This window comes from Cnephaeus nilssonii, assembly GCF_951640355.1.
Source record: "Cnephaeus nilssonii genome assembly, chromosome: 8".
NCBI lineage: Eukaryota > Metazoa > Chordata > Mammalia > Chiroptera > Vespertilionidae > Cnephaeus > Cnephaeus nilssonii.
This window is the reverse complement of record NC_137079.1, coordinates 24,228,818-24,470,227: the sequence shown is the minus strand read 5'-3', so window position 1 is coordinate 24,470,227 and position 241,410 is coordinate 24,228,818. Positions and strand designations below refer to the sequence as shown.

General features: G+C 40.5%; 2 protein-coding genes and 2 pseudogenes across 4 annotated transcripts; 2 read left to right on the top strand and 2 right to left on the bottom strand.

Annotated features, from left to right (window-relative positions):
* Positions 1 to 5,702: 5,702 nt before the first annotated feature.
* On the bottom strand, positions 5,703 to 105,992 carry LOC307104493 (A disintegrin and metallopeptidase domain 3-like; the record flags this gene model as incomplete). The annotated part of the gene is made up of 18 exons (XM_079779379.1): positions 5,703 to 5,760; positions 12,688 to 12,853; positions 29,353 to 29,470; positions 38,302 to 38,528; positions 38,779 to 38,859; positions 39,348 to 39,543; positions 44,026 to 44,124; positions 59,802 to 59,988; positions 62,178 to 62,314; positions 69,399 to 69,480; positions 70,538 to 70,704; positions 70,939 to 71,010; positions 75,246 to 75,311; positions 81,981 to 82,158; positions 84,069 to 84,145; positions 92,294 to 92,369; positions 103,209 to 103,264; positions 105,984 to 105,992. The coding sequence occupies 18 exons, from the start codon at positions 105,990 to 105,992 to the stop codon at positions 5,703 to 5,705; spliced, it is 2,052 nt and encodes a 683-aa protein (XP_079635505.1).
* On the top strand, positions 100,379 to 103,166 carry LOC307104419 (hsc70-interacting protein-like; annotated as a pseudogene). The gene is made up of 2 exons: positions 100,379 to 101,466; positions 103,147 to 103,166. The product of its transcript is annotated as a hsc70-interacting protein-like (transcript).
* Positions 105,993 to 117,989: 11,997 nt separating the features above from the next.
* LOC307104492 (A disintegrin and metallopeptidase domain 3-like) lies at positions 117,990 to 236,997 on the bottom strand (the record flags this gene model as incomplete). Its single annotated transcript, XM_079779378.1, has 21 exons — positions 117,990 to 118,053; positions 121,387 to 121,552; positions 128,288 to 128,405; positions 131,502 to 131,588; positions 146,234 to 146,460; positions 146,723 to 146,791; positions 147,280 to 147,475; positions 152,243 to 152,341; positions 177,078 to 177,264; positions 179,469 to 179,605; positions 191,592 to 191,673; positions 192,772 to 192,938; positions 193,939 to 194,010; positions 199,095 to 199,160; positions 201,005 to 201,150; positions 201,997 to 202,069; positions 208,752 to 208,929; positions 210,707 to 210,783; positions 218,604 to 218,679; positions 229,188 to 229,243; positions 236,734 to 236,997. 21 exons carry the CDS (start codon positions 236,995 to 236,997, stop codon positions 117,990 to 117,992), a joined length of 2,607 nt encoding a protein of 868 aa, XP_079635504.1.
* LOC307104418 (hsc70-interacting protein-like) lies at positions 226,508 to 228,204 on the top strand (annotated as a pseudogene). The gene is made up of 2 exons: positions 226,508 to 227,543; positions 228,059 to 228,204. The product of its transcript is annotated as a hsc70-interacting protein-like (transcript).
* Positions 236,998 to 241,410: the final 4,413 nt, after the last annotated feature.

Below are 241,410 nucleotides of genomic sequence, written 5' to 3'. Positions count from 1 at the left end.
AACCACTATACTCAATATTTGACAAAGGAGGCAAGAGCATACAATGGAGTCAAGATAGTCTCTTCAATAAATGGTATTGGGAAAATTGGACAGATACATGCAAAAAATGAAAAATAAAGAAACTAGACCACCAACTTACACCATACATAAAAATAAACTCAAAATAAAAACCTTCTGCACAGCAAAAGAAACCAACAAAACAAGAATGTAGGGAGCGGCTATAGGGTTAAGCCTTGGACTGACCTGTTGGCAAAGCCACAAACAAGTCCCAGCTTAGAGGGCACAGCCCTCTTAGCATAATTAAGCTTGACCTTATGAGGTTCCCTAGATCCTTCCTGGGTAGCTAATGGGCTGTGGGAGATGCAGCAACTGCTGCCAAAACAAATGAAACTCACAAGAACATTGTAACTATGTTGACCACTACCTTGTTTTTCTCCAACTATAAAATAAAGCCTCAGCTTGCTGGCTGGATTTCTCTCTGTGGCCTCAGCCAGGCACAGGAGATCCACCTAGCTCCAGCTTATTCTGTCTTCTCTTTGTCTTTTCTTTAATCATTCACTGCCCTCCCTCCCCTTCCCCCCCCCCCCCCCCCCCGCCCCTGAGGCTCACTGAACCCTTGACTGAGCTGGCCCGGTGCACAAGAAAGCCCACTATATAGAACATATTTGCCAATGCTATCTCTGATAAGGGTTTAATGTCCAACATTTACAGGGAACTCATACAACTTAACAAAAGGAAGAAAAGGAAGATAAACAATCCAAGCAAACAATGGGCAATGGACCTAAACAGATAATTTTCGAAATAGGACATACAGAAGGCCGAGAGACATATGAAAACACTAGAGGCCCAGTGCATGAAATTTATGCATGGGAGCGGGGGGGGTCCCTCAGCCCGGCCTGCACCCTCTCCAATCCGGGACCCCTTGGGACTGCTGGCTCCTAACCGCTCACCTGCCTGCCGGCCTGATCCCCTTAACTGCTCTCCCCTAATGGCCTGATCCCCCTAACTGCTCTCCCCTGCTGGCCTGATCCTCCTAACTGCTTTCCCCTGACTGCCTGATCACCTCTAACCGCCTCTGTCTCAGCCCTACCACCATGGCTTTGTCCGGAAGGTTGTCTGGAAGATGTTCAGTCTAATTAGCATATTACCCTATTATTAGTATAGATGCCCCTTTGTCCTAAAAATGCAGGTTGTTAGCAGGTTTTCCTATCGTGGGAGGGGAGCCCACAGTAGCATCCTGGGTTCTGACCAGAGCTTATGTACTCATGCTTTATCTCAGCAGATGAGATTCCTAGAAGAAGACTCTTGAATGTACCTTGAACATTTCTATCGATTTTGCCAAATCATCCTACAAAAATGTTGAACCACTTTAAACTCCCACCAGTAACCATGCGAGTGCCCTCTGTCCTACTTTGATGTCAATATCATTGATTTCCCCCTAGAAGATTCCCTCCCCTCAGCCAGGAATGCTTGGCACTTGAGCCAACCTCACTGTTCAGCCCGGGACTTGATTTCCCGAGATAGAATTATGGAGGAGGAAAATAGTTTTCCTCTACCCTTCTGATTTCTTAGCAGAGGCCCTTATAATGAAAGACAGATTACCAAGAGAAAAAGAAAAGTTTATTAACATGTGTACCTCGTGTATATGTGTGGGAGATCCCAGGGAAAAATGAACAACTCCCCAAGGTGGCTTAGATTCCAGATTTAAATACCTTCTTCCTAGGTATTTAAATTGTTTTTCTCTTTAGTTTCTATTTCCCAAGGAACTGTATAGGTGAAGAAATTGCTTTGGCATATGTCTGAGATTTTGCTGCCGGTGGATTCCTCTAATATTTTTATGTTTTCCTGTCTTATGTTTAAGTCCTTTATCCATTTTGAGTTTATTTTTGTGTATGGTGTAAGTTGGTGGTCTAGTTTCATTTTTTCATTTTTTCATTTTTTTGCATGTAGGCCTCTTAGAGGAGAGTAAATGATTTTTAGGAAAGAAGAATGTGGGTGGGGGGAGATAGTTTGTAACAAAGTTTGGGTGTGATATCAACTTCTAGTCTCCTGACCTGTTACAGGAGTCAGTCTTTGCTGGCTGATGACACTTTTTCCACCAAGAGGACCTATGACATTTAAGCTCCTTTTGTGGGGTCCAATTTTAGGCAGATCAGGAGACTTCAGTGAAAGCCTCTGCATGCATTTACTGTTTTTCAAGCATCTGCAGCTCAAGATCATCAATATAACAACACGGCATATGTTGGGGTGGCATGTTCTCTGACCTTCAGAATAAACCTGACAAAAGCTTGTTTCCTCTCTTAGATGATTTGCCACAGTAACATTATTCCCTGGAGATAGTATTCTGATCAGACCTTCCTGGGAGTGGTCATAACATACCCTGTGCTTGTAGAAAGGTGTGGGCCACATAACTAAATAAATGAGGGTCAGTTTTCTCATCTTGTGGAAAGGAAGATAAAGTTATGATAGTTTATCTCCCTTTCCACCGGTTTCCTGTGGGTTTGTGTGTTCGCTACAGCCCCAGCGTCCCCAGTGCCACTGCAGGGCTTGGGGCTGCTGGGTGCCGGGACCCTGTGTGGGCTTGTGTCTCTGCTCCTCTGGCCCCAGCACCACCACAGCTGTGGGGCTTGGGTCTCCTGGGTGCAGGACCCCTCTTCAGGCTTGTGTCTCTGCACCTCCAGACCCTGCGGCAACAGCAATGAAGCAGACCCAGAGGCCCTCCATGGGTGGGGTGGGGCAGAACGCTTGCATCATCACCCTGGCAAGGACACAAGCATCCCAGCTCAGCCACTGCCAACTTTGTCGCAGAGTTACAGTCAATTTACATATTCCCTCTTTATTAGATAGGATGCTCAAAGTCACTAATCATCCGAGAGATACAAATCAAAATGACAATGAAGTATCATCATGAATGCCTACCATCAACAAATCAACAAATGGCAGTTGATGGCAAGGAGAAAAAGGACCCCTCATGCACTGCTGGTGAGAATGCAGACTGGTACAGCCTCTGTGGAGAACAGTATGGAGTTTCCTCAAAAAACTAAAAATGGAACTCCCATTTGACCCAGTAATTCCACGTCTAGGAATATATCCCAATAAACCAGAAACACCAGACAGAAAGGATATATGAACCCCCATGTTCATAGCAGCACAATTTACAATAGCTTAGATTTTGAAACAGCCTAAGTGCCCATCAGCAGATGAGTGGATTAAAAAACTGTGGTACATCTACACAATGGAATACTATGCTGCTATAAAATGAACTCCTACCATTTGCAACATTATGGATGGACCTGGAGAGCATTATCCTAAGCGACATAAGTCATTCAGAGAAATATAAATATCACATGATCTCACTCCTTTGTGGAATATAATGAACAATAAAAACTGGTGAACAAAAACAGATCCAGAGACAGAGAAGCGTGGAGCAGACCATCAAACCTCAGAGGGAAAGCAGGGGAGAGATCAATCAAAAGACTTGCATGCATGCATAACCAACGGACACAGACACTAGGCAGGTGATAGCACGAGCCTGTGGAGGGTGTGGGAGGGCAATGGGAGGATAAGAACACATATGTAATACCTTAATTAATAAAGAAAAAATTGTTTAAAAATAAAATTTGCTGATTGAAACAAAAAAAGGAAAGGACTATCTTTTCAGCAAATAGTGCAGCAAAAGCTGAATATTCATATGCAAAAGAATAAAAATTAGACCCTTTCTTAACACCACATTAAAAAATTAACTCAAAAGCAATCTATATATATATATATATATATATATATATATATATATATATATATATATAAAAAGCCAGCAACCAGAACGCTGTAATGACTGGAATGACCAGTCGCTATGACTCCCACTGTGGCCCGTGAACCAGCCCGATCCAGGGTGGGGCCAGCTGGCCGACCCCCCTGCAGCCCCTCTCCCCAGCCAGCCTCGCCCCTGATTGCCCCCCTTTCCCCAATAGGGGGTGGGTCCAGCCAACCAACCTCTTGCAGCCCCTCCCTTTGCCCAGCCCCACCCCATATTGGCCCCCCCACACTGATTAGGGATGGGGCCAGCCGGCCAACCACCTGTGGCCTCTCTTCCTGGCCAGCCCTGCCCCTATCGGCCCCCCAACCCATCGTCTTATGGCCCCTCCCCACAGATGACCCCGCCCCCAATTGCCCCCCACCAATCAGGGGCAGGGCCAGCCAGCCGTCCACCCATGGCCCCTCACCCTGGCCACTGGCCCCCAATCAGTCCCCCACACCCCATTCTGGGGTGGGGCTGGCTGGCCCACTGCCCACAGCCCCTCCCTCTTGCCGGCCCCACTCCTGATCAGCGCCCACCACCCCAATCATCCTGTGGCTGCTCCCCCCCCCAACCAGCTCTGCTCCAGATCAGCCCCCCCCCCTCCAATCAGGGGCAAGACCAGGGGCTACTGTTCACAGCCCCTCCCTCTAGCTAGCCCCGCCCCTGATCAGCCCCCAACCCCAATCAGGGGTGGGGCCCACTGGCCAATCACCCATGTCACCCTCCTCTGGTTGCCCGGCCCTGATTGGGCCCTGATTGAGGTGGGCCGGCTGGCCAACCTCCCGCCATCTGCTCCTCTTGACAGGCCTGGCCCCGATCCACCCTGATCGGGGCCGGGCCAGCCGGACCCCACCTGTGCACGAATTTGTGCACTAGGCCTCTAGTCTATATATATAAAAGGCTAAGCGACCGTCACATCTGAAAGAACTGAACGGACGACCGAACAGGCTGTGTGGGGCAACCAGGCTGGCAGGGGGGTTAGTGAGGGGTGACTAAACGGCCAAGCAGCAGGCTCCGTGGGGCGACCAGGTCGGCAGGAGAGTTAGTGAGGGGTGACCAAATGACTGAGCAGCAGGCAGCATGGGGTCACCAGGCCTGCAGGGGGGCGGGCAGTTGGGGGCAACCACTCTGGCAGGGGGTGCAGTAAGTGGTGACCAGACCAGTGGAGGGGCACTAAGTGACGACCAGGCCAGTGGGGAGGGGAAGTTGGGGGCGACCAGGCCAGCAGTGGGGGGCAGTTAGGGGCCATCAGGCAGGCACGCAGAGGCAGTTAGGGGCAACTGGGTAGGCAGGCAGGTGAGCAGTTAGGACACAGCTGTCCTGGATTGTGAGAGGGATGTCCAACTGCCAGTTTAGGCCCGATTCCCAGGATTGGGCCTAAACCGGCAGTCAGACATCCCCCGAGGGTCCTGGATTGAAGACGAAAAGGCTGGGCTGAGGGGAACACCCCCAGGCATGAATTTCATGCACTGAGTCTCTAGTAGAAGACATAAGTGTAGAAAATAAATTATAAAGTTTTCAAAGAAAACAGAAAAAAAATAAAACTCCACAAAGTTGGTTGGGTTTGGTAATGATTTTTTTTGGATATGACATCAAAGGCACAGATAAAAGACAAACATAGACAAATAGAACTTCATGAAAATTAAAAAATTTTGGGTATCAAGGGACCCTACAGAGTGAAAAGGCAACCCACACAATGAAAAAATATATTTGCAAATCACATATCTGTTTGCAAATCATAATCTTATAAGGGATTAAAATTCTGATTATATAGGAACTGCTAAAATTCAACAACAAAAAGAACAACAAATAATTTAAGTCAAATTGTCCAAGGGACTTGAACAGAACTTTCAACAAAGAGATATATAAATGGCCACAAGGTATATGAAAAAGAAACTCTGCATCAGTCATCATTGAAGAAATGCAGATCAAAAACCACCTCATACCAATGAGGAAGGGTACTATAAAAAAAAAACACAAACACACCACAGGAAATATTAAGTGCTAGTATGGATGTATAAGAATTGGAATATTTGTGCACAAAGAGTGTCAATGTAAAATGTAAAATGTGCAGTCACTGTGAAAAAGTTACCCCAAAAACTTAAAAATAGAATAATCACCATACGGATGGACCAGTACAACCTGACTTCTGGGTATACACACAAAAGAATTGAAAGCATGGCCTCAATTAGATATCTGTACACTAATGTTTACAGTAGCATTATTCACAATAGCTAAAAGGTGGGAGCAGCCCAGGACTGGCAGGAACACACATTGGGGAATGTATAAGCCTTTCAATAAATGGTGTTAGGAAAACAATATATTCATATGCAAAGGAATAAAATGGGACCCTGATCTGGCTTCTTAACCCACAAATAAACTCAAAATAGATTAAAGGCTTACACATAAGACCTGAAACTCTAAAACACTTAGGAGAAAACATAGGCGAAAGCTTTCTGATCATAGTCTGGACAGCGGTATTTTGGATGTGATCTCAAAACACAGGTGACATAAGCAAAAATAAACAATGGAATTGCATCAAATTAAAAAACTTCTGCACAGCAAAAGAAACAAGTAGCAGACTGAAGAGGCCAGCTATGTTATGCCAGGAAATATTTGTAAATTTTATATTTGATAAGGGATTAATATCCAAAATATATAAGGAACTCAATAGCAATAAAATAACCAACCCAATTAAAACTTACATAGGTATACTCTAGTATGAAATCTTTAACGACATAGGTAAGTTCTCAAAAGCCATTGCTTATTGCAGACAGGCTTTGATCCCTTCAAGTTTTCTAAAATTACTCTGGCAAAAGCATCATTACCTCCACAGCTGATGGACATTTAGAAAAGGATATCCCACCCCTAACTAACTCAGGAGCATCTTTGCGTATTGATAGAGAATGCCCAGTTCCTAATTATCTCCAGGGAGGCTGATGGTTTCTAACCCAGGTATAATGGGTTGAGCAGAAGTGCACCTCTCGCAGTAAGATTGAGATGGGGAGAGGCAACAAACACTAAAGCAAGAAAATCTTACCCAGAAAAGCTCAGCTTCAAGTAAAGAAAAAGTAGCAAACCCGGGTCCCCAAAGGACAAAGATATAGCCTAGATCCCAAGTTACATGAGGCCCAGAAAGTATTACCTGGAGACAGAATAGTTATCTATGACCAGGAACTCAGATGGAGCAATTCCTTGAAGATGGGTGGGATGCTAGTGACTCTCTGGGGGCTTGGAGCTGGGCTTACTTGGCAACACTTCAAATCCCAAGCCTGGAATGGATGGGGAAGGGAATCACAAGCTATTGCAGAAATGTGGATTGTAGGTGTCCTCTTTTGAGATGGGAGCAGGTAGCATGGCCATGGGCATCTGAGGGCAGGCAGCTGCAGTGGACGAAGGAATGTCCTCCTTGGGATGTAAGAGCCTCCCACATTCAAAAGAGGCAAAACCACTTATTTCCTACTAAAGGATCCCAGCAGGTAGAAGAATCAGCAGACACAAGCCTACATACTTTCACTCACAGGATTTATTTTCGTTTGTGAAACTGAAAGCTTTAAGCCATAACAAAAGGAGAAAAAAGAAAGCAGATTTTTTTTTTTCTTTTCATTTTTGGATCAGGCCAGTTAATGGTGAGCTTCTTGGTAATATCTTTTCTCCAACCTATGGCTTTTTGAAATTGCTGCCCAGTCACTGCTGTAAAAAAAGTATAGAAAATAGAAATGTTAAATTTTAACTTAATAAAACTAATTTTACTATGTATCTATGTAGGTATAGAATTTCATTGGTATAATAAGACACTGGTTATACTGTCACAATCTATGCCTGTTCCATAAAATTTGTAAATCCATTTCCTTTTCCTGAATCCTTTGTGCTAGCCATATTAAAATTATATTATAAATTGGTATTTATAAAATATCTTACATACACAGTCCCCAAGCTTCATCTGGGTGAAATAAAATCACAAACAAGGAAAACAGAGAGGATAATAGTGAAAATAAAAATATGTGAAGAAATAAATAATGATGATGATTAATTGATCTATTTTTGTCTACAGAGGAGGAGTACTTCCAAGAGTTCTCTGTGCATATCCAACAGGTGTCCCACATATACATGTTCAAAACAGAACTCACACTTCACTCCCCTGCACATCATCCTTCCAACACCAAAGTGCTGTTAGCCTACTCTACAATATGTGTTCAGTAAAACCTGTCATTATCATTTGTCAGAAATGTTTTAATTTTCATAATTCTTTGTAGAATAACAAATATATCCATCCAAATATATCCATCACTCACCACTTAATCAACTCTACCTCTATCTCACTAAACTTTTTGATCTCTTCTCTTCCAAACCTGCCTTTGTGGTATCTTTCCTGTGTATTCCATACTCTCCTAGCTGTTTCCCTCATCTCCAGTGCTGGCTGAATCTGACTGAATTCTCCCCTGCTTCATTCCAGCAAACTATATCATGTTAAATTCCTCAAGTACTACTTCAAAAATTCTTTCGCATGTTCCCAATCATATATAAGAAAATGTAAAAACTAACCAGTGCACACAAGACAATTGTCTTGGCTCATTATTACCTATGTAGATTTTATGTTCATACATTTTAAAATGTATTAAGAGCACAAATTTAGAAACAGGTCTGGGTTTACATTTTAGCCTTCCTATCTTCCTGCTTTATATAAATAAACATTATTTATGTACTTTTTCTTACTCTATATCCAAGCTGTCAATTCATTCTGTTAGTTCATCTTAAAAATTGGTTCCTAAAACCGTTTTTTACTATTGCTGGTCTGAGGTACCATCCTGTTTTCTCTTGGGTTAAAAACTCTACTAACTGGTTTCTCCACTTTTACTCTTTGTTCTTGTTACTTTAAACTCTGCCCCAGATAAACTGACATCACTGTTATTTAGCAAACATTCCTGACTTTTTTTCCTTCATTGGCTCTTTCCTGAGTTTGCAAAGCTCCTTCCCAGTTATATGCAAGTATAGCTCTGCCAGCTGAATCCCTGTGTAAGACAGCATTGATTTATTGCAGAAAAGGTAAAGCTCTATTTTTAACTCTGGGAAAAGCTGGATGTCTGCTTTCACATTTTGCCAAGATAAGGGCAGTGAAGTTGATGATCATCCATTTAAATTTTTTTAAAAAGGAAACTTGAGACCTTGTATCTGAGGTGTCTCTCTGACCTCCATTACTGCCTGTACTCTCTCTTGCTGTGCTGTATCCTTTGCATTTAAATAAAAGTCTCATGTGAGATGACCATATGAGTCCATGAGATGTTCTTTGAAACATCTAAACTGGGTAAATATTTTCACCTCCTTCAATTCTTTGCTTACATATCACTTGCTCAACAGAGCCTACCAAGTCAACCATATCTTAGAAACTTCCTACCAAATTCCTTCATCAACATCAACTCTTCCAATTATCCCTACTGCCCTAATCTTTCCCATCTGACTAATGACTTCCAAACCACTATATAATCAATTTATGAAATGTGTTTTTTTATGGACTGACTGCCTAACCAATTATTTGAAATTTTTGAGGCAAAACCTTAATGTAACCATCATGTCTGAGTAGCAGGAGAAAGCTGTGAAAAACAAGAAAAAAATATCACCCAAAGCAACATAGTGAATTTATAATTTAAGAGTTGGAAGAAATCAGAGAAATCACAAGATCAGTTTATAGCTCTAGAAGAAAATAAGTGAAGTTGGGTGGTGGTGATTAGTTCTTGGGAAGGTTATCCAGCATGAGGATGAGACTGTGATTGGAGGATTTGAGAAGAAGATAGTGAGCCAAGTGCCAAAATTCTCACCTGAGATTTAGATTTTAATTGAGTAATCAAAGAAGTAGAGGTTGGTCTAGTCAGAAACAAGACTAATTTACATTCTGCTTAGGAGTTATAAATGTGTTCTCTGGTAGAGGATGAGGAAACAGATACATTGATTTAACTCTCAAAGTCTGATATGGAGGAATGGCATGCAATTTATTGGATGAACACTGTTCTCATTCTTGGTTGATTTTTTGCATTTTTGCATTTACTTAAAATGGTAGATCTCATATCATGATTTCTTTATGTATGTGAGTTAAAATTTGAAAACTATATGCAGATGCCTACTTTATTCCATCTTGGAGTATATAATTGTCTTTCTGCCTTGGAGAGTACATGTAGCATTTTCTTTGACATCTAATATGTCCTCATTAAATGTACATTTCATTATTCATCCCTATTTATGTAATAGCCTATATGTATCAAAATTGTGGAGTTTTTAGTTTAAACCAGGTGCCCTCAAACTACGGCTACATGCGGGTGTTTTTGCCGTTTTGTTTTTTGTACTTCAAAATAAGATATGTGCAGTGTGCATAGGAATTTGTTCATAGTTTTTTTTTAAACTATAGTCCGGCCCTCCAACGGTCTGAGGGACAGTGAACTGGCCCCCTGTTTAAAAAGTTTGAGGACCCCTGGTTTAAACCCTTGAGTCTGATTGTCTTAAACTCCAACTCCAAAACTTACTAAAATTCTATACACATGGGGAATTATTTAAATTCTTTTGTCTGTTTTCTCATTTATGAAACAAGAATAAACATAACCATGGAATTTTAGTGAGGAAGAAATGTAAATATTTGGAAATAATCCATATAAGTCTACCAATTAGCACATTAAGTGAGTAAGCAGGATACATGATAATTCATAACTATTTTAAGAATATTTTTAAATCTCTTCAAAGTCATTCCTTTTTCAAAAAGAAAAATGTTTGACAAATCACTGACGAATACTGGTTAACATTAACTACTTCTGAACATTATAAAACAAAATTTGTATTAGCTTTTTGTTTTAGTATAAGATACTGGCAACTAGGAATGATGGTGGTGAAACATGGAAAAATATGTCTCATACTTAGATATTGTAAAGATTAAAGAAAGTATCTCAGCAATGATATTTTGTCAATAGTTTGATTCCTTCATTTCACCTTTAATTCTGTGTATGTTGTGTAGCTGTTACTACTGCTGTTTTCTCATATAGACCTGTATAAAATAAATAATACTAGTTTTAGGTTTGGAAACATTTCAATCTTAAGCAAAATCAAGAACAGTAACAAAGCTATATTTGTACTAATTACTCAAACAATGTATGCCAAGATCCACTTTGCTTCCCATATTCCAGACAGTGATCCTATATATTCTATCATCTATCTATCTATCTATCATCTATCTATCTATCTATCTATCTATCTATCTATCTATCTATCTAAATATATGAAGAGGTAATATGCAAATTGTCCATTACAGTGTCACAGTAATGACCATGGGTGGGCGGGGCTGCACGTGGTGAGGGGCAGGGCTGCGTGGGCAACTGGTCACCAGGAGATGCAAGGAGCACCTCTAGGTCCGCCCCTCCCCCCTTGCTCCCCAGGCAGCGGCTCCCTCCCACCTCCCATGGAATTGCACGGGTCTTTCCTGGCTCCCGCAGAAGTGGCGCGGCTCCCTCCCGGCTCCCACGGGTGCCAGCGGCTCTGCTCCCACCTCCTGTGGAAACGGCATGGCTCCCTCCTGCCAGCTCTCCTGGAAGCAGCTCGGCTCCTGGCGGCTCGCTGTGGCTCCCGCTGGCCCCCATGGAAGCGGCAGGTGGCCTACTGCACCCAATATCGCACGATGGGCCACTAGTGTTTAATATTTGGTGTTTCTAATGTTAATCTAACTACGTATCCTTGCAACCCTGAAGCTCCTTAGTGTTGCTCTAAAACTTAGACTGTCAAGACCAGTTTTAGTTTTAACATCTGTTTTAAAAGTCAGGTTTCCAGCAACTATTCAGATTTGTCCAAGATGTCTTAAGCAAGAGCACAAGAAGATTTATGCCAGATAGTCATTCAAGTAAATTTATAATAGTTTGTTGATTATGTAAATGTCTACATAAATCAGGCAGAATAGTACATTGAATTTGATTAGTTGCTGCTAAGTTGTTTATAAATAAAATTAACTAACTTGAGAGATAAAGGTGTTGAAACCTTTTTCTATAATTATTTTATTTATTTCTCCAAAATTAAGAAGGAGCACAGCCAGTGTTCCTCAGTTGGTTGAGCATCATTGATACACCAAAAGATCGCCTGCTCAATTCCTGGTCAGGGCACTTGCCAAGATTTCCAGGTCCTCCCAGGTCGGGGTGTGTGTGGGAGGCAACTAATCAATGTATCTCTCTCACACATCTCTGTTTTGCTCAATATCTCTCTCTCTCTCTCTCTCTCTCTCTCTCTCTCTCTCTCTCTCTCTCTCCTGCTAGTCTCCTCTTTCTCTGGAATCAATAAAAACATATTTTAAAACAAGAAAGAATGAGAATCATTGTGCTTTAGCATGGAATAAAGAGACCCACTTGTTTATCTTTCATGCTGCATTCTCATTTTTCAATATTTCCTAAGAAAATTGTGGCTGTATTGCTGTTACTGTTACAGAATAAAGTTGTACAATTACCTTCATTCCAACTTTAGAAACACATGAGCAATATTAATTATCTGTAAAATGGGTAGTATCCTGTGTTCTCTCCCTCATTCTTTCCTATCTTATGTTTTTCTTACCTTCTATATATTCTGTTCACAAACTGGCTTCCCTATCTCTATTAATCTGAATGTGGGGTTTCTTGGGAAATAAAGAAAACCTCTTTGAAAGCATTGAGGATTTACTGAATAGCTTTAGTTTTTTTCTGGACCTCTATGCACCTGAAGAATACCTACCTACCTACAATCTGAAAAAACAAATTACATACTAAGACTCAGTATTTATACACATCAATCCAATCCATCCAAGAATTCCTACTTGTAATATTATCAGTTACATTTGAATTATTACCAAAATGCATTTCAATATAAATATGAGAAATAATAATTTTACTTACCCTTCACTTATTGTTTCCTCTCTTTTCCAAAATTTCATTTTATTCCGCTTAAGAGCAATGATGGCAATTAAAATAAGGAGGGGCAGACAAATGAAGAAACTGATCAAGAGGCCTTTTTTATGAGGAGCAGCATGTCGTTTTTTTATTGGCAAGTTTATAACATTTCCTGAAAAAATGAGAGTACCTCTTAACATTTTCAAAAATAATATTTAAAGCATAATACAATTTTGATTTATAAAAACTTGTGATTCCAATTGTATAGTGATGGAATGAATGAATTTAAAAGTGTTAAAGTGTTTTTCCAGTATTCTGTGACTATGCCACAAAGTGCATTATATATTTATGTCATTCAATATATATCAATACCATTTAAAGGAAGATAAACAACCCAATAAAAAAATGGGGATCGGACCTAAACAGATACTTTTTGAAAGAGGACATAAGGAAGGCCACGAGATACATGAAAACATGCTCAAAGTCACTAATCATCCGAGAGATGCAAATCAAAACAACAATGAGGTATCATCTTGCACCTGTCAGAATGGCTATCATCAACAAATCAACAAACGACAAGTGATGGCGAGGATGTGGAGAAAAAAGGAACCCTCATGCACTGCTAGTAGGAATGCAGACTGGTGCAGCCACTATGGAAAACAGTATGGAGTGTCCTCAGAAAACTAAAAATGGAACTCCCATTTGACCCAGTAATCGCACTTCTAGGAATATATCCCAAGAAACTAGAAATATCAATCAGAAAGGATATATGCACCTCTATGTTCATGGCAGCACAATTTACAATAGCTAGGATTTGGACACAGCCTAAGTGCCCATCAGCAGATGAGTGGATTAAAAAAACAGTGGTACATCTACACAATAGAATAGTACACTGCAGTAAAAAAGGAGTTCTTACCATTTGCAACAGCATGGATGGAACTTGAGACCATTTTGCTAAGCAAAATGAGCCAGTCAGAGAAAGATAAATATCACATGATCTCACTCATTTATGGAATATAATGAACAACATAAACTAATGAACAAAAACAGGACCAGAGACAGAAAATCATTGATCAGACCACCAAACCTCAGAGGGAAGGTAGGGGAGGGTGGGGGAAAGGGGGAAAGATCAGCCATAGGACTTGTATGCATGCATAGTGGTATAAGCATAAACAATGGACACAGACACCAGAGGGGTGAGGAATGAGTGAGGGGATGTTAAGCTATGGAGGGATAAGGACACCTATGTAATACCTTAATCAATCAATAAATAAATAAATGAAAAGAAAAAATTTAAAAATTAAAAATTACAAAAAATAATAATTTTATATATACTCTTTATTTGTGTTCTATATGCTCATGTTTTTATCATATTCCCATCTATGAACTGCTGCTTCGAACACATTAAATTGATATTATTACCTAATATGTTCTTTCATTTAAAATACAGAGCAAACAAAAGAACTTTTAAAAAATGATTTAATGAAAAATTATTGATATAACTGAATGTTGTAACTGAATTAATAATAGTAACTGAAGTAATAATAGTAAACTAGATTAAATTTCCATATCTGTATAAAATTATATTATTTTAATTTTGATTATATTAAGTAGAAAAATAGATATTCTAGGTGATATGATACATTACAGAAAAAAAATTTAAATCTTTGGAAACTTGGTTCAATTTAACAAAAGAAATAATCCAGACAACTAAAATACATAAAATTAAGTAATCAGAATTACTACTGACATTCTGTGATAATTAAATGTTAACTGTGATAATATTAAATGTAAATAAAATTAATGCCACACCCTGCCAAAAGGGAAAAGTTCAATAACTTAGAAACATAATCCAATTACATATTGATAAAGTGACTTAACAGAAATAAAGTGATTCACAATGTTTCCAAATTATTAGGAAATAAATTGAAAAATACATGCAAAAATATTGAAATCATGCAAAAATGGCGCAGTCTTACATTATGGGAGAACTCAGTAATTTTAAAACTTTCCTTTTCCTGCTTCCTCCATCAGAAAAAGGTCAATTCTCCATTAGTCCATCTTCACTCACAATATCATATTGGAAGTGGATCTTTCTTCTCATGTACTAAAGGCTGATTAAAGAAATTTCACCTATTTATTGGATTGAGAGATATCCATTACCCTAAGGAAGGTAGGGCTTCCACTTTAGCTCTGATGAAATCTTTTCATTAAATGGTGCTGGACTAACCCTCTTATAATAAAAACTAGAGGCCCGGTGCACAAAATTTGTGCATGGGGGGGGTGGTCACCTGAGCCTAGCCTGAACCCTCTACAATCCGGAACCCCTTGGCAGATGTCCGACTGCTGGTTTAGGCCTGATCCCCAGCAGTTGAACATCCCTCTCATAATCGTGGACTGCTGGCTCCTAATCGCTCACCTGCCTGCCTGGTCATCCCCAACTGCCCCCCCACTGGCCTAGTTGCCCCTCACTGCCCCTCCCTGCTGGCCTGGTTGCCCCAACTGTACCCCCCTGCCAGCCTGGTCACCCCTAACTGCCCCCCCCCACTGACCTGGTCTACTCTTACTGGCCCCCCTGCTAATCTGGTTGCCTCCTACTGCTCCCCTCTGCCAGTCTGGTCACCCCTAACTGCCCTACCCTGCCAGTCTTGTCACCCCCAAATGCCCCCTTCTGCTGGCCTGGTCACCCCACATGGCTCCCCCACCCCCAGCCGGTATGGTTGCCCCATGTAGCCTGCTGTTCAGTCGTTTCGTCGTCCCTCACTAACTCCCCTGTTGGCCTGGTAGCCCCATGCAGCCTGCTTGTTCAGTCATTTGGTCATCCCTCACTAATCCCCCTGCCAGCCTGGTCACCCCCAACTTCTCCCCCACCCCCGTTGACCTGGTCACCCCTCATGGCACCCCCACCAGCCTGGTCGCCCCATGCAGCCTGCTGTTCAGTTGTTTGGTCATCCCTCACTAACACCCCTGCTGGCCTGGTCTTAGGCAGCCATCTTGTAAGTGCATGAGGGTCAATTTGCATATTACCTCTTTATTATATAGGATATAAAATAAGACAATCTACATGAGGAAAGTGATTTTTGGAAATCAACAGAATATGCCAAACTATAATATCAGATGTAAGGAAAATACGATGCTGACTTTACGAAAATTCTACTCTACTTATGGAGAATTTGCTGACATCAGCAGAGAATTGGAGTTCTAGGCAAAGTGCAGCACTTCACTGAGTTAAGGAGGCAAAGCACAGAGCTCACAGCAGCAGAATTGGGTGGAACTGCAGGGTGCAGCACAGGTATTCTGTAAATTAGGGACCCAGAAATGTTGTGATAGCCTCCCAGGTGTCCTTAGTGAAGGTCTAATCTGAAGCTAATCAAAGGCAGCTCTTACTGGCTTGAGATTGAAAATGAGATACCAGAGCTTGAGCATTGCTGGAAAAAGAGCACTAAGAAAATCCCAGAGAGAAACCAAGATGGCGGCATAAGGTATACACCTGTACGTGCTGCCTCTCACAACCACACAATAACTACAACTAAAAGACAAAACATCTATCACCCAGAACCACAGGATAGCTGGCTGAGTGGAAGTTCTACAACTAGAAGGAAAAATAAGAGTATTGAGACGTGCACAAGCACGGAAAAGCTGAGGTATGCAGGCGTGTGAATTGAGCTGGTGGTTGGCGACTGGGTGTGCTGTTTCTTTCAACCCAAAGGGAGACACAGCTCCCCATTACTCTGAACTCCAGTTTCTGGTGAGACTCTGGGGACCCAGACCCCTACAGGGAGAAGCTGGACTGTCTGCCTTCGGGTCAGAAAGTGAGGGTGGCTTTCTTGCAGAGCTGCGCACAAGAATCATTGTTTACTGCGCTGGGGCGCAGGACGCGGGGACTTGAAAACAAGGAGACACAGAGACGGCTGACTGGCAGCCATCGCTATTTTCCACGCCCTAGCCTAGTGACTCCCTGAGACCCCGCCCTGTCCAATTTACAAACCCACCCAAACTGGGCGCATGGGCTTTTGCATATAAATGGCCTGCCCTATCGCAGCTTAACCTAACAAACTGCAGCTCTGGTCAGACCAGGAGAAATCTGTAGACCTCGCTATAGCTCCTGCTGGGTCGCCTCAGACAGTAGCTGACTTGCATGCCATTGGAGATCCAGATGCCAGTGTTACCTAGTGGTCAGTGTGAGACACAGATTTCAACTTCTCACATCCATAAGTGACACGTTCAAAGGGCAGACTCAGTGAGCACCAAAGCCCCACTGAAACAAGTCCTTCCCCATAAGGGTGTCTCCAGCACAGAAGTTCTTCCATTATAGACACACCGGGTCCTCACAGCCAGTTGGCCTGGAGGTAAATTCCTCCCACTATATCAACAGCAATCAAGGCTTAACTACAATAAGACTGTGCAATCAGCTACAAAGGGGTGCACCTCAGGTGATTGGGGAGGCTGAATCATTGGGCCCTATAGGTCACCTACCACACAAAGCCACTCCATCAACACAGGGAAGCATTTATTATTTAAAACATTTGTAAGTGTACAGTCAGTGGCATTAAGCACATTAACATTGTTGTAAATCCATCACCAACATAAAACTCTTCTTATACTCTCAAACTGAAACTTTTACCCTTTAACTTGCTATTAAATTGCCATTTTTCCCCTCCCCACGGCCCTGAAAACTATCATTTTACTTTCTATGAATTTGACCACTCTAAGTGCCACAGGAATGCAGAATCATTCAGTACCATATCCAGAATGTGACTGGTTTGTTAAATTAGCAAAAGGTCTTCAAGTTCCATTCAGTTTACAACCTGTGCCAGAATTTTATTTCTTTGTAAGCTAGTTAATATTCCATTGTATGAACATAACACATTTTGTTTCCCCATTTAACTGTCAGTGGGCATTTTGGAGTTTTTACCAATTGTCTATCCTACCTAATAATAGACAAATATGCAAATTGACTGCACCTTCGCTACGCACAAGCCACGTCCACCAACCAAGCCACGCCCACCAACCAAGCCACGCCCACCAACCAATCAGGACGACTATGCAAATTACCCAACCAAGATGGCAGCTAATTTGCATATCAAGACAGCGTAGAAAGAAGCCAAGAGCTGCAGAAGGGAGCAAAGCTGCTGAGAAGCAAGCAAGCCGGGGGGAGGAGAAGGGAGGAGCGGAGGCGGGGCCGGGGGAGAAGGAAGGAGAGGGGGCGGGCTGGTGGAGAAGGCGGGGCGGAGGAGAAGGGAGGAGCGGAGGCGGGGCCCGGGGAGAAGGAAGGAGAGGGGGCTGGCTGGTGGAGAAGGCGGGGCGGGGGAGAAGGGAGGAGCCCAGGCGGGGCCAGGGGAGAAGGGAAAAGCAGGCTGGCTGGTGGAGAAGGCAGGGCGGGGGAGAAGGGAGGAGCGGAGGCGGGGCAGGGGGAGAAGGGAAAAGCAGGAGGGCTGGTGGAGAAGGTGGGGCAGGGTAGAGTGCAGCAGGAAACCCTATTATTGCAGGATTTTTCCTGCAACAGGAACGCTAGTTGTGAATAATACTGTTATGAACATGACTGTACAAATATCTGTTTGAGACCATGCTTTCTATGCATTGTGCCATATAGCTTGTTATGGAATTGCAGAATAATATGGTAATTCTATGTATAGACTTTTAAGGAACCACTATACTATTTTCTACAGAGGCTGCATCATTTTACATTCCACCAACAGTGCCTAGGGGCTCCAATTTCTTCACATTCTAATCAACACTTGATATGTTCTCAATTTTTTTGATAGCAGCCATCCTACTAATTGTTAATTAGTATCTTGTACATTTGACCACAATTCCCTAACAATGAGTGATGTTGAGCATCTTTTCATGTACTTATTGATCATGTGGGTATCTTCTTTGGAGAAATGTTTATTCAAGTCCTTTACCCATTTGTTAATTGGGCTATTTTCTTGTTGTTGAGTTGTAGGAGTTCTTTACATATTATGGATATTAAGTTTTCTTCAGATATAATTTGCAAACATTTTCTAACATAGCATGGACAATCTTTTTCACTTTGTTGATAATGCTCTTTGCTAGAAAACAGTTTTTAATTATTATGTATTCAAATTTTTCTACTTCTGTTTTCTGTATTTTTGGTGCCATACCCAAAAAATTATTACAAAACCCAATGTTTTTAATATTTACCCGGTTTTCTTCTAAGAAATTTAACAGCTTAGCTTTCACATTTAATTTCGGATCCATTTGTAGTTAATTTTGGCATATGGTTTCAGTAAACATCCAAGTGTATTCTTTTTCTTTTCTTTTTTTTTTTTCAGAAAATCCTAGTTTATATAGTCTGACTTCCTTAACATGAAGTTCTTGTTCTTTTTTAAAAATTTCTTTATTGATTAAGGTACTACATATGTGTCCTCATCCCTCCATTAACCCTCCAAACCCCCCTCCACTCATGCCCTAATCTCCCTGGTGTTCGTGTCCATTGGTTAGGCTTATATTCATGCATACAAGTCCTTTGGTTGATCTCTCCTCCTTTCCCCCACCCTCCCTTATCTTCCCTCTGAAGTTTGGCAGTCTGATTGATGCTTCTCTGTCTCTGAATCTGTTTTTGTTCATCAGTTTATGTTGTTCATTATATTCCACAAATAAGTGAGATCATGTGGTATTTATCTTTCTCTCACTGGCTTATTGCACTTAGCATAATGCTCTCCAGTTCCATTCAGGCTGTTGCAAATGGTCAGAACTCCTTTTTTAATGAGCGTAGTATTCTATTGTGTAGATATAACACAGTTTTCTAATCCACTCATCTGCTGATGGGCACTTAGGCTGTTTCCAAATCTTAGCTATGGTAAATTGTGCTGCTATGAACATAGGGGTACATATATCCTTTCTGATTGGTGTTTCTAGTTTCTTGGGATATATTCCTAGAAGTGGGATCACTGGATCAACTGGAAGTTCCATTTTTAGTTTTTTGAGGAAACTCCATACTGTTCTCCACAGTGGCTGCACCAGTCTGCATTCCCACCAGCAGTGGAAAAGAGTTCCTTTTCCTACACATTCTGGCCAACACTTGTCGTTTGTTGATTTGTTGATGATAGCCATTCTGACAGGTGTGAGATGATACTGCATTGTTGTTTTGATTTGCATCTCTCGGATAATTAGTGACTTTGAGCATGTTTTCATATGTCTCTTGGCCTTCCTTCTGTCCTTCTTCGAAAAGTGTCTATTTAGGTCCTTTGCCCATTTTTTTATTAGATTGTGTATCTTCCTTTTGTTAAGTTGTATGAGTTCCCTGTAAATGTTGGAGATTAAACCCTTAACAGTGATGACATTGGCAAATATGTTCTCCCATGCAGTGGGCTTTCTTGTTGTTTTGTTGATGGTTTCTTTTGCTGTGCAGAAGCTTTTTATTTTGATGTAGTCCCATTTGTTTATTTTCTCTTTAGTTTTCATTGCCCTAGGAGCAGTATCGGTGAAGAAGTTCCTTCAGCATATGTCTGAGATTTCGCTGTCTGTGGATTCCTCTAGTATTTTTATGGTTTCCCATCTTATGTTTAAGTCCTTTATCCATTTTGAGTTTATTTTTGTGTATGTGTAAGTTGGTGGTCGAGTTTCTTTTCTTTCTTTTTTTTTTTTTTTTTTTTTTTTTGCAGGTATCTGTCCAATTTTCCCAACACCATTTGTTGAAGAGAGTGTCTTAACTCTATTTTATGTTCATGCCTCCTTTGTCAAATATTACTTGGGCATAGCAGTTTGGGTTGATTTCTGAGTTCTCTATTCTACTCCATTGATCTATATGTCTGTTCTTGTGCCAGTACGAGGCTGTTTTAAAAACAGTGGCTCTGTAATACAGCTTGATATCTGGTATTGAGATCCCAACTACTTTTTTCTCCTTTCTAAGGATTGCTGCAGCTATTCAGGGTCTTTTTTTATTCCAGATGAATTTTTGGAAAGTTCATTGTAGGTCTGTGAAATATGCAGTTGGTATTTAAATGCGGATTGCATTGAATCTGTAGATTACTTTGGGTAGTATAGACATTTTGATGATGTTGATTCTACCAATCTATGAACAGGGTATGTTCTTCTATCTATTTATGTCTTCTTCTATCTCTTTTTTCAGTGTCCTGTAGTTTTCCGCGTATAGGTCTTTTACCTCCTTAGTTAAGTTTATTACTAGGTATCTTAATTTTTTTGGTGCAATGGTAAATGGGAATTGCTTTTCTGGTCTCTCTTTCTATAAGTTCACTATTGGTGTAAAGAAAGGTCATAGATTTCTTGGCATTAATTTTGTATCCTGCTACATTGCCAAATTCATTTATTAAGTCTAAATAATTTTTGATGGAGTCTTTAGGGTTTTCTACGTACAATATCATGTCATCTGCGAATAAGGACAGTTTTACTTCTTCTTTTCTAATTCGGATGCCTTTTATTTCTTCTTCTTGTCTGATTGCAATGGCTAGTACTTCTAGTACTATGTTGAACAGGAGTGGTGAGAGTGGGCATCCCTGTCTTGTTCCTGTTCTTAGGGGAAATAGTTTTAGTTTTTGTCCATTGAGTATGATATTGGCTGTTGGTTTTTCATATATGGCTTTTATTATGTTGAGGTATGATCCTTCTATTCCCACCTTGCTGAGAGTTTTTATCAAAAATGGTGCTGGATTTTGTCAAATGCTTTTCCTGCATCAATTGAAATGATTATCTGATTTTTATCTCTCGATTTTTTTATGTGATGTATCATGTTTATTGATTTGCGGATATTGTACCATCCTTGCATCCCCAGGATAAATTCTACTTGGTCATGGTGTATGATCTTTCTGATGTATTGCTGGATCCGATTTGCTAGAATTTTGTTGAGGATTTTGGCATCTATGTTCATGAGGGATATTGGCCTATAATTCTCTTTCATTGTGTTTTCTTTATCTGGTTTTGGTATTAGGGTGATGCTGGCTTCATAGAATGAGCTTGGAAGTGTTCCTTCCTCTTGAATTTTTTTGGAATAGTCTGAGGAGGATAGGTTTTAGTTCTTCCTTGAATGTTTGGTAAAACTCCCCTGTGAAGCCATCTGGCCTTGGGCTTTTGTTTGCTGGGAGCTTTTTGATGTCTGCTTCAATTTCATCCATAGTTATAAGCCTATTGAGATTTTTAGAATCTTCCTGATTGAGTTTTGGAAGGTTGTATTTTTCTAGGAATATGTCCATTTCCTCCAGGCTATCTAGTTTGTTGGAGTAGAGTTGTTTATAGTATTTTTTAATGATCCTTTGTATTTCTATGGGGTCTGTTGTTATTTCGCCTCTTTCATTTCTGATTTTGTTTATTTGGGTCCTCTCTCTTTGTTTCTTGGTGAGCCTGGCTAGAAGTTCATCAATCTTGTTTATCCTTTCAAAGAACCAGCTCTTGCTTTCAATGATCTTTGTATTGATTTTTTTGGGTCTCTATGTCATTTATTTCTGTTCTGATCTTTATTATCTCCTTCCTTCTGCTCACTCTGGGCTTTTCTTGATGCTCTCTTTCTAATTCTTTGAGTTGTAGAGTTAGATGATTTACTACCATTTTTTCTTGCTTTTTGAGGTAGGCCTACAGAGCTATGAACTTCCCTCTCTGGACTGCTTTCATTATGTTCCATAGAATTTGGATTGTTGTGTTTTTGTTGTCATTAGTTTCCAGGATGCTTTTAATTTCTTCTTTGATCTCATTGGTAATCCAGTCATTATTTAATAGCATGCTATTCAGCTTCTAAGTGTTTGAGATTTTTGAATTATTTTTATTGTAGTTTATTTCTAATTTTATGGAATTGTGGTCTGAGAAGATGTTTGGTATGATTTCAATCTTCTTGAATTTGGGGAGACTTTGTGTGTGACCCAATATGTGGTCTATTTTTGAAAATGTCCCATGTGCACTTGAGAAGAACATATATTCTGTGTCTTTGGGATGCAATGTACTGAAGATGTCAGTTAAGTCCATCTGATCTAGTGAGTCATTTAAGATTGCTGTGTCTTTGCTGATTTTTTGTCTAGAGGATTTATCCAGTGATGTCAGTGCTGTATTGAAGTCCCCTACTATGATTGTATTGTTGGCGATCTCTCCCTTGATATCTTCCAGGAGTTTTGTTATGTATTTGGGTGCTCCTGCATTGGGTGCATATATGTTTATGAGGGCTGCCAGAAGGACAAGTTGTATCGATCCCTTTAATATCATGAAGTGGTCTTCCTTATCTCTTGCTATGGCCTTCACTTTGAGTTCTATTTTGTCAGATATAAGTATTGCTACACCAGCTTTTTATTTTTTTTCATTTCCATTTGCCTGAAAGGTATTTTTCCATCCCTTCACTTTCAATCTGTGTGAGTCCCTTGTTCTGAGGTGGGTCTCTTGTACACAGCATATATATGGTCCGTGTTTTTTTATCCATTCAGCCACTCGATGTCTTTTGATTGGAGCATTTAGTCCGTTTATATTTAAAGTTATTACTGAAAGGTACTTGTTTGTAGTCATATCTATTTTTGTGTCTGTGTTCCTTCTTACCTTTTTATTTCTTCTTTTTACCATATTCCCTTTAGCATTTCTTGCATTGCTGGTTTGGTGGTAATAAACTCCCTTAGCCTTTTTTTGTCTGCAAAGCTCCTGATTTCCCCTTCAATTTTGAATGATAACCTTGCTGGATAGAGTATTCTTGGATTCAGTCCTTTGCTTTGCAACACTTTGTACACCTCATTCCATTCCATTCTAGCTTGATGTGTTTCTGTTGAGAAATCATTTGATAATCTGATGGGGGCTCCTTTATAGGTAACCCTCTGTCTCTTTCTTGTCGCCTTTAAGATTCTCTCTTTGTCATTAATATTTGCCATTGAAATTATGACGTGTCTTAGTGTGGGTCTTTTGGGATTGATCCTGCTTGGGACTCTCTGTACTTGTGTAACTTTTTTCTTCCCCATATCCAGGAACTTTTCTGTCATTATTTCTTCAAATAGATTTTCTAATCCTTGCTGCTCTTCTTGTCCTCTGGCAGCCCTATTGTACATATGTTACTTCGTTTCATGTTGTCCCAAAACTCCCTTAGGTTTTCCTCCTGCTTTTTAATGTTTTTCTCCAGTTGCTGTTCAGATTGGGCTTGTTTCTGTACCTGATCTTCTAACTCACTAATTCAGTCCTCTGCTTCTTCTAGTCTACTTTTGAAACTTTCCAGTAGCTATGTCACTTTTCATTTGATTGCAGCTATATCACTTTTGATTGTAGCTATAACACTTTTGATTGTAGCTATATCACTTTTCATTTCTTCCTGATTCTTGCATAGGTTGTTGATTTTCTCATCTATCCAATGTATGAATTGCACAACCATTACTCTGAATTCTTTTTTGGTCATGTTGCCTGCTTCAATTTCACTAATTTATTTTCTTGGCGAATCCTCATGTTCTTTCCTCTGGAGATTGTGTTGTCTCCCCATTCTGAGTATCACCAGAAGGTTCAGACTTTGAGTTGCGTGGACCTGGGCCATGTACAGTGGGAGCTCCGCACCACCCGAGTGTCACTGAAGTGCTCCGACACTAGGACGTGTGGCTGCCGTGGGTTGGTGGAAACCAGACTTGCCCAGGGTCAGTGTTAACAGCATTCAGTGTGGTCTCGTGTGTGCACCTAGAATCATGGACCCCGCCTGCACTGCGCTGTTGGTGTGTGCCGAAAATGAGTCTCCTAGCATGTATCAAGAGTCAGAGTTTCCCTGTGTTTGCACCAAAAATCTAGTATCAGATTCTCTGTTGCCTCATGCGGCTTCTCACTGAGATTCAAGGTCCCCGTGTGCGCATGCACCAAGAATTGGAGTCACTGGCTCTTATTGTGAATGAGCTGTGAGTCAGGAATCCCAGGCACACATGTTAAGAAACAGAGTCAAGTAAGTGGTGCTCAGTGATGCCTCTTGCCTGGAGAATCTGGGTCCTGGTCACCATGGTGGACTAGGTTGCACAGTAGCACTGTGGCATGCCTGCACTGCAGAAAACAGACTTCTGTGTGCGCTTGTCCAGAATCGAAGTTAGGTGGCACTGCCACCCTGCGTGGGTTTGGTTGCCCGACTGTGTTGTGGGGAGCAGATTCCAGTCTTTGTGTGCATGCTCCCAAGCTCAAATTCCCATAGGGGCACTGAGGACCAAGCAAGGGGTGGGTCTATCAGTTACTATGGCACTATCCACAATCCTGCGGGGAGGGGGATAGGCTCTTCGACTCACAGAAATCTGAGGCCGTGAAGTCTGGATTCTTGTTGTCTGTTGGTCTGAAGCTGTGGTCGCAGTTCTCTGTCCCCAATGGCTGCAGGGTCCTGGTTTGCGTCTGAGACGCAACTGGGTGGTTCTGAGGCCAGGATGCTAGTCTTAAACAGTTCTGTCTCTCAAGATGGTGTGGTCTCTGTGCCCGCACTGGCCGCCCAGAAGTGTCTGCTTTGTGTGTGGGGCTCCGTCGTCTAAGACTGCCCGGATTGGCAGCCCCTTGGAGGACCTGCAGAATCTAACTGTCCCTAGCTCATACACACACACACCACACACGTCTACACTCTCCTCTATGGTTCCCTCACTCTCTCCCTACCTTCCTGCCGATTGCCATCTTCTTCTCTTTCACCAAGTGTATTCTTTTGCTTGTTGATATCTGCTATCCCATTACCATTTGCTGAAAAGGCTGTCCTTTCCCGCATTGAGTGGCCATGGCATCATTATGGAAAGTCATTAGACCACATAAGTGAGAATTTATGTCTGGTCTCACAAATTTATTCCATTAAAAATTGAAGTTTTCTGATTTTGTTGGCTAAAATAATATGTCAACTTCCAAGAAGGTACAAAACAGCCATTGGGTCCATATCAATCTTTTTATGTTAGCTTCTATTGAACACAACTGGCAATTCCAACATTTTATTTTACTACTCATAGTGATAAAGAAAAGGATATTGATGGAGGAAAGTATTTTATAATCTGTAATCAGACAAATGCAGAAAAAAGACCGCAGAACAGACTTTTTGCTAAAAAGTATATGCAGATGCCAAATTAACATATTAAATAAATTTAACATCATTACCTCCTCAGCTCAGGAAGTGCAAAAACCACAATGAGATATTATTGTACACCTACTTGAATGGCTTAAAAAATAGTTGGTGAGGATACAAAAAACTGGATCATTCATGTATATATGTATATACATATTGACGTTGAGGTTTTTATTATTCTTCACAGAATAAAACATTTTTCAAGATTATTAATTGTACCTTTTCTAATTATTATTTATGTAAGTGTCAAATGGTCAGAAACTCTGGAATAGTTTGGCAGTCACTTTTAAAACTATAAAAGGCTTACTATCAACCCATCAATTTCACTCCTGGGCATGTTTCCCAGAGAATTAAAAATTTACTTTTATTCAGAATCTTCCACATGAATATTCATTGCAGATATAATCATGATACTTAAAGCTAAATATTGGCAACCAACCAAATGTCCTTCATGGGTGAATAAATAAATAAATTTTTGATACCCCCATAGAAAGAAATACCAATCATCAATAAAAAATGAAGTATTCATATATGCAACAACTATATTCAGTTCATGAAATTTATGCAAGAGAAAAAAAGTCAATGTTAAGGAGACACAAATTGTATGAAAGCATTTATATAACATTAATGAAATGACGTAATTAGAAACAGAGACGTTCAGGGATTGCCAGGAGTTAGGAAAGGAGGAAAGAAGAGATCAGTGTAGCTGTAAAAAGGACTAATATTAGTTTAGTGATAATACATGTAGTGATGATACAGTTCTGCATCTCAATTGTGGTGGTGACTATACCAATTTTAACGTGTGGCAAAATTGCACAGAACTAAATACACACACAGGTTCAACCACAAAACACAAACACATGCACAAATGAGTGCATATACATTGGTAGATTGAAAAAGGTCTATGTATTTTATCAATGTCCACTTCCAGGTTTTGATATTGTACTATAGTACTGTGACATGTTTCCAGTCATGGAGGCTGACTGAGGGAGTACACTTCCATCTACATTTCTTTGCAATTCATTGTGAATCTAAAATTATTTCGACATAAAAAGTTAAATAAAAACCCAATAGGATATTAGTGCATATCTAAAACTGACAGAGCAAAGTTGAACAAAACAAAACAAAACAAAACAATATCTAAGTCCTTGTGAAGTGAGGGCTATCTGTGCAGAGAAACTGGATCTCTCATCAATGAATGGGAGAAGGATTATGGTACAGCCACTTTTGAAAATGTTTCTTATAAAATTAAAAGTGCACTCACTAAAATAAGTACATCTAGAAAATGGCCCAGCAATATTATCCCTAAGTGTTTACCCATCAAAAATAGACAACATATGTATATTCAACATGTATAGTATATTCTATATATTATGGATATGTGTACAAAAATCTTACATGCACATATATGTCAGATTTATTCTCTATTTGTAAAACCTTGAAAAAACATAAGAAACCTTCAAAGAGTGAATTGATAAGCAAACTACAGAACATCTTTTCCATAGAAGGCTATTTTAAAAATGAATGATTCAAATTTATGACAACAGAAATGAATCAGAAATGCATATGACATTATGAAAAAGAGAAATATCTGAAACAGAGAACAGGTAATTTCTTTCCAGGAATTAACAGTAGGAGATGACTGCAAAGGGGAAGTCAGAGGATTGGGGTGATAAGTCTATTGTGTATCATGATGACAGCTAATAGGAAAACAAGTCTGCTCATTTTTTTCTGTACCCATAGAATTGTATACCACAGAGAGAATATGCTAAAGTGTGTAAATTTTAAAGCCAAATATATATAATAAAAATAAATATTAAAAAAAGATAATGGCTAGTATTTTTTTTTTAATTTCCAAGAATATATCAAGCTATAGATTCAAGAATCTCAGCCAATCCAAGCAGGATAAAATCAAAGAAAAACACATCTTGGTAAATCATAGTGAAACTGAAAAACCAAAAATAGAAAGTAAGTCTGAAACTCAGACAAATTATTTAAAAAATCATTATATTATTGAGATGTATGAGAAGAATGACAGTGCTATTCTCATCAGAAAATGGAAGGCAGGGAACAATGTGATTATATCTTTGAACATCTGAGAGAAACAACTCTCAGTGTAGAAATCTACTTCCAGTGAAAATACCCTTCACAAATTTAGACATTATAAAAACACTTTAAAGACATAGACTGTAAGATAGACACAAAAAGAGGAATACAAAGGGAAGTTTTTCAGGCTGAAAGGAAATGACCAGTTGAAAACTGTTAATGAGCTGGAAGAGTTGAAAAGCCCTAGAGAACAGTAAATCTGTGGGCAAATGTAAATATTTGTATTAAAAATCCTACCTAATAAAATAGTAATATGCAAATTGACCACACCTTCGCTACACCCAAGCCACGCCCACCATCCAAAGCCACACCCACCAGCCAATCAGGGCAAGTATGCAAATTACCCAACAAAGATGGCGGTTAATTTGCATACACTGAGGGAGGGAGGAGTGAAGACTGAAGACAACTTAGAAGGAAGACAGAGGAAAAGCGGAAAGCAAGATGGCTGCCAGAGGGAAAGCCCAGGCGGGGAGGGCGGGGCGGGGCGGAGTGAGGCGGAGCGGGGCGGGTGGCAGCGGCGCGCGGGTGCAGGCGCAGTGGCCGAAGGAGAGGCGGCAGCGGCAGCTCATGCGGCCGCAGCGGCCGCTTGCAGGATTTTTCCTGCAAATGGGCTACTAGTATTTAATAATCTGTCACCTACCTAATGCAAATAATAATGTATTGTCAGTGTTATACAATAATATATAAATAAAATATATAACAACAAAAGTGCCAATGGTGAAAAGACATTAATGGAAATAAACCCTTCTGAGATTTATACATTTTGAAGAAAAATCAAATACACTACATTTGCTTATGAATGTTCACCAAATAAATGGAAAAATGTTTTGTACTATCTACTATTCATATGCTATGGTTATGAAACATTTTATTATTTTTAACTTTCTCTAGTATAGTTAACTTTAAAATGCAACTTAGTTTTGAACTAGCACATTATAATAGCTAATTCTTGTTATATAAACTATATACTAAAACTATCACCTATTCTATAATTCAATAACACCAATCTAGAAAACTCTGCTGTATAAATAGAACTGTTTGAGTAACCATGGTTAATTTTGGGAGAAACCTATTGAAATGTACACTTCTAGATTTGAATTATAAGTGTATACAACATTTTGATTAAAAGTATGATTTAGAGTTAGCTGCACTGGGTGGGTAATAGAGTAGCCACGATGGCTATTTAAATTTAAATTCAATAAAGTAAAATAAAATGGAAAGTTTAGCTACTTATTTGCACTATCCACATGCCAGGTGCTCAACAGCCACATCAATGGTGGAGATGTAGAACATTTTTTTTAAAATATATTTTTATTCATTTCAGAGAGGAAGGGAGAGGAAGAGAAAGATAGAAACATCAATGATGAGAAACATTGATCTGCTGCCTCCTGCATGCCCCCTACTGGGGATCAAGCTCCCAACCTGGGCATGTGCCCTTGACCGGAATCTAACCCAGGACCCTTCAGTCTGCAGGCGGACACTCAATCCACCGAGTCAAAACAGCTAGGATGAGATGTAGAACATTACTGTAAGTGCAGAAAGTTCTGTTGGAGCACACTGATCAAAATACTAACCCTTGGGGATAACCCAAAACCCATCATCGATACTTCCTCCTGGTGATGACGGTGTTTCCACACATTTTGGAGGAGAATATCCCAAATCACACTGGCAATTCAAGTTAGTATTGCAAACCTAAAACAAAACCAAATGAAGAATAAGAATACTAAATGTGCAATAAAAAATTAAATGCAATATTAGTCATTATTCTTCAATGCACATTGTGAAAGTATTAAATTTAGCATAGTAGAGGAAGTGTTTATTTTAATGTGGAAATAATTTCTGAAATAAAATTTTACAAAATAAATGTCCATGCAATATCTTTCTTTTTCTTTTTTAAAAAATATATTTTTATTGATTTCAGAGAGGAAGGGAGGAGAGAGATAGAAACATCAATGATGAGAGAGAACCACTGATTGGCCGCCTCCCGCATGCCCCCTACTGAGGATCAGGCCCACAACCCAGGCATGTGCCCCTGACCGGAATCGAACCCGGGACCCTCAGTCCCCAGGCCGATGCTCTATCCACTGAGCAAAACCAGCCAGGGCAATATCTTTCATAAAACAGATTTCCTATTAATTGTCTCTTGTATTTTCAAATACAAGAGACAATTAATAGGAAATGTTGTAGATAACATTTTTGACACAGCTGAAATATCTTTCTAGAAATTATGAGGCTAGATGTTATAAAATTGTGGAAGTTTAAATTTATTATGAATTGTGTTAGATAAAAAATAGCTGTGAGAAGGGCAAACACTCACCAACAACATTATGGAAAAACTCAAGGAAGAATTTGCTTAAACAGACACAAATATAAAAAGTATTTTGCTAGAAAATATCTATAAATGTGAGCTGGTACATGAATTGAAAGGAGGGTCAGAAGTAGACGAGGGAATCTAGAAGTAGTTGCATGCACAAATTCAATTAAAATTAAATAAAGAAGGAAAGAAACATAAAAGAAATGTAAATAATAGGACATTTAAGTTATTGGGAGAAAATTTTCAATCAGGACACATAAAAAGGTCATTTTTTCATGAATTATTACAGTATAAAATATGAAGGATCAATATGGCAGAAGACACTAGTCACAAATTTAAAACCAAAGGCATGCTTGAAAACCTTCCAAAGTTTCCAAAACTTCTATAACCCAATAGATAATGTCACAATGGATGGGAAAATAGAAATGCAAATGGTAAATATGAGTATACATACAGAGTAAAGAACTGTATCATTAATTATTAAATAAATGCAAATTAGCAATGCATTTACCATGTTAGAAAAGATTGAAAAACTGAGAAACTGGGTTGTGGCCAGAATTAGAGGAAATGCACCTTTTCGTACAAGATAACTGGAAGCAAAAACTGATACACTGTTTCTTGAAGACAATATAACATTACTGAAAAGTTTAATGGGACATACATTTGACCCATCAGATATTATTGATAACAAGTTAAGAAATCAGATAAGCATGCAAAAATGAATGTACAACAATGTCCATTGAACCACTATTTACAATAGTTAAGTTAAAATTAGCAATATACCAAAGTCCAATAGTGAATGACTTAAAATATATAGTGGAACAGACATACAAACAACAAATTGAAGCCATTAAAGTGCCTAAAAATTGGAATACACAAAACATCCTGCTCTCACTCAAAAAATATTAGACTACTAGAGGCCCAGTGCACTGATTTGTGCACATTGAAAGGAAATTAATTAGAAAAAATATTTTAGAGGCCAGGGAGGGACCGCAGGAGGGCTCTAGGGAGTGTCCGCCTAGCCTCACCCAGTCCTGAACAGCCAGACCCCAGCAGCAAGCTACCCTACCAGTAGGAGCATCTGCCTCCTGGTGGTCAGTGCACGTCATAGCGAATGGTTGAATGATTGAACAAACGGTTGGAAACTTAGCACATTAGGCTTTTATTATATAGGATAAATATTATGTGTAATAAAAATATATTGTGCATGGTGACATATATATTATAACATACACTCAATTATAAACAATTTTATATGTATATATAATTGTGTATATATATATTATCTTTAATGAATCTATTTCCAAAATTTTACAATCTTAATCTAACATTATAATAACACATTATGCTTTATATAGCATTTTGTACAGGGTTCAAAGCTTACTAACTCAGGAGACCTAGAAAAATCTGATTAAACACATAATTCATGTACATATGTATACAAAATGAAAATGGATTTTCTAATTTGACTGCAATTTTCCATAAGAAATTTCCACATCAAATAATTGTGGATCTCACTGTTATTGACATGAATTTAAAAAAATAACTATACATAAAAATAGAGTAGCCATTACTTACGCCATGCCCATTGCACAGTTTTGAAGCATTGCAGGATGCTAGGTCTTTGTGATCAGTAACAAAATTGCAATGTCCAGAAAGACAAAACTAAAATTTTAAAAACAAACATCAACAATGAAAATCAGGAAATGCAGAGTTGAACAAGTGTTCTTGGTACAAAACAATGCACAAAATTTGTATGTACAGGAGAAGGCAAAAGTAGGTTTACAGTTGGGGGAAAAACATGCAAGTTATGATTGTTTACATTATTTACACACTCCTGTACTCTACTTTGTTTTGCATACACAAATGTAAACCTGCATAGGCCCACCACAGTCTTTATAAAACAAATGAATCTACACTAATAAAAGAGAAACATGCAAATGGACTATCAATCTGCTACACCCACCAGCCAATCAGGAGGGAATATGCAAATTAGTAGGACAAAGATGTCGGCCGCCCAGCTGCTCCAGGTGCGGAGTGGCCAGGCAGCTCAGGACACCTGCTATGAGAGGGAGGGCAGGGGTGAAGGGATCTATAGGAGCAGCACTCCAGCCACAGCGAAGACTAAGACTGCAGACTACAGAGTCTGCAGCGAAGATGAAGATGGCAGACTCTGGCCTGAGTCTGCAGCAAAGGCAGCAAACGCCGACTGGAGTGAAGGCCTGGGTCCTGGGTGCTGGAGGAAAACCAGTGCTGGAAGCCAAGGTAAGGAAGGCCTATTGCACGAATCTCTTCGTGCAACCAGCTGCTAATCTGTTAAATAATAGTGGTGAAAGTGGACATCATTGTCTTGTTCATGATCTTAAGGGAAATGCTTTCAGTTTTAGCCCATGAGGTTGGTTGTATCATTTTTATACATGGTATTTATTATGTTGAGATATGATCCCTCTATCCCCACTATTGAGAGTTTTTATCTTATATGTGTGCTAGATTACATCTATTGATATGATCATGTGATTTTTATTTTTCATTTTGTTTGTGTGATGTATCTTACAGATTTATATATATTGTACCAACCTTGCATCCCTGGAATAAATCACACTTGATCAGGTCTATGATTTTTTTTAATGTATTGCTGGGTTCAATTTGCTCAACATAATTTTGGAAGTCCCAGTCATAATGATCAGCCAAGAAGAAAAAAATAAAGGCATCCAAGTTGGAAAGAAGGAAGTAAAACTGTCAGTGTATGCAGAAGACATGACACTGTAATATATAGGAAACCCTAAAGACTCCACCAAAACACTACTAGATCTAATAAATGAAATTGGCAAATCTACAGGATACAAAATAAACACATGGAGATCCATGGCATTTATATACCCCAATAATAAACTCTCAAAACGATAAACTAAGAAAACAACCACACTTATCATTGCATCAAAAAATAATAAAGTAACCTAGGAATGAATTTTACCTAGGAAGGAAGTAAAAGGTCTCTACTATGGAAACTATATGACATTGAAGAAAGAAATTAAGGTAGATACAAACAAGTGCAAGCATAGTCCATATTCATGGACACAGAGGGTAGCAGAAATAGGCTGCTTTCCTTTGAAGCCCTCATCAGGAGGAATCTCTCCCGCGCCCCCCTCCCAAAAAACAAGTTTACCATGCTGCCTCCCTTATCACTTTCAGCAACCCTCCTTTGCCCCTTTCCCTGGAAGTGGAAGGATCGGAGCACATCTATATATATAAAAGAGTAATATGCAAATCGACAAAACAGCAGAACAATCAGAACGACTGCTCTACCAGTCACTATGAGGCGCACTGACCACCTCTCGGTCCCTCCCCCTGACCAGCAGGCTCCGATCCCTTGATGGCAAACAGGGAACTGGGGATGGGTGGCAGCAGCTGCCAGCAGCCAGGGAAAATGGCCCTGATCACAGGCCAGGCCTTGGGGCCATACCCACTCACAAACATCATGCACCGGGCATCTAGTTTAATATATAAAATGATTGATAATTTTCACAAAGGATCACAATACATGAGAGTGAGGTAAAGACACCTTAAATTTCCAACCTCTCTAAAATCAATTGAATAATTCAGGATAACAAGCGAAAATAGCTTAAAATTTTAATTAAATACCCTCAGAATGATTCTAGGATTTGGCACACACAATAGCCTCCTTTTTCCCAATAAATAAGAAATATCAGAAAAAGACAATTAGAAGATGAGAGATTTAAGAATTTATGGGGATTTTGAAATAAAATGAAGGCCATTGATGGATAAGAAGGAGAATCCAACCACATCCAATACAATAGCATAGGAGAGAACCTAGCTGATCATCCTCATAGTGCTGGAGAGGAGCTGTAACCTCAGAGTCATATGGAAAAACAGGGAGAGAGCTGAAAGGGCGGGATTGGGAAGAGAGGCTAAAATGTGCTATTATTAATGGAAGCCTGTCCACAAAACCACAGAATTAGTTAGCTCTCAATCCTCACTACACACCTATTCCACTCAATGACACAATGCAGTCAGCACAATACTTTTTAAGTGCAGGGACAAAATTTGGAAGGGTATATTTTTTCTTTTTTGAAATATATTTTATTGATTTTTTACAGAGAGGAAGGGAGAGGGATAGAGAATTAGAAACATCAATGAGAGAGAAACATCAATCAGCTGCCTCCTGGCACACCCCTACTGGGGATGTTCCCACAACCAAGGTACATGCCCTTGACCACAATCAAACCTGGGACCCTTGAGTCCGCAGGCTGACACTCTATCCACTGAGCCAAACCGGTTAGGGCGAGTATATTTTTTTCTAAAGCAACTGAATTAATGGTGACTACAGAATTCAGGCTTCTCAAGTGATCTGCCATAGAATAGGCATTATCCAATTAAACTATTGTAAGTTTCATGGCCTGAAAGCCAGCTTCCAAAATGAAGACTGTCATGAGACAAACCCAGTCACACAGACAAAGCTGCCAATTAGTTTTCTTTCTCCCCTTCTTTCCCTTCCTTTCCTTTTTTTTTTCTCTCTTCTTTTCTTTTCCTTCCATGGGGATATTGCCCAGTTGGGCATGGGCTAATGATCAGACTTTCCCAGGTAAAGAACCACTGCTAGAGAAAAAAGGACTCTGTAAAGCCTTATAGTGCTCCTGGGACAAACCAGAGGACTTTCAAATGCAAGATTCAATTCCCACAGAACATTAGCTGAATTCCATTTTTATGTAAGACTAGACGCCAGGTACATGAAATTCGTGTACTCAGGGAAGGGGGTCCCTCAGCCCAGCCTCCGCCCTCTCCCAGTCTGGGAGCCCTCAGGGGGTGTCCAACTGATGCAGAGGCAGGAGAGGCTCTATCACCACTGCACTAGCCAGCCTTAAGCTAAGCCAGCTTCTGGCTAAGTGGCTTTCCCCCTGTGGGAGTGTATTGACCACCCAGGGGCAGCTTCTGCATTGAGCGTCTGCCCCCTGGTGGTCAGTGTGCATCACAGTGACCAGTCATTCCACTGTTTGGTCGATTTGTATATTATCCTTTTATTATATAGGTTGGTAGAACACTACTTAATGGCAATGTTCAGTAGCATTTGTTTGTCTAGTTCCCATATTGTTTTATTTCCATTATTGTAACCGTTTTTCCTGTACATAAGATATAATTTCACTCTCACTACTTTTAAGATCCTCTTTCTTTGTCTTTTACTTTCCAAATTTTTTTATGCTGTATCCTACCATGGATTTCACTGGATTGATCCTATATAATGCTCTTTCAGCTTATTTCATCTGTGGGTTTATGCCTTTTGCCAAATTTGTAAATGTTTCAGGCATTATTTCCTCAAATACTTTTCCAACCTTAAATTCTTTCTCCTACATTTTAGGATGTCAATGTCTTGGATATTATATATTTTCTTAAAACTCCTCATGTCCTTGAGTATCTATTCATTTTTTCATCCTATTTTCATTCTGTTGTTCAATTTGGGTATTTTTTTTAGGGTTCTATCTTTAGCTTCACTGATTTTTTTCTGTTGTCCCCACTATTCTACTCCTGAGACCATTATTGAGTTTTTATATACAGGGTGGGGCACAAGTATGTTTACAGTTGTGAGGACAGGAAACACAGAGTTCATTTTTGTATTATTATTTATTAACTAGAGGCCCGGTGCACATTTTTGTGCACCAGTGGGGTCCCCTGGCCTGGATAGGGTCAAAACCAGCTCTCTGACATCCCCTGAGGGGTCCCAGATTAGGAGAGGTTGCAGGCCAGTCAAAGGGACACCACTGGTGCACGATAGGTGGCCAGGGAAGGACGCGAGAGGTTGGCCCGCTGAGATGGGACCACAGGAGGGTTCCAGGGTATGTACAGCCTGTCTAGCTCAGTTCTGATCAGCTGGACCCCAGCAGCAACCTCACATACCAGTCAGAGTATCTTCCCCCTGGTGTTCAGGGCACATCATAGCAACTGGTCGACCAGTCAACTGTCTGCTCCCTGGTGGTCAGTGCACATCATAGCGAGCGGTTGAGCGGCCTTAGCATATCATTAGCATATTACGCTTTGATTGGTTGAATGGCTGATGAGACAACTGGACACTTAGCATATTAGGCTTTTATTATATAGTATCATTGTATTATTTTCCATACAAACACCTGTAAACCTATTTTTGCCCCACTCTACATTGCTAATTGTGTGTTTCAATTCTAAAGTTTCTAAGCGATTCTTCTTTATATCTTCTTATCTCCTTGCTGGAACTTTCTATCATTTCATTAGTTTCCAGCAAATTTGCAAGTGCTCATTGAAACATGTTAATGATGGCCACTTTAGATTCTTTGAAGGGTATTTCTAACATCAATGTTAACTTAATGTTAGTTAATTTTTTTGATGTTATGCTAGTATGATGGGCGGTGCACACGCACACGTGTGCATGTGTATGTTCCATTTTATTGATTTTTTTCTAGTTAAAGAATGATTAAATTAGTTAATATATATACTCTGACTTATTTATAGTAAACATTTTTTACTTTGTTTTAAATGAACTTTGAAGGGAAGACATATTACTTTATAATGTTGTGACAAAAAGAGAGCCACATACTGAACTTGACAAGCCACATGGTCAGTCTTATAAACTCAGAGACATAAAGTAACCACATCAGATGGTCTGAAACTTAAAATTTCTAACTAAAAGGGAATCTTGGTGTTTATTCATGTCCTAGGCTAGTATCTTCCTTACCAAAGGTCAGTCTTTATCTTAACTGAGCCTGCAGATTGTCCTTTTGCATCTAAAATAACATACCTTTGGAATGTCAGAGTAATCTTTTCCAGACCCCTCATGGCACAACTACTGCACCAGAGCTAGAGACCAGAGAACAACTCACTGCTATCTTGTTCCTGCATACCATCTCCATGTGCTCTCAATGTTCATTATCAACCCTCCTGTACCCACCAGGGTAAAGGAAGTGTGTGTCTATTTGTATTACTTTTGATCCAGTCTCAGAGATTTCCCAGCTTTGCTTTCTCCAGTCTACCAATGAATTTTAGGTAACCACCCCTAAGGTCTCTCCTTTGATTCTGATGCACAAATCAGCAAGAAAACTGCTATTCCCCAGAACGTTTTCTCCATCCTTTTAGGTTTTGCTTCCCAGCAATTGTTGTCAGTTTGGCTCAAGGAAACTCTTACAAGATTTTTTTCTTAGACTAGACATTATTTTGTGGACAATGTAGTCAGAACCAGTATGTTCCTTTGTGAATATTATTTTCATGTAAAAATGTCTTCTGTCATTCTAAAATGTTTACTCATTGCCTTTTTCTTATTTTTCATTTCTTAAAATGCTGTTTCTCAATAGAAATCATTTTAATTAAAATATAAGATAATGCCCTAGCCTGTTTGGCTCAGTGGATAGAGCTTTGGCCCTGCAATTGAAGCATCCTGAGTTCAATTCTGATCAGGAGCATTTAACTTAGTTGCAGGCTCAACCCCTGGCCCTGGTCTGGGAAGTGGGGAGGCAACCAATGGATGTGTCTCTCTCACCTCCATGTTTCTCTCTCTGTGTCTCTCCCTCTGCTTCCACTGTCTCTAAAAATCAATGAAGAAATATCCTGAGGTGAGGAGTAACAAAAAACAATGTAATATAATTATGCATTTTTTTCCATTCAACTAGTTTTAGTAGTAATAGTTTAAAAATCACTTATCTATAATGTTCCTTAAAATTTTTAAGGAAAATTAAATAAAGCTTAGATTCTGTTTTATTACTGTGTCTTATGGAAGGGGCACATTTTTAACAAATACATTATGCTTTGGAGAAAGAAATAAGCTAATAAGCAAATAAATGTTTTGCTTTGGTTATAACCATATTCATTCACATCATTACTGCAAGTCTAAATATTTGTTTGTTGTCATTATTGCTGTACTTAGTACTCTGATTGTTCCATTCTACATTTTTAGCACATTATTTGATTCATTTTGCCCTTTGTTTACAAAAACTATTGCAGACCAAATTCTAGGCTCATGTGTGAGAAGCCCATTTTAAATATCTATAGGAAAGTTCATAATAAAAAATGATAAGAAAGCAAGAATTCCATTGAACAACAGAAATTATGATCTTTGAATCTTAAGACACAGGAACTAGTTTGTAAAATTTTAAATAAAAAATCTTAATCTCTCTTTATCTGTCTCATACACATACAACCATATATAAGATCAAGTAAAATTTGTACTTACCTTATTGTCATCACATATAGTGCCATCAGCTACATAGGTAATATCTGGAATTGTGACTTTTGAATCCTTTCTTGTAGCTGCTGACATACATACATGGCCACCAAGGTAAGTATATTGAACATCAAAATTTCTCGTTTCCGTTATACGTGTATGTGACCAGTCGCAAACTATCTTTCCACACAGGGTGTTACTGGCAATATAAAGCAGAGAAAATTCCCCATATGTCACTTTGGGAAACAATTTATTAGGTAAATAATGATATAAAATATGAGAATAATTCAAAATGTTACTCAGATCATAACACCAAAGCTATTCAGAACATACACCATATTATTAAGTGTAACATATAAATTAATCCATATGTACTAAATTCATCTCTCACTTGAGTTAGGTGACTCATTGCAGAAAACACATACACACAAACACATACGTGCTTTTGGAAAATAGATAGTTTTTAAAATACACACAAAAAAATACATCGCCCTCTACGACAGTTTCCAAAGTCATCTCCCAGGAAATTCACTTCTTCTGCACATAGATACGTTCCACCTTTAGCAACTGAAAATAAAAAGTTCCAATTACACATCTTACAAAAATTAAAACTAAAGTGTGGTACATTAATACAGAGACATCTAGACAGCAGCAAAATCCAATCAATGCCATCTACTACAAGTATTTGATGTCTCCCACTGGCTCTTCCAGAATGAGAAACACTCCCAAAATCTATCCACTGGAGAAGAGAAAATGTGGCACCATCTTGCAGAAATGGCTTAAATGTCACTCATTTACTTTCTGATATACAATTCTAATAATCTACTCCCTGTATACCAATCACATGAAATTTGCCTAATGTCCTCTTCTCTTTGTCTTATATTTACTAAGCTCATTTTGCTCTTGACATAATTCAAAGGTATTTGGATTTGCAAATTTATTTTCAAATTTGGATTTAAATAAACAATATATTTATGTGGATTTTAGGGTGAGTTGCTGACTTTAGAAAAACACAGTTCCAAAATGAACCCCTGAAAAACACACATAGCTATTACATTTTCCAAATAACTCCGCACACTGTCTAGCTGGATCTCGACATATCCCCTTGTAGCAAAAGGCGGTTTTATTGTTACATGGTTCTAAATCAATAGATTTCATGTCTGGCACACAAAACTCAGATACTCCAGTGCAATATTCTGGAAAATCACATGGATCAATGCTTTTCCGACATATACGTCCTCTTGGGAGTAACTGTGAGGAAAAAAAAATGGGGGGAAGGGGGCAGGGGTAATACATTTTAGTCAAATGACTTGAAGTACTTCCCACATGGCAATGAATCAAGTCTTACCACACTACTCCAAGCAAGGTATTATTATCTGCTATTATAATTTACATAAACTGTCATTATAGTTAAGAATCATGAGAGGTTAAATGAAATATGAAAGATCACATACTACTCAGTACTGGAGCAGGAGCGGTGTAACTCAGATTCCTGACTGATGCTATTGACATTAAGCACCGCCACTGTGCTTATTATCCACTGAGCAGGATACCCTACTTTTGAAATAATTATTCTATGCTAACCAATTATGAAGTTTAATTTAACATGAACATAATGGCACCAGATCATGTTCTCACACCCAACACCAAATTCAGAAGCAAGTATATATGTGATGCTCTGAAAGAAGCAGAAATGTTAAACACATAAGTCAGCGTCTTTTTTTTTTTTTTCATCTGAAAATGTTTCATTGACTTTAAAGTAATGTTGAGCTCTCTCATTGTTCTTAGTAACTTAAAATGAGAGAACAATGGTAAATTAAAAGTGGATTCCAGTTGTTGCTCAGGTTTCATGGTTGAGCCTAACTGTTTGAAACAAAGGACACTGTTGATTTCTTTCTTTTTTAATATATATATTATTGAGACAAATATTTTTGTAAAGTATCAACCAAAAATATAAAAAGTTTAAGTGAGACCATTGTGTTTATAATGCTGATTTAGATTCTATTACATCTCTAGCTACTTAAATAAAATTATAAATTTACTTAAAAGTTCCAGAAAACTAGATCAGAAAGAACCCAGAAGTCCATCAATTTTAACCTCAATTTTTAAAAAGGATCTAGTTAGTGAAAGCGTTCATAGTTGTAATGCTGTGGTTATCCAAAATACTTCAAGATCAATAGAAAATATCTAATATCAAGGTTCGCATATTTGTTTTTCAACTTTGAGTTCTTGTGGACTAATTAGACTCCTGAAATTCTGTCCTAATCCTGATACTAGTCTTAATCATGTTTCTAAAATATGGCTGAATGGATATCATTTTCATTTCAAGACATTTTTCTTTCAGGACATACTCCACCTCTACCATGAGGGATTATGAATCTGCTCACTATGGATGGTAGTCAGAATACTTCTCCCTAGACACAGGGAATGGAACAGTGGTAGAAATTTAATCTAGCAGGATCAGTCACGTTTTCTTCTATTAAGCATAGAGACAGATGTTGGGAAAGAAAGGATCTCTCTACTCTACTGAAATATTGTACTGTGGACTAGACAGCCAGGAAGCACAATGAGCTATCTCTGTTACACATGCAGAAAACTGTCAACAAAATTGCAAGGATATGCAATAGATGTATAGAATAAGAATTCTATTGTTCCTGTTTGAAATAGTCACCTGAGCACTAAGTAAGACTCATCTTGACCTAAGCTTTATAAGTATTCGTTTGTTTTCCTTTGCTTGGCCATTATTAAGATACAACCTTTTGTGACACCAAGGTTGGACCTAGACAGTATTATGGTAATTGAAATAAGCCAGTCAGAGAAAGACAAATATCATATGATTTCACATATTTGCATGTGAAATCTAATGAACAAATTAAAGAAACAAACAAAATAGGAACAGACTCATAAGTACAGTCTGAGAGCTGTCAGAGGGGAGAGGGGCTGGGCACTGGGTAGAAAAGGTGAAGGGATTAAACAGTACAAATTGGTAGCTGCAGAATAGCCACAGAGATGCAGTTTGCAGCACAAGAAATACAGTAAAAAATGTGGAGAAAACTGGGTATGGGGGCAGGTGGGCCACAAGGAGTCCACTCTGTGAAGTGCATGGTTGTCTGACCACTTTGCTCTACATCTGAAACTGGTGATGAATGGAATTAAACTCTGGCTGATCTCTCTATATAAACCCCTAATATGCAAATAGACTGAACAGGAGAACAAACAGACAACTGAACCAGTCACTCTGATATGCACTGACCACCAGGGGTCATGCACGAAACCTGGTGGGTGTCGGCCACAGGGGGATTGTGGAGCAGGTGGGTGGGGACACCATACCAGGTGAGGTGTCAGTTGCTGTAATTGAAGCGAGCCTCTGGTGATTACTGAAAATTCATTACTTCCAGGCGCCACAGCCCCACCCAGCGCTCACACCTGCTGTCACCACTGGACCCGCTCACACCTGCTGCGGGTGCAAGAGCCTTTACTCACTCCCAATGCTGGTGCCAGGCCTGCTCATACTCGCTGCCAGAGCCATAGCCACTGCTTGCACCCAATGCTGGCGCCAGCCCCAATCATTCCACACCATCAGCAGGAGCGAGCCTGGCCAGCACCATCAGCCCGTGGGAGTGGGGTTGCCAGCAGACAGGGGAGACCCTCCCCTGTGCCCACTGCAGCCTCGGGGCCCACAGTTTCTTTCAAGGTGCACATATTCCTGCACTGGGCCCCTAGAAATAGAATAAAATACTAAAGTGCTAAGTGTTGGTTATGGTTTGATTTATTTTCATTATAAAACAAATTCCAGAATATGTTGATAGTTTTCTTTTTAACCACTATTTAGAAAATAAAAGAACTCTTCAGCTTATTCTTCTCAAAAGTAAAGTCATGTAATGTCAAATGATATTTTAGTCCCTTGATATATAAATAACAAAAGCTGTATATCTAGAAGTTTTCACCTTTGTTGTTCCACTATGACATTAAAATTATACTATATCTAAGGAGTGAAAAAAATAGTATTAGAAGCAAGCTTTATTTCAAATTTTTAGTAAGCTTCAATCTGAAGTCCACATATAGATAGAATGCTCATATCTTTAAAAATTTCACAGATCAAGTATATATAAGAAATTCATAATAAACATCATTTTGTGCAATTTTTAAAAAAAAATACAACTGACCACTACATAATGTGTATTTAAGAGTGCCAATTAATTTTTTTCAATTTCATATAGAAATGTCTGTGTACTGGTTAGAAACAAGTTATTCATTGCTATGTTTCAGTAAAACAGCTGGTTAAATTATTGTCTTCCATATCTTTGCACTTGGATTTATTTCTATCTAAATAGAAATGTCATTTATTAAATATTAGATAAAATTGCTAAATTTTGAAAATGCATTGGTGTAAATTAGCCTACTTGAAAGTAGAAGAGAAGAAAATAGCAAGACTTTTACACTTATGGCCAATAAAGAAGGAGAGCAGTCTTAAATGAGAGCAAAAGCAAAGTTCTATTTTCTAACACACATAAAATTAATGTAAACGAACAAAGTACTTTTAGCTCTTGCCCTAAAGCTCTCCCTAGCAACTTGTACCGTGAATTTTCACGCAATCAAATGTAGTGATTATCTCCATTTTAAAGAACTTGGGATATAGGTCAATGGCAATGGACTGTTTAGAAAAGCTGTATTGCACTGATTTGGAGACAAAGGTCAAGATGAGAGCTCTAATGAAGAGAAAAGCAACAAGATTTACTGCTAAGAAGTAGAAGCCCTGCTTCTATACTCATGTGCCTTAAATATAACTGACCATTGGTTCTAATTACTAGCCCACAGAGTGAAAATGAACACATATAGAACAAAGCAGAATAATGTTGTGAGAGATTTCATTGAAACAGAAAATATCTCTCTTTAATCACTTTTATATTTGTCATAGACTCCTGAAAGGGACACTAAATGAGGTGCTATAATGATGCAAACCACAGAAGACAAATCCTAACCAATCCCCTCTCAGATGTGGCTACAGAGAAAAACGTGAATGGAAAACTTCCCAAGGGAAGTCAATTCAATCCTCCACTTCTAGACTAGGAGTCCTTGACCAAGGCAAACTTCACTATTTTATATGCTACATATTCTACATGGATTCCTTTTTCTAGTATTTTCAAAATCAGATTTTTAAAAGTACTGTCTTTTATTGGAGCATTGCATGTCAACTGTGTGTTAGCTGCTCATTTATAATTTTGTCGTAAGTTGTTTCATGATGAAGAGCTTCACTCAGGTAGCACAACAAGGAATTCATCCCACCCAAATAATCTGGAATTGGGATTTAGTGCAGTAGCTACATGGATCTTGAGTGGAAATTGAAACAATACAGTGAGTAGTGGAGCTAAATAGTATGGAGAAAAAGACCTAAAGACATCATCTAAATTCTAAAACCAACAGTGTGTGAATAGGGTACAAAAAGTAGCGTATGTGAAAGATGTATACAAACACATCTGATGTGATCACCCCCAACTGCCCTCCCCTTGCAGGCCTGGTCCCCCTCAGTTGCCCTCCCCTTGTAGGCCTGGTTGCCCCCAACTGCCTTCCCTTGTTGTCCTGGTTCCCCTCAACTGCCCTCCCTTTCAGACCTTGGTCACCCCCAACTGCCTGAAGTAAAATTGAATACATTTTTTAAAAAACTGAAGTAGAAAGAATGCACAAGAACACAACAATTTCATGAGGTAAAATGGTTATATTTAGAAAGCTTACCAGACAAGTTTTTTTGTCACAGCATGGTCCATTGCCACATTCTGCAAATTTAATGAGTGTACAATTTTCAGTAGAACAGCATTTTTTAAATTCACATTCCTGAAAGCAAATACAATCAAATTAAATAATTAGAATTTGCCATCAAATAGATAATTTTATTTGTCAAAATAAACTAATGTTTGTCTCTAAGTTAACTAGAATTACAGTATAATTTTTACTTCTGTATTTATTTATAGTACTACTTCATTTGAAATTATGGTATTTTCAGTATAGAAAAGAATGGTAATAAATTATGCATAATTCCATGCTCAAGAAATTGAACTGTTAATTATTCTTTGAAATTAATTTTCAATCCCCTTTGGTTTTGTAAACATATACATACACAATGAATTTCTACATTTATATTTTTTATTGAATATATTATAAGTACATTTCCATATCAAGTCTTCTCAGGAAACAATTTTGCAAATGTATAACGAGTTATGATTGTGACAAAATAGAAGTTGCTAAATTATAATATTTTGGTATTATAAGAAATGTTTCAGAGAAAATTGTTGTCATCATTTGCTTAGCTCCAAATGGAAGAACATTTCACCTACGGACCTGGAGAACATAATACTAAATAAAATAAGACAGTGAATGAAAGATAAAGCCTATATAATAAAGAGGTAATATGCAAATTGACCGTCACTCCAATACACAGGATGGCCACCCCATGTGATCAAAGATGACCGCCCCCATGAGGACCGCCACAAGATGGCCAGCAGGAAAGGACAGTTGTGGGTGATCAGGCCAGCAGGGGAGGGCAGTTGGGAGGGACCAGGCCTGCAGTGGATGGCTGTAGGGGGGGACCAGGCCAGCAGGGGAGGAAAGTTGGGGGAGTACCCAGGCCTGCAGGATAGGGCAGTTGGGGGTCACCAAGGTCTGAAAGGGAGGGCAGTTGAGGGGGACCAGGACAACAGGGGAAGGCAGTTGGGGGCAACCAGGCCTGCAAGGGAGGGCAACTGGGGGGACCAGGCCTGCAAGAGGAGGGCAGTTGGGGGTGATCACACCAGCAGGGGAAGACAGTTGGGGGCGATCAGGCCTGCAGGGGAGGGTAGTTATGGGTGACCGGGCAGGCAGAGGAGGGCAGTTGGGGAGGGACCAGGCTTGCAGGGGAGGGCAGTTGGTGGCGACCAGGCCAGCAGGGGAGGTCAGTTGCGGGTGGGGACACCCAGGCCTGCAGGGGATAACAGTGTGGGGCAACCAGGCCTTCAGGTGAGGGCACTTAGGGGCAACTAGGCTGGCAATGGAGGACAGCTAGGGGTGATCAGGCCAGCAGGGGAGGGCAGTTGGGGGCAACCAGGCCTGCAGGAGAGGACAGTTAGGGGCAACAAGACCAGCAGAGGAGGGCAGTTAGGGTAATTGGGCCGGCAGGGGAGCAGTGAGGCATCGGTTAGGCTGGCAGGCATAAGCAGTTAGGGGCAATCAGGCAGGCAGGCAAGCAGTTGGGAGCCAGCAGTCCTGGGTTGTGAGATGGATGTCTGACTGCCCATTTAGGCCCGATCCCACCGTGGACATCCCTCAAGGGGTCCCAGATTGGAGAGGGTGCCGGCTGGGCTGAAGGACACACACCTCCATGCACAAATTTTGTGCACCAGGCCTCTAGTACCATATAATTTCACTCATATGTGAAAGTAAATGAACAAACCGAGCTACCAAGCAAAATAGAAACACATTCATCAACAGAGAGCAGGCATTCACCTCTGGTGTGATGGGGTAGTTGGGGTGGTCAGGGAGGTTTGTTGGGAGTTGAGGGATTGAGCAAAAAAGAAAAAGAAATAGAGAAAGAGAGAAAAAGCAGTAATAAGAGATAAGTTATGTCAGTAAAGGCCTATCTCAAGAAACAAGTGAAATCCCAAATAAACAACTTAGCATTCCATATTAAAAAACTAGTAAAAGGGCCCTGTCAGGGTTACTCAGATGATTCCAGTGTTTTCCAGATACAATAAGGTTGCTGGTTTGATCCCTAGTGGTGGCACATACAAGAATCAAACTATAAATGCATACATAAGTGGAATATCAAATCAGTGTTCAAATATACCCATTCTGTTTACAGTCCTCTTTACAAAACAATGCAAATCAATTGGGTAAGAAAACCCCCCAAAAGTTCCATATAAACCGAAGGGCCTCTTACAGGGATAAACACCACAAATAGGAGACTGTCCATCTGTAAAAACAAAGAAACAAACAAAACCAGAAGTAGCCCACTTACTGTTTAATTAATGACAAGATCACTAGAATCCCTCCCTACAAAACTGGTCTCATGCCAAGAAAACTTAGTTTACTGGAGAAACAGCATACATATGTGCCTTCTATAATATTGATGATAAACCACTGACACTTCAAACAGTGAATACTAATGAAAATGTGCAAAAGATATGAAAAGACCATTCAAGCATAAGAAAACCCAAATCATTAAGATATTCTCAATTCAAAGTTTTATCTAATAAAAGAGTAATATGTAAATTAGCTGTCACTTCATGATAAAGATGGCGACTCCCACAGCCAATAAGGAGGGAATATGCAAATTGATGAAACAAAGATGGTGGCACCAGCCAGAGCCATGGAGCCGGCTGGAGCGGGCAGGAGGCTTGGCTTCCTTGGTCACCCCAGCTTCCTCATTGCTGCCGTGGAGACTGACAGCAGGAAGGAGGAAGCCCCACCCCTACAGAATCAGCCAGAATCAGCTGTTGGGTCAGACAGCACTCAGTGGCCTGAAAGCCAGGACTCTCAATCACCTGCATCTCAAACCATGACAGCAGGGAGGTGAGACTATGTCTAAAGAACAACTGTTGATACAATGTAGCTCTGCAGCCAAAAGATGCCGGCGTCTGATCTTGAAAGAAGGTGGCACCTGCAACAGAATGTATCTGAAGAGCATCTATTGGAAAAGCATCTCTCTGAAGCTGAACAAAGCTGGCATCATTGACAGAAAATGTCTAAAGACCAACATGCCTTTGAAGTTGAAAGAAGGTGGTGGCGATGACAGAATATGTCTATAGAACAGTTATCAACAAGTACTACCAATACTGGTAGGAACTGCCTTCTCAGCAAAAATAGAGTACATGAGGATGCAATTCTCGAACATAGTTGTGGTGGAATGACTGTTAGATGCCAATTTTGCCTATCACTAAATTTCTCTGATAAATAACCATCCGATGGGAAATTTACTTGATGTTGTAGAAAAGGCAAAGTCTGTCCAAACGATATACATTTTCCAGAATACCCAGCATATTTTAAAAGATGAATGACAAATGAAGATTCTGACAGTAAAAATTTCATGGAAAATATTCGTTCCATAAATAATTCTTTTGCTTTTGCTTTCATGGGTGCAAATATTGCATCGCCATCAGGATATGGGCCATACTGTTTTAGAATACACAGACAAGTTTATCACTGTACTGGAACTTTACATCCTTCAGATGGTGTTTCTTGGAATTTTGCTCAACTCTATATTTTGGATACAGCCAAAGCGACAAGTAAAAGATTAGCAATGCCTGAAAACCAGGACTGCTCAGAAAGAATCATGATCAACATCAACAACCTCATGCATGAAATAAATGAATTAACAAAATTGTACAAGATGCTACATGAGGTAGAAAAGGAAGCCCAATCTGAAGCAGCAGCAAAAGGTATTGCTCCCACAGAAGTAACAATGGCGATTAAATATGATCGTAACAGTGATCCAGGCAGATATAATTCTCCCCTTGTAACCGAGGTTGCTGTCATATTCAGAAACAAAGATGGAAAACATCCTTTTGAAAGGGACTTGCTCATTCATGGTAAGTCAGATCCCAATAATCTGAATGCCACTAAAATGAAACAAATCAGTATCCTGTTTCCTACATTAGAAGCAATGACATTTCCTATTCTTTTTCCACATGGTGAAAAAGGCTGGGGAACAGATATTGCATTAAGACTCAGAGACAACAGTGTAATCGACAATAATACTACACAAAATGTAAGGACACGAGTCACACAAATGCAGTATTATGGATTTCATCTCTCTGTGCGGGACATGTTCAATCTTATTTTAAATGCAGGAAAATTAACTCAACAGTTTCTCTTGGATTCAAATTCAAAAATGGATGCCAATTGAATAAATTTCATCAAAGCAAATAAATCTAAGTTGAGAGTTGAAAAAATATAGTGGTTTGATGGATTATCTCAAATCTAGATCTGAAAATGGCAATGTGCCAATTGGTAAAGTGATAATACTTCCATCACCTTTTGAGGCTAGTCCCAGAAATATGCAGCAGTGATATCAGGATGCTATGGCAATTGTAACAAAGTATGGCAAGCCCAATTTATTCATAACCATGACATGCAACCCCAAAAGGGCAGATATTAGGAACAATTTACAATGGTGGCAAAAAGTTGAAAACAGACCTGACTTGGTAGCCAGAGTTTTTAATATTAAGCTGAATGCTCTTTTAAATGATATATGTAAATTCAATTTATTTGGCAAAATAATAGCTAAAATTCATATCATTGAATTTCAGAAACGCGGACTGCCTCATGCTTACATATTATTGATATTAGATAGTGAATCCAAATTACGAAAAGAAGATGACATTAACCATATAGTTAAGACAGAAATTCCAGATGAAGACCAGTGTCCTTGACTTTTTCAAATTGTAAAATCAAATATGGTACATGGACCATGTGGAATACAAAATCCAAATAGTCCATGTATGAAAAATGAAAAATGTTCAAAGGGATATCCAAAAGAATTTCAAAATGCAACCATTGGAAATATTGATGGATATCCCAAATACAAATGAAGATCTGGTAGTACCACTTCTATTGGAAATAAAGTTGTCAATAACACTTGAATTGTCCCTTATAACCTGTATTTTTGCCTCAAATATAACTGTCATATAAATGTTGAAGTTTGTGCATCGATTACAAGTGTCAAATATTTATTTAAATATATCTATAAAGAACATTACTGTGCAAATATTCAAATTTCTGAAAAAAACATTATCAATCATGATGAAGTACAAGACTTCATTGACTCCAGGTATGTGAGTGCTCCTAAGGCTGTTTGTAGATTTTTGCAGTGTAAATGCATGACCAATCTCATGCAATCACAAGATTAGCTATTCATTTGTCAAATGACCAGAATTTATATATTCATACTGATGATTTTGCTGAAGTTTTAGAGAAGGCTAAAAGGCATAACTCAACTTTGATGGCTTGGTTCTTATTGAATAGAGAAGATTCTGATGCACATAATTATTATTATTGGGAGATTCCACAGCATTATCCTAGCTAATAAAAGAGTAGTTTGCAAATTGATCATCACTCCAACACACAAGATGGCTGCCCTCATGTGGTCAAAGATGGCCACCCTTATGTGGACACAAGATGGCTGCCACAAGATGGTTGGCAGGGAAGGGTAGTTGGGAGAGACCAGGCCTGCAAGGGAGGGTAGTTGGGGGTGATCAGGCCAGCAGGGGAGGGCAGTTAGGGGTGACTGGGCTGGCAGAGGAGGGCAATTGGGGGCAACCAGACCTGCAGGCGAGGGCAGTGGGAAGGGACCAGATCTGTAGGGGAGGGCAGTTGGGGGGAACCAGGTCAGCAGGGGAGAGCAGTTAGGGGTGACCAGGCTAGCAGGGGAGAGCTGTTAGGGGTGACTAGGCTGTCAGGGGAGCATTTAGGCAACGATCAGGCTGGCAGGTAGAAGCGGTTAGGGGCAATCAGGCAGGCAGGCAGGCAGGCGTGTGGTTGAGAGCCAGGAGTCCTGGATTGTGAGAGGGATGTCTGACTGCCCATTTAGGCCCATCCAGGATCAGGCCTAAAGAGGCAGTCGGACATCCCTCGAGGGGTCCCAGATTGGAGAGGGTGCAGACTGGGCTGAGGGATACCCCCGCTCCCTTGCATGAATTTCATGCACTGGGCCTCTAGTCTTAATAATAAAAGCCCAGGATTGTAACGACCAATCACAACCAAAGGCTGACCAACCGGAAGTCAGTGCTAGGTTGCCATGCAGGGCGGGAGTCAGTCCCTGGGAATCAATCAGGGTCGTGCTGGTGGGAGTCAGTCCCTGCGAGGAGCCAGTCCCAGGCAGGAGTTAGTCAGGGTGGGAGTCAGTCCTGGCAGGAGCCAGTCCCAGGAGGGTGTCAGTCCGAGGCATGATCCAGTGGTGGGTGGGGGGAGTCCCTGGCGGGAATCAGTCAGGGTGGGAGTCAGTCAGGGTGGGAGTCAGTCCGTGTGGGAGTCAGTCCTGGGTCATGTAAGTTGAAACCTTAAGAAATAGAAACAAGGCAGACCTATCCTTCCACAAGGAAGGAAGGAAGGAAGGAAGGAAGGAAGGAAGGAAGGAAGGAGGGAGGGAGGGAGGGAGGGAGGGAGGGAGGGAGGGAGGGAAGGAGGGAAGGAAGGAAGGAAGGAAGGAAGGAAGGAAGGAAGGAAGGAAGGAAGGAAGAAGAAAGAAAGAAAGAAAGAAAGAAAGAAAGAAAGAAAGAAAGAAAGAAAGAAAGAAAGAAAGAAAGAAAGAAAGAAAGGAAGGAAGGAAGGAAGGAAGAAAGAAAGAAAATAAAAGAAAACTACAACATTTGGAGTCCAGGAAGAAATTAAAGGAGATGGAGCTGAAAGAGTACTTGAAGAAATAATGGCTGAAAACTCTTCTAATTGGTAAAAAGACAGAAATCCTCAATTTTAAGAAGGTGAGCAAATACAAAATGAGATAAACCCAAAGATATCAACACCCACATCATAGTCAAACTTCTGAAAAATAAAAACCAAAAAATCTTGAAAGTTCTGAATGACAAATAATACTTTATAAGGAAAAAGTAATTCTCATGACAATAGGTTTTCCATTAGAAACCATAAAGTCTAAAACTAAAAGAATTTTCAACAGAGTCCTATTTCCAATGAAAATATCCTTCAGCTATATGGAGAAAATCAAGGCACCTCAGGTAGAGAAAACACAAATGTAAACAAGAACTGATAAAGAATAATATTCAAATGTCAAAAAAAATATAAAATATATTCAATATCATCTATCCAGGTAAAGTCAAGCTTATTCCCCCATTATTTACTTACCAGGATAGCTAAAATTAAATAGTTTTGTAATATTAATTATTGGCAAGTATCTGCAGGATCTGGAACTCTCATTCACTGCAGGTGGTTGTATAACTTGGATAAAAGGATGCAAAACTGTATCTACTAAATCTAAACATATGCCTACAGCGTGAGTCATTAAATTTACTGCTTTATATATCCAAAAGACATGAGCATATAGGTCTTCAAAATCATATTTTAAAGGATGTCTAGCGTATCTTTATGCCTAATATTTTAAAATTAGAAACAACTTACAAATCTGCCTACAGGAAAATGGAAGAACGGTAGTAAATTCAAATAATATAATACCACACACCTACAAAAAAAAGAATAAAATCCTGATATCAAGAATAATATGAGTTAATTTCACAGATATTATGTTGAGCAAAAGAAGTGAGACACAAATGAGAATACATCATATAAATCCACTGAAATGAATTTCATGAACTGATGGCACTATCAATGATTATAAAGGTCAGAAAATTAAGAAATTCCAAGGGTAGTAGTCAGAAAAGGGAATGAAAGAAACTTCTAAAATCTTGAGAAAAATATTCTACATCTTATATTGGGTGTTACATATGTAAACAAGTTTGATCTCTACATTTACATTTCATGCACAGGTGGAGTTAAATATAAGTGTTTTCTAGCACTGAATGTCACTTATTATTTGAGCTTGGTTTCCTCAACTTTCAGAGTCTATGCTAATCTCCATTATGTCATATTACCATCTGAAGCTAAATAGTGCCATCAAGATCTAATTCTACAGCTCAGTAACCCTGAAAATTGAAATAGGATTTATCCTGATTAAGAGCTCTGAAGAAATCATACTAACAATTCAATATAATTCACCAAATATTCTGCATAAAATATCATCTCAAATGGAGTACCATTTATGATTCAATAATTGGAATTTAAGAGGAAGTAAAAGAGTAGGTCTTTTGTTATTCTAATAGTTTGTGGACTCAGTAGTAATTCTGATAAACTATTGAAAAAATAGGTGTTTAACTTTTTCTACAAATATTTAAATTGTTTGGGTAATACCAAAAGACTATAAATTTTTAACCTACACATACTTTAATATATTTTTATTGTTAATTTTAGAAAAGAAGGGAGAGGGAGATAAAGATAGAAACATCAATGATGAGAGAGAATCATTGATCGGCTTCCTCCTGCATACCCCACACTGGGAATCTAGCCTGCAACTCCAGTATGTGCCCTGACCAGGAATCGAACTGTGACTTCTTGGTTCATAGGTTGATGCTCAACCACTGAGAAACACCAGCCAGGCAGCATAAACATACTTTAAAAAGTGACTGTCATATATTGGGAAATGAGACATTAAAGTATTATGTAATCCTATATAATAAAAGGCTAATATGCAAATTGACCAAGCAGCAGATGACCCATCACTATCACATGCACTGACCACCAGGAAGCAGATGCTCAATCCAAGAGCTGCCCCTGGTGGTCAGTGTGCTCCCACAGGGGGAACGCCGATCAGCCAGAAGCCCTGAGCTGGGATCACTGCTGGCAAGTGCAACAGTGGTGGCAGGAGCTTCTCCCATGGGGAGCGGGCCTAAGCCATCAGTTGGACATCCACCAAGGGCTCCTGGACTGCGAGAGGGCACAGGCCAAGCTGAGAACCCTCCCCCCACAAGTGCACAAATTTCATGCACCAGGCCTCTAGTGTGTTTAATAATTCTTTGTGGACAAAACGCCATAAGAGTGGGAATAAAGTATTAGGTAGACTGTTCACTGTGAGCTTTAGAGAACCAGAACAATATTACCTTAGAATTTTGCTTCTGCATGTAAAAGGTGCAATAAGTTTTGATTATCTGTGAACTGTAGGAGGTGTAATTTATGATACATTTCATGAAGCTGTTAAACACAGAGGATTATTACTTGACGACACTATATGGAAAGATATGATTGACAATGCAATCATCCTTAATATGCCCAAACAACTACTGCAACTTTTTGCATACATATGTGTGTTTGGATGTCCTTCTGCTGCAGACAAATTATGGGATGATAATAAATCTTATTTTATTGAAGATGTCTGTTGGAAATTACACCGAAGGGAAGGTTCCTGTGTGAACTGTGAAATGCATGCCCCTGCCGAAACCGGTTTGGCTCAGTGGATAGAGCATCAGCCTGCGGACTGAAAGGTCCCAGGTTCGATTCCGGTCCAGGGCATGTACCTTGGTTGCAGGCACATCCCCATTAGGGGGTGTGCAAGATGCAGCTGATCGATGTTTCTCTCTCATTGATGTTTCTAACTCTCTCTGTCTCTCCCTTCCTCTCTGTAAAAAGTCAATAAAATATATTTTTTTTAAAAAAAGGAAAGAAATGCATGCCGCTAACACAATTCAAGAGGTATTCACATTGCATGGAATGAAATGTTCCATTTCAAACTTCTGGACTATACTTTATTAATGAATGCAAATACATGTGATGAATCATACAAGTGACAACAGGCAGAGGTTTTGATAAGTTCTCTGAATAATGAACAGTTGGCAGCCTTTCAGACTATAACTTCAGCCATCGAAGATCAAACTGTACACCCCAAATGCTTTTTCTTGGATGGTACAGGTGGTAGTGGAAAAGCATATTTGTATAAAGTTTTAATACATTATATTAGAGGTCATGGTGGTACGGTTTTACCCACAGCATCTACAAGAATTGCTGAAAATTTACTTCTTGGTGGAAGAACCTTTCATTCCCAATATAAATTACAATTCCATTAAATGAAACTTCAATTTCTAGACTCGATATAAAGAGTGAAGTTGCTAAAACCATTAAAAAGGCCCAACTTCTTATTATTGATGAATAGACCATGGCATTCAGTCATGCTATAAACACCATAGACAGATTACTAAGAGAAATTATGAATTTGAATGTTGCATTTGGTGGGAAAGTTCTCCTTCTCAGAGGGGATTTTTGACAACGTCTCAGTATTGTACCACATGCTATGCGATCGGCCATAGTACAAATGAGTTTAAAGTACTGTGATGTTTGGGGATGTTTCAGAAAGTTGTCTCTGAAAACAAATATGAGATCAGAAGATTCTGCTTATAGTGAATGGTTAGTAAAACTTGGAGATGGCAAACTTGATAGCAGTTTTCATTTAGGAATGGATATTATTTAAATCCCCCATGAAGCTCCCTTTGGAAATAGTATATCTATAGATAATATTAAAAATATATGTAAATGTGTGATTCTTTGTCCAAAAAATGAGCACGTTCAAAAATTAAATGAAGAAATTTTGAATATACTCGATGAAGATTTTCACACCTATTTGAGTGTTGATTCCATTGACTCACCAGATCATGCTAAAAAGGAAATTTTTCCCAGCAAATTTCTTAATAGTATTACTCCTTCAGGAATGCCATATCATAAATTAAAATTGAAAGTGGGTGCAATCATCATGCTATTGAGAAATCTTAATAGTAAATGGGTCTTTGTAATGGTACTAGATTTATTATCAAAAGATTATGACCTAACATAATCGAAGCTGAAGTATTAACAGGATCTGCAGAGGGAGAGGTTGTTCTGATACCAAGAATTGATTTGTCCCCATCTGACACTGGCCTCCCCATTTAAATTAATTTGACGACAATTTTCTGTGATGCCAGCATTTGCGATGACTATTAATAAATCACAAGGACAAACTCTAGACAGAGTAGGAATATTCCTACCTGAACCCGTTTTTGGACATGGTCAGTTATATGTTGCTTTCTCTCGAGTTCAAAGAGCATGTGACGTTACAGTTAAAGTTGTAAATACTTCAACACAGGGAAATTAGTCAAGCACTCTGAAAGTATTTTCACTCTTAATGTGGTATACAGGGAGATCTACACTAATAAAAGAGAGAGATGCAAATTGACCATACCTCCGTGACTCCCACCAGCCAATCAGGAGTGAGTATACAAATTAACCAAACAAAATGGCAGGTTAATTTGCATACACAGGCACGAGCAAAGACTGAAGGCTCCGACAGAGCGAACACTGAAGACTGAAGGCGGAAGACTTGGCTCCACTGTGGCCCGGGTCCCGGGTGCCAGAGGAAAACTGGTGCCGGCAGTCAAGGGAAGGAGGGCCTATTGCACAAATCTTCGTGCAACAGGTCTCTAGTATTAGAATAAGTTTAATCACTTTATCGGTCATTGTTTACAACACTGTTGTTTTTATATCATGTTTTTGTTGTTTTTATATCATGTGTTTGTTGTTGTTATATCATTTTGTTATTATTTATTTATTAATAAAATTATGTATTATTTTCATATACATTTTACTTATTTCCTTTCATCTCTCACACTTCTATTATAGAGAAAGTGCAAATAGCAATATGAAAATATTTCCTTTAATTAATTCCCTTTCAATGTGCATGAATTTCATGCACCGGGCCACTAGTATACATATATACCTATTGACATAACAGATTCACCTTTTGGTATACACCCTTGAGAAATGAAGGCACATGTATAACAGCAGGGATGTGCAAAAACAGTCATAAGTGCATGAATCTTAATAGTCAAGGAGTGAAATAAATTTAAGTTTTCATGGACATAGAAAGGACACTTTATAATATTCATAAAATTAATACTAAGAACAATGAAAACAATTGGATTATATCTACATTAAGGAAACTGATAAACATGACAAGTACAATATTGGCTGAAAGACCAATTTACTAAATGATATAAATCATATTATTGTAAATTGTATAAAAGTAGTAAACAGTCAAAAAAAAAACACATTGCATAAAGATGCAAAAAGTAAGATGCAAAACTATGATGAAAAGCAAGGTAATGATACAATTACCATCAAATTCTATATGATGTTTTGAGGGAAGAGGCATGTTGTTGAGAGAGGACACACAAAGAACTTCTTTGGCATCAGTAAAATTTGTTTTGGCCTAAGTGTAAATTATTCAGGTGCTTATAGTTCATTACACTCTCCATCCATATTACATATATATCCTTCATGTGTATTATATATCACAAGGAAATGATGAGAATGAAAAATATTTATTGCTAAACAATCATAGGTAGAGAAAATTGAAACAATACAGAAATTGAAACAATCAAGAGGACTGTTGTCCTAAAATATAGTTTAAGGAAATAATTTTAGAAGGAATTTTTGACATATATAAAAAACTAAAGGGGAAACCAAGGTGGCGGCATAGGTTAACACCTAAACTGCTGCCTCGCACAATTTCAAAACTACAACTAAAAGACATCATCCAGAACCACAGGAAGACTGGCTGAGTGGAAATTTTACAACTAGAAGGGAAAAGAAAAGCACACTGAGACTCAGAGGAGCTGCAGGAGGGAGAGGTACTGAGATGCGTGGGCAGAGAGGACTGGCAACTGAGTGTGCGGCTGGCTTTCTCAAGTGGGAGGGAGACAAAAGCTCCTGAACTCCAGTTCTAGGCAAGACTCTGGGGACCCAGACTCATACAGGTGAAACTGGACTGTCAGGAAAGAGAAAAGCACACTGAGACTCAGAGGAACTGCAGAAGGCAGAGGTACCAAGACGCATGCACGGATAGCGCGGGCAACTGAGTACGAGGCTGGGTTTCTCAAGCGGGAGGGAGACAAAAGATCCCAACTGCACTGAATTCCAGTTCCAGGTGAAATTCTGGGGACCCAGACTCATTCCGGGAGAAACTGGACTGTCTGGCAGCAGGCGGAACTCAAGGGCGGCTTTCTCTCTGAGGTGCTTGCAGTGATTAACACGGGACATTGAGATACAGGGGCCTATTAGGGCCGGGCTGACGGGAAGCCAAGACTGTCTGCTCCGACCTGAGACTCCGCCCCATCCAAGCTGAGCACAGAGGCTTTTCCAAGTCTTTTCTCATAAGAGTGTCTCAGGCACAGAAGTTCTCCCAGCGTAGACACAGCTGATCCTCACAGCCAATTGGCCTGGAGGTCAATTCTTCCCAGTGATACCAACAACAATTAAGGCTTAACTACAACAAGACTGTGCACACAGCCCACAAAGGGGTGCACCAAGTGTGTCCACCTCAGGTAACTGGGGAAGCTGAGCCACTGGGCCCTATAGGACACCTAGCACACAAAGCCACTCTATCAACTCAGGGAAAAAGCGAAAATATGGAGACAAAGAAACAGATCACAAATGAAAGAAATGTAGGAAAGCAAATGACTGGATATAGAGTTCAAAACCACGGTTATAAGGTTTTTCAAGAATTTTCTAGAAAAGGCCGATAAATTTAGAGAGACCTGTGAGGATATGAAAAAGGACCAACTAGAAATTAAACATACACTGACTGAAATAAAAAATATTATACAGAGATCTAACAGCAGACTAGAGGATCGCAAGAATCAAGTCAAAGATTTGAAATACAAAGAAGCAAAAAACACTCAACCGGAAAGCAAAAAGAAAAAAGAATCCAAAAATATGAAGATAGTGTAAGGAGCCTCTGGGACAACTTCAAGGGTACCAACATCAGAATTATGGGGATGCCAGAAGAAGAGAGAGAGCAAGATACTGAAAACCTATTTGAAGAAATAATGACAGAAAACTTCCCCCACCTGGTGAAAGAAATAGACTTACCAATCCAGGAAGCGCACAGAACCCCAAACAAGAGGAATCCAAAGAGGACCACACCAAGACACATCATAATTAAAATGCCAAGAGCAAAAGACAAAGAGAGAATATTAAAAGCAGCAAGAGAAAAACAGTTAGTTACCTATAAGGGAGCACCCATACGACTGTCAGCTGGTTTCTCAACATAAACTATGCAGGCCAGATGGGAGTGGCAAGAAATATTCAAAGTGATGAATAGCAAGAACCTACAACCAAGATTACTCTACCCGGCAAAGCTATCATTCAGAATTGATGGGCAGATAAAGAGCTTCACAGATAAGAAAAAGCTAAAGGAGTTTATCACCACCAGACCAGTATTATATGAAATGCTGAAAGTATTTTTTAAGAAGAGGAAGAAGAAGAAAAAGGTAAAGATAAAAATTATGAACAACAAATACATATCTATCAACAAGTGAATCCAAAAATCAAGTGAATAAAAAAAATCTGATGAACAGAATAAACTGGTGAATATAATAGAATCACGGGCATAGAAAGGGAGTGGACTGAAAATTCTCAGTGGGAAAGGGGTGTGGGGGGTGGGGGAAGAGACTGGACAAAAATCGTACACCTATGGATGAGTACAGTGGGGGGTGGGTAAGGACAGTGGGGCGGTAAGGGCAGAGGGTGGGGTGGGAGCCAGGTGGAGGGTAGCTATGGGGAAAAATGAGGAATAATTGTAATAATCTGTATAATAAAGATTTATTAAATTTAAAAAAATTAAAATTAAAAAATAAATAATAAAAAAAGGAATGGCAGGTAAAATAAAGCAACCATGTTTCAATGTACTTTTTACTATAAAGTGTAAGGTGATAGAAATGAAATATTAACAAACATTGTATATAAACTTGTTGAGTCATAAACACTGTTATTTTGGAAAAGGTATCCCAGATATGGTTAAACGTTAAATAAGCATGGTAAAAATGAAAACATAATAAAAATGCTAATCACAATAATGTCTAAGGTGATAATCTTATAAATCAAATACAGATTAAATAATAAATGAAAACAATGTAGATATTGAAGGTAATAGTATAGAAAAACCAAATGATAATAGAGAAATATTGGGGACATGCTAAATGATACGAAGCTGGTGTGTGCATATCGATAGAGACAGAGACAGAGACAGAGATAGTGATGGAGATAGAGTTAGATATGTCAGACTTTAAAACAGAAAGCAGCATTAGAGATAAAATGATTCACTATTTGACAGTACAAAGTAAATATCTAGGAAGGTATAACTATTATAAAAAGTTTGTACCATATAAAACAGCTTCAAAATATAAAGAATGAATTAAGTAAATTCTAGTGAGAAGTAGGCAAATACAACTGTATTATTGGAGGTATCAATATAATTTCTCAAGTGCTGAGAAGTCAGACAATAAAAATTACATTCACTTACAATAGCAATGCAAACAATTTATAAGGAATTTTCACTAATAATTAGAGAGCCTTCATATTTTTTAGAAAATCTATATCATTCACATCACAATGGCTAAGTACATGAAGACAGTCACAACAAAATTCACTGATTAATTATCTTACCAAGCACAATTGAAAAAAGATAGCAAGAAATAAATATAACAATAATTAATGATGCATTATGATTTATTCAGTTCTGTTCAACCAAGTTAAAATAAATGAAGTTCCCCAGATGCAAGGACTGAAATTAAGAGATGAGGAGGTAAACAACACTCATTGTATAACTTTGGGAACCAGTACTCACTTGGGAAGAATTCAGGAGATGATTTAAGTGACTACATTATTGAGGGTGCTAGTTTAATGAAACAGAAAGGTGAGTGTTGCTACTAATGGTTGCACAATGAACAAAATTGTATTGAATCCATGCTACACTTACTCCATACTTAAATTCTTCAAATGTTTCAAAATCAGGAAGAGTCCATCCTCACATGCCCAATATCTCCATGTCTTAGTTGATGAAATGGTGCAACATTTGACAAAAAGCCCTTCCCTTGTGTTTCACATCTCTATTTATAGCACTATCTGATGAGCGGAAAAACACGTCTTTAGCTATGCCATTAATGACTGACACTAACCTCTTCGGTGCCACAATCACATTGCTCTCCCGCTTCCACAATTCGATTGCCACATGTTGCTTCTCTTCCTTGGACCACCACTTTGGAAATGGTTTGACTCTGAAGACATTCAAATTCAGGCTGTGAAACTACACGTTTAAATTCATCCACGCTGCAACTGCTAAACAACTTTACACCATGGGAACGTCTAAAATTAAATCATATTCTTCAGATAAATGGAGTAAAATCACTATCAAAGTAACACTCTTCAATATAGCACTATTAATTCTGTACAACTTCAGTCAGAGAAAAACAAGGAGGAGGGGAGAGCGCTTTGATTTTTTAATACAAGGCATGGAAAATGTAAGCAATGAGTTCATTTATATTATAATTTAATGTAATGGAATTCTAGCATGTAGAGGAAGTTAAAGTGACATGAGTTAGAATATATTAAAACACAACAGTGCTTGACACACAAAAGTTCTATTTAAGTAGATGAGTCAATGATTTCTGAGCTCCCAGGTCTGTGAGATTTTTAGAGGCCCCACATTGTTAATTTATTTTAATTCTGTATTGATTAAGGTATTACATATGTGTCCTTATCCCCCCATTACCCCCTTTGCCCCGCGTCCTCCCTAGTGTCTGTGTCCATTGGTTAGGCTTATATGCAGGCATACAAGTCTGGTTGATCTCTCCCCCTCCCACCCACCCTCCACTGCCTTCCCTCTGAGGTTTGAGGGTCTGATTGATGCTTCTCTGTCTCTGGATCTGTTTTTGTTCGTCAGTTTATGTTGTTGATTATATTCCACAAATGAGTGACATCACTTTGTTAATTATATTTCCTCCTACACTTACTTCATAAGGGTCTTATTTTGTTAGTGAATTGAACCCACTTGTTGGTATCTTTGGTGTGTTTCAGTTTGGGAAATGTAGAATATGCTATTGCTTTTTTGCTTGTTTCCCTCTTTATTTTGTCAGAGACTTGGGGGGACTAAATTACCATCCGACTTCCATCTTCTTCCTTTTCTTAAAACATAGTTCTCCCTATATATGGAGCCATCCTCTCTAATTCTAATACTGCCTTCTTTTCTATGACAAGCCCACAAAGCTACATCTTAGGGCACTTCTTTAACTAGTTTCAACTTCTTTCTAAATGAACTGGTCATGGTTTTAATTCCCATCAATATGCAGATGGCTCACACATTCTAGATCCCTTGTCTTCAGAGATCCTGATTATATAACTGTGGACTTAACTCTAATAAATGACTCAGAGCCCCCAAAATAGCATTTAAAACTGCCTCAAGATTTCCCAATTTCTCCTTTCCTAAAACATTTGCCTTTTTCACTATCTGTTAAGTTGTGATATCCAATAATCTACAAACAATTCTTGCCATTTCCATTTCTCTCAATCTTAATAAATTGATGTAATTATGATAATCATCTCCCCAATGTTATTATAATATTTTCCCTCTGATGTATTATTCATTCATTTTAAGATAATTTTATTAGCCATACTGTATAAGTCAATTTAAAATGTGGTTTGTTACCTTGATCATAAAATCCCACCTCTCACATCATGATTACACGATCAGGCTCTTTCCTACATACCCTATGTTAGTTACTCCTGGATTTCTTCCCCTGACTCAGTGTTCTTTAGCCTCCTTGCATTTCACTTTATTTTCCTTTTATATATGTCCTTATAGTCCAAGCTATGTCTCTTGGTTGTCATTGTTTCCCCTTACCCCCTCAATTTCCTCATAACAGTCTGTTGAGTTTCTCAAGCTTGTTGCCATCCAAGTATCACTCACCTGCCCTCCCTGAATGGTATTCAATAAGTTCTTTAGGTAAATGGATTCATTCCTTCTCTTCAAGTCCCTACAGAATTATTTCCTAGGCCACATTACTAGTATTAGAAAGTTTTCTCTTCTCATGTATTCCCTATTTACCTCCTTCTGGGCACCTATCGCAAGATGTTTATATTTTGTTTATTCTATGGCCACTTTTTTCTTTCCTGTCCCTAATGCACTAATATAAGATATTTAGGACTCACTAACCTTATTAACCATTGGTAAGGCAAGCACACAATCCTGCAACACAGTCACTGCTCATTACATTTTCAAAATGAATAAATAAATTTCACTTCAAGACTATAGCAAGCCCCAGAAAGTCACTAACAAGCAATACTTTCTCTGTGGACTGTCACATTAAATATAAAAATATTAAGCACATTTTCTATAATATCAAATCCTAGTTGTGTTTGATAATCTTTAAATAACGACATATCTATTTAATAAAAATCTTTTTACTCATAAGTTATATTGCAAGCAATTATACATCAAAGACTACTACAAACATTTCACCAAAAACTACATAGAGTTTATAGAAACAACACCTTACATTGCTTGAGGATTCATAATGCATGCAGTTCCTGGACAGTAACAATTATAGATGTCATCATATCTTAATCCCAGATTAACTCCAATCAGCTGTGCCATAACAACTGAAAATGCCTCTGAAGATATCCTCTTTGGATACTAAATACAAAAAAACAAACAACAACAACAAAAAACAACAACAACACAGTATTGCTTAAGTTATTTCTCCATCCTTTTGATCATTTCAATTAATAATTTGTGGGCATACTACCTAAATGCAAACACAAATTTAAGAATATAGCATGAAAAAAATTGGTAAATTGTGGTGTGTTTTATTTTTTTAAGAAATGGTATTTTTAGTCCAAATGGCATTGACAAGAAACAGATAAAATTAATGCTGCTTTTCTGTTTTTATTACCTTACTGCTTGAAATCCAAATAATTTAAAAAATGTTTGAGAATAAACATTGTTTTAGTCACTATTATTTTTCCAGTGAATGTTTGAAAAAAATACAGAAATTCTTAAAAGTTAAATTGGAAATCAATTTTGTCTTTATCAATAGTTTTAGGAAAGATGGTTTGTTGCTTTCTTATCATTTTTTCATCATAGATTTGCTTGTTAGCACTATCTACATAAATATATATGGAATATCCCACGCAATAAGAAAAAAATATACCACATTCTCTTCAAGAGTACATAAACATTCTCCAGTACAAACCACCTGTTAGGCTACAAAACAAGTCTCACAACTTTGAAAATATTGAAATTATACAAAGTATCTTTTCTAATGCCAATGGAATGAAACTACTAATTAATGAGAGAAGAAATTTTTGAAAATTCACATGACTGTGAGACTTCAACAATATACTCTGAAACATTAATGAACCCAAAGAAGTGAAAAGGAAATTAGAAAATACCTTCAGAAAAATGAAAATTAAAATAGAACATACCCAAACTTATGGGATCCACCAAAATCTGGGCTATGAGAAAAAATTTTAGCTGTAAACATATACATTAAAAAACAAAGAACCATGGCCTGTGTGGCTCAGTTGGTTCAGTGCCATCCCATTCACCAACAGGTCACTGTTTCAATTCCCTGTCAGGGCACATGCCTGGATTGCAGGCTTAAATCCATGGTGGGGAGTAAGCAGGAGGCAGCTGATCGAAGTTTCTCTCTCATTGATGACTGTCTCTCTTCCTCTCCCTTCTTCATTCTCTAAAATTAGAAACCAAATTAAAAAAAACAACAACAACAACAAAGAAGAAAGATCTCAAATGAAAAACATAACATTAAACCTAAAAGAACTAAAAATAAAAGAACAAAATGAACCCAATAAAATAAATAGATATAAAATCTAGAGATGAAAAAATAGGGAGAGTCAAAAACAAAATGTTGGTTCTTTGAAATGGTCAAGAAAACTGGCATACTGTTAGCTAGAGTAACCAAGAGAAGAAGAGGTAAGGCTCCATATAAGGAAAGAAAGTCAGGACATTACAACTAATGTCACAAACATTTTAGAAAAGATTCTAAGATAACTAGAGGCCAGGTGCATGAAATTCGTGCACGGGGTAGGGGGTGTCCCTCAGCCCAGCCTGCACCCTCTCCAATCTGGGACCCCTTGAGGGATGTCCGACCGCCCGTTTAGGCCCAATCCCGATCAGGCACCCCTTGAGGGACGTCCTACCGCCGTTTAGGCCTGATCCCAATCGGGCACCCCTTGAGGGATGTCCTACCACCATTTAGGCCCAATCCCGATCAGGCACCCCTTGAGGGATGTCCTACCGCCTTTTAGGCCTGATCCCAATCGGGCCTAAATGGGCAGTTGGACATCCCTCTCACAATCCAGGACTGCTGGCTCCCAACCTCTCGCCTGCCTCTGTCTGATTGCCCCTAACCACTTCTGCCTGCCAGCCTTATCATCCCCTAACCATATCCTATGGCTGAGGATATCCTGAATTTATATTTTGAATCAAAACTGTAGCTTTTCCACTAACTGTAGATATTCCTCATCAATCGGTCTTCCAGTTATTGCTTAAGAGTGTTGAAAGTGTACAAAACTATAAAATATTAGTAATGTTTTTATTCTTTGACAGTGTGATATTATAGACAAATTATTCTTCTGTCATTGTTTATCTGAAACATCATACATTCTTATTCTTTAATTGTCATTTGTATTATTTCATTTTTTTCCAGTTCCTTGATTATTAATACATTTGTTACTGGTTCCTAGAAGCTCTTTAAGACTAAAGATGTCAACAACTGGTCATGCAATGCAAATGATATAACATGTTTTTTATTACTTTATCATAGTGATTTGGGTTTGGGCTTTTTTTGGGGGGGTTGTACAAATGTTGTATACTAAAATATAATCATGTTCTGTTTTTAAAAAGAAAATAATTGGAGTTACAATACCATCAAAAAAAGAAAGAAATACTTAGAAACAAAGTTAAACAAGGAGATGAAAGAATTGTACATGGAACACTGCAAAATATTGCTGAAAGAAATTACAGAAAACACAATTAAATTAAAAGTCTCCATCCGCAAATGGAAGACATAATATTGTTAAGATGTCATTACTACCCAAACCAATCTTAATATTCAATGCAGTCCCCACAACAATCCAAACGGCATTTTCTGGTAGAAGTAGAAAGAAAAATAATCTCAAAATTCATATGAAATACAAGGGACAATGAATAACAATAATAATATTTTAAAAAAATAAGAACTAAGTAGAAGAACCACATTTACAGATTTCAAAATATATGTACAAAGCTAACATAATAAAAACAGTGTGGTATTGATTTAAAGAAAAATCTATAAATCATTAAATAGTATAGAAAGCCTAGAAATTAACCCTCACATATATGTTCAAACTATCTACGAGAAGGTTACCAGGACCACATAATGAGGAAAAGATAATTTGTTCAACAAGAATACTGAGTGGAGTTGTATGAGTTCCCTGTAAATGTTGGAGATTAAGCCCTTATTGGTGGTAACATTGGTAAATATGTTCTCCCATGCGGTGGGCTTTCTTGTTGTTTGGTTGATGTTTTCTTTTGCTGTGAAAAAGCTTTTTATTTTTGATGTAGTCCCATTTATTTATTTTCTCTTTAGTTCCCATTGCCCTAGGAGCTGTATCAGTGAAGAAATTGCTGTGGCATATTTCTGATATTTTGCTGCCTGTGGATTCCACTAGTATTTTTATGGTACTTTATCCATTTTGAGTTTATTTTTGTGTATGGTGTAAGTTGGTGGTCTAGTTTCATTTTTTGCATGTATCTATCCAATTTTCCCAACACCATTTATTGAAGAGACTGTCTTGACTCCATTGTATGTTCATGCCTCCTTTGTCAAATATTAATTGAGCATAGTGGTTTGGGTCGATTACTGGGTTCTCTATTCTACCCACTGATCTATATGTCTGTTCTTGTGCCAATAGCAGGCTGTTTTGAGAACAATGGCTTTGTAATACAGCTTGATATCTGATATTGAGATCCCACCTACTTTGTCCTTCTTTCTCAGGATTGCTGCAGCTATTCGGGGTCTTTTTTTATTTCAGATGAATTTTTGGAAAGTTTGTTCAAGGTCTGAGAAATATGCTGTTGGTATTTTAATGGGGACTGCATTGAACCTATAGATTGCTTTGGATAGTATGGACATTTTAATTATGTTAATTCTACAAATCCATGAACACGGTATGTTCTTCCATCTGTATATGTCTTCCTCTATCTCTTTTTTCAGTGTCCTGTAGTTTTCCGCGTATAGGTATTTTACCTCCTTAGTTTAGTTTATTCCTAGGTATGTTAATTTTTTTGGTGTGATGGTAAATAGGATTGCTTTTTTAGTCTCTCTCTCTGTAAGTTCATTATTGGTGTAGAGAAATGCCATAGATTTCTTGGCATTAATTTTGTATCCTGCTACATTGCTGAATTCATTTATTAAGTCTAATAATTTTTTGATGGAGTCTTTAGAGTTTCCTATGTACAGTATCATGTCATCTGAGAATAAGGACAGTTTTACTTCTTTTCCAATTTGGATGCCTTTTATTTCTTCTTCTTGTGTAATCGCAATGGCTAATACTTCCAGCGCTATGTCGAACAGAAGTGGTGAGAGTAGGCACAAGAAAGATAAACAACCCAATCAAAAAATGGGCAACAGATCTAAATAGATACTTTTCGAAAGAAGACAGAAGGAAGGCCAAGAGGCATATGAAAACAGGCTCAAAGTCACTAATCATCCGAGAGATGCAAATCCAAACAACAATGAGGTACCATCTCACACCTGTCAGAATGGCTATCATCAACAAATTAACAAACGACAAGTGCTGGCAAGGATGCAGAAAAAAAGGAACCCTTATGAACTGCTGGTGGGAATGCAGACTGGTGCAGCCACTGTGGAGAACACTATGGAGTTTCCTCATAAAACTGAAAATGGAACTCCCATTTGACCCAGTGATCCCACTTCTAGGAATATATCCCAAGAAACTAGAAACACCAATTAGAAAGGATATATGCACCCCTATGTTCATGGCAGCACAATTTACAATAGCTAAGATTTGGAAACAGCCTAAGTGCCCAGCAGCAGATGATTGGATTAAAAAACTGAGGTACATCTACACAATGGAATACTATGCTGCGGTATAAAAGAAGGAGTTCTTACCATTTGCAACAGCTTGGATGGAACTGCAGAGCATTATGCTAAGTGAAATAAGCCAGGCAGAGAAAGATATATATCACATGATCTTACTCATTTATGGAATATAATGAACAACATAAACTGATGAACAAAAATAGACCCAGAGACAGAGAAACATCAATCAGACCATTAAACCTCAGAGGGAAGGCAGGGGAGGGTGGGGGTAGGCGGAGAGATCAACCAAAGGACTTGTATGCATGCATATAAGCCTAACCAATGGACACAGACACCATGGGGGTAAGGGCATGAATGAGAGGGATGGGGGGGGTAATGAGGGAATAAGGACACATCTGTAACACCTTAATCAATAAATAAATTAAAAAAAAAGAATACTGAGTGGAAAAGAAGATAATTCTCTTCAATAAATGGTAATGGGAAAATGAACACGCATATAGAAAAGAATATACTTGGAACCTTATATTATAGCTTATGCAACTCTAAATGGATTAACAATCTAAAGGTAAGCCCCAAACTACAAAATAAATGGAATAAAACATAGAGGAAAATCTTCATGACATTGAGATTGACAATAATTTCTTGGATATAATGCCAAGAGCACAGGCAACAAGAGCAAAAATAGGCAAATGGGACTACACCCAACTTAAACGTTTTGTGTTTCAAAGAGCAAAATCAATGGAGTATAAAAGCAACCTGCAGAAAGGGAGAAAATATTTGCAAATCATGTATCTGATAAGGGATTAATAACCATTACATAAAGAACTCCTGTCACTTAGCAACAAAAAATCAAATAGCTCAATTTAAATATGTACGAAGGATTTGAATAGACATTTCTCCAGAGATGATATGCAAAAATCCAAAAGGCATATGAAAAGATGCTCAACATTACTAACGATCAGAGGAATACAAATGAAAACCACAATGAGCTGTCACCTCATATCAATTAGGATGGCTGCTATTTAAAAATCCAGACAATGTCCTGGCTGGGTGGCTCAGTTGGTTGGAGCATCATCCCATACACCAAAGGGTTGCAGGTTAGATCCCCTGTTGTTGTTTAGATTATGTTGTTCATTATATTCCAGTCAGGGAACATACCAAGGTTTTGGGTTTGAGTCAGCAAGTAATCAATGTTTTTCTCTCACATCGACTTCTCTCTCTCTCTCTCTCTCTCTCTCTCTCTCTCTCTCTCTCTCTCTATTTCTCTTTCTTTCTGTCTCACTTCCTTTCTTCCTCTCTCAAATCAATAAACATGTCATCGGGTTATGTGAGGATAAAAAACAAACAGAGAATAACGAGTGTTGGTGATGTTTTCATGATGCAATATAAACTGTTGAGATTATAAACTATTGTAAGCAGTTATTAAATTATTAAAAATAGAATTACCATATGAGACCGCAAACCCACTTCTGAGTATATATCAAACATATTTGAAATAGAAGAGATATCTGCATTGCCCTTTCATTGCAGCATTATTCAGAATAGCCAAGGTATGGAAACAGCCTAAGTGTCTATTGCCAAATGAATGGATAAAGAAAATGTTACACACACACACAATTACAAAAACAGACACATATGCATACTTATATACCCCTATATTATACCACTAGAGGCCCGGTGCATGAAATTCTGCATGGGTAGGGTTTCTAGGCCTGGCCTGTGATTAGGGCCAATCTTCCCCAGCTGCTTGCAACTGCCCCCACTCCCCACCACCATCGCCGGTGGCCCTCTGTGTGTGGGGCAACCAGTGGGGCAATCAGGCCACACTTGCTTGCACCCACCTTGGTCTGGCGCAGCCCGTGTACACCTCCACCCATCCATGGTTCCCTGTTCCCCATCTGGCGATCAGAGCCTGCCAGCCGGGAGGAGGGGCCAAGAGGTTTTCCTGCAGGACCCTGATAGGGCGATTGGGGCCTGAGGGTTGGGGGCAGCTCCTGTGTTGAGCGTCTGTCCCCTGGTGGTCAGTGCACATCATAGTGAGTGGCCTTAAGGCTGTCTGATCAATTTGCATATTTTGCTTTTATATATACAGATATGCAAAGGTAGCTCAAAATGAAATATTATTTAGCCATAAAAATAATAAAATCCTGCCTTTGCATAAACATGGGTATAGCAGGGTAATACAATCCTAAGTGAAATAAGTCAGGAAAAGACAAATATTACATGATTTCCCTTATACATGGAATGTAAAAATGTCATATTCAGAGAAGAAGAGGGTAGAATGGTGGTTGTCAGTGGCTAGAAGTTTTGGAAATTAGGGCCATTTTTCTCAAAGGGTACAAAGTTTCAGTTATGAAAGATGAAAAGCTCTGCAGATAAGCTTATCACAATGTAAAGAAATTAACACTACTACACCATGTACTTACAATAGTTAAGATACTATATTTTATATGTATTTAACCATAATAAAAACCATTTTTAGTATTACACCATTTGAGTTTCCATAATCTATAAAAATCAAAATAAAAACACTTTCTAAAATTCTGTCAAACTATTGTGGTAGATACACTACATGTACTTTTTCTCCTTGAAGTGGATATTAACTTTCAACAGGGTACATAACTCCTGAAGAGATGGGAATAAAATGCATACCAGAGCAATTCCTGCAGCAAGTTTTGGATCGCATGCCCTTCCATGATATGTTGCTCCCACATAATTTGGATAATCCCTGTAACTAAATAATAAAAATTGTATTGAGGATAAGTGCATTTTAAATGATTAATAATTTAATGACTTTTTAAGAATTGGATTCCTCAATAAAGCTCTCTTTGTTAAAATGTGAATATTTCATATCAACTCCAATGCATTTAATCATTTTTCTATTTGGGTAACCTCATGTAGTTTATACAAAGTTAAGTTCTAAGAAACGCTTCAACATTATTTGATACACTTCCCAGGACACTGCAGTGTCCAATCCTTACAAACATTTAATCAGCACTGTTGTCACTTCTGGGTGGATATAATTCTAGGTTGTAATAGTCAGGAGGGCTTACTCCCATGATTTTCACATAGCGAAACCTTTAAAGCATATAAAAATGTTGCATTGGAGGACAAATAGAGAGACAGAATATAAAGAAAAAGAGAAATAGGGTGCACAAACTGTCCTCATTCATTTTAGTTCTTAAAGTTGCTCCTAAATTCCCAAACTTCACCTTAGATTCTACAGGATATACCAATAGATTTATTCTATAATTCTTTAAGACTTCAGAATTATGAATTTTTAAAATCTAAAATAATTAAATTATTAAAACAAAAATCTATGCACAATCCTTTGAAAGGTATACTGCAAGTAATTAAATAGCTACAACTTAGGTCAATACAGGAATACCAGAGGTGAGCACATAACCATTTTAATCTTGTGGATTGCGACAAGCTTTGTATACAATTATTGCATTCTCTTAACTTACTATATTTTATTTAATGTTAAAATGATGGCTTCAGTTATTTGCATCTAAGAAAATCTTTAAAAACTCAGAGGCTCATGTATATCCCAAGACTTCCTATAATTTCCAGTTCATTACATTTCCACAGGTAAATAGTCCACTCTGAGAATAATGGCCGACCATGATTTGTTATGCTACCTTGTTATCCGATATTTTTACTTAGCACTTGCCAACATTGTACTCATACATTCTTTTTTGTCATTATACTTAATATTTATATGTATTTTTGATAGCTAATATATAAAATAATTTGATAAACCATATTTTCAATGCAAATAAGGAACTTACGTCAACAAGAATGCCATATCATGGGACCTCTGAAACAAATTGTTTCCTTTCCATGACACAAATCTTTGTAGTAGTTCATTAGCTTCCCCAATACATAAAATCTTATTTTGATCTGACCAGATCTCCAAAGATGTTAATATAACAGTCAGTTCCAGCTGGGAAAACATCTGAAAACATAAGATGCATGATATACAATTTAGACAATCACAGATATAACATTACATCTCTATACAGAAATGCTAATATATTCAATTTAGTGTAATTTGGAGATGAAACCCATTGGAAGTGAAACAGGTTGGTAGGACTATACTTTTATAAAAATGTTAATTCTATATCTATAAATAATGTTATTGAATAATTGAGAATGCTTCTTATTTAGTATACAAAACATAACCACTTACAGTGTTGATAAGACCAAAGATATGGACAATTTTCTCAGTTGCAACAGCCACTTCAGAGCCCATATAATCATACTGAAAGACAAGTTATATTTCTTAGTCACTAGTGAAAATTACTAAGATATCACATTTCAATAGATATGAAATACTATAATAGGTGACTAAGTGAAAGACAAAAGCAGAAGATTAAGATTTATCAAAAGCTTAAGAAGTTTTAGACATAAACATTCAGCATTTAAATATTAATAAATAATATTAAAATGATGAGATTCTGACTATCTTCATGTTCACAGATGTAAAAATTAAGGGTTAAAATTTAACATTCCAAGAATGTATAAATACTAAGAGTAAGAACCAGAATCAAGTCTCTAACTAAACCACTAAGTGTTTTGGTCTAACACAGAGCTCTGAGTACCATGATAGTGAGCAAATTTAATAATATATACTCCTTTAAGAGAACAAAAAATTATAATATTTTTTCTGAAATCCTTCATATTGATTTTTTTTCACACACATTTAAAAGTGTTTGAGAAGAGCATAAAAAGTGGCAGTTTCAGATTTTCAATAATCTTCACCAAGTCTGCAGAAGATTACTAACAAAAAATAAAATCTAATGGTCACAATTCTCTGAAATAGACAAAGGGATTCTATGATTCTATTCTCTTAACTCCCTAAAATGCTATGTTTGCACCTTGGCATTTATTTGTATATGACCTTTCTTACTAAGCCACATTGTAAATTTATACATTGCAGCTTGAGTGTGGTATGAGTGAAAGTTATCCTTTTTAAGGCTAAATATGTGAAAAGTAAGAATAAAGAAATAAAAGTATGATGTGTAAATGAGTCAATAATCACAAATTATCAATACCACAAATAGGAAAGGCTATAAAAAAAGATACCTTGTGCAAATTAAAATTAAAACACCTAGATTTCAAAGACATAGAAATATTAAAAATATGAAATTATATACCAGGAAATTCCTAGACAAAAAGCAGATGTCATATAATATCTTCTTACCTAACAATAAAGAAACATGTAAATTGACTGTAACTCTGCTATGCCCACAGCCAATCAGAGTAAGTATGCAAATTAACCCAACAAAGATGGCAGTTAATTTGCATACATACCTGGGTTTCAAGAACCTCCTCGGCACCCAGGTCACTCCCAGCCGGCCATCAGGCAGAGGCTTTAGGCTTGGGAAGGGGCCGAGCCTGCAATAGGAGGGGAAGGAGGGTCCCCTACCCAAGCCTAAAGCCTGGGGTGGAGGCTTTAGGCTTGGGAAGGGGCCGAGCCTGGTATCAGAGGGAAGAGGAAAAAATCAATGGAAACATATCCTCAGGTGAGGATAAAAAGAAAAATAAAGAAAGAAATATCATATCCTATGAAAGACACATCTTGAAAATGCTTAAAGAAAGTTGTCTTTTTTTCATGGAGAATGGACTGGAGTCCGTGTTGATGAAAATACCTTGGCAGCTGCAATGACTGGCAGTGGCTGCAGCAGCAGGGTGATGGGGCTGGCGCTTTCCCCTGATCAGCCCGGTCGCCTCCTGCAAAGGGAGGCCAGACTGCGGCTTGGGCCCGCTCCCAATGGGGAGCAGGCCTAAGGCATCAGTAGGTCATCCCCTGAAGGCTCCCAGTATGTTAGAGTGGGCAGGCTGGGCTGAGAGACCCTTCCCAGTGTACAAATTTCATGCACCGGGCACCTAGTGATAGTTATATTATTCAAAACGAGAGACCCAGTGTACGAAATTTGTGCACTGGTAGGATCCCTAGCAGCTTCCAGCTGCCAGCTGAGTACTCCCGCCCTTCCCCTGGATGCCTGATGCCACCACCAGCTGAGGCCTCCCTCCCTTCCCCTAAATGCTCCAAAACATCAAGCACATGTAGGCTAAATAGCAGCTATTAAACAATGCTTGGGTTACCAAAGAAATCAAAGAAAAAATAAAAGCATTCTAGAAACTAGGATAGAGGCCTAGTGCACAGGTGGGAACCAGCTGGCCTGCCCTGAAGGGGTCCCCAGATCAGGATATGTAGCAGGATAAAAAATTAACACTCAGAAATCTATGGCTTTTTTCATACAACAACAAGCTTACAGAAAGAGAAACTAAATGCACAATCCCATTTACCATTACAACAAAAAAAAATGAAGATACCTAGAAATAAACTTAACTAAGCAGGTAAAAGACCTATGGTCAGAAAATTACAGGACCTTGAAAAAAAAATAGAGGAAGACATAAGAAAAATGGAAGAATATACCATGCTCATGAATCGGTAGAATCAAATCATTAAAATGTCTATACTACCCAAAGAATTTTATAGATTCATTGCAATCCCCATTAAAATACCAATACTTCACAAAACAAATGCTCCGAAAAAATCAACTGGCATAAAAAAAAAAAACACCGAATAGCCACAGCAATCCTGAAAAAGAAGAGCAAAGTTGGAGGGATCACAATAGCAGATATCCAGCTATATTACAAAGCCACTGCTCTCAAGACTGCTAGTTCAGACACAAGAATAGACATATAGACCAATGGAACCAAACAGAGAACCCAGTAATAGACGCAAGCCATTATACTCAATTAATATTTGACAGAGGTAGCAAAAGCATACAATGGAATCAAGATAGTCTCTTCAATAAATGATGTGGGGAAAATTGGACAGATATAGGCAAAAAAAAAGGAAACTAGACCACCAATTATACCATACACAAAAATAAACTCAAAATGGATAAAGGACTTAAACATAAGACAAGAAACCATAAAAATCTTAGAGGAATCCATTGGCAGAAAAATATCAGACATATGTCATAGAAATATTTTTATTGATACAGCACCTAGCACAAAGGAAACTATGGAGAAAAGAAACAAATGGGACATATGAAAATATGCTCAAAGTCACTAATCACCTGAGAGTTGCAAATCTAAATGACAATGCAGTATCATCTCACACCTGTCAGAACGGCCATCAACAACAAATCAACAAATGAAAATTGCTGGCAAGGATGTGGAGAAAAAGGAATTCTTGTGCATTGCTGGTGGGAATGCAGACTGGTGCAGCTGCTGTGGAAAACAGTATGGAGTTAAAAATTGAATCCCATTAGACCCAGTAATCCTACTTCTAGGAATATATCCCAAGAAACCAGAAAAACCAATCAGAAAGGACATATTGCTGCCCTATATTCATAGTGGCATAATTTACAATGGCTAAGATTTGGAAACAGCCTAAGTGCCCATCACCAGATGAGTAGATTAAAAAACTGTGGTACATCTACACAGTGGAATACTATGCTGCTGTAAAAAAGAAGGAACTCTTACCATGTACAACAGCATGGATGGAGCTGAAGAGCATTATGCAAAGCGAAATAAGCCAGTAGGAGAACAATAAATATTACACGATCTCACTCATTTGTGGAATATAGTGAGCAACATAAACTGGTGAACTAAAATAGATCCAGAGGCATAGAAGCGTTGAACAGACAATCCAACCTCACAGGCAAGGGGAGACAGTGGGGGAAGAAGCTGGGGAGAGATCAACCAAAGGACTTGTATGCATGCATATAAGTGTAACCCATGAGCACAGTCAGTAAGTGGGGTGAGGGCATTTGCAGAAAGGTGATGGAATGAACAGGGAAAGGAAATGGGGGGGGCGGGGGATAATTCATATGTAATACTTTAAACAATAAAGAACCTAAAAAAGAAAAAAAGTAGAACATTATTATAGTCATTGAGAGACTGATGAAAAAATAACAGTGATAACAAATTAGACTGTTTAACTTCTGATCCATATGGCTTTGTTAAGAATTCCCATAACTAAATGAACATTCCTATGAATAATTCTTCCCATTATTAACATTTATAACTTCCACCAGGCATCACAAGTGTTTATAAAGCATAAAATAATCTTATGAAAGAAAATACTCAATAACAGGAATCACCAATTGAGTAATAAAACAAATACTTGTTTTAAAATGGAAAGCAATTCAAGAAAGAAAATTTCACCACAATTAGGGTTGGATTGGAAATATCTGCAGTTAGTCATAATCCAATGTATTATAGTGTAGTAGAAGCCTCCCCCACACACAAAGTTATACATTGTTACAGGAGTTGCATACTGATTTAGATATCAATACCATAAATACTGGTCTCCATATTTCAATGAAGAGGCAATTGATATACCTTTATGCTCTGCTGTACTGAAATACACATGTTGAACACTTTATATCTGTACTGCAAAGAAAGAATGTTTCTTATTCCTTTTGTATTTAAACACAAAAGAAAGATATGATGAAATGTATCAAGAATGCATACCAAGGCTTTATCCATAATGATTTGTATTTTCAGAGTTCTTTTCAATAGTATAACATCCAATTTTTTCTGTGAAACAGAGGACATGAGATAAATAAAACATTTTTAAATTCTTATATGGTATATAATTATGTGCATTATATATGTTCACACAGAGAGGTATCCTATATAATAAAAGCCTAATATGCAAATCGACTGACCAGTAGAATGATGGGCAGAACGACCGGTCGCTATGATGCGTAATGACTACCAGGGGTCAGATGCTCAACACAGGAACTGCAACCAGCAGTGGTGGCAGGGGGCGGGGGTGGCAAGCGGGCAGCACAAGGCTAGCCAAGGTGGGTGCCAGCAGGGGCCCCCCAATTTTCCCACCTGTCGCCCCACAGAGGGAGGTGACTGGCAGTGGCAGCGAGGGGCTGGGTCAGCGAGCAGGCAGCACCAGGCCAGCCAAGGTGGGTGCCAGCGGGGACTTCCCGATTGTCCCACCAGTCACCCTGCAGATTGGCCCTGGTCGCTGGCCAGGCCTAAGGACCCTACCTGTGCATGAAATTTGTGCACCGGCCTCTAGTAGATAAATAACTATTGATACATAAAGATACAGGTAACAGGAAAATAAGAGGATGAGTGCTGACTAAGTAAATAAGCAGGTGAGATTCCAAACAAACATTTTAGATACCAATCAGAAGCTTTAACTTTATATTTTTGACTAGAGGCCCGGTGCATGAAATTCGTGCACTGGGGTGGGGGGGTGTCCCTCAGCCCAGCTTGCACAATCTCCAATCTAGGAGCCCTCAGAGAATGTTTGACTGTCAGTTTAGGCGCGATTGCTGTCAGTCAGACATCCCTCTCACAATCCAGGATTGCTGGCTCCTAACCACTTGCCCGCCTGCCTGACTGATTGCCCCTAGCCACTTCTGCCTGCCAGAATGATCATCCCCTAACCGCTCCCTTGCTGGCCTGATTAACACCTAACTGCTCCTCTGCTGGCCCGATCGCCCCCAACTGCCCTCCCCTGCTGACCTGGTCATCCTCAACTGCCCTCCCCTGCTGTCCTGATGGTCCCCAACTGCCCTCCACTGCCAGCCTGGTCGCCCCCAACTTCCCTCCCCTGCCGGCCTAATCTAGCCCCCAACTGCCCTCCTCTGCCAGCCAATTTGGTTCTGATTGGTTGGTTTCTATGCCAGTCATTGTCAAAAGCTCTGCCTCCTAGGCAGCAATTGGCTCCTCACACTTTACCCAGATTTGGTTCTGATTGGTTTGTTTCTATGCCAGTCAGCATCTCTGGGCCTATCAATGGGGCCTGATCAGAAAGGCAGCCCCAATAGAGGCCTGGAGAGAAAAAGTGGAGGCCTGGAGAGAAATGGAGGCGTGGCTGCTGGCCAGACATGGAGAGAAAGAGAGAAGCAAGTGCTGATCAATATCTGCCACAGAGGTTATGGATCAAACCCTGCTTTTCTCTTCAGGCCTCTCTCTGGGCCTGATTCATAGCCCGCCTCAGGAGTCAGTGCTGGGTCACCATGCCAACGTGGTTGTCGCCATAGCAACCCAGCACTGACTGTAGCACTAACTTCGGTTGGTCAAGCCTCTGGTCGTGTCGGACCTAGGGTTTTTATAAATTTGGATAATTGGAATCTTCAAAAAAAATGCTGCTGCGATGAGGGAGAAGCCATGTTTCCTTTCTCTCAAAATCTTCCTCTAAAATACTGTTCCAACCTTCAAGCTAACAAATTCCCATCAACTTTCCCCCAAACATTGCCTCCATTTTCTCATAATTTTTGTACTTTCAATTATTTATATTGACTTCATTGTGGCTTACACCCAATAAAAAGCATCCATTTTAAGTATACAGTTACATTGTTGGTATTAATATAAACAGCCATGTAACCATTTCCATAAGTCAGGCCAAGAATGTTGTCATTACGGTTACAATGATCTACTCTAGAATTTCATATAAATAGAATCATATGGCATGTACTCATTTCTGTCTGGTTTCCTTCATACAGGATTCATCCCTGTTGTGATTATTAGTAATTCATTAGTGTCTTCCTAAGTAGTGTGCCATTGAAGATATCCATTGCAACTTGCTTGTACATTTACCTGTTGATCATTTGTAGACATTTCAGCTTTTATAAATAAAGCTGCTATAAATATTAATGTACATGTCTTTGTGCAATTTTGTCTTCCATTTTTCTTGGTACTTGGAAATGGAATTCCTGAGTCATATAGTAATTGTGGGAATGCAAAGTGAGAGGAAAGCACCAGGTTGCTGGAGCAGGGCGTGATTTGAGCAGCCTGGTGTAGCCACTGCTCCTGGCGGGGCTGGGCCCCCAACAGGCTGGGGTCCCCTCTTCCCCATGCCACACCAAAGTGGGGCTGAGGTAGTGGAGCGGTGGAGATAGCAGATTCCACGTGTGAAGGCTGAGAGCCCCTCCATGCCTTGTCCCCTGGAGGCTCACAAAGTGCTGACCCGATGGGCCCCTGCTGCTGGCACCCTGGATCTCTGGCCACTGCGTTCCCTCTGGAAGGGACAGACTGCAGGCCCTTTCCTCTGCCCCTTCCCCCAGACTGAATGCCACAGGAGACCTCACACCCGGTCGCCCCCTCACCCTGGCATAGCATAGCAACACAACCAGGAGGCCCAGGAGGTTCTTCACAAGATCATGAGGTCATTCCACTAGGTTTCAGCAGCCCCAGAGTGAATGCTTTGACATGGAGATGATGCTCTAATGAGTTTCATGAAAAAGAAGATTCTGAAAAGTTCCTACTATATTTTAATTTACCAACTAGTTTCTGATAACGGTAGATTATGGTTTTTTGTGAGGGCAAACTGGAGACAGTCTAGATGCCCTTTTCTTTTCTGTTGGAAAAAAATATTAACACCAATGTGTTAAGTGACTGCAATAAAGTTTCATGTTTGTGTTTCCTTGTGGAAAAAAAAAAAAGAAAGTGCCAGATTATTTGCTAAAGTCATGTGATCATTCTACATTTATACAAGAATTAAGTGGCAATCTTTACATATATTTAATATGCTAATCAATGTTAACCAATATTACTTAAAATAAGACACATAAAATCTATATATTTGAAAGGCTAAGTGCCCTTCTGACAGGCCAACCAACAGGTCAGTATGACACGAACTGACCACCAGGGTGCAGACAGGCAACGCAGGAGCTGCTGAACTGCAGTGACTTGGCAGAGGCGGTTCTTGGGTGATGCACCCTGGAACCAGAGAGGAGGGAGCCCGATTCTGGGGTGTGTCACCTGAGAACCACCCTCTTGCAATCCAGGACCCTTGGGGATGTCAGAGAGCCGGTTTTGGTCCAATCCCTGTACGCCAGGCCGAGAGACCTCACCTGCCATAGGTACCCCACTCACTCCACAGATGCCCACCAGGGTGCCACCCCAGGCGTGGCCAGCCAGGGAGGGACCATGGGAGGTTGGCTCCAGGGCATGTCTGGCTGGTCTTGCCCAGTCCCACCTTGCCGACAACCTTCTAATTAATTTCCTTTCAATGTTTAGAATGTTGCACCAGGGCATGAGTAATTTAAGAAGTGTAAAAAGTGAATGAATTAATTGTCCTCTGAAGAACAAAAAAGGAAATTTCAAAGAATTGTACATGGCTAGATCATTTTTTGTTTAAAAACAAATCCATATATTTGTAAATTCACATTGATAAGAAGATACATTGTAAAATTTGGACCAAATATTCAAAAATTCTAAGACCACTATCTCCAGATAATGATGTTTGGGGAAAAAATCTTGATTTTTTTTCTACTTTTAAATTTTCTATCAAAATAATAGTTTTGTACAGAATTAAAATATGTTTTGGCAAGGAAAATAGGGGAAAAATAATAATAACCAGCAAATCTGGGTATCATTGCATTAGTAGGATGCAAAATAAATAATAATGCAACTATATATATATATATATATATATATATATATATATATATATATATGAAATTCTTGCAACAGTAGGCCTTTGAAGTTGGGGCAGCCTCGATCTCTCTCTCGCCCCTCGCTTCTGGATCACTGCCTCAATCTCAGAGCTGAAATCCCAGCTTCATCCCAGAAGGACGTCTGGAGGACTTCTGGTCTAATTAGCATATTAAGCTTTTATTATTATACACTAGGCCCGATGCACAAAATTCATGCATTGGGGGTGTGTCCCTCAGCCTGGCCCACACCCTCTCCAATCTGTGTCACTTCAGGGGATGTCCGACTGTCAGTTTGGGCCTGATACCTGGGAGATGGGGCCTAAACCGGCAGTCAGACATCCTTCTCACAATCCAGAACTGCTGGCTCCTAACCGCTCACCTGCCTGCCTGCCTGATCGCCTCTAACCATTCTGCTGGCCAAACTGATCAACCCCAACTGCCTCCACGGTGGTCTGCTCTCCCCCACCTGCCCCCCCTGCCAGCCTGCTTACCCCCAACTGCCCCAGTGCCTGCCTGCTCACTCTCACCTGCCCCCCTGCTATTCTGCTTGCCCCCACATACCTCTCCCCTGCCAGCCTGCTCACCGCCAACTGCCCTCCCCTGCCAGCCTGATTGCCCCTAACCATCTCTGCCTCAGTTCCACCAACATGGCTTTATCTGGAAGGAAGTCCATAAGGCCTCCTGGAAGGTCTCCCAGTCTAATTAGCATATTACCCTTTAATTAGAATGAATATATATATATATATCCTACCTAATAAAAGGGAAGTATGCAAATAACTATCACTCCACTACGCCCACGATTGGGCTGGTGGGAGGCTGGGGGTGGGACTCGGGGTGGCTGATTGGGCTGGCGAGAGGAGTGGGGGGCAGGGACTCACGAGTCCCCTCTGCCTGTTCCTCTTGCCAGCCTCAATGGCCGGCACTGCGGGAGGACCCATGGGGCTGGCAGAAGGCGCCAGTGGTGGAACTCGGGGTGGCCGATTGTGTGGCTGCCGGCACCAGTTTTCCACCAGCACCAGTTTTCCTCTGGCCACCCTCTGATCGGAGTGCTGGCGGGAGGCACTCTGATCGGCGGGTGGCCAGAGGAAAACTGGTGTTGGAGGAACTCGGGGTGGCCAATTGTGCTGGCGGGAGGCGCTCCAATCAGCGGGTGGCCAGAGGAAAACTGGTGCTAGAGGAACTTGGGGTGGCCGATCGTGCTGGTGGGAGGTGCTCCGATCGGCGGGTGGCCAAAGGAAAACTGGTGCTGGCGGAGAACTGGTGCCGGCAGCCAGGTGAAGGAAGGTCTATTGCATGAAAGTATGTGCAACAGGCCTCTAATATATATATATACTAGTAGCCCATTTACAGGAAGAATCCTGCAAGCAGCTGCTGCAGCCGAGTGCGCTGCTGCTGCCGCCCGCCCGCTCCGTCCCGCCCCGCCTGGGCTTTCCCTCTGGCAGCCACCTTGCTTTCCGCTTTTCCTCCCTCTTCCTCCTAAGTTGTCTTCAGTCTTCACTCCTCCCTCCCTCAGCGTATGCAAATTAACCGCCATCTTTGTTGGGTAATTTGCATACTCGCCCTGATTGGCTGGTGGGCGTGCCTTTGGCTGGTGGGCGTGGCTTGGGAGTAGTGAAGGTGTGGTCAATTTGCATATTACTATTTTATTAGATAGGATATATATATATATATATATATATATATATATATATATATATGAGGCCCGGTGCATGAAATTCGTGCACAGGGGTGGGGGTGGTGTCCCTCAGCCCAGCCTGACCCTCTCCAATCTGGGACCTCTCAAGGGATGTCTGACTGCCCATTTAGACGGGCAGGCGGACATCACTCTCACAACACAGGACTGCTGATTCCCAACTGCTCACCTTCCTGCCTTCCTGATTGCCCCTAACTGCTTCCACCTGCCAGCCTGATCAACCCCTAACCACTCCCCTGCCAGCCTGATTGATGCCTAACTGCTCCCCTTCCAGCCTGTTTGCCCCTAACTGCCCTCCCTTGCAGGCCTGGTAACCCATAACTGCCATCCTCTGCAGGCTTAGTCCCCCACAACTGCCCTCCCTGCAGGCCTGTTCCCCCCCCAACTGCACTCCCCTGCAGGCCTGGTCCCTCCCAACTGCCCTCCCCTGATGTCCATCTTGTGGGGGCCATCTTGTGTCCACATGGGGGCAGCCATCTTTGACCACATGGGGGTAGCCATCTTGTGTGTTGGAGTGATGGTCAATTTGCATATTATTCTTTTATTAGATAGGATAGAGGCCTGGTGCACGGGTGGGGGCAGGCTTGTTTTCCCTGAAAGGTGTCCCAGATCAGGGTGGGGTTTCCTTTGGGGCATGGGGTGGCCTGGGCAAGGGGCCTGTGGTGATTTGCAGGGCGGCCACAACCCCCAGCGACCCAAGAGGAGGCCCTGGTATCTGGGATTTATTTCTCTTCTATAATTGAAACTTTGTAGCTTTGAGTGCAGTCCACCAGCCAGGGTGTGCAGGAAGCTTGGCTACCTCCATTGCCTGGGAAATCCAAGCCCCCCACTCGCTCCATGGCCACAGCCGTCCTGGTTGGGTTAATTTGCATACTCGCTCCTGATTGGCTGGTGGGTGTTGCTTGTGGGCGTAGCAGAGGTATGGTCAATTTGCATGTTTTTCTCTTATCAGTGTAGATATTCTTATTAATATATTCATAAAATACTTAAATATCTTATAAGAGGTTTTAATATAAATATGTTTAATTTTTTTAAATGTAACAAATTTCTATGAGAATAAGTTTATCAAAAGTAGCAAAATGAAAATATTAGAATACTGTGGCTTACTTCTGACTTCACAAGAATCCTGTAGGCCTGATCTCCCAATTGGATCATAGGATAATTGTCTTGTAATGGGAGAAAATCAGCATTATTATTCTTTATTTGATAAAGCATGTGCTCAAACATAGCTGTGGATTCCAATGGTTCAATTCCATAACTGACGTTCACCAACTGCAATAATCCCCTGAATATTTAAACACATAAAAAGACATAAAAAGTAATTACTTTAGATTTTCTCTTTGAGAAGTGTAAATCAATACCAAATAAAAACTTTTATAAAATTTGATAGTTACTCTTATGGTACAATTAAATCTAGGAATCATTCCATTTTACTCAAATTAACTTTCAACCTAATCTTATACCATCTGTCTGTTATGGCATTTAAAAGTCCCTGTGGTTCTTGTAGGGCTAATCCATATGAATATTCTTTATACTAGTGAACTTATTCTGAATAAATTTTATCACTGTAAGCTTAGGATAGAGACAACAAAATATGAAAAATACTAGAGGCCTGGTGCACGAAATTCATGCATGGGGGGCTCTGTCCCTCAGCCCAGCCTGACCCTCTCCAATTTGGGAGCCCTGGAGGGATTTCCGACAGCCTGTTTAGGGTCCCAGTGGGCCTAAACAGGCAGTTGGACATCCCTCTCACAATTCAGGACTGCTGGCTCCCAATTGCTTGCCTGCCTGCCTTCCTGATTGCCCCTAACCACTTCTGCCTGCCAGCCTGATCACCCCCTACCCACTCCCCTGCCAACCTGATTGATGCCTAACTGCTCCCCTGCCAGCCTGATTGCCCCTAACTGCCCTCCCTTGCATTCCTGGACACCCCTAACTGCCCTCCCCTGCAGGCCTGGTCCCCCCTCAACTGCCCATCCCTGCAGGCCCAGTTGCCCCCAATTTCCATCCTCTGCCAGCCTGGTCACCCCTTACTGCCCTCCCCTGCAGGCTTGATTTCCCCCAACTGCCCTCCCTTGCAGGCCTGGTTTCTCCCAACTGCCCTCCCTTGCAGACCTGGTCCCTCCCAACTGCTGGCCATCTTCTGGCAGCCATCTTGTGTCCACATGGGGGCAGTCATCTTATGTTTTGGAGTGATGGTCAATTTGCATATTACTCTTTTATTAGATAGGATAGAGGCCTGGTGCACGGGTGAGGGCTGGCTGGTTTGCCCTGAAGCGTGTCCCGGATCAGGGTGGGGCATGGGCAAGGGGCCTGTGGTGGATTGCAGGCCCGCCACACCCCTGGTGACCCAAGCGGAGGCCCTGGTATCTGGGATTTATTTATCTTCTATAATTGAAACTTTGTAGCCTTGAGCGGAGGCTAGAGCAGGCCAGGGAGGGTGGAAAGCTTGGCTTCCTCCATATTAGGGAAACCCAAGCCCCCTGCTAGCTCTGTAGCCACAGCCATTTTTGTTGTGATTTATTTATCTTCTATAATTAAAACTTTGTATCCTTGAGCAGAGGCCAAGGCAGGCCAGGAAGCTTGGCTTCCTCCACTGCCGGGGGCAACCCAAGCCTCCTGCTCTCTCCAGCTCCATGGCTGCCTCCATTTTTGTTGAGATTTATTTATCTTCTATAATTGAAACTTTGTAGCCTTCAGCAGAGGCCAAGGCAGGCCAGGAAGCTTGGCTTCCTCCATCTCCAGGGGCAACCAAAGCCACCTGCTCTCTCCAGCTCTGTGGCTGCTGCCATTTCTGCTGGGATTTATTTATCTTCCATAATTGAAACTTTGAAGCCTTGAGTGGAGTCCAGGGCCGGCCAGGATGTGCAGGAAGCTTGGCTTCCTCCATTGCCTGGGAAACCCAAGCCTCCTGCTCGCTACGTGGCCGCAGCCACCTTGGTTGGGTTAATTTGCATACTCACTCCTGATTGGCTGGTGGGCGTGGCTTGTGGGTGTAGTGAAGTTATGGTCAATTTGCATATTACTCTTTTATTAGACAGGATAAGAGGAGGAAAAGGAAATTTAAGCATATGAGAAGAAACTCAACCAAAGCCTATATTTTCTTTGCTTTCACTCTATCACTCAAGGAATTTGGAAAAATTAAGATGTTACACTACATTGTCAATCATGCAGATCTCTGGAATTTGCAATTACCTGAGTCCAGAACAGGTGCTTAGTGTCACGACTGAATTTGGCATCTCTGCGGCATGTCCTTGATAAAAGCAATGCTTCTAACAGGAATACATAAAGGTACATTCATGAATGATTTGTACATAAAGTGTGTGGTTTCATACTTACTTTCTAGACATTATGAAATGCACAGATTTAGCCAATTAACCAATATTATTTACCAGATTTGCAGATTTCCTTTTGATCTACCTATAATTATTTCCTCTTAACACTCGTCTGCCTATAAATCCCATGCAAAAAATCCTTGCTATAATAAAGAATTCTATAATTTTGAAAGAACCTTTTAGAATAGGACATATAGCTACCCTGATCAAAAAAAAAAAAAAAAGATAAAGGAGTTTGTCACCTCCAAACCACTATTACATGAAATGTAATACTTCTTCAAGAATAATAAGAAGAAAAAAGAAAAACATATGAACAATAAAATGGCAATAAATATACATCAACCATTGAATCTAAAAAAATATAAAATAAACAAGCAAAACAGAATCAGAAAGAAAGAATAAATCCTAATGTAAGCTGTAAGATTTAATTAGTAGTAATATATTAATACTAGAGGCCCGGTGCATGAAAATTCATGCACTGGAGAAGGGGGTCCCTCAGCCTGGCCTGCCCCCTCTTACAGTCTGGGATCCCTCAGGGGCAGAAGCCGACCCAGGAATCAGGGAAAGGAACGCCCCATCACACCTCTGCTGCTTCCACTGCTGCCAGTGCAAGCCTCGACCAGCCCTGGTTACCTGAGCCTTGGGTGGCCCTGGGAAGCTGGGCAGCTGGGCAGCTGCCATCTGAGTCTTGCCTGTGCCTCGGGCCAGCCCTGGGCAGCTGGGGGTCTGAAGAGACTGGAGAACTCCAGAGGCAGGCGCGAGGGGTGGCCAGGTACCTGCCACACCAGCAGGGCTGAGGGGACTGGGTACCACCATCTTATGCATGTGGGTGCCGCCATATTTGAGGGTGTGGCAGTCAATTAGCATATTATCTCCTTATTGGCTGTGGGTGCCACCATCTCTGTGACATTGTGAGGGTCAATTAGCATATTCCCTCTTTATTAGGTAGGATTGGCTCATAAATTGTGTGAGCTCATAAATTGGCTCATAAATTTAGGATTGGCTCATAAATTGTGAACTCAAATAGAATTCTAATCCAAGATGTTAATAATAGGGTAACTAATTTGTTAGGATGCAGGGAAATTTTCTGTGCTTTCCACTTTTTTTCTTAAACCTAAATATGCTGAAAAAATTAGGTATATTAATTTTTAAAAAAGATATTATTGAGGAAATAAAAAGGCAAACCATGGCCTAGATGAAATGATTCATAATATATATATTTTTTATTTAATTAATTTATTTTTTAATTTAAATTATATTTTTTAATTACAATTTACATTAATATTATTTCATATTAGATAATTTACAATGTGTTTCCCTTGATATTTTCAGTACCCACCTAACACAATAAATAATTTTTGCAATATTATTGACTATATTTTCTATGCTGTACTCTACATTTCTGTGAATATTCTGTAAATGCCAACTTGTACTTCCTAATCCCTTCCCTTTTTCACCCAGTCCTCCAAATCCTCTCCCCATCTGGCAACTATTATTCTGTTCTATATATATTTCTGTTTTGTATCTATGTACAAAAGTTTTTGTAGTTTTAATGAACTCCGGTTTATTTTCTGTTGTTGTTTGTGCATATATTTTAAAAGAACTTGTATCTAAGATATAAAAAGAGATATTACAGCGCGGGAATAAAAAGATATGTAACCCAATTAAAACTCTGTAAGAGTTTTTTTTTTATAATAAAAACTTAGAATACAGCTACAATAATCAAAACAGTGTGGTACTGTAATAAGAGAGACATACAGACCAATGCAATAGAATTATGAGTTCAGAAATAAACTCATACATCTATAGATAATAGATTTTTACATAACTTCCAAGATTATTCAATGTATAAGGAATAATCTCGTCAACAAATTGTGCTAGAAAAACTGAAAATCCATATGCAAAAAATAATATCAGGTATTATTATACACCGTCCTATATAATAAAATCCTAATATGCTAACTGTCCAAACGTTCAACCGTTTGACCACTTGCTATGGCGCACACTGACCAAAGGGGACAGATGCTCCGACCAGTAGGTTAGCTTGCTGCTGGGGTCTGGCCAATCAGGACTGGCTGAGATGGCCAGACATGCCCTGGGATCCCCACCTCCCCCGTCCCGTGGTCCCTCCATGGCCCTGATTGTGTACCAGTGGGGTCCTTTAGCCTGGCCTGCACCCTCTTGCAATCCAGGACCCCTCAGGGGATATTGGAGAGCTGGTTTCAGCCCAATCTCTGCTGGCCGGGCTGAGGGACGCCACTGGTGCACAAATTCATGCACCGGGCCTCTAGTGTACAATAATTAAGTCCAAACGGATCAAACATCCAAATATAAGAGCTGAAACTATAAAACTCTTACAAGAAATAATAGGGGTAAATCTCCATAAATTTGGATATGGCAGTGGGCAGTCTTTCCTTAGTTCTGACACAGAAAGCACAAACAACAACCAAAAATAAAGTGGAATTTATTAAAATTACAAAAACTTTTGCACATCAAAGGATATGATCTAGAAAGAGACAACTCATGAAATGGGGGAAAATATTTGCAAATCATATAATTGATAAGGGTATTGTTCAAATCAACATCAAAATAACAAATAGCATCTGTAATACTTTAATCAATAAGGATACATTTTTAAAATATATTTTATTGATTTTTTACAGAGAGGAAGGGAGAGGGATAGAAAGCTAGAAACATCGATGAGAGAGAAACATCGACCAGCTGCCTCCTGCACGCCCCCTACCGGGGATGTGCCCGCAACCAATGTACATGCCCTTGACCGGAATCGAACCTGGGACCTTTCAGTCCACAGACCGATGCTCTATCCACAGAGCCAAACCGGTTTTGGCGGATACATTTTTAAAAATGAAAAATAGGTACTACTGAGGAGCTGGAGCACATGGAACAATATAACATCAAAAGACCCAAGAAAGCTAAAATGTCATTGGAACAATAGAACACACTAAATCTACACTTAACCTGGTGACTGCTTTCAAATTTAGATTATTAAAACGTGAAGAATGCAACTGAAAATCACACCCTCTATCAACAAGCAAGAAAATCACAGCAAAAATGGGAAAATACAACCAACTGATACCAATATTGACAAGAGGGACATGTTGAAACTATCACAAAGGTTTTTAAAAAGCTATGAAAACTTGTTACAACGAACATCGAAATTAAATTCTGGGCAGGAAGATGGTGCAATAAGAATCCCTATCTCCTCCATCCCCCAACAAACAGACCAATTCAGCAACACTTCACAGGCATTTTGCCTTTGTGAGAAACCAGAAACTAATAGGAAGCCTCCTGCACATCATAGAAGAGTGGAAAATCTCTTACCAAAGCCAGTAGGGAGGATTGGGAGACCTTTTCACCAGAAACTCTGCCCCAGAGCACTGCCTTATGATCAGAAACACATCCTCTAGTTACCATCCTACTGATGGGTGGGAAGCGGCTTGCGCACAAGTCCAGGGCCCTAATGTTTCTGTGGGGCTGACCCAAAGAACTAGTATCTGTGACAGGAGTCCTGGAGATCCAATGGGTTCAGCACAGTCTAGCCACCCAAGCAACAATAGAGGCGGTGGCTACCAGACACCATTGATTCATCCCCACCCTAACTCTGCCCAGAGTGAGTGGATGGAAAATCCCAGCTCTGTGCTTCCTCCTGGGGTAGGAAAAGTTGATCCACACATGCAGTGCCTCCACTTCACCACAATTGCCCAAGGAACTAGCATCTGTCTCACCAATCCTGGAGCCCTGATGAGTCCTGCACACTCCAGTTGACAGGGAAAGAACAGAGGCAGCAGCTCCGGATGGTAAATGCCACTGGTCCTTTCTGCTGACCAGCACAGAGAAGGCAGGAATAAATAGATGCCTGCTTTGCCCTGAAAATGGCAAAATGCTAGTAGAGGCCCCCAAATCTCTTTCCAGGATATTTTGTGGGGTCCTCTTCTGTATTCCCCCAAAGGGAAAGCTGAGGGAGCCCTCTAAGAAGCAGACACCGATACAGAGAATTAATAAAATAGTCAGGAAAAGATGTCTCACACAAAGGAATAAGATAAATCTCCAAAACTGACCCTAATGAAATCAAGTTAAATGATTTACCTGACAGAGAATTAAAATGAACTCTCATGAACATGCTCACTGAGCCCAAGAGAACAATGCAAAAATTTCTGATCAATGTCCTTTTGTGAAGAATGTAGGCAAATTACAAAATGGAGAAAATATTTGCATACCACATATCTGGAATAATACATATTCACATAATAGATATCTCTATTTTGAATGTATTGGTTGCTCAAAATTTTATTAAAAAAATCAAAAGACATTTAATGGATATTTCACAAAAAGGGAACAAATAAGCACATGAAAATATGTCCAACATCATTAGTTACTGGGAAATGCCAATCAGAATCACAGGCGATATCACTACACATCTATAAGAATGTCTATTTTTTTTTAAATCCTGAATAGTGATCACCACGGCAGGAATGCAGACACTAATCTCTCACACATTGCCAGTGGAAATATAAGATAGTACAACATTCTGGCAAATATTTTGGTAATGCCTTTTTTAAAATAATCTTTTTTGTTGAAAGTATTACATATGTCCCCTGTTTCCCCCATTGACCTCTACCACCCTGGCCCCTCCACCACCTGAGGCCTTAACCACCCTATTGTCTGTGCCCATGGGCTATGCATATATGATATGAGTTCATTGGTTGATCTCTTCCACCCCTCACCTCCCTCCCCTGCTTTAATTCCTTTTAAAATATAAACATACACTTACAATATGGCTTGTCAATCATATACCTGGATATGTGTTCCAGAGAAATAAAAATTTTTATTTCATCTAAATTATTAGATTTATTGGAGTAAAGCTTTTAAAATACTCTCAAATATTTATTTTTCTCTGTGACTAGTAAAATCTCCTTTTATCCCTAATATTGATAGTATTTCTTATTTTGTAGAAGTCTTACTAGGATTATTAATTTTTAGTTATTTTAAGGAACTAAATTCTGGGCTTTAATGTTTTATTTTTCATTGATTTATTTTTCATTGATTTATATTTTTAAATTTCTTTATTGATTACGGTGTTACATATGTGTCCTTATTCCCCCTGATTTCCTTTTCTCATTGATTTCTGCTTTTATGTGCATTTATTGCCTTCCTCTACAATGTTGGAACCCTTTATAGAGAACTAGTGCCCTGGTGCACAGATTCAGGCACATTGAAAGTAAATTAATTATAAGTTGGCTGGGAGGGCAGGACTAGGCGAGACAGGCCCAACACACACTAGAGCCAACCTCCCCCAGTCCCTGCCCGGCGGGCTGCACATGGGGCAGCCCTGCAGCTCAAAGGGCCTCTGCAGAGTGAGCAGGATACCTCTGGCAGGTGGGGGCCCTTAGCCTAGCCTTCTGCGATTGGGCCAAAACTGGCTCTCTGAAATGCCCCAAGGGGGTCCAGATTGCAAGAGGGCGGTTCTCGGGTGATGCACCCTGGAATTGGACTCCCTCCTCTCCGGTTCTGGGGGGTGTCACCTGAGAACCACTGCTGTGAAGTCACTGTAGCTCAGCAGCTCCTGCATTGAGTATCTGCACCCTGGTGGTCAGTGCACATTATAGCTAGTGGTCAGAGCATCTGCCCGGGTGGTCATTGGGAGTCATAGCTATCTGTCAAATGGTTGGACAGTCGTTTAGCCTTTTATATAGAGAGTATTGCATTTTGTTAATCCTCCTCTGAGGATATCTTTCCATTGACTTTTTTAGGGACAGTGGAAGAGAGAGGGAAAGACAAAGAGAAACATTGATGTGAGAGAAACACATCAATTGATTGCCTACTGCATGAGCTCAGAACAGTCCAGGGCCCAGGAGGATCCTGCAACCAAGGTACTTACCCTTGACTGGAATAGCACCTAGGACTGCAGGCTGCCACTCTATCCACTGAGCCAAACCAACTAGGGCTAGAGTACTGTATTTTGTAGAGGAAGGTAATTAATTTAATGGTAACCCTCCTTAATCTGTTCATTGCTTCAGGCTATGGGGTGAAGAATGGGAAGATAAAAATACCCATTACTCCAGATGCCTTCCCTTAAGAATTAGCCTTTCTGGTCTCAGATGAATGCCTGCTCATACCATGCTGCCTGGGCTGAACAATCCATTATCTTCCAACAATGTTTGACCTAGAGCAATGATTTTCAACGAGTGCGTTGCAAGAATTTTTGAAACATGCAATACCTGATTATTTAGTCAGTGGCAGAGACATCTTTTCCCTTACATTGTCAAGTTAAAAAAAAATGACAACAGCAAACACAACAATATCCATGCAATGTAAGTGAATCAAAATTATACCTATATATTTTTTCAGGTGTGACACAGAATTTTTGTAATTAGCTTATGTGTACCATGAGACAAAAAAGGTAAAAAAACCATTGGCCTAGCCTAGCTGGCATGACTCAGACCTGTGAACCAGGATATCACTATTCAATTCCTAGTCAGGGAACATGCCCGGATTGTGGGTTTGACCCCATGTAGGGAGAATGCTGGAAGTAGCTGATGAATGATTCTATCTCACCCTTAATATTTCTCTCTCTCCATCCACCTTCTTATCTGAAACTAATAAAAATACATTTTAAAAAATCACCAACCTAGCTGAAACTGGTTTGGCTCAGTGGATAGAGCGTCGGCCTGCAGACTGAAAGGTCCCAGGTTTGATTCCGGTCAAGGGCATGTACCTTGGTTGCGGGCACATCCCCAGTAGGGGGTATGCAAGAGGCAGCTGATCAATGTTTTTCTCTCATTGATGTTTCTAACTCTCTATCCCTCTCTCTTCCTCTCTGTAAAAAAATCAATAAAACATATTTTTTTAAAAATCACGAACCTATAGTATTATCTCCATTTGAATCTCTACCTTTCAGTAGAATCTTACCCAGCCTAATCCTCAATGAAGGACATAAGGCAGCTACCTTCCCTCCAAATACATATATCTAATAAGCTCTGTTCATCTCTGGTCCTGTCTCCTTCAAGTTCCAACTGCTTCAGCATCCCTGAACTCCAATCTCTTAGTGGTTGCTTAATTCTACTTCTTATGCTGTGCTTAAGACATTATTCCCAGTCAGAAGGTCAAGTTAAATTTGAGACTCACCTTCTAGGTGTCCTGTTTCTTAGTGAGAAATCTCCTGATCTCTCTATTGCCAAATGTCTAAAAACAGGTACCTCATGTACAATATTTTATTGTGCTTTCTACTTGTAGATGGTGATTATAACATGCTATGCCAGATACCATTTATTTATTTATTTTGCTTTTAATTTATTTTTATTATTGAGAGTATTTCAGATGTCTCCCATCTCTCCCCGCCCCCCCAAGTCCCATCCATCTAACTCGCCCTCCCCCACCCCATGCCCCAGGCCTTCATCCCACTATTGTCTGTGTCCATGGGCTGTGCCTATATGGATTTATATTAATATCTCAATTACAATAAATAGAATCTGACCAATCATTTGTCAACATTGGTTTCTTCCAAATCATATATTCTAGCAAAATGAGAACCTTGCAGACTATAGCTAACTTTCTCACATACTTTGAAAAATTTCTTCACTCCTACCAGCATTTTGGGTTATAATTGAAATTCCAATGTTTCATACTGAACACATTCAGTTTCTGTACCTAATATGCTTTTCTGTCCTCACTTTTTCAATGTTCAATCTACAATTTCCACCATTACCTCTCCGCTCAGAGACTAGGATATATCAATTTAAACTGCTCAATGTGTTGTTGTTGTTGTTGTTGTTGTTGTTGTTGTTTATCTTTTTTAGCTCCTTCATCTATTTTTGGTTTGTTTGTTTCTTGTCAAACTCTTACTAATACTTCCAGATATTAAATGACTTTCTTGAATAAGCAACTCCTAAATTTTAAACTTAAAAAGTAGTTTTTGTATTCCATATGATTTTATTGTAATTGTCATATTATGCTTGGATTTTTTATTTGTTTGCCCAATAATTCTGTGGAGTATAAAACAATATTTTTCTTCTCAATAATTGCATGTAAAAAATAGATTCTACACAGAATAAAAGGAAGACTTACCTTTTTAAATGAAGAATCTGGATACAATGTTCCTGACTTGTATGTATATACCAGGAAATGAGTGTCTAAAAATGACCTAAATCAACCAAGATAATGACACTTCATTATTTGAATTTAATTAACAAAAGAAACTTCCAGACTCATGAAATTAAACAAATTTACTTTCAATTATAGAAGCTCAAATATCCAAACAATTAAATGGACTCATCTTTCCATGATCTAATTTGCCTTCTAAAAGCATAATTCTATACAATAAAAGCCTAATATGTAAATTGTCCCCTCAGGCTGTCTTTTGACCAGGAGTTCAACTGTTCGCTGTAACATGTGCTGACCACCAGGGGGTGGTGCAGAACACGGCAGGCATCGGCAACACAGTGTTGGCAGCAGGCAGCAGTGGAGGCAGGACCACAGTGGGATGGAGAAGCAGTTGAGCAGGTGGCGCCAGGCCAATGTGAGTGCAATTGGGGCCCGATAGACCCACCAATCGCCCTGCAGATTGTGACCAGCAGGGGCACAGGGGGGCCAAGCCCATATTGATTGCTCCACAGATGGGATGGTGGAGCAGTGAGGGGGCAGTGCCAGGCCAAGGTGGGATGCCCGGTTGGGCTATAGGGCTGAGAGGTTGGGGCCGCGAGCTGGGGCCCGATCTCCGCGAGGGGGGTGTCTCCCATGGGACCCCACCCATGCACGAATTTGTGCACTGGGCCTCTAGTGTGTATATAAGAGAAAAGAATAACCAGTATGACCAGATACCAGTATGGAAGCTGCAATGACATAGCTTTACCTGAAGTAAAAAGCAGAGCTTCCAGATTCCCACAACAAAGTTTTCTTTTAGATTTAAGCATCAATACATCTAATAACATAAATAGGCCAACTAATATTTACAAACAAGTAGCCATTAGTTGATAAAGGCAAAAAATATGCTTTTATCATTAGTTTGTATGCAGTTTGTAAAACAACCTCAGTGTTCTCATTGCCTTAAAACAGCAATGGATGTTCACACATTTACTGCAGGTTGGGCTAATGCTACCTTCATTCTGGAACCCAGGAAAAGGCATGACCCCTCCTTAGAGAATGCCTTTCTTTTAGCAGAAAGAGAAAAAAAATTGGGAGCACAGAATAGTTCTCAAAGCCTTTGTTTAGAAGCGGGATACTAGTGTCCCTGCTCACATCTCATAAGCCAACCTAAAGGATCTCTGTAGACAAACCCAAGATAAACATGCTTCAGAAGTTAAGTCTTTTCTCCTGGAAGAAAGTGGTCATCATGGAACAATCTAACACTATTATTTATTGTTGGGAGACCGGACTTTCTCAAGGATGCCAAACACCAAAAGGCATTTCAAGGCCAGAATTGAGAGGACTAGAGCACTCACAGGGTACTTTCAGTCAACAGGAACTCTCTTTCTGGGTCTGCTTTGTTGTCTCTCGTTCCTGATAACCTTTCCTTTTTCTCCAGTCAAATAACAAAACTAGAGAGATCCTCTGAGAAAAACAGATATTTATCAGTTCACATTTTATATACATTCTTAAGGGAAAACTCTGAATGGCCTGGGCTGATTCAGGTTCAAGTACCTGGGAAAAATAATGTGTGGGGACTGAACAGTAAAATAAAAATTTAAGGGAGTTATAATAAATCAGGGACAATTAATATAAAACCATAGACACAAACAACTACTGGAAAATTCACTCTACCAAATGGACTCTATCAAATCGCAAGAATTTATAGCAAAAGAATAAGACTCACAGATTCTACACATTGCCCAGTTACTCAATTAGGAAAACAAAGGGGACTTCTGCAGATATTCCATCTGCATATTCTGTCTGAAGAATATAATGTCAAAGTATTTTCCTGAACAATATCTGAGTTATAATAAAATTGCAACAGGAAAAAAAAAAAAAGAAACAGTAATAAAACTTGAAAAATGCAAGACATTTAAATAACTGAAAGCACTAGATTTACATCTTAAATGTAAGTAGAATTTTAAAAATACTAAAGTAATATTATGAAATAAATTTAGATGTGAGAGGCACAAGAGAGGAATCTGAGGACCTAGAAAGGAAAATAAAAATATGATGATGATAAAATTTAATTTTGTATCAATAAATCCCACAAAGACAGTAAGAAGACAATCAATAGGGTGGCATATGTGCAACATATAGAACAGATAAAGGGGTAATCGCTATAGTAAACCAAAGTTCCCAAAATCTGATTATAGAAAACTAGAGGCCTGGTGCATGAAATTTGTGCACTGGAGGGGGGTGCCTCAGCTCAGCCTGCACCCTCTCCAACCTGGGCCCCCTCTCACAATCCGTGACTGCTGGCTTCCAACTGCTTACCTTCCTGCCTGCCTGATTGCCCCTAACCACTTCTGCCTGCCTGCCTGATCACCCCCTAACCACTCCCCTGCCAGCCTGATAGACGCCTAACTGCTTCCCTGCTGGTCTGATCACCCCCAACTGCCGTCCCCTGTCGGCCCAGTCGGCCCAAAGTGCTCTCCCATGCCGGCCTTGTTGCCCCTAACTTCCCTCCCCTGCTGGCCTGGTCTCCCCTAACTGCTCTCCACTGCAGGTCTGGTCTCCCCCCAATGCCCTCCCCTGCAGGCCTGGTAACCCCTAACTGCCGTCCCCTGCCGGTCCAGTCACCCATAAATGCCCTCTCCTGCTGGCCTGATTGCCCCCAACTGCCCTCCTCTGCTGGCCTGGTCGCCCACACCTGCCCTCCTCTGTCAGCCATCTTGTGCCCACATGGGGGCGACCATCTTATGAGGGTGTGATGGTCAATTTGCATATTACCTCTTTATTATATAGGATAAGAAAGAAAAGCAGAATGACAAGGCACAGATTGAAAATAAATACCAAAGACACATGAGTAAAAATAAAAATCCATTAGGGAGAGGTGGAGGAGATAAGAGATCAACCAAAGGACTTATATGCATGCATATAAGCATAACCAATGGACACAAAGCTCTGGGGGATGAGGGCATATATGGGAGTGGGGTAGGGGGGACAATGGTAAGATATGTACACATATAACACCCTAATAAAAAATTTTTAAAAAATAATAAAAATCCAAAAGAAAAAAACAAAATCTTGGGAGAGGCCAGCCTAATAAAAGAGTAATATGCAAATTGACTGTACCTCCACTACACCCCAAGCCACCCCCACCAGCCAATCAGGAGTGAGTATGCAAATTAACCCAACCAAGAGGGCTGCGGCCAAGGAGCTAGCAGAAGGCTTGGGTTTCCCAGGCAATGGAGGAAGCCAAACTTCCTACACACACTGGCCAGCGCAGACCTCCACTCAAGGCTACAAAGTTTCAATTATAGAAGATAAATAAATCTCAACAAAAATGGCTGAGGCCAGGGAGCGATCAGGAGACTTGGCTCTGCTCAAGGCTACAAAGTTTCAATTATAGAAGATAAATAAATCCCAGATACCAGGGCCTCCGCTTGACTCACCGGGGGGCGTGGCCAGCCTGAAAACCACCACAGGCCCCTCACCCAGGCCGCCCCATGCCCCAAGGGAACCCCCACCCTGATCTGGGAAACCCTCAGGGCAAACCAGCTGGCCCCCACCCGTGCACCAGGCCTCTTTCCTATCTAATAAAAGAGTAATATGCAAATTGACCATCACTCCAACACACAAGATGGCTGCCCTCATGTGGTCAAAGATGGCTTCCCCCATGTGGACACAAGATGGCCACCACAAGATGGCCATCAGGGGTGGGCACTTGGGAGGGACCAGGTCTGCAAGGGAGGGCAGTTGGGAGGGATCAGGCCTGCAGGGGAGGGCAGTAGGGAGGGACCACGCCTTCAAGGAAGGGTAGTAAGGAGGGACCAGGCCTGCAAGGGAGGGCAGTTAGGGGCAAACAGGCTGGCAGGGAAGCAGTTAGGCATCAATCATGCTGGCAGAGGAGTGGTTAGGGGGTGATCAAGTGGTTAGGGGGTGATCCTAGGAGGGTAGGATAGGGCAGATCAGGCCAGCAGGGGAGGGAAGTTTGGAGGGACCAGTCCTGCAAGGGTGGGCAGTTGGGGGCAATCAAGCCTGCAGGGGAGGGCAGTTAGGGGTGACCAGGCCTGCAGGGGAGGGCAATTAGGGGCAAACAGGCTGGCAGGGGAGCAGTTAGGCATCAATCAGGCTGGCAGAGGAGTGGTTAGGGGGTGATCAAGCTGGCTGGCAGAAGCAGTTAGGGGCAATGAGGAAGTCAGGCAGATGAGCAGTTGGGAGCCAGCAGTCCTGGATTGTGAGAGGGATGTCCGACTGCCCATTTAGGCCCAATCCTACCTGGATGGGGCTTAAACGGGCAGTCGGACATCCCTCGAGGGGTCCCAGATTACAGAGGGTGCAGGCTGGGCTGAGGGACATCCCCTCCTCCATGCACGAATTTTGTGCACCGGGCCTCTAGTTCAATTAGAATGGTCAGTAAACATTTGAACAATACTATATGTTATTAAGAAGCAGTGAAGTGCATATTAATACAACAATATTTCTTATCCATTGGTTAACAAAATAAATGAGTAAAGATACTCATTTTGTTGGCAATGTAGTGTACAGGAATACATTTGAATTGTTGGTGTGAGTGGAAACTTGTATAATTCTTTGAAGTAAATATTTGGCAATGAGAAATTTCTTATTTATTACCCATCAATTTCACTGGTGCCCAGGAAGTTATGGCTAGGGATATCCACAGTACAGCTTTCCTTGCTATAAATAATGGGTGGGTAATTAATAAATGAGAAATATTCATTTGAAGGCTGTATGTATATTTAAAGTAAACTGATTTGGCATAGAGCAATATGAGTCTCAGAAAAGTAACATTATGTAAAATGTTGTATAATAAACAACCTCAAAACCACAACCACATACAACAGAACACATATCTATTGCTCATACTTCTCTGTCACATGTGGGTAGCCATGGAAGTTCTGCTAATTGGCCACGCTTGATATATGGTACTGGATTAGCCATATTTAGGAATGATTAGGACACCTTGGCTGTAGTCCACATGTATCTACCTTTCAGCATGCTAGCCTATGCATATTCTCATGAGGATGGCAGACAAACAGGATAGAAAGCAGAAAGGCATTAGAGCTTTTTCAAGCCTCTGTTTGAATCAAGTCAGGTAATAATATTTTGGCCAAAGAAATCAAATCGTCTATATAAGTGTGGGGTGCAAAGTAAAAAATGAAGATGTGAGGCTTCTTGTCTAAAACTATTAAGAATCTCAGGACAGCAACACTGGAAGGGCCCTGTATTAAACCAAATACAGGGCCCTTCTAACCAAAGGTCCTGAGGCACCACACATCATGAATTTGGCCTTGCATAAGTGAATTCAGATTCAAGGGCTGGATAGTGGGGGGGGGAGGGGAGAGGGCTAATGGAAATGTATTTATTCCATCTCTTGATGATAGTCACGCAGTTAGTTATATGGCAAAGAGTGAAGATACAGGAAAAGGTAAAGTTCTGGGTACACTTTTGTGGTGCACCATATTAATATATATGTTGTTGGAACATATAGTATTGACTCATTACATCTATTAAGAATTGCTCAAAACATTATGATTCTCATTGACCTCTAGACATAAATGACTGAAAATATGACAGAAGAATATTGCCATTATTGTAACTGTGATTAGCACTGAGGAGTAAGAGAAATAGAACTGGGTAAGGAAATAACACATTTCACTATTACCAGCCATGGACAATATATTTCATTTTAAATAGTGTACACATGACACTTCCATGTCTGTTACTATTTGTTTAAATTATTCTCAGAAATATCCATTTCATCTTTTATCATTCAAAAAAAAAAGGCATAAAATATTGATCTAATATAAATTATGGACTTTGGGTTGTAATGATGTGTGGATTCAGATAATCAGTTATAACAATACTAGAGGTCCAGTGCACGAAATTCATGCATTTGGGGGGAGGGGTCTGACTGATGGCTTAGGCCCACTCCCCAAGGTGGATGGACGTAAGCCAGCAGTCGAACATCCTTAGTGCTGCCACGGAAGCAGGAGAGGCTCCTGCCACCACCGTGGCACTCGCCAACCATGAGCCCAGCTTCTGTCTGAGTGGCACTCCCCCTATGGGAGCGCACTGACCACCAGGGGCAGCTCCTGCATAGAGCATCTGCTCCCTAGTGGTCAGTGAATATCATAGAGACCAGTTGTTCCGCCATTGGGCCAAATCAGCTCTCTAACATCCCCCGAGAGGTCCTGGATTGCGGGAGGGCACAGATCAGGGTGAGGGACCCCACCAGTGCACGATTGGGGCCAGGGAAGGATGCAGGAGGTTGGCCAGCTGGGGAGGGACTGAGGGAGGGACCCAGGGCATGTCCTGCCCATCTCGCTCAGTCCCAATCTGGCGGGCCCCAGAAGCAAGCTAACTTACCGCTCGGAGCTGCTGCCTCCTGGTGGTCAGTGCACATCATAGCGACTGGTGGACTAGTCGACTTTCTGCCCCTTGGTGGTCAGTGCATGTCATAGTGAGCGGTTGAGAGGCCTTAGCATATCATTAGCATATTACGCTTTGATTGGTTGAACGGACAACCAGACAACCGGACACTTAGCATTCAACCTTTTATTATATAGTATATCATTTTGATGGGGGTTGTTGATAATACATATGTGGGGTAAGGTGCTTATGGGAAATCTCTGTGCATTCCAGTCAATTTTGCTATAAACCTAAAACTGCTCTAAAAAATAAAGTGTATTAAAATAATAAATAATGAGAGGAATATATGAATAGGCAAGCCTCATACAGATAAATGCAAATAAGAGTAACTTTTTAGGGAAATACAAACTGATGTTATGATGAAATAGAATATTTTAGCACATCATGCGGACTTTTGTAAATCTAAATTGCTATCATCTTTTCAGAAAGACAATGGCAATGTTTCTCAAAGTCTTAATTTACTATAAAATGTGAATATTAAATCAGATACTACATGAAAATTGCTTAGAAATATCCCCAGCAAATGTTATGTGTTCAATAAATGCCAGTTACTTTTGTTGTTTTTATTATTATCATCACTATTGTCATTATTATTCATACTCTTGACCCAGAAACCTATTTCTTGATATCAAGGCTACCAAACAAAATCTATATTAAATAAAAACTAGAGGCTCAATGCACTAAATTCATGCAAGAGTAGGCCTTCCTTTCCCCTTCTACCAGCACCCACTTCCCTCTGGCCCCCAGGACCCAGGCTTCATCTGGAAGGTCATCTGGAAGAACGGCTGGTCTGATTAGCATATTATGCTTTTATTATTATAGATATATATACAAGAATGTTTGTTGCAGGACTCAATAAACAAATGACAATTTCTGGAAATAACTTCCTTATCTATCAATACTAGAGGCCCAGTGCATGATTGAATCATGCAAGTGTAGGGTCCCCTACACGCTTTTGCTTTTGATCACGGGGAGCTGGGTGCCTGTCCGCTAGTTCACCAGGCCTTTCAGAAGCCTCCAGCGCGGCGGAGGCTTCTGAAAGGCCTGGTGTCTGAGCGGAAAGGCATCCAGCTGCCACGCTTTTGCTTTTGATCGCGGGGAGCTGGGTGCCTGAGCGGACAGGCACCCAGCTCCCATGCTTTTGATGGTCCGTGGACGCTGAGGGGGGCTACCCTGCTGTTAAGAGGCACAGGGGGCGGGACTCCCACCCCCTGCTCCTCTCAACGGCCGCTGAGGGGGGCTGCCGCGGACACCTGGCTACCCTGCCGTTGAGAGGCACAGCTGGGTGTCCGCGCAGGCCCCCTCAGCGGCCGGGGATCTGGCCTAGATCTGGCCGTTGAGAGTCGCAGGGGGCAGGAGTACCGCCCCCCTCAGTGGCAGCGGATCCGTGCCTCTCAATGGCCGGATAGGCCACCCCGAGTCCCGCCCCCCAGCCTCCCACCGCCCAATCGTGGGCGTAGCGGAGTGATGGTAATTTACATTTTACTCTATTATTAGATAAGATTACATACTCTTGGCCTCGCGGCTGCCGCCCCCTTACACACAGTCAGGCCAAGGTAGTGCCTGTTCCTGCAACCCTGCCACCACCTCCTTCACTGTGCCCACCACCTGCCCCACTTCCCCACCATGGACCCCTGCAAAGTGAGGGAACTCTGGGCCTTCCTAAAAATGTGTAATCAAGACCCAAGCATTCTGCACACCAAGGAAATGTGCTTCCTGAGGGAGTGGGTGGAGAGAATGGGAAGTAAAATACCACCTGCTACTTATAAAACTAAATCAGAAGAAAATAAGGAGGAAAAACAGATAGTAAGAAGGTGGAGGAAGACAAAAAGACAGATGAACCATCAAGTGAGGAAAGTGATCTAGAAATCAACAATGAGGGTGTGATTGAACCAGACACTGATGCCCTCAAGAAATGGGAGATGAAAATGTAGAGATAACTGACGAGATGATGGATCAGGCAAATGATAAAAAAAAAAAGTGGCTGCCATGATGCCCTAAATGATGGTGAACAACAGAAAGCCATAGACTTTTTCACAGATGCCATCAAGCTGAATCCTCATTTGGCCATTCTGTATGCCAAGAGAGCCAGTGTCTACATCAATTTACAGAAGCCAAATGCTGCCATCTGAGACTGTGACAGAACTATTGAATAAATCCTGATTCAGCTCAGCCTTACAAGTGGTGAGGGAAAGCACACAGACTTCCAGGCCTCTGGGAAGAAGCAGCCCGTGATCTTGCCCTTGCATGAAAGTTGGATTATGATGAAGATGCTAGTGCGATGCTGAAAGAAGTTCAACCAAGGGCCCAGAAAATTGCAGGACATCAGAGAAAGTGTTAGTGGAAACGGGAAGAACAAGAGATCAAAGAAAGAATGGAAAGGGTTAAGAAGGCTCGGGAAGGACATGAGAAAGCCCAGAGGGAGGGAGAAGCCAGAAGACAATCAGGAGCACAGTATGGCTCTTTTCCAGGTGGCTTTCCTGGGGGAATTCCTGGTAATTTTCCTGGAGGAATGCCTGGAATGGGAGGAGGCATGCCGGGAATGGCAGGAATGACTGGGCTCAATGAAATACTTAGTGATCCAGATGTTCTTGAAGCCATGCAGGATCCAGAAGTTATAGTGGCCTTCTAGGATGTGGCTCAGAAACCAGCAAATATCTATCTATATAAAAGCCTAAGTGACCATCGCAACCGAATGGATGACCGAACAGGCTGTGTGGGGCAACCAGGCTGGCAGGGGGTTTAGTGAGGGGCAACCAAATGACCAAGCAGCAGGCTGCATTGAGTGACCCGGCCAGCAGGGTGGTTAGTGAGGGGTGACCAACTGATGGAGCAGCAGGCTGCGTGGGGCAACCAGGCCATCAGGATGGCAGTTGGGGCAACCAGGCTGGTGGATTGGCAGTTGGGGGCGATCAGGCCAGCAGGCAGAGGCAGTTGCGGGTGATTGGGCTGGCAGGGGGGCAGTGAGGGGTGATCAGGCCAGCAGGCAGAGGCAGTTAGGGGTAATCAGCCTGGCAGGCAGGTGAGTGGTTAGGATAGGCCCGATGGGATCAGGCCTAAACCGGCAGTCGGACATCCCCTGAGGGGTCCTGGATTGGAGAGGGTGCAGGCTGGGTGGAGGGGACCATCACTCCCCTCCTCGCCTGCCCCCCCCCCCCCCCAATGCATGAATTTCGCGTACCGGGCCTCTAGTGTCAAAATATCAGAGCAACCCAAAGGTTATGAATCTCATGACTAAATTATCAGCCAAATTTGAAGTCAAGCATAATACCCTTCTGACAAATAAAGCCCTTGCTGAAGGAAAAGCAACTTGGATCACCCAATGGATGTCACAATAATACAAACCAGTGTACCTCTGACTTCTCATGACAAAAGCTGGGGTGCTTTGAAGAAAATCCCTACCCCTCTGCCCCAAATGCAGCTGTAACATTTTGCAGTGGTTTGCCCTTATGGTATTCATTCAGATGATGTTTTCCTACTAGAAATTACAAAGTTTAAACACTTTCAATCCTTAAAAATATTTAAAAACAAATTAAAAGGGTTGTTAAACCCTACATTTTTCTTTACTAATATATATATTACATACTGTTAAATGTTATCTATTGAAGGATGAGTTATGAAATACCATATTTTTTGGCGTATAAGACGACTGGGCATATAAGGTTTTCCTGGGTTAAAAAGTCATCTTATATGCCGGAAAATACAGTAGTGACAAATCTAAAATATAATCCATTTTCATGATCACTTGGGAAAAATATTTACCATATTTTCCGGCGTATAAGATGACTTTTTAACCCATAAAAATCTTATGCGCCCAGTCGTCTTATATGTCGGAAAATACTGTACATAAAGAGCAAGGAAATAAGCACCATTAATCAATAAGACCTGTCAGTAGTAATACCTTATTTCCACTCTCATAAAAACAAAATTGTGGGTAGGTTTTATTTAATAGAAGAATGAAATATAAATATAAAATTGGCAAAAGTACACACAAAGTTATTAATATTGATTTCCTAGAGTGAAGATAAAAAACAGAATACTTAAGACATTAAAAATATATTAAAATTGAGAAAAATATTCTAGAATGTCAAGTAAAGTTCTTAAAATCATGTAAATATTTAAAATAACGAGAAGACAAAAGAAGCTAAACATAGTTAAATAAATTCATACCCTTAATTCTTACAATTGTAGTTGCATTTTAAAGAGTTACACAGAGTAATCTTAATCTATCTAACATGCCTTAATATTGAAATCATTTAATTATAATTTGGCTTGAAAATTAAATTTCAAATCTCAAAATCAAGACTGAAATTCTAGTCTTACATGACTCATGAAGAAGATATAACTTGTTAAACAAGTGTAATATTCATGGTTTTGTTTACTCACAATTTAAGGTAGTGACTATACAAATTAAAGAAACTAGAAACAACTATATGAAAAAAGAATGGCCACGTACTGTTTTTTGAGATGGAGAGTGTATGTTTTCCTGTTAATCTGGATGGTATAAATGACCTTTCAAAGAGAAAGAAATAATTAAAAATGTGAAATTCTTCAAACCAAAGACATACTTTTTAAAAATGTAAACCAAGATTGTATCATGCATGTGTCAAAATTATCCTCTCTAATAAAATGGTAATATGCAAATTAACCATCACTCCGCTACATAAGCCACGCCCACCAGCCAATCAGGGCGAGTATGCAAATTAACCCCAATCCAAGATGGCTACAGCCACAGAGAGCAAGGTTTCCCAGGTAACAGAGCAAGCCAAGCTTTCCATAGCTGTTGCAGGCCTAAGCCTCCACTCAAGCTACAAAGTTTCAATTATAGAAGGTAAACAAATTCAAACAAATGGCGGCAGTATGGAGCTTGAGAGAGCAGGCCAGGGTTGCCAGCGGCAACAGGGGAAGCAAAGCTTTCCGCACATCCTGGCCGGGCTCACCCGCTTAAGGCTACAAAGTTTCAATTGTAGAAGGTGAATTAACTGCCACAGAAATGGCTGCCGCCCCAGGCTACAAAGTTTCAATTGTAGAAGGAAAATAAATTCCAGATACCAGGGCCTCCCCTTGGGTTGCCAGGGGGCGTGGCCAGCCTGCAAACCACCACAGGCCCCTCGCTCAGGCCGCCCCACACCCAAGGGAACCCCCACCCTTATCTGTGACACCCTTCAGGGCAAACCAGCTGGCCCCCACCCGTGCACCAGGCCTCTATCCTATCTAATAAAAGAGTAATATACAGATTGATCATCACTGCAACACACAATATAGCTGCCCCCATGTGGTCAAAGATCCTGCCCCCATGTGGACACAAGATGGCCACCACAAGATGGCCAGCAGGAGAGGGCAGTTGGGAGGCACCCGGCCTGCAAGGGAGGGCAGTTGTGAGGGACCAGGCCTGCAAGGGAGGGCAGTTGGAGGTGATCAACCCTGCAGGAGAGGGCAGTTAGGGGTGACCAGGCTTGCAGAGGAGGGAAGTTGGGGGCAAACAGGCTGGCAGGGGAGCAGTTAAGCATCAACCAGGCTGGCAGCGGAGTGGTTAGGGGTGATCAGGCTGGCAGGCAGAAGCGGTTAGGGGCAATCAGGAAGGCAGGCAGGCAAGCAGTTGGGAGCCAGCAGTCCTGGATTGTGAGAGGGCAGTCGGACATCCCTCCAGGAGTCCCAAATTGGAGAGGGTACAGGCTGGGCTGAGGGACAACCCCCCGCCGTGCACAAATTTCGTGCACCGGGCTTCTAGTATAGACATATAGACGTATATTGCTATCTCTCTTTAATCACAGACTGTATGACAAAAATTCAAGGAGTCTAAATCGATTTCAAATTAAAAGCATTAGTCACTGGCATTTATTACATATCATGATCAAATTTAATTTAAAATGATTACATTTAGAAATGCTAAGGAACCTTGAAGAAACTTGAATTTTATTATCTTTTTTTCTCCTTTGTAGTTTCTATCACAGATACATGGAAAATTCAAGGAATATAATGCAGGCCCCTTTTAAGGTGAAAGGGCGTAGCCATAACTGTTAGTAGAAGCACTGCCTGCTCACAGTCTTTCACCTGCTGTTCTCTTCAGGATTTGCCTCACAACTTTCAGGGACAGTCCACATTTAATAAGATGCCCCCTCCCCCCAGCTCCAGATTTTTTCATGGGTCATGCCTGCTTCCCTCAACCAGTTTTAAAGGTCGCTTAGGTTTTTATATATATAGATGATATCTTCCTCAATTCATGAATGATATACATGTGTATTTTTAAATTACGTATTTCAGTCTTTTTGATAAATTTTAAATTGTGACCATATAGTGAGTTTTATACTGTGTTTGATTTTTAAATCTTTAACGTGCTCTTGTCAATTTTGTTGAATCACCTGTATATTCTTAAGAAGCATATGCATTAATTACTGTGGAGACAGACCTGATTTACAGCAGGATTAGCAAATTTCTGCCTTTATTTCTGGGGATGCCTCAAGCCTGAATGTGTCTGACTCTTAGTCAAAAGGACTGTGAGATTTGTAATGCACAGTTTAGGGTACCAAACTTCCCTGGCCAAAGTTAGCTTCCTTTGTGTTTCCCTACCTATCTAGACAGGGCTGGCTTGGCTTCCTGGTGACTGGAAGCTTTGTAAGGAGTAGTCTCTCAAGGCAAAGTTCCTCCCCCAGGTCTGTTATTCCATACCAGAGACTCAGCATGTTTCAGGAGCAGAGATTGGGTTCATGAGGAGCTGACTGTGGATGTTTCTTGGATCCTGATATTTGCCTGAATTCTCTTTCTCCTGCTGCACCAGATGCTTTGCCCTTAAAAGGCCTCATGTGTGATACACTGTGGGGTCTAATGAGTCCTCACCAATAGCAGAAAGGGGAAACCAGTGCATTCATTCAGTGGGATCTTTCAATTAAAATATTTCCATTAAATAAAATATTTATTTTTGGTTTTCAGGTATTCTTTGTATCTTTATGATTTGTCCACCACCATCTGAAAACAACAACAACAACACGTCTTTCTCTCTTTTCTCTCAATTATTAGTTTTCAATTAAAGTTGATATTCAATATTATATTAGTTCCAGGTGTGCACCATGGTGATTACATATGTATATAATTTAGGAAGTGATCCCCTGGATAAGTCTGGTACCCACTTGGCAGCATACATAGTTACTATGATATTTTTGACTATATTCCTTATGCTGTATTTTATATGCCCATGACTATGTTGTAAGAACCAATTTGTATTTCTTAATACCTTCACCATTGTCACCCAGCCTCCCCTCAACCTCCCTTATAACTGGCAACCATCAGTTTGTTCTCTGTATTTATGAGTCTGTTTATGTTTTATTTCTTCATTTATTTTGTTCTTTAGATCCCACATATAAGTGAAGTAATATGGTATTTGTCTTTGTAGCCTTATTCATAATAGCCAAGATATGGCAGCAACCTAAGTTTCCATTGATAGACAAATGGATAAAGATGTGGCACATACTATATGTAATGGAATATTATGTGGCCATTAAAAGGAATGAAATCTTACCATTTGCAACAACATGGATGGATTTAGAGGGTATTATGTTTAGAGGAAAACATTTTTTGGACTCACTATGAAAATGAATTTGAAAATTTCTCCCCCTACTGTTACAAGATTTTATTTTACACTAGAGGTGGTGCATGAATTTATGCACAGGTGGGGGAGGCGATCGGGGTGGGGCCAGCTGGGGGAGGGGCCATGGGCAGGTGGCTGGCTGGCTCATACCCCTGGTCAAACTTCTTGTTGAACTCCTGGTTGAATTCCTGATTGAAGGGATAATATAGAATATGCTAAGGGCGCTTACCAAAGTTTTACAAATTTATAATTATTAAATGGGCTTAGTGAACTGAATATTTAAAAATGCTTACCCATCATAATGTTGGGTGTGTTGAGTGTGTGTATTAAGTGTGTTTGGGTGTACTAAATGCTTTCCTTTCTTTTTATGCCGTTCTTGTGGATACTCATGTTTTCTTTTTGTTCCCATTATCCCAGTATGTGTTATACTCTCCTATGATTTTTAACCTCTCGGGATACTTATGTTTTTGGTGTAATAGCTTTTAGAAACCCATAGTCACTGGAATTTGGGGGGTGGGAGGAACGGGATGCCATAAAGTGAGACAGTCAGATAGACCATTCAGTCTGTAAAACCTGCCGCAGTGTCTAATAGTTTTTCAGTTGGCAATTCATGCTCCTCTCTGGCCCTGCCACTGAGGTTGCAATCCTTGGATTCCTGTCATATTACCGAGTACCTTTATAATTTCATAATGTTCATATATCTCTCAAGAAATTAAAGCTATCAAACACTTGTTCTCATTCAGATAAAATGACTCTTAAATACATTAATTAGAACACAAAATTTCACAAAGGGGTATTCATGAATTAACTTGAGTCACGCAGTTCAGTAAAAATAAAACATTTTTTATAAAGTGATTTCTTCATTACTTGCGTTTCTGAAACATCGAAATCATTGGTTCCGAACTTCTGTGGCACTGTAATTTGCAGATGTGATATTTCAGAGTCTGCAGTAACACAAACATAAGTGAGCATTCCCAGGGTGTAGCATCCTTCATCTTCATTTATTTGTCCTTTCCTACCATGTCACTCTGAACTTCCATGTCCCAACACACACACACACATTGTGCAACTCCAGGAAGAGGCCCCTCTCATGGGAGATTATTGCTGTACCACTGTCCAGAGACCTGGGACTTGCTGACCTCAACCCTGACTGGGTGAGGCAGTGCTGGTCTCAGGATCCCATCCAGGCTCTCTAGGTCCCCACCGCCCCAGCAGCAGGGCGCTCTCTCCTGCCAGTGCAGAGTCAGGTAAGTGAGGGCCAACTGCCCTAGGCCTGCTCTGAGCCCTCCAACCACCAAGCTCAGCAGGACCCTGAAAATAGGCAGCTCTGACAGCATGACTGGGGACCCCCAGCCTGGCCCTGGGATCTGGAGCAAGAAGGGAGACACTCGCCTCCCCCAGGGACACTGTGCTGGGCAGCCCTCCTAAGGCGCAGGTTCCCCCACTTACAATGGTCTGCGAAGGTCAACCTGCCTAGGCCTGAGATGGTCAGCAAGAGAAACAGCATTGCGAGCCAGGTGACCCTCGCCACAGTGCAGGCAGTTGGTGGCATAACTGAGGCGTCTCGCGCATGTGCAGGGGCCTGAGTTCTGGGCCAGGAGGATGGAGTCTGAGACTGCTCGGCCCCGCCCACCACTGATGACCCCTCCCACCACTGACGGCCCCGCCCACAGGGCCAGCTGAGCACAGGAGCTCAGGGAAGCCTATTTGCTCCCTGTGCTTTATTTCCCCAAGGCTGGCTGAAGTTTTAAAGGTCTTTATGGGTCACATTCGGTTATAAAACCACTTTCTCCTCTGGAAGCAGCTATTGGTGGTGAAGTTCTTGGCAATATGAAGAGTTCACATCATAGCCTTCTGCTACAAGAGCTGAATTACTATAGTGAGGGCAGAAGGCATAGAAATTTACACTATACTTAGTAGCAGACAATTGCCTATTTTAGTCATATATACTGCCAGATTTCTACCTATGTCTCAGGTCTAAACAAATACAGACACACCCATGAACATAAAAAGATGTTATGGAAAAACAAATAGAAATCAATTCTTCAATTGCCAGTTTGCTTCTTAGAAAATTCTTTGGTCAAACAAACTAAATGAAACACTAAAAATGAAATGTGTGTATATATTTGTGTGAATCCCGCAGTATGGGGTTATAATTTCAGTGTCAGGCTGAAAAAAGATATCACAAGTATGAAGTGAACCCATGAAAACAACTTTACATTCTCATAATTTTTTCTTCTGTAGAAGAAGAGTAATGTCTAAGCAGGTTAATACAAGTTAAGTATAAACTTTCCCCTCCATCAATGTGGAGTTCGCATGTGGAAAGGCATGGAATTAACTTGAAAAGAGCTTTCATTTGATGGCTTAATATGCAGGTTAGTGCAAAGTTTTAATTTTGAAAAGGTTTTTTTAACCAGGCAGTTCTTACTTAAGTTATTCTTCCATGGAATGCTTATGCTTGCATTCCTTACATGCAATACTTGTACACAAAATCAAATGATTGTGTTTTCCCTATGTGTAAAATGAAGCAAAAATAAAACAATGGATAAGGCTAGCCTTTGTAAAATATATATTCTTTTTCATGATTTTCTTAAATCATATTAGTGTGATTTATCAAAAATATGTATACATATGTACCAAATAATAAAACAAAAAAATCTCTATTTCTAAATAGGCAGTTCTGTATATAGTATTTCACTAACATATTTACAGCCCAATTATTTAGTTTTGTTGTTATGCATGTTATACATCACACTCATTTATTTGGAGACTTTTATATACTATAAAAATTAGTATTTTTATTTTTTTGCCAAATTATGTGACTATTAATAGATTTAGTATATCAGTATTAGTTATGCTGATCTTAAAATAAAATGCCTTTCTGGTTATCTAAAATCTGATAATTTTTTTGAAGTCTACTACATGACTCTTAAGGCATGATGAATATTAAAAGGTTATTCATGGTTCTACTAAAATTCTCTGTTCTTCAGTCAAGTAACCAAAAGGTGAAATAAGTATGCATTATTTAAATTCATTACTTAATTTCCATGATTGGTAATAACTGCTCATTTTTTATTGTGTGTCTTATAGCCATTCAAATAATTTGTGTTTATATCAACAATTACTTTTTACATGTTTACTACAAGCCTGAAAATAGGCTATTAACATACATGTGACACTATCGCTATTTCCAAGTGCATCCGAGATTAACAGAAAACTAGATATGTACAAGAGATGCCACAGATAGAAGTAAAAATACTTGTTAGAGGGATGTTCAAAGTTCTCTGGGAGCACAGCCAAGAAAATTTTGTTTTCTATGCCGATATCAAGTGAAGTTAAAGAGTAGCCGCGACATTTGATGTGAACTATACCTAGATGAGTGAATAAGTTGTATGGATGTTCATGCATTTTAGAACACTTTAAGTGAGGGCCAACTGCCCCAGGCCTGCTCTGAGCCCTTCAACCACCAGGCTCAGCAGGACCCTGAAACTAGGTGGCTTAAAATAATTTTTAAATTATGTAAAAACTTTATATGCAAATGAATGATAGATTTTTGTGTTAGAATGATGATTTGTAATAGTGTGAAGTGGTGGGATTGAAATGGTGAGGACTGGAAGTAATAACTTCATTTTTAATAGGTTATACCAGTACTATTGACATCCTCAGGAATAAAGAGTTGGGGGGGGCGGTGGTTAAATAGTAAAGATATTTGAAAGGAACTGAGATTATGGGGTAAGTAAATATAGGTATTTGCCCCCTCCCACAATCACATCAAAATTACAACTAAAATACAGAACACCCATCATTAGGAACCACCTGAAACCTTGATGAATGGAAGTGTTACAACTAGAGATGTAAAGAACAAACCACATTGAGACTGGTAGGAGAAGTGCAGGCAAGGAACAAGCTTGTTCAACACCCATGTGATACTTTTTTTTTTTAATCAGGAGGGATATCTTCAAGACCTCTTGGGAGAAACAGGGAGTCCCAGCCCCACACCAGAACCCAAGCCCAGGGTGCCAGAGCTGGGAAGGGAAGTCTTCATAACTTCGGGGTGTAAAATCCTTCCAGGATTATGTGAGTGACACAGAGGCTCCTGGAGTCCCAGGTGTTCCTCTTGAAGGGCCCATGCATGAAAGGTCCCACTTCCTCTGAGCTCCAGCACCACTGCCGGCATTGGGGGAATTCAGGGGTATACAGGGAGGAACTGGACTGTCTGGCATCGGGGCAGGAACTCGTGGCAGCTTTCTTCCAGACAGGGGTACGTGCAGGGGTCATTGTTACTGTGTTAGGACCTCCCCAGTTCCCAGTGGAAGATCTGACTGGCAGCCATATCTGAGTTTCTATCAGCTTGGCCCACACTGTTCATTCCACCCTAGTGATTTTCTAAGACCCCACCCTATCCAATTTTCAGCTCCACCCAAGCTTTTCAATATGAATGGTCTGTCCTGGCTCAGGCTTCATACGTTGCTAAAATTTCTTAAACAAGCAGCAACTGGAGCCAGCATGCCCCAAACCTATCATTACAGGGCCCAAGACCTGGCACTAATACTAGCCTGCCTTGCTTTAGAGCTGAGCCTTGTCTGGGCACTTTTTAGCTCAATATAAGTAGCAGCCAACTGCATATGTCTATGTAGCTCCTATGAGGTGGCTCCAGGCAGTAGCTGACTTTGTACCTCCCAGTAGGTCCCAGAGCCAATCAACTGGTGGACAGCTTCAGACAAAAAGAGATTACAACTCTACACATTCACAAATGACACACTCAAGGGACTGACTCAGTGAGCACCAAAGCCCCTCTGAAGCATGTCCTGCTCCATGGTCTCCTATCCAGCAGCTCTTCCATTATAGACAAGGCTGATCCTCACAGCCAATTTGTCTGGAGGTCAATTCCTCCCAATGATGCCAATAGTAATCAAAGCTCAACTATAGCAAGCTATGGACACAACCCACAGAGAGGTGCACATAGAGTGCCCAGCTCAGGTGATTCAGGATGCTGAGCCCCTGGACCCTAAAGGACACCTACTACACAAGGCTACTCTACCAATTCCAGGAGACATAGCAGCTCTACCTGGAAATAAGCATGGGGAAGTAGCCAAAATGTGGAGACAAAAAAACATGTTACAATGAAAGAAATTCAAGGAAACTACTGGATACAGATTTCAAAACAATGGTTATAAGGTTAATTCAAGGATCATAATAAGAGCTCTAAGGGACTTAGTGAGATGTTCAAGTATCTTAGTGAGAATGTCAAAGACATGAAAAAGAACCAGTCAGAAATGAAGCATAAACTACCTGAAATAAAAAATAAATTATGGGGATTCATCAGTAGAATAGAGGATTCCTAGAATCAAATCAATGATTTGGAATATGAGGAATCAAAAAGCATGTAATCAGAAGAGCAAAAAGAAAAAAGAATCCAAAAATATCCAAAAATATGAAGGTAGTGTAAGGAGCCTTTGGGACAACTTCAAGTGTACCAACATTACCCTTATGGGGGTGCCAGAAGGAGGAGAGAGAGAGAGAGCAAGATATTGAAAACCTTTTGAAGAAATAATGACAGATAAGTTCCCCTTCCTGGTGAAAGAAATAGAGTTAGAAGTCTAGAAAGCACAGAGAGGAACCCAAAACAAGAGGAACCCAAAGAGAACCACACCAAGACACATCATAATTAAAGTGCCAAGGGTTAAAGACAAAGAGAGAATCTTAAAAGCAACAAAAGAAAAGCAGTTAGTCATCTACAAGGGAGCACCCATACAACTATCAACTGATTTCTCAACAGAAACTTTGCATGCAAGAAGGGAGTGGCAAGAAATATTCAAAGTGATGAATAGCAAGAGGTAGAACCAAGATTACTCTACCCAGCAAAGCTATCTATCATTTAGAATTGAAGGTCACATGAAGACTCCATAGAGAAGAAAAAGCTAAAGGAATTCATCACCAACAAACCAGTATTTGATGAAATATTGAGGAGTATTCTAGAAGAAGAGAAGAAGAAGAAGAAGAAGAAGAAGAAGAAGAAGAAGAAGAAGAAGAAGAAGAAGAAGGAGAAGGAGAAGGAGAAGGAGAAGGAGAAGGAGAAGGAGAAGGAGAAGGAGAAGGAGAAGGAGAAGGAGAAGGAGAAGGAGAAGGAGAAGGAGAAGGAGAAGGAGAAGGAGAAGGAGAAGGAGAAGGAGAAGGAGAAGGAGAAGGAGAAGGAGAAGGAGAAGGAGAAGGAGAGGGAGAGGGAGAGGGAGAGGGAGAGGGAGAGGGAGAGGGAGAGGGAGAGGGAGAGGGAGAGGGAGAGGGAGAGGGAGAGGGAGAGGGAGAGGGAGAGGGAGAGGGAGAGGGAGAGGGAGAGGGAGAGGGAGAGGGAGAGGGAGAGGGAGAGGGAGAAGGAGAAGGAGGAGGAGGAGGGAAGAGGGAGAAGGAGAAGTAGAGGGAAAGAAAGAGGGAGAGGGAGAGGAAGAGGAAGAGGGAGAGGGAGAGGGAGAGGGAGAGGGAGAGGGAGAGGGAGAGGGAGAGGGAGAGGGAGAGGGAGAGGGAGAGAGAGAGGGAGAGGGAGAGGGAGAGGAAGAGGGAGAGGGAGAGGGAGAGGGAGAAGAAAATAGCAATAAAGATATATCTATCAACAATTTAATCTAAAAATCAAAATAAAAAAATAAGAAATCTAATGAGGCAGGAACTGGGTGAAGGGGGACAATTGGGGGAGTAAAAGGGGATATCAGTAATACTCTCAATAACAGATTTTTTATAAAAAGTCTATCAGCCCTGCAAAAGTGAAGCTGCTTAAAGGTATTACAAAACAACAAAGAAATTAATTAGCAGCAAATCTGGGGGGCCCCAAAGAACAAAGATATACCCTAGATCTCAACTTCTATTAGGTCAAGAAAGTATCATCTGGAGAGAGAACAATTATCTAGGACCAGCAACTCAGATGGAGTAATTCCTTGAAGATTGGTGGGATGCTAGTGCCTCTCTGGGGGCTTGGGGCTGGGTTTACTTGGCAACACTTCAAATCCTAAGCCTGGAATGGATGGGGAAGGGAATCACAATCTATCAGAGATGTGGACTGTAGGTGTCCTCTTTTGAGATGGGAGCAGTTAGCATGGCCATGGGCATCTGAGGGCAGGCAGCTGCAATGGACAAAGGACTGTCCTCCTTGGGATTTAACAGCATCCCACATTCAAAGGAGACTAAACTATTTATTTCCTACTAAAGGATCCCAGCAGGTAGGAGAATCAGCAGACACAAGCCTACATACTTTCACTTACAGGATTTATTTTGGTTTGTGAAACTGAAAGCTTTAAGCCATAACAAAAGGAGAAAAAGGCAGATTTTTATTCATTTTTGGATCAAGCCAGTTAATGCTGAGTTTCTTGGTAATATCTTTTCTCCAACCTATTGCTTTTTGACATTATTGCCCAGTCACTGCTGTAAAAGAAATATAGAAAATAGAAATGTTAAATTTTAACTTAATGGAGGGATAAGGACACATATGTAATACCTCAATCAATAAAGAAAAAAAAACTTTTAACTTTATACAACTGTCTAATTTTACTATGTATCTACAGGTATAGCATTTAGTTAGTATAATAAGACACTAATTTTACGGTTACAACCTATGCCTGTGTCCATAAAATTTGTAAACCCATTTTTTCCCTGAATTCTTTGTGATAGCTACATTAAAAATATATTATAAATTGGTATTTATAAATATCTCACACAGTCTCTATGCTTTATATGGGTCAAAGAAAATCATCAGCAAGGAAACAATGAGGAAAAGAAAAAAATGGGAAGAAATAAATAATAATTTTGATTAATTGGTCTATTTTGGTCTACAGAGGAGGAGTACTTCCAAGAGTTCTCTGTGCATATCCAACAGGTGTCCCACATACACATGTTCAAAACAGAACTCACACTTCACTCCCCTGCACATCATCCTTCCAACACCAAAGTGCTTCTAGCCTACTCTACAATATGTCATTAGTAAAAGGTGTCATTTTCTATTTTGTCAGAAATGTTTTAGTCTTCGTAATTCTTTGCTATTCTACACCAAATATATCAATCACTGACCACTTAATTAACACTATCTTTAATATATCTCACAAAAATGTTTTGATCATGCCTTCTCTTCCAAACCTGCCCTCATCACAACTTGCCTGTGTATTCCATACTCTCCTAGCATTTTCCTTCATCTCCAGTTCTGGCTGGATCTGACTGACTTTTCCCCTGCTTCATTCCAGCAAACCATACAATGTCAAATCCCTCAAGTACTACTTCAAAAATACTTTCCCATACTTCCATTCATATATGAGAAAATGTAAACTCCTTACCAGGGCACACCAGACAATTGCCTTGGCTCATGATAACCTATGTAGATTTTATCTCTCAATGTTCATAACTATTAAAATAAATTTTAACTGTGTTAAGGGCATAAATTTAGAAACAGGTCTGGGTTTACATTTTAGCCTTCCCATCTTCTTGCTTTATATCAGTAAACATTATTTATGTATTTTTTCTTACTCTATATCCAAGCTGTCAATTCATTTTGTTAGTTCATCTTAAAAATTTATTCCTAAACCTGTTTTGACTATTGCTGGTCTGAGGTACCATGCTGTTTTCTCTTGGGTTAAAAACTCTACTAACTGGTTTCTCCACTTTTACTCTCTGTCCTTGTTACTTTCAACTCTCTCCAGATAAACTGATATCACTGTTATTTAGCAAACATTCCTGACATCTTTTTTCTTCATTGGATCATTCTTGTGTTAGGAAAGCTCCTGCCCAGATATATGCAAGTATAGCTCTGCCAGCTGAATCCCTGTGTAAGACAGCATTGAATTATTGGAGAAAAGGTAAAGCTCTATCTTTAACTCTGGGAAAGGCTGGATGTCTGCTTTCACATTTTGCCAAGATAAGGGCAGTGAAGTTGATGATCATCTATTTAAATTTTTTTAAAAAAGGAAACTTGAGACCTTGTACATGAGGTGTCTCTCTGACCTCCATTACTGCCTGCACTCTCTCTTGCTGTGCTGTATCCTTTGCATTTAAATAAAAGTCTCATGTGAGATGACCATATGAGTCCATGAGATGTTCTTTCAAACATCTAAACTGGGTAAATATTTTCATCTCCTTCAATTCTTTGCTTACATATCACTTGCTCAATAGGACCTTCTTAGTCAACCATATTTTTAAAAATCCCTACCAAATTCCTTCATCAACATCAACTCTTCCAGTTACCCCTATTGCCCTAATCTTTCCCATCTGATTAATCACTTTCAATACACCATACGATCAACTTAGGAAATACATTTGTTACTTACAGACTGACTACTAAACCTACTATTTCAAATTTTTGAAGCAAGATATTAATGTGACCATAAAGTACTGAGGCAGGTAAAGACTATGAAAAGAAAAAAGGGGGGTGGGGAGGGGAATGTAAAACTAAGCAAGATAGTTAATTTATATTTTAAGGGTTGGAAGAAATGAGAGAAATGGCAAGATCAGTGTATCGCTCTAGAAGTAAATGACTCGAGTTGGGTGGTGGTGATTAGTTTAGGGGAAGATAAACCAACATAAGAATGAGACTGATTGGAGGACATGAAAGGAAGACAATGCGCCAAGTACCAAAATCCTCACCTCAGGTGGTGTGGATTTTAATAGAGTAATCAAAGAAGTAGAGATTGGTCTAGTCAAAAATAAGACTAATTTACATTCTGTTTAGGAGTTATAAATGTGTTCTCTGGTGGCAGATGAGGAAACAGATACATTGACTTAACTCTCAAAGTCCGATATGGAGGAATGCATGTAATTTATTGGATGAACGCTGACCTTGGTCATGATTGAATTTTTGAATTCTTCTATTTATTCCAAATTATAGGTCTAATATGTCTAATATTGTGATTTCTTTATCATATGAATTAAAATTTGAAAACTATATACAGATGCCTACTTTATTATGAGGAAGTAATTGACTTTCTACCTTGGAGAGTGCTTATCGCATTTTCCTTGGCATCTGATATGTCCTCAATGTAAATTCCATCCCCCACCCCTATTTATATGTCAGGCTATCTGTGTCAAAATGGTGGAGTTTTTAGTTTAAACCCTGAGTCTGACTGTCTTAAACTCCAGCTCCAAAAGTTACTAAAATTTTGTACACCTAGGGAATAATTTAAATTCACATGTCTCTTTCTCATTTATAAAACAAGAATAACCAAAATCATGGGACCTTAGTGAGGATGAAATGTAAATGTTTGGAAACAATCCACATAAGTCTACCAAGTAGCACCTTGAGTGAGTGAGCAGGATACATGATAACTTATAACTATTTTAAGAATATATTTAAATCTCTTCAAAGTCATTCCTTTTTCAAAAAGAAAATTAGTTGACAAATAAACCTCTGATTAACTCTGGTTAACATTAACTATTTCTAAAGAGTCCAAAATAAAATTTGAATTAGCTTTTGTTTTAATATAAGATATTGACAAGTAAGAGTGATGATGATTTTTATTGGTACTTCATCTCATGATAAAATTGTGCACGATATAATGAACCTAAAACAGTAATATTATAATGCAAAAAATTAAAATTTAAAAGACATCAAGACTACATTATAAAATTTTCAAAAGCCTCCTAACATTTAAATCAAAAAAGGAGGGGATAGTTGAAGAATATCATGTAAGGAAAAATATCCTGTAAGTAAATTACATCTAGAAAATTAATGCTTTAGAAAATTAATTGTAAGGCTAAAAGCAAGACATCCATGAAAAACACACAAGGTGTCAAAACAAGCCAGAGGAAAATCATTTGGGCAAAAAATGAAAGAGGATCCCAAGTCAAATTTATAGAAAATATTCCTTTATTAACTTTTGGTCGAGAATATGTTTGTATATTTTCAGAAAACAACTCCGAGACCATGTGGATTCCAGCAACAGAGAGGAATCTACAGGACTACTCCAGCCATGAAGACAGAAGAGAAGCAGTCCAGAGATGGAAGACACTGATGTGGCCTTCCCATACTAGCAGTTAGCAGCTGTGCATCACTGCAGGTTGCCCAGGACCAAACCAGAGAGAGTCGGACCTGCATTACCACCATTTGTCCACCATCCAGAACTGTAATGTCAGTGCTGACATGTACACATAAGGAACTGTTGGACATTGAAATTGGGTCTCAAAGAACTATTGGCCCAGAAAGAAACTCACTACAGACTGATTCATTTGCCTGTCACCATAACCATTATTGCTTGTCTCATTTTTGGTTCTTATAAGTGTATTTCTAATAGCACATGATCTCACTCATCTGGGGGAAATGATGAACAGCATAGACGGATGAACAGGAACAGACCCAGAGATAAGGAGGCATGGATCGGACTGTCGGGCCTCAAAGGGAGAGTGGGGGAGGATGGGGGGAGGGGGGAGAGATCAACCAGGGGGCTTGTGTGCAAGCATATGAGCCTAATCAGCAGTTAAGGACAACAGGGGGGTGGGGGCATGTGTGGGGAGGGGTGTGGTATGGGAATGGGGGGATGAGGACAAATATATGATACCTTAATCAATAAAGAAATTAAAAAAAAAGAGTGATGATGATCAACATGGAAATAATGGATCTCATACTGAGGTATTGTTAAAGATTTAAAAAGTATCTCAGCGATGGTACTTTTTTAATATTTGATTCCTTCATTTCACCTTTAACTCTGTGTATGTCCTGTTGCTATTACTACTGCTGTCTTCTGACATAGATCTGTATAAAGAAATAACATTAGTTTTAGGTTTAGGAAACATTGTAATCTTAAGAAAAATCAAGAAAAGTAACAAAGCTATCTTTGTATTAAAAACTCAAAAATTATATATCAATATGAGCAAGCTTCTCATATTCCAGTCAGGGATCCTATATTTCATATTAGGTCTTTTTAATGTTGACCTAACTACTATGTGTATTAAGCATATTTAAATTTCAAACTAAAAACCAATCTATTATTTTCTCTATCTTCTCTACAAGGAAGACAAGAGGGACAGCAATAAACCTATGATAATGCACTTCCAAAGTTAAAAGGGTAATTTACATGCAAATGGTAAAATTCTTAAATTATTGTCTATCCAGTTATGATAGTTCTATCAAAAACTATGTAAATCACTAACTTTTCACTTCATTTATGACATCATTAGTGAGGCCTCTAAGTCTTTCATCTACATTTAGTTACTTTGGGTGGTATTGACAGTCTCCAATTTTTCCTTTGGAAAACTCCAATACCTACACAGTTCCTGTGGAAGAGAAGTGTCATAGTGCCCAGGTCCTTGCTATACGGCTACAATTCCTTGGCCAAGGTAATAAGATCAAGTTTGTAAACTTAACTCAGGTTTGTAAATCCAGACCGAATACGGGCTGAATTTAGATATATTTCCACACCAATTTCCTTCTGTCTCGAGAATGTGAGCTAAGAGGCATTGGCTATAGACAGATTGTTGGTATTTTTTTTAATGAATCTAGGCAAAGTTTACATTGGTATTCTCTGCTTTGTGCAGTCAGTTTTTGAGAATGGACAAACATACATAGGAAGAGATGGTGTCAATCATAAAGCCTTTGAGTGATGGAACGAACTGCACAGTAATTCCTCACTGTGCACTTCATTACCACCCATTGATGATTCAGCTCCACATCATTTATTATCCTTGCAACCCTGAAGCTCCTTAGTGTTGCTCTAAGACTTAGACCAGTGATGGGCAACCTTTTGAGCTTGGTGTGTCAAACTTCGCCAAAAAACTGAGCATAACTCAGGTAGTGTGTTTTAGTTATGATCAATCATTCCCCAAGATAACATTTCTTTTCAAAGTCACGTTTGCTTCCAGCAACTATTCAGATTTGTCCAAGATGTCTTAAGCAAGTGCACAAGAAGTCTTACACCAGATATTCATTCAAGTCCCTTTATATTAATTTGATGATTATGTAAAATCTACATAAATTAGGCAGAATAATACACTGACTTTAGTTACTGTTTACTTGTTTATACTGTAAAAAAATTAACTAACTTGGGAAATAGAGGTTTTGAAGGTTTTTTATCATTATTTTATATATCTCTCCAAAGGTAAGAAAGAGAACCATTTTTCTTTAGCATGGGATAAAGAGACCCACTTACTTATCTTTTATTCTGCATTCTCATTTTCCTGAATATTCACTAAGCAAATTATGGCTTTTGCTGGTAAATAAAGCTAAGCAAGTACCTTAATTCTAACTTCAGAAACACATGAGCAATTTAATTACTAGTGGCCCGGTGCATGAAATGCAGGGGGTGGGGGGGGTGTTCCTCAGCCCGGCCTGCACCCTCTTCAATCTGGGACCCCTCAAAGGATGTCCTACTGCCGGTTTACAGGGATCGGGCCTAAAGCGGCAGTCGGACATCCCTCTCACAATCCAGGACTGCTGGCACTTAACTGCTCACCTGCCTGCCTGCCTGCCTGATTGCCCCTAACCACTCTGCCTGTCGGCCTGCTCACCCCAACTGCCCCCTGCCTCCAGCCTGCTTGCCCCCAAATGCCCCCCTCGCCAGCCTGATCACCCCCAACTGCCCCCCATGCCAGTGTGCTCGCCCCCAACTGCCCCCCGCCACCAGCCAGTTTGCCCCCAACTGCCCCCCTGCTGGCCTGCTCACTCCAAACTCACCCCCCCCCCCGCTGTCCTGATCACCTCCAACTGACCCCCACTGATTGCCTGCTCACCCCCAACTGGCCCCCCTGCTGGTCTGCTTATCCCCAATGGCCTCGTCCCCCACTAGCCTGATCACCCACAACTGCCATCCCATCCTGGCCTGATCACCCACAACTGCCTTCCCCTTTTGGCCTCTAACCACCTCTACCTCAGCCCTGCCACCATGGCTTTGTCCAGAAGAACGTGCGGAAGGTCTCCTGGAAGGTCTCCCAGTCTAATTAGCATATTGCCCTTTTATTAGTATAGATAGAGGCCTGCTGCACAGGTGGGGGCTAGCTGGTTTGCCCTGAAGGGTGTCCCAGATCAGGGTGGGGGGTTCCCACTGGGGTGCCTGGGCAACCTGGGCAAGGGGAAGATGGCTGTTTGCAAGCTGGCCAAGCCCCCCACCGGGGACCCTCACCCTATGGGGGTATGGCCAGCCTGGGTGAGGGGCTAAGGGCTGTTTTCAGGCTGGCCACACCCCCTTCAGTGTGGGGGTCCCCGCGGGGGTGCCTGGTCAGCCTGGGTGAGGGACTGATGGCTGTTTGCAGGATGGCCACGCCCCCTGGCGACCCACGCTCCCAGCCCCTCCTTTTTTTCTTTTTCTTTTTTTTCTTTTTTTCAGTGCTTCCTTAAGCGAAGGTCAGGGCCAGCTGGAAGCAGGTATCTGGGATTTATTGATCTTCTATAATTGAAACTTTGTAGCCTTGAGCAGAGGCCAGGACCGGCTGGAAACAGGTATCCGGAATTTATTTACCTTCTATAATTGAAACATTGTAGCCTTGAGTGGAGGCCAGGGCTGGCCAGGGCAGGTGGGAAGCTTGGCTTCCTCCATTGCCAGGGGCAACCCAAGCCTCCTGCTCGCTCCAACTCAGTGACCACCACCATCTTTGTTGGGTTAATATGCATACTCACTCTGATTGGCTGGTGGACGTAGCGGAGGTATGGTCAATTTGGATGTTTCTCTTTTATTAGATAGGATGTGTAAAATGGGCAGTACCCTACGTTCTCTCTCTCATTCTTTGCTATCTTAGATTTTTCTTACCTTCTACATACTCTGTCCATAAAATTGGCTTCCCTATCTCTATTAACCTGAATGTGGGGTTTCTTGGGAAATAAACAAAACCTCCTAAAATAATTTTACCTGAATGGCTTCCTATTTGAAAGGCATTGAGGATTTACTGAATAGCTTCAGTTGTTCCTAGGCCTCTATGCACATGAAGAATACTTACCTGCCTACAATCTGAAAAACTAGTTATATATTAAGACTCAATATTTCTGCCCATCAACCCAATCCATCCAAGAATTTCTACTTATAATATTCTCAAATACATTTGAATTCTTCCTATAATGCATTTCAGTGTACATATTAGAAATCATAATTTTACTTACCCTTCACTTATTGTTTCCCCTCTTTTCAAAAATTTCATTTTATTCCACTTAAGAGCAATGATGGCAATTAAAATAAAGAAAGAGATAAAAATGCAGAAACTGATCAAGAGACCACTTTTTCGAGGAGCAGCATGTCGTTTTTTTATTGGCAAGTTTACAACTTCTCCTAAAAATATGAGAGTACCTTTTAGAATGTTCAAAATAATATTAAAGGAATATTAGAATTAATATTCATAAAAATTTGTCATTCCAATTATACTGTATGGGATAAATAAACTTAAAAAGTGTTAAACTGTTTTCCAATATTCTGTGACTATGCCATAAAATAATGTTATCTATTTATGTCACTCAATATACATCAATATCATTGTCATATTTTATTTTAAACCATTACACATACAATCTGTATTTAAATTCTATAGTTTAATGTAGTTTATCATATTCTGGTTTGTGAATTGCTGCCGAGAACACATGGAATTTATATAATTTATTCCATTTAATATATAGAGCAAGCAATAGAAGTATTTTAAAAAGGATTTAATAAACATTATTGACATAATTGAAGGTAGAAAGGCACAATTAATTATAGTAAACTGGGTTATTTTTCCATATAATCTGTATAAGGTGGTATTTTCCTAATTAGATGTTAGAAGACTATACAGGGATATTTTTAAAATCTATGTAAGCTGGGTCCAATTTAACAAAATAAATAATCTGGACAACTAAAATACAGAAAATTAAATTAAGCAATCAGAATTACCACCGATATAACTGTGATAATATTAAATGAAAATGAAATTAATGCCTCTCCCCAAAAAAGACAAAGTTCAATAACTTAGAAACACAATCTAATTGCATGTTGATAAAAACTGATTTAACTGAAAAAAAAAATAGTGATTCACAATGTTTATGTGTTATAGGAAATAAATTGGCAAATATATGCAAAAATATTGAAATCATGCAAAATTCAGCAGTCTTATATTATGGGAAAACTTAATAGTTTTAAAACTCTCCTTTTCCTGCTTTGTCCATCAGAAAAGGTCAATTCTCCATAACTCCATCTTCACTCACAATATCATATTGGAAGTGGATCTTTCTTCTCATGTACTAAAGGCTGATTAAAGAAATTGCGCCTACTTATTGGATTGAGAGATACCCATTACCCTAAGGAAGGTAGGGCTTCCACTTTATCTCTGATGAAATATTTCCATTGAATGATACCAGACTAGCCCTCTTGTAATCCTAATATATAAAAAGCCAGGGGCCGTCATGACCAAAACAACCAGATGGACCACCAAACACAGGCTGCGTTGGGCAACAAGGCTGACAGGGGTGTTGGTGAGGGACAATCAAACAAGTGAACAGCAGGCTGCGTGGGGAGACCAGGCTGTCAGGGAGGCGCAGTTGGGGGCGACCAGGATGGAATGGGGGCACAGTTAGGGGCAATCAGGCCAGCAGGCAGAGGTGGTTAGGGGTGATCAGGCTGACTGGGGGGCAGTTAGGGGCAATCAGGCCGGCAGGCAGAGGTGGTTAAGGGTGATCAGGCTACTGGGGGGCAGTTAGGGGCAATCAGGCAGGCAGGCAGGAGAGCAGTTAGGAGCCAGCAGTCCCGGATTGTGAGAGGGATGTCCCATATTGGAGAGGGTGAAGGCTGGGCTGAGGGACCCACCCCCTGTGCATGAATTTCATGCACCAGGCCTCTAGTAAAAATATAAAACAAGATAATCTACATGAGGGAAGTGATTTCTGGAAGTCAACAGGAAATGCAAAACTATAATATCAGAAAGAAAGTTAACATGATGTTGATTTTGTGAAAATTCAACTCTACCTATGGAGAATTTGCTAACATCAGCAGAGAATTGGAGTCCTAGGCAAAGTGCAGCACTTCAGTGAGTTAAGGAGGCAAAGCACAGAGCTCACAGCAGCAGAAATGGCTGGAACTGCAGGGTGCAGCACAGTTGCTCTGTAGATTAGGGACCCAGAAGTGTTGTGATAGCCTCCCAGGTGTCCTTGGTAGAGGTCTAACCTGAAGCTAATCAAAGGCAGCTCTTACTGGCTTGAGGTTGAAAATAAGATACCAGAGCTTGAGCATTGCTGGAAAAAGAGCACTAAGATGATCCCAATTTCTCCACATCCTCATTAATAACATGTTGCCTGTTATGTTTTACTATAATCAACCTCAGGAGAATGAACGAGTAACTCATGTGGTTTTGATTTATATTTTCCTAAAATATTTAGCACATTTTCATGGGTTTATGAGCTATTTGTATATCTCCTATGGAGATATGTTTATTTAAACCCCTTCTCTGTTTTAATTGGGTTGTATTTTTACTATGGACTTGTAAGAGTTCTTCGTAAATTCTAGATACACAAGTTGCATATCAGATACAAGATTTGCAAATATCTTCATCAATTCTGTAATTTGTCTTTCACTTTCTTGGTCGTGTCATTTGCAGCACAAAAGTTCTTAATTTTGATGAAGTTGGATCAATCTCATTTCATTCTTTGCTTGTGCTTATACTATTTTCCAAAAAGGCTGCATAATTTTACATTCTACCAACAATGCACAGGGGCTCCAACTTCTTCATATCCTCAGTTTTTTTTATAATCTTGTAAGTTTGACTCACAATTCCCTAGCAATTTATGATATTGAGCATCTTTTCATGTGCTTATTAGCCACTGAGGTAAATTCTTTGTAGAAATGTTTATTCAAGTCTTTTACCCATTTGTGAATTGGGTTGTTTCCTTGTTGTTGAGTTGTAGGAGTTCTTTTCATATTATGGACATTAATTTTTATCAGATATATTACTTGCAAACATTTTCTAACATAGCATGGGCAATCTTTTTCACTTTGTTGATACTTCTCTTTGCTAAAAAAAAAAGAGTTTTTGATTATGATGAATTCAAATTTATCTACATAAGTTTTCTGTATTTTTGGTGCCATACCCAATAAATTATTGCAGATCCCAATGTTTTTAATATTTCTCCTGTTTTCATCTAAGAATTTTATCATTATAGCTCTCACATTTAATTTCAGATCTATTTGTAGTTAATTTTAGCATATGGTTTCAGTAAACATCCAAGTGTATTTTTTTGCTTGTTGATATCTACTGTCCCATTACCATTTGCTGAAAAGGCTGTCCTTTTCCCCATTGAATGGCCATGGCATCATTATGGAAAATCATTAGACCACATAAGTGAGGGTTTATGCCTGGTCTCCCAAATTTATTCCATTGCAAAATGGAAGTTTTCTGATTTTGTTGTCCAAAGTAATGTATCCACTTCCAAGAAGGTACAAAAGAACCCTTGGATCCATTTCAGCCTTTTTATGTTAGCGTCTATTGAATACAACTGAGAATTCAGAAATTTTATTTTACTGCTCATAGTGCTAAAGGAAAGAATATTGATGGAGGAAGATATTTTATAATTTATAATCAGACAAATGTTGAAAAAAAAAGAGAGCAGAACAGTCTTTTTGCCAAAAAGGATATTCAGATGCCAAATAGCATATTAAATATATTTAACAACATTACCCATTAGGAAAGTGCAAATTAAAACCACAAAGAGATTGAATGGCTTAAAAATTAGTTGGTGAGGATGCCAAAAACCTGAATTATTCATATATTATTTTTTAAATAAAATTTTATTGATTTTTTACAGAGTAAGAGAGAGGTATAGAGAGAAACATCAATGAGAGAGAATCATCAATCAGCTGCCTCCTGCACACCTCCTACTGGGGATGTGCCTGCAACCAAAGTACATGCCCTTGACTGGATCAAACCTGGCACCTTTCAGTCCACAGGCCGACGCTCTATCCACTGAGCCAAACCGGTTAGGCTATTCATATATTATTAATATAAATGTCAAGTGATCAGCAACTCTCGAATAGTTTGGCAGTTGCTTTTAAAACTATAAAAGGCTTACTATCAATCCACCAATTTCATTGCTGGACATGTTTCCTAGACAATTAAAAATTTACTCTTATGTAGAATCTTCTACATAAATGTTAATTGCAGATCTACTCATATTACCCATAGCCACAAATTAGCAACCAACCAAATGGCCTTCAGTGAGTGAATAATTAAAGAAATGTTGATATATCCATTAAAAGAAATACCAATCAAAATATAAAAATGAAGTATTCATATATGCAACAATTTACATTCAGGTCATGGAATCTATGTAAGAGAAAAGAGCCAATCCTAAAGAGACACAAATTGTATGAATGTATTTATATAATATTCATGAAATAACATAATTCAAGAGACAGAGCAGTTCAGGGGTTGCTAGGAGTTAGGAAAGGAGGAAAGAAGGAATCAGCGTAGCTGTAAAAAGGTCTAATATTAGTTTAGTGATAATATATGTAGTGATACCATTCTGCATCTCGATTGTGGTGGTAACTACACCAATTTGAACATGTGACAAAATTGCACAGAACTAAATACACACACAGGTGCATCCAAAAAACACAAATATATGCACAAATGAGTGCATGTATATTGGTGAAGATCGAAAAGTTCTATGTATTTTATCAATGTCCACTTCCAGGCTTGGATTTGTGCTATAGTACTGCAACATGTTTCCGTTAATGGAGGCTGACTGAAAGGTACACAGAACTTCCTTCTACGTTTCTTTGCAATTCATTGTGAATCCATAATTATTTCAACATAAAAGTTAAATAAAAACCCAATAGAATATGATTACATATATAAAACTGGCAAAACAAAATCAAACAAAAAATAAAAATAGCAATATCAAGTGCTTGTGAAGTGTGGGCTGTTGGTGCAGAGAAACTGGATCTCTCATTGATGAATTGGGGGAGAAAAAAAGTGTGCAGTCACTTTTGAAAATAGCTTGGCTATTACCTAAAAAATTAAAATTACACTCACTAAAAAAATACACTTAGGAAGTGACTCAGCAATCTTTCCCCTTGGTGTTTACCCACCAAAATGTGACAATATATGTGTATTATATATATATATATAATTCTATATTCATATTTATATCAGTTTTATTCTTACTACCAAAATCTTGAAAGAACACAAATAACCTTCAATGAATGCATTGATAAGAAAATTATAGCACATCTTTTCAATAGAAGGCTAGTTAAAAATAAAAATGAATGAAATATTAAAACACATGACAACAGGAATGAATACCAAATGCATATGCCATCCTGGGAAAAGGAAGTATCTAGGAACAGAGAACAGGTACTTCTATTCCAGGAATTAACAGTAGGAGATGACTGCAAAGGTGAAACCAGAGGGAGGATCTGGGGTGACAGGTCTATTGTGTATCATAATGACAGCTAATAGGAAAACAAGTCTGCTCATTTTTTTTCTGTACCCATAGAATTGTATACCACAGAGAGAATATATAAAATGTATAAATTTTTAACAAGCCAAATATGTATAATAAAAATAAATATTAAAAAGGAGATAATGGCTAGTATTTTTTTACCAAAATTTCCAAGAATACATCAAGCTATAGATTCAAGAATCTCAGCCAATCCAAGCAGGATAAATTCAAAGATAAACACATCTTGGTAAATCATAGTGAAACTGGAAAATCAAAAATAGAAAGTAAGTCTGAAATTCAGACAAATTATTTAAAAAATCATTATATTATTGAGATGTATGAGAAGAATGACAGCGGTATTCTCATCAGAAAATGGAAGGCAGGGAACAATGTGATTATATCTTTGAACATCTGAGAGAAACAACTCTCAATGTAGAAATCTACTTCCAGTGAAAATACCCTTCACAAATTTAGACATTATAAAAACACTTTAAGACAAAGACTGCAAGATAGACACAAAAAGAGGAATACAAAAGGAATTTTTTTAGGCTAAAGGAAATGACCGGTAGAAAACTGTTAATGAGCTGGAAGAGTTGAAAAGCCCTAGAGAACAGTAAATCTGTGGGCAAATGTAAACATTTGTATTAAAAAATATCTAACAATCTATCAGCTACCTAATGCAAATAATAATGTATAGTTAGTGTTATACTATAATATATAAATAAAATACATAACAGCAAAAGTGCCAATAGTGGAAAGGCATTATTGGAAATCTCTCCTGAGATTTGTACATTGTGAAGTTTAGAAAAATCAAATACACCACATTTGTTTATGAATGTTCACCAAATACATGGAAAAATGTTTTGTACTATCTACTATTCATATGCTATGGTTATGAAATATTTTATTATTTTTTAACTTTCTTTAGTATAGTCAACTTTAAAAATGCAACTTAGTTTTGAACTAACACATTATAATAGCTAATTCTTCAGATATAAACTATATACTATAACTATCACCTATTCTATAATTTAATAACACCTAGAAAACTATGCTGTATGAATAGAAATGTATGAGTAACCATGGTTAATTTTGGAAAAAGCTTATTAAAATGTTCACTTCTAGATTTGAATTATAAATACAACATTTTGATTAAAAGTATGATTTAGAGTTAGCTGCACTGGGTGGGTAATAGAGTAGCCACAATGGCTATTTAAATTTAAATTCAATAAAGTAAAATAAAATCAAAATTTTAGCTTCTTAGTTGCACTATCCTCATGCCAGGTGTTCAACAGCCACATCAATGGTGGAGATGTAGAACCTTTTTTTAAAATATATTTTTATTCATTTCAGAGAGGAAGGGAGAGGAAGAGAAAGATAGAAACATCAATGATGAGAATCATTGATCTGCTGCCTCCTGCATGGCCCCTACTGGGGATCAAGCTCCCAACCCGGGCATGTGCCCTTTACCGGAATCTAAACCAGGAACCTTCAGTCTGCAGGCGGACACTCAATCCACTAAGTCTAATCAGCTAGGATGAGATGTAGAACATTACTGTACGTGCAGAAAGTTCTGTTGGAGCACACTGATCAAGATACTAACCCTTGGGGATAATCCAAAACCCATCATCTATACTTCCTCCTGGTGATGACGGTGTTTCCACACATTTTGGAGGAGAATATCCCAAATCACACTGGCAATTCAAGTTAGTATTGCAAACCTAAAACAAAACCAAATGAAGAATAAGAATACTAAATGTGCAATAAAAAATTAAATGCAATATTAGTCATTATTCTTCAATGCACATTGTGAAAGTATTAAATTTAGCATAGTAGAGGAAGTGTTTATTTTAATGTGGAAATAATTTCTAAAATAAAATTTTACAAAATAAATGTCCATGCAATATCTTTCATAAAACAGATTTCCTATTAATTGTCTCTTGTATTTGAAAATACAAGTAGATAACATTTTTGAGACAGCTGAAATATCTTTCTAGAAATTATGAGGCTAGATGTTATAAAATTGTGGAAGTTTAAATTTATTATGAATTGTGTTAGATAAAAAATAGCTTTGAGAAGGGCAAACATTTACCAACAATATTATGTACAAACTCAAGGAAGAATTTGCTTAAACAGACACAAATATAAAAAGTATTTTGCTAGAAAATATCTATAAATGTGAGCTGGTACATGAATTGAAAGGAGGGTCAGAAGTAGACGAGGGAATCTAGAAGTAGTTGCATGCAAAAATTCAATTAAAATTAAATAAAGAAGAAAAGAAACATAAAAGAAATGTAAATAATAAGACATTTAAGTTATTTGGGAGAAAATTTTCAATCAGGACACATAAAAAGGTCATTTTTTTCATGAATTATTACAGTATAAAATATGAAGGATCAATATGGCAGAAGACACTAGTCACAAATTTAAAACCAAAGGCATGCTTGAAAACCTTCCAAAGTTTCCAAAACTTCTATAACCCAATAGATAATGTCACAATGGATGGGAAAATAGAAATGCAAATGGTAAATATGAGTATACATACAGAGTAAAGAACTGTATCATTAATTATTAAATAAATGCAAATTAGCAATGCATTTTCCATGCTAGAAAAGATTGAAAAACTGAGAAACTGGGTTGTGGTCAGAATTAGAGGAAATGCACCTTTTCATAAAAGATAACTGGAAGCAAAAACTGATACACTGTTTCTTGAAGACAATATAACATTACTGAAAAGTTTAATGGGGCATACATTTGACCCATCAGATATTATTGATAACAAGTTAAGAAATCAGATAAGCATGCAAAAATGAATGTACAACAATGTCCATTGAACAACTATTTACAATAGTTAAGTTAAAATTAGCAATATACCAAAGTCCAATAGTGAATGACTTAAAATATATAGTGGAATAGACATACAAACAACAAATTGAAGCCATTAAAGTGCATAAAAGATTGGAATACACAAAACATCCTGCTCTCACTCAAAAAATATTAGACTACTAGAGGCCCAGTGCACTGATTTGTGCACATTGAAAGGAAATTAATTAGAAAAAATATTTTAGAGGCCAGGGAGGGTCCGCAGGAGGGCTCTAGGGAGTGTCCGCCTAGTCTCACCCAGTCCTGAACAGCCAGACCCCAGCAGCAAGCTACCCTACAAGTAGGAGCATCTGCCTCCTGGTGGTCAGTGCACGTCATAGCGAATGGTTGAATGATTGAACAAACGGTTGGAAACTTAGCACATTAGGCTTTTATTATATAGGATAAATATTATGTGTAATAAAAATATATTGTGCATGGTGACATATATATTATAACATACACTCAATTATAAACAATTTTATATCCTATCTAATAATAGACAAATATGCAAATTAACCATACCTCCGACACACCCACAATCCATGCCCACAATCCATGCCCACCATCCAATCAGAGCAAGTATGCAAATTAACCCAAACCAAGATGGCTACAGCCACAGAGAGCAAGGTTTCCTAGGTAACAGAGGAAGCCAAGCTTTCTGCCAGCCATTGCAGGCCTAAGCCTCCACTCAAGCTACAAAGTTTCAATTATAGAAGGTAAACAAATTCAAACAAATGGCGGCAGAATGAAATTTGAGAGAGCAGGCCAGGGTTGCCGCTGGCAACAGAGGAAGCAAAGCTTTCCGCACACCCTGGCCGGGCCCACCCGCTTAAGGCTACAAAGTTTCAATTATAACCCCAACACAAATGGCTGCGGGCCTCGAAGGGAGCCCCAGGCTTGGCTCTGCTCCAGGCTACAAAGTTTCAATTGTAGAAGGAAAATAAATTCCAGGTACCAGGGCCTCCACTTGCGTTGCCAGGGGGCGTGGCCCGCCTGCAAACCACCACAGGCCCCTCACTCAGGCCACCCCATGCCCCAAGGGAACCTCACCCTGATCAGGGACACCCTTCAGGGCAAACCAGCTGGCCCCCACCCCTGTACCAGGCCTCTATCCTATCTAATAAAAGAGTACTATGCAGATTGATCATCACTGCAACACACAATATAGCTGCCCCCATGTGGTCAAAGATCCTGCCCCCATGTGGACACAAGACGGCCACCACAAGATGGCCAGCAGGAGATGGCAGTTGGGAGGCACCCGGCCTGCAAGGGAGGGCAGTTGGAGGTGATCAACCCTGCAGGAGAGGGCAGTTAGGGGTAACCAGGCCGGCAAAGGAGGGAAGTTGGGGGCAAACAGGCTGGCAGCAGAGTGGTTAGGGGGTGATCAGGCTTGCAGGCAGAAGCGGTTAGGGGCAATCAGGAAGGCAGGCAGGCAGGCAAGCAGTTGGGAGCCAGCAGTCCTGGATTGTGAGAGGGATGTCCGACTGCCCGTTTAGGCCCGATCCCTGGGATCGGGCCTAAACGGGCAGTCGGACATCCCTTGAGGGGTCCCAGATTGGAGAGGGTACAGGCTGGGCTGAGGGACAACCCCCCTCCATGCACGAATTTCGTGCACCAGGCCTCTAGTGTATATATAATTGTGTATATATATATATATTATCTTTAATAAATCTATTTCCAAAATTTTACAATCTTAATCTAACATTATAATAACACATTATGCTTTATATAGCATTTTGTACAGAGTTCAAAGTTTACTAACTCAGGAGACCTAGAAAAATCTGATTAAACACATAATTCATGTACATATGTATACAAAATGATAATGGATTTTCTAATTTGACTGCAATTTTCCATAAGAAATTTCCACATCAAATAATTGTGGATCTCACTGTTATTGACATGAATTTAAAAAAATAACTATACATAAAAATAGAGTAGCCATTACTTACGCCATGCCCATTGCACAGTTTTGAAGCATTGCAGGATGCTAGGTCTTTGTGATCAGTAACAAAATTGCAACGTCCAGAAAGACAAAACTAAAATTTTAAAAACAAATATCAACAATGAAAATCAGGAAATGCAGAGTTGAACAATTGTTCTTGGTACAAAACAATGCACAAAATTTGTATGTACAGGAGAAGGCAAAAGTAGGTTTACAGTTGGGGGAAAAACATGCAAGTTATGATTATTTACATTATTTACACACTCCTGTACTTTACTTTGTTTTGCATACACAAATGTAAACCTGCATAGGCCCACCACAGTCTTTATAAAACAAATGAATCTACACTAATAAAAGAGAAACATGCAAATGGACTATCAATCTGCTACACCCACCAGCCAATCAGGAGGGAATATGCAAATTAGTAGGACAAAGATGTCGGCCGCCCAGCTGCTCCAGGTGCAGAGTGGCCAGGCAGCTCAGGACACCTGCTATGAGAGGGAGGGCAGGGGTGAAGGGATCTATAGGAGCAGCACTCCAGCCACAGCGAAGACTAAGACTGCAGACTACAGAGTCTGCAGCGAAGATGAAGATGGCAGACTCTGGCCTGAGTCTGCAGCGAAGCTGGCAGACTCTGGCCTGAGTCTGTGCCGACTGGAGTGAAGGCCTGGGTCCCGGGTGCTGGAGGAAAACCAGTGCTGAAAGCCAAGGTAAGAAAGGCCTATTGCACAAATCTCTTCGTGCAACCGGCTGCTAATTTGTTAAATAATAGTGGTGAAAGTAGACATCATTGTCTTGTTCATGATCTTAAGGGAAATGCTTTCAGTTTTAGCCCATGAGGTTGGTTGTATCATTTTTATACATGGTCTTTATTATGTTGAGATATGATCCCTCTATCCCCACTATTGAGAGTTTTTATCTTATACTAGAGGCCCGGTGCACGAAATTTGTGCACGGAGGGGGGTTGTCCCTCAGTCCAGCCTGTACCCTCTCCAATAGGGGACCCCTTGAGGGATGTCTGACTGCCCGTTTAGGCCCGATCCCACCGGGGGGCGGGCCTAAACGGGCAGTCAGACATCCCTCTCACAATCCAGGACTGCTGGCTCCCAACTGCTTGCCTGCCTGCCTTCCTGATTGCCCCTAACCACTTCTGCCTGCCAGCCTGATCACCCCCTAAACCACTCTGCTGCCAGCCTGTTTGCCCCCAACTTCCCTCCTCTGCCGGCCTGGTCACCCCTAACTGCCCTCTCCTGCAGGGTTGATCACCTCCAACTGCCCTCCCTTGCAGGCTTGGTCCCTCTCAACTGCCCTCCCTTGCAGGCCGGGTGCCTCCCAACTGCCTTCTCCTGCTGGCCATCTTGTGGTGGCCATCTTGTGTCCACATGGGGGAAGGATCTTTGACCACATGGGGGCAGCTATATTGTGTGTTGCAGTGATGATCAATCTGCATATTACTCTTTTATTAGATAGGATAGAGGCCTGGTACAGGGGTGGGGGCCAGATGGTTTGCCCTGAAGGGCGTCCCGAATCAGGTGGGGTTTCCCTTGGGGTGTGGGGCGGCCTGAGCGAGGGGCCTGTGGTGGTTTGCAGGCTGGCCACGCCCCCTGGCGACCCAAGCGGATGCCCTGGTATCTGGGATTTATTTTCCTTCTACAATTGAAACTTTGTAGCCTGGAGCGGAGCCAAGCCTGGGGCTCCCTCTGAGGCCGGCCTGCAGCCATTTGTGTTGGGGTTATAATTGAAACTTTGTTGCCTTAAGCGGGTGGGCCTGGCCAGGGTGTGCGAAAAGTTTTGCTTCCCCTGTTGCGGGCGGCAACCCTGGCCTGCTCTCTCAAGCTCCATACTGCCGCCATTTGTTTGAATTTGTTTACCTTCTATAATTGAAATTTTGTAGCTTGAGTGGAGGCTTAGGCCTGGCTAGGGCAGGCGGAAAGCTTGGCTTCCTCTGTTACCTAGGAAACCTTGCTCTCTGTGGCTGTAGCCATCTTGGTTTGGGTTAATTTGCATATTCGCTCTGATTGGATGATGGGCGTGGCTTGGGGTCGTGGCTTGTGGGTGTGTCGGGGGTATGGTCAATTTGCATATTTGTCTATTATCAGAGAGGATGTGTGCTAGATTACATCTATTGATATGATCATGTGATTTTCATTTTTCATTTTGTTTATGTGATGTATCTTACAGATTTATATATATTGTACCAACCTTGCATCCCTGGAATAAATCACACTTGATCAGTTCTATGATTTTTTTTAATGTATTGCTGGGTTCAATTTGCTCAACATAATATTGGAAGTCCCAGTCATAATGATCAGCCAAGAAGAAAAAAATAAAGGCATCCAAGTTGGAAAGAAGGAAGTAAAACTGTCAGTGTATGCAGAAGACATGACACTGTAATATATAGGAAACCCTAAAGACTCCACCAAAACACTACTAGATCTAATAAATGAAATTGGCAAAGCTACAGGATACAAAATAAACACATGGAGATCCATGGCATTTATATACCCCAATAATAAACTCTCAAAACGATAAACTAAGAAAACAACCACACTTATCATTGCATCAAAAAATAATAAGGTAACCTAGGAATGAATTTTACCTAGGGGGGAAGTAAAAGGTCTCTACTAAGGAAACTATATGACATTGAAGAAAGAAATTAAGGTAGATACAAACAAGTGCAAGCATAGTCCATATTCATGGATTAGAAGAATTAACATCATTAAAATGCTCCTACTACCCAAATCACCCTATAGATTCAACACAATTCCTATTAAAATACCAATGACATATATCACAGAACTAGAAAAATATTTTAAAATTCTTTCTGGAACCAAAAAAGATACCAAATAGCCACAGGAATCTTGAAAAAGAAATATAAACTTGAAGGGATCCCAATACAGCTATCAAACTATACTACAAGGCCATTGTAATCAAAATAGCCTGGAATTGGCATAAGAACAGACATATAGACCAATGGAACACAACAGAGAGCCTAGAAATCAACCCACACATTTATGGTTGATTTATATTTGACCAAGGAGGCAAGAGCATACAATGGAGTATATATAGATAGTCTCTTCAATAAATGCTGTTGGGAAAATTGGATAGGTACATGAAAAAAAAGAAACTAAAGTCCAGGAAGGGGCAGGTAGGGGGAGGGGGATGGAGGTGGATAAAGGTTAGGGGGAGTGAGACTCCTGCAATAATGTCAACAATAAAAATTGTTTATAAAAACACCATGTGGACCTGGATTTTATGACATCTAATATTTGATAGAAAATGAAATATTGAGAATTAGATACTATTTTCCCTTGAGGGATCAGAGTACTAATTGGCATAAGCACAAAAATAGTCAGCTTGTACTGATCACTTGTAATATGGTAGGATCTGTCTTACCACTTTCTATGCATTTTTATAAAATATATTCATACTGACACTGTGAACATAATATTTTCATCCTTATCATATTTGACAAGAATTTATTTTACACTATTAAGGTCATGCCATGAATTATTGGCTAGGCCAATATTCAGTGCAATAAGTATTTTACTCACAGATTCTAGTGATCAATGCTAAATACAGCATTCTTGTAATTTTTACATTTTTTCCAACTTTAGTAACAATATCCCTTTGTCTTTCATATTATCGATGTGACCTTGAGCAACTTATTTATCTCTCCATACCTCAGTTTATCCATCTTGAAATTTGAAATAGTAATTATATCCAAGTGAATAAAAAAAATACATAAAGGTCATGAGGATGATAATTTGATACACATAAACAAAAGCAAGCATGACACATAGTAAGTGATCACTAAATATGTTTTACTTTATTTATTGATTTAACCTGATTTTCGTGCAGACTTTATGTTAATATTCCTCTATCCAAATTTAATTTAATTTAATTGAATTTGAATACATATGGGGCACCTTCTCAAATGATCTGTTGGCTTTTATCAAGTTATCAGATAGACTATCCAATATATGATGAATAGTCTAAAATTTAATTATCGTCTGATACTATTGGCATAAAAGAAGAAAAAAAGTATCAGCTTGTTGATTAACATAAATTGCTCTAATGAAGCCAGCAAGAATAATAAAATGTTGGACAAACCAGCGTTACCTGTCCACAGACTAGTATTTTCATTCTATGCTCTGTAAATATTGTCACTGAGGCAATAATAAACTAGTCATACTTCACTGGGTTGTTTTTAAGGGGTAAATAATCCAGAAAATGTTAAGACCCAGGCTTAACAGATCATTTTGTAGTTGGCTCTTTTTTAAGGGGAAAAAAAAAAGCAAGAGACACCATAAAAGAAAACTCTGGTCAATGGCTGGGATGATGTTTTGAATATAAACTGGCATATAAGACTTCCTTCTCTCAAAAAGAGACACAAAGAGTATCCCAGAAATAGTCACAGCACAGTTAAAAAAATCTCTAATATAACTAAAACTATATTTCCTAGGGGTAATGTCTGTTTATGTAAGCACATTTTCCTGTAGCCCTGTGTATTCAAATGGCTAAAAAAGCAGTTAATAACAGTTAATATTATTTATTAATTTATTAGCAACATTTACATGCCACAAACATAATCTTTTTGAAATGTCAAAGGCATGTATGTGCTGAGATGTTTTTATCTCCTCTAGAATACCCATCTGGCTATGATCATTTTGATAAACCATACTCCTGTTCTATATCTTATCAATAAAAAATTCAAAGACATGTTGAATCACAACCCATATTAAGTAAAGTTGCATTCTGGAATACCAAATGCCTAACTCCATGCAGTATATTGTTCACTTAGAATTACAGTATTAAAGAATGTTTTATTTAGAATTATTATTTTGTAAAAAGGGAGAGATACAATTCTTCATGTCAATAAATAATAAATAACATCTCTCTCTTTTTGTATTGATTGATCAATCAATCAATCAAGATACACAGAAATATCATCTATACTAAAAAAAGGGTAGTATGCTAATTAGACCAAACATCTACTGGACATCCTTACCGACATCCTTCTGGACAAAGCCACGGTGGCGGGGGCCAAGTCAGAGGCGATTAGGGGTAATCAGGCCAACAGAGGAGAGCAGTTAGGGGTGACCAGGCCGGCAGAAGAGGGCAGTTAAGGGGTGGCCAGGCCAGCAGGGGGCCAGTTAGGGGGCAATCAGGCCAGCAAGCAGAGGAAATTAGGGATGATCAGGCTAGCAGAGGGGCAGTTAGGGTGCGACCAGGCCAGCAGGGGGATAGTTAGGGGGCTGCCAGGCTGGCAGGGGGGCAGTTAGGGTGTGGCCAGGCTGGCAGGGGGTAGTTAAGGGGCAGCCAGGCCATCAGGGGGGCAGTTAGGGGGCTACCAGGCCAGCAGGAGGCAATTAGGGGTTACCAGGCTGGCAGGGGTGCAGTGAGAGGGCGGCGAGGCCTGCAGGCAGGCAGTTATGGGGCTGCCAGGCCAGCAGTGGGGCAGTTAGGGTGGGGACCAGTTAGGGGATGACCAGTCCAGAAAGCAGAGGCAGTTAGGGGCAATCAGGCAGGCAGGCAGGCGAGTTGTTAGGAGCCAGTGGTCCCAGATTGTGAGATGGATGTCCAACTACCATTTTGGGCCTCATCCCTGTGGGGGCTCCCAAGGGGTCCCGGATTGGAGAGGGTGCAAGCTGGGATGAAGGACCGCCACCCATGCACAAATTTCCTGCACTGGGCTTCTAGTCTATATATCCTATCTAATAAAATAGTAATATGCAAATTGACTGTCACTTCAACACCCAAGATGGCTGCCCCCATGTGGTCAAAGATGGCTTCCCCCATGTGGACACAAGAGGACCGCCACAAGATGGATAGCAGGGGAGGGCAGTTGGGAGGGAGCAGGTCTGCAAGGGAGGGCAGTTGGGGGTGATCAAGCCTGCAGGGGAGGGCAGTTAGGGGTGACCAGGCCGGCAGAGAAGGGAAGTTGGGGGCGACCCAGGCCTGCAGGGAAAGGCAGTTGCAGGGGGACCCAGGCCTGCAGGGGAGAGCAGTTGTGGGGGACCAGGCCTGCAGGGGAGGGCAGTTAGGGGTGACCAGACCTGCAGGGGAGGGCAGTTAGGGGCAATAGGGCTGACAGGGGAGCAGTTATGCATCAATCAGGTTGACAGGGGAGTGGTTAGGGGATGATAAGGCTGGCAGGCAGAAGCAGTTAGGGGCAATCAGGAAGGCAGGCAGGTGATCAGTTGGGAGCCAGCAGTCCTGGATTGTGCGAGGGATGTCCGACTGCCCGTTTAGGCCCAATCCCAGTGGAATTGGGCCTAAATGGGCAGTTGGACATCCCTCGAGGGGTCCCAGATTGGAGAGGGTGCAGGCTGGGCTGAGGGACACCCTTGCCATGCACAAATTTCATGCACCGGGCCTCTAGTATCCTACCTAATAATAGATTAATATGCAAATTGACTGCACCTTCACTATGCCTAAGCCATGCCCACCAGCCAAGATACGCCCACCAGCCAATCAGGAGCAAATATGCAAATAAACCCAACCAAGATGGCTACAGCCACCGAGAGCGGGAGGGAGGCTTGGGTTTCCGCAGTAACAAAAGAAGCCATCCTGTTGCCGGCCTAAGCCTCCACTCAAGGATACAAAGTTTCAATTATAGAAGGTGAATTAACTCCAACAGAAATCGCTGCTGGCCGAGGAGAAAGCAGCAGGCTTGGCTTTGCTCCAGGCTACTAAGTTTCAATTGTAGAAGATAAATAAATTCCAGATACCAGGGCCTCCTCTTGGGTCGCCAGGGGGCGTGGCCGGCCTGCAAACCACCACAGGCCCCTTGCTCAGGCCGCCCCACGCCCCAAGGAAACCCCCACCCTTCAGAGCAAACCAGTCAGCCTCCACCCATGCACCAGGCCTCTATCCTATCTAATAAAAGAGTAATATACAGATTGACCATCACTGCAACACACAATATAGCTGTCCCCATGTGGTCAAAGATCCTGCCCCCATGTGGACACAGGATGGCCACCACAAGATGGCCAGCAGTGGAGGGCAGTTGGGAGGCACCAGGCCTGCAAGGGAGGGGAGTTGGAGGCTATCAACCCTGCAGGGGAGGGCAGTTAGGGGTGACCAGGCCGGCAGAGGAGGGAAGTTGGGGGCAAACAGGCTGGCTGGGGACCAGTTAGGCATCAATCAGGCTGGCAGCGAAGTGGTTAGGGGGTGATCAGGCTGGCAGGCAGAAGCAGTTAGGGGCAATCAGGAAGGCAGGCAGGTGATCAGTTGGGAGCCAGCAGTCCTGGATTGTGAGAGGGATGTCCGATTGCCTGTTTAGGCCCGATCCAGGATCGGGCAGTCGGACATCCCTCGAAGGGTCCCAGATTGGAGAGGGTCAGGCTGGGCTGAGGGACACGCCCCCCACTCCATACACGAATTTCGTGCACTGGGCCTCTAGTATGTATATATGTATGTATATATATATATATATATATATATATATATATATATATATATAAAACACAAAGACCATAATGCCGTCACAATCATAACAACCTAACAACCAATCCCTACGACGCCCACTGCAGCCAGCGAACGCAGCCTGATTTAGGGGGTGGGGCCAGCCTGACAACTCCCCCCCTGTGGCCCCTCACCCAGGCCGCCCCACCCAAAGCAGGGACCCCCCCACCCTGATCAGGGGTGTGGCCAGCCTGCAAACTGCCAGTGGCCCCAAGCCCAGGCAGGCCCCACAACCAGTGGGGACCTCCACACCAATTGGGGCCCCCATCAGGGAAGGCCCCCACCTGTGCATCAGGCCTCTATAGAAGTATAAAATCCTACCCCGCCACCACTCCAACCCAACCTGCCAAAATTTCCTGAAACCATAAAATTAGATCACTGATTCAGGCTAGCAGTTTAAAGTGTAAAGCCTCATTCACACGTGAGGAATTTCCACCTTTCTCCTTCCCCTTGGACTCTATGTCTCAGAGGAGGCATGCACGGTATGAACATGCAAATTAAAGCTCAGAAAAATCACTCTTTTGGGATCCTGTGGCACATACAGGCAGAGACAAACTGATCACCAAAAGCCAAGCACCAGACTGTCCCTTCCTCATCCCATGGCCTCAGCTCCAGAAAGGCACTCCCAATCACAGTATACAAGGAGTGTCCTGTCTCAAATCTTCGCAGAGACAGGAATGCTCAGGAGGCCAAGATAATAGAAACTTAAGGACCCAAATATGGGGTCCGCTCAGCACAAGGCCAAGGGGAGCTCGGACCAAGTTCTGGTCCAATTTGTTACCTGGATGCAATCTGCCATCCTGGGGCCACAGCGCGCTCTGGAGTGTGTAATTGCATGGGGTGCTCTGGAGGAGGAGGGCTCACCCCAACCCCTGGGCCCCAGGAGCTCTACTGCCTGAATCCCCTCCCCCACGCACTCAGCCCCAGCTGTGCCAGCAAAGCCCCATTGCTGGGGCGGGATCACAAGGGGAAGACTGGGGGATGCTTGGCCACATGTTCTGGAATCTCAGACACGAAGTGTAGGGGGCTCAGCACTTCGCTATGGACCCCTCCCACTAGACACCTGGGATAGCAGGGTCTGGGGAAGAGACTTAGTCTATACTCACCTTCTCGGACCCTACCTGATTCCATAGACCCTTTCCCCTATTCTGGCATCTGCTGATCCCTCTTACTCCCCCAGTACTTCCAAACCTTCCTATGCTGACCCCAACTCTCCTTCTGTACCAGCCCTCCTTCTCTCTCTCTCTCTCTCTCTCTCACACACACACACACACACACACAGATTTCACTCTCTCCCTCCTCCACCCCCAGTCTTCTTCTACCCCATACTTCTTCCTGCCCTGCTCTGCCCACCTCCATTCTGGCCTCCTGCCCCACACCACCCAGCAGCCCCGTTTCCAGGATAAATGGTTAGAACAAATATTTCCTTGGCCAGAAGAGACTCTCCAGGGAGCTGCATGCAGAAAGTCGCTCCCAGTCCTGTACCTGCAACTGCTCTGTCCTGCTAGATGCCAATCAGAAATTATGTCTCTGGACACAGAGGGTAGCAGAAATAGGCTGCTGTAATTTGAAGCCCCTCATCAGGAGGAATCTCTCCCGCACCCCCCTCCCAAAAAACAAGTTTACCATGCTGCCTCCCTTATCACTTTCAGCAACCCTCCTTTGCCCCTTTCCCTGGAAGTGGAAGGATTGGAGCACATCTATATATATAAAAGAGTAATATGCAAATCGACAAAACAGCAGAACAATCAGAACGACTGCTCTACCAGTCACTATGAGGCGCACTGACCACCTCTCAGTCCCTCCCCCTGACCAGCAGGCTCCGATCCCTTGATGGCAAACAGGGAACTGGGGATGGGTGGCAGCAGCTGCCGGCAGCCAGGGAAAATGGCCCTGATCACAGGCCAGGCCTTGGGGCCATACCCACTCGCAAACATCATGCACCGGGCATCTAGTTTAATATATAAAATGATTGATAATTTTCACAAAGGATCACAATACATGAGAGTGAGGTAAAGACACCTTAAATTTCCAACCTCTCTAAAATCAGTTGAATAATTCAGGATAACAAGCGAAAATAGCTTAAAATTTTAATTAAATACCCTCAGAATGATTCTAGGATTTGACACAATTAATAGCCTCCTTTTTCCGAATAAATAAGAAATATCAGAAAAAGACAATTAGAAGATGAGAGATTTAAGAATTTATGGGGATTTTGAAATAAAATGAAGGCCATTGATGGATAAGGAGAATCCAACCACATCCAATACAATAGCATAGGAGAGAACCTAGCTGATCATCCTCATAGTGCTCGAGAGGAGCTGTAACCTCAGAGTCATATGGAAAAACAGGGAGAGAGCTGAAAGGGCGGGATTGGGAAGAGAGGCTAAAATGTGCTATTATTAATGGAAGCCTGTCCACAAAACCACAGAACTAGTTAGCTCTCAATCCTCACTACACACCTATTCCATTCAATGACACAATGCAGTCAGCACAATACTTTTTAAGCGCAGGGACAAAATTTGGAAGGGTATATTTTTTCTTTTTTGAAATATATTTTATTGATTTTTTACAGAGAGGAAGGGAGAGGGATAGAGAGTTAGAAACATCAATGAGAGAGAAACATCGATCAGCTGCCTCCTGGCACACCCCCTACTGGGGATGTGCCCACAACCAAGGTACATGCCCTTGACCAGAATCAAACCTGGGACCCTTGAGTCCGCAGGCTGACACTCTATTTACTGAGCCAAACCGGTTAGGGCGGGTATATTTTTTTCTAAAGCAACTGAATTAATGGTGACTACAGAATTCAGGCTTCTCAAGTGATCTGCCTTAGAATAGGCATTATCCAATTAAACTGTTGTAAGTTTCATGGCCTAAAAGCCAGCTTTCAAAATGAAGACTGTCATGAGACAAACCCAGTCACACAGACAAAGCTGCCAATTAGTTTTCTTTAATACAAAACAGTGTGGGAGTAAAAACTCACGGCAGCTTAAAGCTCCTGCTGAACAAAGCAGGTAAAGTCAAAATATTCCTTCCTTCCTTCCTTCCTTCCTTCCTTCCTTCCTTCCTTCCTTCCTTCCTTCCTTCCTTCCTTCCTTCCTTCCTTCCGTCTTCCTCCCTCCCTCCCTTCCTCCCTCCATCCCTCCCCTTCTTTCCCTTCCTTTCCTTTTTCTTTTCTTCTTTTCCTTCCATGGGGATATTGCCCAGTTGGGCATGGGCTAATGATCAGACTTTCCCAGGTAAAGAACCACTGCTAGAGAAAAGAGGACTCTGTAAAGCCTTATAGTGCTCCTGGGACAAACCAGAGGACTTTCAAATGCAAGATTCAATTCCCACAGAACATTAGCTGAATTCCATTTTTATGTAAGACTAGACGCCAGGTACATGAAATTCGTGTACTCAGGGAAGGGGGTCCCTCAGCCCAGCCTCCGCCCTCTCCCAGTCTGGGAGCCCTCAGGGGGTGTCCAACTGATGCAGAGGCAGGAGAGGCTCTATCACCACTGCACTAGCCAGCCTTAAGCTAAGCCAGCTTCTGGCTAAGCAGCTCTCCCCCTGTGGGAGTGTATTGACCACCCAGGGGCAGCTTCTGCATTGAGCGTCTGCCCCCTGGTGGTCAGTGTGCAACACAGTGACCATCATTCCACTGTTTGGTCAATTTGTATATTATCCTTTTATTATATACTAGTAGCCCATTTGCAGGAAGAATCCTGCAAGTGGCGGTTGTGGCCGTGTGCGCTGCCGCTGCCGCCGCCTTTGCGCCCGCCGCGCCTGCACCCGCTCGCCACTGCCACCTGCCCTGCTCCGCCCTGTTCCACCCCGCTCTGCCCCGCCCCACCCCGCCCGGGCTTTCCCTCTAGCAGCCACCTTGCTTTCTGATTTTCCTCCCTCTTCCTTCTAAGTTGTCTTCAGTCTTCACTCCTCCCTCCCTCAGTGTATGCAAATTAACCGCCATCTTTGTTGGGTAATTTGCATACTTGCCCTGATTGGCTGGTGGGCGTGGCTTTTGCTGGTGGGCGTGGCTCGGGAATAGCAAAGGTGTGGTCAATTTACATATTACTATTTTATTAGGTAGGATGTTGGTAGAACACTACTTAATGGCAATGTTCAGTAGCATTTGTTTGTCTAGTTCCCATATTGTTTTATTTCCATTATTGTAACCATTTTTCCTGTACATAAGATATAATTTCACTCTCACTACTTTTAAGATCCTCTTTCTTTGTCTTTTACTTTCCAAATTTTTTTATGCTGTATCCTACCATGGATTTCACTGGATTGATCCTATATAATGCTCTTTCAGCTTATTTCATCTGTGGGTTTATGCCTTTTGCCAAATTTGTAAATGTTTCAGGCATTATTTCCTCAAATACTTTTCCAACCTTAAATTCTTTCTCCTACATTTTAGGATGTCAATGTCTTGGATATTATATATTTTCTTAAAACTCCTCATGTCCTTGAGGCTCTATTCATTTTTTCATCCTATTTTCATTCTGTTGTTCAATTTGGGTATTTTTTTTAGGGTTCCATCTTTAGCTTCACTGATTTTTTTCTGTTGTCCCCACTATTCTACTCCTGAGACCATTATTGAGTTTTTATATACAGGGTGGGACACAAGTATGTTTACAGTTGTGAGGACAGGAAACACAGAGTTCATTTTTGTATTATTATTTATTAACTAGAGGCCCGGTGCACATTTTTGTGCACCAGTGGGGTCCCCTGGCCTGGATAGGGTCAAAACCAGCTCTCTGACATCCCCTGAGGGGTCCCAGATTAGGAGAGGTTGCAGGCCAGTCAAAGGGACACCACTGGTGCACGATAGGTGGCCAGGGAAGGACGCGAGAGGTTGGCCCGCTGAGATGGGACCACAGGAGGGTTCCAGGGTATGTACAGCCTGTCTAGCTCAGTTCTGATCAGCTGGACCCCAGCAGCAACCTCACATACCAGTCAGAGTATCTTCCCCCTGGTGTTCAGGGCACATCATAGCAACTGGTCGACCAGTCAACTGTCTGCTCCCTGGTGGTCAGTGCACATCATAGCGAGCGGTTGAGCGGCCTTAGCATATCATTAGCATATTACGCTTTGATTGGTTGAATGGCTGATGAGACAACTGGACACTTAGCATATTAGGCTTTTATTATATAGTATCATTGTATTATTTTCCATACAAACACCTGTAAACCTATTTTTGCCCCACTCTACATTGCTAATTGTGTGTTTCAATTCTAAAGTTTCTAAGCGATTCTTCTTTATATCTTCTTATCTCCTTGCTGGAACTTTCTATCATTTCATTAGTTTCCAGCAAATTTGCAAGTGCTCATTGAAACATGTTAATGATGGCCACTTTAGATTCTTTGAAGGGTATTTCTAACATCAATGTTAACTTAATGTTAGTTAATTTTTTTGATGTTATGCTAGTATGATGGGCGGTGCACACGCACACGTGTGCATGTGTATGTTCCATTTTATTGATTTTTTTCTAGTTAAAGAATGATTAAATTAGTTAATATATATACTCTGACTTATTTATAGTAAACATTTTTTACTTTGTTTTAAATGAACTTTGAAGGGAAGACATATTACTTTATAATGTTGTGACAAAAAGAGAGCCACATACTGAACTTGACAAGCCACATGGTCAGTCTTATAAACTCAGAGACATAAAGTAACCACATCAGATGGTCTGAAACTTAAAATTTCTAACTAAAAGGGAATCTTGGTGTTTATTCATGTCCTAGGCTAGTATCTTCCTTACCAAAGGTCAGTCTTTATCTTAACTGAGCCTGCAGATTGTCCTTTTGCATCTAAAATAACATACCTTTGGAATGTCAGAGTAATCTTTTCCAGACCCCTCATGGCACAACTACTGCACCAGAGCTAGAGACCAGAGAACAACTCACTGCTATCTTGTTCCTGCATACCATCTCCATGTGCTCTCAATGTTCATTATCAACCCTCCTGTACCCACCAGGGTAAAGGAAGTGTGTGTCTATTTGTATTACTTTTGATCCAGTCTCAGAGATTTCCCAGCTTTGCTTTCTCCAGTCTACCAATGAATTTTAGGTAACCACCCCTAAGGTCTCTCCTTTGATTCTGATGCACAAATCAGCAAGAAAACTGCTATTCCCCAGAACGTTTTCTCCATCCTTTTAGGTTTTGCTTCCCAGCAATTGTTGTCAGTTTGGCTCAAGGAAACTCTTACAAGATTTTTTTCTTAGACTAGACATTATTTTGTGGACAATGTAGTCAGAACCAGTATGTTCCTTGGTGAATATTATTTTCATGTAAAAATGTCTTCTGTCATTCTAAAATGTTTACTCATTGCCTTTTTCTTATTTTTCATTTCTTAAAATGCTGTTTCTCAATAGAAATCATTTTAATTAAAATATAAGATAATGCCCTAGCCTGTTTGGCTCAGTGGATAGAGCTTTGGCCCTGCAATTGAAGCATCCTGAGTTCAATTCTGATCAGGAGCATTTAACTTAGTTGCAGGCTCAACCCCTGGCCCTGGTCTGGGAAGTGGGGAGGCAACCAATGGATGTGTCTCTCTCACCTCCATGTTTCTCTCTCTGTGTCTCTCCCTCTGCTTCCACTGTCTCTAAAAATCAATGAAGAAATATCCTGAGATGAGGAGTAACAAAAAACAATGTAATATAATTATGCATTTTTTTCCATTCAACTAGTTTTAGTAGTAATAGTTTAAAAATCACTTATCTATAATGTTCCTTAAAATTTTTAAGAAAAATTAAATAAAGCTTAGATTCTGTTTTATTACTGTGTTTTATGGAAGGGCCACATTTTTAACAAATACATTATGCTTTGGAGAAAGAAATAAGCTAATAAGCAAATAAATGTTTTGCTTTGGTTATAACCATATTCATTCTCATCATTACTGCAAGTCTAAATATTTGTTTGTTGTCATTATTGCTGTACTTTGTACTCTGATTGCTCCATTCTACATTTTTAGCACATTATTTGATTCATTTTGCCCTTTGTTTACAAAAACTATTGCAGACCAAATTCTAGGCTCATGTGTGAGAAGCCCATTTTAAATACCTATAGGAAAGTTCATAATAAAAAATGATAAGAAAGCAAGTATTCCATTGAACAACAGAAATTATGATCTTTGAATCTTAAGACACAGGAACTAGTTTGTAAAATTTTAAATAAAAAATCTTAATCTCTCTCTCTCTATCTGTCTCATACACATACACACACGGATATTCACACACACACACACCATATATAAGATCAAGTAAAATTTATATTTACCTTATTCTCCTCACATATAGTGCCATCAGCTACATAGGTATTATCTGGAATTGTGACTTTTGAATCATTTCTTGTAGCTGCTGACATACATATATAGCCGCCAAGGTAAGTATATTGAACATCAAAATTTCTCGTTTCCGTTATACGTGTATGTGACCAGTTGCAAACTATCTTTCCACACAGGGTGTTACTGGCAATATAAAGCAGAGAAAATTCCCCGTAAGTCACTTTGAGACACAATTTATTAGGTAAATAATGATATAAAATATGAGAATAATTCAAAATGTTACTCAGATCATAACACCAAAGCTATTCAGAGCATACACCATATTATTAAGTGCAACATATAAATTAATCCATATGTACTAAATTCATCTCTCACTTGAGTTAGGTGACTCATTGCAGAAAACACATACACACAAACACATACGTGCTTTTGGAAAATGGATAGTTTTTAAAATACACACAAAAAAGCACAAGGCGGCGTACGACAGTTTCCAAACTCATCTCCCAGGAAATTCACTTCTTCTGCACATAGATACGTTCCACCTTTAGCAACTGAAAATAAAAAGTTCCAATTACTGATCTTACAAAAATTAAAACTAAAGTGTGATACATTAATACAGAGACATCTAGACAGCAGCAAAATCCAATCAATGCCATCTACTACAAGTATTTGATGGCTCCCACTGACTCTTCCAGAATGAGAAAGACTCCCAAAAACTACCCCCTTGAGAAGAGAAAATGTGGCACCATCTTGCAAAAATAGCTTAAATGTCACTCATTTACTTTCTGATATACAATTCTAATAATCTACTCCCTGTATACCAATCACATGAAATTTGCCTAATGTCCTCTTCTCTTTGTCTTATATTTACTAAGCTCATTTTGCTCTTGACATAATTCAAAGGTATTTGGATTTGCAAATTTATTTTCAAATTTGGATTTAAATAAACAATATATTTATGTGGATTTTAGGGTGAGTTGCTGACTTTAGAAAAACACAGTTCCAAAATGAACCCCTGAAAAACACACATAGCTATTACATTTTCCAAATAACTCCGCACACTGTCTAGCTGGATCTCGACATATCCCCTTGTAGCAAAAGGCGGTTTTATTGTTACATGGTTCTAAATCAATAGATTTCATGTCTGGCACACAAAACTCAGATACTCCAGTGCAATATTCTGGAAAATCACATGGATCAATGCTTTTCCGACATATACGTCCTCTTGGGAGTAACTGTGAGGAAAAAAAAATGGGGGGAAGGGGGCAGGGGTAATACATTTTAGTCAAATGACTGACTTGAAGTACTTCCCACATGGCAATGAATCAAGTCTTACCACACTACTCCAAGCAAGGTATTATTATCTGCTATTATAATTTACATAAACTGTCATTATAGTTAAGAATCATGAGAGGTTAAATGAAATTTGAAAGATCACATACTACTCAGTACTGGAGCAGGAGCCGTGTAACTCAGATTCCTGACTGATGCTATTGACATTAAGCACCGCCACTGTGCTTATTATCCACTGAGCAGGATACCCTACTTTTGAAATAATTATTCTATGCTAACCAATTATGAAGTTTAATTTAACATGAACATAATGGCACCAGATCATGTTCTCACACCCAACACCAAATTCAGAAGCAAGTATATATGTGATGTTCTGAAAGAAGCAGAAATGTTAAACACATAAGTCAGCGTCTTTTTTTTTTTTCATCTGAAAATGTTTCATTGACTTTAAAGTAATGTTGAGCTCTCTCATTGTTCCTAGTAACTTAAAATGAGAGAACAATGGTAAATTAAAAGTGGATTCCAGTTGTTGCTCAGGTTTCATGGTTGAGCCTAACTGTTTGAAACAAAGGACACTGTTGATTTCTTTCTTTTTTAATATATATATTATTGAGACAAATATTTTTGTAAAGTATCAACCAAAAATGTAAAAAGTTTAAGTGAGACCATTGTGTTTATAATGCTGATTTAGATTCTATTACATCTTTAGCTACTTAAATAAAATTATAAATTTACTTAAAAGTTCCAGAAAACTAGATCAGAAAGAACCCAGAAGTCCATCAATTTTCACCTCAATTTTTAAAAAGGATCTAGTTAGTGAAAGCGTTCATAGTTGTAATGCTGTGGTTATCCAAAATACTTCAAGATCAATAGAAAATATCTAATATCAAGGTTCGCATATTTGTTTTTCAACTTTGGGTTCTTGTGGACTAATTAGACTCCTGAAATTCTGTCCTAATCCTGATACTAGTCTTAATCATGTTTCTAAAATATGGCTGAATGGATATCATTTTCATTTCAAGACATTTTTCTTTCAGGACATACTCCACCTCTACCATGAGGGATTATGAATTTTGAATCTGCTCTGACTAGGGATGATAGTCAGAACACTTCTCCCTAGACACAGGGAACGAAACAGTGGTAGAAATTTAATCTAGCAGGATCAGTCACGTTTTCTTCTATTAAGCATAGAGACAGATGTTGGGAAAGAAAGGATCTCTCTACTCTACTGAAATATTGTACTGTGGACTAGACAGCCAGGAAGCACAATGAGCTATCTCTGTTACACATGCAGAAAACTGTCAACAAAATTGCAAGGATATGCAATAGATGTATAGAATAAGAATTCTATTGTTCCTGTTTGAAATAGTCACCTGAGCACTAAGTAAGACTCATCTTTACCTAAGCTTTATAAGAATTTGTTTGTTTTCCTTTGCTTGGCCATTATCAAGATACAACATTTTGTGACACCAAGGTTGGACCTAGACAGTATTATGGTAATTGAAATAAGCCAGTCAGAGAATATATGGTAATTGAAATAAGCCAGTCAGACAAATATCATATGATTTCACATATTCGCATGTGAAATCTAATGAACAAATTAAAGAAACAAACAAAATAGAAACAAACTCATAAGTACAGTCTGAGAGCTGTCAGAGGGGAGAGGGGCTGGGCACTGGGTAGAAAAGGTGAAGGGATTAAACAGTACAAATTGGTAGCTGCAGAATAGCCACAGAGATGCAGTTTGCAGCACGAGAAATACAGTAAAAAATGTGGAGAAAACTGGGTATGGGGGCAGGTGGGCCACAAGGAGTCCACTCTGTGAAGTGCATGGTTGTCTGACCACTTTGCTCTACATCTGAAACTGGTGATGAATGGAATTAAACTCTGGCTGATCTCTATATATAAACCCCTAATATGCAAATAGACTGAACAGGAGAACAAACAGACAACTGAACCAGTCACTCTGATATGCACTGACCACCAGGGGTCATTCACGAAACATGGTGGGTGTCGGCCACAGGGGGATTGTGGAGCAGGTGGGTGGGGACACCATACCAGGTGAGGTGCCAGTTGCTGTCATTGAAGCGAACCTCTGGTGATTACTGAAAACTCTTTACTTCCAGGCGCCACAGCCCCACCCAGCACTCACACCTGCTGTCACCACTGGACCCGCTCACACCTGCTGCGGGTGCAGGAGCCTTTACTCACTCCCAATGCTGGTGCCAGGCCTGCTCATACCCGCTGCCAGCGCCATAGCCACTGCTTTCACCCAATGCTGGCGCCAGCCCCAATCATTCCACACCATCAGCAGGAGCGAGCCTGGCCAGCACCATCAGCCCGTGGGAGTGGGGTTGCCAGCAGACAGGGGACTGGGCTGGAGCACAGAGGATGGGCTGAGACCCGCCCCTGTGCCCACTGTAGCCTCGGGCCCACAGTTCCTTTCAAGGTGCACATATTCCTGCACTGGGCCCCTAGAAATAGAATAAAATACTAAAGTGCTAAGTGTTGGTTATGGTTTGATTTATTTTCATTATAAAACAAATTCCAGAATATGTTGATAGTTTTCTTTTTTAACCACTATTTAGAAAATAAAAGAACTCTTCAGCTTATTCTTCTCAAAAGTAAAGTCATGTAATGTCAAATGATATTTTAGTCCCTTGTTATATAAATAACAAAAGCTGTATTTCTAGAAGTTTTCACCTTTGTTGTTCCACTATGACATTTAAATTATACTATATCTAAGGAGTGAAAAAAATAGTATTAGAAACAAGCCTTATTTCAAATTTTTAGTAAGCTTCAATCTAAAGTCCACATATAGATAGAATGCTAATATCTTTAAAATTTTCACAGATAAATTAAGTATATATAAGAAATTCATAATAAATATCATTTTGTGCAAATTTTTAAAAAAGATACAACTGAGCAGTACATAATGTATATTTAAGAGTGCCAATTAATTTTTTAAAATTTCATATAGAAATGTCTGTGTACTGGTTAGAAACAAGTTATTCATTGCTATGTTTCAGTAAAATAGCTGGTTAAATTATTGTCTTCCATATCTTTGCACTTGGATTTATTTCAATCTAAATAGAAATCCTACCTAATAAAATGGTAATATGTAAATTACCATCACTCCGCTATGCCCATGATTGGACTAAGGGGAGGCGCAGGGGGCGGGACTTGTGGTGGCCAGGGTAGCTGATTGGGCCAACAGCGGCGTGAACTCAGCGTCTGCACCATGGCTGTGCTGTAGCACAGACGAGGCCTCTGGGGCAGCGAGCTCAACTTCCGCCGCGGACCATCAAAAGCGGGGGAGCTGGGTGCCTGTCTGCTCCGGCACCAGGCCTATCAGAAGCCTCTGCCTGAGCCGGAGGCTTCTGAAAGGCCTGGTGCACCAGCAGACAGGCACTCAGCTCCCCTGCGATCGAAAGCGAAAGCGTGTAGGGGACCCTACAAGTGCATGATTCAATCATGCACTGGGCCTCTAGTGTCATTTATAAAATATTAGATAAAATTGGTAAATTTTGAAAATGCATTGGTGTAAATTAGCCTACTTGAAAGTAGAAGAGAAGAAAATAGGAAGACTTTTACACTTATGGCCAATAAAGAAGGAGAGCAGTCTTAAATGAGAGCAAAAGCAAAGTTCTATTTTCTAACACACATAAAATTAATGTAAACGAACAAAGTACTTTTAGCTCTTGCCCTAAAGCTCTCCCTAGCAACTTGTACCGTGAATTTTCACGCAATCAAATGTAGTGATTATCTCCATTTTAAAGAACTTGGGATGTAGGTCAATGGCAATGGACTGTTTGGAAAAGCTGTATTGCACTGATTTGGAGACAAAGGTCAAGATGAGAGCTCTAATGAAGAGAAAAGCAACAAGATTTACTGCTAAGAAGTAGAAGCCCTGCTTCTATACTCATGTGCCTTAAATATAACTGACCATTGGTTCTAATTACTAGCCCACAGAGTAAAAATGAACACATATAGAACAAAGCAGAATAATGTTGTGAGAGATTTCATTGAAACAGAAAATATCTCTCTTTAATCACTTTTATATTTGTCATAGACTCCTGAAAGGGACACTAAATGAGGTGCTATAATGATGCAAACCACAGAAGACAAATCCTAACCAATCCCCTCTCAGATGTGGCTACAGAGAAAAACGTGAATGGAAAACTTCCCAAGGGAAGTCAATTCAATCCTCCACTTCTAGACTAGGAGTCCTTGACCAAGGCAAACTTCACTATTTTATATGCTACATATTCTACATGGATTTCTTTTTCTAGTATTTTCAAAATCAGATTTTTAAAAGTACTGTCTTTTATTGCAGCATTGCATGTCAACTGTGTGTTAGCTGCTCATTTATAATTTTGTCGTAAGTTGTTTCATGATGAAGAGCTTCACTCAGGTAGCACCACGAGGAATTCATCCCACCCAAATAATCTGGAATTGGCATTTAGTGCAGTAGCTAGATGGATCTTGAGTAGAAATTGAAACAATACACTGAGTAGTGGAGCTAAATAGTATGGAGAAAAAGACCTAAAGACATCATCTAAATTCTAAAACCAAGTCTGTGAATAGGGTACAAAAAGTAGTATATGTGAAAGATGTGTACAAACAAGTTTTTTAAAAACTGAAGTAGAAAGAATACACAAGAACACAAAAATTTCATGAGGTAAAACGGATATATTTAGAAAGCTTACCAGACAAGTTTTTTTGTCACAGCATGGTCCATTGCCACATTCTGCAAATTTAATGAGTGTACAATTTTCAGTAAAACAGCATTTTTTAAAATCACATTCCTGAAAGCAAATATAATAAAATTAAATAATTAGAATTTGCCATCAAATAGGTAATTTTATTTGACAAAATAAACTAATGTTTGTCTCTAAGTTAACTAGAATTGCAGTATAATTTTTACTTCTGTATTTATTTATAGTACTGCTTCGTTTGAAATTATGATATTTTCAGTATAGTGGACAATGGTAATACATTACGCATAATTCCATGTTCAAGAAATTGAACTGTTAATTATTCTTTGCAATTAATTTTCAATCCCCTTTGGTTTTTTAAACATATACATACACAATGAATTTCTACATTTATATTTTTTTATTGAATACATTATAAGTACATTTCCATATCAAGTCTTCTCAGGAAACAATTTTGCAAATGTATAACGAGTTAGGGTTGTGACAAAATAGAAGTTGCTAAATTATAATATTTTGGTATTATAAGAAATGTTTCAGAGAAAATTGTTGTCATCATTTGCTTAGCTCCAAATGGAAGAACATTTCACCTATGGACCTGGAGAACATAATACTAAATAAAATAAGACAGTGAATGAAAGATAAAGCCTATATAATAAAGAGGTAATATGCAAATTGACCATCACTCCAATACACAAGATGGCCACTCCATGTGATCAAAGATGACCGCCCCCATGAAAACACAAGATGGCCGCCACAAGATGGCCAGCAGGAGAGGACAGTTGTGGGCAATCAGGCCAGCAGGGGAAGGCAGTTGGGCGGGACCAGGCCTGCAGGAGAGGACAGTTAGGGGCAACAAGACCAGCAGGGTAGGACAGTTAGGGTAATAGGGCCGGCAGGGGAGCAGTGAAGCATTGGTTAGGCTGGCAGGCATAAGCAGTTAGGGGCAATCAGGCAGGCAGGCAGGCAAGCAGTTGGGAGCCAGCAGACCTGGATTGTGAGACGGATGTCTGACTGCCCATTTAGGCCCGATCCCACTGTGGACATCCCTCAAGGGGTCCACGATTGGAGAGGGTACCGGCTGGGCTGAGGGACACACACCTCCATGCACAAATTTTGTGCACCAGGCCTCTAGTACCATATAATTTCACTCATATGTGAAAGTAAATGAACAAACCGAGCTACGAAGCAAAATAGAATCACATTCATCAATAGAGAGCAGGCATTCACTTCTGGTGTGATGGGGTAGTTGGGGTGGTCAGGAAGGTTGGTTGGGAGTCGAGGGATTGAGCAAAAAAGAAAAAGAAATAGAGAAAGAGAGAAAAGGCAGTAATAAGAGGTAAGTTATGTCAGTAAAGGCCTATCTCAAGAAACAAGTGAAATCCCAAATAAACAACTTAGCATTCCATATTAAAAAACTAGTAAAAGGGCCCTGTCAGGGTTACTCAGATGGTTCCAGTGTTTTCCAGATACAATAAGGTTGCTGGTTTGATCCCTAGTGGTGGCACATACAACAATCAAACTACAAATACATACATAAGTGGAACAACAAATCAGTGTTCAAATATACCCATTCTGTTTACAGTCCTCTTTACAAAACAATGCAAATCAATTGGGTAAGAAAACCCCCCAAAAGTTCCATATAAACCAAAGAGCCTCTTACAGGGATAAACACCACAAATAGGAGACTGTCCATCTGTAAAAACAAAGAAACAAACAAAACCAGAAGTAGCCCACTTACTGTTTACCTAAATGACAAGATCACTAGAATCCCTCCCTACAAAACTGGTCTCATGCCAAGAAAACTTAGTTTACTGGAGAAACAGCATACATATGTGCCTTCTACAATATTGATGATGAACCACTGACACTTCAAACAGTGAATACTAATGAAAATGTGCAAAAGATATGAAAAGACCATTCAAGCATAAGAAAACCCAAATCATTAAGATATTATCAATTCAAAGTTTTATCTAATAAAAGAGTAATATGTAAATTAGCTGTCACTTCAAGATAAAGATGGCAACTTCCACAGCCAATAAAGAGGGAATATGCAAATTGATGAAACAAAGATGGTGGCACCAGCCAGAGCCATGGAGCCGGCTGGAGCGGGCAGGAGGCTTGGCTTCCTTGGTCACCCCAGCTTCCTCATTGCTGCCATGAAGACTGACAGCAGGAAGGAGGAAGTCCCACCCCTACAGAATCAGCCAGAATCAGCTGTTGGGTCAGACAGCACTCAGTGGCCTGACAGCCAGGACTCTCAATCACCTGCATCTCAAACCATGACAGCAGGGAGGTGAGACTATGTCTAAAGAACAACTGTTGATACAATGTAGCTCTGCAGCCAAAAGATGCCGACATTATCGACAGAAAATATCTAAAGAGCAACATGCATCTGATCTTGAAAGAAGGTGGCACCTGCAACAGAATGTATCTGAAGAGCATCTATTGGAAAAGCATCTCTCTGAAGCTGAAAAACCTGGCATCATCGACAGAAAATGTCTAAAGACCAACATGCCTTTGAAGTTGAAAGAAGGTGGTGGCGATGACAGAATATGTCTATAGAACAGTCATCAACAAGTACTACCAATACTGATAGGAACTGCCTTCTCAGCAAAAATGGAGTACATGATGATGCAATTTTCGAACATAGTTGTGGTGGAATGACTGTTAGATGCCAATTTTGCCTATCACTAAATTTCTCTGATGAATAACCATCCAATGGGAAATTTACTTGATGTTGTAGCAAAGGCAAAGTCTGTTCAAACGATATCCATTTTCCAGAATACCCAGCATATTTTAAAAGATTAATGACAAATGAAGATTCTGACAGTAAAAATTTCATGGAAAATATTCGTTCCATAAATAATCTTTTGCTTTTCCTTTCATGGGTGCAAATATTGCATCGCCATCAGGATATGGGCCATACTGTTTTAGAATACACGGACAAGTTTATCACTGTACGGGAACTTTACATCCTTCAGATGGTGTTTCTTGGAATTTTGCTCAACTCTATATTTTGGATACAGCCAAAGCGACAAGTAAAAGATTAGCAATGCCCGAAAACCAGGACTGCTCAGAAAGAATCATGATCAACATCAACAACCTCATGCATGAAATAAATGAATTAACAAAATTGTACAAGATGCTACGTGAGGTAGCAAAGGAAGCCCAATCTGAAGCAGCAGCAAAAGGTATTGCTCCCACAGAAGTAACAATGGTGATTAAATATGATCGTAACAGTGATCCAGGCAGATATAATTCTCCCCTTGTAACCGAGGTTGCTGTCATATTCAGAAACAAAGATGGAAAACATCCTTTTGAAAGGGACTTGCTCATTCATGGTAAGTCAGATCCCAATAATCCGAATGCCACTAAAATGAAACAAATCAGTATCCTGTTTCCTACATTAGAAGCAATGACATTTCCTATTCTTTTTCCACATGGTGAAAAAGGCTGGGGAAAGAACGGAACTGCTAGAGACTAGAATCCTAACCTTACCACCACCTAGTCTGGTCTCGGAAGCAAACCTGGTCACTACAGCCACTCTGGTAGAAGACCTGCCACCCCAGCTGCAGAAGCACGAACCCTGAGACCTCCACCTCCAAAAGGGCGCCGCTGAAAGCAGTAAGTACAACCTCCCCCTCCTCAGTGCTGTAACTCAGGACTCGCCGCGTCCCCAGCCCATAGACACCCAGGCACTCCACTACCCAGGCAGTGCTTGGGAACCACTGAGAGGCCCTGAGGGGGTGATTCTGCACAGTCAAGGGTGCACTGCCCTACAGTAGAATCTCTGAACTGCCTCTTCCTAAATAACTGCCCAGGGACACCCCTGCGGTGCAACTTCAGTGCCAGGGGGCTTCAGAGCTTTGCGCCGGCGGGCGCGCCACCAGTTCGCGCACACTCAAGGGCTGGCAAACTCACGGCCACAGCAAGGGAAGGCACCCTGAGCCCATATATCCACAGGGTTCTCTGGAAAGCTGCTCTGAGCCCCTGCTGGGTGTGATTCTGTATGGGCAAGGGCGCGCTGCCCCACAGCAGAAAATCTGAAATTCGTTCTCCTGAATAACTCCCCACATACACCCTAGCTGTTTAACTTCAGTGCCAGAGTCTCTCAAATTGCGTCAGAGGTGTGCGCCGGCGGGTGCGCTACCAGTTCGCACACACTCCAGAGCTGGCAAACTCACAGCCACAGCAAGGGAAGGCGCCCTGAGCCCATATATCCACAGGGTTCTCTGGGGAGCTTCTTTGAGCCCCTGCTGGGAGTGATTCTGTACAGCCAAGGACGCGCTACCCCCACAGCAAAAACTCTGAACTCCTTTCTCCTGAATAACTTCCCACATACATCCTAGCTGTTTAACTTCAGTGCCAGAGTCCCTCAAAGTGCGTCAGAGCTGTGCACCTGCAAACACGCCTTCACAGAAGGGAATTTACAACAGGCAGGCACCCTGAGCCCATCTACACACAGGGTGCTAGTGGGAGCCACTGGGAGCTCTCCCAACAGACGGTTCCTGGGTGCCACTGTGAGTTCCCACTGGACACGCGCGATTTCAACTAAGGGTGCAAGACAGCAAAAACTGGGACACCCCACTCCATAGCTGCTGACTTTTAGACACCACAGTTGTGCCTCTCAAGCTTCCAGGCCTACATCAAGAGAACCCAAGTAGCTCAAGTAGGGAGATACACTAGATTACCAAGCCCAGGAGAACTGAGAGATTATACCAGTAGCACCATCACCAAAAGATCCTGGGTAGCAAAGCAATTGGAACTACAATTAAAACATTACAGGAAAACATGGGGAGACAAAGGAAATTCTCAAAGGAAGGAACAGGAAGAATCACCAGAAAGGGAGTTAAATGAACTTGAGGCTAGCAGCTTAACAGAGAAAGAATTCAGAGTATTCGTTATAAGGATGTTTAAACGGATGGATGACAAATACAAACAACTCAATGAGAGCTATAAGGAGCTGAATGAAAATGTCACCAACATGAAAAGAAACCAAGAGGAGATGAAGAACGACATAGCTGCAATAAAGAACACAATGGAAGGCTTAAAGAGTAGAGTGGAAGAGGCTGAGGACCGCATCAGTGAATTAGAAGACAAGGTAGGAAAAAACACACAAACACAGCAGCAACTGGAAAGAAGACTTAAAAAGCAAGAGGAGAGCCTAAGGGAGCTTCGGGACAACACAAAAAGAAACAACCTTCGAATAATAGGGATAAAAGAAGGAGAGGAAGAGAAGCAAGGAATAGAAAACCTGTTAGAAGAAATAATGACAGAAAACTTCCCTGATATTGGCAAGAAAAAAACTATCCAAGTCCAAGAAGTACACAGAGTCCCAAACAAGTTTAACCCCAAAAGACCGACACCAAGACACATCATAATTAAATTGACGAATACCAACTACAAAGCAAGAATCTTAAAGGCTGCCAGAGAGAAACAGAAAGTTACCTACAAGGGATCTCCAATCAGAATATCAACTGATTTCTCAACAGAAACACACCAGGCCAGAAGGGAATGGAATGAAATATACAAAGTGATGCAAAACAAGGGACTGAATCCAAGAATACTATACCCAGCAAGGCTATCATTCAAAATTGAAGGTGGAATCAGAAGCTTCACAGACAAAAAAGGGCTAAGAGAGTTCATCGCTATCAAACCAGCAATGCAAGAAATGCTAAAGGGGCTGCTGTAAAAAGAAGAAAGAGAAAGGCAAGAAGAAACACAAACACTAAGGAAAAAATATGTCAACAAACAGGTACTTATCAATAATAACAGTAAACGTAAATGGATTAAATGCACCAATCAAAAGACATAGGGTAGCTGAATGGATAAGAAAACCTGACCCATATATTTGCTGTCTACAAGAAACCCACCTTAGAGCAAAAGACTCACACAGACTGAGAGTGAAGGGATGGAAAAACATTTTTCAGGCAAATGGAAATGAGAAAAAAGCTGGGGTTGCGATACTTATATCAGATAAAATAGACCTCAAAGTAAAGGCATTAATAAGAGATAAGGAAGGCCACTACATAATACTAAAGGGAGCAATCCAGCAAGAAGATATAACTCTGGTAAACGTATATGCACCCAACGCAGGAGCGCCCAAATACATAAAAAATCTGCTGGAAGATATCAAGGGAGAGATCGACATCAATACAATCATAGTAGGGGACTTTAATACACCACTGACATCAATGGATAAATCCTCTGGACAAAAAATCAGCAAAGAAACAGCAATTCTAAATGACACACTAGATCAGATGGACCTAATTGACATCTTCAGAGTATTTCACCCCAAAGCCAAGGAATATACGTTCTTCTCAAGTGCACATGGGACATTCTCAAAAATAGACCACATATTGGGTAACAAACAAAGTCTCCCCATATTCAAAAAGATTGAAATCATATCAAGCACTTTCTCAGACCACAATGGCATAATATTAGAAATAAACTACAATAAAAACATTCCAAAAAACTCAAACACTTGGAAACTGAATAGCATACTACTAAACAATGATTGGGTTATCAATGAGATCAAAGAAGAAATTAAAAACATCCTGGAGACTAATGACAATAAAAACATAACATTGCAAATCCTATGGGACACAATGAAAGCAGTCCTGAGAGGCAAATGTATAGCTCTACAGGCCTACCTCAAAAAACAAGAAAAAATGGTAATAGATCATCTATCTCAACAACTCAAAGAATTAGAAAGGGAGCAACAAGAAAAGCCCACAGTGAGCAGAAGAAAGGAAATAATAAAGATCAGAGCAGAAATGAATGACATAGAGACCAAAAAAACAATACACAAGATCAACAAAACCAAGAGCTGGTTCTTTGAAAGGATAAACAAGATTGATGAACCTCTAGCCAGGCTCACCAAGAAACAAAGAGAGAGGACCCAAATAAACAAAATCAGAAATGAAAGAGGTGAAATAACAACAGACCCCACAGAAATACAAAGGATTGTCAAAAAATACTATGAACAACTCTACTCCAACAAACTAAACAACCTGGAGGAAATGGACTCATTCCTAGAAAAACACAACCTTCCAAAACTTACTCAGGAAGAGACTAAAAATCTCAATAGGCTGATAACTATGGAAGAAATTGAAGCAGTTATCAAAAAGCTTCCAGCAAACAAAAGCCCAGGGCCAGATGGCTTCACAGGGGAGTTTTATAAAACATTCAAGGAAGAGCTAAAACCTATCCTCCTCAGACTATTCCAGAAAATTCAAGAAGAAGGAACACTTCCAAACTCCTTCTATGAAGCCAGCATCACCCTAATACCAAAACCAGGTAAAGATAACACAATGAAGGAGAATTACAGGCCAATATCCCTCATGAACCTAGATGCCAAAATCCTCAACAAAATTCTAGCAAATCGAATCCAGCAATACATCAGAAAGATCATATACCATGACCAAGTAGGATTTATCCCTGGGATGCAAGGATGGTACAATATTCGCAAATCAATAAACGTGATACATCACATAAACAAATTGAGAGATAAAAACCATATAGTCATATCAATTGATGCAGAAAAAGCATTTGACAAAATCCAACACCCTTTCTTGATAAAAACTCTCAGCAAGCTGGGAATAGAAGGATCATACCTCAACATAATAAAAGCCATATATGACAAACCCACAGCCAACATCATACTCAATGGGCAAAAACTAAAACTATTTCCCCTAAGAACAGGAACAAGACAGGGATGCCCACTCTCACCACTCCTGTTCAACATAGTGTTGGAAATACTAGCCATTGCAATCAGACAAGAAGAAGAAATAAAAGGCATCCAAATTGGAAAAGAAGAAGTAAAACTGTCCTTATTTGCAGATGACATGATACTGTACATAGAAAACCCTAAAAACTCCATCAAAAAACTACTAGACTTAATAAATGAATTCGGCAGAGTAGCAGGATACAAAATAAATGCTAAGAAATCTATGGCATTTCTATACACCAATAATGAACTTACAGAAAGAGAGGCTAAAAAAGCAATCCCATTTACCATCGCACCAAAAAAATTAAGATACCTAGGAATAAACTTAACTAAGGAGGTAAAAGACCTATATGCAGAAAACTACACAACACTGAAAAAAGAGATAGAGGAAGACATAAACAGATGGAAAACATACCATGTTCATGGATTGGTAGAATCAACATCATCAAAATGTCCATATTACCCAGAGCAATCTATAATTTCAATGCACTTCCCATTAAAATACCAATGGCATACTTCACAGACCTAGAATGAACTCTCCAAAAATTCATCTGGAATAATAAAAGACCCGGAATAGCCACAGCAATCCTGAGAAAGAAGAACAAAGTAGGTGGGATCTCCATACCAGATTTCAAGCTGTATTACAAAGCCACTGTTCTCAAAACTGCCTGGTATTGGCACAAGAACAGACATATAGATCAATGGAATAGAATAGAGAACCCAGAAATCGATCCAAATCACTATGCTCAATTAATATTTGACAAAGGAGGCATGAACATACAATGGAGTCAAGGCAGTCTCTTCCACAAATGGTGTTGGGAAAATTGGACAGATACATGCAAAAAAAATGAAACTAGACCACCATCTTACACCATACACAAAAATAAACTCAAAATGGATCAAGGACTTAAAAATAAGACAGGAAACCATAAAAATACTAGAGGAATCTACAGGCAAAAAAATCTCTGACATATGCCAAAAGAACTTCTTCGCTGATACTGCTCCTAGGGCAATGGAAACTAAAGATAAAATAAACAAATGGGACTACATCAAAATAAAAAGCTTTTGCACAGCAAAGGAAACCATCAATAAAACAACAAGAAAGCCCACTACATGGGAGAACATATTTGCCAATGATATCAACGATAAGGGTTTAATCTCCAACATTTACAGGGAACTCATGCAGCTTAACAAAAAGAAGATAAACAACCCAATCAAAAAATGGGCAACTGATCTAAATAGACACTTTTCGAAAGAAGACAGAAGGAAGGCCAAGAGACATATGAAAACCTGCTCTAAATCACTAATCATTAGAGAGATGCAAATCAAAACAACAATGCGGTACCATCTCACACCTGTCAGAATGGCCATTATCAACAAGTCAACAAATGACAAGTGCTGGAGAGGATGTGGAGAAAAAGGAACCCTCGTGCACTGCTGGTGGGAATGCAGACTGGTGCTGCCACTGTGGAGAACAGTATGGAGTTTCCTTAAAAAACTAAAAATAGAACTCCCATTTGACCCAGTGATCCCACTTCTAGGAATATATCCCAAGAAACTGGAAACATCAATCAGAAAGGATATATGCACCCCTATGTTCATAGCAGCACAATTCACCATAGCTAAGATTTGGAAACAGCCTAAGTGCCCATCAGCAGATGAGTGGATTAAAAAACTGTGGTACATCTACACAATGGAATACTACGCTGCGGTAAAAAAGAAGAAGCTCTTACCATTTGCAATAATATGGATGGAGATGGAGAACATTATGCTTAGTGAAATAAGCCAGGCAAAGAAAGATAAATATCACATGATCTCACTCATTTGTGGAATATAATGAACAACATAAACTGATGGGGGGAAAAATAGATCCAGAAACAGAGAAACATCAATCAGAACGTCAAACCTCAGGGAAGAAATTGTGAGGTAACCAGAAACCCAAGAATGCCTGAGAACGCCTTTCTAGCCACGCTAGCAATCATCAGATGTACGGTAATTTTACCTGGGACAAGAGGGTAAGTATTTTGATCTTATGCTCCTGACCCTTCATGGGTAAGACCCATTACGTGGGCTGATCCTCTGACTAATGTAGTTACCAATAATACCAAACACCCTGGACATCTAGGAGGTCCATGGGTGGGGCAAGAAAGTATAAATACACAGGGGTCTCCACCCAGCTTCCCTTTTGTATGACACGAAATCAAAACAAAGCCCCTTTGTGTGTACAATTAAAGAGAGGTTTCTGGCTTGTGTGGACACCAAAGAAAGGGTGTCACTACTATCACTACGTGCCCCCGGTAGAGGTGCAGAAAATGTAACTAAGACCTTGTCTATATAAAAAGAAATGGACAGCCAGTTTGAAAGGGAATTCCCATGGACTAGAACAAAGAATATCCTTACATGATATTATCCTACACTGTCATTAAAAATTATTCCCAGATTTGGATCACCCCCAGTACTTATAATAGTTCCTCGCACCCTTGGGGATAAAAAATAAATAAAATAAAAAAAGGTCATCTGTTTGGTGCTTGGAGACAAACTTAACACATCTCTTGATACTTTAGAATTACTACAGCATAATATACAATTATCCCAAGCAAACATACAAACTAATTCTTTGAATGTCTGGCAGCAATTTAAAAAGGACATGTAAGGATTTAACCCTTTTCATTGGGTAGAGGGCCTCCTGGGAGGGCACCTGAGCATTCTATATGGGTCCCTCTTACCCTTTAGGCCAAGAGAGACCCTCTTCTCACAATTCAATTGCTCACAGCTGTTGCATGAGCTCTCTGTTCATGTCGAGGTTGAAGTCTCGTGATGACTGGTGCCATGGATCTGTCTCTCACCCAGTAGGGCGAACTGAGCACTCCCTGGAGAAGCAACCCGGGTTCCAAAAGATATGTGATCAGTGCTGGGGCCCCGCCAGCAGGCGAGGGGATCCCAAGGCAGGTGCTGGGCATGGAGGCCACGGGGGCGTAGGCTACCAAGGAGACAAAACTGAACCTCACGTCACCCTGCTTGGCCCCGGAGGATGGCTGGTTAGCCAGAGACGGGTAAGATTCCTCAAGGAAGGAACAACCTAAGACAGGCACAGTCACAGAGGGGCCATCAGGAGAGAATTTGGGGATCAACAGAGGTGGGGCACAGACCGTCACCCCCCCCAACATTGCAGGGGCCTGAATCCTAGCCCCTTCTGAGGGAGGTCTCCTGCCCCCATGGCTGCTTTGTGCTTCCCATGCCCAGCTCAGATCAGGACCCAGGTGACTGACAGAGACTTGGCCGACAGCAGCTGCCCTCTCACTCCAACAAGAATTGTTTGAGTTGCCTTGTACCCATGGTGTGGGGAAGGGGGTTTACGATATCTAAATCCAGCCTACCACCAGGAATGCTCAGGACCTACTCAAGAAGGCAAATAATCCCTTCCACCAATATTTACAGGGTAAAACAAGATTATTGTTAGAGTAATAAATTTGACAGTAAAATAGTAGTCAAGTTTTCAGGCAAATTTAAATTGGCTAGTTGAAACAAGTGAATATTCTAGAAAAATTAATTGTAACGGACAAAAAGTTGTTCCTAAAGTGTCAACTAAAATTTTTATTGGTACTTCATCTCATGATAAAATTGTGCACCATATAATGAACCTAAAACAGTAATATTATAGTGCAAAAACTTAAAATTTAAAAGCCATCAAGACTACATTATAAAATTTTCAAAAGCCTCCTAACATTTAAATCAAAAAAGGAGGGGATAGTAGAGGAATATCATGTAAGGAAAAATATCCTGTAAGTAAATTACATCTAGAAAATTAATACTTTAGAAAATTAATTGTAAGGCTAAAAGCAAGACACCCATGAAAAACACACAAGGTGTCAAAACAAGCCAGAGGAAAATCATTTGGGCAAAAATTGAAATAGGATCCCAAGTCAAATTTATAGAAAATATTCCTTTATTAACCTTTGGTCGAGAATATGTTTGTATATTTTCAGAAAACAACTCCAAGAACATGTGGATTCCAGCAAGAGAGGAATCGACAGGACTACTCCAGCCATGAAGACAGAAGAGAAGCAGTCCAGAGATGGAAGACACTGATGTGGCCTTCCCATACTAGCAGTTAGCAGCTGTGCATCACTGCAGATTTCCCAGGACCAAACCGGACAGAGTCGGACCTGCATTACCACCATTTGTCCACCATCCAGAACTGAAATGTCAGTGCTGACATGTACACATAAGGAACTGTTGGACATTGAAATTGGGTCTCAAAAGAACTGTTGGCCCAGATAGAAACTCACTACACACTGATTCATTTGCCTGTCACCATAACCATTATTGCTTGTCTCATTTTTGGTTCTTATATGTGTATTTCTAATAGCACATGATCTCACTCATCTAGGGGAAATAATGAACAACATAGACTGATGAACAAGAACAGACCCAGAAACAAGGAAGCATGGATCAGACTGTCGGGCCTCGGGGGGAAGGTAGGGAAGGGTGGGGGTAAAGGGGGAGATCAACCAAAGGACTTGTGTGCAGACATATGAGCCTAACCAGCGGTTAAGGACAACAGGGGGGTGGGGGCATGTGTGGGGAGGGGTGTGGGATGGGAATGGGGGGATGAGGACAAATATGTGATACCTTAATCAATAAAGAAATTAAAAAAAAAAGAAAAAGGCTGGGGAACAGATATTGCATTAAGACTCAGAAACAACAGTGTAATCGACAATAATACTACACAAAATGTAAGGACACGAGTCACACAAATTCAGTATTATGGATTTCATCTCTCTGTGCGGGACATGTTCAATCTTATTTTAAATGCAGGAAAATTAACTCAACAGTTTCTCTTGGATTCATATTCAAAAATGGAGGCCAATTGGATAAATTTCATCAAAGCAAATAAATCTAAGTTGAGAGTTGAAAAAATATAGTGGTTTGATGGATTATCTCAAATCTAGATCTGAAAATGGCAATGTGCTGATTGGTAAAATGATAATACTTGCATCATCTTTTGAGGCTAGTCCCAGAAATATGCAGCAGCGATATCAGGATGCTATGGCAATTGTAACAAAGTATGGCAAGCCCAATTTATTCATAACCATGACATGCAACCCCAAAAGGGAATATATTAGAAACAATTTACAATGGTGGCAAAAAGTTGAAAACAGACCTGACTTGGTAGCCAGAGTTTTTAATATTAAGCTGAATGCTCTTTTAAATGATATATGTAAATTCAATTTATTTGGCAAAATAATAGCTAAAATTCATATCATTGAATTTCAGAAACGCGGACTGCCTCATGCTTACATATTATTGATATTAGATAGTGAATTCAAATTACGAAAAGAAGATGACATTAACCATATAGTTAAGACAGAAATTCCAGATGAAGACCAGTGTCCTTGACTTTTTCAAATTGTAAAATCAAATATGGTACATGGACCATGTGGAATACAAAATCCAAATAGTCCATGTATGAAAAATGAAAAATGTTCAAAGGGATATCCAAAAGAATTTCAAAATGCAACCATTGGAAATATTGATGGATATCCTAAATACAAATGAAGATCTGGTAGTACCACTTCTATTGGAAATAAAGTTGTCAATAACACTTGAATTGCCCCTTATAACCTGTATTTGTGCCTCAAATATAACTGTCATATAAATGTTGAAGTCTGTGCATCGATTAAAAGTGTCAAATATTTATTTAACTATATCTATAAAGGACATTACTGTGCAAATATTCAAATTTCTGAAAAAAAACATTATCAATCATGATGAAGTATAGGACTTCTTTGACTCCAGATATGTGAGTGCTCCAGAGGCTGTTTGTAGACTTTTTGCAGTGCAAATGCATGACCAATCTCATGCAATCACAAGATTAGCTATTCATTTGTCAAATAACCAGAATTTATATATTCATACTGATGATTTTGCTGAAGTTTTATAGAAGGCTAAAAGGCATAACTCAACTTTGATGGCTTGGTTCTTATTGAATAGAGAAGATTCTGATGCACATAATTATTATTATTGGGAGATTCCACAGCATTATCCTAGCTAATAAAAAATTGACCATCACTCCAACACACAAGACAGCTGCCCCCATATGGTCAAAGATGGCCACCCCCATGTGGACACAAGATGGCTGCCACAAGATGGTTGGCAGGGGAGGGTAGTTGGGAGAGACCAGGCCTGCAAGGGAGGGTAGTTGGGGGTGATCAGGCCAGCAGGGGAGGGCAGTTAGGGGTGACTGGGCTGGCAGAGGAGGGCCATTGGGGGCAACCAGGCCTGCAGGAGAGGGCAGTGGGAAGGGACCAGATCTGCAGGGGAGGGCAGTTGGGGGGAACCAGGCCAGCAGGGGAGAGCAGTTAGGGGCAACCAGGCTAGCAGGGGAGGGCTGTCAGGAGTGACTAGGCTGTCAAGGGAGCATCGATCAGGCTGGCAGGTAGAAGCGGTTAGGGGCAATCAGGCAGGCAGGCAGGCAGGTGTGTGGTTGAGAGCCAGCAGTCCTGGATTGTGAGAGGGATGTCTGACTGCCCATTTAGGCCCATCCAGGATCAGGCCTAAAGAGGCAGTCGGACATCCCTCGAGGGGTCCCAGATTGGAGAAGGTGCAGACTGGGCTGAGGGACACCCCTGCTCCTGTGCATGAATTTCATGCACTGGGCTTCTAGTCTTAATAATAAAAGCCCAGGATTGTAACGACCAATCACAACCAAAGGCTGACCAACCGGAAGTCAGTGCTAGGTTGCTGTGCAGGGCAGGAGTCAGTCCCTGGTGGGAATCAGTCAGGGTCGTGCTGGTGGGAGTCAGTCCTGGCGAGGAGCCAGTCCCAGGCAGGAGTCAGTTAGGGTGGGAGTCAGTCCTGGCAGGAGCCAGTACAAGGGGGGTGTCAGTCCCAGGCATGAGCCAGTGGGGGGTCGGGGGAGTCCCTGGTGGGAATCAGTCAGGGTGGGAGTCAGTCAGGGTGGGAGTTAGTCCGTGTGGGAGTCAGTCCTGGGTCATGTAAGGGGAAACCTTAAGAAATAGAAACAAGGCAGACCTATCCTTCCACATGGGGAGATATTGGCAGAAGAATAGCAGGGAGCCAGAACTCCCACCATCTCATAACAATAATGAATACCCATCTCCCCCTGCCCCTGCCCCCCTGCCACACACACACGTACAAACCTTGGGCCAAGTGGGGAACTTGGACTTCTACTCTCTTCTTGAAATAATGAGGTGGCATCTCACCCTTCTCTTACCAGAGCAGTATCAAAGCAAAGTCAAATAAAACGGAGTTGAAAAATATCCAGAGTTTCATAATGCTCAAAATTTCTAGGATTCAATTATCAAATTATTCATATAAAGAAGCAGAAATATCTAGAACTGAATAAAAAAAGATAATAGATACTAACACTGAGATAGTAGAGATGACAGAGTTATTTGATAATAAGTTTAAAGCAGCCATCAAAACAATCTTTACATGAGTGATTTTGAACATCCTTAAATGGGGGGAAAAAGTTATGGCAAGTAAATAGAAAGTCTCAGCAAAGAAAATGAAGCTATAAAGAAGAATCAAATGAAAATTATAGTACAGAAGAATATAATAACTGAAATAAATAACTCAGTGAATAGGCTCAAAGCAGAGTGGATGGGACAGAGGAAACACTCAGGAAACTAAGAAATATAACAATAAAAATATCCAATGAGAACATGGGCTTGAAAAACAACAACAGAAAAAGATCAGAACCACAGGAACCAGTAGAGTCATGACAACGACCAAAGGAAGAAAGAAAGAAAGAAAGAAAGAAAGAAAGAAAGAAAGAAAGAAAGAAAGAAAGAAAGAAAGAAAGAAAGAAAGAAAGAAGGAAGGAAGGAAGGAAGGAAGGAAGGAAGGAAGGAAGGAAGGAAGGAAGGAAGGAAGGAAGGAAGGAAGAAAGAAAGAAAGAAAGAAAGAAAGAAAGAAAGAAAGAAAGAAAGAAAGAAAGAAAGAAAGAGAGGAAGGAAGGAAGGAAGGAAGGAAGGAAGGAAGGAAGGAAGGAAGGAAGGAAGGAAGGAAGGAAGAAAGAAAGAAAGAAAGAAAGAAAGAAAGAAAGAAAGAAAGAAAGAAAGAAAGAAAGAAAGGAAGGAAGAAAGAAAGGAAGAAAGAAAGAAAACTACAACATTTGGAGTCCAGGAAGAAATTAAAGGAGATGGAGCTGAAAGAGTACTTGAAGAAATAATGGCTGAAAACTCTTCTAATTGGTAAAAAGACAGATATTCTCAATTTTAAGAAGGTGAGCAAATACAAAATGAGATAAACCCAAAGATATCAACACCCATATCATAGTCAAACTTCTGAAAAATAAAAATAAAAACCAAAAAAATCTTGAAAGTTCTGAATGACAAATAATACTTTATAAGGAAAAAGTAATTCTCATGACAATAGGTTTTCCATTAGAAACCATAAAGTCTAAAAATAAAAGAATTTTCAACAGAGTCCGATTTCCAATGAAAATATCCTTCAGCAATATGGAGAAAATCAAGGCACCTCAGGTAGAGAAAACACAAATGTAAACAAGAACTGATAAAGAATAATATTCAAATGTCAAAAAATATATAAAATATATTCAATATCATCTCTCCAGATAAAGTCAAGCTTATTCCCCCATTACTTACTTATCAGGATAGCTAAATTAAATAGGTTTGTAATATTAATTATTGGCAAATATCTGCAGGATCTGGAACTCTCATTCACTGCAGGTGGTTGTATAACTTGGATAAAAGGATGCAAAACTGTATCTACTAAAACTAAACATATGCCTACAGCGTGAATCATTAAATTTACTGCTCTATATATCCAAAAGACATGAGCATATAGGTCTTCAAAATCATATGTGAAAGGATGTCTAGCGTATCTTTATGCCTAATATTTTAAAATTAGAAACAACTTACAAATCTGCCTACAGGAAAATGGAAGAACGGTAGTAAATTCAAATAATATAATACTACACACCTACAAAAAAAAGAATAAAATCCTGATATGAAGAATAATATGAGTTAATTTCACAGATATTATGTTGAGCAAAAGAAGTGAGACACAAATGAGAATACATCATATAAATCCACTGATCTGAATTTCATAAACTGATGGCACTATCAATGATTATAAAGGTCAGAAAATTAAGAAATTCTGAGGGTAGTAGTCAGAAAGGGGAAAGAAAGAAACTTCCAAAATCTTGAGAAAAATATTCTACATCTTATATTGGGTGTTACATATGTAAACAAGTTTGATCTCTACATTTACATTTCATGCACAGGTGGAGTTAAATATAAGTGTTTTCTAGCACTGAATGTCACTTATTATTTGAGCTTGGTTTCCTCAACTTTCAGAGTCTATGCTAATCTCCATTATGTCATATTACCATCTGAAGCTAAATAGTGCCATCAAGATCTAATTCTACAGCTCAGTAACCCTAAAAATTGAAATAGGATTTATCCTGATTAAGAGCTCTGAAGAAATCATACTAACAATTAATATAATTCACCAAACATTCTGCATAAAATATCATCTCAAATGGAGTACCATTTATGATTCAATGATTGGAATTTAAGAGGAAGTAAAAGATTAGGTCTTTTGTTATTCTCATAGTATGTGGACTCAGTAGTAATTCTGATAAACTATTGAAAAAATAGGTGTTTAACTCTTTCTACAAATATTTAAATTGTTTGGGTAATACTAAAAGACTATAAATTTTTAGCCTAAACATACTTTAATATATTTTTATTGTTAATTTTAGAAAAGAAGGGAGAGGGAGATAAAGATAGAAACATCAATGATGAGAGAGAATCATTGATCGGCTTCCTCCTGCATACCCCACACTGGGAATCTAGCCTGCAACTCCAGTATGTGCCCTGACCAGGAATCGAACTGTGACTTCTTGGTTCATAGGTTGATGCTCAACCACTGAGAAACACCAGCCAGGCAGCATAAACATACTTTAAAAAGTGACTGTCATATATTGGGAAATGAGACATTAAAGTATTATGTAATCCTATATAATAAAAGGCTAACATGCAAATTGACCAAGCAGCAGACGACCCGTCACTATCGCATGCACTGACCACCAGGGAGCAGATGATCAATGCAAGAGCTGCCCCTGTGGTCAGTGTGCTCCCACGGGGGGAACGCCGCTCAGCCAGAAGCCCTGAGCTGGAATCACTGCTGGCAAGTGCAGCGGTGGTGGCAGCAGCTTCTCCCATGGGGAGCGGGCCTAAGCCATCAGTTGGACATCCACCAAGGGCTCCTGGACTGCAAGAGGGCACAGGCTGAGCTGAGAACCCTCCCCCCACAAGTGCACAAATTTCATGCACCAGGCCTCTAGTGTGTTTAATAATTCTTTGTGGACAAAACGCCAAAGAGTGGGAATAAAGTATTAGGTAGATTGTTCACTGTGAGCTTTAGAGAACCAGAACAATATTACCTTAGACTTTTGCTTCTGCATGTAAAAGGTGCAATAAGTTTTGATTATCTGTGAACTGTAGGAGGTGTAATTTATGATACATTTCGTGAAGCTGCTAAACACAGAGGATTATTACTTGACGACACTATATGGAAAGATATGATTGACAATGCAATCATCCTTAATATGCCCAAACAACTACTGCAACTTTTTGCATACATATGTGTATTTGGATGTCATTCTGCTGCAGACAAATTATGGGATGATAATAAATCTTATTTTATTGAAGATTTCTGTTGGAAATTACACCGAAGGGAAGGTGCCTGTGTAAACTGTGAAATGCATGCCCCTGCCGAAACCGGTTTGGCACAGTGGATAGAGCGTCAGCCTGCGGACTGAAAGGTCCCAGGTTCGATTCCGGTCAAGGGCATGTACGTTGGTTGTGGGCACATCCCCAGTAGAGGGTGTGCAGGAGGCATCTGATCGATGTTTCTCTCACATTGATGTTTCTAACTCTCTATCTCTCTCCCTTTCTTTCTGTAAAAAATCAATAAAATATATTTAAAAAAAAAGAAAGAAAGAAATGCATGCCGCTAACACAATTCAAGAGGTATTCACATTGCATGGAATGAAATGTTCCATTTCAAACTTCTGGACTATACTTTATTAATGAATGCAAATACATGTGATGAATCATACAAGCGACAACAGGCAGAGGTTTTGATAAGTTCTCTGAATAATGAACAGTTGGCAGCCTTTCAGACTATAACTTCAGCCATCGAAGATCAAACTGTACACCCCAAATGCTTTTTCTTGGATGGTACAGGTGGTAGTGGAAAAGCATATTTGTATAAAGTTTTAATACATTATATTAGAGGTCATGGTGGTATGGTTTTACCCACAGCATCTACAAGAATTGCTGAAAATTTACTTCTTGGTGGAAGAACCTTTCATTCCCAATATAAATTACAATTCCATTAAATGAAACTTCAATTTCTAGACTCGATATAAAGAGTGAAGTTGCTAAAACCATTAAAAAGGCCCAACTTCTTATTATTGATGAATAGACCATGGCATTCAGTCATGCTCTAAACACCATAGACAGATTACTAAGAGAAATTATGAATTTGAATGTTGTATTTGGTGGGAAAGTTCTCCTTCTCAGAGGGGATTTTTGACAACATCTCAGTATTGTACCACATGCTATGCGATCGGCCATAGTACAAATTAGTTTAAAGTACTGTGATGTTTGGGGATGTTTCAGAAAGTTGTCTCTGAAAACAAATATGAGATCAGAGGATTCTGCTTATAGTGAATGGATAGTAAAACTTGGAGATGGCAAACTTGATAGCAGTTTTCATTTAGGAATGGATATTATTTAAATCCCCCATGAAGCTCCCTTTGGAAATAGTATATCTATAGATAATATTAAAAATATATCTAAATGTGTGATTCTTTGTCCAAAAAATGAGCACGTTCAAAAATTAAATGAAGAAATTTTGAATATACTCGATGAAGATTTTCACACCTATTTGAATGTTGATTCCATTGACTCACCAGATCGTGCTGAAAAGGAAAATTTTCCCAGCAAATTTCTTAATAGTATTACTCCTTCAGGAATGCCATGTCATAAATTAAAATTGAAAGTGGGTGCAATCATCATGCTATTGAGAAATCTTAATAGTAAATGCGTCTTTGTAATGGTACTAGATTTATTATCAAAAGATTATGACCTAACATAATCGAAGCTGAAGTATTAACAGGATCTGCAGAGGGAGAGGTTGTTCTGATACCAAGAATTGATTTGTCCCCATCTGACACTGGCCTCCCCATTTAAATTAATTTGACGACAATTTTCTGTGATGCCAGCATTTGCGATGACTATTAATAAATCACAAGGACAAACTCTAGACAGAGTAGGAATATTCCTACCTGAACCCGTTTTTGGACATGGTCAGTTATATGTTGCTTTCTCTCGAGTTCAAAGAGCATGTGACGTTACAGTTAAAGTTGTAAATACTTCAACACAGGGAAATTAGTCAAGCACTCTGAAAGTATTTTCACTCTTAATGTGGTATACAGGGAGATCTACACTAATAAAAGAGAGAGATGCAAATTGACCATACCTCCGTGACTCCCACCAGCCAATTAGGAGTGAGTATGCAAATTAACCAAACAAAATGGCAGGTTAATTTGCATACACAGGCATGAGCAAAGACTGAAGGCTCCGACCGAGCGAACACTGAAGACTGAAGGCTGAAGACTTGGCTCCACTGTGGCCCGGGTCCCAGGTGCCAGAGGAAAACTGGTGCCGGCAGCCAAGGGAAGGAGGGCCTATTGCACAAATCTTCTTGCAACAGGTCTCTAGTATTAGAATAAGTTTAATCACTTTATCAGTCATTGTTTACAACACTGTTGTTTTTATATCATGTTTTTGTTGTTTTTATATCATGTGTTTGTTGTTGTTATATCATTTTGTTATTGTTTATTTATTAATAAAATTATGTATTATTTTCATATACATTTTACTCATTTCCTTTCATCTCTCACACTTCTATTATAGAGAAAGTGCAAATAGCAATATGAAAATATTTCCTCTAATTAATTCCCTTTCAATGTGCATGAATTTCATGCACCGGGCCACTAGCATACATATATACCTATTGACATAGCAGATTCACCTTTTGGTATACACCCTTGAGAAATGAAGGCACATGTATAACAGCAGGGATGTGCAAAAACAGTCATAACTGCATGAATCTTAATAGTCAAGGAATGAAATAAATTTAAGTTTTCATGGACATAGAAAGGACACTTTATAATATTCATAAAATTAATACTAAGAACAATGAAAACAATTGGATTATATCTACATTAAGGAAACTGATAAACATGACAAGTACAATATTGAGTGAAAGACCAATTTACTAAATGATATAAACCATATGATTGTAAATTGTATAAAAGTAGTAAACAGTCAAAAAAAACACATTGCATTAAAGATGCAAAAAGTAGGATGTAAAACTATGATGAAAAGCAAGGTAATGATACAATTACCATCAAATTCTATATGATGTTTTGAGGGAAGAGGCATGTTGTTGAGAGAGGACACACAAAGAACTTCTTCGGCATCAGTAAAATTTGTTTTGGCCTAAGTGTAAATTATTCAGGTGCTTATAGTTCAATACACTCTCCATCCATATTTCATATATATCCTTCATGTGTATTATATATCACAAGGAAATGATGAGAATGAAAAATATTTATTGCTAAACAATCATAGGTAGAGGACTTCCTTTCAAGAAGACTGTTGTCCTAAAATATAGTTTAAGGAAATAATTTTAGAAGGAATCTTTGACATATATAAAAAACTAAAGGGGAAACCAAGATGGCGGCATAGGTTAATACCTAAACTGCTGCCTCGCACAATTTCAAAACTACAACTAAAAGACATCATACAGAACAACAGGAAGGCTGGCTGAGTGGAAAGTTTACAACTAGAAGAAAAGAGAAAAGCACACTGAGACTCAGAGGAGCTGTAGGAGGCAGAGGTACTGAGACGCGTGGGCAGAGAGGACTGGCAACTGAGTGTGCGGCTGGCTTTCTCAAGTGGGAGGGAGACAAAAGCTCCCAACTGCACTGAATTCCAGTTCCAGGTGAAAATCTGGGGACCCAGACTCATTCGGGGAGAAACTGGACTGTCTGGCAGCAGGCGGAACTCAAGGGCGGCTTTCTCTCTGAGGTGCTTGCAGTGATTACCATGGGACATTGAGATACAGGGGCCTATTAGGGCAGGGCTGATGGGAAGCCAAGACTGTCTGCTCCGCCCTGAGACACCGCCCCATCCAAGCTGAGCACAGAGGCTTTTCCAAGTCTTGTCTCATAAGGGTGTCTCCAGCACAAAAGTTCTCCCAGCGTAGACACAGCTGATCCTCACAGCCAATTGGCCTGGAGGTCAATTCTTCCCAGTGATACCAACAACAATTAAGGCTTAACTACAACAAGACTGTGCACACAGCCCACAAAGGGGTGCACCAAGAGTGTCCACCTCAGGTAACTGGGGAAGCTGAGCCACTGGGCCCTATAGGACACCTAGCACACAAAGCCACTCTATCAACTCAGGGAAGAAGCGAAAATATGGAGACAAAGTAACAGATCACAAATGAAAGAAATGTAGGAAAGCAAATGACTGGATATAGAGTTCAAAACCACGGTTATAAGGTTTTTCAAGAATTTTCTAGAAAAGGCCGATAAATTTAGAGAGACCTGCGAGGATATGAAAAAGGACCAACTAGAAATTAAACATACACTGACTTAAATAAAAAATATTATACAGAGATCTAACAGCGGACTAGAGGATCGCAAGAATCAAGTCAAAGATTTGAAATACAAAGAAGCAAAAAACAGTCAACCGGAAAGCAAAAAGAAAAAAGAATCCAAAAATATGAAGATAGTGTAAGGAGCCTCTGGGACAACTTCAAGCGTACCAACATCAGAATTATGGGGGTGCCAGAAGAAGAGAGAGAGCAAGATACTGAAAACCTACCTATTTGAAGAAATAATGACTGAAAACTTCCCCCACCTGGTGAAAGAAATAGACTTACCAATCCAGGAAGCGCACAGAACCCCAAACAAGAGGAATCCAAAGAGGACCACATGAAGACACATCATAATTAAAATGCCAAGAGCAAAAGTCAAAGAGAGAATATTAAAAGCAGCAAGAGAAAAACAGTTAGTTAACTATAAGGGCGCACCCATACGACTGTCAGCTGGTTTCTCAACAGAAACTATGCAGGCCAGACGGGAGTGGCAAGAAATATTCAAAAGTGATGAATAGCAAGAACCTACAACCAAGATTACTCTACCCAGCAAAGCTATCATTCAGAATTGATGGGCAGATAAAGAGCTTCACAGATAAGAAAAAGCTAAAGGAGTTCATCACCACCAGACCAGTATTATATGAAATGCTGAAAGTATTTTTAAAGAAGAGGAAGAAGAATAAAAAGGTGAAGATAAAAATTATGAACAACAAATACATATCTATCAACAAGTGAATCTAAAAATCAAGTGAATAAATAAAATCTGATGAACAGAATAAACTGGTGAATATAATACAATCACGGGCATAGAAAGGGAGTGGACTGACAATTCTCGGTGGGAAAGGGGTGTGGGTGGTGCGGGAAAAGACTGGACAAAAATCGTACACCTATGGATGAGTACAGTGGGGGGTGGGTAAGGACAGTGGGGGGGGGTAAGGGCAAAGGGTGGGGTGGGAGCCAGGTGGAGGGGAGCTATGGGGAAAAAAGAGGAACAATTGTAATAATCTGTATAATAAAGATTTATTAAATTAAAAAAATTAAAATTAAAAAATAAAAAAAGGAATGGTAGGTAAAATAAAGCAACCATGTTTCAATGTACTTTTTACTATAAAGTGTAAGGTGATAGAAATGAAATATTAACAAACATTGTATATAAACTAGTTGAGTCATAAACACTGTTATTTTGGAAAAGGTATCCCAGATATGGTTAAACGTTAAATAAGCATGATAAAAATGAAAACATAATAAAAATGCTTATCACAATAATGTCTAAGGTGATAATCTTATAAATCAAATACAGATTAAATAATAAATGAAAACAATGTAGATATTGAAGGTAATAGTATAGAAAAACCAAATGATAATAGAGAAATATTGGGGACATGCTAAATGATACGAAGCTGGTGTGTGCATATCGATAGAGACAGAGACAGAGATAGTGATGGAGATAGAGGTAGATATGTCAGACTTTAAAACAGAAAGCAGCATTAGAGATAAGATGTTTCACTATTTGACAGTACAAAGTAAATATCTAGGAAGGTATAACTATTATAAAAAGTTTGTACCATATAAAACAGCTTCAAAATATAAAGAATGAATTAAGTAAATTCTAGTGAGAAGTAGGCAAATACAACTGTATTATTGGAGGTATCAATATAATTTCTCAAGTGCTGAGAAGTCAGACAATAAAAATTACATTCACTTACAATTGCAATGCAAACAATTTATACGGAATTTTCACTAATAATTAGAGAGCCTTCATATTTTCTAGAAAATCTATATCATTCACATCACAATGGCTAAGTACATGAAGACAGTCACAACAAAATTCACTGATTAATTATCTTACCAAGCACAATTGAAAAAAGATAGCAAGAAATAAATATAACAATAATTAATGATGCATTATGATTTATTCAGTTCTGTTCAACCAAGTTAAAATAAATGAAGTTGCCCAGATGCAAGGACTGAAATTAAGAGATGAGGAGGTAAACAACACTCATTGTATAATTTTGGGAACCAGTACTCACTTGGGAAAAATTCAGGAGATGATTTAGGTGACTATATTATTGAGGGTGCTAGTTTAATGAAACAGAAAGGTGAGTGTTGCTACTAATGGTTGCACAATGAACAAAATTGTATTGAATCCATGCTACACTTACTCCATACTTAAATTCTTCAAATGTTTCAAAATCAGGAAGAGTCCATCCTCACATGCCCAATATCTCCATGTCTTAGTTGATGAAATGGTGCAACATTTGACAAAAAGCCCTTCCCTTGTGTTTCACATCTCTATTTATAGCACTATCTGATGAGCGGAAAAACACGTCTTTAGCTATGCCATTAATGACTGACACTAACCTCTTCGGTGCCACAATCACATTGCTCTCCCGCTTCCACAATTCGATTGCCACATGTTGCTTCTCTTCCTTGGACCACCACTTTGGAAATGGTTTGATTCTGAAGACATTCAAATTCAGGCTGTGAAACTACACGTTTAAATTCATCCACGCTGCAACTGCTAAACAACTTTACACCATGGGAACGTCTAAAATTAAATCACATTCTTCAGATAAATGGAGTAAAATCACTATCAAAGTAACACTCTTCAATATAGCACTATTAATTCTGTACAACTTCAGTCAGAGAAAAACAAGGAGGAGGGGAGAGCGCTTTGATTTTTTAATACAAGTCATGGAAAATGTAAGCAATGAGTTCATTTATATTATAATTTAATATAATGCAATTCTAGCAAGTAGAGGAAGTTAAAGTGACATGAGTTAGAGTATATTAAAACACAACAGTGCTTGACACACAAAAGTTCTATTTAAGTAGATGAGTCAATGATTTCTGAGCTCCCAGGTCTGTGAGATTTTTAGAGGCCCCACATTGTTAATTTATTTTAATTCTGTATTGATTAAGGTATTACATATGTGTCCTTATCCCATTACCCCCTTTGCTCCCGCCCCCTGCTCGTGTCCTCACCCTCCCTAGTGTCTGTGTCCATTGGTTAGGCTCATATGCAGGTATACAAGTTTGGTTGATCTCTCCCCCTCCCACTCACCCTCCACTGCCTTCCCTCTGAAGTTTGAGGGTCTGATTGATGCTTCTCTGTCTCTGGATCTGTTTTTGTTCATCAGTTTATGTTGTTCATTATATTCCACAAATGAGTGACATCACTTTGTTAATTATATTTCCTCCTACACTTACTTCATGAGGGTCTTATTTTGTTAGTGAATTGAACCCACCTGTTGGTATCTTTGGTGTGTTTCAGTTTGGGAAATGTAGAATATGCTATTGCTTTTTTGCTTGTTTCCCTCTTTATTTTGTCAGAGACTTGGGGGAACTAAATTACCATCCGACTTCCATCTTCTTCCTTTTCTTAAAACATAGTTCTCCCTATATATGGAGCCATCCTCTCTAATTCTAATACTGCCTTCCTTTCTATGACAAGCCCACAGAGCTACATCTTAGGGCACTTCTTTAACTAGTTTCAACTTCTTTCTAAATGAACTGGTCATGGTTTTAATTCCCATCAATATGCAGATGGCTCACACATTCTAGATCCCTTGTCTTCAGATATCCTGATTATATAACTGTGGGCTTAACTCTAATAAATGACTCAGAGCCCCCAAAATAGCATTTAAAACTGCCTCAAGATTTCCCAATTTCTCCTTTCCTAAAACATTTGCCTTTTTCACTATCTGTTAAGTTGTGATATCCAATAATCTACAAACAATTCTTGCCATTTCCATTTCTCTCAATCTTAATAAATTGATGTAATTATGATAATCATCTCCCCAATGTTATTACAATATTTTCCCTCTGATGTATTATTCATTCATTTTAAGATAATTTTTATTAGCCGTACTGTATAAATCAATTTAAAATGTGGTTTGCTACATTGATCATTAAATCCCACCTCTCACATCATGATTACACGATCAGGCTCTTTCCTACATACCCTATGTGAGTTACTCCTGGACTTCTTCCCCTGACTCAGTGTTCTTTAGCCTCCTTGCATTTCACTTTATTTTCCTTGTATATATGTCCTTATACTCCAAGCTATGTCTCTTGGTTGTCATTGTTTCCCCTTACCCCCTCAATTTCCTCATAACAGTCTGTTGAGTTTCTCAAGCTTGTTGCCATCCAAGTATCACTCACCTGCCCTCCCGAATGGTATTCAATAAGTTCTTTAGGTAAATGGATTCATTCCTTCTCTTCAAGTCCCTACAGAATTATTTCCTAGGCCACATTACTAGTATTAGAAAGTTTTCTCTTCCCATGTATTCCCTATTTACCTCCTTCTGGGCACCTATCGCAAGATGTTTATATTTTGTTTATTCTATGGCCACTTTTTTCTTTCCTGTCCCTAATGCACTAATATAAGATATTTAGGACTCACTTACCTTGTTAACCATTGGTAAGGCAAGCACACAATCCTGCAACACAGTCACTGCTCATTACATTTTCAAAATGAATAAATAAATTTCACTTCAAGACTATAGCAAGCCCCAGAAAGTCACTAACAAGAAATACTTTCTCTGTGGACTGTCACATTAAATATAAAAATATTAAGCACATTTTCTATAATATCAAATCCTAGTTGTGTTTGATAATCTTTAAATAACGACATATCTATTTAATAAAAATCTTTTTACTCATAAGTTATATTGCAAGCAATTATACATCAAAGACCACTACAAACATTTCACCAAAAACTACATAGAGTTTATAGAAACAACACCTTACATTGCTTGAGGATTCATAATGCATGCAGTTCCTGGACAGTAACAATTATAGATGTCATCATATCTTAATCCCAGATTAACTCCAATCAGCTGTGCCATAACAACTGAAAATGCCTCTGAAGATATCCTCTTTGGATACTAAATACAAAAAACAAACAACAACAACAAAAAACAACAACAACACAGTATTGCTTAAGTTATTTCTCCATCCTTTTGATCATTTCAATTAATAATTTGTGGGCATACTACCTAAATGCAAACACAAATTTAAGAATATAGCATGAAAAAAATTGGTAAATTGTGGTGTGTTTTATTTTTTTAAGAAATGGTATTTTTAGTCTAATGGCATTGACAAGAAACAGATAAAATTAATGCTGCTTTTCTGTTTTTATTACCTTACTGCTTGAAATCCAAATAATTTAAAAAATGTTTGAGAATAAACATTGTTTTAGTCACTATATTATTTTTCCAGTGAATGTTTGAAAAAAATACAGAAATTCTTAAAAGTTAAATTGGAAATCAATTTTGTCTTTATCAATAGTTTTAGGAAAGATGGTTTGTTGCTTTCTTATCATTTTTTCATCATAGATTTGCTTGTTAGCACATATCTACATAAATATATATGGAATATCCCACGCAATAAGAAAAAAATATACCACATTCTCTTCAAGAGTACATAAACATTCTCCAGTACAAACCACCTGTTAGGCTACAAAACAAGTCTCACAACTTTGAAAATATTGAAATTATACAAAGTATCATTTCTAATGCCAATGGAATGAAACTACTAATTAATGAGAGAAGAAATTTTTGAAAATTCACATGACTGTGAGACTTCAACAATATACTCTGAAATATTAATGAACCCAAAGAAGTGAAAAGGAAATTAGAAAATACCTTCAGAAAAATGAAAATTAAAATAGAACATACCCAAACTTATGGGATCCACCAAAATCTGGGCTATGAGAAAAAATTTTAGCTGTAAACACATACATTAAACAACAAAGAACCATGGCCTGTGTGTCTCAGTTGGTTCAGTGCCATCCCATTCACCAATGGGTCACTGTTTCAATTCCCTGTCAGGGCACATGCCTGGATTGCAGGCTCAAATCCATGGTGGGGAGTAAGCAGGAGGCAGCTGATCGAAATTTCTCTCTCATTGATGACTGTCTCTCTTCCTCTCCCTTCTTCATTCTCTAAAATCAATTAGAAACCATATTTTAAAAAAAAACAAAGAAGATCTCAAATGAAAAACATAACATTAAACCTAAAAGAACTAAAAATAAAAGAACAAAATGAACCCAATAAAATAAATAGATATAAAATCTAGAGATGAAAAAATAGGGAGAGTCAAAAAAAAATGTTGGTTCTTTGAAATGGTCAAGAAAACTGGCAGACTGTTAGCTAGAGTAACCAAGAGAAGAAGAGGTAAAGCTCCATATAAGGAAAGAAAGTCAGGACATTAAAACTAATGTCACAAACATTTTAGAAAAGATTCTAAGAGAACTAGAGGCCAAGTGCACAAAATTCGTGCATGGGGTAAGGGGTGTCCCTCAACCCAGCCTGTACCCTCTCCAATCTGTGACCCCTTGAGGGATATCCTACCGCCGTTTAGGCCTGATCCCGATCGGGCCTAAACGGGCAGTTGGACATCCCTCTCACAATCCAGGACTGCTGGCTCCCAACCTCTCACCTGCCTCTCCCTGATTGCCCCTAACTGCTTCTGCCTGCCAGCCTTATCACCCCCTAACCACTTCAGTGCCAGCCAGATCGATGCCTAACTGCTCCCCGGCCATCCCGATTGCCCCTAACTGCCCTCCCTGATGGCCTGATCGCCCACAACTGCCCTCCCCTGCAGGCCTAGTCCCCCCCAACTGCTCTCCCCTGCAGTCCTGTTCCCCCGCAACTGCCCCCCCTGCTGACCTGGTCTCCTCTAACTGCCCTCTTCTGCCTGCCTGGTCAGCCCTAACTATCCTCCCCTGCTGGCCTGGTCACCCCTAACTGCCCTCCCCTGCCAGTCTGGTTGCCCCTAATTGTCCTCCCCTGCAGGACCAGTCCCCCTAAATGGCCTCCCTACTGGCCTGATCGCCCACAACTGCCCTCCCCTGCATGCCTGGTCCCCCCCAACTGCTCTCCCCTAAAGTCCTGGCCCCCCCAACTGCCCACCCCTGCAGTCCTGTTCCTCCACAACTGCCCTCCCCTGCTGACCTGGTCTCCCCCAAATGCCCTCCTCTGCCAGTCTGGTCGCCCCCAACTGCCCTCCTCTGCAGTCCTTGTACCCCCCCACTGCCCTCCCTTGCTGGCCTGGTCACCCACAACTGCCCACAACTGGCCTCCCCTGTCAGCCATCTTGTGGCAGCCATCTTGTGTCCACATGGGGGCAGCCATCTTTGACCACATGGGGGTGGCCATATTGTGTCTTGGAGTTATGGTCAATTTGCATATTACGCTTTTATTAGATAGGGTACTGTGGAAACTGTAGGTCAACAAATTGGATAAACATTCCTCTCTGTTAATGAAACATTTTGGTGTTGGGGACCATGATTTCAAATTTTTTAATGAGCTTGTTGATGTCTGTAAAAACTTCTGCTAAAACCTAAACACTATATTTTCTGGGGATTTTCTTCTTTTCCTTCTCCTGAAGTTTTCTTTTCTCTTACCTCTTCTTCAGTTCTGTGTTCCTGTAGTTACTCCAAATTCTCAGAAACCATCTCTAGGAATTCCTCAATGTCATCCTCATCCACACCCAGGTTAAAGTTTTCAATGTCAACCACAGCCTTGTTGCATTTTGCGACCTTCCCTCCTTGGAAAAATCTTTCAAGTCATGGAGGAACCTTTTGAGTGTTTTCTTCCCAATGTTACACATACATTCCTGCATGACATCACCCCAAGCCCAAGCTAGGTTCTTGATTCCGTCATATATATTGTAATATTCCAGAATGGCATCGTCTTCTCAGTGGCTCCTTCACTAGCAGCAATAATTTGGCAAAGGACTTCCTTAGATAGCAGGCCTTAAAATCTGCTATAATTCTGTTTCCCATTGGAAGAATCAAAGAGGTGGTATTTGGAGGGAGAAACACCACTTTAACATTAAGATAAAGATCACCAACTAAAAGACCATGTCTGGGAGCATTATCAATAATCACCAAAATCTCAAGAGGTTGTTTTTCTCCAAACAGTACTCCATTTTGCTGGCACAGCAATTCAGGAGGGCACCCTGCAAGAGGAGTTGAATCGTCCATGACTTATTGCTTCTGTAGGGCAAGGCAGTACATGCTCATTGATTTGCTTAAAAGACAGGGCCACCATTTGTCCACCAACCAGATCTGAAATATCATTGCTGACATGTACACATAAGGAACTGTTTGACATTGAAATTGGGGCTCAAAAGAACTGTTGCCCCAGAAAGGAACTCACTACAGACTGATTCATTTGCCTCTCAGCATAACCATTATGGCTTGTCTCATTTTCAGTTCTTATAAGTGTATTTCTTGTATCACATGATCTCAAGCATCTAGGGGAAATAATGAACAACATAAACTGATGAACAAAAACAGACCCGGAAACAGGGAAGTATCGATCAGACTGTCAAACCTCAGAGAGAAGGTAGGGGAGGGTGGGGGTAAGGGGGAGAGATCAACCAAAGGACTTGTGTGCATGCATATAAGCCTAACCAGTGGTCATGGACGACATGGGGGTGGGGGCATACATGGGGAGGTGTTTGGGATGGGAATGGGGGGATGAGGACAATTATGTGATACCATAATCAATAAAGAAATTAAAAAAAAAGACCAGGGGTTCTCACTGTGCCAGATTACAAAGGATTTCCATTTGTAGCCTGTGACATTGCCCCAAGCAACATTATTATTCTATTCTTAAAAGTCTTCAAACCTGGCATTGACTTTGACTCTTTATGGATAAAAGTCTTTTCAAGCATCGATTTCCAGAATAGGGATGTCTTATCCATTTTGAATATTTTCTATGGCAATCAGATTACCTAGAGTTTCCAAGAATTCTTCATCTGTCTTCATATCAGCTCTGGCATTCTCAACACTTACTTGTATATTACATAGTGAATAATGATTCTGGAATTATTGAAACCACATAGAGCTGACAGTAAACCCAACATTGAAATTGGGCCAAATTCTGTTTAGCATCACAAACAAACTTTTTGCTTTGGCCATGATCACCTTGGTGCAGAGAGAGATACACTTCTGTGTCTGGTCTTCATTGCAGGTCATTGGAAGTTTCTTTTGTTAGTTTTGCTGCCTTCCATGAAGAGATCCTTTCACAGCTTCTGTAACTTTGTTCTTGTTCTTCAAGATCAGGCTGTGGTAGAATGAAATGTGCCTGACTGGCAAGCCATAAACATCACTGGTTTTCCTCCTTTGTAGTACTTAATCACTCTTAATTTTGTTACCAGATCAATTATTCAAAGTGGGTGCTTACAAGCAACAGTGATTTTGTATACTCAGGGGACTTGATGAACAATAAAATATGAGATTAGGTCAAGCACAAAAAAAAATGATGCAATCAAGAAGATGCAGTAACACAAGATGTAGGAGGATGCTAGTGGTATAAAATGGCATAATGTTTCACAGCAAATTCATTTTTATAAGTAGAAATAGTACCCTCTAATATAATGATAAAGGGTATAGCACAGTAAATACATATACCAGTAACATAGTCATTTATTATCATTATCAAGTATTATGTACTGTATAGAACTGGCCTGCTACACTCTTATACAACTGGCAGTGCAGTATGTTTACACCAGCATCACTACAAACACATGAAGTGACGACGGCTATGATCTGACTAGGTCAGTGGTCGGCAAACACGGCTGGTGAGCCACATACGGCTCTTTAGCCCCTTGAGTGTTCTAATGCCACTTCTTCAAAATAGTCTCGCCCAGGCCGAAAACCGACTTCTGTGCATGGGCCACGAAGTTTCAATCGCACTAATCGTGCACACCCACACGTGGTATTCTGTGGAAGAGCCACACTCAAGAGGCCAAAAAGCTGCATGTGGCTCGCGAGCAGTGGTTTGCTGACGACTGGACTAGGTGATGGTAATTTGTCAGCTCCATTATAATCTTCTGTGACCAAAATCACAGAAGATTATATGTGAATGAAGCTGTCCCTTGTTGACCTAAATAACATTATGTGGTGCATGACTATATTCATTATATTTGAGACAAAGCTCAATACCTTACTACATTCACGTTATTAATAAGCTAGAAGATAAGGACATACACAACTAATCAAGACTAAATCATGAAGAAACAAAATCTAAAGAGACAACTAGTAAGGAGATTGAAGCAGTAATCAAAGACCTTCCAACAACAACAAAAACCCAGGAACTTATGGCTTTACTGGTAATATCTACCAAACCTTTTACAAAGATGTAATGCCAGTCCTTCTCAAAATCTTCCACAGAATCAAAGAAGGGATATTCCCAATCTCATTTTATGAAGCCATCATTTCCCTGATACCAAAATGTTCAACAAGAAAAAAATTAAGACCAATATCCCGATGAATATTAATACAAAAATACTAGCAATCTGAATTCAATATCATATTAGCAGAATTATACACCATGACTGAGATTGTTTTCTGCTGAAATACAAGGATTATTTAACATAGGAAAGTCTTCAATGTAATATACCAATTTCACAGAATGAAGGGTAAAATCCACATGATCTCACCTAATGCAAAAGATGCATTTCACAAGATTCAACACCTTTATGTGATAAACAACCCTCAAGAAAACTGGAATATGAGACATCTACCTCAACCTAATAAGGTTCTCTCTCTCACCACTTCTATTTAATATTCAAAAACTTACCAAGAGCAATTAAGCAATACAATATATGACTTTTAACTTGGAAAGGAAGAAGTAAAATTACCAGTGTTCAGAGCTGACATGATCCTATATATAAGAAACACAAAAGATCGCACATAAAAGACTCTTAGAACTAATAAATGAATTGCAGGGTAGAAAATCAAAACAATTTATTGTGTGTCCATACACTTAAAATGAATAATCTGAAATGCAGTGGACATTCTGTGCAGATCAGAAGCATGAGACTAAGAAACCTCATGTTTGAAAGTGACCTAAAGTGTATCATGGAGAGAATGATACTCAGGCATGTTGACTATTTTCATTGTTGCTGTTGGACTGAATCCAGGGAGAGCGATTGGGAGAGACATCATTACAGAGAAGCCTAGGACTTGTCATTGCAAGGCCTTACTACAGTGCTCTCATGAGTACTAAGTACATATGTTCCTAATAGTACTTATGATAGGCTAAATATATAATATATTCATTAAAAATCATCTTTTTGAGATTTTAGAGGACATAGAAATTTGTTAAGTATATAGTTTTACTTCAAGTGTTTTTTTTCTTTTAATTTTATTCCCCAGTATTATATACTGTTGTTTTTTATATTTCAATTACAATTTACATTTGGTATTATATTGTATTAGTTTCAGGTGTACAGCATAATGGTTGGACAACCATATACTTGACAAAGTGTTCCACCAGATACTTCTAGTACTCACCTGACACCATACATAATTATAATTTCATGGACTAGATTCACTATGCTGTTATCTACTCTTAATGGATTTCTGTGCACATCCTTTTGGGTTGTGCTGATAAACAGATTGATAGCCAATTAGTGTTTTGGGGCCAATACATTGACTATTATACAACTTATTTTGAAATTGTTCAACTGATTAATAGAAATAATTTTAATTAATTGGATATCCTATGGCTGAGGATATCCTGAATTTATATTTTGAATCAAAACTGTAGCTTTTCCACTAACTGTAGATATTCCTCATCAATCGGTCTTCCAGTTATTGCTTAAGAGTGTTGAAAGTGTACAAAACTATAAAATATTAGTAATGTTTTTATTCTTTGACAGTGTGATATTATAGACAAATTATTCTTCTGTCATTGTTTATCTGAAACATCATACATTCTTATTCTTTAATTGTCATTTGTATTATTTCATTTTTTTCCAGTTCCTTGATTATTAATACATTTGTTACTGGTTCTGAGAAGCTCTGAAAGACTAAAGATGTCAACAACTGGTCATGCAAAGCAAATGATATAACATGTTTTTTATTACTTTATCATAGTGATTTGGGTTTGGGCTTTTTTTTGGGGGGTTGTACAAATGTTGTATACTAAAATATAATCATGTTCTGTTTTTAAAAAGAAAATAATTGGAGTTACAATACCATCAAAAAAAAAGAAATACTTAGAAACAAAGTTAAACAAGGAGATGAAAGAATTGTACATGGAACACTGCAAAATATTGCTGAAAGAAATTACAGAAAACACAATTAAATTAAAAGTCTCCATCCGCAAATGGAAGACATAATATTGTTAAGATGTCATTACTACCCAAACCAGTCTTAATATTCAATGCAGTCCCCACAACAATCCAAAAAGCATTTTCTGGTAGAAGTAGAAAGAAAAATAATCTCAAAATTCATATGAAATATCAAGGGACAATGAATAACAATAGTAATATTTTTTAAAAAGGAGAACTAAGTAGAAGAACCACATTTACAGATTTCAAAATATATGTACACAGCTAACATAATAAAAACAGTGTGGTATTGACTTAAAGAAAAATCTATAAATCATTAAATAGAATAGAAAGCCTAGAGATTAACCCTCACATATATGTTCAAACTATCTACGAGAAGGTTACCAGGACCACATAATGAGGAAAAGATAATTTGTTCAACAAGAATACTGAGTGGAGTTGTATGAGTTCCCTGTAAATGTTGGAGATTAAGTCCTTATTGGTGATAACATTGGTAAATATGTTCTCCCATGCGGTAGGCTTTCTTGTTGTTTGGTTGATGTTTTCTTTTGCTGTGAAAAAGCTTTTTATTTTTGATGTAGTCCCATTTGTTTATTTTCTCTTTAGTTCCCATTGCCCTAGGAGCTGTATCAGTGAAGAAATTGCTGCGGCATATTTCTGATATTTTGCTGCCTGTGGATTCCACTAGTATTTTTATGGTTTCCCATCTTATGTTTAAGTCCTTTATCCATTTTGAGTTTATTTTTGTGTATAGTGTAAGTTGGTGGTCTAATTTCATTTTTTGCATGTATCTGTCCAATTTTCCCAACACCATTTATTGAAGAGACTGTCTTGACTCCGTTGTATGTTCTTGCCTCCTTTGTCAGATATTAATTGAGCATAGTGGCTTGGGTTGGGTCAATTTCTAGGTTCTCTATTCTATCCCACTGATCTATATGTCTGTTTTTGTGCCAGTAGCAGGCTGTTTTGAGAACAGTGGATTGGTAATACAGCTTGATATCTGATATTGAGATCCCACCTACTTTGTCCTTCTTTCTCAGGATTGCTGCAGCTATTCGGGGTCTTTTTTTTATTTCAGATGAAATTTTGGAAAGTTTGTTCTAGGTCTGAGAAATATGCCGTTGGTATTTTAATGGGGAGTGCATTGAATCTACAGATTGCTTTGGGTAGTATGGGCATTTTAATTATGTTAATTCTACCAATCCATGAACACAGTATGTTCTTTCATCTGCACTTGATCTTAGCCAAAAGGCCGAGAAGCGATGTTCTTCCATCTGTTTATGTCTTCCTCTATCTCTTTTTTCAGTATCCTGTAGTTTTCCGCGTATAGGTATTTTACCTCCTTAGTTTAGTTTATTCCTAGGTATCTTAATTTTTTTGGTGTGATGGTAAATGGGATTGCTTTTTTAGTCTCTCTCTCTGTAAGTTCATTATTGGTGTATAGAAATGCCATAGATTTCTTGGCATTAATTTTGTATCCTGCTACATTGCTGAATTCATTTATTAAGTCTAATAATTTTTTGATGGAGTCTTTAGAGTTTCCTATGTACAGTATCATGTCATCTGCGAATAAGGACAGTTTTACTTCTTCTTTTCCAATTTGGATGCCTTTTATTTCTTCTTCTTGTATAATCGCAATGTCTAATACGTCCAGCGCTATGTCAAACAGGAGAGGTGAGAGTGGGCACAAGAAAGATAAATAACCCAATCAAAAAATGGGCAACGGATCTAAATAGATACTTTTCGAAAGAAGACAGAAGGAAGGCCAAGAGGCATATGAAAACAGGCTCAAAGTCACTAATCATCCGAGAGATGCAAATCCAAACAACAATGAGGTACCATCTCACACCTGTCAGAATGGCTATCATCAACAAGTTAACAAACGACAAGTGCTGGCAAGGATGCAGAAAAAAAGGAACCCTCATGAACTGCTGGTGGGAATGCAGACTGGTGCAGCCACTGTGGAGAACAGTATGGAGTTTCTTCATAAAACTCAAAATGGGACTCCCATTTGACCCAGTGATCCCACTTCTAGGAATATATCCCAAGAATCTAGAAACACCAATTAGAAAGGATATATGCACCCCTATGTTCATAGCAGCACAATTTACAATAGCTAAGATTTGGAAACAGCCTAAGTGCCCATCAGCAGATGATTGGATTAAAAAACTGAGGTACATCGACACAATGGAATACTATGCTGCGGTATAAAAGAAGGAGTTCTTACCATTTGCAACAGCTTGCATGGAACTGCAGAGCATTATGCTAAGTGAAATAAGCCAGGCAGAGAAAGATAAATATCACATGATCTTACTCATTTACGGAATATAATGAACAACATAAACTGATGAACAAAAATAGACCCAGAGACAGAGAAACATCAATCAGACCATTAAACCTCAGAGGGAAGGTAGGGGAGGGTGGGGGTAAGCGGGAGAGATCAACCAAAGGACTTGTATGCATGCATATAAGCCTAACCAATGGACACAGACACCATGGGGGTGAGGGCATGAGTGAGAGGGATGGGGGGGGGGTAATGAGGGAATAAGGACACATATGTAACACCTTAATCAATAAAGAAATTTTAAAAAAAGAATACTGAGTGGAAAAGAAGATAATTCTCTTCAATAAATGGTAATGGGAAAATGAACACCCATATAGAAAAGAATATACTTGGACCCTTATATTATACCATATGCAATAGTTAACTCTAAATGGATTAAAAATCTAAAGGTAAGACCCAAACTACAAAACAAATGGAATAAAACATAGAGGAAAATCTTCATGACATTGAGATTGACAATAATTTCTTGGATATAATGCCAAGAGCACAGGCAACAAGAGCAAAAATAGGTATATGGGACTACACCCAACTTAAACGTTTTGTGTTTCAAAGAGCAAAATCAATGGAGTATAAAAGCAACCTGCAGAATGGGAGAAAATATTTGCAAATCATGTATCTGATAAGGGGTTAATAACCATTATATAAAGAACTCCTGCCACTTAGCAACAAAAAATCAAATAGCTCAATTTAAATATGTACTAAGGATTTGAATAGACATTTCTCCAGAGATGATATGCAAAAATCCAAAAGGCATATGAAAAGATGCTCAACATTACTAACAATCAGAGGAATACAAATGAAAACCACAATGAGCTGTCACCTCATATCAATTAGGATGGCTGCTATTTAAAAATCCAGACAATGCCCTGGCTGGGTGGCTCAGTTGGTTGGAGCATCATCCCATACACCAAAGGGTTGCAGGTTAGATTCCCAGACAGGGAACATACCAAGGTTTTGGGTTTGAGTCTCCAAGCAATCAATGTTTTTTTTCTCACATCGACTTCTCTCTCTCTCTCTCTCTCTCTCTCTCTCTCTCTCTCTCTCTCTGTCTTTCTTTCTGTCTCACTTCCTTTCTTCCTCTCTCAAATCAATAAACATGTCATCGGGTTATGTGAGGATAAAAAACAAACAGAGAATAACGAGTGTTGGTGATGTTTTCATGATGCAATATAAACTGTTGAGATTATAAACTATTGTAAGCAGTTATTAAATTATTAAAAATAGAATTACCATATGATACCGCAAACCCACTTCTGAGTATATATCAAACATATTTGAAATAGAACAGATATCTGCATTGCCTTTTCATTGCAGCATTATTCAGAATAGCCAAGGTATGGAAACAGCCTAAGTGTCTATTGCCAAATGAATGGATAAAGAAAATGTTACACACACACACAATTACAAAAACAGACACATATGCATACTTATATACCCCTATATTATACCACTAGAGGCCCAGCGCATGAAATTCTGCATGGATAGGGTTTCTAGGTCTAGCCTGTGATTAGGGCCAATTTTCCCCAGCTGCTTGCAACTGCCCCCACTCCCCACCACCATTGCCGGTCGCCCTCTGTGTGTGGGGCAACCAGTGGGGCAATCAGGCCACACTTGCTTGCACCCACCTTGGTCTGGTGCAGCCTGCGTACACCTCCACCCATCCATGGTTCCCTGTTCCCCATCTGGCGATCAGAGCCTGCCAGCCGGGAGGAGGGGCCAAGAGGTTTTCCTGCAGGACCCTGATAGGGCGATTGGGGCCTGAGGGTTGGGGGCAGCTCCTGTGTTGAGCGTCTGTCCCCTAGTGGTCAGTGCACATCATAGTGAGCGGCCTTAAGACTGTCTGGTCAATTAGCATATTATGCTTTTATATATACAGATATGCAAAGGTAGCTCAAAATGAAATATTATTCAGCCATAAAAATAATAAAATCCTGCCTTTGCATAAACATGGGTGTAGCAGGGTAATACAATCCTAAGTGAAATAAGTCAGGAAAAGACAAATATTACATGATTTCCCTTATACATGGAATGTAAAAATGTCATACTCAGAGAAGCAGAGGGTATAATGGTGGTTGTCAGGAGCTAGAAGGTTTGGAAAATAGGGCCATTTTGCTCAAAGGGTACAAAGTTTCAGTTATGAAAGATGAAAAGCTCTGCAGATAAGCTTATCACAATGTAAAGAAATTAACACTACTGCACCATGTACTTACAATAGTTAACATACTATATTTTATATGTATTTAACCATAATAAAAACCATTTTTAGTATTACACCATTTGAGTTTCCATAATCTATAAAAATAAAAATAAAAACAATTTCTAAAATTCTGTCAAACTATTGTGGTAGATACACTACATGTACTTTTTCTCCTTGAAGCGGATATTAACTTTCAACAGGGTAATAACTCCTGAAGAGATGGGAATAAAATGCATACCAGAGCAATTCCTGCAGCAAGTTTTGGATCGCATGCCCTTCCATGATATGTTGCTCCCACATAATTTGGATAATCCCTATAACTAAATAATAAAAATTGTATTGAGGATAAGTGCATTTTAAATGATTAATAATTTAATGACTTTTTAAGAACTGGATTCCTCAATAAAGCTCTTTTTGTTAAAATGTGAGTATTTCATATCAACTCCAATGCATTTAATCATTTTTCTATTTGGGTAACCTCATGTAGTTTATACAAAGTTAAGTTCTAAGAAACGCTTCAACATTATTTGATACACTTCCCAGGACACTGCAGTGTCCAATCCTTACAAACATTTAATCAGCACTGTTGTCACTTCTGGGTGGATATAATTATAGGTTGTAATAGTCAGGAGGGATTACTGCCATGATTTTCACATAGCGAAACCTTTAAAGCTATGTGAAGGGATTACTGCCATGATTTTCACATAGTGAAACATATAAAAATGTTGCATTGGAGGACAAATAGAGAGACAGAATATGAAGAAAAAGAGAAATAGGGTGCACAAACTGTCCTCATTCATTTTAGTTCTTAAAGTTGCTCCTAAATTTACAAACCTCACCTTAGATTCTACAGGATATACCAATAGATTTATTCTATAATTCTTTAAGACTTCAGAATTATGAATTTTTAAAATCTAAAATAATTAAATTATTAAAACAAAAATCTATGCACAATCCCTTGAAAGGTATACTGCAAGTAATTAAATAGCTACAATTTAGGTCAATACAGGAATACCAGAGGTGAGCACATTGCCATTTTAATCTTGTGGATTGTGACAAGCTTTGTATACAATTATTGCATTCTCTTAACTTATTACATTTTATTTAATGTTAAAATGGTGGCTTCAGTTATTTGCATCTAAGAAAATCTTTAAAAACTCAGAGGCCCATGTATATCCCAAGACTTCCTATAATTTCCAGTTCATTACATTTCCACAGGTAAATAGTCCACTCTGAAAATAATGGCCGACCATGATTTGTTATGCTACCTTGTTATCTGATATTTTTACTTTGCACTTGCCAACATTGTACTCATACATTCTTTTTTGTCATTATACTTAATATTTATATGTAGTTTTGATAGCTAATATATAAAATAATTTGATAAACCATATTTTCAATGCAAATAAGGAACTTACATCAACAAGAATGCCATATCATGGGACCTCTGAAGCAAATTGTTTTCTTTCCATGACACAAATCTTTGTAGTATTTCATTAGCTTCCCCAGTACATAAAATCTTATTTTGATCTGACCAGATCTCCAAAGATGTTAACATAACAGTCAGTTCCAAATGGGAAAACATCTGAAAACAGAAGATGCATGATATACAGTTTAGACAATCACAGATATAACATTACATCTCTATACAGAAATGCTAATAATTTGAAGATGAAACCCATTGGAAGTGAAACAGGTTGGTAGCACTATCTTACCTAATAATAAAGAAACATGTAAATTGATCATACCTCTGCTACACCCACAGCCAATCAGAGTGAGGATGCAAATTAACCCAACAAAGATGGTGGTTAATTTGCATATATACCTGGGTCCCAGGAACCTCCTCGGCACCCAGGTCACTCCTAGCCGGCCATCAGGCAGAGGCTTTAGATTGGGAAGGGGCCGAACCTGCAATCAGAGGGGTGGAGGGGTCCCCTTCCCAAGCCTAAAACCTGGGGTGGAGGCTTTAGGCTTGGGAAGGGGCCAAACCTGTGATCGGAGGTGCCGGGGTGGAACCCCTTCCCAAGCCTAAAGCCTTGGGAGGAGGCTTTTAGGCTTGGGCAGGGGCCAAGCCTGGGATCGGAGGGAAGGGGAAAAAAAATCAATGGAAACATATCCTCAGGTGAGGATAAAAAGAAAAATAAAGAAATAAATGTCATATCCTATGAAAGACACATCTTGAAAATGCCTAAAGAAAGTTGTCATTTTTTCATGGTGAAGGGACTGGAGTCCATGTTGATGAAAATACCTTGCTGGCTGCGGTGACTGGCAGTGTCTGTAGCAGTGGGGTGATGGGGCTGGCACCTTCCCCCGATCAGCCCGCTTGCCTCCTGCAAAGGGAGGCCAGACTGAGGCTTAGGTCCGCTCCCAATGGGGAGCGAACCTAAGCCATCAGTAGGACATCCCCTGAGGGCTCCCAGTATGTGAGAGGGGTCAGGCTGGGCTGAGGGACCCCTCCCCAGTGCATGAATTTTGTGCACCGGGCCCCTAGTACTTTTATAAAAATGTTAATTCTATATCTATAAATAATGTTGTTGCATAAATGAGAATGCTTCTTATTTAGAATACAAAACATAAACACTTACAGTGTTGATAAGACCAAAGATATGGACAATTTTCTCAGTTGCAACAGCCACTTCAGAGCCCATATAATCATACTGAAAGACAAGTTATATGTCTTAATCACTAGTGAAAATTACTAAGATATCACATTTCAATAGATATGAAATACTATAATAAGTGACTCAGTGAAAGACAAAAGCAGAAGATTAAGATTTATCAAATGCTTAAGAAGTTTTAGACATAAACATTCAGCATTTAAATATTAATAAATAATATTAACAGGATGATATTCCGATTATCTTCCTGTTCACAGATGTAAAAATTAAGGGTTAAAATTTAACAATCCAAGAATGTATAAATACTAAGATTAAGAACCAGAATCAAGTCTCTAACTAAACCACTAAGTCTTTTGGTCTAACACAGAGCTCTGAGTACCATAATAGTGAGCAAATTTAATAATATGTACTCCTTTTAGAGAACAAAAAATTATAACATTTTCTCTGAAATCCTTCATATTGATTTTTTTCACACACATTTAAAAGTGTTTGAGAAGAGCATAAAAAGTGGCAGTTTCCGATTTTTAATAATCTTCACCAAGTCTGCAAAAGATTACTAACAAAAAATAAAATCTAATGGTCACAATTCTCTGAAATAGACAAAGGGATTCTATGATTCTATTCTCTTAACTCCCTAAAATGCTATGTTTGCACCTTGGCATTTATTTGTATATGACCTTTCTCACTAAACCACATTGTAAATTTATACACTGCAGCTTGAGTGTGGTATGAGTGAAAGTTATCCTTTTAAACCTTTTGAACTCGGATGTCAAGTGTGACTCAACACGGTTAGCATCGGTAGCAGCTCTTTTTATACTCTTTGAATGTATCAATAATTTGAAATATAAAAAATACAAATAAATAAGTTTGTATGAAAAGAAACTCCAGTTTTTTATTCTACTGCCGCTCTTTGTAAAATCTGGGATATTTAAAAAATTAAATCCCGATTAGAATAAAGGAATCGAGAAAAAAGCAAGCGAGTGCAAAGGGTTAAGGCTAAATATGTGAAAAGTAAGAATAAAGAAATAAAAGTATGATGTGTAAATGAGTCAATAATCACAAATTATCAATACCCCAAATAGGAAAGGCTATAAAAAAAGATAACTTGTGAAAATTAAAATTAAAACACCTAGATTTCAAAGACATAGAAATATTAAAAATATGAAATTATATACCAGGAAATTCCTAGACAAAAATCACATGTCATATAATATCTTCTTACCTAATAATAAAGAAACATGTAAATTGACTGTGCCTCTGCTATGCCCACAGCCAATAAGAATGAGTATGCAAATTAACCCAACAAAGATGGCAGTTAATTTGCATACATACCTTGGTCCCAAGAACTTCCTCCGCACCCAGGTCACTCCCAGCCGGCCATCAGGCAGAGGCTTTAGGCTTAGGAAGGGGCCGAGCCTGCGATAGGAGGGGAAGGAGGGTCCCCTACCCAAGCCTAAAGCCTGGGGTGGAGGCTTTAGGCTTTGGAAGGGGCCGAGCCTGGGATCAGAGAGAAGAGGAAAAAAATCAATGGAAACATATCCTCAGGTGAGGATAAAAAGAAAAATAAAGAAAGAAATATCATATCCTATGAAAGACACATCTTGAAAATGCTTAAAGAAAGTTGTCTTTATTCATGGAGAAGGTACTGGAGTCCATGTTGATGAAAATACCTTAGCAGCTGCAGTGACTGGCAGTGGCTGCAGCAGCAGGGTGATGGGGCTGGCGCCTTCCCCTGATCAGCCTGGTCGACTCCCACAAAGGGAGGCCAGACTGCGGCTTGGGCCCACTCCCAATGGGGAGCAGACCTAAGCCATCAGTAGGTCATCCCCTGAGCGCTCCCAGTATGTTAGAGGGGGCAGGCTGGGCTGAGGGACCCCTCCCCAGTGTACAAATTATATGCACCGGGCACCTAGTGATAATTATATTATTCAAAACTAGTGACCCAGTGTACGAAATTTGTGCACTGGTAGGATCCCTAGCGGCTTCCAGCTGCCAGCTGAGTACTCCCGCCCTTCACCTGGACGCCTGATGCCACCACCAGCTGGGGCCTCCCTCCCTTCCCCTAAATGCTCCAAAAAAATCAAGCACATGTAGGCTAAATAGCAGCTATTAAACAATGATTGGGTTACCAAAGAAATCAAAGAAAAAATAAAAGCATTCTAGAAACTAGGATAGAGGCCTAGTGCACAGGTGGGAACCAGCTGGCCTGCCCTGAAGGGGTCCCCAGATCAGGGTGGATTTGATCCCAGACAAGGGTACATGCCTGGGTTGCTAGCTCAATTCCCAGTAGGGGGTGTGCAGGAGACAGCCAATCAATGATTCTTTCTCATTGATGTTTCTAACTATCTCTCTCTCTCCCTTCCTCTCTGAAGTCAATAAAAATATATATTTAAAAAAGAAGAAGAAATAAATAAAAGGCATCCAAATTGGAAAAGAAGAAGTAAAATTGTCATTATTCATGGATGCCATGATATTGTACATAGAAAACCTCAAAGATTCCATAAAGAAAAAAAAAAAAAACTATGAGACTGAATAAATGAATTTGCCAATGTAGCAGGATAAAAAATTAACACTCAGAAATCTATGGCTTTTTTCATACAACAACAAGCTTACAGAAAGAGAAACTAAATGCACAATCCCATTTACCATTACAACAAAAAAAATGAAGATACCTAGGAATAAACTTAACTAAGCAGGTAAAAGACCTCTGATCAGAAAATTACAGGACCTTGAAAAAAAAATAGAGGAAGACATAAGAAAAATGGAAGAATATACCATGCTCATAAATCGGTAGAATCAAATCATTAAAATGTCTATACTACCCAAAGAATTTTATAGATTCATTGCAATCCCCATTAAAATACCAATACTTCACAGAACAAATGCTGCGAAAAAAATCAACTGGCATAAAAAAAGACACCGAATACTCACAGCAATCCTGACAAAGAAGAGCAAAGTTGGAGGGATCACAATAGCAGATATCCAGCTGTGTTACAAAGCCACTGCTCTCAAAACTGCCTAGTTCAGGCACAAGAATAGACATATAGACCAATAGAACCAAACAGAGAACCCAGAAATAGATGCAAGCCATTATACTCAATTAATATTTGACAAAGGTAGCAAAAGCATATAATGGAATCAAGATAGTCTCTTCAATAAATGATGTGGGGAAAATTGGACAGATATATGCAAAAAAAAAAGAAAGGAAACTAGACCACCAATTATACCATACACAAAAATAAACTCAAAATAGTTAAAGGACTTAAACATAAGACAAGAAACCATAAAAATCTTAGAGGAATCCATTGGCAGAAAAATATCAGACATATGTCATAGAAATATTTTTACTAATACAGCACCTAGCACAAAGGAAACTATGGAGAAAAGAAACAAATGGGACTATATCAAAATAAAAAACTTCTGCACAGCAAGAGAAACCATCAACAAAACAACAAGAAAGCCCACAGCATGGCAGAACATATTTGCCAATATTATATACAATAAGGTTTTAATTTCCAAAATTTCCAACAGGGAGGTGGGGGCATGTGTGGGGAGGGGTGTGGGATGGGAATGGTAGGATGAGGACAAATATGTGATACCTTAATCAATAAAGAAATTTTTTAAAAAATGGGCAAAGGACATAAATAACCCCTTACAAAAGAGAACTTACAGAAGGCCAAGAGACATATGAAAACATGCTCAAAGTCACTAATCACCTGAGAGATGCAAATCTAAATGACAATGCAGTATTATCTCACACCTGTCAGAACAGCCATCAACAACAAATCAACAAATGAAAATTGCTGGCAAGGATGTGGAGAAAAAGGAACCCTTGTGCATTGCTGGTGGGAATGCAGACTGGTGCCGCTGCTGTGGAAAACAGTATGGAGTTTCCTCATAATGTTAAAAATTGAATCCCATTAGACCCAGTAATCCCACTTGTAGGAATATATCCCAGGAAACCAGAAACACCAATCAGAAAGGACATATGCAGCCCTATATTCATAGTGGCATAATTTACAATGGCTAAGATTTGGAAACAGCCTAAGTGCCCATCACCAGATGAGTAGATTAAAAAACAGTGGTACATCTACACAGTGGAATACTATGCTGCTGTAAAAAAGAAGGAACTCTTACCATGTACAACAGCATGGATGGAGCTGAAGAGCATTATGCAAAGCGAAATAAGCCAGTAGAAGAACAATAAATATTACATGATAACACTCATTTGTGGAATATAGTGAACAACATAAACTGGTGAACTAAAATAGATCCAGAGGCATAGAAGCATTGAACAGACAATCCAACCTCACAGGCAAGGGGAGACAGTGAGGGAAGAAGCTGGGGAGACATCAACCAAAGGACTTGTATGCATGCATATAAGTGTAACCCATGAACACAGTCAGTAAGTGGGGTGAGGGCATTTGCAGAAAGGTGATAGAATGAACGGGGAGAGGAAATGGGTGGAAAGGATTCATATGTAATACTTTAAACAACAAAGAACCTAAAAAAGAAAAAAGTAGAACATTATTGTAGTCATTGAGAGACTGATGAAAAAATATCAGTGATAAAAAATTAGACTGTTTAACTTCTGATCCATATGGCTTTGTTAAGAATTCCCATAACTAAATGAACATTCCTATGAATAATCCTCCCCATTATTAACATTTATAACTTCCACCAGGCATCACAAGTGTTTATAAAGCATAAAATAATCTTATGAAAGAAAATACTCAATAACAGGAACCACCAATTGAGTAATAAAACAAATACTTGTTTTAAAATGGAAACCAATTTAAGAAAGAAAATTTCACCACAATTAGGGGTGGATTGGAAATATTTGCAGTTAGTCATAATCCAATGTATTATAGTGTAGTAGAAGCCTCCAACACACACAAAGTTATACATTGTTACAGGAGTTGCATACTGATTTAGATATCAATACCATAAATACTGGTCTCCATATTACAATGAAGAGGCAATTGATATATCTTTATGCCCTGCTGTACTGAAATACACATTTTGAACACTTTATATCTGTATTGCAAAGAAAGAATGTTTCTTATTCCTTTTGTATTTAAACACAAAACAAAGATATGATGAAATGTATCAAGAATGCTTACCAAGGCTTTATCCATAATGATTTGTATTTTCAGAGTTCTTTTCAATAGCATAACATCCAATGTTTTCTGTGAAACAGAGGACATGAGATAAATAAAACATTTTTAAAATTCTTCTATGGTATATAATTATTTGCATTATATATGTTCACACAGAGAGGTATCTTATATAATAAAAGCCTAATATGCAAATCAACTGACCAGTAGAATGATGGGCAGAACGACCTGTCGCTATGATGCATAATGACTACCAGGGGGCAGACGCTCAACACAGGAACTGCAACCAGCAGTGGTGGCAGGGGGCAGGGGTAGCAAGCGAGCAGCACCAAGCCAGCCAAGGTGGGTGCCAGCAGGGGCCCCCCAATTTTTTCACCTGTCGCCCCACAAAGGGAGGTGACTAGCAGTGGCAGCGGGGGGCTGGATCAGCGAGCAGGCAACACCAAGCCAGCCAAGGTGGGTGCCAACGGGGACTTCCCGATTGTCCCACCAGTCACCATGCAGATTGGCCCTGGTCACTGGCCAGGCCTAGGGACCCTACCTGTGCATGAATTTTGTGTACCGGCCTCTAGTAGATAAATAACTATTGATACATAAAGATACAGGTAACAGGAAAATAAGAGGATGAGTGCTGACTAAGTAAATAAGCAGGTGAAATTCCAAACAAACATTTTAGGTACCAATCAGAAGCTTTCACTTTATATTTTTGACTAGAGGCCCGGTGCATGAAATTCGTGCACTGGGGTGGGGGGTGTCCCTCAGCCCAGCTTGCACAATCTCCAATCTAGGAGCCCTCAGAGGATGTTTGACTGCCAGTTTAGGCCCGATTCCTGTCAGTCAGACATCCCTCTCACAATCCAGGATTGCTGGCTCCTAACCACTTACCCGCCTGCCTGACTGATTGCCCTTAACCACTTCTGCCTGCCAGAATGATCATCCCCTAACCGCTCCCTTGCCGGCCTGATTAACACCTAACTGCTCCTCTGCTGGCCCAATCGCCCCCAACTGCCCTCCCCTGCTGACCTAGTCATCCTCAACTGCCCTCCCCTGCTGGCCTGATGGCCCCCAACTGCCCTCCACTGCCAGCCTGGTCGCCCCCAACTGCCCTTCCCTGCTGGGCTGATTGCCCCTAACTGCCTCTGCCTGCTTGATCACCCCTAACTGCTCCCCTGCTGGCCTTATCTCACCCCCAACTGCCCTCCTCTGCCAGCCAATTTGGTTCTGATTGGTCGGTTTCTATGCCAGTCATTGTCAAAAGCTCTGCCTCCTAGGCAGCAATTGGCTCCTCACACTTTACCTAGATTTGGTTCTGATTGGTTGGTTTCTATGCCAGTCAGCATCTCTGGGCCTATCAATGGGGCCTAATCAGAAAAGCAGCCCCAGTATAGGCCTGGAGGGAAACAGTGGAGGCCTGGAGAGAAATGGAGGTGTGGCTGCTGGCCAGACATGGAGAGAAAGAGAGAATCAAGTGCTGATCAACTTCTGCCACAAAGGCTATGGATCAAACCCTGCTTTTCTCTTCAGGCCTCTCTTCAGGCCTGATTCATAGCCCCCCTCAGGAGTCAGTGCTGGGTCACCATGCCGACCTGGTTGTCGCCACAGCAACCCAGTGCTGACTGTAGGACTGACTTCCGGTTGGTCAAGCCTCTGGTCGTGTCAGACCTAGGGTTTTTATAAATTTGAATAATTGGAATCTTCAAAAAAAAATGCTGCTGCGATGAGGGAGAAGCCTTGTTTCCTTTCTCTCAAAATCTTCCTCTATAATCCTATTCCAACCTTCAAGCTAACAAATTCCCATCAACTTTCCCCCAAACATTGCCTCTATTTTCTCATCATTTTTGTACTTTCAGTTATTTATATTGACTTCATTGTAGCTTACACCCAATAAAATGCATCCATTTTAAGTATACAGTTACATTGTTGGTATTAATATAAACAGCCATGTAACCATTTCCATAAGTCAGGCCAAGAATGTTGTCATTACCCTCTTCCAAGTCAATAGCCACAGGCTCAAGGAAACCAATGATCTGCTGTTTTTCAACATAGGTTACAATGATCTGCTCTAGAATTTCATATAAATGGAATCATATGGCATGTACTCATTTCTGTCTGGTTTCCTTCATACAGATTTCATCCCTGTTGTGATTATTAGTAATTCATTAGTGTTTTCCTAAGTAGTGTGCCATTGAAGATATCCATTGCAACTTGCTTGTACATTTACCTGTTGATCATTTGTAGACATTTCAGCTTTTATAAGTAAAGCTGCTATAAATACTAATGTACATATCTTTGTGAAATTTTGTCTTCCATTTTTCTTAGTACTTGGAAATGGAATTCCTGAGTCATATAGTAATTGTGGGAATGCAAAGTGAGAGGAAAGCACCAGGTTGCTGGAGCAGGGCGTGATTTGAGCAGCCTGGTGTAGCCACTGCTCCTGGCGGGGCTGGGCCCCCAACAGGCAGGGGTCCCCTCTTCCCCATGCCACACCAAAGTGGGGCTGAGGTAGTGGAGCGGTGGAGATAGCAGATTCCACGTGTGAAGGCTGAGAGCCCCTCCATGCCTTGTCCCCTGGAGGCTCACAAAGTGCTGACCCGATGGGCCCCTGCTGCTGGCACCCTGGATCTCTGGCCACTGCGTTCCCTCTGGAAGGGACAGACTGCAGGCCCTTTCCTCTGCCCCTTCCCCCAGACTGAATGCCACAGGAGACCTCACACCCGGTCGCCCCCGCACCCTGGCATAGCATAGCAACACAACCAGGAGGCCCAGGAGGTTCTTCACAAGATGATGAGGTCATTCCACTAGGTTTCAGCAGCCCCAGAGTGAATGCTTTGACATGGAGATGATGCTCTAATGAGTTTCATGAAAAAGAAGATTCTGAAAAGTTCCTACTATATTTTAATTTACCAACTAGTTTCTGATAACGGTAGATTATGGTTTTTCGTGAGGGCAAACTGGAGACAGTCCAGATGCCCTTTTCGTTTCTGTTGGAAAAAAATATTAACACCAATGTGTTAAGTGACTGCAATAAAGTTTCATGTCTGTGTTTCCTTGTGGAAAAAAAAAAAAAAAGAAAGTGCCAAATTATTTGCTAAAGTTATGTGATCATTCTACATTTAAACAAGAATTAAGTGGCAATCTTTACATATATTTAATATGCTAATCAATGTCAACCAATATTACTTAAAATAAGACACATAAAATCTATATATTTGAAAGGCTAAGTGCCCTTCTGACAGGCCAACCAGCAGGTCAGTATGACACGCACTGACCACCAGGGTGCGGACACGCAACGCAGGAGTTGCTGAGCTGCAGTGACTTGGCAGAGGCGGTTCTTGGGTGATGCACCCTGGAACCAGAGAGGAGGGAGCCCGATTCTGGGGTGTGTCACCTGAGAAACACCCTCTTGCAATCCAGGACCCTTGGGGATGTCGGAGAGCCGGTTTTGGTCCAATCCCTGTACGCCAGGCTGAGAGACCTCACCTGCCAGAGGTACCCCACTCACTCCACAGATGCCCAACAGGGTGCCACCCCAGGCGTGGCCAGCCGGGGAGGGACCATGGGAGGTTGGCTCCAGGGCATGTCTGGCTGGTCTTGCCCAGTCCCACCTTGCCGACAACCTTCTAATTAATTTCCTTTCAATGTTTAGAATGTTGCACCAGGGCATGAGTAATTTAAGAAGTGTAAAAAGTCAATGAATTCATTGTCCTCTGAAGAACAAAAAAGGAAATTTCAAAGAATTTTACATGGTTAGATCATTTTTTGTTTAAAAACAAATCCATATATTTGTAAATCCACATTTATAAGAAGATACATTGGACCAATATAAAAATTGGACCAAATATTCCAAAATTCTAATACCACTATCTCCAGATAATGATGTTTGGGGGAAAATTCTTGATTTTTTTTCTAATTTTAAATTTTCTATCAAAATAATAGTTTTATACAGAGTTAACCTTTTGCACTCGGATATCTAGTGTGACTCAACATGGTTAGCATCGGTAGCAGCTCTTTTTATACTCCTTGAATGTATCAATAATTTGCAATATAAAGAAATTCAAATAAATAAGTTTGTATGAAAAGAAAATCCGGTTTTTTATTCTACCGCCGCGCTTTGTAAAATCTGGGGTATTTAAAAATTAAATCCCGAGTAGAATAAAGGAATTGAGAAAAAAGCAAGCGAGTGCAAAGGGTTAAAATATGTTTTGGCAAGGAAAATAGGGAAAAAATAATTACCAGCAAATCTGGGTATAACTGCATTAGTAGGATGCAAAATAAATAATAATGGAACTGTATATATCCTCTCTAATAAAATGGTAATATGCAAATTAACCATCACTCCGCTACATAAACCACGCCCACCAGCCAATCAGGGAGAGTATGCAAATTAACCACATCCAAGATGGCTACAGCCACAGAGAGCAAGGTTTCCCAGGTAACAGAGCAAGCCAAGCTTTCCAATAGCCATTGCAGGCCTAAGCCTCCACTCAAGCTACAAAGTTTCAATTATAGAAGGTAAACAAATTCAAACAAATGGCGGCAGAATGGAGCTTGAGAGAGCAGGCCAGGGTTGCCGGCGGCAACAGGGGAAGCAAAGCTTTCCGCACACCCTGGTCGGGCTCACCCACTTAAGGCTACAAAGTTTCAATTGTAGGTGAATTAACTGCCACAGAAATGGCTGCAGGAGGCTTGGCTCCGCTCCAGGCTACAAAGTTTCAATTGTAGAAGGAAAATAAATTCCAGATACCAGGCAACCACTTGGGTTGCCAGGGGGCGTGGCCAGCCTGCAAACCACCACAGGCCCCTCGCTCAGGCCGCCCCACACCCCAAGGGAACCCCACCCTAATCCGGGACACCCTTCAGGGCAAACCAGCTGGCCCCCACCCGTGCACCAGGCCTCTATCCTATCTAATAAAAGAGTAATATACAGATTGATCATCACTGCAACACACAATATAGCTGCCCCCATGTGGTCAAAGATCCTGCCCCCATGTGGACACAAGGTGGCCACTACAAGATGGCCAGCAGGGAAGGGCAGTTGGGAGGCAACCGGCCTGCAAGGGAGGGCAGTTGTGAGGGACCAGGCCTGCAAGGGAGGGCAGTTGAGAGGGACCAGGCTTGCAAGGGAGGGCAGTTGGAGGTGATCAACCCTGCAGGAGAGGGCAGTTAGGGGTGACCAGGCTGGCAGAGGAGGGAAGTTGGGGGCAAACAGGGTGGCAGCAGAGTGGTTAGGGGGTGATCAGGCTGGCAGGCAGAAGCAGTTAGGGGCAATCAAGAAGGCAGGCAGGCAAGCAATTGGGAGCCAGCAGTCCTGGATTGTGAGAGGGATGTCCGACTGCCCGTTTAGGCCTGATCAGGCCTAAACGGGCAGTCGGACATCCCTCCAGGAGTCCCAGATTGGAGAGGGTACAGGCTGGGCTGAGGGACAACCCCCCGCCATGCACGAATTTCGTGCACCGGGCTTCTAGTATATATATATATATATATATATATATATATATATATATATATATATACACACACACATATATACATACATACATATATATATGTGTGTATATATATGTATATATATCTATATATATATACATATAGATATATATACATATATATACACACATATATATACGTATATATATATATATATATATGAAATTCTTGCAACAGTAGGCCTTTGAAGTTGGGGCAGCCTCGATCTCTCCCTCGCCCCTCACTGCCTGGATCACTGCCTCAATCTCAGAGCTGAAATCCCAGCTTCATCCCAGAAGGACGTCTGGAGGACTTCTGGTCTAATTAGCATATTAAGCTTTTATTATTATACACTAGTGGCCTGATGCACAAAATTCGTGCATGGGGGGGTGTCCCTCAGCCTGGCCCACACCCTCTCCAATCTGTGACCCTTCAGGGGATGTCCGACTGTCGGTTTGGGCCTGATACCTGGGGGATTGGGCCTAAACCGGCAGTCGGACTTCCCTCTCACAATCCGGAACCGCTGGCTCCTAACCGCTCACCTGCCTGCCTGCCTGATCGCCCCTAACCATTCTGCTGGCCAGACTAATCAACCCCAACTGCCACCATGGTGGTCTGCTCTCCCCCAACTTCCCCCCCGCTGGCTTGATCACCCTCAACTGGCCCCCTGCTGGCCTGCTTGCCCCCACCTGCACCCCCGCCAGCCTACTCACCCCCACCTGCCCCCCTGCCAGCCTGCTTACCCCCAACTCCCCCAGTGCCTGCCTGCTCACCCTCACCTGCCCCCCTGCCATTCTGCTTGCCCCCACGTACCTCTCCCCTGCCATCCTGCTCACCGCCAACTGCGCTCCCCTGCCAGCCTGATTGCCCCTAACCATCTCTGCCTCAGCTCCACCAACATGTCTTTGTCTGGAAGGATGTCCAAAAGGCCTCCTGGAAGGTCTCCCAGTCTAATTAGCATATTACTCTTTAATTAGAATGAATATATATATATATATATATATATATATATATATATATATATATATATTAGAATGAATATTCTATATATATATATATATATATATATATATTAGAATATATATATTTAATTAGAATGAATATATATATATATATATATATATATATATATATATATATATATATCCTACCTAATAAAAGGGAAGTATGCAAATAACTATCACTTTGCTACACCCACGATTGGGCCAGTGGGAGGCAGGGGGTGGGACTTGGCATGGCTGATTGGGCTGGCGAGAGGAGCGGGGTGCGGGGACTCAGGGGGCAGGGACTCACGAGTCCCCGCCTCCTGTTCCTCTCACCGGCCCCAATGGCCAGCGTTGCAGGAGGACCCATGGGGCCGGCAGAAGGCACCAGTGGCGGAAGTTGGGGTGGCTGATTGCGTGGCTGCCAGCACCAGTTTTCCGCCAGCACCAGTTTTCCTCTGGCCACCCGCCGATCGGAGCGCTGGCGGGATACACTCGGATCGGCGGGTGGCCAGAGGAAAACTGGTACTGGAGAAACTTGGGGTGGCCGATTGTGCTGGCGGGAGGCGCTCGGATCGGCGGGTGGCCAGAGGAAACTGGTACTGGCAGAAAATTGGTGCCGGCGGAAAACTGGTGCCGGCAGCCAGGTGAAGGAAGGTCTATTGCATGAAACTTCGGGCTTCTAGTATATATATATATATATATATATATATATATATATATATATATATATATATAAAACTTAAAGGCCTGGTGCATGCAATTCGTGCACAGGGGTGGGGGGTGGTGTCCCTCAGCCCAGCCTGCACCCTCTCCAATCTGGGACCCCTCGAGGGATGTCAGACTGCCCATTTAGATGGGCAGGTGGACATCACTCTCACAATCCAGGACTGCCGGCTCCCAACTGCTCACCTGCCTGCCTTCCTGATTGCCCCTAACCTCTTCCACCTGCCAGCCTGATCACCCCCTAACCACTCCCCTTACAGCCTGTTTGCCCCTAACTGCCGTCCCCTGCAGGCCTGGTCACCCATAACTGCCGTCCCCTGCAGGCTTAGTCCCCCCAAACTGCCCTCCCCTGCAGGCCTGGTCCCCCCCAACTGCACTCTCCTGCAGGCCTGGGTCACCTCCAACTGCCCTCTCTGCTGGCCATCTTGTGGTGGCCATCTTGTGTACACATGGGGGCATCATCTTTGACCACATGGGGGCAGCCATCTTGTGTGTTGGAGTGATGGTCAATCTGCATATTACTCTTTTATTAGATAGGATAGAGGCCTGGTGCATGGGTGGGGGCCAGCTGGTTTGCCCTGAAGGGTGTCCTGGATCAGGGTGGGGGTTCCCTTGGGGCATGGGGCAGCCTGCACAAGGGGCCTGTGGTGGTTTGCACGCTGGCGGCATGCCCCCTGGAGACCCAAGTGGAGGCCCTGGTATCTGGGGTTTATTTACCTTCTACAATTGAAACTTTGTAGCCTGGTGCAGAGCCAAGTCTTCTGCTTGCTCCGTGGATGCAGCCATTTCTGTTGGGACTTATGTATCTAATATAATTGAAAAGTTGTAGCCTTAAGCGGAGGCCTGGGCTGGCCAGGGCTGCAGAAGCTTTGCTTCCTCCATTGCAAGGGGCCTCCCGCTCTTTCCAGCTCAGTGGCTGCCGCCATTTCTGTTTGGATTTGTTTACCTTCTATAATTGAGACTTTGTAGCCTTGAGTGGAGGCCTAGGTCGGCAAGGGCAGGCGGAAAGCTTGTCTTCCTCTGTTGCCGGGGAAACCAGAGCCTCCCTCCTGCTCTCTGTGGCGGTAGCCACCTTGGTTGGGTTTATTTGCATATTTGATCCTGATTGGCTGGGGGCGTGGCTGGTGGGCCTGGCTTATGGTGTAGCGAAGGTACGGTCAATTTACATATTACTCTTTTATTAGGTAGGGTGGAACTTGATATCAGGGGAAAGGAATAATTTTCGTTTTTAAAGTATGTGTATTTATATTTATTACAATTCCAAATTATATATGACTAGAGGCCTGGTGCATGAAATTCGTGCACAGGGGTGTGTCCCTCAGCCCAGCCTGCACCCTCTCAAATCTGGGACCCCTCGAGGGATGTCTGACTGCCCATTTAGGCACAATCCCTAAATGGGCAGTTGGACATCCCTCTCACAATCCAGGACTGCTGGCTCCCAACTGCTCGCCTGCCTGCCTTCCTGATTGCCCCTAACCACTTCTGCCTGCCAACCTGATCAACCCATACCCACTCCCCTGCCAGCCTGATTGATGCCTAACTGCTCCTCTGCCAGCCCTATTGCCCTTAACTACCCTCCCCTGCAGGCCTGGTCACCCTTAACTGCCCTCCCCTGCAGGCCTGGTCACCCCTAACTGCTCTCACCTGCAGGCCTGATCCCCCCAAACTGCCCTTCCCTGCAGGCCTGGTAACCCCCAACTTCCCTCCTCTGCCAGCCTGGTCATCCCTAACTGCCCTCCCCTGCAGGCTTGATCACCCCCAACTGTTCTCCCTTGCAGGCCTGATCCCTCCCACCTGCCCTCCCCCGATGTCCATCTTGTGGGGGCCATCTTGTGTCCACATGGGGGCAGCCATCTTTAACCACATGGGGGCAGCCATCTTGTGTGTTGGAGTGATGGTCAATTTGCATATTATTATTTTATTAGATAGGATAGAGGCCTGGTGTGTGGGTGGGGGCAGGCTCATTTGCCCTGAAAGGTGTCCCAGATCAGGGTGGGGTTTCCTTCGGTGCATGGGGTGGCCTGGACAAGGGGCATGTGGTGATTTGCAGGGCGGGCCACAACCCCTGGTGACCCAACAGGAGGCCCTGGTATCTGGGATTTATTTATCTTCTATAATTGAAACTTTGTAGCTTTGAGTGCAGTCTGCCGGCCAGGTTGTGCGGGAAGCTTGGCTTCCTCCATTGCCTGGGAAACCCAAGCTCCCTGCTTGTTCCATGGCCACAGCTGATCTGGTTGGGTTAATTTGCATACTCGCTCCTTATTGGCTGGTGGGTGTTGCTTGTGTGCCTAGCGGAGGTATGTTCAATTTGCATGTTTCTCTTTTATTAGTGTATATATTCTTATTCATATATTCATAAAATACTTAAATATCTTATAAGAGGTTTTAATATAAATATGCTTAAAAATTTTTTTAAATGTAACAAATTTCTATGAGAATAAGTTTATCAAAAGTAGCAAAATGAAAATATCAGAATACTGTGGCTTACTTCTGACTTCACAAGAATCCTGTAGGCCTGCTCTCCCAATTGGATTATAGGATAATTGTCTTGTAATGGGAGAAAATCAGCTTTATTATTCTTTATTTGATAAAGCATGTGCTCAAACATAGCTGTGGATGCCAATGGTTCAATTCCATAACTGACGTTCACCAACTGCAATAATCCCCTGAATATTTAAACACATAAAAAGACATAAAAGTAATTACTTTAGATTTTCTCTTTGAGAAGTGTAAATCAATACCAAATAAAAACTTTTATAATTACTCTTACAGTACAATTAAATCTAGGAATCATTCCATTTTACTCAAATTAACTTTCAACCTAATGTTATACCATCTGTCTGTTATGGCATTTAAAAGTCCCTGTGGTTCTTGTAGGGCTAATCCATATGAATATTCTTTATACTAGTGAACTTATTCTGAATAAATTTTATGACTGTAAGCTTAGGACAGAGACAACAAAATATGAAAAATACTAGAGGCCCGGTGCACGAAATTCATGCATGGGGGCTGTGTCCCTCAGCCCAGCCTGACCCTCTCCAATCTGGGACCCCATGAGGGATGTCCGACAGCCTGTTTAGGCCCGATCCAGGTAGGATCGGACCTAAACAGGCAGTCGGACATCCCTCTCACAATTCAGGACTGCTGGCTCCCAATTGCTCGCCTGCATGCCTTCCTGATTGCCCCTAACCGCTTCTGCCTGCCAGCCTGATCACCCCGTACCCACTCCCCTGCCAACCTGATTGATGCCTAACTGCTCCCCTGCCAGCCTGATTGCCCCTAACTGCCCTCCCTTGCATTCCTGGACACCCCTAACTGCCCTCCCCTGCAGGCCTGGTCCCCCCTCAACTTCCCATCCCTGCAGGCCCAGTAGCCCCCAACTTCCATCCTCTGCCAGCCTGGTCACCCCTTACTGCCCTCCCCTGCAGGCTTGATTTCCCACAACTGCCCTCCCTTGCAGGCCTGGTCCCTCCCAACTGCCCTCCCCTGCTAGCCATCTTCTGGCGGCCATCTTGTGTCCACATATCCTTGATAAAAGAAATGCCTCTAACAGAGTACATGGGGGCAGTCATCTTGTGTTTTGGAGTGACGGTCAATTTGCATATTACTCTTTTATTAGATAGGATAGAGGTCTGGTGCACGGGTGAGGGCTGGCTGGTTTGCCCTAAAGCATGTCCCGGATCAGGGTGGGACATGGGCGAGGGGCCTGTGGTGGATTGCAGGCCTGCCACGCCCCGGGACCCAAGCAAAGGCCCTGGTATCTGGGATTTATTTATCTTCTATAATTGAAACTTTGTAGCCTTGAGCAGAGGCTAGGGCAGGCCAGGGAGGATGGAAAGCTTGGCTTCCTCCATCATTGGGGAAACCCAAGCCCCCTGCTAGATCTGTGGCCGCAGCCATTTTTGTTATGATTTATTTATCTTCTATAATTAAAACTTTGTATCCTTGAACGGAGGCCAAGGCAGGCCAGGAAGCTTGGCTTCCTCCACCGCCGGGGGCAACCCAAGCCTCCTGCTCTCTCCAGCTCCATGGCTTCCTCCATTTTTGTTGGGATTTATTTATCTTCTATAATTGAAACTTTGAAGCTTTGAGTGGAGCCCAGGGCAAGCCAGGATGTGTGGGAAGCTTGGCTTCCTCCATTGCCTGGGAAACCCAAGCCTCCGGCTCACTCTGTGGCCGCAGTCACCTTAGTTGGGTTAATTTGCATACTCACTCCTGATTGGCTGGTGGGCGTGGCTTGTGTGTGATGAACTTATGGTAAATTTGCATATTGCTCTTTTATTAGATAGGATAAGAGGAGGAAAAGGAAATTTAAGCATATGAGAAGAAACTCAACCAAAGCCTATATTTTCTTTGCTTTCACTCTACCACTCAAGGAATTTGGAAAAATTAAAATGTTACACTAGATTGTCAATCATGCAGATCTCTGGAATTTGCAATTACCTGAGTCCAGAACAGGTGTTTAGTGTCACGACTGAATTTGGCATCTCTGCGGCATATCCTTGATAAAAGCAATGCCTCTAACAGAGTACATAAAGGTACATTCATGAATGATTTGTACATAAAGTGTGTGGTTTCATACTTACTTTCTAGACATTATGAAATGCACAGATTTAGCCAATTAACCAATATTATTTACCAGATTTGCAGATTTCCTTTTGATCTACCTATAATTACTTCCTCTTAACACTCGTCTGCCTATAAATCCCATGCAAAAAATCCTTGCTATAATAAAGAATTCTATAATTTTGAAAGAATCTTTTAGAATAGGACATATAGCATCCCAGACCAAAAAAAAAAAAAAAAACAAAAAACCGATAAAGGAGTTTGTCACCTCCAAACCACTATTACATGAAATGTAATATTTCTTGAAGAATAATAATAAGATAAAAGAAAAACTTATGAACAATAAAATGGCAATAAATATACATCAACCATTAAATCTAAAAAATATATAAAATGAAAAAGCAAAACAGAATCAGAAAAAGAATAAATCCTAATGTAAGCTGTAAGATTTAATAAGTAGTAATATATTAATACTAGAGGCCCGGTGCATGAAAATTCATGCACTGGAGAGGGGGGTCCCTCAGCCCGGCCTGCCCCTCTTACAGTCTGGGATCCCTCAGGTGCGGAAGCCGACCCAGGAATCAGGGAAAGGAACACCCCATCACACCTCTGCTGCTTCCACTGCCAGCAGTGCAAGCCTTGACCAGCCCTGGTTACCTGAGTCTCGGGCGGCCCTGGGCAACTGGGCAGCTGCCATCTGAGTCTTGCCTGTGCCTCGGGCTGGCACTGGGCAGCTGGGTGTCTGAAGACACTGGGGGACTCCGGAGGAAGGCGCAAGGAGTGGCCAGGTGCCTGCCACCCCAGCAGGGCTGAGAGGACTGGGCACCGCCATCTTGTGGATGTGGGCGCCGCCATCTTTGAGGGTGTGACAGTCAATTAGCATATTCTCTTCTTATTGGCTGTGGGCGTCACCATCTTTACAATGGTGTGATGGTCAATTAGCATATTCCCTCTTTATTAGTAGGATTGACTCATAAATTGTAACCTATATAGCATTCTAATCCAAGATGTTAATAATAGGGTAACTAATTTGTTAGGATTCAGGAAAATTTTCTGTGCTTTCCACTTTTTTTCTTAAACCTAAATATGCTGAAAAAATTAGGTATATTAATTTTTAAAAAAGATATTATTGAGAAAATAAAAAGGCAAACCATGGCCTAGATGAAATGATTCATAATATATATTTTTTTATTTCATTTATTTTTTAATTTAAATTTTATTTTTTAATTACAGTTTACATTAATATTATTTCATATTATATCATTTAAAATGTGTTTCCCTTGATATTTTCAGTACCCACCTGACACCATAAATAATTTTTGCAATATTATTGTCTATATTTTCTATGCTGTACTCTACATTTCTGTGAATATTCTGTAAATGCCAACTTGTACTTCTTAATCCCTTCCCTTTTTCACCCAGTCCTCCAAATCCCCTTCCCATCTTGCAACTATTATTCTGTTCTATATATATTTCTGTTTTGTATCTATGTACAAAAGTTTTTGTAGTTTTAATGAACTCCGGTTTATTTTCTGTTGTTGTTTGTGCATATATTTTAAAAGAACTTGTATCTAAGATATAAAAAGAGATATTACAGCTCGGGAATAAAAATATATGTAACCCAATTAAAACTCTGTAAGAGTTTTTTTCATAATAAAAACTTAGAATACAATAATCAAAACAGTGTGGTACTGTAATAGGAGAGACATACAGACCAATGCAATAGAATTATGAGTTCAGAAATAAACTCATACATCTATAGTTAATAGATTTTTACATAACTTCCAAGATTATTCAATGTATAAGGAATAGTCTCGTCAAAAATTGTGCTAGAAAAACTGAAAATCCATATGCAAAAGATAATATCAGGTATTATTATACACCATCCTATATAATAAAAGCCTAATATGCTAACTGTCCAAACATTTGACCGTTTGACCAGTTGCTATGGTGCACACTGACCAAAGGGAACAGATGCTCCGACCAGTAGGTTAGCTTGCTGCTGGGGTCTGGCCAATCAGGACTGGATGAGATGGCCGGACATGCCCTGGGACCCCCGCCTCCCCCGCCCCGTGGTCCCTCCATGGCCCTGATCGTGTACTAGTGGGGTCCTTCAGCCTGGACTGCACCCTCTTGCAATCCAGGACCCCTCAGGGGATATTGGAGAGCTGGTTTCAGCCCAATCTCTGCTGGCCGGGCTGAGGGACCCCACTAGGGCACAAATTCATGCACCGGGCCTCTAGTGTACAATAATTAAGTCCAAATGGATCAAACATCCAAATATAAGAGCTGAAACTATAAAACTCTTACAAGAAATAATAGGGGTAAATCTCCATAAATTTGGATATGGCAGTGGGCAGTCTTTCCTTAGTTCTGACACAGAAAGCACAAACAACAACCAAAAATAAAGTGGAATTTATTAAAATTACAAAAACTTTTGCACATCAAAGGATCTAGAAAGAGACAACTCATGAAATGGGGGATAATATTTGCAAATCATATAATTGATAAGGGTCTTATTCAAATCAACATCAAAATAACAAATAGCATCTGTAATACTTTAATCAATAAGGATACATTTTTAAAAATGAAAAATAAGTACTAGTGAGGATCTGGAGCACTTGGAACAATATAACATCAAAAGACCCAAGAAAGCTAAACTGTCATTGGAACAATAGAACACACTAAATCTACACTTAACCTGGGTGACTGCTTTCAAATTTAGATTATTAAAACGTGAAGAATGCAACTGAAAATTACACCCTCTACCAACAAGCAAGAAAATCACAGCAAAAATGGGAAAATACAACCAACTGATACCAATATTGACATGAGGGACATGTTGAAACTATCACAAACATTTTTAAAAAGCTATGAAAACTTGTTACAATGAACATCAAAATTAAATTCTGGGCAGGAAGATGGTGCAATAACAATCCCTATCTCCTCCATCCCCCAACAAACAGACCAATTCAGCAACACTTCACAGGCAATTTGCCTTTGTGAGAAACCAAAAACTAATAGGAAGCCTCCTGCACATCATAGAAGAGTGGAAAATCTCTTACCAAAGCCAGTAGGGAGGATTGGGAGACCTTTTCACCAGAAACTCTGCCTCAGAGCACTGCCTTATGATCAGAAACACATCCTCTAGTTACCATCCTACTGATGGGTGGGAAGCAGTTTGCGCACAAGTCCAGGGCCCTAATGTTTCTGTGGGGCTGACCCAAAGAACTAGTATCTGTGACAGGATTCCTGGAGATCCTTTGGGTTCAGCACAGTCTAGCCACCCAAGCAACAATAGAGGCGGTGGCTACCAGACACCATTGATTCATCCCCACCTTAACTCTGCCCAGAGTGAGTGGATGGAAAATCCCAGCTCTGTGCTTCCTCCTGGGGTAGGAAAAGTTGATCCACACATGCAGTGCCTCCACTTCACCACAATTGCCCAAGGAACTAGCATCTGTCTCACCAATCCTGGATCCCTGATGAGTCCTGCACACTCCAGTTGACAGGGAAAGCACAGAGGCAGCAGCTCCAGATGGTAAATGCCACTGGTCTTTTCTGCTGACCAGCACAGAGAAGGCAGGAATAAATAGATGCCTGCTTTGCCCTGAAAATGGCAAAATGCTAGTAGAGGCCCCCAAATCTCTTTCCAGGATATTTTGTGGGGTCCTCTTCTGTATTCCCCCAAAGGGAAAGCTGAGGGAGCCCTCTAAGAAGCAGACACCGATACAGAGAATTAATAAAATAGTCAGGAAAAGATGTCTCACACAAAGGAATAAGATAAATCTCCAAAACTGACCCTAATGAAATCAAGTTAAATGATTTACCTGACAGAGAATTAAAATGAACTCTCATGAACATGCTCACTGAGCCCAAAAGAACAATGCAAAAATTTCTGATCAATGTCCTTTTGTGAAGAATGTAGGCAAATTACAAAATGGAGAAAATATTTGCATACCACATATCTGGAATAATACATATTCACATAATAGATATCTCTATTTTGAATGTATTGGTTGCTCAAAATTTTATTAAAAAAATCAACAGACATTTAATGGATATTTCACAAAAAGGGAACAAATAAGCACATGAAAATATGTCCAACATCATTAGTTACTGGGAAATGCCAATCAGAATCACAGGCGATATCACTACACATCTATAAGAATGTCTATTTTTTTTTAAATCCTAAATAGTGATCACCACGGCAGGAATGCAGACACTAATCTTTCACACATTGCCAGTGGAAATATAAGATAGTACAACATTCTGGCAAATATTTTGGTAATGCCTTTTTAAAAAAAATCTTTTTTGTTGAAAGTATTACATATGTCCCCTGTTTCCCCCATTGACCTCTACCACCCTGGCCCCTCCACCACCTGAGGCCTTAACCACCCTATTGTCTGTGCCCATGGGCTATGCATATATGATATGAGTTCATTGGTTGATCTCTTCCACCCCTCACCTCCCTCCCCTGCTTTAATTCCTTTTAAAATATAAACATACACTTACAATATGGCTTGTCAATCATATACCTGGATATGTGTTCCAGAGAAATAAAAATTTTTATTTCATCTAAATTATTAGATTTATTGGAGTAAGCTTTTAAAATACTCTCAAATATTTATTTTTCTCTGTGACTAGTAAAATCTCCTTTTATCCCTAATATTGATAGTATTTCTTATTTTGTAGAAGTCTTACTAGGATTATTAATTTTTAGTTATTTTAAGGAACTAAATTCTGGGCTTTAATGTTTTATTTTCCATTGATTTATATTTTTAAATTTCTTTATTGATTACGGTGTTACATATGTGTCCTTATTCCCCCTGATTTCTTTTTCTCATTGATTTCTGCTTTTATGTGCATTTATTGCCTTCCTCTACAATGTTGGAACCCTTTATAGAGAACTAGTGCCCTGGTGCACAGATTCGGGCACATTGAAAGTAAATTAATTATAAGTTGGCTGGGAGGGCAGGACTAGGCGAGACAGGCCCAACACACACTAGAGCCAACCTCCCCCAGTCCCTGCCCGGCGGGCTGCACATGGGGCAGCCCTGCAGCTCAAAGGGCCTCTGCAGAGTGAGCAGGATACCTCTGGCAGGTGGGGGCCCTTAAGCCTAGCCTTCTGCGATTGGGCCAAAACTGGCTCTCTGAAATGCCCCAAGGGGGCCCAGATTGCAAGAGGGCGGTTCTCGGGTGATGCACCCTGGAATTGGACTCCCTCCTCTCCGGTTCTGGGGGTGTCACCTGAGAACCACTGCTGTGAAGTCACTGTAGCTCAGCAGCTCCTGCATTGAGTATCTGCACCCTGGTGGTCAGTGCACATTATAGCTAGTGGTCAGAGCATCTGCCCGGGTGGTCATTGGGAGTCATATCTATCTGTCAAATGGTTGGACAGTCGTTTAGCCTTTTATATAGAGAGTATTGCATTTTGTTAATCCTCATCTGAGGATATCTTTCCATTGACTTTTTTAGGGACAGTGGAAGAGAGAGGGAAAGACAAAGTGAAACATTGATGTGAGAGAAACACATCAATTGATTGCCTACTGCATGAGCTCAGAACAGTCCAGGGCCCAGGAGGATCCTGCAACCAAGGTACTTACCCTTGACTGGAATAGCACCTAGGACTGCAGGCTGCCACTCTATCCACTGAGCCAAACCAACTAGGGCTAGAGTACTCTATTTTGTAGAGGAAGGTAATTAATTTAATGGTAACCCTCCTTAATCTGTTCATTGCTTCAGGCTATGGGGTGAAGAATGGGGTGATAAAAATACCCATTACTCCAGATGCCTTCCCTTAAGAATTAGCCTTTCTGGTCTCAGCTGAATGCCTGCACATACCATGCTGCCTGGGCTGAACAATCCATTATCTTCCAACAATGTTTGACCTAGAGCAATGATTTTCAACGAGTGTGTTGCAAGAATTTTTGAAACATGCAATACCTGATTATTTAGTCAGTGGCAGAGACATCTTTTCCCTTACATTGTCAAGTTAAAAAAAAATGACAACAGCAAACACAACAATATCCATGCAATGTAAGTGAATCAAAATTATACCTATATATTTTTTCAGGTGTGACACAGAATTTTTGTAATTAGCTTATGTGTACCATGAGACAAAAAAGGTAAAAAAGCCATTGGCCTAGCCTAGCTGGCATGACTCAGACCTGTGAACCAGGATATCACTATTCAATTCCTAGTCAGGGAACATGCCCGGATTGTGGGTTTGACCCCATGTAGGGAGAATGCTGGAAGTAGCTGATGAATGATTCTATCTCATCCTTAATGTTTCTCTCTCTCCATCCACCTTCTTATCTGAAACTAATAAAAATACATTTTAAAAAATCACCAACCTAGCTGAAACCGGTTAGGCTCAGTGGATAGAGCGTCGGCCTGCAGACTGAAAGGTCCCAGGTTTGATTCCGGTCAAGGGCATGTACCTTGGTTGCGGGCACATCCCCAGTAGGGGGTATGCAAGAGGCAGCTGATCAATGTTTCTCTCTCATTGATGTTTCTAACTCTCTATCCCTCTCTCTTCCTCTCTGTAAAAAAATCAATAAAACATATTTTTTTAAAAATCACGAACCTATAGTATTATCTCCATTTGAATCTCTACCTTTCAGTAGAATCTTACCCAGCCTAATCCTCAATGAAGGACATAAGGCAGCTACCTTCCCTCCAAATACATATATCTAATAAGCTCTGTTCATCTCTGGTCCTGTCTCCTTCAAGTTCCAACTGCTTCAGCATCCCTGAACTCCAATCTCTTAGTGGTTGCTTAATTCTACTTCTTATGCTGTGCTTAAGACATTATTCCCAGTCAGAAGGTCAAGTTAAATTTGAGACTCACCTTCTAGGTGTCCTGTTTCTTAGTGAGAAATCTCCTGATCTCTCTATTGCCAAATGTCTAAAAACAGGTACCTCATGTACAATATTTTATTGTGCTTTCTACTTGTAGATGGTGATTATAACATGCTATGCCAGATACCATTTATTTATTTATTTTGCTTTTAATTTATTTTTATTATTGAGAGTATTTCAGATGTCTCCCGTCTCTCCCCGCCCCCCCAAGTCCCATCCATCTAACTCGCCCCCCCACCCCCTGCCCCAGGCCTTCATCCCACTATTGTCTGTGTCCATGGGCTGTGCCTATATGGATTTATATTAATATCTCAATTACAATAAATAGAATCTGACCAATCATTTGTCAACATTGGTTTCTTCCAAATCATATATTCTAGCAAAATGAGAACCTTGCAGACTATAGCTAACTTTCTCACATACTTTGAAAAATTTCTTCACTCCTACCAGCATTTTGGGTTATAATTGAAATTCCAATGTTTCATACTGAACACAGTTTCTGTACCTAATATGCTTTTCTGTCCTCACTTTTTCAATGTTCAATCTACAATTTCCACCATTACCTCTCCGCTCAGCGACTAGGATATATCAATTTAATCTGCTCAATGTGTTGTTGTTGTTGTTGTTGTTTATCTTTTTTAGCTCCTTCATCTATTTTTGGCTTGTTTGTTTCTTGTCAAACTCTTACTAATACTTCCAGATATTAAATGACTTTCTTGAATAAGCAACTCCTAAATTTTAAACTTAAAAAGTAGTTTTTGTATTCCATATGATTTTATTGTAATTGTCATATTATGCTTGGATTTTTTATTTGTTTGCCCAATAATTCTGTGGAGTATAAAACAATATTTTTCTTCTCAATAATTGCATGTAAAAAATAGATTCTACACAGAATAAAAGGAAGACTTACCTTTTTAAATGAAGAATCTGGATACAATGTTCCTGACTTGTATGTATATACCAGGAAATGAGTGTCTAAAAATGACCTAAATCAACCAAGATAATGACACTTCATTATTTGAATTTAATTAACAAAAGAAACTTCCAGACTCATGAAATTAAACAAATTTACTTTCAATTATAGAAGCTCAAATATCCAAACAATTAAATGGACTCATCTTTCCATGATCTAATTTGCCTTCTAAAAGCATAATTCTATACAATAAAAGCCTAATATGTAAATTGTCCCCTCAGGCTGTCTTTTGACCAGGAGTTCAACTGTTCGCTGTAACATGTGCTGACCACCAGGGGGTGGTGCAGAACAAGGCAGGCATTGGCAACACAGTGTTGGCAGCAGGCAGCAGTGGAGGCGGGACCACAGTGGGATGGAGAAGCAGTTGAGCAGGTGGCGCCAGGCCAATGTGAGTGCAATTGGGGCCCGATAGACCCACCAATCGCCCTGCAGACAGTGACCAGCAGTGGCACAGGGGGGCCAAGCCCCTATTGATTGCTCCACAGATGGGATGGTGGAGCAGTGAGGGGGCAGTGCCAGGCCAAGGTGGGATGCCCGGTTGGGCTATAGGGCTGAGAGGTTGGGGCTGCGAGCTGGGGCCCGATCTCCGCGAGGGGGGTGTCTCCCATGGGACCCCACCCATGCACGAATTTGTGCACTGGGCCTCTAGTGTGTATATAAGAGAAAAGAATAACCAGTATGACCAGATACCAGTATGGAAGCTGCAATGACATAGCTTTACCTGAAGTAAAAAGCAGAGCTTCCAGATTCCCACAACAAAGTTTTCTTTTAGATTTAAGCATCAATACATCTAATAACATAAATAGGCCAACTAATATTTACAAACAAGTAGCCATTAGTTGATAAAGGCAAAAAATATGCTTTTATCATTAGTTTGTATGCAGTTTGTAAAACAACCTCAGTGTTCTCATTGCCTTAAAACAGCAATGGATGTTCACACATTTACTGCAGGTTGGGCTAATGCTACCTTCATTCTGGAACCCAGGAAAAGGCATGACCCCTCCTTAGAGAATGCCTTTCTTTTAGCAGAAAGAGAAAAAAAATTGGGAGCACAGAATAGTTCTCAAAGCCTTTGTTTAGAAGCGGGATACTAGTGTCCCTGCTCACATCTCATAAGCCAACCTAAAGGATCTCTGTAGACAAACCCAAGATAAACATGCTTCAGAAGTTAAGTCTTTTCTCCTGGAAGAAAGTGGTCATCATGGAACAATCTAACACTATTATTTATTGTTGGGAGACCGGACTTTCTCAAGGATGCCAAACACCAAAAGGCATTTCAAGGCCAGAATTGAGAGGACTAGAGCACTCACAGGGTACTTTCAGTCAACAGGAACTCTCTTTCTGGGTCTGCTTTGTTGTCTCTCGTTCCTGATAACCTTTCCTTTTTCTCCAGTCAAATAACAAAACTAGAGAGGTCCTCTGAGAAAAACAGATATTTATCAGTTCACATTTTATATACATTCTTAAGGGAAAATTCTGAATGGCCTGGGCTGATTCAGGTTCAAGTACCTGGGAAAAATAATGTGTGGGGACTGAACAGTAAAATAAAAATTTAAGGGAGTTATAATATATCAGGGAGAATTAATATAAAACCATACACACAAACAACTACTGGAAAATTCACTCTACCAAATGGACTCTATCAAATCGCAAGAATTTATAGCAAAAGAATAAGACTCACAGATTCTACACATTGCCCAGTTACTCAATTAGGAAAACAAAGGGGACTTCTGCAGATATTCCATCTGCATATTCTGTCTGAAGAATATAATGTCAAAGTATTTTCCTGAACAATATCTGAGTTAACATAAAATTGCAACAGGAAAAAAATAAGAAACAGTAATAAAACTTGAAAAATGCAAGACATTTAAATAACTGAAAGCACTAGATTTACATCTTAAATGTAAGTAGAATTTTAAAAATACTAAAGTAATATTATGAAATAAATTTAGATGTGAGAGGCACAAGAGAAGAATCTGAGGACCTAGAAAGGAAAATAAAAATATGATGATGATAAAATTTAATTTTGTATCAATAAATCCCACAAAGACAGTAAGAAGACAATCAATAGGGTGGCATATGTGCAACATATAGAACAGATAAAGGGGTAATCTCTATAGTAAACCAAAGTTCCCAAAATCTGAAATTTGTGCACTGGAGGGGGGGTGCCTCAGCTCAGCCTGCACCCTCTCCAACCTGGGCCCCCTCTCACAATCCGTGACTGCTGGCTTCCAACTGCTTACCTTCCTGCCTGCCTGATTGCCCCTAACCACTTCTGCCTGCCTGCCTGATCACCCCCTAACCACTCCCCTGCCAGCCTGATAGACGCCTAACTGCTTCCCTGCTGGTCTGATCACCCCCAACTGCCGTCCCCTGTCGGCCCAGTCGGCCCAAAGTGCTCTCCCATGCCGGCCTTGTTGCCCCTAACTTCCCTCCCCTGCTGGCCTGGTCTCCCCTAACTGCTCTCCACTGCAGGTCTGGTCTCCCCCCAATGCCCTCCCCTGCAGGCCTGGTAACCCCTAACTGCCGTCCCCTGCCGGTCCAGTCACCCATAAATGCCCTCTCCTGCTGGCCTGATTGCCCCCAACTGCCCTCCTCTGCTGGCCTGGTCGCCCACACCTGCCCTCCTCTGTCAGCCATCTTGTGCCCACATGGGGGCGACCATCTTATGAGGGTGTGATGGTCAATTTGCATATTACCTCTTTATTATATAGGATAAGAAAGAAAAGCAGAATGACAAGGCACAGATTGAAAATAAATACCAAAGACACATGAGTAAAAATAAAAATCCATTAGGGAGAGGTGGAGGAGATAAGAGATCAACCAAAGGACTTGTATGCATGCATATAAGCATAACCAATGGACACAAAGCTCTGGGGGATGAGGGCATATATGGGAGTGGGGAGGGGGGACAATGGTAAGATATGTACACATATAACACCTTAATAAAAAAATTTTTAAAAATAATAAAAATCCAAAAGAAAAAAACAAAATCTTGGGAGAGGCCATCCTAATAAAAGAGTAATATGCAAATTGACTGTACCTCCACTACACCCACAAGCCACCCCCACAAGCCAATCAGGAGTGAGTATGCAAATTAACCCAACCAAGAGGGCTGCGGCCACGGAGCAAGCAGAAGGCTTGGGTTTCCCAGGCAATGGAGGAAGCCAAACTTCCTACAAACCCTGGCCAGCCCAGACCTCCACTCAAGGCTACAAAGTTTCAATTATAGAAGATAAATAAATCCCAGATATCAGGGCCTCCGCTTGAGTCATCGGGGGGCGTGGCTGGCCTGAAAACCACCACAGGCCCCTCACCCAGGCCGCCCCATGCCCCAAGGGAACCCCCACCCTGATCTGGGAAACCCTCAGGGCAAACCAGCTGGCCCCCACCCGTGCCCCAAGGCTCTTTCCTATCTAATAAAAGAGTAATATGCAAATTGACCATCACTCCAACACACAAGATGGCTGCCCTCATGTGGTGAAAGATGGCTGCCCCCATGTGGACACAAGATAGCCACCACAAGATGGCCATCAGGGGTGGGCAGTTGGGAGGGACCAGGTCTGCAAGGGAGGGCAGTTGTGGGTGATCAGGCCAGCAGGGAGGGCAGTTGGGAGGGATCAGGCCTGCAGGGGAGGGCAATAGGGAGGGACCACGCCTGCAAGGAAGGGTAGTAGGGAGGGACCAGGCCTGCAAGGGAGGGCAGTTAGGGGCAAACAGGCTGGCAGGGAAGCAGTTAGGCATCAATCATGCTGGCAGAGGAGTGGTTAGGGGGTGATCAAGTGGTTAGGGGGTGATCCTAGGAGGGTGGGATAGGGCAGATAAGGCCATCAGGAGAGGGCGGTAGGGAGTGACCAGGCCTGCAAGGGGGAGTAGGGTAGGGCAGATCAGGCCAGCAGGGGAGGGAAGTTTGGAGGGACCAGGCCTGCAAGGGTGGGCAGTTGGGGGCAATCAAGCCTGCAGGGGAGGGCAGTTAGGGGTGACCAGGCCTGGAGGGGAGGGCAGTTAGGGGCAAACAGGCTGGCAGGGGAGCAGTTAGGCATCAATCAGGCTGGCAGAGGAGTGGTTAGGGGGTGATCAAGCTGGCTGGCAGAAGCAGTTAGGGGCAATGAGGAAGGCAGGCAGATGAACAGTTGGGAGCCAGCAGTCCTGGATTGTGAGAGGGATGTCCGACTGCCCATTTAGGCCCAATCCTACCTGGATGGGGCTTAAACGGGCAGTCGGACATCCCTCGAGGGGTCCCAGATTACAGAGGGTGCAGGCTGGGCTGAGGGACACCCCCTCCTCCATGCACGAATTTTGTGCACCGGGCCTCTAGTTCAATTAGAATGGTCAGTAAACATTTGAACAATACTATATGTTATTAAGAAGCAGTGAAGTGCATATTAATACAACAATATTTCTTATCCATTGGTTAACAAAATAAATGAGTAAAGATACTCATTTTGTTGGCAATGTAGTGTACAGGAATACATTTGAATTGTTGGTGTGAGTGGAAACTTGTATAATTCTTTGAAGTAAATATTTGGCAATGAGAAATTTCTTATTTATTACCCATCAATTTCACTGGTGCCCAGGAAGTCATGGCTAGGGATATCCACAGTACAGCTTTCCTTGCTATAAATAATGGGTGGGTAATTAATAAATGAGATATATTCATTTGAAGGCTGTATGTATATTTAAAGTAAACTGATTTGGCATAGAGCAATATGAGTCTCAGAAAAGTAACATTATGTAAAATGTTGCATAATAAACAACCTCAAAACCACAACCACATACAACAGAACACATATCTATTGCTCATACTTCTCTGTCACATGTGGGTAGCCATGGAAGTTCTGCTAATTGGCCACGCTTGATATATGGTACTGGATTAGCCATATTTAGGAATGATTAGGACACCTTGGCTGTAGTCCACATGTATCTACCTTTCAGCATGCTAGCCTATGCATATTCTCATGAGGATGGCAGACAAACAGGATAGAAAGCAGAAAGGCATTAGAGCTTTTTCAAGCCTCTGTTTGAATCAAGTCAGGTAATAATATTTTGGCCAAAGAAATCAAATCGTCTATATAAGTGTGGGCTGCAAAGTAAAAAATGAAGATGTGAGGCCTCTTGTCTAAAACTATTAAGAATCTCAGGACAGCAACACTGGAAGGGCCCTGTATTAAACCAAATACAGGGCCCTTCTAACCAAAGGCCCTGAGGCACCACACATCATGAATTTGGCCTTGCATAAGTGAATTCAGATTCAAGGGCTGGATAGTGGGGGGTGGGAGGGGAGAGGGCTGATGGAAATGTATTTATTCCATCTCTTGATGATAGTCACGCAGTTAGTTATATGGCAAAGAGTGAAGATACAGGAAAAGGTAAAGCTCTGGGTACACTTTTGTGGTGCACCATATTAATATATATGTTGATGGAACATATAGTATTGACTCATTACATCTATTAAGAATTGCTCAAAACATTATGATTCTCATTGACCTCTAGACATAAATGACTGAAAATATGACAGAACAATATTGCCATTATTGTAACTGTGATTAGCACTGAGGAGTAAGAGAAATAGAACTGGGTAAGGAAATAACACATTTCACTATTACCAGCCATGGACAATACATTTCATTTTAAATAGTGTACACATGACACTTCCATGTCTGTTACTAATTGTTTAAATTATTCTCAGAATTATCCATTTCATCTTTTATCATTCAAAAAAAAAGGCAGAAAATATTGATCTAATATAAATTATGGACTTTGGGTTGTAATGATGTGTGGATTCAGATAATCAGTTATAACAATACTAGAGGTCCAGTGTACGAAATTCATGCACTTGGGGGGAGGGGTCCGACTGATGGCTTAGGCCCACTGCCCAAGGTGGATGAACGTAAGCCAGCAGTCGAACATCCTTAGTGCTGCCACGGAAGCGGGAGAGGCTCCTGCCACCACCGTGGCACTCGCCAACCATGAGCCCAGTTTCTGCCTGAGTGGCACTCCCCCTATGGGAGCGCACTGACCACCAGGGGCAGCTCCTGCATTGAGCATCTGCTCCCTAGTGGTCAGTGAACATCATAGAGACCAGTTGTTCCGCCATTGGGCCAAATCGGCTCTCTAACATCCCCCGAGAGGTCCTGGATTGCGGGAGGGCACAGACCAGGGTGAGGGACCCCACCAGTGCACGATTGGGGCCAGGGAGGGATGCAGGAGGTTGGTCAGCTAGGGAGGGACTGAGGGAGGGTCCCAGGGCATGTCCTGCCCATCTCGCTCAGTCCCAATCTGGCGGGCCCCAGAAGCAAGCTAACTTACCGCTCGGAGCTGCTGCCTCCTGGTGGTCAGTGCACATCATAGCAACTGGTCGACCAGTCGACTTTCTGCCCCTTGGTGGTCAGTGCATGTCATAGTGAGCAGTTGAGATGCCTTAGCATATCATTAGCATATTACGCTTTGATTGGTTGAACGGACAATCAGACGACCGGACACTTAGCATATAACCTTTTATTATATAGTATATCATTTTGATGGGGGTTGTTGATAATACATATGTGGGATAAGGTGCTTATGGGAAATCTCTGTGCATTCCAGTCAATTTTGATATAAACCTAAAACTGCTCTAAAAAATAAAGTGTATTAAAATAATAAATAATGAGAAGAATATATGAATAGGCAAGCCTCATACAGATAAATGCAAATAAGAGTAATTTTTTAGGGAAATACAAACTGATGTTATGATGAAATAGAATATTTTAGCACATCATGCGGGCTTTTGTAAATCTAAATCGCTATCATCTTTTCAGAAAGACAATGGCAATGTTTCTCAAAGCCTTAATTTACTATAAAATATGAATATTAAATCAGATACTGTAGGAAGCGGTTATAGGGTTAAGCCTTGGACTGACCTGTGGCAAGATCACAAACAAGTTCGTTTGGAGGGCAGACCCCTCCCAGCATAATTAAGCCTGATCCTGTAACTGATCCCTAGATCTTTCCTGGGTAGCTAGTGGGCTGTGGGAGGGGCAGCAAGTGCTGCCAAAACAAGTGAAACTTACAAGAACATTGTTAATTGCCCTGTTTATCCCTGATTATAAATAAAGCCTCAGCTTTGCAGTCTGGATCTGTTCTGTGGCCTCAGCCATGCACAGAAAGATCCACCCAGCCCCAGCTTTCAAATATATCTCTCCTCTCTTTATTTCTAATATTTCTCGATCCCTAGCCGCCTCCACTTAGAACCGGTTTGTTCATCTCTCTTTCTGCGCGGGACGCGGAAAAGGGAGATCCCCGCCATGTTTGGCCCCCGCCGCATCAGGCCCCCGCAAGATACTACATGAAAATTGCTTAGAAATATCTCCAGCAAATGTTATGTGTTCAATAAATGCCAGTTACTTTTGTTGTTTTTATTATTATCATCACTATTGTCATTATTATTCACACTCTTGACCCAGAAACCTATTTCTTTATATCAAGGCTACCAAACAAAATCTATAGTATATAAAAACTATAGGCTCAATGCACTAAATTCATGCAAGAGTAGGCCTCCCTTTCCTCTCTACCAGCACCCACTTCCCTCTGGCCCCAGGATCCAGGCTTCGTCTGGAAGGTCATCTGGAAGAATGGCTGGTCTTATTAGCATATTATGCTTTTATTATTATAGATATACATACAAGAATGTTTGTTGCAGAACTCAATAAACAAATGACAATTTCTGAAAATAACCTCCTTACCTATCAATATTAAATACTGTTGGCCTCGCGGCTGCCGCCCCCTTACACACAGTCAGGCCGAGGTAGTGCCTGTTCCTGCACCTCCTTCACTGTGCCCACCACCTGCCCCACTTCCCCACCATGGACCCCTGCAAAGTGAGGGAACTCCGGGCCTTCCTAAAAATGTGTAATCAAGACCCAAGCATTCTGCACACCAAGGAAATGTGCTTCCTGAGGGAGTGGGTGGAGAGAATGGGAAGTAAAATACCACCTGCTACTTATAAAATTAAATCAGAAGAAAATAAGGAGGAAAAACAGATAGTAAGAAGGTGGAGGAAGACAAAAAGACAGATGAACCATCAAGTGAGGAAAGTGATCTAGAAATCGACAATGAGGGTGTGATTGAACTAGACACTTACGCCCTCAAGAAATGGGAGATGAAAATGTAGAGATAACTGACAAGATGATGGATCAGGCAAATGATCAAAAAGTGGCTGCCATGATGCCCTAAATGATGGTGAACAACAGAAAGCCATAGACTTTTTCACAGATGCCATCAAGCTGAATCCTCATTTGGCCATTCTGTATGCCAAGAGAGCCCGTGTCTACATCAAATTACAGAAGCCAAATGCTGCCATCTGAGACTGTGACAGAACTATTGAATAAATCCTGATTCAGCTCAGCCTTACAAGTGGTGAGGGAAAGCACACAGACTTCCGGGCCTCTGGGAAGAAGCAGCCAATGATCTTGCCCTTGCATGAAAGTTGGATTATGATGAAGATGCTAGTGCGATGCTGAAAGAAGTTCAACCAAATTGCAGAACATCGGATAAAGTGTTAGTGGAAACGGGAAGAACAAGAGATCAAAGAAAGAATGGAAAGGGTTAAGAAGGCTCGGGAAGGACATGAGAAAGCCCAGAGGGAGGGAGAAGCCAGAAGACAATCAGGAGCACAGTATGGCTCTTTTCCAGGTGGCTTTCCTGGGGGAATTCCTGGTAATTTTCCTGGAGGAATGCCTGGAATGGGAGGAGGCATGCCGGGAATGGCAGGAGTGACTGGGCTCAATGAAATACTTAGTGATCCAGATGTTCTTGAAGCCATGCAGGAACCAGAAGTTATGGTGGCCTTCCAGGATGTGGCTCAGAACCCAGCAAATATCTATCTATATAAAAGCCTAAGTTGCCATCGCAACCGAATGGATGACCGAACAGGCTGTGTGGGGCGACCAGGCTGGTAGGGGGTTTAGTGAGGGGCAACCAAATGACCAAACAGCAGGCTGCATTGAGTGACCCGGCCAGCAGGGTGGTTAGTGAGGGGTGACCAAATGACGGAGCAGTAGGCTGCGTGGGGCAACCAGGCCGTCAGGGTGGCAGTTGGGGCAACCAGGCTGGTGGGGTGGCAGTTGGGGGTGATCAGGCCGGCAGGCAGAGGTAGTTACGGGTGATTGGGCTGGCAGGGGGGCAGTGAGAGGTGATCAGGCCAGCAGGCAGAGGCAGTTAGGGGTAATCAGCCTGGCAGGCAGGTGAGTGGTTAGGATAGGCCCGATGGGATCAGGCCTAAACCGGCAGTCGGACATCCCCTGAGGGGTCCTGGATTGGAGAGGGTGCAGGCTGGGTGGAGGGGACCATGACTCCCCCCCCTTGCCCACCCCCCCCCCCCCCCCGTGCATGAATTTCGTGTACCTGGCCTCTAGTGTCAAAATATCAGAGCAACCCAAAGGTTATGAATCTCATCACTAAATTATCAGCCAAATTTGAAGTCAAGCATAATACCCTTCTGACAAATAAAGCCCTTGCTGAAGGAAAAGCAACTTGGATCACCCAATGGATGTCGCAATAATACAAACCAGTGTTCCTCTGACCTTCTCATGACGAAAGCTGGATTGCTTTGAAGAGAATCCCTACCCCTCTGCCCCAAATGCAGCTGTAACATTTTGCAGTGGTTTGCCATTATGGTATTCATTCAGATGATGTTTTCCTACTAGAAATTACAAAGTCTAAACACTTTTACACCTTAAAAATATTTAAAAACAAATTAAAACGGTTGTTAAACCCTACATTTTTCTTTACTAATATATATATTACATACTGTTAAATGTTATCTATTGAAGGATGAGTTATGAAACACCATATTTTCCGGTGTATACGACGACTGGGCGTATAAGATTTTCCTGGGTTAAAAAGTCATCTTATACGCCAGAAAATACGGTACATAAAGAGCAAGGAAATAAGCACCATTAATCAATAAGACCTGTCAGTAGTAATACCCTATTTCCACTCTCGTAAAAACAAAATTGTGGGTAGGTTTTATTTAATAGAAGAATGAAATATAAATATAAAATTGGCAAAAGTACACACAAAGTTATTAATATTGATTTTCTAGAGTGAAGATAAAAAACAGAATACTTAAGACATTAAACATACATTAAAATTGAGAAAAAATATTCTAGAATGTCAAGTAAGGTTCTTAAAATCATGTAAATATTTAAAATAACGAGAAGACAAAAGAAGCTAAACATAGTTAAATAAATTCATACCCTTAATTCTTACAATTGTAGTTGCATTTTAAGGAGTTACACATAGTAATCTTAATCTATCTAACATGCCTTAATATTGAAATCATTAAATTAGAATTTGGCTTGAAAATTAAATTTCAAATCTCAAAATCAAGACTGAAATTCTAGTCTTACATGACTCATGAAGAAGATATAACTTGTTAAACAAGTGTAATATTCATGGTTTTGTTTAGTCACAATTTAAGGTAATGACTATACAAATTAAAGAAACTAGAAACAACTATATGAAAAAAGAATGGCCACGTACTGTTTTTTGAGATGGAGAGTGTATGTTTTCCTGTTAATCTGGATGGTATAAATGACCTTTCAAAGAGAAAGAAATAATTAAAAATGTGAAATTCTTCAAACCAAAGACATACTTTTTAAAAATGTAAACCAAGATTGTATCATGCATGTGTCAAAATTATATAGACATATAGACGTATATTGCTATCTCTCTTTAATCACAGACTGTATGACAAAAATTCAAGGAGTCTATTTCAAATTAAGAGCATTAGTCACTGGCATTTATTACATACCATGATCAAATTTAATTTAAAATGATTACATTTATAAATGCTAAGGAACCTTGAAGAAACTTGAATTTTATTATCTTTTTTTCTCCTTTGCAGTTTCTATCACAGATACATGGAAAATTCGAGGAATATAATGCAGGCCCCTTTTAAGGTGAAAGGGAGTAGCCATAACTGTCAGAAGCAATGCCTGCTCACAGTCTTTCACCTGCTGTTCTCTTCAGGATTTGCCTCACAACTTTCAGGGACAGTCCACATTTAATAAGATGCCCCCTCCCCGCAGCTCCAGATTTTTTCATGGGTCATGCCAGATTCCCTCAACCAGTTTTAAAGGTCGCTTAGGCTTTTACATAAATAGATGACTAGAAGTCAGGTGCATGAAATTCGTGCACGGCTGGTGGTTGTCCCTCAGCCCAGCCTGTACTCTCTCCAATCTGGGACTCCTGGAGGGATGTTCAACTGCCCATTTAGGCCTGATCCTGGTGGGATTGGGCCTAAACGGGCAGTCGGATATCCCTCTCACAATCCAGGACTGCTGGCTCCCAACTGCTTGCCTGCCTGCCTTCCTGATTGCCCCTAACCCCTTCTGCCTGCCAGCCTGATCACCCCCTAACCACTCCGCTGCCAGCCTGGTTGATGCTTAACTGCTCCCCTGCCAGCCTGTTTGCCCCCAACTTCCCTCCTCTGCCAACCTGGTCACCCCTAACTGCCCTCTCCTGCAGGGTTGATCACTTCCAACTGCCCTCCCTTGCAAGCCTGGTCCCTCTCAACTGCCTTCCCTTGCAGGCCGGTTGCCTCCCAACTGCCCTCTCCTGCTGGCCACTTGTGGTGGCCATGTTGTGTCCACATGGGGGCAGGATCTTTGACCACATGGGGGCAGCTATATTGTGTGTTGCAGTGATGATCAATCTGTATTTTACTCTTTTATTAGATAGGATAGAGGCCTGGTGCACGGGTGGGGGCCAGCTGGTTTGCCCTGAAGGGTGTCCCGGATCAGGGTGGGGTTCCCTTGGGGTGTGGGGCAGCCTGGGTGAGGGGCCTGTGGTGGTTTTCAGGCCAGCCACGCCCCCTGGCAACCCAAGCAGTGGCCCTGGTATCTGGAATTTATTTTCCTTCTACAATTGAAACTTTGTAGCCTGGAGCGGAGCCAAGCCTGGGGCTCCCTCTGAGGCGGCAGCCATTTCTGTGGCAGTTAATTCACCTTCTACAATTGAAACTTTGTAGCCTCAAGCAGGTGGGCCCGGCCAGGGTGTGGGAAAAGCTTTGCTTCCCCTGTTGCCGTTGGCAATCCTGGCCTGCTCTCTCAAGCTCCATTCTGCCGCCATTTGTTTGAATTTGTTTACCTTCTATAATTGAAACTTTGTAGCTTGATTGGAGGCTTAGGCCTGCAACGGCTATGGAAAGCTTGGCTTGCTCTGTTACCTGGGAAACCTTGCTCTCTGTGGCTGTAGCCATCTTGGATGTGGTTAATTTGCATACTTGCCCTGATTGGCTGGTGGGCGTGGCTTGGCTGGTGGGCATGGCTTGGCTGGTGGGCGTGTCTTATGTAGCAGAGTGATGGTTAATTAGCATATTACCATTTTTTTTTAGAGAGGATATCTTCCTCCATTCATGAATGATATACATGTGTATTTCTAAATTACATATTTCAGTTTTTTGATAATTTTTAAATTGTGACCATATAGTGAGTTTTATACTGTGTTTGATTTTTTTAATTCTTTAACGTGCTCTTGTCAATTTTGTTGAATCACCTGTATATTCTTAAGAAGCATATGCATTAATTACTGTGGAGACAGACCTGATTTACAGCAGGATTAGCAAATTTCTGCCTTTATTTCTGGGGATGCCTCAAGCCTGAATGTGTCTGACTCTTAGTCAAAAGGACTGTAAGATTTGTAATGCACAGTTTAGGGTACCAAACTTCCCTGGCTAAAGTTAGCTTCCTTTGTGTTTCCCCACCTATCTAGACAGGGCTGGCTTGGCTTCCTGGTGACTGGAAGCTTTGTAAGGAGTCGTCTCTCAAGGCAAAGTTCCTCCCCCAGGTCTGTTATTCCAAACCAGAGACTCGGCATGTTTCAGGAGCAGAGATTGGGTTCATGAGGAGCTGACTGTGGATGTTTCTTGGATCCTGATATTTGCCTGAATTCTCTTTCTCCTGCTGCACCAGACGCTTTGCCCTTAAAAGGCCTCATGTGTGATACACTGTGGGGTCTAATGAGTCCTCACCAATAGCAGAAAGGGGAAACCAGTGCATTCATTCAGTGGGATCTTTCAATTAAAATATTTCCATTAAATAAAATATTTATTTTTGTTTTTCAAGTATTCTTTGTATCTTTATGATTTGTCCACCACCATCTGAAAACAACAACAACACATTTTTCTCTTTTCTCTCAATTATTAGTTTTCAATTAAAGTTGATATTCAATATTATATTAGTTGCAGGTGTGCACCATGGTGATTACATATGTATATAATTTCAGAAGTGATCCCCTGGATAAGTCTGGTCCCCACTTGGCAGCATACATAGTTACTATGATATTTTTGACTATATTCCTTATGCTGTATTTTATATGCCCATGACTATGTTGTAAGAACCAATTTGTATTTCTTAATACCTTCACCATTGTCACCCAGCCTCCCCTCAACCTCCCTTATATCTGGCAACCATCAGTTTGTTCTCTGTATTTATAAGTCTGTTTATGTTTTATTTCTTCATTTATTTTGTTCTTTAGATCCCACATATAAGTGAAGTAATATGGTATTTGTCTTCGTAGCCTTATTCATAATAACCAAGATATGGCAGCAACCTAAATTTCCATTAGTAGACAAATGGATAAAGAACATGTGGCACATACTATATTATATGTAATGCAATATTACTTGGCCATTAAAAGGAATAAAATCTTACCATTTGCAACAACATGGATGGACTTAGAGGGTATTATGCTTAGAGGAAAACATTTTTTGGGCTCACAATGGAAATGAATTTGAAAATATCTCCCCCTACTGTTACAAGATTTTATTTTACACTAGAGGCCTGGTGCATGAATTCATGCATGGGGGGGGGGGGCGATCAGGGTGGGGTCAGCTGGGGGTGGGGCCATGGGCAGGTGGCTGGCTGGCTCAGACCCCTGGTCAAACTCCTTGTTGAACTCCTGGTTGATTTCCTGATTGAAGGGATAATATAAAATATGCTAAGGGCGCTTACCAAAGTTTTACAAATTTATAATTATTAAATGGGCTTAGTGAACTGAATATTTAAAAATGCTTACCCATCATAATGTTGGGTGTGTTGAGTGTGTGTATTAAGTGTGTTTGGGTGTACTAAATGCTTTCCTTTCTTTTTATGCCATTCTTGTGGATACTCATGTTTTCTTTTTGTTCCCATTATCCCAGTATGTGTTATACTCTCCTACAATTTTTAACCTCTCGGGATACTTATGTTTTTGGTGTATAATAGCTTTTAGAAACCCATAGTCACTGGAATTTGGGGGGTGGGAGGAACGGGATGCCATAAAGTGAGACAGTCAGATAGACCATTCAGTCTGTAAAACCTGCCTCAGTGTCTAATAGTTTATCAGTTGGCAATTCATGCTCCTCTCTGGCCCTGCCACTGAGGTTGCAATCCTTGGAATCCTGTCACATTACCGAGTACCTTTATAATTTCATAATATTCATATATCTCTCAAGAAATTAAAGCTATCAAACACTTGTTCTCATTCAGATAAAATGACTTAAATACATTAATTAGAACACAAAATTTCACAAAGGGGTATTCATGAATTAACTTGAGTCACGCAGTTCAGTAAAAATAAAACATTTTTTATAAAGTGATTTCTTCATTACTTGCGTTTCTGAAACATCGAAATCATTGGTTCCGAACTTCTGTGGCACTGTAATTTGCAGATGTGATGTTTCAGAGTCTGCAGAAACACAAACATGAGTGAGCATTCCCAGGGTGTAGCATCCTTCATCTTCATTTATTTGTCCTTTCCTACCATGTCACTCTGAACTTCCATGTCCCAACACACACACACACACACATTGTGCAACTCCAGGAAGAGGCCCCTCTCATGGAAGATTATTGCTGTACCACTGTCCAGAGACCTGGGACTTGCTGACCTCAACCCTGACTGGTTGAGGCAGTGCTGGTCTCAGGATCCCATCCAGGCTCTCTAGGTCCCCACCGCCCCAGAAGCAGGGCGCTCTCTCCTGCCAGTGCAGAGTCAGGTAAGTGAGGGCCAACTGCCCCAGGACTGCTGGGAGCCCTCCAACCACCAAGCTCAGCAAGACCCTAAAACTAGTTTGGCTCTGACAGCATGACTGGGGACCCCCAGCCTGGCCCTGGGATCTGGAGCAAGAAGGGAGACACTCGCCTCCCCCAGGGACACTGTGCTGGGCGGCCCTCCTATGGCGCAGGTTCCCCCACTTACAATGGTCTGCGAAGGTCAACCTGCCTAGGCCTGAGAGGATCAGCAAGAGAAACAGCATTGCGAGCCAGGTGACCCTCGCCACAGTGCAGGCAGTTGGTGGCATAACTGAGGCGTCTCGCGCATGTGCAGGGGCCTGAGTTCTGGGCCAGGAGGATGGAGTCTGAGACTGCTCGGCCACGCCCACCACTGATGACCCCTCCCACCACTGACGACCCCGCCCACAGGGCCAGCTGAGCACAGGAGCTCAGGGAAGCCTATTTGCTGCCTGTGCTTTATTTCCCCAAGGCTGGCTGAAGTTTTAAAGGTCTTTATGGGTCACATTCGGTTATAAAGCCACTTTCTCCTCTGGAAGCAGCTATTGGTGGTGAAGTTCTTGGCAATATGAAGAGTTCACATCATAGCTTTCTGCTACAAGAGCTGAATTACTATAGTGAAGGAAGAAGGCAATAGAAATTTACACTATACTTAGTAGCAGACAATTGCCTATTTTAGTCATATATACTGCCAGATTTCTACTTATGTCTCAGGTCTAAACAAATACAGACACACCCATGAACATAAAGAGATGTTGTGAAAAAACAAATAGAAATCAATTCTTCAATTGCCAGTTTGCTTCTTAGAAAATTCTTTGGTCAAACAAACTGAATGAAACACTAAAAATGAAATGTATGTATTTGTGTAAATCCCGCAGTATGGGGTTATAATTTCAGTGTCAGGCTGAAAAAAGATATCACAAGTATGAAGTGAACCCATGGAAACAACTTTACATTCTCATAATTTTTTCTTCTGTATAAGAAGAGTAATGTCTAAGCAGGTTAATACAAGTTAAGTATAAACTTTCCCCTCCATCAATGTGGAGTTCACATGTGGAAAGGCATGGAATTAACTTAAAAAGAGCTTTCATTTGATGGCTTAATATGCAGGTTAGTGACTTGCAAAATTTTATTTTTGCAAAGATTGTTGTTGTTTTTTGTTTTGTTTTGTTGTTGTTTTTTTGCCAGACAGTTCTATTGTTCTTCCTGGAATACTTGTGCTTGCATTCCTTAGATGCAATATCTATACACAAAATTGAATGATTGTGTTTTGTCTATGTGTAAAATGAGACAAAATAAAATAATGGATAAGGCTAGCCTTTTAAAAAATATATCCTATTTCATGATTTTCTTAAATCATTTTTTTCACTTTATACACAGGTACCACTGGATGGCACAAGAAAATTTGACTTCTTAACAGCCAGTTCTGTATATAGTATTTCACTAACATACTTACAGTCTAATTATTTAGTTTTGTTGTGATGCATGTTGTAGAACATACTCACTTTATTTGAATACTTTTATATATACTATAAAATTAGTATTTTTATCTGTTTGACCAATTATATGACTATTAATAGATTTGGCATATCAGTATTAATTATGCTGCTCTTAAAATAAAATGCCTTTCTGATTATCTAAAACCTGATCAAATTTTTGAAGTCTACTATATGTCACTGAATACATGGTGAGTATTCAAAGGTTGTTCTTGGCCCTAGTCAATTTTGATCAGTGGATAGAGTGTCAGCCTGCAGACTTAAAGGTTCTGGGTTCAATTCTGTTCAAGGGCATGTACCTTGGTTGTAGGTTCTGCATATAGGAGGCAACCAATTGGTATATCTCTCTCCAAAAAGTGAAATATTTATTCATTATTTAAATTCATTACTTAATTTTCGTGATTGGTAATAAATAACTGCTCAGTTTTTAAGATGTGAGAATTATAGGCATTCAAATAATTTGTGTTATATCTATAATTATTTTTTACAAGTTTACTACAAGCCTGAAACTAGGCTGATATCAAAATACATGTGACACTATTCCTATTTCCAAGTCCATCAGGGCACATGCTCAGTTTTTAGGCTCAATCCCCAGTATGGGGCATTTATGAGGCAGCCAATCAATGCTTCTCTCTCATCATTGATGTTTCTATCTTTCTTCCCCTGTCCCTTCATATCTGAAATAAAAAGTATATATATATTTCTTTAACAAAAGATCTTCACAGACAAGAAAAAGGTAAAGCACTTTATCACTACCAAACCAGTATTTGATGAAATGTTGAAGGGTATATTTTAAGAACTGGAAGAAGAAGAAGACAAAGAAGAAGGAGAAGAAGAAGAGAATGAGGAGGAGAAGAAAGAGGAGAAATATAAAGAATAAAATGTGAAGAATAAATACAACAATTGAATCTAAAAATCAAAATAAACAAACAATAAATCTAACAAAATAAACTGATGAATAAAATATTAGAATCAGAAGCATGGAAACATGGAACAGACTGACAAATCTCAGAGGGAAGACAGTTGTGGGGGGAGGGAGAGATTAACCAAAGAATTTATATGCATATATGCATTACTATGGACACAGACAATAGGGTGGTGAAGGCCTGGGGGTGGGGGAACTGGGTGGAGGGAGGCAATGGGGGGGAAAATAAGGGGGAACTTCCATATTACTCTCAACAAAAAAAGTATTAAAAATAAATAAATAAATATATCTGAGAGATATTTAAGGAGAAAAATAGGTTTGTTGAATTATTTATTGTGGAGGATTATTGTCCCAAGTAGATCCCGGGAAAGGATCTGGGGTGTTTATCTAAGGCGTCCCTTTTGATAAGCTTTAACCGTGCAGGTGTTGGGACGTTCAAGTAGTTCCTAGTGAAGAGGCTACGCAAGCAGGACCAAGGGCAGGCCTAGGACCAAAAAGACCAGAAGCTTTAATTTCAATTTTAAGCATACGCAAAATGATTCAACTAACTGCCAGAGGAATTGCACCACATGAAACATATGCAGTTGCAAATCACACAGCACTTTATTACTCACATAAGTTCCTGATGCTGCAGGTACAGGCTTGATGGGATACTGGTGGTGCTGTCCTCTGGGGTCCAGCAGCTGGGCTGGTCCGGTCTGGCATGCAGGGGGCCATCGTTCCTCACCAGAGAGCTCTGTCCAGTCTCTATCGGGAGGTACTAGCCAGTTTTCTGTCATCCGGCAGGGAGAGGAGTGTGGATCAGCGTTGCTTGCCGGACTGACAAAGGACGTGCCTTTGTGGCTGTCTCCACAGGCAAGCACTCTTGGCTGCTCCATTTTTAAAGCCTGTTCATACCTGCAGCAGTTCAGGTGGCTATCAATGTCAATGCACACATGTTAATCTCAAACAGAGCGAGGGGCTACATGTGGTTATCTGGGGAGAGTACATCACTCACACAAATGGTTATCTTAGCAAGTCACTCTGAGTCAGTCACTGAATTTCAAATCCTTACCTATGGGGTACACACACTTCAGGGCAGTGGGGAATGTGTCCTTAATATCGCACTTTACGTTTCAAGAAAGTTAACTCAAACATTTTAAAACCTTTTTAACATTTTAGACATTTTTAAAGCATTTTTAAACATTTCTATATATTATTACAACAATGATGGAATTGTTAAGATGACTAAACAACTGAGCTGAGAGGAGGGCACCAATGTTATAAGAATCAGATTAAATCAGGGAAAGAGATAATGAGTTAAAAAATATGTTAAATTGTAGGTGCTTATGGAATAGTAGGTATAGAATATTGGAGGAGTTTGAAATATGTGTCTGACAAAAGAGATTTGAGTTGAAAAATATACATTTGTGAGCACATTAAAGAATAACATGCAGGAAAAGAGTAAATAAAAAAATCTAAGAGGAAGCATATGGAAAGAAAAAGGAGGCTTGAAGTAGAATTAAGGGGAATAGAGATATTTGGGGATTTCAGGCAAAGAATACAAACAGAAGATAAAATAATCAAATATTAAGATGGTGATATGGTGATTAAAAATAAAATAGAGTTCCTTAATCTTAATCAAGAACTCCACATGCATTTCAGAGAGCAGGTAGAATGAAAACTGAGAAAGTGATTATTGTTTTGGTGGTAATGAGTCAGTAATGAATATCCCTATTTGTATTCTCCAGGAATCAGATGCTGAGGAAAAGTTAGAGAGCAAAATGTTTTTAGAAAGTACCGTAACATTTGGTATATGGAGCCTAGGAATTTACCAATTTCTTTTAGGTTATCTAATTTGTTGACATATAATTGTTCATAGTAATCTCTTATGATTTTGTATATGTCTTAGTATCAGTTATAGTATTTCCTCTTTTTATTTGATTATATTTAATTGAATCTATTCTTTTTAGTTTTTCTAGCTAAATGTTTGTCAATTTAGTTCACCTTTTGAGAAAACAGCTCTTAGTTCTGTTTATCTATTCTATTCTTTTTCTACCCTCTATATTGTTGCAGAAGACCAAAGAAAGTCAAGGATGCTTCAAAGAAATGGAGGGACACTGTTTAATTTACCGGCGGACTCGGGGAACAGCCTTCCAAATCTGAGTGAAGGAACATGCATGGGGCCCTCCTTTATATCTTCCTGTGGTCCTTGTCCCACAAACATGGATTATGCTTCCGGTCCTTTTCGCGGGCCTTGCAAGAAGGCCCCCAGGTGTTGGGGGTCTCCAGGCCATATCTGATGGTCTGGCCAGGGTTAATAACCCTCCCTCCGGGGCAGTGCACTGTTCACAGTAACAGGTTCTGCAAGACCAGTATCTGGGAAGGAGAGAGGGACTTACTTAGAAGTTATCAGGAATGTACACTGAGCTGCATTTGGTCATATGCCCCCAAAATGAAATGGCCATTTTTTAAAAAAAATGTTTTCTTTTATTGATTTCAGTGAGGAAGGAAGAGGGAGAGAGAGATAGAAACATCAACGATAAAAGAGAAACATTGATCGGTTGCTTCCTACATGCCCCGCACTGGGGATTGAGCCCACAACCCTGGCTGTGCACTGACCAGGAATGGAACTGTGACCTCCTTCATTGGTCTATGCTCAACCACTGAGCCACATCTGCAGGGCTGAAATGACCATTTATTCTGAGAGGAGCTAGCTGCTCCCAGTAGATTGTAGGACAGAAAAGGATAAAACCCTGCCTTAGGGGATTCAGTGCACCCCACCCTCAGGAGTCCTGCCTGCCACATTGTCCCAATTATGCCTCAATTAATTGATTATCTGTCTAGACTTAGTGGGACAAACGCAGGTGACCAGGAGTCAGCAATAACGACCTATCCCCTGGTACTTCAATGTCTAGAGAGCTGAGCGGAACCGGAAAACATGACACACAAGACAGAATGAGTATGCAATCACACAGGGTTTATTTACCTATTCCTAGTGGGTCCTAGGCTCCAGCAAAGGCCACTCGGCGATGCACACTGAAGGACAGGCGACCAAAACAGAGACAGGCAGGCGGCCGCAGTTGGTTCAGGCTCACACAGCAGAGCTTGTCTCTCGGAGCGACGTGGAGTCCTCCTCTTATTGGGCAGGAGACCTCAACTGAAGACAGTCTCAGGGTTATATAGACCGTGGTAAACAACTTGTGTCCTTATCAGTGTGGGCCAGACGGTGTGCCTTATGCTGGGACCAAGGTTCAGAGCTTTTACATCAAGATAGTGGGGTGTTCATTAATTTTGGAAGTTACAGAGTGTTGGGGGTTTCCATACAGCAAACATTTCACACAATAATTATTTCATACATTAGAGGGGTTACATTATTATAACACACACCTTGAATTTTGACCTTTTCAGAGGCTACAAAAGCAAAGGCCAAGTCTACAGGTTGGAACAGCCTCGGGGAGTGTCAGTGACACAATTGGGAGAGGGGCCTTCCAACCCACTATCCCAGGAACCTGACTGGCACTTCCCCCAGGGGAAAACTGATAGAAATTCCAGGTTTTCAGCCAATCCCACTGGACTGCATACAGGGCAGAGTAGTATTTTGAGCTACTCACAGAGGCTCTGGGACAGGAAAACCCACCCACCAAATTCCCTGAAATCTGAACAGCACTTCCCCCACCTAAAGCCCTTTCAGAAACAAACTTCTGAGTGATTAAGATGGATAGTTGGGCTGAAGCCGGTTTGGCTCAGTGGATAGAGCGTCGGCCTGCAGACTCAAGGGTCCCGGGTTCGATTCTGGTCAAGGGCATGTACCTTGGTTGCGGGCACATTCCCAGTAGGGGGTGTGCAAGAGGCAGCTGATCAATGTTACTCTCTCATCGATGTTTCTAACTCTCTATCCCTCTCTCTTCCTCTCTGTAAAAAATCAATAAAATATATTTTAAAAAAATAATAAAAAATAAATTAAAAAGATGGATAGTTGGTTAGCAGGCCAAGGAAGGCAGAGGCAGTCCAGGGAACCAACAGAAGTTTGCTGACCCAGCCCTGGGCCCAAGACTGCTAAGGAACCTGTTTTAGAGGGCAGATTGGCCCCTCCTTCTTGCAGCCAAGTCCTGTGGAGGCAGACACAACCTGTGGATTGCTTGGAGCTTCAAGTTGAGAGCCAAAGAAGGACAGTTTCTGACAGTGCTTAGCATCTAAGTACTCTATCATGAGAGGAGCCTCTTCCTGGAATCACACAATGTATGTCTGTGTGTCTGTGTGTGTCTGTGTGTGTGTGTGTAAAGCACACACATGTTTTCCTTACTGTAGACTCTGGAACATAACATCTGCAAAGTACAGTGCCACAGAAGGTTGAGCCAACACCAGTGATCGTGATGTTACAGAATTACTTGCAATTAAGAAATTATTCTTGGGAGAAAAAAAGATGGCGACCGGCAGGAAGGTAGGGAGAGAGAGAGAGTGTGAGTGAGGAACCCATAGAGGAGAGTGTAGACGTGTGAGGTGTGTGTGTGTGTATGAGCTAGGGTCAGTTAGATTCTGCAGGTCTTCCAAGGGGCTCCCTAACCGGGCAGTCCTAGACGGTGGAGCCCCGCGCACAAAGCGGACACTTCTCGGCGGCTGGTGTGGACGCGGAGACCACGCCATCTTGGGAAACAGAGCTGCCTGAGTCTCGGATCCTGGCTTCTGACACAAACCAGGACTCTGCAGCCACTGGGGACAGAGAACTGTTATCACAGCTTCAGACCAACAAACAACAAGAATCCAGAATTCCCCGCAGATTTCCGTGAGTCAAAGAGCCTATCCCCCTCCCCGCAGGCACGCGGATAGCACCATAGTAACTGATAGACCCGCCCCTCGCCCAAGCTGCAGAGCTTTGCACAGGGACGCGCTCCCCAGTAGGGAATTTGGCGCGCGCGGGACAGAAGCAGCTCCCAGTCGGGGAAATCTGTCAGTGCGCACAGAGGGCTCCCCTTCGGGGAATTTGGGGGAATTTGGCTTGCGGGTCACAGCTCCCCCTTCGGGGAATCTTAGAGTGTGCACAGAGGGGCTTCCTTTTGGGGAATTTGGCACGCAGGACGGACTCCACCCCCCTTCCGGGACTCTGGGAGAGTACATGGAGCCAGCTCACCTTCAGGATTTTAAGAATGTGTGCTCTAGCCGGTTTGGCTCAGTAGAGAGAGCACACACAGGACGCAGCTCCACTTCAGGGAATTTGGCACGCCGGACACAGCTTCCTCGGATCCCTGACTCACAGCGCATTCACACTAAGAGCCAGCGACCCCAATTGTTGGTACATAACCACACAGGGA